Source organism: Mobula birostris, chromosome 4 (genome assembly GCF_030028105.1).
Source record: "Mobula birostris isolate sMobBir1 chromosome 4, sMobBir1.hap1, whole genome shotgun sequence".
NCBI lineage: Eukaryota > Metazoa > Chordata > Chondrichthyes > Myliobatiformes > Myliobatidae > Mobula > Mobula birostris.
In genome coordinates this window covers 206,821,367-207,109,724 of record NC_092373.1, presented here as the reverse complement: position 1 = coordinate 207,109,724, position 288,358 = coordinate 206,821,367, and the positions used below count along the sequence as shown (strand labels likewise).

Sequence of the window (288,358 nt, the reverse complement as noted above, 5' to 3'; positions counted from 1 at the left end):
AGATAAGACAGCAAAAATTGTGGCACAATCCTCAGTAGTTGTAGTCCCCTCGGGTTCCCGTCAAGCAACCTTCTGTGACTTAAGCAGAACAGGTTTGCCAGACATGTGGGAGGTACATACTTTTCAGGGGGATGCCGCTGTGGTCCCAGATAGAGTGCCAGCGACCTAGGTTTTCGGATCACCCCAGCGGGACAGGTTTGTGTTTCTACACAGATTTTACCAATATTGGTCGATTATATACATAATTGTACACACCTGGAAAAGGAGAGAATGGTTGGTAACCTGTACCCTGGCACACCACGTTTGACTCCCTTGTCAGGTAAACCTTCTTCGTGTCTACAAGTTGATTTTATTGAATTGCCTAGCGTACATTGCTATAGATATGCTTAGTTATTATAGGTGTGTTTAGTAGATGGATTGAAGCTAATCCAACTACCAATGATACTGCTGACTGTTGTGAAGGTATTATTGCGGATATAATTCGCAGGTACAGCCTGCCAGAGATGCTGAGTTCTGACAGTGGCCCACACTTTGTGACGAAAGTAAACGAAGAGCTATGTAATGAACTAGCTATCAAGCAACAATTCCACTGTGTACACTACCCACGGGCTGCTGGCATAGTGGAAAGAGCCAATGGCACTCTGAAGAGTAAATTGGCCAAACTAACGGCGGAGACTGGACTCACTTGGTTGAAGGTCCTACCGCTAGCCCTATTCCACATGAGGGTTACCCCACAGGGGAAACATGGTTGTCACCAGCTGAAATCACTTATGGATGGCCCATGAGGACATCCTGGGGACCAGGATCTTGTGTACCATTGCTCCCAGAAAGTCTACCAGCAAACATTGGATATCCATACCCTGGGGGAAGAGATGGGGAAATATATAGAACATAGAACAGTACAGTCCCTTTGGCCCACAATGTTGTGCCAACCCTTAAACCCTGCCTCCTATATAACCCCCCCACCACCAAAATTCCTCCATATACCTGTCTAGTAGTCTCTTAAACTTCACTAGTGTATCTGCCTCCACCACTGACTCAGGCAGTGCATTCCACACACCAACCACTCTCTGAGTAAAAAACCTTCCTCTGATATCCCCCTTGAACTTCCCACCCCTTACCTTAAAGCCATGTCCTCTTGTATTGAGCAGTGGTGCCCTGGGGAAGAGGCCCTGGACGTCCACTCTATCTATTCCTCTTAATATCTTGTATACCTCTATCATGTCTCCTTTCATCCTCTATCTCTCCAAAGAGTAAAGCCCTAGCTCCCTTATTCTCTGATCATAATGCACACTCTCTAAACCAGGCAGCATCCTGGTAAATCTCCTCTGTACCCTTTCCAATGCTTCCACATCCTTCCTATAGTGAGGTGACCAGAACTGGACACAGCATTCCAAGTTAGATTAGATTATTAGCTTAGATTATGAGGACACGCAGTCCTCTTTTATTGTCATTTAGTAGTGCATGCATTAAGAAATGGATCCTGGGGGAAGCTGGTTTTCATTACAGTTGCACCATAAATAATAAATAGTAATAAAACCATAAATAGTTAAATAGTAATATGTAAATTATGAAATAAGTCCAGGACCAGCCTATTGGCTCAGGGTGTCTGACCCTCCAAGGGAGGAGTTGTAAAGTTTGATGGCCACAGGCAGGAATGACTTCCAATGATGCTCTGTGCTGCATCTTGATGGAATGAGTCTCTGGCTGAATGTACTCCTGTGCCCACCCAGTACATTATGTAGTGGATGGGACACATTGTCCAAGATGGCATGCAACTTGGACAGCATCCTCTTTTCAGACACCACCGTCAGAGAGTCCAGTTCCATCCCCACAACATCACTGGCCTTACGAATGAGTCTGTTGATTCTGTTGGTGTCTGCTACCCTCAGCCTGCTGCCCCAGCACACAAAAGCAAACATGATAGCACTGGCTACCACAGACTCGTTATATGAAGAATCGGGAAAAATTGCAGTGTCCAATATGCAAAACTGATCCCATCCCTTATATCTTTCTTTCTTTATTGATTGACTGATTGATTCATTCATTCATTCTCTCTCTCTCTCTTTTTTCTCCCTCTGTCCCTCTCACTATAACTCCTTGCCCATACTCTGGGTTCCCCCCCCCCTTTCTTTCTCCCTAGGCCTCCCATCCCATGATCCCCTCCCTTCTCCAGCCTCGTATCCCTTTTGCCAATCAACTTTCCAGCTCTTAGCTCCAACCCTCATCCTCTCCCCCCGTCTTCTCCTATCGTTTTGGATCTCCCCCTCCCCCTCCCACTTTCAATCTCTTACTATCTCTTCTTTCAGTTAGTACTGACGAAGGATCTCGGCATGAAATGTTGACTGTACCTCTTCCTATAGATGCTGCCTGGCCTGCTGCGTTCACCAGCATTTTTTGTGTGTGTTGTTTGAAGAGACCTATCCACACAGACTCAAGATTGTAAACGCTACCAAAGGTGCATCTGCTAAATACTGGCTTGAAAGGGGTGTGTAATTATGCAATCAATTATTTTGTAATAAACTTAGACCAATTTGTAGAAATTTGTTTTCACTTTGACATGAAAGAGTCTTTTCTATTGATCAGTGTCAAAAAAGCCAAATTAATTCCACTGTGATTCAATGTTGTAAAACAATAAAACATGAAAACTTCCAAGGGGGGAGTGAATACTTTTTATAGGCACTGTATACACATAAAGTGCCTTGGGATTCTTTGTAATCATAATGCCAAAAACAAGCTTCCGATATCTGCAGTTTTATTTGTTTTATAACCATCTAATAACGCTTTAAAACACAAAACTGCAACTAAAAATGGCTAATATTGGATTACAGGAGGAAAAAATTAAAAATACTATTAAATACAAAGGCTTCTTGGGTGCTAGTAAAAAACAAGTACATGCGACCATAATAAACTGATCTACCATTACCTACCTCAGGCTTTCCACAGTCACATTCTTCACCTACATCTACATAGAAATTTCCACATTTTGGTCCTTGAACCAACAAACTGGGATCAGGTAGGTTATAGAGGCATATCCCAACACCACGAGCTAGACTTCGCTCCAAGGAATCTTTGCTACAGCTGCTGAAGACCTGTGCTGGCTGAAGCCTGAAAGAATAAATTAAACAATCAAATAGAAGTATCAAGGTATGTACGTAAAACAAAGAAATGCAGCGGAATCAATGAAAAACTACACACAAAGACTGACAAGCAACCATTGTGTAAAAGACACACTGCAAATACAAAAACCGCCCCCCAATAAATAAATAAATAAATAGCAACTAACTAACTAACACTGAGAACACGAGTTGTGGAGTCCTTGAAAGTGAGTCTGCACTTTGCGGAATCAGTTGAGAATTGTACTGACTGAAGCTATCCTCGTTGATTCAGGAGATTGATGTGGTGGGGTAATAACTGTTCCTGAACCTGGTGGTGTGGGAAAGCCAAACCTCCTTAAGCTCCAGAGAAAGTAGACACTGATTTGCTTTCCTTATGAGCTGGGCCTAGGAAAGTTCATCTGATATCTTAATGCCCAGGAAGTGCTGACTCTGTCCACTGCTTACCTTCCCCATGTAGATTAGCACGTTTGCCCTGCTTCTCCTTCCTGAAGTCAAGTTCTCTGCAGGAAGGATTGACTGTGTTGCCTGGCAGGTGCCTCGGTTCAGGGCATCTCATATTGCTTTTAGGGGGATCTCACCTGGCCTTTGTTGTCATTTAAGTGGGTACCAACAATGTAGGTAGAATAAGAAAACAGGTTCTGCTGAAGAAATTTAAGCAGCAAGGTACTAAATTAAAAAGTTGAATCAAAAGAGTAATAATCTTGCCATGTTGAAATTGGTACAGACCAAAAGACATAGGAGCAGAATGAGTCTATTTGGTCCATCAAGTCTGATCTGCCATTCGATCATGGCTGATTTATTACCCCTCTCAACCCCATTCTCCAACCTTCTCCCTGCAACCTTTGACAATCTAACTATTCAAGTGTCTTGATGAAGGGTCTCGGCCCAAAACGTCAATTGTATTCTTTTCCAGAGATGCTACCTGGCCTGTTGAGTTCCTCCAGCATTTTGTGTGTGTTGCTTAGATTTCCAGTGTCTGCAGATTTTCTCGTTTCTGATTTAACTATTCAAGAACCTATCAATCTCCACTTTAAATATACCCAATCACTTGGCCTCCACAGCCACCAGTGGCAATAAATTCCACAGACTCACCATTCTCTGACTAAATTCTTCCCTAACCTTTAGGGAATCCTGCACAAGGTCTCCTGTGTCCTTTTGAAATTTCTGCCTATTTAGAAAATAGTCTACACCTTTATTCCTTCTATCAAAGTCCATGATCATATTCTTCCTTGCACTTTATTCCATTTACCACTTTGCCCATTCTCCTAACCTATCTAAGTCCATTTGCAGTCTCCCTACTTCCTCAACATGAACTGCCCCTCAACCTACCTTTATATCATCCACAAACTTGGCACAAAGCTAATTCCGAATCATTGACATGCGATGTGAAAAGAACTGGTCCCAATACCAACCCCTGTGGAGAACCAGAAAAGGCGCTCTTTATTCCCACTCTTTATCTCCTGCTGGTCAGCCACTGCTTTATCCATGCCAGTATCTTTTCTGTAATGCCATCGGCTCTTATCTTGTTCAGCTCTCTGTCAAAGGCCTTCTGAAAATCTTAGTAAATAACACCCAATGACTCTCCTTTGTCTATTCTGCCAGTCATTTCCTCAAAGAATTTCAACAGATTTGTCAGGTAATTTTTTTTCCTGAAGGAAACCATGTTAACTTTGGCCTACTTTATCATGTGCCTCAAAGTACTCTGAAACCTCATCATTAATAATGGACTCCAACATCTTTCCAACCATTGAAGAAAGGCCAACTTACCTATCATTTCCTTTCTTCTTTCTCCCCCCCTTCTTAAAGACTGGAGTGACATTTGCAATTTTCCAATCATCTGGAACTACTCCAGAATCCAGTGACTGGACCTTAAGATATAGAAGCAGAATTAGGCCATTTGGCCCATGGAGTCTGCTCCGCCATTTCATCACAGTTGATACGTTTTTCCTCCCAGCCCCAATCTCCTGCTTTCCTCCCACCCCGTATCTCTTCATGAATCTATCAACCTCTGCCTTAAGTACATATACAGACGGCCTCCACATCTGCCTGTGGCAACAAATTCCACAACTTCACCACTCTGGCTAAAGAAATTCCATCTTATCTATGTCCTGAAAGGATGTTCCTCTCTTTTGAAGCTGTGTCCACTGGTCTTAAGACTCTCTCACCATAGGAAACATCCTCTCCACATCCACTCTATCAAGGACTTTCATCATTCAATTGGTTTTAATTAGGTGTCCCCTCATTCTTCTGAATACAGGCACAGAGCCCTCAAATACTCTTCACATGGCAAGTCACGAACAAGAGAAAATCTACAGATGCTGGAAATCTGAGCAACACACACAAAATGCTGGAGGAACTCAGCTGCCCAAGCACCTTCTTCTTAGTTATAGGAACTATGCTCACTTCAGCCTTGACATTCTAATTTCTGGCATACTGCTAGAATCTTCCACAGTGAAAACTGACACAACATACTTCTGAAGTTGTCCACAATTTCTTTTTCTCTCACAGGGTCAATAAGATCAGAAAGTTAAAGATCCATGGGATAGTGACACCTGAAGCATGCTGGAACTAGGATCATGTCAAACTGTATAACCAGGGCTATGGATAGAGCTTTAAACTAGATAGTAGGGGAGTGGGTTCGATTACTTGGAAAAGTAGATCAAGTAAAAAAGGGAGGAGGGCACAAGAGAGGGTACTCCAGAATAAACAGGTCAGAAAGTTTAGACAGATTAAGAATTCACCTTCAAACAAGATGAAGACAAATCTGAGGAGTGGGGTGGTTAATACAGGACTGAAAGTGTTGTATCTGAATGCACACGCTAAGAAAAAAGGTAGATGAGCTAATGGCGTAGTTAGAAATTGTCAGGTGGGCATCACAGTGCCATGGCTAAAAAAATATAGTTGAGAGCTTAACATCCAAGGATACACATTGTATTAGAAGGACAGGCAGGTAGGCAGAGGGGGTGATATGGCTCTGTTGGTCAAAAATGAAATCAAATCCATAAAAAGAGATAACAAAGGATTGGAAGATGTAGAATCCTTTTTGTTACAGTTAAGAAACGGCAAGAGCGAAAAGATTCTGATGGGAGTTACATACAGGTCACTGAACAGTAGCCAGGTGTGGGCTACAAATTACAAAGGGAGATAGAAAAGGTATGTGAAAAGGGTTGGTGCCAAATTCCGAGAAAGATTTGTAGAATGCCAATGAGAGGGCTTTTTAGAGCAGCTTGTGGTTGTGGTGTATCGCTGCCACTTATACTGCCCGATCTAGCCTTTTGGGAATTTACACTGTGCAAGCTCTGCCACAGCTGTCAAGCATCCAGTTTAGTCTGAAATTGTGTCTTTGTACTCATAATGGACTTCTAGAAGTTGTACCTGGACTTTTGATATGCCCCAGGGTCGCCAGCTCTAAACACCACAAATCTAATCCTCAGAAGATTACCAATTCTCCTGGTTCATTTGGAGCTCCTGGTTGGAGATAAAGGGGTATGTTTTTGTGGGTACATACTCGTACATGCACGTCATAGAAGATAGAACTGTATAGCACAGTGCAGGCCCATTGGCCCAGGATGTTGTGCAATCTTTTAACCAACTCTAAGATCAATCTAACTCTACCTTCCCACAAAGGCCTCCTTTTTATCTATGTATCTACCTAAGAGTCTCTGAAATGTATCTGCCTCTACAACCACCCTTGAGAGTGTGTTCCATGCCCTCACCACTCTGTATAAAAAGAGCTTACCTCTGATAACCCTTCTATACTTTTCTCCAATCACCTTAAAATCCTCTCACATTAGCCATTTCTACTCTGGAAAAAATCTCTGGCTGTTCACTCTACCTCTGTCTCTTATCATCTTGTACAGTTCTATTAAGTCACCTCTCATCTTCCTTCAATCCAAAGAGCAAAGTGCTAGCTTGCTCAAGTCCACTATGTTTACCATGTCCTTGTGAAGTCATTTTCAATCTTTCACTGCTAAGGTCAGAAGTTCCCATCTGCTTCAAAAGGGTAACAATTATGCCAGTGCCCAAGAAGATGTCAGCTGCCTTAATGACTATCACCCAGCAGCACTCACACCTATGGTGAAACATATAAGAAACATAGAAAATAGGTGGAGTAGGCCATTCGGCCCTTCAAGCCTGCACTGCCATTCAGTATGATCATAGCTGATCATCCAACTCAGAACCCTGTACCAGCCTTCCCTCCATACCCCCTGATCCCTTTAGCCACAAGGGCCATAGCTAACTCGCTCTTAAATATAGCCAATGAACTGGCCTCAAAATGTTTTGCTGTGATGAAATGTTTTGAGAGGTTGGTCATGGCTAAAAACAACTCCCGCCTCAGCAAGGACCTGGAACCACTGCCATTCACCTACTGCCACAATAGGTCTACGGCAACCGCCTAACTCAATAGTTCTTCATGTGGTCTTAGATCACCTGGACAATACAAACACCTATGTCAGGATGCTGTTCATTCACTATAGATCAGCGTTTAACACCATTATTTCTACGGTACTGATCGAAAAGCTACAGAACCTGGGTCTCTGTACCTCCCTATGCAATTGGAGCCTTGACTTCCTAATATGTGCGGATTGGTAACAACGTCTCCACCATGCTGACAATCAACACTGGTACACCTCAGGGATATGTGTTTAGCCCACTGCTCTACTCTCTCTATATCCATGACTGTGTGGCTAGGCATAGTTCAAATGGTATCAATAAATTTGCTGATGATACAACCATTATTGGCAGAATGTTAGATGGTGAAAGGAGGGCGTACAGGAGCGAGATATAACAAACAGTTGAGTGGTGTCACAGCAACAGCCTTGCACTTAACGTCAGCAAAACCAAAGAGCTGATGGTGGACTTCAGGAAGGGTAAGATGAGGGAACATGAACCAATCCTCATACAGAGATCAGAAGTGAAGAGGGTGAGCAATTTCAAGTTCCTGGGTGTCAATATCCCTGAGGATCTAACCTGGTCCCAACATATCGATGCAGCTATAAAGAAGGCAAAACCGCTGCTATATTTCATTCTGAATTTGAGAGATTTGGTTTGTCACCTAAAGCACTTTAAACTTCTATAGGTGTACTGTGGAGAGCATTCTGACTGGCTGCATCACCATCTGGTATGGCATTGGGGGGGGGGAGCTACTGCACAGGATCAAAAGAAGCTACTGAAAGTTGTAAAATCAGTCAGCTCCATCATGGGTAATAGCCTCCATAGAATCCAAGACATCTTCAAGGAGCAGTGCCTCAGGAAGATGGACCCCCATCACCCAGGATATGCCCTCTTCTCATTGTTGCTGTCAGGATGGAGGTACAGAAGTCTGAAGGCACACACTCAGTGATTGAAGAGCAGCTTCTTCCCCTCTGCCATCCAATTTCTAAATGCACATTGAACCCATGAACACTACCTCACTTTTTTTTAATTAATTCTGTTTTTGCACTATTTTTAATAGTGTTGCTAAAGATGGTATCAGAAGGTGACTTCTCCCAGCTCATCAGTGAAACCTTTGAATTCTTCCTATTCTAATGTCTCTATTTTCCTTTTCAGAGCTGCTGGGTCCTATCAGGATCTTTGATCTACAGCAGCACCCAAAGACTGTGGCTCTGCACAACGGCATGTTGCCATTCTTGGAACTCGCTGATCGTTCCTGTTTTGGCATGTCCACGTTCAGCCTGCAGTCGGGTGGCCTCGATGCTTGCAAGGCCCCATGGGCATGAATTCTCGCCAGTGTTGCATACTGAACGTAGCAGAAGCTGGAACATTGAAGAAAGTGAGAGTAGGTGTCAGAGGGCTCTGTACTCGGTAATTGATTTGCCGATTCTCGAGTTGGGGAACTCAAAGTAAAAAAGCAACACTTCAGACTGACTGTAACATTAAAATGGTGACTGTTATCTTCTCTGTCACTGTGGAAGGAGCAATATCTGTCTCTGTCATGTTAGTGAGAGAGAGTCTGAGGGATGTTAAAATGTTGGTGTGAACATTTAGTTTTTGACTAGACAACGGGGTGACCAGTTGGGGCACCCTTTGAGAGAAGGGTAGTGCAGTCTGATGTGACCAGAATGAACATTAAATTTTCCTGAATGCTATTGTTATCTCTTTGATTTGGAAATTAAAGAAGAAAAACTCAGTTTATTAAAGTAGAAAGACGAATAGCAGGACAAATATGTGACCAGAATGAACATTAAATTTCCTCAAATGCTATTTCTATTGCTTTGCTTTGGAAATTAAAGAAGGAGAACTCAGTTTATTAAAGAAGAAAGACGCGTAGCAAGACAAATATAGCTCCTCCTCGTTTAACGAAGGACACTTTCGATGATAACATTTCTGGTTGATCTGCCACCCTTCAAGAATACTCTAACGTTGTCATTTCTTTTTCCCCAACTTAAAGCCACATACAGCTCATCATGCTGGAATACCGGTTTCTCCAGATAAATCAACACATTCTCCATGGTTTGGCCTTGGTAGATTCAAGTTCCTCATTGAAATGATGGGCGATCCCCTCTTTAATTCCAGTTTATGTCGTGGCAATCCAGAGAGTTCAACCGAATCAAGGAATTCTGTTGGAAAATGAGTGGCGTTAGCTTCTTCACTTACGGCATTGAAGGAACAGTATTCTTTCATGATTCCAGGGAAGCGTCTAATGCATGTGAAATTTATTTTTCGCATCATTTCATCGAGAGGAACCAAGCTAGAATTCCTTGAGAACAGTTCTGCAGGATTGTCAAATGTCGGGTAGATGAAATCAATACCTTCTTCAATAGTTTTTGCTGGCAGAATCATATCTTCAGGTACCTGTAATTTGATTTCATAATTTTCATTTTTCTCAATCTTGTCTTCTCCAACATCCAATAAGAACTCAGAATATCATCCTTCTCCCTCACTCACATGTTTCTCTTGAAACTGGATAAAGCTTCTCCATAGGTAGGATTTTTTATGCATGAATTCTCCACATCAGCATCATTTCCTCATTTCACAACTGCTAGAAGCTGACGAAAATCGCCACAGCAAATGGTTAAAATACCGCTGAAGGCCTCATTCTTGCCGGATGCATCACGAAGAGTCCGGTCCACGGCTTTGAAGCTCTCCCTCCTAATCATACGGCACTCATCCCAGACAATAAACCTCGCATTTCAGAGTAAATTTGCAGTATTGGTGTTTTTATCGCTGTTACAAAGGGCATCTTCATTGACTTTGAGGGGTATCTTGAATCTTGAATGTGCTGTCCTAACACCAGGCATCAATGTTGCTGCAATACTGGATGATGCTATAGCAATAGCAACACCTCCATCTCCCCGACACGCAGCCCTTTCATCCTTCGTCTCTTCATCTCTTCTATCCTTTGTTCTTTCTCCTTGATCCTGGAGTCATGCTGCCTTGGCCTGATCCGATTCTCGTTCTGTGCCTATTGTTGTCATATTGGAGACATGTGTGCCTCTCCTCCTCTGTCTCTTCTTCTCTCATCTTTTTTTGTTCTGACTCTTTGATCATGGAGTCGTGCGGCCCTGGCCTCATCTGATTCTTGTTCTGTCCTTCTCCTTGCCGCTTCCTGACGACGTTTGGTGTCATCTCTTGACCATAATGTCCCCCTTCCCTTTCCACGCAGCATAATTAGGCTGACCATTTGTTTTACCCTAATGCTGGATAGAATATACGAAGCACTAACACCAAAGGATGCTGATTATTCTTGATGATGTGGTGGGCGCTCTCCTAAATGGACGTGATATAGTCACCGCTGTCCTTTGACTGCAGCAAAGGGTCTTATGTGTGTCTCGAAGTATCTCATTACAATAAGATTTAATTATCTCTTATTGATGGGTGGCAGTTAGATCTGTCCCAATCCTGCACATGCTGATGGTGATTAGCAGAATGCGACCCCTCGAAATAGAGCTGCCCTGCCCTTTTGCTCTGGTAGGTGTCGCTGCTGAGGCTGGCTGTGCGCATGCATCGGGCTGTCACGTCCCAATTTCCATGATGGTGGATCGGCTCTCGGGTTAAAAGGAAGCCTGTTAATTTTTGCGAATGAGCAATTTTATACGAATATATAACCCTGAACTTTGTCTGCATTCTGTAAGTTAGCGCATTTTAATTCGATTTTGCCAAAAAAAAATGCCGCTGTGATGCACCGTTTGCGCTAATTGGAGGTCACAAACAGACAGACAGAGCATGAGAGTTTTTGTAGTATACAGATGGACCGTAGACCATGGTCTCACTTTGGGGGCTTTGCTTTTGCTTGCATGGTGGGTGGTGGGAATGCTGATGCTTTATGCTAGAATAAGTGGGGGGACGGGGAGGGTTGATGCTGCTTGTGCACGGGAGCTGGGCAGGGGGCTTTGGGGTTCTTATTTTTTCTGTCATTCATTCTTTGGTGGTTTTTCTTCTGTTTCGACGATGCCTGTGGAGAGCGAGAATTTCACATTGTACATTGTATACATCTTCTGATATTAAATGGAACTATTGAGCTACAGAACATATATATATATATACTTAATATAATTGATTTATTTATTTTTCTATATTTATTATGTATGCATTGTACTGTTGTCTCAAAGTTAACAAATTTCACAACATATGCTGGTGGTATTAAACCTGATTCTGATACTGAAGTCAGTGATTTCTAAGGAAGCTGAAATCCTTCAATGTGCGCAATTTGGAGATCTTTTATCAGTCTGTTTTAGCGAGTGTAGTCTTTTCTGCGGCTTTATGTTGGGGGAAGCAGCATTGGTGCTGGTGAAGCAAAAAGATTAAATAAACTCATCAAAAAGGCTGGATCCGTCCTTGGTTAAAACGCATCCTCTCTATGACCTACAGAATAAGCCACTGAGCACCCTTTCAAACAGACTCATTCAGCTCCACTGTCACAAGGATTGCTACAGAAAATCTTCCCTACCAAGTGCAATAAGAATATACAACAGTTCATCTCTGTGTGACAAGAGAACACACATTGTAGTACAATAGCCTCTTTTTTATTATTTCATACATTATTATTGCACATTGGTACATTATTATTGTGTATATTATTATTCTGTACTTAGTATTAGTTATTATATTTATTATTAAGTATGTTTTTAAATGTTGCTGCTGTAACTAAATAATTTTCCACTCGAGATCATAAAGTACTTATTATTATTATTATTAATACTATTTATCCAGGTCAGCTGATTAATTCTTGAATATGATCCAGTCCACTAAATCGAAGATCTCCTGAATTCCGTCTTCTGCTTCTGCTGTTTATGGTCCTCTTCCCCAGTGCCAAACTCTTCAACTTGTCTGTACACAGACAGAAGAAGCACAGACAAGTGGTCAGATTTACCAAACAGCCTTTGTGGATGGAGTGGTAGATATTCCTAGTAGTGGTATCGCGGTAGTTGAGTGTGTTGGGTCCTCTAGTGTTGCGGGTGATCTGTTGATAGCGGCTCTACTTCAATAGGAACCTAAGGAGATCTGATATGTCACCAAGAACTCTTGCAAATTTCCAAGGATGTATGGTGGAGTGCATTCTGACTGGTTGGATCACTGCCTGATATGGAGACTGTAATACACAGGACTACAAGAAGCTGCAGAGGTTTGTAGACTCAGCCAGCTCCATCAGAGGCTCAAGCTCTTCACCAGTGAGGACATCTTCAAGAGGTGGTACCTCAGAAGGCAGAATCCAGCATTAAAAACCCTCATTATCACAAACATGCCCTCTTCTCATTACTCCCAATCCTCCCAATCTTCTACATTCAAGGAATAAAGTACTAACCTATTCAATTTTTCCTTATAACTCAGGTCCTCCAGACCTAGCAAAACATTCTTGCAAATTTTCTCTGTACTATTTCAACCTTATTTACATCTTTCCTGTAGGTTGTTGACCAAAACTGAACACAATACTCTAAGTTAGGCCTCACCAATGTCTTATGCAACTTCAACATAACATCCCATCTCCTGTACTCAATACTTTGATTTATGAAGGTCAATGTGAACAGTGCAGGCATTACAATAAATAATAAACAAGACAATAGGCACAGCAGAGGGCAGTAGGTTGGTAGTCCGATGGCTTGGGGGAAAAAAACTGTTACATAGACAGCTGAGTCCGGGATTCCGTCCGTTTCTGTACTCCTGCCGAGTATTTTGTTGGAGTTGGTTGCAGTCCAATTTAATGTCCTTTGGAGGGCAGAATGGACGGGAGAGCCAGCCGGCTAGGGCTTGCCTTTTTCCTGGCACGGACCCCTGCCCACTCACCTTGCTTCGGCTTCCTCACACACCGCTTACAACCTCCCCACTTCCGGCCACCAGCATCAGGTGACCCTGAGGACTGCAGGCCCAATTCCCTCAGCAAACAGACTTTGGAGGGCAGAATGGACAGGAGAGCCAGCCGGCTAAGGCTTGCCTTTTTCCTGGCATGGACTCCTGCCTGCTCGCCTCGCTTCGGCTTCTTTGCACACCGCTTACAATGTCCCCACCTCCGGCCACCAGCATCAGGCGACTCTGAGGACTGCGGGCCCCATTCCCTCAGCAAGCCAAGGTCACACAATTTAACCAGCAGATCTTCATGAAGGTTTGTTTTTGGGCGATCTCTGTATTGTAGCAGTATCTGGCGATGGTAGACAGTCGTTCACTTACACACCCAACCTGGCATCATCTGCAAATTTGCTGATCCAGTTAACCATATTATCATCCAGATCATTGATACAGACAATAAACAACAACTGACCCAGCACTGATCCCTGTGGCAACCCACTAGTCACAGGTCTCTAGTCAGAGAGGCAACCATCTACTACCACACTCTGGCTTCTCCACAAAGCCAATGCTTAATCCAATTTACTACATCTTGATTGCCGATTGACTGAACCTTCTGATCAGCCTGATATGACCTACAACGCACAAAGTCACTGACTATTCTTAATCAGTCCATGTCTATACAAATACTTATATAACCAGTCCCTTAGAATACCTTCCAGTAACTTTCCCACGACTGACTGTATCAGGCTCACCAGCCTATAATTTCCAGGTTTATTTTTAGTCTTTCTTAATCAGCAGAACAACATTAGCTATCCTCCAATCCTCCGGTACCTCACCTGTCACTAAGGATGATTTAAATATCTCTGCTAGGGTCCCAGCTTTCTTAATGGTCTGAGGTAACACGTTGTAAGGCCCTGATTTGTCCACCCTAATTTGCCTCAGGACAGCAAACACTTACTCCTCTGTAATCAGTGTAGGGTCCATGAAGTTGAAGCCGCTTTGCCTCACTTCTATAGATTCTGTGTCCATCTCCTGAGTAAACACAGATGCAAAAAATTATTTAAGATCTCCTTCTTTCTTTTGGCTGCCAGCAAGGATTACAATTGTGATCTTCCAGAGGACCGGTTTTGTCCCTTACAATCCTTTTGCTCTTAGCATATATGTAAAATCCCTTAAGATTCTCCTTCACCTTGCCTGCCAGGGCATCCTCATGCCTTCTTTCAGCCTTCCTGATTTTTTTTTCTTAAGTGTTCTCTTGCAGATCCAGTACCGTACACTCTCTTGTTGGGACTTCTACGTACTTGCTTCAAAAAGACAACAATTATACCAGTGCCTAAGAAGAATAATGTGGGCTGCCTTAATGACTATCGCCCAGTAGCACTCACATTGCCAGTGATGAAATGCTTTAGTTTGGTCATGACTATACTGAACTCCTGCCTCAGCAAGGACATAGACCCATTACAATTTGCCTATCGCCACAAAAGGTCAATGGCAGACGCAATCTCAATAGCTCTCCACACAGCTTTAGACCACCTGGAGAATACAAACACCTACGTCAGGATGCTGTTCATCGAATATAGTTCAGCATTTAGCCATTATTCCCACAATCCTGATTGAGAAGTTGCAGAACCTGGGCCTCTGTACCTTCCTCTGCAATTGGATCCTTGACTTCCTAACCGGAAGACCACAATCTGTGCAGATCGCTGACGATCAACACTGACGCACCTCAGGGGTGTGTGCTTAGCCCACAGCTCTACTCTCTATATACACATGACTGTGTGACTAGGCATAGCTCAAATACCATTTATAAATTTGCTGATGATACAACCATTGTTGGTAGAATCTCAGGTGGTGACAAGAGGGCATACAGGAGTGAGATTATGCGAACTGAGGAGTGGTGCCTCAGCAACAACCTGGCACTCAACATCAGTAAGACGAAATAGCTGAATGTGGACTTCAGGAAGGGTAAGACGAAGGAACACATACCAATCCTCATAGAGGGATCAGGAGTGGAGAAAATGAGCAGCTTCAAGTTCCTGGGTGTCAAGGTCTCTGAGGACCGGCTGTACTTTATTAGGAGTTTGAAGAGATTTGGCATGTCCACAAATACACTCAAAAACTTCTATAGTTGTATCATGGAGAGCATTCTGACAGGCTACATCACTACCTGGTATGGAGGGGCAACTGCACAGGACCGAAAGAAGCTGCAGAGGGTTGTAAATCTAGTCAGCTCCATCTTGGATACTAGCCTACAAAGTACCCAGGACATCTTTAGGGAACGGTATCTCAGAAAGGCAGCGTCCATTATTAAGGACCTCCAGCACTCAGGGCATGCCCTTTTCTGACTGTTACCGTCAGATAGGAGATACAGAAGCCTGAAGGCACACACTCAGCGATTTCATACAGCTTCTTCCCCTCTGCTATCCGATTCCTAAATGGACACTCAATCTTTGGACACTACCTCAATTTTTTAAAAATATACAGTATTTCTGTTTTTGCACGTTTTTAAAAATCTATTTAATATATGTAATTGATTTACTTGTTTGTTTGTTTGTTTATTTATTTATTTTATCTCTGCTAGATTATCTATTATATTGAACTGCTGCTGCTAAGTTAACAAATTTCACATCACATGCTGGTGATAATAAACCTGATTCTGATTAAGGAAACTTTACTGAATACGTTTGACAAACTCTATCCATTCCGAGTAATTTTACAGAATGGGAGTTGCAGTCATAAGTGGAAAGTTAAAATCATCTACGTATTATAACAACCTTATGTTGCAAACTCCCAGCAAATCTGTTCCTCTAAATCTGTCGGATGTAATATAACCCTATTAACATGGTCAAACCTTTCTTACTTCTCAGTTCCACCCATAATGCCTCACTAGACAAGTTCTCCAGCCTGTCCTGACTGAGCATTGCCGTGACATTTGCCGTGACGTTTTCCCCACGACCCCCACACACCCACCTTCTGCTTTACCTCAACCTTACATCATCATCCTCTGCTTTTGTCTACCAAGTCAATAGTGACTACCCTTGCCTTTCAAGACCAACCAAATAGTGACTACCCTCTGTCTTCCATGACGAAGACAATAGTGACTACCCTCTGTCTCCCACGACTAACACAATAGTGACTACCCTCTGCCTTCCATGACAATAGTGACTACCCTCTGTCTTCCATTACTTACACACTACTGACTACCCTCTGTCTTCCATGACTAACCCAATAGTGACTACCCTCTGCCTTCCGTGACTAACCCAATAGTGACTACCCTCTGCCTTCCGTGACTAACCCAATAGTGACTACCCTCTGCCTTCCGTGACTAATCCAATAGTGACTACCCTCTGCTTTCCATGACTAACACAATAGTGACTACCCTGTCTTCCATGACTAACACAATAGTGACTACCCTCTGCCTTCCGTGACTAACCCAATAGTGACTACCCTCTGCCTTCCGTGACTAACCCAATAGTGACTACCCTGTCTTCCATGACTAACACAATAGTGACCACCCTCTGCCTTCCATGACCAGGACAATAGTGACTACCCTCTGTCACATCTACAGATATATTACCTGCGGACTTCTGCCATGATGCAAGCAGCCTTCTTGTCTGCACATACGCAATTTGGATCTTGGAAGTCATGGTCAATTCCTAGATTATGTCCAATTCCATGAGCCAGGTTAGAAGCAATGCCCAAACTTTCAGCAGTGGTGTCCTAGAAGAAAAGAGTAATGACTTTGAGTCATAGAGTGATACAACTTGGAAGCATCCATTCTACTCGCCATGTGCAGACTAGCCAGTGGGCACACTTCTCAATCCCATCTTTCAGCACGGAGAACAAACAGCACAGGCACAGGCCCCTTGACTCACCATGTCTGTCCCACGCATGGAGACAATTTTGCCTCTCATAATTGTGTAATCTGCTACTAGGTTTCCCCTCAGTCTCCAACATCCCAAATTCACTCAGCCTCTTCCGATAGCTCATGCACTTTCATCCAGGCAGTACGCTGGTGAACCTCTTCAGCACCCTTTCTAAAGCCTTCACATCCTTCCTGTAATGGGTCAACCACAACTGCACATAACACTCTCAATACAGCCTAATCAAAGCTTCGAAATAAGACCATAAGACATAGGAGCAGAATCAGGCCATTCTGCCTATCAAATCTGCTCTACCATTTGATTGTGGCTTATCTATTTCCCTCTCAACCCCATTCTCCTGCCTTCTCTCCTCAACCTTTGACACACTGACCTATCAAGAATCTATTTATTTTGCCTTAAATACACCTAATGGCCTGGCATTGACAGCCGCCTGTGGCAACAAATTCCACATATTCACTAGCTAAAGAAATTCCTCCTGATCTCTGTTCTAAATGGACGGCTCTCTATTCTGAGGTTGTGCCCTCTGGTTCTAAACTCCCAGACTATAGGAATCATCCTCTCCACATTCACTCCATCTAGGCCTTCCAACATTTTATAGGTTTCAATGAGATTTCCCCCTCATTCTTCTAAATTTCAGCGGTTACAGGCTCAGAGCCATCAAACATTTCTCATATGATAAGCAGTTCATTCCTGAAACCATCTCTGTGAACCTCTTTTGAACCCTCTCCAATATCAACACATCCTTTCTTGGATAAGGGGTCCAAAAGTGCTCTCAATACTCCAAGTGTGGTATAACCAGTGTCTTACAGAGCCTCAGTATTACATCCTTGTATTAATATCCTAGTCATCTCAAAGTGAATGCCGACAGCATATTTGCCTTCCTCCATCACCAATTGAACCTGCAAGTTAACCTTTAGCAAATCCTACTCAAGGACTCCTAAGCCCCATTGAACCTTGGAGTTTTCAATTTTCTCCCCACTTAGAATGCTTTCGTTCCTTTTACCTGAGTGCACTTCCTGACAGTGTATTCCATCTGCCACTTCTTTGTCCATTCTCCTAATCTGTCTAAGTCCTTCTCCAGCCACCTTGCTTCCTCAGTACAACCTGCCCTTCCACTTATCTCCATATCATCCATATACTGTGCCACAAAGCCATCAATTCCATCATCCTAATCATTGACACATAACGTAAAAAGCAGTCCCAATACTGATCCCTGTGGAACACCACTTGTCACCGGCAGTCAATCGAAAGAGCCTCCCTTTATTCCCACTCTCTGCCTCCTGCCAATCGGCCAATGCTCTATCCATACAAGTATCTTTCCTGTAATACCATGGGCTCTTATCTTGCTACGTGTGGCCTTCTGAAAATATAAGTACACAAATCCACCGATTCTCCTTTGTCTATCCTACTTACTTCCTCAAAGAATTCCAACAGATTTGTCAGAAAGGTCTGAAGGTAGGTAAGTCACCAGGACAAGATGGTGTACATCCCAGTGTTCTGAAGAGATTGTGGAGGCATTAGTTATGATCTTTCAAGAATCACTAGATCCTGGAATGGTTCCGGAGGACTGGAACATTGCAAATGTCACTCCACTCTTCAAGAAGAGAGAGAGGCAGAAGAAAGGAAATTATAGGCCAGTTTGGTTGGAAGATGTTGGAGTTGATTATTAAGAATGAGGTGCAAATCTGAGGCGCAAAGGGACTTGGGTGTCCTTGTGCAGGACTCCCTAAAGGTTAATTTGCAGGTTGTGAGGAAGGCAAATGTGATGTTAGCATTTATTTCAAGGGAACTAGAATATAAAAGCAAAGATGCAATGTTGAGGCTTTATAAAGCACTGGTCAGGCCTCACGCGGAGTATTGTAGTGGCTTTGGATCCCTTATTTTAGAAAGGATGTGCTGAAACTGGAAAGGATTCAAAGGATATTCACGAAAATTATTCCAGGATTGAATGGCTTGTCTTATGAAGAGTGTTTGATCTCTCTGGCCCTGTATTCACTGGAATTCAGAAGAATGAGGGATAACCTAATTGAAACCTACTGAATGGTGAAAGGCCTCAATAGAGTGGATGTGGAGAGGATGTTTCCTATGGTGGGAGAGTTTAGGACAAGAGGACACAGCCTCAGAATTGAGGGGTGACCTTTTAGAATGGAGATGAGGAAGAATTTCTTTAGCCAGAGAGTGATGAATCTGTGGAATTTGTTGCCACAGGTGACTGTGAAGGCCAAGTCTTTACGTATATTTAAGGCAGAGGCAGAGGTTGATAGATTCTTGATTGGTCAGGGCACAAAGGGATATGGGAAGAAGGCAGGAGACTGGGCATAAAAGGAAAATTGGATCAGCCATGATGAAATGGTGGAGCAGAGTCAATGGCCTAATTCTGCTCCTATATCTTATGGTCTTATGACTGGATGTGCAGAAGGGACCCACACCACAACCTCCTGCTCGAGAAACATGGGTGGCTGGTATCTGAAATAGCATTTGAAAGAGCAAAGACCTGTGGAAGAGCAGCAGAGAGTGTGGTGGGCATACTCAGCCCACGGGACATGGGTGCTTCTGGGGGTCAGGTTGGAGGAGGCCAGTCATCTAAGGGTTGCTTCTAGTCCTGTGGAATTTGTTGCCACAGGTGACTGTGGAGGCCAAGTCATTATCTAATTTAAGGCAGAGGTTGCTAAATTCTTGATAGGTCAGGGCATGAAGGGATACAGAGAGAAGGAAGGAGATTGGGGCTGTGAAGGAAAATGGATCAGCCATGCTGAAATGGTGGAGCACACTTGATGGGCCAAATGGCCTAATTCTACTCCTATATCTTACGGACCTAAGTTTTTTCCTTAAGGAAGCCATGCTGACCTATTTTACCATGTGCACCCAAGTAACCCCAAACCTCATCTTTAATAAGACTCCAGCATCTTCCTAACTGCTGAGGTCAAGTTAACTGGTTTATAATTTCCTTTCTTCCACCTCTCTCCCTTCTTTACCACCCCGTCTGCTTTGCGCAGTCACTTTGCACTTGGACTTCAAGTTCCCTTGGTACTTCGCTCTTTCCACTTAGATTAGGAGAGATAAATATGACAGGACATGGCTTTAGGGTGAAAGGGGAAAGGTTTAGGGGGAACATTAGGGGGAACTTCTTCACTCAGAGAGTGGTGGGAGTGCCATCTGACGTGGTAAATGCGGGCTCACTCTTAAGTTTTAAGTATAAATTGGATAGATACATGGATGGGAGAGGTCTGGAGGGTTATGGACTAGATGCAGGTCAGTGCGACAAGCGGAATAATGTTTTGGCACAGATTAGAAGGGCCGAGTGGCCTGTTTTCTGTGCTGCAGTGTTCCATGGTTCTATGGTACATTAATCCTGTTAAATATCATGCCATTCATCGTATAATTTCCCTTTATATTTAGAGATGAGTGTGAGCCATGAACATGTGCCTGGGTATTTTGAGTTGGAGAAGGTGTTACTGGGTCCCTAAGGCTTGGTGGGATATATATCAGGTAATTGAACGAGGAAGGAGAGAAAATTCCCAAGTCCTTGATGAAGACCTTGACCCAATGAGAGGTGTTCCTTCAGTTCTCTGCATGCCTCCCTTCCTTGCAATGGTAAACAAGCCTGTGTTGGATACTGTTTAATTTTAAATGTCATTTTCTTTGCAGTTTAACAATCAATTACACTAGACAACAAAGATTTTGCTTCCTGAATACTTTTTGGGCTGCTGACCATGAAAATCACAATGAAATATCTCTATCAAGCATTATTTTTTTGAAATCCTCTATATTTGTTATTTGAATTCATAATTCAAGTCAATTAAAATGTTGCCCTCAACGTTGAGAAGTTTTCTATCTTGTCATGGTATGCCTGGGCATGATTAGGCAGGACAGATGCTACATGGCAGGGCAGGTTTTAGAAAGGTATAAAAGCATCACACACACATCATTCTATGCATTGTGTTTACATGTATATCGATTGGCGATCATATTGATGTGCATGCTCTACGAGCATAGCACATTGTGTGCACTCATTATAATAAAGTAGTTGTATTTTTAACAGTACTTGTGGTAGCAAAATGTTTTGCCAATGTTGCAACAGCCAGTCATGATACCTCACCTGCTACCAATTAGCCTGCTTAATGTGGAGTCTTCAAAACCGGTGTTACTTGTATATTCTGTGCACTTTTCAATCTTATTTTAACTTCTGTCCCAATTTTTGTTGAGTGCGTTGCAGCCATCAAATTCTAAATTTGTGTATGTTTACAAAATACAATTAAGTTGGTCAGTAAAACTATCGAAAATCTTTTCTTTGTACTTTTGTCAGTTAAATAAAGGTTCACATGAATTAACATATCACAGATTTTTGTTTTTATTGCATTTTGGAAAATATCCCAACTTTTCTGGAAATGGGGTTTGTACAAGTGTATCTGTATGAATTAATCAGTCTGATGGCCTGGTGGAAGAAGCTGTCCCAGGGCCTGTCGGTCCTGGCTTTTACGCTGCAGTACCATTTACTGGATGGTAGCAGCTGGAACAGTTTGTGGTTGGAGTGACTCGGGTCCCCAATGATCCTTCGGGCCCTTTTTACACACGTCTCTGTAAATGTCCTGTATAGTTGGAGTTCACATCTACAGATAGCCAGCTGGTGGCGTAGTGGCATCAGCGCCGGACTTCGGAGCGAAGGCTCCCGAGTTCAAATCCAGCTGGCTCCCTTGCACACTTTCCATCTGTGCTGGGTTGAGCGTCAAGCTAGCAACTCGGCCTCTTCTTTTACAGATGCGCTGGGCTGTCCACAACACTCTGCAGAGTCCTGCGATTGAGGGAAGTACAGTTCCCATACCAGGCAGTGATACAGACAGTCAGGATGCTCTCAATTGTGCCCCTGGAGAAACTCCTTAGGATCTGGGGGCCCAGACCAAACTTCTTTAGCCGTCTGAGGTGAAAGAGGCACTGTTGTGCTTTTTTCACCACACAGCCGGTATGTACAGACCACATGAGATCCTCGGTGATGTGTATGCCAAGGAACTTAAAGCTGTTCACCCTCTCAATTCCAGATCCATTGATGTCAATAGACGTTAACGTGTCTCCATTCCTCCCATAGTCAACAACCAGCTCCTTTGTTTTTGCGACATTGAGGGAGAGGTTGTTATCTTGACACCACTGTGTCAGGGTGATGACTTCTTTTCTCTAGGCTGCCTCATTATTATTTGAGATAAGGCCAATCAATGAGGAATCATCAGCAAATTTGATTAGAAGATTGGAGCAGTGGGTGGCGATGCAGTCATGGGTATGCAGAGAGTAAAGAAGGGGGCTGAGGACACAGCCTTGAGGGGCACCTGTGTTGAGGGGCAGAGGTGAGGGAGCTCAGTCTTACCATTTGCCGGTGATTTGACAGAATAATCTGACAAATGCAAAGATTAAGGAAGGCATTCTTGTTCATCCACAAATCAACCAGGTCATCAATGACAGACAATTGGAAGAATTTCTAATGGGACAAGAGAAAAATCACATGGAAGGCATTCGAGGATGTTACTGAAAATTTTCCTGGCAGCTATAGAGCATCAAACAATGTCATTTTCTGCATTCCCATTTAGACTTCTTCACGGCAAATCTTCGCGCTGTCAGAGGCGAGCATAGTGAAAGATTTCACCAGGACATTGTGGTTATGAAGAAACAGTATCAGGGCAACTGGAATCAATCAACGCTAGCTGATCATTGTTGGACATTAAGTGAGAAGCCTCAGACAACAAGTACAAATGAAAATTATCAACAAAACATTTTTAGCTTAGTTGAACTATTGTAAAGTGTTAGCTATGCAATTAAATGCATTACATTCAATAAAAGTTATTTTTCTTGTTTCTCCAACTTCCTACGTGGTACAAGTAGTCTGAAATTATATTTGTGTTCAGCTTCAAGTGGTCTATCAGAAACATAAAAATTTCTGAGGAAGCAACACTTTCAAAACAATTTGCTGTCCAGTGTTATCTGTTTGTATTTTAAGTAGTCTTTATGTACGTAACAGTTTAATAAGTCTATACTGGTGAATGCAGTATTCAGGAAAGGGAACTAGAGGTCCACAAGCCAGTCCTCATTGGAAGATCAGAGGTGGAGAGGGTTAACAACTCTAAACTCCAAGGTGTTACTAATTCTGGAGATCTGTCCTGGACTCAGTACATAAATGCAATTGTAAAGAAAGCACGGCTGCATCTCTACTTCCTTGGGAGTCTGAAGAGATTTGGCATGACATTTAAAACTTCAACAAACCGTAGTGGAAAGTATATTGCCTGGCTTCATCACGGCCTGGAATGGAAACACCAATGCCTTTGAGTGGAACAAAAAGTAGGATTCAGCCCAATACATCACAGGCAAAACCCTCCCAACCATTGAGCATATCTGCATGAAATACTGCCGTAGGAAATCAGCATCCATCATCAGAGATCTCCACCACCAAAGTCATGCTCTTTACTCACTGCTGCCATTATTCCACTGCCACGGGCCTGAATGACTTCCGCCCAGTTGCACTCACCCCATCATTGTGAAGTGCTTTGAGAGACTGGTTCTATCACATCTGAAATCCTTTCTGCCCACTACCCTGGACCCCCATCAATTTGCCTGTCACAACAGGTCAACAGAGGATGCCATCTCCACGGCACTTCATTCTGCCCTGACCCACCTGGACAGCCCCAACTCTTACATCAGAATGCTGTTCATTGACCTTAGTTCGGCATTCAATACTATGATCCCCTCCAAGCTGATCGCCAAACTTCGCCATCTTGGTATCAGCTCATCCCTCTGCAATTGGACCTTGGACTTTCTGACTAACAGACCCCAATCTGTTAACTTAGACAACCACTTCTCCTCCATTCTCACCCTGAATACTGGCGTGCCTCAAGGCGGTGTGCTGAGCCCTCTTCTGTACTCCCTTTTCACCTATGACTGCGTTTCTGTACACAGTTCTAACTCCACAATCAGTACTTTTATATTTGTATGCTGTAGCACTTACTTTTTATTCGCGGTTATTTTGTAAATAATACTATTCTTTTGCACTTTTGGTCAGATGCTAATTGCATTTCATTGGCTTTGTATCTGTACTCGGCCCAATGACAATAAAGTTGAATCTAATCTAATCTAATCTAATCTAATGTAGAAGGTACAAGAGACTCAAGACTCACACCACTAGATTTAAGAACAGTTACTACCCCTCAATCATCAGGCTCTTGAACAAAAGGGGATAACTACACTCACTTGCCAACCCATTGAGATGTTCCCACGACAAACAATGATCTCACTTTAAGGACCCTTTATCTTGTTATCTCATGTTCTCATTATTTATTGCTATTTATTTACATTTGCATTTGCAGTTTGTTGTCTTCTGCACTCTAGTCATAGTCATACCTTATTGATCCCAGGGGAAATTGTTTTTTGTTACAGTTGCACCATAAATAATAAATAGTAATAGAACCATAAATAGTTAAATAGTAATATGTAAATTATGCCAGTAAATTATGAAATTAGTCCAGGACCAGCCTATCGGCTCAGGGTGTCTGATCCTCCAAGAGAGGAGTTGTAAAGTTTGATGGCCACAGGCAGGAATGACTTCCTATGATGCTCTGTGCTGCATCTCGGTGGAATGAGTCTCTGGCTGAATGTACTCCTGTGCCCACCCAGTACATTATGTAGTGGATGGGAGACATTGACCAAGATAGCATGCAACTTAGACAGCATCCTCTTTTCAGACACCACCGTGAGAGAGTCCAGTTCCATCCCCACAACATCACTAGCCTTACGAATGAGTTTGTTGATTCTGTTGGTGTCTGCTACCCTCAGCCTGCTGCCCCAGCACACAACAGCAAACATGATAGCACTGGCCACCACAGACTCGTAGAACATCCTCAGCATCGTCCGGCAGATGTTAAAGGACCGCAGTCTCCTCAGGAAATCGAGACGGCTCTGACCCTTCTTGTAGACAGCCTCAGTGTTCTTAGACCAGTTCAGTTTATTGGCAATTCGTATCCCCAGGTATTTGTAATCCTTCACCATGTCCATACTGACCCCCGGATGGAAACAGGGGTCACCGGTACCTTAGCTCTCCTCAGGTCTACCACCAGCTCCTTAATCTTTTTCACATTAAGCTGCAGATAATTCTGCTCACACCATGTGACAAAGTTTCCTACTGTAGCCCTGTACTCAACCTCATCTCCCTTGCTGATGCATCCAACTATGGCAGAGTCATCCAAAAACTTCTGAAGATGACAAGACTCTGTGCAGTAGTTGAAGTCCGAGGTGTAAGTGGTGAAGAGAAAGGGAGACAAGACAGTCCCTTGTGGAGCTCCAGTGCTGATGATCACTCTGTCGGACACAGTGTTGCAAGCATACGTACTGTGGGCTGCCAGTCAGGTAATCAAGAATCCATGATACCAGGGAAGCATCCACCTGCATCGCTGTCAGCTTCTCCCCCAGCAGAGCAGAACGGATGGTATTGAACGCACTTAAGTCGTCAAAAAACATGACCCTCACAGTGCTCGCTGGCTTGTCCAGGTGGGCGTAGACATGGTTCAGCAGGTAGACGATGGCATCCTTCTAGCTGATCTTTCATTGATTCCATTATAGTTACTATTCTATAGATTTGCTGAGTATGCATGCAGGAAAATTAATCTCAAGGTTGTATATAGTGACATTTATGTACTTTGATAATAAAATTTACTTTGAACCTTTTGAACTTTATAAGGTATAATTTTAGAAGCTTTTTTGCTTCTTTATTCTTTCACATCTGGAAAAGAAGGATGCTTATGTGAGGATGCTGTTCTTGGACAGGTGGTGGCATCCGTTAGTCTCATGAGACCATGGATCTGCACCTGGAAGTTTCCAGGGTGCAGGCCTGGGCAAGGTTATATAGAAAACCGGCAGTTGCCCATGCAGCAAGTCTCCCCTCTCCACGACACCAATGTTGTCCAAGGGAAGGGCAAAGGCTGATACAGCTTGGCACCAGTGTCATCTCAGGAGTTGCCAGAACGAGGTTGAAGGCAACGTCGAACTGCCTTAGGGACTCCAGCTCTGGATTTGTCCTCAGGGTTTACTCCCGAAGCCTTTCCCATGAGTGGGGATGGCCGCAAGGCAGCTGAGGTTTGAAATCAGAGTTTCCCTGTCTTGGATGGACTGCCTTCCCAGGCTGACAAGCTCCATCTACCCAAAGCACTGGTTTTAAGGCGCCAGGGCCCACCTTTGCCCCTTCTGTCAGTAGAAACAGTTCCACTGGGCTTAGAGGCTAAGCCACACAAGGAGGCCAGGAGTTGGACTGGGTTGTCAGAGGCTATTTGAGACGCATGCCATGAGGTGCACTTTTAGGTAGTGGGAGCTTATCCCCACTACCACTCCTCGTCTTGACAATCTTGGAACCATTCTTGGACCACAGTTCAGCATTCAACACCATAATTCCATCCGGGCTCAACAGGAAGCTCAGACTTCAGCCTTCACTCTGCCTTGGATCCTGGACTCCGCTGGCAGGTGGTAAGAGTGGGCTCCCTTACCTTCATCCCTCTGACTCTCAACACAGGAGCCCCTCAGGGAGACCCGAGTCTCCCCCTGCTCTCTGTATACCCATGACTGTGTCGCCACCCACAGCTCTAATCTGCTAATTAAATTTGCCAATGACACTACATTGATTGGCCTAATCTCCAACAATAACAAGGTGGCCTACAGGGAAGAAGTTATCTCTCTGACACAGTGGTGTCAAGAAAACAACCTCTCCCTCAATGTCACAAAAACTGAGCTGGTTGTGAATTACAGCCAATTAAGAACAGGAAAACAGATTATTATCTGAATGGTGGCCGACTCGGAAAAGGGGAGGTGCAACGAGACCTAGGTGTCATTATACACCAGTCATTGAAAGTGGGCATGCAGGTACAGCAGGCGGTGAAAAAGGCAAATGGTATGCTGGCATTCATAGCAAGAGGATTCGAGTACAGGAGCAGGGAGGTACTACTGCAGTTGTACAAGGCCTTGGTGAGACCACACCTGGAGTATTGTGTGCAGTTTTGGTCCCCTAATCTGAGGAAAGACATTCTTGCCATAGAGGGAATACAAAGAAGGTTCACCAGATTGATTCCTAGGATAGCAGGACTTTCATATGATGAAAGACTGGATCGACTAGGCTTATACTCACTGGAATTTAGAAGATTTGAGGGGGGATCTTATTGAAACGTATAAAATTCTAAAGGGATTGGATTTGGACAGGCTAGATGCAGGAAGATTGTTTCCAATGTTGGGGAAGTCCAGAACGAGGGGTCACAGTTTGAGGATAAAGGGGAAGCCTTTTAGGACCGAGATGAGGAAAAACTTCTTCACACAGAGGTTGGTGAATCTGTGGAATTCTCTGCCACAGGAAACAGTTGAGGCCAGTTCATTGGCTATATTTAAGAGAGAGTTAGATATGGCCCTTGTGGCTAAAGGGATCGGGGGTATGGAGAGAAGGCAGGTACAGGGTTCTGAGTTGGATCAGCCATGATCATACTGAATGGCGGTGCAGGCTCGAAGGGCTGAATGGCCTACTCCTGCACCTATTTTCTATGTTTCTACAGGAGGAATGGAGACAGGCTAACCCTATTGACATCAAAAGATCTGGGGATCAGAGGGTAAACAGCTTTAAGTTCCTTGGCATCAACATCATTGAGGACCTCACACCAGCTGTGTGGTGAAAAAGACACAACAGTGCCCCTTTCACCTCAGACGGTTGAAGACATTTGGTATGGGTCCCCAAATCCTAAGGACTTTCTTTTTTCTTGCGTGCCATACTCTGCCAGAGCCTCGGTGACCACTTTTCAAGTGGTTGTCTTGAAGGAAAGATTCTGTGAGTGGTCCCTTACATCCTTCTGACAGCGCAGTTTTTTTACGAGGTCAAGCTGTGAGCTTGACACTCAACCAGCACATATGGAAAGCGTGCTCAGAAGTGGCCTGACTGGATTCGAACTCGGGAACCTTCGCTCTGGAGTCCAGCGCTGATGTCACTGCACCACCAGCCAGGTAAGAACTTTCTACAGGGGCACAATTGAGAGCATTCTGACTGGCTGCGTCACCGCCTGGTATGAGAACTGTACTTCCCTCAATTGCAGGGCTCTGCAGAGTGGTGCGGACAACCCAGCGTATCTGTAGATGTGAACTTCCCACTGTTCAGGACATTTACAGAGACAGGTGTGTAAAAAGGACTCGAAGGATCATTGGGAACCTGAGTCACCCCAACCACAAACTGTCCCAACTGCTTCCATCCAGAAGATGGTACCGCAACATAAAAACCAGGACCAACAGGCTCTGGGACAGCTTCTTCCACCAGGCAATCAGACTGATTAAATCATGCTGATTTGAGTGTATTTCAATGTTACATTGCCTGTTCTATTTATTATAAATTACTATGCTTGCACATTGTACACTTAGACAGATGTAACGTAAATATTTTTACTCATGTATAGTATGCGAAGATGTAAGAAGTAAAGTCAATTCAATTCATTAAGTGGACAGTATTTTCTCATGGGTTAATTTTAACTGTAATGCTCAGCTATGTCGGCTCGTATTTATCCAGGGAAAACACCGTCTGCCGCCCAACCTCGTCTCCCGGTTGTGTCGGTTGCTGTGCAATGCCACCTGATACGGCTCAAACATCAATCATCAGACAGCACACAATGTACATTTTACAAATTACACTTTATAAATCTTACTAAGACTATGAGATTAATAGAGATACAATACAAAAGGGAATGAACAAAAAGGCACCAGACGTATCAAAGTTCAATTACTTGGTGCACACAGTTGGAGCTCAAAAACCTGGGGTCTTCTCTCTTCACCCTACGATCCACTCCGACCCCCTCGACTCGCCGCTCGGGACCGCCCAAGGAGATCGACCAGAGCGCTCCCAGCACGTCCGTCATCTCCCGGTCTCTCCTCCAAAAACATGCCAAAAACACCGTTTCCCAGCCATATGAGACAGACTTACCCCGGGTCTCTCCTCCAAAAAAACGACAAAACCCCCGTCTCCCAGCCATATGAGACAGACTTACCCCCGGTCTCTCCTCCAAAAACACCGTTTCCCAGCCAAATGAGACAGTCTTACGCCCGGTCTCTCCTCCAAAAACACCGTTTCCCAGCCATATGAGACAGTCTTACCCCCGGTCTCTTCTCCAAAAACACACCAAAACCCCCATCTCCCAGCCATATCACACAGACTTACCCCGGGTCTCTCCTCCAAAAACACTGTTTCCCAGCCATATGAGACAGACTTACCCCGGTATCTCCTCCAAAAACACCATTTCCCAGTCATATCAGACAGTGTCTGATATGAGACAGACTTACCCCCCGGTCTCTCCTGCAAAAATACCGTTTCCCAGCCATATGAGACAGACTTACCCCCGGTCTCTCCTCCAAAAACACTGTTTCCCAGCCATATGAGACAATCTTATCCGCGGTCTCTCCTCCAAAAACACCGTTTCTCAGCCATATGAGACAGTCTTACCCGCGGTCTCTCCTCTAAAAAGATGCCAAAAACACCGTTTCCCAGCCATATGAGACAAATTTACCCCCGGTCTCTACTCCAAAAACACCGTTTCCCAGCCATATGAGACAATCTTACCCCCGGGCTCTACTCCAAAAACACCGTTCCCCAGCCATATGAGACAGACTTACCCCCGGTCTCTCCTCCAAAAACACCGTTTCCCAGCCATATGAGCCAGACTTATCCTCAGTCTCTCCTCCAAAAACACTGTTTCCCAGCCATATGAGACAGTCTTACCCCCGGTCTCTCCTCCAAAAACACCGTTTCCCGCGATATGAGACAGACTTACCCCCGGTCTGTCCTCTAAAAAGACGCTTATAAAATACTGTCATGTTGTGATTACTTCCTCATGGTTCTCTTCCTCTCGGATTTCATATTAAACCCTCTGTCTCACTTCAGAAGATTAAGGTCTGACCAAGTCTATTCCTGTCTCCCTGTCAGCAAGTGATTGGCAGGAGGCAGGAGGTGCGAGGGTGCTAGATACACGAGTTGGCAAGATCAGAGTTTGAGGACTGGAGTTCAGATCTTCATCCTTGGTCCTCATTTGTCGTCATCAGCAAGTCCTAGGTTTATACTGAAGATTGAAGCCCGGAGATCAATTGGATATCCAGACTGAAACCCAAAAGTTGATTGGAAGTCCATTTCGAAGCCGAAAGGTGCTCAGCTGCCCAGAATTCAAATCCTGACAGATGGAGTCGTGAATCTGAGCCTGCTGGGGAGTCAAAGGCCCAATATCTGCAAATCCATGAAGGCACCTTGTCCTGGGGTTAGTGGACTGTGTATGTAGATGGGTAGGTGGATGGTAGGGAGGAATGGGGTTTGTTTTGCTGTTTTTGCTCTGTCACTGAGTCCATTCAGTTTTGTTCTGCTGAGCATTGTGGACATGCTGTGTTGGTGCTGGACTGTGTGCTGACATTTGCAGGCTGCTCCAGCACGTCCTTAGCTTGTCTTGGTTGTTAACACAAATGATGTACATGTGATAAATAAATCTGAATTTGAATCAATTTGTACTGTTTTGGAAAACTGTCCCAAATGCATCCAATAAATTGATCCTCTAAACTTTTCCCTGTTGCACATGATTATTGAATAACCATTGCTTTGAGCTTTGCTTCTGGCTTTATTAAATCTTTTGTATTCCACCAGTACTTTTGTTCTGTTACCTTGGACCTTCAATCATACCACATTTGTGCAAACAGGCTGATGCTTACCAGAACAATACCTCCTGAGTAATCCTGGGAACACATGGATCCAAATTCAGCAAGCTGTCTGTCGATGTTATTTAAGCTCCTGCCTCTAGAAACAAGATAAAACATGAATGCTAATGATGTACAGGTGAGGTTTGACCTAAGTCATTTGGAAGTTGGTTCACTGCTGTTCTCTTCTCCACAAAATAGACTTAAATCAATAAGGGATAACTTGGTACACAGATATTTGGGTAGATTCCAACAGTGACCGGAGACAGAGCACAATTAGATTTTGTAGAATACTTTTGATAATAAAGTTGATTCACAAGATTACGCACATGGAATTTTGTGCAATATACCAGCATAGATTTTAAACCAACAGGAACAAAAGGAATGGTTACCTGTCAAAAAGCAAAGAATTAATGGGTTTCTCAATTAACAGACTATGGCCAGTTGAGTCTTGGACCCAGATGTTTATTATCCATATCAATAAATTAATTGAGGGGATTAATTGTCCCAACAATCTATGGACTCATGTTCCTGATATTTATTACTTGCTTGTTTAACTATGTATGTATTTTCTCACTTCCTTGTCTTTTGCACATTGGTAGTCTTTCAAGCGGTCTTTCACTGATTCTATTACGGTTCTTGGATTTACTGAGTACGTCCACAAGAAGATGAAGCTCAGGATTGTATATGGTGACATATATGTACTTCGATAATATACCTACTTTGACTACCATGTTTCCAAGCTTGCTAATACAATAAAACTGGATAGCATTGAGATTATGCTGAAGGATGTAAAGAAGCTTGATGGAAAAATATCTTCATTCAGAGGTGTTGAACTTTTGTAATTCTCTACCAAAGGAGGCTCAGTCATTACGTTCATTCAAAACAGAGACTGAAAGATTAATGCACATTAAGAACAGAGTTAGTTGAGAAGAGATTTAACTTAGGTATGTAAAATTACAAAAGGCTTAGCTAGAAGACCATAAGACAATAAAACAGAGGAGCAGTTGGCCCATCGAGTCTGCTCTGCCATTCGATCATGGCTAATCCATTTTTCCCCTCCTCAGCTCCACTCCCCGGACTTCTCCCTATAATCTTTGTTGCTGTGGCCAATCAAGAACCTATCAAGCTCTGCCTTAAATACACCCAATAACCTGGTCTCCACAGCTGCCAGTGGTAATAAATTCCACAAATTCACCACCCTATGACTAAATACATTTCTCTGCATCTGTTTTAAATGGATGCACCTCTATCCTGAGGCTGTGCCCTCTTGTCCTAGACTCCCCCACCATGGGAAACATCCCTTCCACATCTACTCTGTCTAGGTTTTTCAACATTCGAAAGGTTTCAATAAGATCCCCCGTTATCCTTCTGAATTCCAGCGAGTACAGACCAAGAGCTAACAAATGTCCCTTGTATGATAACCCTTTCATTCTCAGAATCATCCTTGTGAACCTCCTCTGAACCCTCTCCAATGCCAGCACATCTTTTCTCAGATGAGGAGCCCAAAACTGTTCACAATACTCAAGGTGAAGCTTCAACAGTGCCTTATAAACCCTCTACTATTGTATTATAGACCTCTTGAAATGAATGCTAACATGACATTTGCCTTCCTCACCACAGAACCGAATTGCAAGTTAATCTTTAGGGTGCTCTGCACAAGAACTCCCAGGTCCCTTTGCATCTCAGATTTTTGGATTTTCTCACTGTTTAGAAAATAGTCTGCACATTTATTTCTAGTACCAAAGTGCATGACCATGCATTTTCCAACATTGTATTTCATTTGTCACTCTCTTGCCCACTCTCCTAATCTGTCTGTCCTTCTACAGCCTACCCGTTTCCTCAACACTACCTGCCCCTCCACCAATCTTTGTTTTATCTGCAAACTTGGCAACAAAGCAATCTATTCCATCATCTAAATCATTGATATACAGCATAAAAAGAAGCAGCCCCTGTGGAGCCAACCGGAAAAGGATCTTTTTATTCCCACTCACTGACTCCTGCCAATCAGCCAATGATCTAACCATGTTAGTAACTTTCCTGTAATATCATAGGCTTTTAACTTAGTAAGCAGCCTCATGTGTGGCACCTTGTCAAAGACCTTCTGATAGTCCAAATATACAACATCCACTACATCCCCTTTATCTAACCTATGTGTAATCTCCTCAAAGGATTCCAACAGATTTATCAGGCAGGATATTCGCTGAAGGAGACGATGCTGACTTTGTCCTATCTTGCCCTGTGTCACCAAGCACTTCATAACCTCATCCATAACAATTAACTCCAACCTCTTCCCAACCACTGAGGTAAGGCTAACTGGTCTATAATTTCCCTTCTGCTGCCTTCCTCCTTTCTTAAAGAGTGGAGTGACACTTGCAATTTTTCAGTCCTCTGGCACCATGCCAGAATCCAATGATTTTTGAAAGATCATTACTAATGCCTCCACAACGGCCGGACCTACTTAGCAAAGGCATGGACACAGAGGACAGTTCCTTATCTTGACACAGCAAGGCTCTGGTCTCACTCTGGTGGTAGAACTTGACAAGGTTGTAGGGCAAGGCTCCAGACACAGGTTGCAGGGCAAGGTTTCAGAAGGAAGGGGAAGGGAAGGGAACAGTCCAGCCTCAGGGTAACAGCAAAGACGGCCTGGCTTACCCCACAGAGGCAAGGACGGGATACTGACAAGACGAACCACCCACCACACTCGAACCCAGGGCCACTTACATTCCCAGTCCCAAGACGAGCATCAGGTGCCTGTGATTAAGTCCAAATGAAACAAGGGACAGCTGGAAGACCAGGAGTCTGGAGTCCACGGACCAGACCGTGAACCAGAACGCTGACTTCACGGACCGGACCATGACACTGGGAGCTTTTGAACTGTATTCCCTGGGGTTCAGGAGAATGAGGGAGATCTTATAGAAACATCCTGAATTAGGGGGATCTTACAGAAACATTCCGAATGTTAAAAAGCCTGAACAGATTAGACATGGCAAAGTTATTTCCCATGGTAGGGGAGTCTAGGACAAAGGGGCATGACTTCAGGATTGAAGGACGTCCATTTAGAACAGAGGAGTGGAGAAATTACTTTAGTCAGAGGGTGGTAAATCTGTAGAATTTGTTGCCACGAGCAGCTGTGGATGCAAAGTCATTGGATGTATTTAAGGTCAGAGATAGATAGGTTCTTCATATAAGAGTATGGGAAGAAGGTAGGGAAATGTGGATGACTGGAAGAATTGGATCAGCCCATGATTGAAGAGCAGAGAAGACTCAAAGGGCCAAATGGTCTACATCAGCTCCTATATCTTATGGTCTTATAGGTAGAAAAAGTGTGGAGGTCCTGAAAGCAGAATACAGCAAGTTAGGAAGGAAGCTAAGAAGCAGGACCTCAAAGGTAGTAATCTCGGGGTTGCTGCCTGTGTCATACGACAGTGAGTATTGGAATAGAATGAGGTGGAGGATAAATGCATGCCTGAAGGATTGGAGCAGGGGGCAGGGATTCATATTTTTGGATCATTGGGACCTCTTCTGGGGCAGGTGTGACCTGTACAAAATGGACGGGTTGCACTTGAATCTGAGGGGGATCAAAATCCTGGCGGGCTGGTTTGCTAATGCTATTGGGGAGGGTTTAAACTAGATTTGCAGTGGGATTTGCAAAGGAACCAACGTGAAGAGGCAGAAGACGGGGAGGTTGGAGCACAAGTAGAGACAGCTTGTAGGGAGTTTGTGAGGAAGGATAGGCAGATGTTAGAGCAAAGATGCAATCAGTCTGATGGCTTGAGATGTGTCTATTTTAATGCAAGGGGTATCATAAACGAAGCAGATGAATTTAGAGTGTGGTTCTATACGTACAACTCTGATGTTGTGGTCATTACAGAGATTTGGATGTCTCAGGAGCAGGAATGGCTGCTGAGTATGCCAGGCTTTAGATGTTTCAAAAAGAATAAGAGGGAGGCAAAAGAGGTGGGGGCGCAGCATTGCTAATTAGAGATAGTGTCACGGCTGCAGAAAAGGAGGAAGTCATGGAGCGATTATCTACTGAATCAGTGTGAGTGGCAGTCAGAAGCAGGAAAGGGGCAATAGCTCTACTGGTTGTTTTTTTTATAGACCACCCAATAGTAACAGGGATATCGAGGAGCAGATAGGGAGGCAGATTCTGGAATGTGCAATACTAATAGGGTTGTTGTGAAGGGTGATTTTAACTTTCCTAACGTCAATTGGCATCTCCTTCATGCAGGGGGTTTAGATGGGGTGGAGTTTCTTCAGTGTGTTCGGGAAGGTTTCCTGACGCAATATGTAGATAAGCCAACTGGAGGAGAGGCTGTACTTGTTTTGGTATTGGGAAATGAACCTGGTTTGGTGTCAGATCTCTTGTGGGAGAGCATTTTGGAGGTAGAGACCACAACTCTATCTCCTTCACCATAGCAGTAGAGAGGGTTAGGAGCAGAAAACTTGGGAAAACATTTAATTGGGTCGGGGGAAATATGATGCTATTAGGCAGGGAGCATAAATTGGGAGCAGATGTTTTCAGGGAAATGCACAGCAGAAATGTGGCAAATGTTCAGGGAACATTTGCATGGAGTTCTGCATAGGTATGTTCCATTGAGGCAGGGAAAGGATGGTAGGGTAAAAGAACCATGGCGTACAAAGAATGTAGAAAATCTAGTTAAGAAGAAACATTTCCAAAAGGTTGAAGAAACTAGGTACCGTTAGAGCTCTAGATATTACAAGGTTACTGGGAGGCTTAAGAATGGAATTAGGAGAGCCAGAAGGTGCTCTGAGAAGGCCTTGGTGAACAGGATTAAGGAAAACCAAAGGCATTTTACAAGTTTGTGAAGAGCAAGAGGATAAACCGTATCGATAAAACGATAGGACCTATCAGGTGCCATTGTGGAAATGTGTGCATAGAGTCGGAGGAGGTACTTTATGAATACTTTGCTTCAGTATTCACCGGGGAAAAAAGCCTTGGCAATTGTGGGGATGATTTACAGCAGACTGAAATGCTTGAACATAGAGACATTAAGAAAGAGGATGTGCTGGAGCTTTTGAAAAGCATCAAGTTAGATAAGTCACTGGGACTAGATGAGATATACCCCAGGCTACTGTGGGGAGCGAAGGAGAAGATTGCTGAGCCTCTGGCAGTGATCTTTGCATCATCAATAGGGACAGAAGAAGTATCGGAGGATTGGAGGGTTGCAAATGCTGTTCTCTTGTTCAAGAAAGGGAGTAGAGATAACCCAGAAAATTATATATCAGTGAGTTAGACTTCAGTGGTGGGCAAGTTATTGGAGAAGGTCCTCAGAGGCAAAATTTATGAGCATTTGGAGAGATGTAATCTGATTAGGGATAGTCAGCATGGCTTTGTCAAGGGCAGGTTGTGCCTTACGAGCCCGACTGAATTCTTTGAGGATGTAACAAAACACATCAATGAAGGTAGAGGAGTGGATGTAGTATATATGGATTTCAGAAAGGCATGAGATAAGGTTCCCCATGCAAGGCTCCCTCAGAAAGTAAGGAGGCATGGGGTTCAAGGGGACATTGCTTTGTGGATCCAGAACTTGCTTGCCCACAGAAGGCAAAGGGTGGTTGTAGACGGGTCATATTCTGCATGGAGGTCTCTGACCAGTGGTGTTCCACAGGGATCTGCTCTGGGATCCCTCCTCATTGTGATTTTTATAAGTAACCCAGATGAAGAAGTAGAAGGGTGGGTTAGTAAATTTGCTGATGACACAAAGGTTGGGGGTGTTGTGGATAGTCTGGAGGGTTGTCAGAGGAACATCAATAGGATGCTGAACTGGGCTGAGAAGTGGCAGATGGATGACAACCCAGATAAGTGTCCACTGGACACTCAAAGCTGCTGCACAGGTTGACAGTGATAAGACCTTGGTCAGACCCCAGATGGTACGTTGCCTCCCAGGTTCCAGGGTCCACATCATTTTAGAGAGGGAGGAAGAGCAGCCAGATCTCTTGTACATACTGGTACCAATGACAAAGTGATAAGGTCCTGAAGAGGGAAATTAGAGAGCTAGACAGAAAGCTGAGAAGCAGTACCTTCAGAATAGTAATTTCTGGATTGCTACCTGTGCCACTTGTTAGTGGTGGTAGAAGCAGGATGATTTGACAGATAACTGTGTGGCTGAGAAGCTGGTGCAGGGGGCAGGGCTTCAGGTTCTCATATCACTGGGATCTCTTCTGGGGGAAGATATGACCTGTACAAAAGGAACGGGTTGCACCTGAACCCAAGGGGGACCAATATTGTCACGGGCAGGTTTGCTAGAGCTGTTGGGGAGGGTTTAAACTAATTTGGCAGGGGTGTGGGAATCCGAATGAAGGGACTCAGGACAGGACAGATGGAAAAAAAAAAGCAAGATAGTGTGCAGTCAGACCGTCAGGCAGATGATAAGACAAAATTGCAGCTAGCAGGGTGAGTATCAGTGCATTAAGGATGGAAAATCAGAAAGGGTAGTAAATACAGGACTCAAAGTGCTCTATCTCAGTGCATGGAGTATAAGAAATAAGGTGGATGATCTTGTTGCACTTTACAAATTGTCAGGTATGATGTTGTGGCCAGCACTGAAACGTTGCTGAAGGATGGTTGTAGTTGGGAGCTGACTGTCTAAGGTTACACATTGTATCAGAGGGATTGGAAGGTAGGCAGAGGGGGTGGTGTGGCTCTGCTGATAAACAATGGCATCAAATCATTAGAATGCTGTCACATAGGATTGGAAGATGTTGAATCCTTGTGGGTTGAGTTAAGAAACTGCAAGGGTAAAAAGACCCTGATGGCAGTTATATACAGGCCTCCCAGCAGTAGCTGGGTTGTGGTGTGGAACACAGATTTCAACAAGAAATAGAAAAGGCATGTCAAAAGGGCCATGTTATGACAGTCATGGGAGATTTTAACATGCAGGCCGATTGGGAATATCAGCTTGGTAATGGATCTCAAAAGAGTGAGTTTGTTGAGTGCCTAAGAGATGGCTTTTTAGAGCAGTTTGTCATTGAGCCGACTAGGGGATTAGCTTTCCTGGACTGGTGTTATGCAAATAACTGGAGACGATTAGGGAGTTTAAGGTAAAGAAACCCTTAGGAGCCAGTAACCTCAATATCATTGAGTTCAACTTGAAATTTGATAGTGAGAAAGTAAAGTCTGATGTATCAGTGTTTCAATGGAGTAAAGGAAATTACAGTGGTGAGAGCAGTGTTGGCCAAAGTAAATTGGAAGGAGATGCTGGCAGGGAAGACAGCAGAGCAGCAATGGCATGAGTTTCTGGGAAAAACTGAAGAAGGAGAGGGATTGATGTATTCTAAAAATGAAGAAATATTTAAATGGCAAAATAGTACAACTGTGGCTGACAAGGGGAGTCAAAGCTAATATAAAAGCAAAAGAGGGCATACACCAAAGCAAAAATTGGTGGAAAGACTGAGGATCGGTAAGCCTACAGAGAGCAACTAAAAGAATCATTAGGAGGGAAAAGATGAAATATGAAAGCAAGCTAGCAAACAATATTAGAGTGGATTGTAAAAGCATTTTCAAGTATGTAAATAATAAGAGAGATGAGTGGGTATAGAAATGCTAGAAAATGAAGCCAGTGAAATGATAACGGGGACAAGGAGATGGCAAATGAGTATTTTGCATTAGTCTTCACATGGAAGACACTAGCAGTGTGCCAGATGTTGAAAGGGTGTGAGGGAAGAGAAGTGAGAAGGGAGAAGGTACTCAAAAAACTGAAAGACCTAAGAGTACATAAGCCACTCTAGGGTTCAGAAAGAGGTAGCGGTAGAGATTATGGTGGTATTAGTAATGATCTTTCAAAAATCATTGGTCTCTAGCATGGTGCAAGAGGACCAGAAAATTGCGAATGTCACCCTACCCTTAGAGAAAGGAGAAAGGCAGCAGAAAGGAAATTATAGACCAGTTAGATTGACCTCAGTGGTTGGGGAGATGTTGGAGTCAATTGTTAAGGATGAGGTGTTGGAGTAATTGGTGACACAGGACAAGATAGGAGAAAGTCAGCATGGTTTCCTCAAGGGAAATCTTGCCTGACAAACCTGCTGGAATTCTTTGAGAAGATTACAAGTAGGATAGATAAAGGGGATGCAGTGGATGTTATCAATTTGGACTTGTAGAAGGCTTTTGACAACATGCCACACATGAGGCTGCTTACCAAGTTAGGAGCCCACAGTATTACAGGAAAGTTACTAACATGGTTAGAGCATTGGCTGAGTAGTAGGAGACAGTGAGTGGGAATAAAAGGATCAGGGTTGTTGTTGGGGCCGCTTCTGTTTTTTGCTGTATATCAATGATTTCGAAAAGGGTCTTTTTACCCTTGCAGTTCCTTAGCTCTATCCACAATAAATCAACACCTTCTGACCCTTTGTAACCTCTTTCTAATGACCTGATTTCATTTTTTACACACAGATCCAGGTCACCCCCTTTGCCTTCCTATCTATTATTTCAATATAATGTGTATCCTTAGACATTAAGCTCCGAACTATAATTTTCTTTCAGCCATCATTCAGTGATGCCTACAACATCATACCTGCCAACCTGCCACTGTGGTGCAAGTTCATCTACTTTATTCCATAAATGCATGCATTCAAATACAACACCTTTAGTCCTTTATTCACCCTTTTCGACACTGTCCACCTTTTACGTTGCAACTCACGCTGCTGACTGCACTTTTGTCTTATCAACAGTCTTTCCTCACTACGCATTGCCTCTGTAAACCAGCTCCCTCATCTTCAGCAGTAATATAAGCCTTTCCTACGATACTTATTGCATTGAAATATATGCAGCTCAGGACAGTATTTGCACTCAACCTTTTGACTTCCAACTTTATCTGAGGTCTTACCAACATCCGCCTCCACAATCTCTCCACTAAATATTCTAGCATTCAGATTCCCATTCCCCTGCAACTCTAGTTTAAACCCCACCCTGCAGCATTAACAAACCTTCCCACTCCGGTTCAGGTGCAAGCTGTCCCTTCCCTGGAAGAGAGCCCAATAATCGAAAAATCTTATACCCTCCTTCCTACACCAACTCTTTAGCCAAGTATTAAACTATATAATTCTCACTAAGTCTTTTCTCCTTGGAGTGATGGAGGATGAGAGGTGACCTGATAGAGGTGCACAAGATAATGAGAGGCATTGATCGTGTGGATAGTCAGAGGCTTTTTCCCAGGGCTGAAATGGCTAGCACGAGAGGGCATAGTTTTAAGGTGCTTGGAAGTAGGTGGAGGAGATGTCAGGGGCAAGTTTTTGTACGCAGAGAGCGGTGAGTGTGTGAATGGGTTGCCGGCAGCGGTGGTGGAGGCGGAAACGGAAACGATAGAGTCTTTTAAGAGACTCCTGAATGGCTACATGGAGCTTAGAGAAATAGAGGGCTATGGGTAAAGCCTAGGTAGTTCTAAGGTAGGGACATATTCGGCACAGCTTTGTGGGCCAAAGGGCCTGTATTGTGCTGTACGTTTTCTATGTTTCCATGTTCCTATGTATAGGTAGAAATCTGAGATCAGAACCCTGGAGGTCCTGCCCTTTAACTTTGCACTCATCTCCCTGAACATGCAGAAGCTCGTCGCCTGTCCTACCCATGGTATTGGTACCTACGTGGACCACAACCTCTGGCTGTTCACCCTCCCACTGAAGAACACTGAAGACTCGATCTGAGATATCCCAGACCCTGGCACCCGGGAAGCAAAGTACAATCCGGAAATCTCATTCTTGTCCACAGATCCTCCTTTCTGTTCCCCTGACTAATGTATCTCCTATCAGCACAGCATGCCTCTTCTCCCCTTCCCTTCTAAGTCACAGAGGTAGACTCAGCGGCAGAGATCCAACCACTGTGACTTTCCTCTGTTTGGTCATCCCCTTCTGACAACATCCAACGTGATATACCTGTTTTTGAAGGAGATGGACACAGGACTACTCTGCACTGGCTCCTTAACCCCTTTCCCCTTCCTGACTGTCACCCAGTTTCCTGTGTCCAGCACCTTGGGTTTAACTACCTCTTTGTATGTTCTAACCCTTCAGCATCCTGAATGATCCAGAGTTCATCCAGTTCCACCTCCAATTCCTTAACGGGTTTGTTAGAAGCTGCAGCTGGATGCACTTCTCAGTTGTAGTTGCCAGAGATGCTGGAGATCTCCCTGTCTCTCCACATCCCACAAAAGGAGCATTCAACTATCCTGCCTGGCATCTCTACTGTCCTGAACAGATATAAAGCACAGAACCCTCAAAAAACCTTAAGATCACCACTATGACCATGCCCACACAGATGACAGCCACTGTTATCGCTCCTGGCTTCCTTTGATTTGCTCTTACTAATCAATCCGAGACACCGATTGGCCTCTGGTCAAAGCTCTATTATGCTGCTGCGACCTGGTGCTGATTCTACCCTCGGGTAGTGGACCTGATTGAAGTCCTTTCCTCTCGAAATTTCCAAAGTCCGGATTGGTCACTGGCCAAAGCTCTATTAGAAGCTCAACCCATGGACCAGATCTTTCTCTTGGTATATTTACTTTGTAACTTATGGCATTGTCGTCACTAGATGCAAAGTGTTCCCCTGCACAAACTTCTATCACCTGCCCTGTCTCACTCCCTAACAGCAGATCCAGTATAGCATGCTCTGTCATCAGTTCTTCTACATGCTGACAAAGGAAACTTTCCAGAACACATTTGAGAAACTCTATCAGTCCTTTTTCAGTATTCAATTCCTGTCATAGTGGGGATGCTGGTAGCGGACCCAAATGCAAGACACAGACACTGAAGTACTAGGAACAGAACAGGACTAGAGACTAGAATTAGGGACGTGACTGGATGTAGTCAAGGAGCTGGGACAAGAACACAGACTTGGGTTAGGATATTGGCTAGGCAAGCAGGACCAGGACTAGGAACTGGGAACTAGGAGCCTGGGCTTGGACTCCGAGCCAGAGACTGGACAAGGACCCAGAACCTGGGTCTTGACTAGGGCTTAGACTAGGCGAAGACATGAAGTGGTCTTGGGAGACAGGAATCTCGAAACACAAAGCTGGAAGCCTTGACTTGGTCTTGGGGAGGACGAAACACAGAGCCTCGGTCTAGAGCATGGGAACACAGAGCCTTGGACTTGAGAGACAGGAACATGGAACACAGAGCAGGGACCCCTCCTTGGGAACAGGACACAGGGCCAGGACTCATACACAGAATGCTGAACATGACAAGACAATTTTCAACTCTAGGTAGTGGCAAATGGCTGGACCTACCTTGGGAGAGCGTGGACTCAGAGACAGTTCCCAACACTAGGTAGCGGCAATCTGCCGGACCTACCTAGCAAAGGCATGGACACAGAGAAATTTCCAACTCAACGATAGACAGTTCCTTATCTTGACACAGCAAGGCTCCGGTCTCACTCCGGTGGTTGAACTAAACACCGGTTGCAGGGCAAGGCTCCAGACACAGGTTGCGGGGCAAGGCTTCAGAAGGAAGGGGAAGGGAAGGGAAAGGAACAGTCCAACCTCAGGGTAACCCCAAAGATGGCCTGACTTACCCAACAGAGGCAAGGACAGGAAGGGACAGATCCAACCGCAGGGTAACAGCAAAGACAGCCTGACTTACCCCCATGGAAGCGAGGACAGGATACTGACAAGACAAACCAGCAACAGCACTCAAAACCAGGGCCATTTATATTCCCAGCCCCAAGATGAGCATCAGGTGCCTATGATTAAGCCCAACTGAAACAAGGGACAGCCAGAAGACCCAGAGTCCGGAGTCCACGGACCGGACCATGACAATTCCCAGCCAAGATGTGGAAATTTTAAATCACCAACTATAACAACATTATCTTTCTTGCACAGACTGCTATCTCTTTACAAATTTGTTCCTTGGTCTGTAATATAGCCCCATTAAGGTAGTCATACCTTTCCTCTTTCTCATTTCTCATTTCAAGCAGAAAAAATGCACAAAAAAGAATATAAAATGAAAATGTAAGCCTCATGAGAGAAGTAAAAAGGTTTGCAGAAGTGATTCTAAATAGACAAAGCAATCAGATTTAACGATAACCGCATAATCATGTAAAATGTCACCTTGAAGTGTTGGAAATAAGCTGCAAATGTTGAACTGGTGGGGGAACTCAGCAGGCTTAGTAGGATCTGTGAAGGTAAAAGGATCTAATTCACATTCTGCACCAGTGAGTTATCTCAGTAACAGTAGCTTACGTGATAAGCTGGGCATTGTCATTATGCAACCTTGGTAGAAGGTTTGTTTTCCTCCATGTCAGGAATCGTTTCATGGTGGCCAATGCATTGTCGTCCACCACAATCTGGTCTGTTGTCCACACCTCAACACCAATTAGTGCAATTCGAAGATACAATGGTCTGTAAAACTGAAATGAGATGGAAATATCAGGAATTAGAGTCATAGTAAGGTACAGCACAGAAACAAGCCCTTCAGCCCATCTAGTTCATTCCAAACCATTTGAACCACCTAGTCCCATCAACCTGCCAAGGGGCCATAGCCCTTCATACCCCTATCCAAACATCTCTTAAACATTGAAATTGAGCTTGCCCTGCACCACTTGTGCTGGCAGCTCATTCCACACTGTCACAGCCCTCTGATAGAAGAATTTTCCCCTCATGTTCCCCTTAATCCATGATCTAGTTGTAGACCCACCCAACCTCAGTGGAAAAAGCCTACCTGCATTTACCCGACCTATACCCCTCATAATTTTGTATATCTGTATCAAATCCCTCTCAAACTTCTGTGTTCTAAAGAATACAGTCCTAACCTATTCGATCCTTCATTATAAATCAGGTCCTGCAGACATCGCAACATCCTTGCACATTTTCTCTGCATCTTTCAACCTTGTTTACATCTTTCCTTCAGGCAATTGACCAAGACTGTACATAATACTCCAAATTATGTCTTATAAAACTTCGCCATAACATCCAATCTCCTATACTTTGATTTATGAAGGCCAAAGTGCCAAAAGCTTTCCTTATGAACCTATCGACCTGTGATGCCACTTACAATGGATTATGAATCTGTATGCCCAGATCCCTTTGTTCTACTATACACTTCAGTGCCATACTGTTCACTATGTAAGACCTACCCTGGCTGGTCCTTTCAAAGGGCAATATCTCGTACATGTCTGCATTAAATTCCATCTGCCATTTTTCAGCCCATTTTTCCAGTTGGTGCAAGCCATGTTAGTCTTCCTCGCTGTCCACTGCACCCCTAATCTTGGTGTCATCCACAAATTTGCTGATCCAGTTAACCACATTACCATCCAGATCGTTGATATAGATGACAAACAACAATAGACACTAGCACTGATTCCTGCAATAATTATCAACATAAATATCTGTTGTGGGGGAAAGAGTACTGAGGTCTAAGAACTGGGATGTGGATTGTGGATTGAAGGAGGATGAGAGGTGACGATCGAGGTATATAAGATGACAAGAGGTATAGATCGAGTGGACAACCAGAGACTTTTTCCCAGAGTGTAAGTGGCTAATACGAGCCATTTACGGTGATTAGAAGAAGGTATAAGGGAGATGTCAGAGGTAGGTATTTTTACACAGAGTAATGGATGTATGGAATGCACTGTCATGGGTTGTGGAAGAAGCAGATGCATTAGGGACATTTAAGAGAACCATGGATAAGCACATGGCGAAAGAAAAATGGAGGGCTTTGTATGAGGGAAAGGTTAGATTGACCTTGGAGTTTGTTAGAAGGTGAGAACAACCGTGGGCTGATGTGCCTGTATCATTCTATATTCTAAACTGACTGCGTGGGTTTGCGCACAGTTTAGGGATTGAGACACTGCTTTCAGATTGGGGTCATCCCTAACTTCAGCAAGAGCCACACTCTCCTGTGCCATCAGGAAAGCAGAGTGTGAGTACGCACAGAAAATTCACAGACACCTCTGTGACAACAGGGGCAGGTGGCGCACGTGGCGGAGTATTCAGACCATAATGGATTACAAGTCCACCTTGCACAGTGACAACTCTCTTCCTGATAGGCTGAATGTCTTCTATTCATGATCTGATGCATCGAACGATGTGACATTGAAAGCACTCCCCTCCCCCTGAGCCCTGAAGAACAGGTACCACCTCGCAGCCAAGGTGAGGAGGATCCTAGCCAGAGTAAACCCAGGCAAAGCTGCAGGGCCAGACAACAAACAGTAGCCGGTCAGGTGCTGAGGTACTGTGCAGATCCGCTAACAAAATAGTATTAATAAATATCTTTAACACCTCTTTGAAATAGTCCACAATCACTGTGGGCTTCAAGGCTTCATTCTGGTGCCCAAGAGAGCAATGGTAACTGACCTGAACAACTATCACCCAGTGGCACTGACTTCAACAATCATAAAGTGCTTTGAGCGGCTGGTAATGGATCGTACATATAGAATGCCACCTTCCAGCCACACTGCACCCTTTCTAATTCACCTACCGCTCAAACAGGTGCACCGATGACGCCATAGCCCTGGCCCTCCACTCTGTCCTGTCGTACCTAGAAGAGGATGCCTCATATGTCTGGATACTGTTAATTGCATTCAGCTTGGCATTTAGCATGATCACCCCTCAGAGACCGGTGGGTAAACTGTCCTCACTGAGATTCCCCACTCCTCTCCGTAACTGGATCTTGAACTTCTAATTGAACAATTCCAGTCAGTTTGAGTTGGCAGCAACACCTCAAGCTCCATCACACTGAACACCAGTATGCCCCAGGGCTATGTACTCATGACCGTACTCATGGCCGTACTGCCAGATTCAGCTCAAACCACATCATCAAAAGGGATAGAGAGGGTGGAAAAAAGGGAGGAGGCGTGGCATTACTGGTCAGGGATACTATTACAGCTACAGAAAGGGTGGGTAATGTAGCAGGATCCTCTTTGGAGTCAGTATGGGTGGAAGTCAGGAACAGGAAGGGAGCAGTTACTCGATTGGGGGTATTCCATAGGCCCCCTGGTAGCAGCAGAGATACACAGGAGCAGATTGGGAGGCAGATTTTGGAAGGGTGCAAAAATAACAGGGTTGTTATCATGGGTGACTTTAACTTCCCTAATATTGATTGGCACCTGATTAGTTCCAAGGGTTTAGATGGGGCAGAATTTGTTAAGTGTGTCCAGGATGGATTCCTGTCACAGTATGTGGACAGGCCGACCAGGGGGAATGCCATACTCGATCTAGTACTAGTTAATGAACCGGGTCAGGTCACAGATCTCTCAGTGGGTGAGCATCTTGGGGACAGTGACCACCGCTCCCTGGCCTTTATAATTATCATGGAAAAGGATAGAATCAAAGAGGACAGGAAAATTTTTAATTGGGGAAAGGCAAATTATGAGGCTATAAGGCTAGAACTTGCGGGTGTGAATTGGGATGATGTTTTTGCAGGGAAATGTACTATGGACATGTGGTCGATGTTTAGAGATCTCTTGCGGGATGTAAGGGATAAATTTGTCCCAGTGAGGAAGATAAAGAATGGTAGGGTGAAGGAACCATGGGTGACAAGTGAGGTGGAAAACCTAGTCAGGAGGAAGAAGGCAGCATACATGAGGTTTAGGAAGCAAGGATCAGATGGGTCTATTGAGGAATATAGGGAAGCAAGAAAGGAGCTTAAGAAGGGGCTGAGGAGAGCAAGAAGGGGGCATGAGAAGGCCTTGGCGAGTAGGGTAAAGGAAAACCCCAAGGCATTCTTCAATTATGTGAAGAAAAAAAGGATGACAGGAGTGAAGGTAGGACCGATTAGAGATAAAGGTGGGAAGATGTGCCTGGAGGCTGTGGAAGTGAGCGAGGTCCTCAATGAATACTTCTCTTCGGTATTCATCAATGAGAGGGAACTTGATGATGGTGAGGACAATATGAGTGAGGTTGATGTTCTGGAGCATATTGATATTAAGGGAGAGGAGGAATTGGAGTTGTTAAAATGCATTAGGACAGATAAGTCCCCGGGGCCTGACGGAATATTCCCCAGGCTGCTCCACGAGGCGAGAGAAGAGACTGCTGAGCCTCTGGCTAGGATCTCTATGTCCTCGTTGTCCTCGGGAATGGTACCGGAGGATTGGAGGGAGGCGAATGTTGTTCCCTTGTTCAAAAAAGGTAGTAGGGATAGTCCGAGTAATTATAGACCAGTGAGCCTTACATCTGTGGTGGGAAAGCTGTTGGAAAAGATTATTAGAGATAGGATCTATAGGCATTTAGAGAATCATGGTCTGATCAGGGACAGTCAGCATGGCTTTGTGAAGGGGAGATCGTGTCTAACAAGCCTGATAGAGTTCTTTGAGGAGGTGACCAGGCATATAGATGAGGGTAGTGCAGTGGATGTGATCTATATGGATCTGGCATTTGACAAGGTTCCACACAGTAGGCTTATTCAGAAAGTTAGAAGGCATGGGATCCAGGGAAGTTTGGCCAGGTGGATTCAGAATTGGCTTGCCTGCAGAAGGCAGAGGGTGGTGGTGGAGGGAGTACATTCAGATTGGAGGATTGTGACTAGTGGTGTCCCACAAGGATCTGTTCTGGGACCACATCAAAGTTGCTGGTGAACGCAGCAGGCCAGGCAGCATCTGTAGGAAGAGGTGCAGTCGACGTTTCAGGCCGAGACCCTTCGTCAGGACTAACTGAAGGAAGAGTGAGTAAGGGATTTGAAAGTTGGAGGGGGAGGAGGAGATCCAAAATGATAGGAGAAGACAGGAGGGGGAGGGATGGAGCCAAGAGCTGGACAGGTGATTGGCAAAAAGGATACGAGAGGATCATGGGACAGGAGGTCCGGGAAGAAAGACAAGTGGGGGGGGGGGGACCCAGAGGATGGGCAAGAGGTATATTCAGAGGGACAGAGGGAGAAAAAGGAGAGTGAGAGAAACAATGTGTGCATAAAAATAAGTAACAGATGGGGTACGAGGGGGAGGTGGGGCCTAGCGGAAGTTAGAGAAGTCGATGTTCATGCCATCAGGTTGGAGGCTACCCAGACGGAATATAAGGTGTTGTTCCTCCAAACTGAGTGTGGCTTCATCTTTACAGTAGAGGAGGCCGTGGATAGACATGTCAGAATGGGAATGGGATATGGAATTAAAATGTGTGGCCACTGGGAGATCCTGCTTTCTCTGGCGGACAGAGCGTAGATGTTCAGCAAAGCGGTCTCCCAGTCTGCGTCGGGTCTCGCCAATATATAAAAGGCCACATCGGGAGCACCGGACGCAGTATATCACCCCAGTCGACTCACAGGTGAAGTGTTGCCTCACCTGGAAGGACTGTTTGGGGCCCTGAATGGTGGTAAGGGAGGAAGTGTAAGGGCATGTGTAGCACTTGTTCCGCTTACACGGATAAGTGCCAGGAGGGAGATCAGTGGGGAGGGATGGGGGGGACGAATGGATAAGGGAGTTGTGTAGGGAGCGATCCCTGCGGAATGCAGGGGGGGGGGGAGGGAAAGATGTGCTTAGTGGTGGGATCCCGTTGGAGGTGGCAGAAGTTACGGAGAATAATATGTTGGACCCGGAGGCTGGTGGGGAGGTAGGTGAGGACCAGGGAAACCCTATTCCTAGTGGGGTGGCGGGAGGATGGAGTGAGAGCAGATGTACGTGAAATGGGGGAGATGCGTTTAAGAGCAGAGTTGATAGTGGAGGAAGGGAAGCCCCTTTCTTTAAAAAATGAATACATCTCCCTCGTCCTAGAATGAAAAGCCTCATCCTGAGAGCAGATGCGGCGGAGACGGAGGAATTGCGAGAAGGGGATGGCGTTTTTGGAAGAGATAGGGTAAGAAGAGGAATAGTCCAGATAGCTGTGAGAGTCAGTAGGCTTATAGTAGACATCAGTGGATAAGCTGTCTCCAGAGACAGAGACAGAAAGATCTAGAAAGGGGAGGGAGGTGTCGGAAATGGACCAGGTAAACTTGAGGGCAGGGTGAAAGTTGGAGGCAAAGTTAATAAAGTCAACAAGTTTTGCATGTGTGCAGGAAGCAGCGCCAATGCAGTCGTCGATGTAGCGAAGGAAAAGTGGGGGACAGATACCAGAATAGGCACGGATCATAGATTGTTCCACAAACCCAACAAAAAAGCAGGCATAGCTAGGACCCATACGGGTGCCCATAGCTACACCTTTAGTTTGGAGGAAGTGGGAGGAGCCAAAGGAGAAATTATTAAAAGTAAGGACTAATTCCGCTAGACGGAGCAGAGTGGTGGTAGAGGGGAACTGATTAGGTCTGGAATCCAAAAAGAAGCGTAGAGCTTTGAGACCTTCCTGATGGGGGATGGAAGTATATAAGGACTGGACATCCATTGTGAAAATAAAGCGGTGAGGGCCAGGGAACTTAAAATCATCGAAAAGTTTAAGAGCGTGAGAAGTGACAATTCCTGTTGTTTCTGTTCTGGTACCCCTACTTTTCGTGACTTTTCTTAACGACCTGGATGTGGGGGTAGAAGGGTGGGTTGGCAAGTTTGCAGACGACATAAAGGTTGGTGGTGTTGTAGATAGTGTAGAGGATTGTCAAAGATTGCAGAGAGACATTGATAGGATGCAGAAGTGGGCTGAGAAGTGGCAGATGGAGTTCAACCCGGAGAAGTGTGAGGTGGTACACTTTGGAAGGACAAACTCCAAGGCAGAGTACAAAGTAAATGGCAGGATACTTGGTAGTGTGGAGGAGCAGAGGGATCTGGGGGTACATGTCCAAAGATCCCTGAAAGTTGCCTCACAGGTGGAGAGGGTAGTTAAGAAAGCTTATGGGGTGTTAGTTTTCCTAAGTCGAGGGATAGAGTTTAAGAGTCGCGATGTAATGATGCAGCTCTATAAAACTCTGGTTAGGCCACACTTGGAGTACTGTGTCCTGTTCTGGTCACCTCACTATAGGAAGGATGTGGAAGCATTGGAAAGGGTACAGAGGAGATTTACCAGGATGCTGCCTGGTTTAGAAAGTATGCATTATGATCAGAGATTAAGGGAGCTAGGGCTTTACTCTTTGGAGAGAAGGAGGATGAGAGGAGACATGATAGAGGTGTACAAGATAATAAGAGGAATAGATAGAGTGAATAGCCAGCGCCTCTTCCCCAGGCACCACTGCTCAATACAAGAGGACATGGCTTTAAGGTAAGAGGTGGGAAGTTCAGTGGGGATATTAGAGGAAGGTTTTTTACTCAGAGAGTGGTTGGTGCGTGGAATGCACTGCCTGAGTCAGTGGTGGAGGCAGATACACTAGTGAAATTTAAGGGACTACTAAGACAGGTATATGGAGGAATCTAAGGTGGGGGCTTATATGGGAGGCAGGGTTTGAGGGTCGGTACAACATTATGGGCTGAAGGGCCTGTACTGTGCTGTACTATTCTATATGTTCTATTAAATTTGCTGATGATACTACAGTAGTTGGCCTCATTGACAACAATGATGAGTCAGCATACAGAGAGAGGAGGTAGAGAGGCTTGTCAAATGGTGTGAGAACAACCTGAGTCTAAACATGGACAAAAGATATCATTGTGGACTTCAGGAAGGCACAGGACAACCACTCTCCATTGTTTCTCAATGGTTCTGTCGTAGAGAGAGTGAAAAGCACTAAGTTCCTTGGTGTGCACATAACAGATGACCTAACCTGGACCCACAACACCTCCTCACTGATAAGAAAGCACAGCAGCACCTACACTTTCTGAGGAATCTGAGGTGTGCAAGGCTCCCTGCCCGATTCTAACAACTTTCTACAGGAGCACCATTGAGGGTCCTGTCTGGCTGCATCATTGTGTAGTACAGAAGCTGCAAGGCATCAGACTGCAAGACCCTACAGAGTATAGTTGAAACTGCTGAGAGGATCACTGGGCCTCACTTCCACCCGTTTGTAACATTTACCGGGATGTTGCCAATGAAGGGCCCGAAGTATTGCTCCCTACCACCCATCCCACAGTCTCTCTGACCCACTACCATCAGGAAGGAGGTACAGGAGCATCAGGACCAGGACTGCCAGACTCACTAACATCTTCCTTCAGTTTGTGAGACTAATGATACCTTGCCCCTACCAAAGTCTCGTCAGTAGGACAGTAAGCTGTTTACCGTATAGTAATCTGTTTACCGTATAGTAAACTGTTTACCTGTGTCGCATTCATTTTGAATTATATTTTATTAACCTATTTATGGTAATATTTTGGTTTACATTTTGCTGTGTGTCATATGTTTTGTGGGTGCAGTGTGGTCCAGAGAAACATTAACATGAGGAATTCTGCAGATGCTGGAAATTCAAGCAACACACATCAAAGTTGCTGGTGAACGCAGCAGGCCAGGCAGCATCTCTAGGAAGAGGTACAGTCGACGTTTCAGGCCGAGACCCTGAATGGCCTGCTGCGTTCACCGGCAAATTTGATGTGTGTTGTCAGAGAAACATTGTTTTGTTTGGTTCTACAGTCAGATGACATTAAACTTCAACTTGAAAAGCTGTATCAAATTTGTGCTCAGACAGATCAACTTTGACTGGTTCCAATTTTAATAAATCACCTTTGTTTTAAATACTAATACTGTGTGCCCCTTCCAATTGCTCGTACAACCCATATCCCATAACACGAAAGACCTTTCCTTACGACACTTGAAAAAATACAGAACTCCCTCTTTGTGATGTATAACCAACTAATAAACTTGCCTCCCTGTACTGCATACACATGCCATACATATCTTTCTCCCTTATCTGGAAGCCCATCCTGTAAGTCCATCCCATTCCACTATTAGCCTCACTCCCTGTCCTGTCTCTTGTCTTCCCATCCTTGCAATGTCACCTTGTGATAAATCACAAGACAATAAATTTTCTTTATGCATTCTAACTCGTCTTACAAACTCTGTCTCCATGATGTTTCGATCTCCAACCACTGTAACTATATCGCGAGGAGCGGCCAGTGTGTGAGTGGCTCAGGGTAGGAGTGGAGCTTTGAGGTTTTGGCTCGAGAGGCTTCGGCGAGCAGAGGCTGAGGACGAGCTTCACTCCCAGTGAGGTCAGGCCAGGTAAATTCCTTTAACTAGTTTAATTAACTTAGGAGTAGGTAATGGAGGCAGCAGTTAGGGCAGTCGAGTGCTCCATATGCAGTAAGTGGGAAGTCAGGGTCAGCACAATTGTCCCTGATGACTACACCTGCAATAGGTGCATCCAGCTGCAGTTCCTGACAAACCGGGTTAGGGAACTGAAGCTGGAGCTGGATGAACTTCGGATCATTCGTGAGGCAGAGGCAGAAATAGACAGAAGTTTCAGGGAGATAGTCACCACTAAAAGTCAGGAAGCAGGTAGTTGGGTGACAATCAGGAGAGGGAAGGGGAATAGACAGAAAGAGCAGAGCACCCCTGAGGCCGTTCCCATCAACAATAAGTATACCTCTTTGGATACGGTTGGTGGGGACGACCTACCAGGGACAAGTTGTAGTGGTCGTGTCTCTGGCACCGAGACTGAACCCTCAGCTCTGAAGGGAAGGAGGGAAAAGAGGAGATCAGTAGTGATAGGGGATTCGATAGTTAGGGGGACAGATAAGAGGTTCTGTGGGAGAGATCGAGAATCCCGGATGGTCTGTTGCCTCCCTGGTGCCAGGGTCCATGATATCTCAGATCGAGTTCTCGGTATTCTCATGAGGGAGGGTGAGCAGCCAGATGTCGTGGTCCATGTAGGGACCAATGACGTGGACAGGAAGGAGGAGATCATCCTGCAAAAAGAGTTTAGGGAGTTAGGTGCAAGGTTGAAGGACAGGACCTCCAGGGTTGCAATCTCAGGATTCGTACCCGTGCCACATGCCAGTGAGGGTAGAAATAGGATGATAATGCAGCTAAACATGTAGCTAAGGAGATGGTGCAGGAGGGAGGCCTTCATATTTCTGGACAATTGGGCTTTGTTCCAGGGAAGGTGGGACCTGTTCCGACAGGACGGGTTGCACCCGAACTGGAGGAGGACTAACATCCTTGCGGGAAGGTTTGCTAGTGCTGCTCCGGGGGGTTTAAACTAGATTTGCAGGGGGAGGGGAACCAGAGCGTTAGAGCAGATAGTGAGGTGGAGGAGGATAAAGGTCATGCGAGGACTGCATGTACAGACCGAAATCAAAGGTTCGTACATGATAGAAATGTTCTCAGGTGCATCTATTTCAATGCAAGGAGTATTGTAGGTAAGGCAGATGAGCTTAGGGCATGGATTGGCACATGAGATTACAACATTATTGCTATCAGTGAGACTTGGTTGCAGGAGGGGCAGGACTGGCAGCTTAATGTTCTGGGGTTCCGTTGTTTCTGACATGATAGAGGGGAAGGGATGAAAGGGGGAGGAGTGGCATTACTAGTCAGGGAAAGTAACACAGCTGTGCGTAGGCAGGACAGCCCAGAGGGCTTGTCTACAGAGGCCATATGGGTGGAGCTCAGGAACGGGAAAGGTATGACCACACTGATAGGGTTGTATTACAGACTGCCCAATAGTCAGAGAGAATTGGAGGAGCAAATCTGTAGAGAGATGGCAGACTGATGTAAGAAACAAAAAGTTGTAACATTAGGGGATTTTAACTTTCCACATATTGACTGGGTCTCCCACACTGTGAAAGGGCTAGATGGCTTGGAGTTTGTCAAATGTGTTCAGGAAGGTTTTCTAAATCAATACATAGAGGTACCAACGAGAGAGGATGCAGTACTTGATCTCCTATTAGGGAACCAGACAGGTCAGGTGACAGAAGTATGTGTAGGCGAACGTTTTGGGTCCAGTGACCATAATGTCATTAGTTTCAAGTTAATTATGGATAAGGATAGGTCTGGTCCTCGAGTTGAGGTTCTAAATTGGAAAAGGGCCAATTTTGTGGAAATGACAAAGGATCTAGGACGAGTGGATTGGAATAAGTTGTTTTCTGGCAAGGATGTGTTCAGTATGTGGAAGGCCTTCAAAGGCGAAATTTTGAGAGTGCAGAATTTGCATGTTCCTGCCAGGATTAAAGGCAAAGCCAACATGCAGAGGGAACCTTGGTTTTCAAGGGATACTGGCGATCTGGTTAAGAAAAGGAGAGAGGTGTGTAGCAGGTATAGGCAACAAGGAACAAATGAGGTACTTGAAGAGTATAGAAAATGTAAGAAAATACTAAAGAAGGAAATCAGAAAGGCAAAAAGAAGACATGAGGTTGCTTTGGCAGATAATGTGAAGGTAAACCCAAAGGGTTTCTACAAGTATATTAAGAGTAAAAGGATAGTAAGGGACAAAATTGGTCCCCTAGAAGATCAGAGTGGTCGTCTATGTGTGGAGCCTCATGAGATGGGGAGACCTTAAACAGTTTTTTTGCATCAGTATTTACTCAGGAAACTGGTATAGTGTATATGGAAGGAAGGGAAACAAGCAGTAGTGTCATGGAGCATATAGAGATTAAAGAGGAGGAGGTGCTTGCTGCCTTACAGCAAATAAAGGTAGATAAATCTCCTGGGCCTGACATGATATTTCCTCAGACCTTGAGACAGACTAGTGTAGAAATTGTAGGGGCCCTGGCAGAAATATTTAAAATGTCCTTAGCCACGGGTGCGGTGCTGGAGGATTGGAGGGTAGCTCATGTTGTTCCTTTGTTTAAAAAAGGCTCCAAAAGTAAACCAGATAATTACAGGCCAGTGAGCCTGACATTGGTAGTAAGTAAATTATTGGAAGGTGTTATGAGAGATCGGATATACAAGTATTTGGACAGCCAAGCTGATTAAGCCATGCTGATTAAGGATAGTCAGCATGGCTTTGTGCGTGGTAGATCAGGTTTAACAAATCTTGTAGAGTTTTTCGAGGTTACCAAGAACGTAGATGAAGGAAAGGTTGTGTATGTTGTCTACATGGACTTTAATAAGGCCTTTGACAAGATCCCACATGGGAGGTTAGTTCAGAAGGTTCAGACACTAGGTATCCATGGAGAGGTTGTAAACTGGATTTGAAATTTGCTGTGTGGGAGAAGACAGAGAGTCGCAGTGGATGACTGCTTCTCAGACTGGAGGCCTGTGACTAGTGGTGTGCCTCTGGGATCTGTGCTGGGATCAATGTTGTTTGTTGTCTATATCAATGATCTCCATGATAATGTAGTTAATTGGATCAACAAGTTTGCCGATGACACTAAGATTGGAGGCGTTGTGGACAGTGAGGGAGGCTTTTAAAGCTTGCAGAGGGATCTGGATCAACTGGAAAAATGGGCCAAAAAATGGCAGATGGAATTTAATGCAAACAAGTGTGAGGTGTTGCATTTTGGAAGGACAAATCAAGGTAGGACATACACAGTAAATGGTAGGGCACCGAGGAGTGTGGAGGAACAAAGGGATCTGGGAGTTCAGATATATAATTCCCTGAAAGTGGCGTCACAGGTAGACAGGGTTGTAAAGAAGGCTTTTGGCATCCTGGCATTCATAAATCAAAGTATTGAGTATAGGAGTTGGGATGTTATGGGGAGGTTGTATAAGACATTGGTGAGGCCAAATTTGGAGTATTGTGTGCAGTTCTGGTCACCTAACTATAGGAAGGATATCAGTAAGATTGAAAGAGTGCAGAGAAGACTTACTAGGATGTTGCCGGGTCTTCAGGAGTTGAGTTACAGGGAAAGATTGAACAGGTTAGGACTTTATTCCTTGGAGCATAGAAGATTGAGGGGAGATTTGATAGGGGTTTACAAAATTATGAGGGGTATAGACAGAGTAAATGCGAGTAGGCTCTTTCCACTTAGATTAGGAGAGATAAATATGAGAGGACATGGCTTTAGGGTGAAAGGTTTAGGGGGAACATTAGGGGGGACTTCTTCACTCAGAGAGTGGTGGGAGTGTGGAACGAGCTGCCATCTGATGTAGTAAATGCGGGCTCACTCTTAAGTTTTAAGAATAAATTGGATAGATACATGGATGGGAGAGGTCTGGAGGGTTTATGGACTGGGTGCAGGTCAATGGGACTAGCGCAATAAAGTTTCGGCACAGACTAGAAGGGCTGAATGGCCTGCTTTCTGTGCTATAGTGTTCTATGGTCCTATCTGCTCTCTTGTCCTGTATAGTTCTCTCATTAATCTTGTTTACAAATCAATAAACCTTGGGATTCCTGCACTTTGCCCATCCAATGAACAGTCCACCTTCGAAGGCTAATAACTGCATTGGATCCAAATGCAATCTCTCACTCAATGTCAGCAAATGCCACAAACTGATTATTGACTACAGGAGTAAAGCCGGAGATCCATAAGCCAAATTTCATTAGGGGTCAGAGGTGGAGAGTCAGTAACTTTAAATTCAGTGGTGTTATCATGTCAGGATCTGTTCTGAGACCAGCATTTAACTGCCACCACAAAGAAGGCACAACAGTGCCTCTGCTTTCTCAGACGTTTGTGTGGATTCGGCATGTCACCCTAAACAGACAAACTTCTATAGATATGTTGCAGATCTGGGAAGAGAAATGACAGATGGAGTTTAACCCAGATAAATGTGAAGTGTTGCACCTTGGTACGGCAAATGCAAGGAGACAGTCCTTAAGTGTTGCTGAGCAGAGAGATCTTGGGGTGCAAGTAAATATATTGCTCTTTGAAAATGGCTTCAAATGTGGTTAAGAAGGCTTATGCAGTGCTTGCTTTTATTAGTTGAGGCACAGAGTTCAAAAGTCAAGAGCTTATGTTGCAACTTTATAAAACTCTGTTTAGGCCAAATCTGGAGTACTGTATACAGTTCTGGTTGCCCCACTATAGGAAGGGTGTAGAAGAGGTTCACCAGGATGGTGCCTATTTTAGAGGGCACGTGCTATCATGAGAGGCTAGATAAACTTGGGGTGTTTTCTCTGGAATGGTGAAGGCTTTGGGGAGATCTGATAGAGGTTTATAAGGTTATGAGAGGCATGGATAGAATAGACAGGGAGCATCTGTTTCCCAGGGTTGAAATGTCTAATACCAGAGGGCATGCATTGAAGGTGAGAGGGAGTAGATTCAAAGGGGATGTGAGGGATGTTTTTTCACTCAGAGAGTGATGGATGCCTGGAATGCCCTGCCTTGTAAGGTGGTAGAGGCAAATATATTAGAGGCTTCTAAGAGACGTTTGGATAGGCACACGGATTTAGGAAAAATGGAGGAATATAGACATAGCGTAAGTAGGGAGGATTCATCATCAGGTCACTTGTCTGAGTGCTACTGGTACCACTTAACCCAGTACTACCTGTTGCATGGTCGGGTGGTCGGCGACTAAACCGGTTCCTCCACCAGGCTTGCCTGGTGAGGAGGGTAGCTAGACACCCTGCAGGACGATAAACAAGACTTGTCAAAGGGCGGATGAACCCTCTCGTAGGGTCAATGGCCATCTAGCAAACACGTGCCGTGAAGCGCGGAAAGGGCATCCCTTGCATCGAAGCTTGATCTGGCCATTCACTACAACAGAACATCCCCCAGCCTCTGGATCCGGGAGGGGATGTCAAGAGGGTGGGTCTGGACCTGTGCAACCCCTACTCACTTAAAATCCACTCACGGACATGCTGTTCCTTTCTGAGGAGTGGGGTATCCTCAACACACCCAAGTCCTGTAGTGACGGACAAGTAGCGAAGCAGTAGGCAGTAGGCTTGATCAGCTGGGAGCGTAGTCACAAGTCTTCATGCAGGCGGCAGGGGGAGAGTGGTCGCACATGGATTACAGAGTGGAGATCCGGTGAGGCAGCAGGGGGAGAGTGGTCGCACATGGATTACAAAGCGGAGATCCGGTGAGGCAGCACCCTCTGCGTCTGAGCAGCCCTGTTCAGGGAGGCACTGCTCACCCTATCATTAGGGAAAGGCCTAGAAAAGGTGGCTCAAACAAAGCCCACTCACACCAACCTGGCCAGTCTGCCGCAGCTGGCGGGTCATCCAACTCTAGCGGTAAGAATCACAAGCAGAACCTGATCGCTACCTCACGGAACGTATGAACTCTGTTGGAAAATGCTAACTCAGATCGCCCAGAGAGACGCACTGCACTTGTTGCTCGTGTGCTCAAGGACTACAGCGTGGACATTGCGGCTCTCTAGGAGTCCCGACTCGCTGGAGAGGGAGCGCTTTGTGAAGAGAAAGGAGGGTACACATTCTTCTGGTCTGGCAGGCCCAAAGAAGAATAAAGAGAAACTGTTGTGTACTTTTCTATCAAGAACTGCTGTGCAGCAAAGCTACCGACCCTGCCTGTTGCTGTAAATGACCTAATCCAGACCTTGCGTACACCTCTGCAAGGAAAGCGCCACCTCACCATAGTCAACGCTTATGCCCCAACTCTGACTAATCCCAGTGAAGTCAAGGAGGCATTCTACAGTGAGCTGAAAACCTCCATAAGTAGTGTGGCAACTTCCGATAAGCTGCAGTTGCTGGGAGACTTTAATGCTTGGGTTGGCAAGGAGTCCACTGTGTGGCTTGGTGTGATAGGACACCAAGGGGTTGGCAACAGTAACAGTAACGGTCTACTGCTCCTCTCGATGTGCACAGAATTCAAACTGTGCATTACTAACACACTGTTCAGATTGCCAGACAAGCTCAAATGCACATGGATGCATCCACGATCTAAAAGCTGGCATCTCATTGACTATGTCATCACCCGACGAGACATCTCTGACGCTTGTATCACCAGAGTTAAGCATGGAGCCGAGTGCTCAACTGATCATCAAATGGTGTGGTCGTATCTATGTCTATCAATCAAACCTCCACGCAGACTGAATGCTGCCAAACCACCCAAAAAGCTGAGCGCCACCAAATTGAAACATCGCGAGTGTGTTGATGCCCTGAAATCCTCTGTGGAAACTGCTCTAAGCAGACTGGTTGAGCATCCACCAGACGATATTACTGAGCACTGGAGTGCCTTCAAAGAAATGGTGTACAGTGCTGCCCAGGACACCTCGGGGAAAGCCAAGTGCAAGCATCGGACTGGTTTGATGAGAGCAACCAATCTGTGCAAGACCTTCTAAAACATAAGGCAGCTGCACACCAGGCTCTTCTTCAACACCCAGACTCAAGTTCCAAAAAACGTGCCTTTTTGAATGCAACATCAACTTTGCAGAGGCAGCTCAGAGCTATGAAAGACCAGTGGTGAGCAAACAAGGCCGAGTAACAAACCTTCGTGGACTGTAATGACTCAAGAAGCTTCTATAAAGCAATCAAGGTTGTGTATGGTCCATCACAACTCCTGAGCAAGGACAGTACACCTATCTTCACTGAGAAGTCAGAGCACGTGAAAAGATGGCAAGAACACTTCCACGAGCTGCTGAACAGGCCAGGAACCATTATCGATGAAGCACTGGGCAGAGTATACCCTCAACCCATACTGTTCCAGCTAGATGCTCCCCCTACTCTTCACGAGGTCATCAAAGCCATCAAACAGCTAAAACCCAACAAAGCACCAGGGCCTGACGGTATCACAGCTGAGATCTACCAGTATGGTGGTCACACACTGACATCATGCCCTGCACCAGCTGTTCACAAAGTTGTGGGGAGCTGCAGAACTACCACAGGACTTCAAAGATGCATCAGTCAAGAACAAGGGAGACAAGAGAGACTGCAACAATTACCGTGGCATCTCTCTTCTGTCAGTTGTGGGAAAATGCCTTGCGAAGATCATCCTTAGAAGCTTGGTGTCCAACATCAGTGACAACATCCTTCCAGAAGGCCAGTGTGGTTTTCGAACAGGCCGTACTACAGTGGACATAATCTTTCACTGAGGCAGCTCCAAGAGAAATGTGTTGAGCAGCAGAGAAGTGTCTATGTCACATTTGTTGATCTAACGAAAGGTTTGACACTGTTGGTAGAGATGGCCTGTGGAAGCTCCTGCCAAAATTCGGTTGCCCCCCACACCTAACCAACATCATCCGTCAGTTCCATGAAGGCATGGAAGGCCACATCAACATGTGTGGTGAGTTGTCAGACCCATTTTCCATCAGCAACGGCGTAAAACAGGGTTGTGTTCTGGCTGCTACTCTGACTGGACTAGTCTTCGCTGCTGTTCTTCAGGATGCCACATCAGACCTGAAGTCAGGGGTCTTCCTACAAATGAGGGCTGATGGCGGGCTCCTCAACCTCGCAAGACTGAGAGCAAAAACAAAAGTCAGGAACATTGTGGCGCATGAGCTACAGTTTGCTGATGACTGTGCACTAGTTGCCCACTCTCTCGAAGACTTACGGGAGATCACCAGTCGCTTTACCAGTGCAGCCAAAAGCTTCGGCCTGACAATCAGCCTGAAAAAGATGGAAGTTTTGTATGAACCGGCTCTTGGATCAAGCTACGAAGAACCAAGTGTCCTCATTGATGACACTCATCTCAATGCTGTCAACAAATTTTGCTACCTGGGCAGCATAATAACATCCTCAGCTTCTCTGGATGTTAGAGATTGAGTCAAGAACTGGAAAAGCCTGCTTTGCCTTTGGTCAGCTGAAAGATCGAGATTGGTCACAGAACATCAGGTTGGCCACCAAGTGCAAGGTATACAGGGCCGTTGACATATCGGCCTTGTTATACGTATGTGAGACATGGTGCCCATGTCAGAGACACTTACGCCAGCTTGACCAACTGCAGCAGCGTCACCTACATTCTCTGATGAAGATCACCTGACCAGACAAGGTCTCCAATACTGAGGTCCTCTCTCGAGCTGGAATGCCAACAGTTTCAACCTTGGTGATGTCAGCCCAACTGCACTGGGCAGGCCATGTTGTCAGAATGCCTAACGGAAGACTGCCCAAGGACATCTTGTATGGCCAACTGTCCAGTGGTACCTGAAAACAAGGAGGCTAGCAACTATGGTACAAGGATGTTCTGCACAGGAGCCTCAAGAAAGCTGACATTGCCCCATCAACATGGGAGGATCTGGCTCAAGATCGCTCATAGTGGAGGGACGCCATCAGAAAAGGTGTGGACGCTGCTCAGAACAAGCTTAACGAGGAAACAGAGGAAAGACACAGGAAGCGCCACAACAGAGCTTCTGCCCCTGCTGCCCCTCCAGGCCTCACCTGCCAAGTATGTGGCAAGCAGTGCCTGTCAAGGATCGGCTTTACAGCCACATCAGGACGTACATATCAAATCCTACTAACTGACTGAAAGGAACTATCATCATCCTACAGGGTGGATAGCCAGAGAGAGGGAGAGAGGGCGGATTAGTCTTTGGGTGTTATTGATTTGCTTTTTAGCTGGTTCAACACAACATTGTGGGCCAAATACCCGTTTCTGTGCTGTACTGTTCTATGTGTGGTGGAGAGCATATTGACTGGTTGCATCATAGCCTGGCATGGAAACACCAATGCCCAAGAATGGAAAAATCCACACAAAGTTTAAGGTAAATTTATTACCGATAAATGAATACCATATATAACCTTGAGATTTGTTTTCTTTCAGGCACCCACAGGAAAATAAATACAATAGAATCCACAAATAATAAAGATCACCAAACATCCAATATGCAAAAGAGGACAAAGTGGTGGATACAGCGCAGCCGATCACAGGCAAAGTTCTCTCCATCATTGAGCACACTTATATGAAGCATGCCACAAGAAAGCAGCATCTATCATCAAGGGCACCCACCATTCAGGCCGTACTCTCTTCTTGCTGCCGCCTTCAGTCAGGAGTTACAGGAGGAGCCTTAGGGTCAAACCACCAGGTTCAGAAACAGTCATTACCCTTCAACCATCAGGCTCGTAAACCATTGTGGATAACCTCACTCACCTCAACTCTGAACTGATTCCACAACCTACAGACTCACTTTCACAGATTCTACAACTCATGTCCTCAGTATTATTTATTTTGTATTTCCACAATTTGTCTTCTTTTACACATTGGTTGTTTGTCAGTCTTTTTCTGTGTATAGATTTTCATAAAAATCAATCGTATATCTTTATTTTCCTGTAAATGCTTGCAAGAAAATGAAGGTGATACGTATGTACTTTGATACTAAATTTACCTTGACTTTGAAAATTATTGTACTCCCTGTACTATTGTTTAATCACTTGTTGTGGTACTCACCAAATCCACATAATTAGCAGCATTAGCCAATCGATTGAGAACTTTTCGTTTGCTGCTGAAAGCACTCTGATACTGAAAGAGAAAGTCATATTGTAATTTAAATTGTCATTTATTGCTGATCCATAAGAAGTCTGTTCACTGATACTGTAAAAGATGAAAGCAAAACCACTGAGAGATTTAAACGTAAGCCAGAGGCAGTGGAAGGTCAGTGAGCAGACAGGTGATGCATGAAAGGTGTGTTAGAAAATGGTGTCAAATAGAGAACCTGCAACGTACAGTAAAAGAAAGATATCCAAGGGGAAACTTTTTTCATGAAGGGAGGTGAATACATAGAATGCCAGAAGTAGTGATTCAGCCAGATACAGCAGTATAATGTAAAAGTCCTTGAATAGGTACATGGAGGGGAGGGGCCTGCAGGGATATTCTCATTCAAGTCATTGATACAGGTCACAAGTAGCAATGGGTCTAGCACTGGGTCTGGGGAGCACCAGTAGTCAGGGGCCAACAACTAGTCAGAGATCTCCAGTCTGATAAACAACTGACCAGCATTACCAAGCCAAATAAAACTACTCTGGTAGGCTCACTGCTCCTGCCCTGCTGAACCCATCTTATTTATTTATTATATTTAGTTATTTAGCAACGGTGTGGAACAGACCCTTCTGATCAGTCCTTCAACCCATGCTGCCCAGCAACTCCCAATAACCCCAATTGGCCCTAACCTAATTATCGGACAATTTACAATTACCAATTAACCTACTCGGTATGTCTTCTCACATATTGACTCCATATTGTACCAATCCTTTCCCCCTCTACATCTGCAACACCTCACATGCTCTCCACCACTTCAACAACTTCAAGTTCCCTGACCCTGACTGCCACATTTTCACTAAGGACATCTAGTCCCAGTACGTTTCTGTCGCCCAGCAGAAAGGACTCGAGGCTCTGTTTCTCTCTGGAACACACACGCAACTATTTCCCCTCTATTAACACTCTCCTCTGTCTAGCAGAACTGGTCCTCACCCCTCAACAATTTCTCACTGAACTCCCGTCGAAGAGAGGATTTAAATTCTTCAGAGGCATACCTCGAAGAGACTTTGCAGCAGATTAGCGAATTGTCAACACAAAATAATCTGCAGATGCTGTAAAAGATCAAAGCAACACTTTCAGTACGCTGGATGAACTCAGCAGGTCGGGCAGCATCAGTCAGAAACGATGAATTGACGTTTCGTGCCGGAACCCTTCGTCAGGACTGAAGAATGAAAGATGGGGAAGGATTTGAAGAATGCTTGTAGTGTCAGTTGAAAGACCAGTAATTTGAAAGACAAAGGGGTGGGGGAGGGGAAGCATTGATGTCTGTGGTAGCGGGTCTGAAATTTCTGAACAAGTTTAAATCCTCTCTTTGACGGGAGTTCAGTGAGACCCTCTTTCACTGCTCCCCCTCTGTGATCTCCGCCTCTCTCCGACTCTTCGACCACATCCTGACTCAGACCCGCTACCACAGACGTCAATGCTTCCCCTCCCACACCCCTTTGTCTTTCAAATTACTGGTCTTTCAACTGACGCTACAAGCATTCTTCAAATCCTTCCCCATCTTTTGTTCTTCAGTCCTGACGAAGGGTTCCAGCCCGAAACGTCGACTCATCGTTTCTGACTGATGCTGCCCGACCTGCTGAGTTCATCCAGCGTACTTAAAGTGTTGCTTTGATCTTTTACAGCATCTGCAGATTATTCTGTGTTAACAATTTCTCTGTAAGCTCCTCACTCTATCATCAAAACAAAGGTGTAGTCATGCACGCTGGAACAGGCCCCCATTATGTCTGCCTTTTTGTGAACAATCCATGCTCCAAACCTACCATCACCACTCTCCAATTCTTACTCTGCTGCACCGATAACTGCATTGCTGCTGCTTTCTACATTTGTGTGGAGCTCATCAATTTTATCAATTTCACTGCCAACATGCACACTGTCCTCAAGTTCACTTGGTCCATCCCCAACATATCTCACAAATATCTCAAGCTCCCTGTCTCCATTTCAGGAGATAGAATATCCAACACCTTTTACAAACCCACTGACTCACACAGTACAGCTTCCCACCCTGTTACCTGAAATGATGCCATTCCCCTTTCTCAATCCTTCTGTTTCCCCCACATCTTTTCTTGTGCCGAGAACTTAACACTCCAGGACATCTGAGATGTCATCTTTTTTGAAAATATGGGGATGGTCCTGCCCCCCAATTGTTATTGGAGCCCTCACCAGCTCTCTGAACAGAAATGGTGTAACACTGGTCCTCAACTACCACCTCACCAGCCCTCACCTACCACCTCAATAATCCTCAGAACAAAAATGGTGTAATACCAGTCTTCACCTACCACCTCACCAGCCTTCAAAACAAAATTAGTGTAACACTGGTCCTCATCACCACTTTACCAGCTCACAGAACAGAAATAGTGTCACAGTAGTCCTCACCTACAACTTCACCAACCTCAGAAGAGAAATAGTGTAACACGAGACCTTAGATACAGCTCACCAGCCCTCAGAACAAAAATAGTTACACAACAGTCCTCACCGACCACCTCACAAGCCCTCAGAATAGAAATAGTGGAACACTAGTTCTTACCGACCACCTCATCAGCCCTTGGAATAGAAATAGTCTAACACCAGACCTTACCTACCACTTCACCAACCTTAGAACAGAAATGGTCTAACACTACTCCTGTTACGTGCTAGACTACAGACGCAGATTTTAATGTTAAACAAATATATTTTCAATACCTACCCAAAATATAGACAATTAAAACAATTGTAACCACGAGGAATTCTGCAGATGCTGGAAATTCAAGCAACACACATCAAAGTTGCTGGTGAACGCAGCAGGCCAGGCAGCAAACAATTGCTCCGCTAACCAAAAATTAACAGTGCAATGCATCTTAGCTCACAAACTGTGGAGATCTGGAAACAGATCCTCCCAAGTCTTACTCAAACAGAGTCCTAGGATGGCAATCCAGAAGGTTGCGGAATCCATGGAAACAGGTCTGTGAAGAAGGGTTCATAAGTCCACATTAAGATGACACAAGGTGACGATCATGGAAAATTCCAGAGGACAAGTAATCGTCATGTAACACACTGGATTCACACAAGGATAACGAGGTGACAGTCACAGAAGATTCCAGAAGTCGAGTGGTCGTCACTTAAATACTAGAGTCCATGCAGGGATAACAAAGTGACGCCTAAGTTCCAAAATCCACGTAGGGATATCACAAGGTGACGGTCACGGAATATTCCTTAACACAAGTTGTCGCCACGTAACACACCTGAATCCATGTATGGATTAACAAAAAGTGGTCGCCACAGAGTACTCCAGAAATCTGAGTATGGATCATACAAAGTGACAGTCACGTATCCAATATGCACTGTGTGCCACGAATTATCACAATCTTCTGGACACGGAGAAATACTGGGAACGCCCACTGCTGTAGTGAAATCTTCAACTACCTCAACTCATTTCACTCTCTCACTGGTAACTCACAGTCCGTTGCATTGCTTAGCTGCAGAAATTTTCAGAGACCTCCTGAATTCAGTAGAAAAAGCCTACACTCGTTTGTTATATGACATCATTCCCCACACCTCATCCAGGCGCACCTAAATGACGCTTACAGTTAATCCAAGCAACGTTAACATGTAACACTCCTCACTTACACCACACAAGCCCTCATAACTGAAATAGCATAATCCTCATCCTCACTGACTACATCACCAACCGTCAGAACAGAAATGGTGTAACACTGGTTGTCAACTACCAACACACCAGCCCACAGAACAGAAATAGAGTAACTCTAGTCCTCACCTACCACCTCACCATCACTCAAAACAGAAATGGTGTAACACTAGTCCTCACCGACCCTCAGAACAGAAATAGTGTACATATAGTGTAATACTAATCCTCACCGACCACCTCTTCAGCCATCAGGACAGAGATAGTGTAACACTAGACCTAAACCACAACCTCACCAGCTCTCATAACAGAAATAGTGTAAGATTAGTCTTCACCAACCACCTCACCAGCCCTCAGACCAGAAAAGGTGTCACACTGTTCCTCACCTACGAACTTACAAGCCCTCAGTACAAAAATAGTGTAACACTAGTCCTTATCTACCACCTCAAAACCCCACAGAACAGAAATAGAGTAACACTAGTCCTTACCTACCACCTCACCAGCCCTCAGAACAGAAATGGTGATGTACATATTCGTCACAACTTTTGCCATCTTCAACAGGATCCCTCCACTAAGCAGACCTACCCCTCTCCACTTTCCGCAGGATCACCCTTTTTGTGATTCCTTTTTCAGCTCATCTCTGCCTACTTATTCCCCTCCCTACCCAGACACTCTCCCCTGTAACCACAAAACCTGGGACACTGTCTCTGCACTCCTCCCTCACTGCCATCCAGGGTCCAACACACCCCTTCACAGTGAATCAGTCCATCACATGCAAATTTGGGGATGTCAGTTATTTTGTCCAGTGCTCGATATTGTTAAGACCAGATGTAGCTTAAGTGACCAATTGTGTATCCAATCCACTAGTTCCCACTGGAGTCCCTAGCAGCCTGTTATGCAGAACCTACCAGACTGACCACATCTACCACCCCATCCTCACTGACCTTCTTGGTTACTTCTTCAAAAACGCTCAAGTTGGAACTTGATCTATGACGCACACAACCACATTGACTATCCTGCATGAACTCCTTTCTAAATGCTTGTATATCTTATCCCTCAGAGTTTCCTCTTGCCACTGGCTGTCTACCCATGCCTCTCATGACTTCCCATCAACTTTCAACACTTCAAAATAACAACCCACATTTGTCCAACCTCTCCTGATAGCTCATATGCTGTAATCCTGGCAGCATCCTGATAAACCTCTTCTGTACCCTTTCCAGAACATCCACATGCTTCCTGGAATATGAAAACCAGAACCACACCAGAGTGCATGTAGCCAATTCAAAGTTTTACATAGCTGCAATACAGGTGATTTCATTCCATTCTCAACTTCCTTGCTTCATCTTTTCTGACACTGTCTACTCCATTCTGTAGTCTTCCTCCTTACCTTAAACTGAGGACAACTCTCTTCTGTAAGCATACCTACAACACTACTTTAAGTGTTGGGGAGTTTTCCTGTTATACCAAGCTATGTCCACATCCCAAACAACATCATTAAAATTGATTTCTTTGGCAACTAGCATACTTGAAGTGGATAAAAAACTACAGCTTTATGAGGAGAGGGGATAAATCAGAAATAAATGAAAACAGAAATAAATCAAAGATAGCGTACAACAGAGATTATAGAAAGAACAGGCAGGAGATGAGGCTTAATTAAAGTCAGTGGCATGAGTTACAGGGCAATAGAGGTATGGTGCAGTTATAACAGAAAGCAACCAATACTGGACTGAGAATGTTTTATTTGAATGCACACACATAAGGAATAAAATGGATGCTCTTGAAATTCAGCTACAGATTGGCAAGTATGACATTGTGGCCATCTCTGAAACTTGGCTAAAGAATGGCTGCCATTGGGAGCTGAATGTCCAAGGATATATTGTACAGTGTATCGGAACGATAGGTTAGTAGTCAGAGGGGGTAGTGTGACTCTGTGTATTAGAAATAATATTAAATCATTGGAAAGAGATGACATAGGATTGGAAGGTGTAGAGTCTCTATTGGTTGAGTTAAGAAATGGCAAGGGTAAATGGACCATAATGGCAGTTGTCTACATGCCTCCAAACAGCAGCCGGAATGCGGACAACAAATTACAGCAAGAGATAGAAAAGGTGTGTCAGAAGGGCGATGTCATGATAATCATTGGGGATTTTAACATGAAAGTGGATTGGGAAAACCAGGTCCGTACTGGACCTCGAGAGAATTTGCAGAATGTCTAAGGGATGGCATTTTAAGAACAGCTTGTTGTTGAGCCCACCAGGGGATCAGCTGTGCTGGATTGGGTGTTGTTCAATGATCCGGAGGTGATAACAGAGCTTAAGGTTAAGGAACCCTGAGGGAACAGTGATCACAATATGATTGAGTTCACTTTGAAATTTGAGAGGGAGAAAATAAAATCCAATGTACCATAGAAACCATAGAAACTACAGCACAGAAACAGGCCTTTTGGCCCTTCTTGGCTGTGCCGAATCATTTTCTGCCTAGTCCCACATAGAAACCATAGAAACTACAGCACAGAAACAGGCCTTTTGGCCCTTCTTGGCTGTGCCGAATCATTTTCTGCCTAGTCCCACATAGAAACCATAGAAACTACAGCACAGAAACAGGCCTTTTGGCCCTTCTTGGCTGTGCCGGTATTTCAGTGGAATAATGGAAACTACAATGGAATGAGAGGGGAACTGGCCGAAGTTGACTGGAAAGGCACATTTTCAGGAAGGACAGCAAAGCAGCAATGACTGGAGTTTCCGTGAAAAATGAGGGAAGTGCAAGACAGATATATTCAAAATAGAAGAATTTTTTAAAGGGAAGAAGGACACTACCGTGGCTGACAAGTGAAATCCATAAGACAAAGGAGCAGAAGTCGGCCATTTGGCCCATCGAGTCTGCTCCACCATTCTATCATGTGCTGATCCAATCTCCCATTTAGTCCCACTCCCCCACCTTCTCACCACAACCTTTGATGCCCTGGCTACTCAGACACCTATCAATCTCTGATTTAAATACACCCAATGACTTGGCCGTGGCAACAAATTCCACAGATTCACCACCATCTGGCTGAAAAAATTTATTCGCATCTCTGTTCTGAATGGGCGCCCTTCAATCCTTAAGTCATGCCCTCTCGTACTAGACTCCCCCACCATGGGAAACAACTTTGCCACATCCACTCTCTCCATGCCTTTCAACATTAGAAATATTTCTGAGGTCCCCCCTCATTCTTCTAAACTCCAAGGAATACAGTCCAAGAGCGGACAAACGTTCCTCATATGTTAACTCTCTCATTTCCGGAATCATTCTAGTGAATCTTTTCTGAACCTTCTGCAACGTCGGCACATCCTTTCTTAAATAAGGAGCACAAAACTGCACACAATACTACAAGTGAGGTCTTACCAGTGCCTTATAGAGCCTCAACATCATATCCCTGCTCCTATACGCCATTCCTCTAGAAATGAATGCCAACATTGCATTCGCCTTCTTCACCACTGACTCAACCTGTATGGTATAGTCAGAGCCAAAGTAAAAGCAAAAGAGAGGGCATACAAGGAAGCCAAAGCTAGTGGGAAGATAGAGGATTGGGGAGCTTTTAAAAACTTGCAGAAGGATACTAAGAAGGTCATTTGGAAGGAAAAGATGAATTATGAGAGGAAGCTGGGAACTAATATCAAAGAAGATACTAAAAGCTTTTTTAAGTATATAAAGGGTAAAAGAGAGTCGAGGGTAGATATAGGACCAATAGAAAATGACACTGGAGATATTGTAATGAGAGATGCAAAGATGGCAGAGGAACTGAATGCATATTTTGCATCAGTCTTCATAGTGGAAGACGCCTGCAGTATACTGGACATTTAAGAGTGTCAGGGAAATGAAGTTTCTGCAATGAAAATTATGACTGAGATGGTGCTTTGGAAGCTTAATGATCTGAGGGTGGATAAATCTCCTGGACCTGATGGAATGCACACTGGGGTTCAGAAGGAAGTAGCTGGAGAGATTGCAGAGGCATTAACGATTATCTTTCAAGAATCGATAGATTCTGGCATTGTACCGGATGACTGGAAAATTGCAAATGTTATACTGCTTTTTAAAAAGGGTGAGAGGCAGCAGAAAGGAAACTATAGACCTGTTAGCCTGATATCAGTGGTTGGGACGTTGTTGGAATTGATTGCAAGGGATGAGATTATGAAGTACCTGGAGGCACATGACAAGATAGGCCAAAGCCAGCATGGTTTCCTGAAAGGAAGGTCCTACCTGACAAACCTCCTGCAATTCTTTGAGGAAATACAAGCAGGGTAGACAAAGGAGATGCTGTAGACATGGTGTGCTTGGATTTTCAGAAGGCCTTTGACACATGAGGCTGTTTAGCAAGATAAGAGCCCATGGAATTACAGGAAAGTTACTAGCATGGGTGGAGAATTGGATGGCCATCAGGAAACAGAGAGTGGGAATAAAAGGATCTAATTCTGTCTGGCTGCCGGTTACCAGTGGAGTTCCACAGGGGCCGGTGTTGGGACTGCTGCTTTTTACAATGTATGTCAATGATTTGGACTACAGTATTAATGGATTTGTGGCTAAATTTGTTGATGATGCAAAGATAAGTGGATGAGCTGGTAGTGTTGAGGAAACAGACAGCCTGCAGAGAGACTTAGATAGTTTAGGGGAAATGGGCAAAGAAGTGGCAAATGAAATACAATGTTGGAAAGTGTATGGTCATGTACTTTGGTGGAAAAAATAAACAAGCAGACTACTATTTAGATAGGGAGCGAATTCAAAATGCGGAGATGCAAAGGGACTTGGGAGTCCTTGTGTAGGATACCCTAAAGGTTAACCTCCAGGTTGAGTCAGTGGTGAAGAAGGTGAATGCAATGTTGGCATTCATTTCTCGAGGTATAGAATATAAGAGCAGGGATGTGATGTAGAGGCTCTGTAAGGCACTCTTAAGAGCACACTTGGGAGTACTGCACGCAGTTTTTGGCTTTTTATTTTAGAAAGGATATACTGACACTGGAGAGGGATCAGAGAAGATTCATGAGAATGATTCCGGGAATGAAAGAGTTAGTGTATGTGGAACATCTGGCAGCCCTTGGGCTGTATCCCGTGGAGTTCAGGAGAATCGGGGGGGAATCTCACAGAAACATTCTGAATGTTAAAAGGCCTGAACAAATAGAATATGTCAAAGTTATTTCCCATGGCAGGGGTTTTCTACGACAAGAGGGCACGACTTTAGGATTGAAGGATGACCATTCGGAACAGAGATGCGGAGTAATTATTTTAGTCAGGGGGTAATAAATCTGTGAAACCTTGCCACAAGTGATTGTGGAGGCCAAGTCATTGGGTGTATTTAACACAGGGGTAGATAGGTTCTTGATTAGCCAGGGCATCAAAGGGTATGGGGTGAAAGCAGGGGAGTGGGAATGACTGTAAGAATTAGATCAGCCCATGATTGAATGTCAGAGCAGACTCGATGGGCTGAATGGCCTACTTTTGCTTCTATATCTTATGGTCTTATCTAACAGGATTGGCAGCACAAGTGAAATATCTAATGTTTATTTCTGTGCTCCAATCTTTCTGTGATTCTGATGCAATGGGACTTTACCATATCTGAATAACAACACCAAGTACCGGCAAGTTCAAGCAGGCAACCTTCCAAGGCCTTTTTGTGAAGTTTTCATTCCATGTATACAAATTGGTTTCACTTCTCACTGCAACAGTAATACTGTTTAAAAGTAATTCGTTATAAAGCACATGGAAAGACTTCATGGTGATGAAAGATGTTGACAATGTCATATTTTTATATATCACTCACCTCCACTTTGTCTGCCACAAGTACCAATTCCAAATATTTCATTTCTGAACCAAGGGACCGTTTTAACTGAAAAATAAAATTTAAAATTAGACAATATTTACTCAGTCCGTAACAGGCACAAATTAATGTAGAGACAGCGTACTTTCTGTTTCGTTGCATTTTTCCAAATGAAATCTCTCTTTTGATGTCCACTTTCATAGTCGAGTATTGATGCACACATGATCAGAAAAATCTGTTCTATTTCATTAAATATAAAAACCTCAGCCAACAAGCAGCAGATCAGGCAGCAACCGGGAAAAGAGAGACAGAGTTACCACCAACAACCAGCAGATCAGGTACCAGCTGGGGAAAGGGAAACAGTGTTACTGTCAACAACCAACCAATCAGGCAGTAGCCTGGGAACGGGAAACAGAGTTACCATCAATAACTTTTAAACTAGATTTGCAGGGGGATGGGATAGCCAGAGCAGATAGTGGAGCGGGGGAGAAAATAAATGATGTTAAAAGTTCATGCAAAGTCACAAATAGAAGGGTTGTGTGTTGTGGGAATAGTCTTCTGAGGTGTGTCTATTTCAATGCAAGGAGTATTGTGGGGAAGGCTGACGAGCTGAGGGCGTGGATTGACACATTATAGTCATTAGTGAAACTTGGTTGCAGGAGAGGCAGGACTGGCAGCTCAATGTTCCAGGGTTCTGATGTTTCGGGTCAGGTCACATATCTCTCAGTGGGTGAGCATCTGGGGGACAGTGACCACTGCTCCCTGGCCTTTAGCATTATCATGGAAAAGGATAGAATCAGAGAGGACAGGAAAATTTTTAATTGGGGAAGGGCAAATTATGAGGCTATAAGGCTAGAACTTGCAGGTGTGAATTGGGATGATGTTTTACAATGATATACAATACGGTCCAGCGAACATAGGAATGCAATATACTGCAGGCAATGTTCCCTCTAATTTTTAGTCAGTGTGCGCAAAAATCTTATGCTGTGCAAATTTTTTTTCCTGTGATAAAAGTATGTGTGCACAGAATGCATACATGGCACAGTTTATGTAGGTTTACAAAATATTTGACATAAAACTGCACAGAATAACAACAAAATAACATACATATTTAAGTCACTCAGTTATTTTTTCTCTCTCAAACAACAGGAATTCTGTAGATGCTGGAAATTCAAGCAACACACATCAAAGTTGCTGGTGAATTCAGCAGGCCAGGCAGCATCTCTAGGAAGAGGTACAGTTGACGTTTCAGGCCGAGACTCTTCGTCAGGATTGACTGAAGGGTCTCGGCCTGAAACGTCGACTGTACCTCTTCCTAGAGATGCTGCCTGGCCTGCTGCGTTCACCAGCAACTTTGATGTGTCATGTGTGTATTTTTTCTCTCTCCTGTCTTTGGCATTTACCCATTCTTTGTAAATTCTATCCAGACTAATAGAACTTCCATCCAATTGATAGCCTTTGATTCTCATTAACATATTCAAATGACATTCACCTAAACGGTTTATCAGCTTGTTTTTGAGTTGATTCATTAAGCTAAAACCTCGCTCACAGTCCACACTAGATGCAAGAAAGGTTCGCCCAATGTCCATCAACTGTGCAAGGCCGCAAAACTGTTTATTTTGAAGTACAAGTGCCACCATTTGAGCAAAGTTTGAAATCAGTTCGGATTTAATTTTTTCTTGCATGGAAAATTTGAAATCATTAAACTGTCTAACTATTACAGTATTTTCAGCTAGAAAATCATGGTATTTTAGACATAAGGCATTAATTTGTTCATCGCCAAATGTGAAGTCACAACCTGCAATTGTGGAGAAATCAAAAGCTGACCATTCTTGTACCTCAGCTTTGATCTCCTCTGGGTTTGATCGCTTTCGCCCTTGCTCATCTGCACTCAACCGTAACATGCGTAGCACTCCTGTAACAGGTAATGATGGGTTCTGTTGCCTGAGCTTTTGCACACCGTGCAAATGCGATTTACTTGCCAAATGATGCTTCAAAAAGTCAAGTTTCCAAATATCATCCCACTTCTTTCCACCAGCAAATTCTCCAGCAACTTTCGCATCACGACAATACAAACAGATAACTCCAGTTTCCGAATCATACATAAACATTTCTCGTAGCTCAATGTTCTTGACCTCATGAGCTTTCGGTGTAGCAGTTTCTATTATTTTGTTAAGTCATTCAACTTTAAGCAAATTTGCAATTCTTTTGCGCTTCTGCCCTCCGCTTCTTTTGAATTCGACAGACTGAATCAATATTTTTTTCAATAAGAACTTAGTAAGCTATCTACAGGATTTGAAACAGATCTTTGTAAACTTTACGATATGAACACTGTCTCCCAAACATGGCTGCCGCCATGATGCAGCTGTACAAACTGGAACAGGAAGGGTGAAGTGACGTAAATTAGTGACGTGCATTGTGGTATTTGAAAAACTGACTAACTAGTTAACAGAAACAGTTAGCTAGAAGATTATTTTCAATAAGTATAATTATTAATTACTACATTATTTTAGGTAACTAACCTTTTGTGCACACATTAATTTCCTTTGTGCGCTGGTTGAAAAACGTGTATGTGTGCGCACACGCGCACAGCTTAGAGGGAACTATGACTACAGGTATACAATACGGTCCGGTGAACATGAGAATGCAATATACTGCAGCTATACAATACGTTCCAGAAAACATGGGAATGCAATATACTGTATGGATATAATATAGTCCAACAAACATATGAATGCAATATAATGTATGGATAGAATTCAGTCTGGTAAACATGGGAATACAATATACTGCAGGGATACAATGTGGCGAACGTGCTAATGCAATATACCGTAGTGATAGAATACTATCGAGCGGACATGGGATTGCAATATTCTGTAGGGATACTATACAGTCCAGAGGACATGGGTCACATTCTGCATGGAGGTCGGTCACCAGTGAAATGCCTCAGGGAATTGTTCTGGGACCCTCACTCTTCGTGATTTTTATAAATGACTTGGATGAGGTAGTGGAGGGATGGGTTAGTAAGTTTGCTGATGACACAAAGGTTGGAGGTGTTGTGGATAGTGCGGAGGGCTGTCAGAGGTTACAGTGGGACATTGATAGGATGCAAAACTGGGCTGAGAAGTGACAGATTTCAACCCTGATAAGTGTGAAGTGGTTCATTTTCGTAGGTCAAATATGACAGCAGAATATAGTATTAATGGTAAGATTCTTGGTAGCTCAGAGGATCAGAGGGATCTTGGGGTCCGAGTCCATAGGATGCTCAAAGCAGCTGCGCAGGTTGACTCTGTGGTTAAGAAGGCGTATGGTGTATTGGCCTTCATCAATCATGGAATTGAATTTAGGAGCCGAGAGGTAATGTTGCAGCTATATAGGACCCTGATCAGACCCCACTTGGAGTACTGTGCTCAGTTCTGGTCGCCTCACTGTAGGAAGGATGTGGAACCCATAGAAAGGGTGCAGAGGAGATTTACAAGGATGTTGCCTGGATTGGGGAGCACGCCTTATGAGAATAAGTTGAGTGAACTTGGCCTTTTCTCTTTGGAGCAACGGAGGATGAGAGGTGACCTTATAGAGTTGTAAAAGATGATGAGAGACATTGATCGTGTGGATAGTCAGAGGCTTTTTCCCAGGCTGAAATGGTTGCCACAAGAGGACACAGGTTTAAGTTGCTGGGGAGTAGGTGCAGAGGAGATGTCAAGGGTAAGTTTTTTTACTCAGAGTGGTGAGTGCATGGAATGGGCTGCCGGCAACGGCGGTGGAGGCGAATATGATAGGGTCTTTTAAGAGACTTTTGGATAGGTACATGGAGCTTAGAAAAATAGAGGACTGTAGGTAAGCCTAGTAATTTCTAAGGTAGGGACATGTTCGGCACAACTTTGTGGGCCGAAAGGCCTGTATTGTGCTGTAGGTTTTCTATGTTTCTATTTAATACGACAAACATGGAAATGTAATATTCCATAAGGATAAAATACGGTCCAGCAAACATGCAATTGTAATATAACGTAGGGATAAAATACAGTCCAGCGAACAATATACTGTAAGGATATAATATGGTCCAGCGAAAATATGAATGCAATATGTACATATAGAATACAGTCTGGCGAACATGGATTGCATTATTTTTTAGGGATAAAATACAGTGTGAAAAACATGGGATTGCAATATCTGTAGGGATACAATACCGTCCAGCAAACATGGGAGTGCAATATACCGTACCGATACAATAAGGTGAACTTTACAATGAAATATTCTGTTGCAAAACAATACGGCAAACACGTGAATGCACAACACTGTATGGGTACACTATGCTCCAGCAAACATGGGAATGCAATATGCAGTAGGGATACAATAAGCTCCGGCTAACATTGGAATGTAATATACTACAGGGATACAATACACTCTAACGAATATGAGAATGCAATATACTGTAGGAATACAATATGGACTGGGAAAATATTAATGCAATATTCTGTAGGGAGGCAATGCCGTATGGGAAATGTGGGATTGCAATATACAATACAATCCGGCGAACTTGGGAATGCAATATACTGTAGGAATACAATACGATGAACATGGGAATGGAAGATACTGTAGGGAAAGAATACAGCAAACATGGGAAAGCAATAGTGAATTGAATTGAATTGACTTTATTACCTCCATCCTTCACATACATGAGGAGTAAAAATCTTTACATTTCGTCTCTGTCTAAATGTGTAATATGCAATTTATAGTAATTTGTAATAAATAGTATGTACAACAGGACAATCAATATAGCACAGAAATCCAATTGAATCAGCGTGAATTAATCAGTCTGAAGTCTGATGGCCTGGTGGAAGAAGCTGTCCTGGAGCCTGTTGGTCCTGGTTTTTATGCTGCGGTACCCTTTTCCTAATGGTAGCACTGGAACAGTTTGTGGTTGGAGTGACTCAGGTTCCTAATGATCCTTCGGCCCCTTCTTACACATCTGTCTCTGTAAACGTTCTGAACAGTAGAAAGTTCACATCTACAGATGCGCTGGGCTGTCCGCACCACTCTCTGCAGAGCCCTGCAATTAAGGGAAGTACAGTTCCCATACCAGCCAGTCAGGATGCTCTCAATTGTGCCCCTGTAGAAAGTCCTTCAGGTCTGGGGACTCATGCCAAATTTCTTGAACTGATTAAGGCGAAAGAAGCACTGTTATGTTTTTTTCACCACGCAGCTGGTCTGTACAGACCACGTGAGATGTTTATGCTGAGGAACTTAAAGCAGTTTACCCTGTAAACCCCAGATCCATTGACCTCTATAGGGGTTAGCCAGTCTTCATTCCTCCTGTAATGCACAAAACAGCTCCTTTGTTTTTGCAACATTGAGGGAGAGGTTGTTTTCTTGACACTACCGTGTCAGGGTGATGACTTTTTCTCTATAGACCACTCGTTATTATTTGAGATTAGGCCAATCAATGTAAGACCATAAAATCATAAGATATAGGGGCAGAAGGAGGCCATTCAGCCCATCGAGTCTGCTCTGCTATTCAATCATGGGCCGATCCAATTCTTCCAGTCATCCCCACTCCCCTTCCTTCTTCCAATACCCCTTGATGCCCTGGCTAATCAAGAACCTATCTCTCTGCCTTAAATACACACCCAATGACTTGGCCTCCACAGCCGCTCATGGCAACAAATTCCACAGATTTACCACCTTCTGACTAAAGTAATTTCTCCGCATCTCTGTTCTAAATGGTCATCCTTTAATCCTGAAGTCATGCCCTCTGACTGTTGCGTCATCTGTCGATTAGTTGTGTTGGTATATGAATTGCAGGGAGTCCAGTGTGGGTGGTAGCATGCTGCAGATGAAGTCCCTGACCAGCCTCTCGTTTATAAGCATTTGCTTATTATGAGGTGAGTGCGATAGGACAACAGTTGTTCACACATGTTACCTTGGTCTTTTTAGGTAGAGGGACAATGGTGGATGTTTTGAAGCAAGAGGGCACTCTACACTGGTAGAAGAAGAGACTGAAAATGTCTGTAAACATGCCCACCAGTTGTGCTGCGTACATCGAGAGTACCCGCCCTGGGATGCCGTCCAGTCCTGCAGCCTTGCGACTGTCCACCCACTGGAAACATCTGTGTACCTCAGCCTCAGAGATGACCAAGGTGCAGTTCTCCTCAAGAGCTCAGTGTTGGTGATATCAAACCGACTGTAAAAAAGATTTACCTCATCTGGGAGAGAGGCAGTGATGTTGGCAGCACCACTGTGCTTAGCTTTGAAGTCTGCGATGATGTGCAGACCTTGCATAAGCTGCATGTGATGTCGGTGGAGAGTTGTGTCTGGATCTTGTCCCTGTATTGTCATTTCACTGCCTTCATGACTTTGCACAGATTGTAGCTGCATTTCTTGAGGCTCCTGCTGATTACTGGCAATGTCAGCTCTGTCTCGCGCGATAAGTGCTGCTCACACAGAACTGTTGATCCAGGGTTTCTGGTTTGGGTAGACCCTGACCGATTTCTGGGGGACAATATCCTCGATGCACTTCCGGATGAAGCTCATGACCCCTTCCGTAAACCTGGAGACATCCTCATCATGGAAGACATTCCAGTCGACGCCATCAAAGCAGTCCTGTAGCATGGAACTCTTATACTATAGGGATAGAATAAAGTCTGGCAAACATAGGAACGCAATATACTGTAGGGATACAATACAATCTGGTAAACATGGGAATACAATATACTGTAAGGACACAATACAGTCTGCTGAACATGGGACTGTAATTGTTGTAGAGATGCAATACGGCTAACATGAGAATGCAATATACTGTAGGGATGGAATACAGTCCGGTGAACATGGGAATGCAATATTCTATAAGGATACAATGCGCTTCAGCAAATATGGGAATGCAATATGCTGTGGTGATACCATATAGTCTGGCGAACATGGGAATGCAATGTACTGTAGGGGTATATTACAGCGAACATGGGAGTACAATATATTGTTGGACACAATACAGTCTGATGATCATGGAAATGCAATATTGTAGGGATAAAACACGGTGAACATGGGTATGCAATACACTGTAAGGATTCAACACGGTCCAGCGAATCTGAGAATGCAATATTCTGTAGAGATACAAAACAGTCCGGTGAACATGGGAATGCAATATACTATAGGGATGCAATTCCATCCAGTGAATATGAGAATACTGTAGGGATACAATACGGTTTGGCAAATATGGGACTGCAATATTCCATAGGGATACAGTATGATTTGGCGAACATGGAAATGCAATATTCTGTAGGGATACAATATGATCTGGCGAACATGGGAATGCAATATTCCATAGGGATACAATTCGGTCCAGCAAACAATGGAATGTATGTAGGAATAGAATAGAACTAACATGGGAATACATTATACTGTTGGATACCATATGGTCCGGCAATTATGGGAACGCAATAATGTAGGGATACAATAAGGACCAGGAAACATGGGATTGCAATATTGTGTAGTGATAAAATACGGTGAACATGGGAAAGCAAATTACTGCGAGGAGAGAATACGGTCTGGTGAATATGGGGATGCAATATACATTAGGAATACAATATGGCAAATATAGGAATACAATATACTTTAGAGATAGAATACGGTCTGACAAACATGGTACTGCAAAATGCTGTAGGGATACAATATGATGCAGCGAACATGGGAATGCAGTATTCTGTAGGGATATAATATGGTCATGCAAACATGGAAATGCCATACTGTAGGGATACAATAAGACAAACATGGAAATGCTATACACTCTAGGGACTCAATACCAGCGAATCTAGGAATAGAATATTTTGTAGGGATACAATACAGTCTGGTGAACATGGGAACGCAATATACTGTACTGATAGAATAGATGAACATGAAAAATATAAGATATTGTACCGATACATTAGGATCTAGTGAAGCTGGGAATGCAATATTCTGTAGGGATACAATACGATCCCGTAAATATGGGAATGCAATAATTTGTAGGGATACAATATGGTCCAGCGAACATGGGAGTGCAATATGTCCGTTAGGTTACAGCCGTAGAAACATGAATCTCAAGTGAACACAGGGGCGAGTCGTGGGGAGTGGTGACAAGTGATGACTGGTTCTGGTTCAGTGGTTTGAGTTGGTGTTAATGGATCAGTCCACTCATTTCAGCAACGCATATCAGTGGTATGCGTATAGAAGTAGAGCAGTCGGTGGGCTTGAGGGTAGTTTTTTGAGGGCTCACCAAAAGGCTGTTCATACATGGCACCGCGGATTTTGCAGAGTGAGAGCTGTGCTGCAGAGAGAGGAGCCTGTGCACATCTAGATAAGTATTTTAATGCTTATTATTCTGTCCTAGTAAACAAAGTTTTGTAGTTCTACATAGATAATTGGAACAGAACGTTGTTCTGTCTTACCAAGCCTGAATGAGAAGCTTTAGCAGTAATGTAACACCATCAATACTGCTTGTCCTGCTCTTCCAGCAGACTGTACTGCTTCGATTCCAGCAGCCGCAGTCTTGTGTGTGCAGTGCACTAAAAAGACCCTTTTCCTTATGATTCTGGACTATACCCATCAGCAGGTGTATGAATGATTTGCAAATCACCTGCAATCAATCTACCCAGATGAAAAAAAAGACAATGTAGAATGCTTACCCGAAGTGGGTGTGGAGTATGTTCAGAAAATAGGTGTTTGCTGTTGCTCTTCATCTCCTTTAACTTCAGATGCTTAGGTCCAAACAGCAGGTGGTAACCATGTCCATCTCGCTCAACATGCTCAATAACATAACTCTCGTTACTCAGCATAATTAGGCCGCTGACAAGAAAACAAAATGACTGTTAGATGTGGTTTGAACATTGATAAGAATAATGCTTAAGAGTCTAGTTCTGATATTGTGTTCCTACGAAGACGTCCAAGTTATTGGAAGCACCAAAAGGTCATATGACGGCTCAATCAGCTCTCCATCACCTCAGTCCTGAGTTAAATACAGCACAGAAACAGCCCTTTGGCCTATCTAGTCCATGTCGAACCATTTAAACTGCCTCCTGCCATTGACCTGCACAGGGATCATAGCCCGCCACACCCCTATTGTCCGTGTACCTATCCAAACCTCTCTTAAACGTTGAAATTGAGCTCACGTGCACTGGCAGCTCACTCCACACTCTCACAACCCTCTGAGTGAACAAGTTTCCCCTCATGTTCCCCTTAAACTTTTCGCCTTTCACCCTTAACCCATGACCTCCAGCTGTAGCCCAACCAAAAACAGTGGAAAAAACCGGCTTCCATTTATACCTCTCAAAAATTTACATCCTCTATCAAATCTCCTCTCAGTCTGCTATTTTCTAAGGAATAAAGTCCTAACCTGTTCAATCTTTCCATATACATAAATCAGGTCATCCAGACTTGGCAACATCCGAGTAAATCTTCTCTGTATTCTTTCAAGTTTATTTAGATCTTTCCAAAGTTTCAAAGTTTGAACACATTGCTGGGCGGCATCTCCAGTGCCCCAAACGAATCACTGGGTGGTGTGGTCTAGGCTGGAGCCTTTCGCTGCAGCGGTGCCCAGGTCCTAGTGTGAAATACGACACACTGTTTGGACAATTTAAACACCAGCCCAGGTGTTGGGATTGGAGACGAGAGTTGATTTTGCTTGCTCTCCCATGATGTTCACTCCTCTCTCTCCATGGCACCGACTACCCGCTAATCTGATGTACTGATATCGATGCTTTGGGCCTACTCTTGGCAGCTCCAGGGCTTGGATCTAAGGACTCATTTTCATTCAGAATGTTCATGCTCACTGCTATTGTTTGCATGATTTGTGTTTTCCCCCCTTTCTCTGCCAATTGAGTATTGGTCTCTATCTTAATTTTTTTATTAGGTTCTTTCAGGTTTCTTGCTTTTTGGCTGCCTGAAAGCAAACAAATCTCAAGGTTGTATAATTTATACATTCTTTGATAATAAATGCTTTGAAACTATAGATATTTTGAACCTGTGATGCCACTTTCAAAGAGTTATGGACCTGTATTCCCAAATCCCTTTGCTCTATCGCACTCTTTAGTGCCCTATCATTCACTGTGCAAGACCTACCCCGACTGGTCCTACCGAGGTGCAACATCTCACACTTCACTGCATTAAATTCCATCAGCCATTTGTCAGCCCATTTTTCTAGCTGGTCCAGATCCCACTGCAAGCTCTGATAGTCTTTCTTGCTGTCCACTATATCCCCAGTCTTGGTGTCATCTTCAAACTTGCTGATCCAGTTAACCACATTGCCATCCAGATCGATATAGATGACAAACAACAACAGACCCAGCACCGATTCCTGTGGCACTCCACCAATCACAGGCCTCCAGTTAGAAAGGCAACCATCTGCTACCACTCTCTGGCTTCTTTTACAAAGCCAACATCTAATCCAGCTAACTAACTCATCTTGAATGCCAAGCGACTGAATCTTCTTGACCAAACTCCCATGTGGCACCTTGTCAAATGTCTTACTAAAGTCCATGTGGACAACATCCACTGCCTTGCCTTCAACTTCCCAGATAACTTTCTTGAAAAACTATAAGATCGGTTAGACTTGATCTACCACGTACAAAGCCATGCTGACTATCCTTAATCAGTCCATGTCTAACCAAATACTCATATATCCAGTCCCCTAGAATACCTTCCAATAACTTTCCCACTACTAATGTAAGGTTCACTGGCCTATAATTTTCTGGTTTATTTTCAGAGCCTTTCTTAAACAGCAGAAGAACATTGGCTATCCTGCAATCTGCCAACACCTCACCAGTCCCTAAGGATGATTTAAATATCTCTACTGGGGCCCTAGTGATTTCTGTACTTGCCTCCCACAGGGTCTGAGGGAGCACCTTGCCAGGCCCCAGGGATTTATCCACTCCAATTTGCCTCAAAACAGCAAACATCTCCTCCTCTGTAATCTGCAGAGTCCATGAAGTTGATGCTGTTTTGCCTTTCTTCTATAGGCTCTGTGTCTGTCTCCTGAGTAAATACAGACCCAAAAAAAATCAAGATCTCCCCTATCTCTTTTGGCTCTGAATTGCCATTCTGATCTTCCATAGGACCAATTTTGTTCACTGCAATCCTCTTACTCTTAACAGGTATAGTTTAATTTCAGTACGATAAGTGTTTGAGGGTGGTGCGGGCTTCATGAGGCAATAGAGTTTCAAAAGCAGGATAATACTTACCTGAGTCCTGAACATATATTTGCTGCAACTTGGGATCCAAGGAGTCCTCTTACTGTCCCTTCATAGAAACAGTGAGTCTGGAGAGAAGACAGTGATGTTTGGGAAAAAAGAAAGTTAATGCCAATCTTTCTCACTTTGTTCATGCCAAACAAATGAAAAAGGACAAAAGGCATTTAGCTAAAATGTGAAATTTTCTGACTTTTTCAAGGAGCAGATCACATCTAAGGAGCCTGATTGAATTCTCTAGGCACGTGACAAAGCACAGTGATGATGAAAGCAGAGCAACTGATGAGTTGTATATGGGTTTTAGTATGGTGTTTGATAAGATTCCCCATGGAAGGCTTATTAAGAAAGTCAGGAGGCATGGGATCCAGTGAAGCTTGTGGAGGAACAGACGGATCTTGGGCCCTATGTCCGCAGATTCATCAAAGTTGCTGCAGAAGTTGGTAAAATTATTAAGGTATATTGTGCTTGACCTTTATTTGTCAAGGGACTGAGTTCAAGAGCTACGAGGTAATGTTGCAACTCCCATTCTTGGGAGTTTGGATTGTTGCAAACCTACCCCCTCCCTTTCCCTTCGTGCCTTGAAAAGAGGACTTCTGCTTTGCTTCGGGCTGTATCAAACTTCCAAACAGTATCTGCTCCATGCAGTGCACAGGGGTTCAGGGAGAGAGCTCATCAATATGCTGCCACTGATGTCCCTTTGTGGCGAATAAGTAACCAAAGAAATTTCCTCTGAGAAGAAGCTACTGTTTCCTTCAGGACTTTAAACATTTAAAACAATGTAAATCAGTAGGCACAGGGGTTAGGAATTTCCTCACATTGCTGGTCTTAACTATTTGATGTACTATCAAAGTAGCTTATAGTTTCAAAATTTGATCTCACAAGGGAATGCAACATTCAATGTTATCTTTATGTAATGTGTCATCTCACCAAAGTGCTGCTTTGTTCTGTCATCAGTGTTCCATTTGCACCATAATATGACACCTGAAGCCTTTCTGGTATCAGGAAGCTGCAAGAAACACAGGAGTTTTATGGAAGCAAGCTCTTCAGCTCTGTGGAGCACTTGAACCATTTCTCTTTGCTTAGGTTTTCTTCACTACAATAAAAGACAGTTAAGCCTATCTCCACAAAATATTTCATATACTTAACAAAGAGGAAAATCTGCAGATGTAGGAAATTCAATCAACACACACAAAATATTGGAGGAACTCAGCAGGCCAGGCAACATCTATGGAAAAGAGTACAATTGATATTTTGGGCTGAGACCCTTCATTTCCTTCTTCACAGATGATGCCTGGCTGGGTGAGTTTCTCCAGCATTTTGTGTGTGTTGTTCATATACTTAACAGGTCACTTCTAAAATAAAAACTACACTAGTATGGAGCTAATTTACCTAAATCAGACACAGCTAAAATCTGATTTTTATTCTTCTTTTTTCATTGTAGGTTTTCACAAAAATAAAGAATGTGAGGCATTTTATATATAAAAAAACTATAACAACTCATTTATCTTACTCCGGACACTGAACACAAAGCATGGTAAAGGTACTTTACATAATATGTCACCACGTCAGACCAGCCTCTTAAAGTGAACCCTAACTCAATCTCGCTGGTTGTGAATTATGTATGTTTCCACCAATTACATTACCACTTTCCTGCCTCTATCTTATCTATCCCTTTCATAATTTTATATGATTCCAAAAGACCTCCTCTCATTCTTCTGAATTCCATCGAGTACAGTCCCAGGCGATTCAATCTCTCCTCATAGTCTAACCCTGTCATCTCTGAAATCAACCTGGTGAACCTCCTCTGCACCGCCTCCAAAGCCAGTATTTCCTTCAAGTAAGGAGGCTCTTAAATTCAATCCCTCTAGCAATGAAGGACAACATTCCATTTGCTTCTTGATAGCCTGCTGCACCTGCAAACCAACATTTGGTGATTCATGCACAAGCACTCTCAAGTCCCTCTGCACAGCAGCATTCTGCAGTTCTTCACCATTTAAATGGGGTGTTAGCTTATGGGGTGTTAGCTTTCATAAATAATAATCTGCACTTCCATTTTCCTTCCAAAGTGGATGACCTCACATTTACTAACATTTACACCATCTGCCAGACCCTTGCCTCACTTAACTCCAGGACGGATTCCTGTCACAGTATGTGGACAGGCCGACTAGGGGGAATGCCATACTAGATCTAGTACTAGGTAGTGATCCGGGTCAGACCACAGATCTCTCAGTGGGTGAGCATCTGGGGGACAGTGACCACCGCTCCCTGGCCTTTAGCATTATCATGGAAAAGGATAGAATCAGAGAGGACAGGAAAAATTTTAATTGGGGAAGAGCAAATTATAAGGCTATAAGGCTAGAACTTGCGGGTGTGAATTGGGATAACGTTTCTGCAGGGAAATGTACTATGGACATGTGGTCGATGTTTAGAGATCTCTTGCAGGATGTTAGGGATAAATTTGTCCCGGTGAGGAAGACAAAGAATGGTAGGGTGAAGGAACCATGGGTGACAAGTGAGGTGGAAAATATAGTCAGGTGGAAGAAGGCAGCATACATGAGGTTTAGGAAGCAAGGATCAGATGGGTCTATTGAGGAATATAGGGAAGCAAGAAAGGAGCTTAGGAATGGGCTGAGAAGAGCAAGAAGGGGGCATGAGAAGGCCTTGGCGAGTAGGGTAAAGGAAAACCCCATGACATTCTTCAATTATGTGAAGAAAAAAAGGATGACAGGAGTGAAGGTAGGTCCGATTAGAGATAAAGGTGGGAAGATGTGCCTGGAGGCTGTGGAAGTGAGCGAGGTCCTCAATGAATACTTCTCTTCGGTATTCACCAATGAGAGGGAACTTGATGATGGTGAGGACAATATGAGTGAGGTTGTTGTTCTGGAGCATGTTGATATTAAGGGAGAGGAAGTGTTGGAGTTGATAAAATACATTAGGATGGATAAGTCCCCGGGGCCTGACGGAATATTCTCCAGGCTGCTCTACGAGGTGAGGGAAGAGATTGCTGAGCCTCTGGCGAGGATCCTTATGTCCTCGTTGTCCATGGGAAAGGTACCAGAGGATTGGAGGGAGGCGAATGTTGTCCCCTTGTTCAAAAAAGGTAGTAGGGATAGTCCGGGTAATTATAGACCAGTGAGCCTTACGTCTGTAGTGGGAAAGCTGTTGGAAAAGATTCTCAGAGACAGGATCTCTGGGCATTTAGAGAATCATGGTCTGATCAGGGACAGTCAGCATGGCTGTGTGAAGGGCAGATCGTGTCTAACAAGCCTGATAGAGTTCTTTGAGGAGGTGACTAGGCATATAGATGAGGGTAGTGCAGTGGATGTGATCTATATGGATTTTAGTAAGGCATTTGACAAGGTTCCACACGGTAGGCTTATTCAGAAAGTCAGAAGGCATGGGATCCAGGGAAGTTTGGCCAGGTGGATTCAAAATTGGCTTGCCTGCAGAAGGCAGAGGGTGGTGGTGGAGGGAGTACATTCAGATTGGAGGATTGTGACTAGTGGTGTCCCACAAGGATCTGTTCTGGGACCCCTACCTTTTGTGATTTTTATTAACGACCTGGATGTGGGGGTAGAAGGGTGGGTTGGCAAGTTTGCAGACGACATAAAGGTTGGTGGTGTTGTAGATAGTGTAGAGGATTGTCGAAGATTGCAGAGAAACATTGGTAGGATGCAGAAGTGGGCTGAGAAGTGGCAAATGGAGTTCAACCCGGAGAGGTCTGACGTGGTACACTTTGGAAGGACAAACTCCAAGGCAGAGTACAAAGTAAATGGCAGGATACTTGGTAGTGTGGAGGAGCAGAGGGATCTGGGGGTACATGTCCACATATTCCTGAAAGTTGCCTCACAGGTGGAGAGGGTAGTTAAGAAAGCTTATGGGGTGTTAGCTTTCATAAGTCGAGGGATAGTGTTTAAGAGTCGCGATGTAATGATGCAGCTCTATAAAACTCTGGTTAGGCCATGCTTGGAATACTGTGTCCAGTTCTGGTTGCCTCACTATAGGAAGGATGTGGAAGCATTGGAAAGGGTACAGAGGAGATTTACCAGGATGTTGCCTGGTTTAGAGAGTATGCATTATGATCAGAGATTAAGGGAGCTAGGGCTTTACTCTTTGGAGAGAAGGAGGATGAGAGGAGACATGATAGAGGTGTACAAGATAATAAGAGGAATAGATAGAGTAGATAGCCAGCGCCTCTTCCCCAGGGCACCACTGCTCAATACAAGAGGACATGTCTTTAAGGTAAGGGGTGGGAAGTTCAAGGGGGATATTAGAGGAAGGTTTTTCACTCAGAGAGTGGTTGGTGCGTGGAATGCGCTGCCTGAGTCAGTGGTGGAGGCAGATACACTAGTGAAGTTCAAGAGACTACTGGACAGGTATATGGAGGAATTTAAGTTGGGGTTTATATGGGAGGCAGGGTTTGAGGGTCGGCACAACATGGTGGGCGAAAGGGCCTGTACTGTGCTGTACTGCTCTATGTTGTATGTTCTTAACCTATCTATATCTCTCAGCACTCTCCATATCCTCTGCACAATTTGCTTATCCACCCAATTTAGTATCATCAGCAAACATAGATACACTACTCTCAGTCCCCTCTTCCAGATCGTTAACGTATAACGTGAACAGTTGCAGGCCCAGCACCGATGCCTGCGGCACACTGCTCACCACTGATCGCCAACTAGAGTAAGACCCATGTATCCCAACTCGCTGCTTTCTATCAGTTAACCAATCCTCTATCCATGCTAATACATCACCCCCAATTCTATGCATCTTTATCTTATGGATAAGCCTTTTATGCAGCACCGTATCGAACGCCTTATGGAAATCCAAATAAATAATGTCTGTCTGTTTTTCTCTGTCCTTTGTGTTCATTATATCCTCAAAGAACTCCTGTAAGTTTGTCAAACAGGACCTGCCTTTGCTGAATCCATGCTGCATCTGCCTGATGGATCCATTTCTTTCCAGACGCCTTGAAATTTCTTCTTTCATGATAGCTTCAAGCATTTTCCCGATCTCAGATGTTAGTTACCTGCCTTTTGCCTACATCCCTTTTTGAACAGCGGTGTGACATTTGCCGAATTCCAATCCACCAGGACCTGCCTAGTGTCCAGAAAATGTTGGTAAATTATCACCAAAGCCTCTACTATAACTTCTACCATTTTTTTTCAGTACGCTGGGATGCATTCCATCAGGACCGGGGACTTATCTATCTTCAGGCCCAAAAGTTTGATCAGCACTACCTCTTCAGTGATAGCTATTGTGTCAAGGTCCTTGCCTCCCATTGCATCCATAACATCTCTCATTGGCATGTTAGGCATGTCGTACACCATGAAGATCGACACAAAATAGTCATTCAAGCCTCTGTCATTTCCTCATTACCCAATATCAATTCCCCCTTCTCATCCTCCAAGGGACCTACATTCACTTTATATAATTATAAAAACGTTTACTATCCGCTTTTATATATTATGCTAGTTTATTTTCATAATCTAGCTTCCCTTTCTTTATTGCTTGCTTAGTGGTTCTTTGTTGTTTTTTAAAGTTTTCCCAGTCTTCTAGTTTCCCACTACTCTTGGCGACTTTGTATGCACCACAAGGCAACGTGCTCCTCCTATCATTTTGGATCTCTCCCTCCCCCTCCCACTTTCAAATCTCTTACTAACTCTTCCTTCAGTTAGGCCTGACGAAGGGTCTCGGCCCGAAACGTCGACTGTACCTCTTCCTAGAGATGCTGCCTGGCCTGCTGCGTTCACCAGCAACTTTGATGTGCTATCTTAGATCTGGTCCTGTGCAATGAGACGGGTAGAATTAGTGATCTTGTAGTTAGGGATCATCTTGGAAAGAGTGATCACAGTATGATTGAGTATGCCATGATGAGAGGTGGAAGTAAGTGCAAAGGAATTGAATTTACTGAGAAGGGTGGAACTCATTTGGAGCTGTTCTGAGGCCCAGAAAAACTCACGGGAGATAATCAAGCCAACACTCATCCATCAGGGAAGCACTCAAGAGTAGCCTTTAAGAAGAGGTGAAACCGCTTGCATAGGCCAATGGACTGCCAGTGATATACTGTGATGTGACCATAAGACCATAAGACATAGGAGCAGAATTAGGCCATCTGGCCCATCGAATCTGCTCTACCATTCAACCATGGATGATCCTTTATTTTTCTCCTTCTCAACCCCAGTTCCCGGCCTTCTTCCCCGAACAATCAAGAACCTATCAATCTCTGCCTTAAGAACACCCAACGACCTGGCCTCCACAGCTGCACGTGGGAACAAATTCCACAAGTTCACCACCGTTTGGTTAAAGAAATTTCTCCGCATCTCTGTTTTGAAAGGACGCCCCTCTATCCTGAGGCTGTGCCTACTTGTCCAAGACCCTCCCACCATGGGAAACATCTTTTCCACATCTACTCTGGCTCGGCATTTAATATTTGAGACTTCAGTGAGATCCCCCCTCATCCTTCTGAATTCCAGTGAGTACAGACCAGGGCCATCAAACGTTCCTCGTATGACAACCCTTTCATTCCTGGAATCATTCTTGTGAACCTCCTCTGGACCCTCTCCAATGCCAGCACATCTTTTCAAAGATGAGGGGCCCAAAAATGTTCACAATACTTAAGGTAAGGCCTCACCAGTGCCTCATAAAGCCTCAGCATCACATCCTTGCTCCTGTATTCTAGACCTCTTGAAAAGAATGCTAACATAGCATTTGCCTTCCTCAACACTGACTCAATCAGCAAGTTAACCTTCAGGGACTCCCAAGTCCCTCTGCATCTCAGATTCCTGGATTTTCTCCCCATTTAGAAAATAGTCTGCACATTTATATCTACTACCAAAGTGTATAACCATGTATTTTCCAACATTGTATTTCATTTGCCACTCTCTTTTCCATTTTCCTAATCTGTCTAAGTCCTTCTGCATCCTACCTGTTTCCACAACACTACCTGCCCCTCCACCAATCTTTGTATCATCTGCAAACTTGGCAACGAAGCCATCAATTCCATCATCTACCTCCCTCTGTAATTGGATCCTCAACTTCCTAACTGGAAGACCACAGTCTGTGCGGATTGGTGATAACATATCCTTTTCGCTGATGATCAACACTGGTACACCTCTGGGGTGTGTGCTTAGCCCACTGCTCTACTCTGTATACACATGACTGTGTGATTAGGCATAGCTCAAATACCATCTATAAATTTGCTAACGATACACCATGGCTGGTAGAATCTCAGGTGGTGACGAGAGGCATACAGGAGTGAGATATGCCAACTAGTGGAATGGTGCTGCAGCAATAGCCTGGCACTCAACATCAATAAGACGAAAGAGCTGATTGTGGACTTCAGGAAGGGTAAGAAGAAGGAACACATACCAATCATCATAGTGGGATCAGAAGTGGAGAGAGTGAGCAGGTTCAAGTTCCTGGGTGTCAAGATTCCTGAGGATCTAACCTGGTCCCAACACATAAAGAAGGCAAGACAGCGGCTATACTTTATTAGGAGTTTGAAGCGATTTGGCATGTCAACAAATATGCTCAAAAACTTCTATAGATGTACTGTGGAGAGCATTCTGACAGGCTGCATCACTGTCTGGTATGGAGGGGCTACTGCACAGGACCCAAAGAAGCTGCAGAAAGTTGTAAATCTAGTCAGCTCAATCTTGGGCACTAGCCTACAAAGTACCCAGGACATCTTTAGGAAGCGGTGTCTCAGAAAGGCAGCGCCCGTTATTAAAGACCTCCAGCACCCAGGGGATGCACTTTTCTCTTTATTACCGTCAGGTAGGAGATGGAGAAACCTGAAGACACACACTCAGCCAATCAGGGACAGCTTCGTCCTCTCTGCCATCTGATTCCTAAATGGACATTGCAGCTTTGGACACTACCTCACTTTTTAATATATAGTACTTTTGTTTTTGCACATTTTTAAATAACCTGTTCAATATATGTAATTGATTGACTTGTTTATTTATTATGTTTTATTTAATGCATTATTTTTTCTCTCTCTGCTAAATTATGTATTGCATTGAATTGCTGCTGCTAAGTTAACAAATTTCACGTCACATGCCGGTGATAATAAACCTGATTCTGACTCATATACATCATAAAAAGAAATGGTCCCAACACTGACATCTGTGGAACACCACTAGCCACTGGCATCCAACCAGAAAACGATCCTTTTATTCCCACTCGCTGCTTCCTACCAATCAGCCAATGCTCTAACCATGTTAGTAGCTGTCCTGTAATACCATGGGCTCTTAACTTGGTAAGGATGGTGAGATTGTAGGGGTGGGACTGAGTGAGAGTTGGTGTAGAGCCATATCACCCCCTCTGCCTACTTTTCTATCCCTCCGATACAATGTGTAACCTTTGACATTCAGCTTCCAACTACAACCATCCTTCAGCCAGGATTCAGTGATGGCCACAACATCATACCTGGCATCCTGTAATATTGCAACAAGATTATTTCTTATATAACGCTCATTTAGATACAACACCTCGAGTACCACATTTGCTGTCCTTTCTGACTCAGCATCCCTAATGATTTGATACTCAGCCTGTTGGTTGCAACTAAGTCCCATCACCTGTCTGCCCTTCCTGACAGTCTGACTGCACGCTATCTTTACTTTTTTACCATCTGTCCTTTCCTGAGTCCCTTCATTCCAGTTCCCACTCCCCTGCCAAATTAGGTTAAACCCTCCCCAACAGCTCTAACACACCTGCCTGTGAGAATATTAGTCCACCCTCGGGTTCAGGTGCAACCCATCACTCTTGAACAGATCATACCTGCCCCAGAAGAGATCCCAATGATCCAAGAACCTGAAGCCCTGCCTCCTGCACCAGCTTCTCAGCCACGCATTTGTCTGCCAAATCATTCTGTTTCTACCCTCACTGACGCATGGTACAGGCAGCAATCCAGAAATTACTACCCAGGAGGTCCTGCTTCTCAGCTTTCTACCTAGCTCTCTAAATTCTCTTTTCAGGACCTCATTGCTTTCCTTCCTATGTCGTTGGTACCAATATGTACCAAGACATTTGGCTCTCCCCCTCCCTCTCCAAAATGTGTACGCGACCTGAGACAGCCCTGACCCTGGCACCTAGAAGCCAACATACCATTTGGATGTCCCGTTCACGTCCACAGAATCTCCTGTCTGTTACCCTCATTATTGAGTCCCCTATCACTACCGCTCCCTTCTTCTCTGTTTCCCTTCTGCACCTCAGACCCATGATCAGTGCCTGTAACCTAGTCCCGGGAGGTCATCCCCCACAAAGGTTTCCAAAGTGGTATACTTGTTTTTCAGAGGAATGGCCATAGGGTGCTCTACTCTAACTGTCTATTTCCATTCTCCTGACAGTCACCCTGTTACTCGCCTCCTGCAACTTCACAGTGACTATGTCCCTGTAACTCTGATCAATTATATCCTCGCTCTCTTGTACAAGTTGCTGCTCCAGATCCCTGACAGTCTTTAAGGTGCTGCAGCCGGATGCATTTCATGGAGATGTAGTTCCCCGGCAGACTCTGGGTCTCCCAAGACTCCAATATCTGGCATGAAGGACACACAACAGCCATTTAAATGGTACAGTAAGGGAATAAAAAAAGATAAAACGGAAACCTTAACAGACGCCTCTTCTGAGCCAAAGCCTCTTTTGAGCCAAAGCCTGTCACTTCTACTCGCATCACTGGCCTACTCCCGAAAATGGCCAGTCCGCTTATCCCGTCTGTTATTTAGTTCGTAGAGCTCTATTGACCTTGCTGATAGGCCCTGTACAATGGACAAATGCCTTTGAAGCTCCTTTTTTAAATAACCACCGTCAACCTGTGAGAAATATCTCTTTGTAGAGCCCTGTTGATGCTCCTGATAGGCCCCGCACCTAATGCTGAGATTCTGGGCCATCACAGCTCAGCAGTCTGATATGAATTGGGGACTGCGGTCAGATGGGGTGCCAAAGCAAGCAATCCAGGTGCTGATGAACACCTGAGCCACGCCTATGGCCATCGTCAATACTAGAGGGGCGACCTCTGGCCATCTGGTGCTATGGTCCACCATGGTAAGGAGGTGCGTGAAACTGAAGGAGTGGAGAAAGAGGATCAAGAAGGTCCTCACTGACATAGTCAAACTGTCATTCAGGGACCTCAAAAGGTGCCGACAGCATTTAAACATGGCGGTTAATTTTGCCTGTTGGAATTCCACACAGGCTGCAGTCCAATCGCTCATCTATTATTATGTCTCTCCTTGGGCAATGGAATTATACAGTCTGGAAAAAAACCCTTTGGCTTCACTCATCCATGCTGATGAAGGTGTCTACCTGAGCTAGTCCCACATCTCACTAAATCTTTCCTATCCATGACTTTTGATGTTGTCAATATACCTACCTTTACCACTTCCTCTGGCACCTCTTACCATATACCCTTCACCACCTAGTGAATGCGAAGAACTTGCCCCTCAGGCTCGCTTTAAATCCATTCTCACCTTAAGCCTCTAATTTTAGACTCCCCTAACTTGGCCATCCATGCTACCTTTGCCTCTCATGATTTTAGAAACATCTATAGTGTTGCCCCGTAGCCTCCTTCACTCCAAGGAAAAAAGTCCCAGCATATCCTATTGAGTCCATTCTTTCCCCGGCTAGTTTCTCGTGCCTGATACATTCTTAGAATATTTTGGGATTCTCCTTAATGTTACTTGTGAAGAACATTTCATGGCCCAATTGTGTTCTTCTAATTTCTTGCCTAAATTCTCTTACATACTCAGTATTCCTCCAGGAAAAAAGATACTCCTTCAGATACTCTAATAACTCTCGATCCAAGTTGCATATGTATTCATATGTTTGCTGATCAAATCTTCAACACCCTTTGTCACGCAAGGTTCCCTAATCATGCCTGTTTCCTTTCACCCTCATCATAACTTGATGGCTCTGAACTCACACTCACTTTGTCAGCTGTTGTTTTAGCCCCATCCTCTGCAACCAGTCTATTGTGTCCAGGTTCTCTCTTACGTTATTGAAATCAATCTTCACCCAATTCAAGATCCCAACCTTATGACTACTGTTCCCCCGCAGATACTTCCCACACTACTTGCCCAATTTCAATTCCTAACCTAAGGTTGGTTATGGCCCATCTCTAGTCGACATATATAAATGTGCTTCACCTCAGCCCCTTGTCCCAAGGCAATCCAAGTCAATACTGCGGAAGTTAAACTCTCCCATGACAATAACTCTATTGCTCTTATCTCTTTCTGCAGTAATCTTACTTAACTGTTCCTCTATTTTCCACTTACAATGGAATCAAAATCAGAATCAGAACCAAGTTTGTCATGAAATTTGTTAACTTAGCAGCAGCAGTTCAATGCAATACATAATATAGAAGAGAAGAAATAATAAATAAATCAATTACAGTACAGTATACGTATATTGAATAGTTTAAAAATCGTGCAGAAAACCAGAAATATATATTTTAAAAGTGAGGTAGTGTTCAAGGGTTCAATGTCCGTTTAGGAATCAGATGGCAGCGGGGAAGAAGCTGTTCCTGAATCGCTGAGTGTGTGCCTTCAGGCTTCTGTATCTCCTACCTGATGTGAGAAAAAGGCGTGCCCTGGGTGACGGAGGTCCTTAATAATGGACGCTGCTTTTCTGAGACACCGCTCCTTAAAGATGTCCTGGGTACTTTGTAGGCTAGTACCCAAGATGGAGCTGACTAAACTTACAACCCTCTGCAGCTTCTTTCAGTCCTGTGCAGTAGCACCCCACCTCCCCCCCCACCCCCATACCAGACAGCGAGGCAGCCTGTCAGAATGCTCTCCACGGTACATTTATAGAAGTTTTTGAGTGTTTCTGTTGAAACATAGAAAATAGAAACACAGAAAACCTACAGAACAATACAGGCCCTTCGACCCACAAAGATGTGCCAACCATGTCCTTACCTTAGAAATTACCTAGGGTTAGCCATAGCCCTCTATTTTTCTGAGCTCCATATACCTATCCAGGAGTCTCTTAAAAGACCCTATCGCATCCACCTCCACCACTGTAGCTGGCAGCTCATTCCACGCACTCACAATTCTCTGCGTAAAAAACTTACCCCTGATATCTCCTCTGTACCGACTTCCAAGAACCTTAAAACTGTGCCCTCTCGTACTAGTCATTTTAGCCCTGGGAAAAAGCCTCTGGCTATCCACACAATCAATGCCTCTCATTATCTTGTACACCTCTGTCAGGTCATCTCTCATCCTCTGTCGCTCCAAGGAGAAAAGGCCGAGTTCACTCAACCTATTCTCATAGGCATGCTCCCCAATCCAGGCAACATCCTTGTAAATCTCCTCTGCACCCTTTCTATGGTTTCCACATCCTTCCTGTAGTGAGGTGACCAGAACTAACCACAGTACTCCAAGTGGGGTCTGACCAGGGTCCTATATAGCTGCAACATTACCTCCCGGCTCTTAAACTCAAACCTACGATTGATGAAGACCAATGTCTTCTTAACCACAGAGTCAACCTGCACAGCAGCTCTGAGTGTCCTATGGACTTGGACCCCAAGAACCCTCTGATCCTCCACACTGCCAAGAGTCTTACCATTAATACTAAATTGTTACAGAGAAGGCTCAGATCCTGCAGAGATGGGCTGAACACTTTGAAGCCGTCTTCAACCGACCATCATCTATTAACAATGAGGCCATAGACAAGGTTCCCCAGGTTGACATCAACAGCGCCATGGATGACCCACCGGTAGTAGCCGAAGTCATGAAAGCTGTCAGCCAGCTAACCAGTAGCAAAGCCCCAGGAGCAGATGCCATTCCTGCAGAGATCTACAAAGCCAGTGGTCCTGTACTTATAGAGAAGCTCACTGAGTTGCTCCAGTCTTTTTGGAAGCAAGGATCCATTCCTCAGAAACTTAAAGATGCATCCATCATACTCCTCTACAAGAGGAAGGGCAATCAACAAGTTTGCAACAATCACCGAGGAACCTCGCTGCTCTCCATCACAGGAAAAACCCTTGCAAGAGTCCTGCTAAATCATCTGGTTACTCATCTGGAACTGGGCCTGCTACCAGAGTCACAGTATGGCTTTTGCAAAAGTCGTGGGACTATTGACATGATTTTTTCCATGTGCCAACTTCAGGAGGAGTGTCAGGAGCTGTCTGCCGACAAGGCCTGTGGAGGATCTTGTCACAATTCGGCTGCCCCGCCAAGTTCATTCAGATGGTACGCCAGTTCCATGATGGGATGATGGCCAGAGTGCTGGACGGCGGAGAATCCTCTGAGGTGTTCCCAGTCACCAGTGGTGTCAAACGGGGCTGTGTGCTCGCACCCACACTGTTCAGCATTGTGTTTACTGTCATGCTGAATGATGCCTTCCAGGACAGTGATGCTGGAATCAACCTCAAGTACAGAGTGGATGGGAAGCTCTTCAACCTGAGGAGACTTCAAGCTATTACCAAAGTGAAGGAGACTGTTCTGACAGACTTCCTCTTTGCCGATGACTGCGCCCTGTATGCTGGCTCGGAGCCGGAGATACAAGTCAATATGAACAAATTCTCCACGGCTTGTGACAACTTTGGACTCACCATCAACATCAAAAAGACCGAAGTCATGCACTAACCTGCCCCTCATGCACCGTACACAGAACCCAAAATCACAGTCAAAGGACAGAAACTACAGGCAGTGGAGTTTACTTACCTTGGCAGCACCCTCTCCCGAGCAGTGACTATTGGTACAGAAGTTAACTGCAGAATAGCAAAGGCAAGTTCTGCTTTCAGTAGACTGCGCTCCACTGTATGGAAACGTCGAGGGATCAGTCCAGCAACAAAACTGAAGGTCTACAGAGCCGTGGTACTCACTACCCTCCTGTATGCCTGTGAAACGTGGACTGTGCATCACAGGCATGCAAGGCAGCTCAACCATTTCCACATGACTTGTCTTTGCAGAATATTAGGCATCAGATGGCAAGACAAAATACCAGACACTGAAGTTCTCTCTACAGCAAATCTGCCATCAGTCCACACACTGCTAATATGAGCACAGACCCGGTGGGCAGGTCATGTCATCCGCATGCCAGACAAGCGGATACCCAAGCAGCTCCTTTTTGGGGAACTCTCTGCTGGAAGACGCTCGCATGGAGGGCAGAAGAAACGTTACAAAGACACACTAAAGGCTTCCCTGAAGTCATTTGACATAGACACGACCACCTGGGAATCGCTGGCACAAAACCGCCCTACCTGGTGTGGCCTCATCCACAAGGGCTGTCAAGCTTACGAACCAAGGCGCATTGCTGAAGCACAACATAAGCGCAAGCTGCGCAAGTCCAGAGCCACCAGCGCAACAACTGCAGTGCCAACACATGTCTGCCCAACATGTGCCAGGATATTCCGTGCCCGAATTGGCCTGACCAGTCACCTTCCGACACACCACATCCAGTCTCAAAGTGACTAATGGTGTCGAGGTCTTCATCGACGATGATGGATAACCACTGATATTCTGTCATACCAAATCTCTTCGAACTCCTAATGAAGTATAATCATTGTCTTGCTTTCTTTATAACCGCATCGATATGTTGGGACCAGGTTAGATCCTCAGAGATCTTGACAGCCAGGAACTTGAAACTGCTCACTCTCTCCACATCTGATCCCTCTATGAGGATTGGTTTGTGTTCCTTTGTCTTATCCAAACTGAAGTCCACAACAAGCTCTTTCGTCTTATTGATGTTGAGTGCCAAGTTGTTGTTGCGAGACCATTCCACTAGTTGGAGTATCTCACTCCTGTACACCCTCAAATCACCAGCTGAGATTCTACCAACAATGGTTATATCATCAGCAAATTTATAGATGGCATTGCCACACAGTCATGGGTATATAGAGAGTAGAGCAGTGGGCTAAGCACACCAAGGAAGGCTTATACAACCCCAGCAAAGTAAGTACACCTTTCTTCTTCTTGATTTTGACTCATACGAGCTGTTGGGTCATTCCTCCTCCAGGACACCTCTAATCAATAGTTCAACCTCCCTTCCTTTTCATCCCATCACAAATGGAATCAAAATTTTCTTTCCTAAAATTTCTAACTAAAATTCTGCCAGTGATTATCCAGCAGCTATGGTGAAAATCCTAACTATTTTACTTCTATTAATATTTTCAGTTGTTCTTTGAAATCCAAATAATCCTTCATATCAAATTTCCTGATTAATATAAAACTTTAGTCAGAACTGCAAAATATTAAAAAGACTAAAATTTCTGACCCCTTTCCCTTATTTGATCAAGAACGGAGTAGTGGTTCAATCATTAAAGACCCTCAAGACATGCCCTATTCACAGGGGAAGGGTACAGGAGCCTGAAGATCCCCACTCACAATTTAGAAACATTTCTTCTCCTTCACCATTAGATTTCTGAACAGTTCATGAATACGCGAACACCTATCTTATTATTTGTCTTTTGCACTATTTACTTATTTGTGTGACTTATGGTAATTTTTATATCTTACAATGTATTGCTGCTGCGAAACAACACATTTCAGTGATAATAAACCCGATTCTGATTAGTAAAATTAAATTATCAGGCAAGAGGCAACTCTACAAACAACTTGTCTCAGATTTATGTGTAGCTTCAGTCACAGCTTTCTGCAACCTGGCTCCGACCAGCTGAGGACTACCACTGATGCCCAACCCCTTACTGTGTATTGCTCCTCATATCTATTAAGCAGTTACCTTTTACCCAATAGAGGCCAGGATCCCAATTTACTTACTGATTTCTTCTAAGGTCCAGAGTTAAATGCTGTCCTTCTATTTCCATCCATATTTCAACTTCATTGGTATAATTGTTCTGCTTGTAAAAAAGAGAGCTCTTAATCAGAATTCTGACAGAAGAAAATTCTGATTACATTTGAGCAAAGAAACACCACAGGACAAATATATTCTATTATCCCTCCATGACGCTAATGCAGAACATATTGTTCTTCCCTTTATCATTCTACAGAGACTTAAACATGTAATCCCTGCAATCATCGGTTCTTGCTAGCATTTAAGAGTAAGATGATAGATCAGCAGAGCAGACATTTAGAGCATACAACATAGGAGCAGAATTAGGCCATTCAGTCCATCGAGCCTGCTCCACGATTCCATCATGGCTGATCCCGGATTCCACTCAATCCCATACACCTGCCTTATCGCCACATCCTTCGATGCCCTAACCGATCAGGAAACGATCAACTTTTGCCTTAAATATACACATGGACTTGGCCGTCGCCGCAGTCTGTGGCAGAACATTCCATTGTCTCTGGCTAAAAAAAAAATTCCTCCTTACCTCTGTTCTGAAGGGTTGCCCCTCAGTTTTGAGGCTGTGCCCTCTAGTTCTGGATACCCCCAGCATAGTAAACATCCTGTCCACATCCAACCTATCTAGTGCTTTCACAATTTGGTAGGTTTCAATGAGATCCCCCCCCCCCCAACACTCTTCTAAAATCTAGTGAGTACAGGCCCAAAGCTGCCAAATGTCCCTCATATGTTCACACCTTCATTCCCGGAATCATCCTTGTGAACCTCCTCTGCACTCTCTCCAATGACAACACATCCTTTCTAAGATATGGGGCCCAAAACTGTTGACAATACTCTAAGTACGGTACTTCTGGTATGGCGTAGATACAGCCAGCAGCATAATCAGTAAGGGCTCCCAGATGGTCTTATTTCCTCCTAAATAAGAAACGGTTATTTAAATAGAAAAGTGGGTCTTGTAGCATGAAAGGGGGAAACAAAAGAAAGACAAGGGGAAAACCACAACAAAACCCGACGACAAGCAATAAAATACCGATTAACGGTGAGGACACTGACGTCGGCGCTAGCAACCAAGCTGAACACGAGGATACGGAGGCTGTTCATGCAAACATCATGGCCGAAATACAGGCGCTTCGTTCGGACATGAAAATAGAACTGAGTGATACCTTGGGTTTTCTAAAGAAGGAACTGGTAGATTTCAGAGAAGAAATTAACCAGAAGTTGAATGCTATTGTTGGTGATTTAAAAGAAATAACGGGCAGAGTGACAGAAAAAGTGTGACAAAAGTGGAGGAATGGAAGGCCGAGGTCGGGGAGGTTCTTTCCCGCATACTGGAACCTCAGGAGATCATTCAAGCTCGACTAACGAACCTGGAGATGTGCTCACGCAGGAATAACAAACATATCCATGGAATTTCCAAGGAGGTGGAAGGAGACAACATTCAGGAATTCCTGGAAAAATTTATTAAAACATAGTTGTCCCTTCCCAGTGTCACCCTCGGCATACAACACTGCCATTGATCTTTTGCACCCAAACCACCACAAGGTTCCAACCCAAGGTCCGTGGTCATTTACTTTCAGGAGTATAAAATTAAAAAAATTAAAGAGTTGGTGCTTCGCTCTGCTTGGAAAAAATGAGATTTATTACGACGGGAAAAGAGTATTTTTTGATCAAGACTACCCGACTGAAATATTTATGAAAAGAAAGGCTTACTCCACCAACAGAAGGACGCTTAAAGAAAAGGGGCTCCGGTTCCAGACTCTTTATCCAGCCAAACTTCGAGTGTTTTTTGGCACTGGACAAGTCATCTACAGTAATGCATCGGAAGCGACGGAAGACCTGAAGAACAGGGGATTTTCCCCGGACAGTCCCGGAATCGTGGCCCCCGCAGAAGGCACGGCCACGGTGAAACTGAGACGGCTTTCCTGAGAGACAGTGGATGCAAAATCCCGTCGGGACTGAGAAATACGTCTGAAGCACATCCAGGACAAGCTAAAGGAATTTCGATGCAACAAAGATACTGCATGAGAGCTCTCAAAAGTATAGTGATAAAATATCCTTCAGCTAGGTCGGTAAAATCATATGTACCCTAACACCAAGCTATAATTGACTTTGTATTAAGAACTTAAAAATAGAACATAAACGATTTTTCCTCTGTAAGCTCTCATTACTATAACTGACCACAAACCTGGGAGCTGATGTTTGATTTTGTTCTTTTTTGTGCACTGTCCTGACTTCAATTATTCAGCGGCATCAACCTGCACTAGGAGGGGCCCCTTCGGGTTTAAGGGCTTCTCCCCTGACTTAGAAGTTTAATTCAAACTTCAAAGATGGAAGTCACAGATGTTATATGTGTTGTTTATATGTTAAACGTTAGCTTGTTGTACAGACAGAAGTTCATTTGTTTAGGTCATCTAGGGATATCTAACTATTTATATAAACCCTTTTTTATTGGCATGGAATGCCGTATCAATACAGAGTAATCACCCTTAAAGTGAATGGGTTACAGAACCCAATCAAAAGGCTATAGCTAAAATGAAGAGAGAAAAGCAAGATATAATTTTTTGACAATACTCTAAGTACGGCCTGACTAGTGTCTTACAAAGGCTCAGCATTATCTCTTTGCTTTTATATTCTATTCCCCTTGAAATAAATGCCAACATTGCATTTGCCTTCTTTACCACTGACTCAACCAGTAAATTAACCTTCTGGGAGTCTTGCACAAGGACTCCTAAGTCCCTCTGCACCTCTAATGTTTGAACCTTCTCCCCATTTGGATAATAGTCTGCACTATCCTTCCTTTTACCAAAATGCATTCATATATATTTACCAAGCCATTCTTCCAACTTGTCCAAGTCCTGCTGCAATCTCATTGTTTCCTCAGCACTACCTACCCGTCCACCTATCTTCATAACATATGCAAACTCTGCCACAAAGCTATCAAATCCATTATCTAAATCATTGACAAACAATATGAAAAGCAGCAGTCCGAATACTGACCCCTGAGGAACACCACTGGTTACCTGCAGCCTAACAGAAAAGGCCCCTTTTATTCCCATTCATTGCCTCCCCCCTGTCAGTCGTTCCACTATCCATTACAGTATCTTTCCTGTAACACCATAGTATTTTATCTTGTTAAGCAGTCTCATTTGGCACCCTATCAAATACCTTTTGAAATCCAAGTAAACGGCATCCACTGCCTCTCCTTTGTCTACCCTGCTTGTGACTTCCTCAAAGAACTCTAATAGATTTGTCAGGCAAGACTTCCTTTTATAGAAACGATGCTGACTTTAACATATACTACCATTAATCTCCAAGTACCTCGAAACCTCATCCTTAATAATAGACTCCAACACTTTCCAAACCACTGAGGTTAGGCTAAGTGGCCTATAATTTTCTTTATTTTGCTTTCCTCCCTTCTTAAAGAGTGGAGTGACATTTGCAAACTTCCAGTCCTCCGAGACCATGCCAGAATCAAGTGATTCTTGAAAGATTACAACCAATACATCCATTATCTCTCCTCACCTCCCTTTTACTTTACTTTTTCTATAACTGAAAAAACTTCCGGTATCCTGTTTTATATTATTGGCTATTCTGCCCTCATAACATTTAATGACTTATTTCATACATCTGATCTGCTCTAGTGGGAAGAAGGAGAATGTGCCATCTGTTCAAAAGTTCAAAATAATGCTTTATTATCAGAGTACATATACAGTAGGCTACCACATACAACTCTGAAATCCATTATTCTGTGGGCATACTCAGCAAAACTATAGAATAGTAACTAAAAAAGGATAAATGAAAGATCCACCAGAAGACAACAAACTGCAAATGCAAAAAAAGTAACAATAAATAACAAGAACATGAAATAACAAGATAATGAGTCCTTAAAATGAAATGATTGATTGTGGGGCAAGTGAATGTAGTCAACAGCCTGAACCTGGTGGTGGAGTTCTGAGACTCTTTACCTTCTACTTCATGGCAGCACGAGAAAAAGCACGGCCTGGGTGGTGATGTTCTTTGATAATAGATGCTGCTTTCCTATGACAGTGTTTCATGCAGGTGTACTCAACGGTTGGGAGGGCTTTACCTGTGATGTACTGGGCCTATTCTGTGGTTTACTAACGAAGTTAAAGGTGGCATTAAAACAAAATAAGATCCAGGACCTCAGGACTCACTACCACCTGGTTCATGAACAGTTATTACCTCTCAATCGTCAGACTTTTGAACCAGAGGGGATAACTTCACTTTCCCCATCACACAATTAATGGACTAATTTTCAAGGATTCTTCATGTCACGTTCTCGACATTTATTGTTTATTTACTAATTTATTTATTTTTTTATTTATTTTTGTATTTGCAGTTTGTTGTCTTCTGCATTCTGACGGAATGCCCAAGTTGGCAATTTCCATTGATTCTGTCATGGTTATCATTCTATAGGTTTATTGAGTATGCCCACAAGAAAATGGATCTCAGTAACACTCACAACATGCTGGAGGAACTCAGCAGGTCGGGCAGCATCTGTGGAAACGATCAGTCGACGTTTCGGGCCGGAATCCTTCGTCAGGACTGTAGAGGGAAGGGGCAGGGGCCCTATAAAGGTGGGGGGAGGGTGGGAAGGAGAAGGCTGGTAGGTTCCAGGTGAAAAACCAGTAAGGGGAAAGATAAAGGGGTGGGGGAGGGGAAGGGAAGCAGGGAGGGGATAGGCAGGAAAGGTGAATAAGGAATGGGGGAAAACACAATGGGTAGCAGAAGGAGGCGGAACCATGAGGGAGGTGATAGGCAGCTGGGGGAGGGGGCAGAGTGAAATAGGGATAGAGGAAGGGCGGGGGAGGGAATTACCAGAAGTTGGAGAAATCTACGTTCATCCCAAGGGGCTGGAGACTACTTAGAGGGTATGTGAGGTGTTGCTCCTCCGACCTGAGTTTAGCCTCGCCATGGCAGTAGAGGAGGCCATGTATGGACATATCTGAATGGGAATGGGAAGCAGAGTTGAAGTGGGTGGCTACCGGGAGATCCTGTCTGTTGTGGCAGATGGAGTGGAGGTGCTCAGCAAAGTGGTCCCCCAATCTGCGTCGGGTTTCACCGTTGTAGAGGAGGCCGCACCGGGAGCACCGGATGCAATAGATGACCCCAACAGACTCACAAGTGAAGTGTTGCCTCACCTGGAAGGACTGTTTGGGGCCCTGAATGGTGGCAAGAGAGGAGGTGTAGGGACAGGTGTAGCACTTGCACTTACAGGAATAAGTGCCGGGTGGGAGATCCGTGAGGAGGGACGTGTGGATCAGGGAGGCGCAGAGGGACCGATCCCTGCGGAAAGCGAGAGGGGATGAGAGGGAAAGATGCGCTTAGTGGTGGGGTCCTGTTGAAGGTGGCGGAAGTTGCGGAGGATAATGTGCTGGATTCGGAGGGTGCTGGGCTAGTAGGTGAGGACAAGGGGAACTCTGTCCCTGTTGTGGTGGCAGGAGAATGGAATGAGGGCCCGAAGTCCGGGAAATGGAGGAGATGTGGGTGAGGGCATCATTGATGACAGCAGAAGGGAAACCACGATCCTTAAAGAAAGAGGACATTTGAGATGTCCTGGAATGGAAAGCCTCATCCTGGGAGCAGATGCGGCGGAGACGGAGGAACTGGGAATAGGGAATAGCATTTTTGCATGTGGCGGGGTGGGAAGAGGTATAGTTGAGGTAGTTATGAGAGTCAGTGGGCTTGTAGAAGATGTCAGTGGATGGTCTGTCTCCAGACATGGAGACCGACAGATCAAGAAAGGGGACAGAAGTGTCCAAGATAGACCAAGTGAATTTGAGGGCTGGGTGGAAGTTTGAAGTAAAGTCGATGAAATTGACGAGCTCAGCATAGGTATAGGATGCCACCTCCATGCCTCCCTTATCCACACGTCCCTCCCCACGGATCTCTCGCCTGGCACTTATCTCTGTAAGCGTAAGTGCTACACCTGTCTCTACATCTCCTCTCTTGCCACCATTCAGGGCCCCAAACAGTCCTTCTAGGTGAGGCAACACTTCACTTGTGAGTCTGTTGGGGTCATCTATTGCATCCGGTGCGGCCTCCTCTACATCGGTGAAACCCGACGCAGATTGGGGGACCACTTCATCGAGTACCTCCACTCCGTCCGCCACAACAGACAGGAGGTACTCGAGGAAGCCATGTCTGTTGTGGCGGACGGAGATGAGTTATTAACTTCAAACTTTCTGCATTATCACTCAAAGAGTTGAACTGCACATGCATGTAATGAGAGCTGTATAACTCATCTCCTTCTACCTTAGGCTACGAACTTAGCAGTCACCCCTGCTTGTGGACCACTTTCTGGAGGTCCAAGACGCCGACTTCTACAAAGAAGGGATCCGTATGCTCCATGACCGCTGGACTAAGTGTGTAAATGTAGGAGGGGACTATGTTGAAAAATAAATGTGCTACGTTTTCTAAAATTGACTCCTTCTACCTCAGGCCATGAATTTATCAATCACCCTTGTTTTTTTTTACATTTCTTTACTGAGACACTGCACTGCACAGTAGCACCTGAATAAACCCTTGCCTAATAACGGGACAATTGACAATGACAATTAACGTACCAACTGGTATGTCTTTGGACTGTGGGAAGAAACCCACTACGCTACTGTGCAAGAGTATAAGAGTAGAGGCATAATCATTGATTCTGGGAACAGACCCTTTGGTCTAGTGAGTTTAAACCAAACATCAGGCACCCATTTACCCTGATTCCACATTACTTCCATTTTTATTCTTCCCACTTTCCCATCAAGATTTTGAGTGTATTTCTATGTTACATTGACTGTTCTATTTATTATAAGTTATTATAGTCATAGTCATACTTTATTGATCCCGGGGGAAATTGGTTTTCATTACAGTTGCACCATAAATAATAAATAGTAATAGAACCATAAATAGCTAAATAGAAATATGTAAATTATGCCAGTAAATTATGAAATAAGTCCAGGACCAGCCTATTGGCTCAGGGTGTCTGACCCTCCAAGGGAGGAGTTGTAACGTTTGATGGCCACAGACAGGAATGACATCCTATGACGCTCTGTGCTGCATCTCGGTGGAATGAGTCTCTGGCTGAAAGTACTCCTGTGCCCACCCAGTACATTATGTAGTGGATGGGAGACATTGACCAAGATGGCATGCAACATGGACAGCATCCTCTTTTCAGACACCACCATGAGAGAGTCCAGTTCCATCCCCACAACATCACTGGCCTTATGAATGAGTTTGTTGATTCTGTTGGTGTCTGCTACCCTCAGCCTGCTGCCCCAGCACACAACAGCAAACATGATAGCACTGGCCACCACAGACTCATAGAACATCCTCAGCATCGTCTGGCAGATGTTAAAGGACGTCAGTCTCCTCAGGAAATAGGGACGACTCTGTCCTTCTTGTAGACAGCCTCAGTGTTCTTTGACCAGTCCAGTTTATTGTCAATTCGTATCCCCAGGTATTTGTAATCATTCACCATGTCCACACTGATCCCCTGGATGGAAACAGGGGTCACCGGTACCTTAGCTCTCCTCAGGTCTACCACCAGCTCCTTAGTCTTTTTCACATTAAGCTGCAGATAATTCTGCTCGCACCATGTGACAAAGTTTCCTACCATAGCCCTGTACTCAGCTTCATCTCCATTGCTGATGCATCCAACTATGGCAGAGTCATCCGAAAACTTCTGAAGATGACAAGACTCTATGCAGTAGTTGAAGTCCGAGGTGTAAATGGTGAAGAGAAATGGAGACAAGACAGTCCCCTGTGGAGCCCCAGTGCTGCTGATCACTCTGTCGGACACACAGTGTTGCAAGGACATGTACTGTGGTTTGCCAGTCAGGTAATCAAGAATCCATGATACCAGGGAAGCATCCACCTGCATCGCTGTCAGCTTCTTCCCCAGCAGAGCAGGGCGGATGGTGTTGAACGCACTGGAGAAGTCAAAAAACATGATCCTCACAGTGCTCGCTGGCTTGTCCAGGTGGGCATAGACACGGTTCAGCAGGTAAACGATGGCATCCCCAGCTTCTAGTCAGGGCTGGTAGGCGAAATGGAGGGGATCTAAGTGTGGCCTGACCATAGGCCGGAGCAGCTCCAGAACAAGTCTCTTATGATTGCACATTTAGATGGAGACATAACGTAAAGATTTTTACTCCTCATGTATGTGAAGGATGTAAGAAATAAAGTCAATTCAATTCAACATTCAAGATTGTTTAAAGTCATTTCCAGTACACAAGTGTAAAGGAGAACAAAATAATTGTCACTCCAGATCCAACAAAAAAAATACATGGATTGATTCTACGTCCATAAAGTGATGCTAGGCACAGGAGTGTCTGTACATAAGGTGACCCTGACAGGAAATGATAAAGTAGTGGTAGCTGGGGGTGTGGAGGGGTGGGTTAGTGGGTGACGGTGTTGATCAGCCTTACTGCTTGGGGAAAATAACTGATTTTGAGTCTGGTGATCCTGGCATGGATGTTATATATCTTCTCTCTGATGGTAGTAGGACAAACAGTCCTTGAACAGCGTGTGTTGGATGTTTCATAATGTTACTGAGCTTTTTCGGGCACCTTTCTGTATAAATGTCCTTGATGGCAGGTAGACTGGTGCCTGTGATGCATCGATTAGTTTTGTCTACCCACCGTAGAGCCTTCCGGTCTATCACAGTGCAGTTTTCACACCAAGCAGTGACGTAGCTTGTTAGGATGCTCTTGACTCTGCCTTTGTAGAAGGACATGAGTATACTGCACAGCTTATAAAAAGTACTCACCACCCCTTTGAAGTTTTCATGTTTTATTGTTTTAATTTAAACAGTGGAATTAATTTGGCTTTTATTTACACTGATCAAGAAAAAACTCTTTTGTGTCAAAGTGAAACCAAATTTCTACAAATTGGTCTAAATTTATTATAATTATTGAACACAAGATAATTGATTGCATAATTATTCATCCCATTCAAGTCAGTATTTAGTAGATGCACCTCTGGCAGCAATTACAGACTTGAGTCTGTGTGGATAGGTCTCTGTCAGCTTTGCACAACTGTATACTGCAATTTTTCCCCATTCTTCTTTGCAAAACTGCTCAAGCTTCGTCAGATTACATGACAAATGAGTGAACGAACAGCCCTTTTCAAGTCCATCCAGCCACAAAGCCCCAATTGGATTGAGATCTAGACTCTGACGTGGCCACTCCAGAACATTGACTTTCTTATTTTTAAGCCAATCCTGTGTAGCTTTGGCGTTATGCTTGAGGTCAGTCAATGTCTTGCTGGAAAACAAATCTTCTCCCCAGTCACAGTTCTCTTGCAGACTGTATCAGGTTTTCCTCCAGGGTTTCCCTGTATTTTACTGCATTCATTGTACCCTCTACCTTCCCAAGTCCTCCTGGGCCTGTTACACTGAAGGATCCCCACAGCATTAGGCAGCCACCATCATGTCCCAGGGTAGGGATGGGGTGCTTTTGATGATGTGCGGTATTTGGTTTACACCAAATATATTTAATCTGATGGCCAAAAGGCTCAATTTTGGTTTCATCAGACCATAGTACTTCTTTCAGCTGACTTTAGAGTCTCCCACATCTTCTGGTAAATTCTAGCCAAGATGTCATGTGAATTTTCATGAGTTGTTTCTCAAGTGACTTTCTCTTTGCCACTCTCCCATAAAGCTGCAAATGGTGAAACAGTTGTATGTGCAGTTTCTCCCATCTCAGCACTGAGGCTTGTAACTCCTTCAAAGTTGTCATAGGTCTCTTGGTGGCCCCCAGACTTGTCCCCTTCTTGCACAGTCACTCCATTTTTGAGGACAGCCTGCTCTAGGCAGATTTACAGCTGTGCCATATTCTTTCGATTTCTTGATGATTGACCTAACCGTACTCCAAGGAATAGTCAATGACTCGGAAATTTTCTTGTATCCATCTCCTGATTTGTGCTTTTCAACAACCACTTCACAGAGTTGCTTGGAGTGTTTTATGTCTTCACAGTGTAGTTTTTGCCAGGATACTGACTCAACAGCAGATGGACCTTCCAGATATGGCTGTATTTTTACTACAATCAATTGAAACACCTTGACTGCACACAGGTCTCCAAAACAGACCTCCAGTTAACTAATAATGTGACCTCTAAAACCAATTGGCTGCATCAGTGACGATTTGGTGTGTCATATTAAAGGGGGTGAATACTGATGCAATCAATTATTTTGTGTTTTATATTTGTAATTAATTTAGATCACTTTGTAGAGATCGGTTTTCACTTTGACACGGAAGAGTCTTTTACTGTTGATCAGTGTCGAAAAAGCCAAATTAAATGCACTGTGATTCAATACTGTGAAACAATAAGACATGTAAACTTCTGGCGGGGTGGGGTGAATAGGCACTGCAGATGTGAACAGTCCAGCTTTCTTAAGTCTCGTCAGAAAGTAGAGGTGATGATGAGCTTCTACCCTAGATTCTACTATGAATCTACACACCAGCCAATGAACTCACATGTCTTTGGGTTATGAGAAGAAGTCGGGTGTGGATCTGTTGACCAGACAAATTAACTATTTTGTCCTGCACAACATCACATTATGTTTATGGGCCAGGTTCTGCTTGACAAGTTGTGAAATCTTGTGGATGGGAGTTTAGTCAATCTGTACAAAATACTCAGCCAGAGACTTGCCCTGAAGCCAGCGCATTCCACTGAAATATCAGATTAATGGTGGCCCTTATGATATTGTTAGTGGGATTTGCTAACAGCAATATCACTGAATGTTATGGGTAGATAGTCAACAGCTACTAAGTCTGACAGCATCTGTGGAAAGGAAAACCAAGTTAACATCTTATCGGAACTGGAAATTGACCTTCAGCTTGAAACATTCACTGTTTCTCTGCCAATACATGCTCAAAACTTGCTGACGGTTTCCAGAATATTCCATTTTTATTTCAGATTTCCAGCATGTGCAGTACTTGTTTATTATCAGGTTAGTTTTAAATTACTGACAAGGTGGGTGAGGGGTTGTTGTGTGAAATCAGGTTCGGCGAGTGGGGACAGAAGATACTCGGTACCGATGGCAAGTTAACTGTTTATTTACAGGACAAGACAGATACTAAATATTCAGTAAACCCTGCAAGTTACACCCAGTTACAAATACTTATCTAAAGTGTGGGCTTGGGCCCTCTCTCACTGCGGCATGCTTCCACTGTTCCCGCAGCACTGGTCACAACACAGTCTGTGAGCAAGCCCTCAAAGCAAAAGACTAAGTACTTTCAGTGCACTAGATTTATACTCCACCAAACGGCAGCCAATGGAAGTGCTGCAATGCTCCTAAAATGTTCCTATCTAGCAAAAGGGAGTAGCTTCCGACGCACAGGTACGATGGACTTACTGCAACAGGGATGGATTAAACACAAGGACCATCTCTCACAATGTGAGGTCTATTTGTCCAGCTTGGCATGGGGTTATGAACCAGAGTGTTAGGTCAGAGTTGGCATAGAGATAAATGCGATGTGTTGAGAGACTTGGGGGAGGAGAGGCAATAGATAGGGCATAAATGCAGTCAGTTGAACATGTTGAAATGTGTTTTATATGATTATATTAAAAAAAAGGGTGATGTACTTGGAATGAGGATGTTACGGCCATTACAGTGGTTTGGTTGTCATAAAGGCAGGAATGGCTGCTGGATGTTCCAGGGTTGAGATGTTTCAAAAGGGACAGGGAGGGAAGGAACTGGGTGGGGGTTATTGGCATGCTAAGCAGGGATAGTATCACAGCTGCAGAAAGGGAGGATGTCATGGAAGGGTTGTCTACTGAATTAGTGTAGGTGGAAGTCAGTAACAGGAAGGGAGCTGTTGGGAGTTTCTGATAAACCCACACCCCCTCCCCACCTCCGAATAACCGTTGGGTTACTGTACAAATCTCAACCAGCTTATTCCATTACTGATCTGCCTCTGTGCAATGTTGTACCTGGTTCTGACTAAATTTTTACCTTTCATCAGAAACTTATGCTCCCTGCAGTTGTGATAGGGGACTCGATAGCAAGGGGGTCAGATAGGCGATTCTGTGGACGCAGTCCAGAGACCCGGATGGTAGTTTGCCTCCCTGGTGCCAGGGTCCGGCATATTTCTGATCGTGTCCAAGATATCCTGAAGTGGGAGGGTGAGGAGCCAGAGGTCTTGGTACACATAGGTACCAATAACAAAGGTAGGAAAGGGGGAGATAAGGAGTTAGGAAGGGAGTTGAGAAAAAGGACCGCAAAGGTAGTAATCTCGGGATTACTGCCTGTGCCACGCGACAGTGAGAGTAGGAATGCGATGAGGTGGAGGATAAATGCGTGGCTGAGGGATTGGAGCAGGGGGCAGGGATTCAAGTTTTTGGATCATTGGGACCTCTTTTGGCGCAGGCGTGACCTGTACAAAAAGGACGGGTTGCACTTAAATCCTAGGGGGACCAATATCCTGGCAGGGAGATTAGCGGGGGCTACTGAGGTGACTTTAAACTAGAATGGTTGGGGGGTGGGAATCAAATTAAAGAGGCTAGGCGTGAGGAGGTTAGTTCACTACAGGGGGATGGGAACCAGTGCAGAGAGGCAGAGGGGTGTAAAGTGAGGGTAGAAACAAAAAGTACTATGGAGAAAAGTAAAAGTGGCAGGCCGACAAATCCAGGGCAAGCATTAAAAAGGGCCACTTTTCAGCATAATTGTATAAGGGCTAAGAGAGTTGTAAAAGAGCGCCTGAAGACTTTGTGTGTCAATGCAAGGAGCATTCGTAATAAGGTGGATGAATTGAAAGTGCAGATTGTTATTAATGATTATGATATAGTTGGGATCACAGAGACATGGCTCCAGGGTGACCAGGGATGGGAGCTCAACGTTCAGGGATATTCAATATTCAGGAGGGATAGACATGAAGGAAGGGGAGGTGGGGTGGCGTTGCTGGTTAAAGAAGAGATTAACGCAATAGAAAGGAAGGACATAAGCCGGGAAGATGTGGAATCGATATGGGTAGAGCTGCGTAACACTAAGGGGCAGAAGACGCTGGTGGGAGTTGTGTACAGGCCACCTAACAGTAGTAGTGAGGTCGGAGATGGTATTAAACAGGAAATTAGAAATGTGTGCAATAAAGGAACAGCAGTTATAATGGGTGACTTCAATCTACATGTAGATTGGGTGAACCAAATTGGTAAAGGTGCTGAGGAAGAGGATTTCTTGGAGTGTATGCGGGATGGTTTTTTGAACCAACATGTCGAGGAACCGACTAGAGAGCAGGCTATTCTGGACTGGGTTTTGAGCAATGAGGAAGGGTTAATTAGCAATCTTGTCGTGAGAGGCCCCTTGGGTAAGAGTGACCATAATATGGTGGAATTCTTCATTAAGATGGAGAGTGACATAGTTAATTCAGAAACAAAGGTTCTGAACTTAAAGAGGGGTAACTTTGAAGGTATGAGACGTGAATTAGCTAAGATAGACTGCAAATGACACTTAAAGGATTGACGGTGGATATGCAATGGCAAGCATTTAAAGGTTGCATGGATGAACTGCAACAAATGTTCATCCCAGTTTGGCAAAAGAATAAATCAAGGAAGGTAGTGCACCTGTGGCTGACAAGAGAAATTAGGGATAGTATCAATTCCAAAGAAGAAGCATACAAATTAGCCAGAGAAAGTGGCTCACCTGAGGACTGGGAGAAATTCAGAGTTCAGCAGAGGAGGACAAAGGGCTTAATTAGGAAGGGGAAAAAAGATTATGAGAGAAAACTGGCAGGCAACATAAAAACGGACTGTAAAAGCTTTTATAGATATGTAAAAAGGAAAAGACTGGTAAAAACAAATGTAGGTCCCCTGCAGACAGAAACAGGTGAATTGATTATGGGGAGCAAGGACATGGCAGACCAATTGAATAATTACTTTGGTTCTGTCTTCACTAAGGAGGACATAAATAATCTTCCAGACATAGTAGGGGACAGAGGGTCCAGTGAGATGGAGGAACTGAGCGAAATACATGTTAGTAGGGAAGTGGTGTTAGGTAAATTGAAGGGATTGAAGGCAGATAAATCCCCAGGGCCAGATGGTCTACATCCCAGGGTGCTTAAGGAAGTAGCCCAAGAAATAGTGGATGCATTAGTGATAATTTTTCAAAACTCGTTAGATTCTGGACTAGTTCCAGAGGATTGGAGGGTGGCTAATGTAACTCCACTTTTTAAAAAAGGAGGGAGAGAGAAACCGGGGAATTATAGACCGGTTAGCCTAACGTCGGTGGTGGGGAAACTGCTGGAGTCAGTTATCAAGGATGTGATAACAGCACATTTGGAAAGCGGTGAAATGATCGGACAAAGTCAGCATGGATTTGTGAAAGGAAAATCATGTCTGACGAATCTCATAGAATTTTTTGAGGATGTAACTAGAGAGTGGATAGGGGAGAACCAGTGGATGTGGTATATTTGGATTTTCAGAAGGCTTTTGACAAGGTCCCACACAGGAGATTAGTGTGCAAACTTAAAGCACACGGTATTGGGGGTAAGGTATTGGTGTGGGTGGAGAGTTGGTTAGCAGACAGGAAGCAAAGAGTGGGAATAAACGGGACCTTTTCAGAATGGCAGGCGGTGACTAGTGGGGTACCCCAGTTGTTTACAATATATATTAATGACTTGGATGAGGGAATTAAATGCAGCATCTCCAAGTTTGCGGATGACACGAAGCTGGGTGGCAGTGTTAGCTGTGAGGAGGATGCTAAGAGGATGCAGGGTGACTTGGATAGGTTGGGTGAGTGGGCAAATTCATGGCAGATGCAATTTAATGTGGATAAATGTGAAGTTATCCACTTTGGTGGCAAAAATAGGAAAACAGATTATTATCTGAATGGTGGCCGATTAGGAAAAGGGGAGGTGCAACGTGACCTGGGTGTCATTATACACCAGTCATTGAAAGTGGGCATGCAGGTACAGCAGGCGGTGAAAAAGGCGAATGGTATGCTGGCATTTATAGCAAGAGGATTTGAGTACAGGAGCAGGGAGGTACTACTGCAGTTGTACAAGGCCTTGCTGAGACCACACCTGGAGTATTGTGTGCAGTTTTGGTCCCCTAATCTGAGGAAAGACATCCTTGCCATAGAGGGAGTACAGAGAAGGTTCACCAGATTGATTCCTGGGATGGCAGGACTTTCATATGAAGAAAGACTGGATGAACTGGGCTTGTACTCGTTGGAATTTAGAAGATTGAGGGGGGATCTGATTGAAACGTATAAGATCCTAAAGGGATTGGACAGGCTAGATGCAGGAAGATTGTTCCCGATGTTGGGGAAGTCCAGAACGAGGGGTCACAGTTTGAGGATAGAGGGGAAGCCTTTTAGGACCAAGATTAGGAAAAACTTCTTCACACAGAGAGTGGTGAATCTGTGGAATTCTCTGCCACAGGAAACAGTTGAGGCCAGTTCATTGGCTATATTTAAGAGGGAGTTAGATATGGCCCTTGTGGCTACGGGGGTCAGGGGGTATGGAGGGAAGGCTGGGGCGGTGTTCTGAGTTGGATGATCAGCCATGATCATAATAAATGGCGGTGCAGGCTCGAAGGGCCGAATGGCCTACTCCTGCACCTATTTTCTATGTTTCTAACTCTTGATTCCCCAACCCCGAGTGCGATTACCCTAACCCTAGCTCTTGTGATTTTATACTGTCCATCCTCTCCCTGTAACCCAGTGCCTTGGGTCCTGGCAACATCCTTGTAAATCTTTCTACTTCAACAACTTCTTTCCTATTGCAGGAAACTGAACACAGTACTTGAAATGAGGCTTTGCTAGCATCTGTACAACCTCACCAGAACCTCCCAACTTCTATACTCAGTACCCTGATCATTGAAGGACAGTGTGTCAACAGCCAGCTACCTATGACTCCAGTTGTACTCCAAGATTCTTCTGTCCTACAACAGTCCTCAGAGTCATATCTTGAGACACTTGAACTGGCAAGTTATGGCTAGGACTAAGTGCTGGTAAAGGGGATAGTATACATCAATCACCCAGGCTATAGGTCCCGTTTCTGTATATCTACGACGATATATCTAGTAAAAGAGAGAGGATGCTCTATAAACTATAGACCAGTACAGCACAGGGAACAGGTGCTTCGCCCCACAATGTTTTGTCGAACCAACTAAAGAAGTAGTCAAATGGACAACAAAATGGATCTCTTCTGCTCACATGACGTCCATATCCTTACATTCATGTGCCTATCTGAAAGTCTGTACCACCACGTACCACCTGCTTCTACCACAATGCCAGGCAGCACATTCCAGACACCCACTACTCTTTCTGTAAAAAAATGTGCCCCTCACATCTCCTTTGAAATTACCCCTTCACCTTAAATGCATGTCAACCCTTGCCAACTCTATCTGTGCCTCCCATAAAACATCTGAAATGTTAAAATGCATTCAGAACAAAGATTTATTTACCTGTTGTAAATGATCCATGTTTCGCATCTGACCTCCTGATATAATAAATGGTGAGATGATTCTGTACTGAGCACCTTCTCCAAGAAGCTTTTCTTTAAGTATGTTTCATTGTCCGAAAAAACAAGATATCATTATTTCAGTTAGCTATTGTTAAGTAATAAGCTGAACAACAATTATCAAAAACAAACCAAGTCATTGTTGGTGAGCCTGAAATCAGTGATTGGAAAATTATTAGATTCTTAGTAATAGGATCTATTAACATCTGGAAAAAAACCATGGACTTATTGTGGATATTCATTTTGGCTTTGTTTGAGGGTGGTCATATCCTACAAACAAATGACTTATTTGAGAAGTTATGAAGATGATTGAGGGCTTTTTTATATACATGGGCTTCAGTAAAGCTTTCAACAAGGTCCATCATGGTAGAGTGATTCAGAAAATGAAAACACAGTGACTTGGGAGATTAGATTCAAAACTGGCTTAGCCATAGAGGGAGAGAGGGAGTGATGATAGGGTGTTATTCTGACTGGAGTCCTGTGACCAGTGGTATTGTTGGGACCTCTTTGAATAAAAATGTAAGGGGAGTGATCAGTAAGTATGCAGACAAGAACAACAACAAAAAATGTTGTGGATAGGGAAGAAGGTTGTCAAAGCAGACAGCAGGTTATAGATCATAGATCAGTGGCACACGAACAGGCCCTTTGTGTCAAATTAAACTACACATATTCTGTCTGAAAATGATCTATATCCCTTCCTATTCAAGTGTTTGTCTAAAAGTCACAAATCACTATCATGTCTACTTCCACCAATAACTGCTGCAGCCCTTCAGAACATCAACCACTCTCCATAAAAAATAATGTGCCCCTCACATCTCCTTTCACCTCAAATACCTTTCCTCCAGTGCTTGTCATTTCTACTCAGGAAAAAAAAATATTGTGTGGTCATTTCCTTTATACCTTTTATTTACTTAGAAGAGAAACGACACAGAACAGGCTCTTCTGGCCTAATGAGCCGCACCACCCAGCAACTCACCTATTTTGTCATGGTCCGGATCGGGGTCCCTTTAAATTTAGCTTGTTTATGTTACGATCCCGACCGTTGATTCCCTGTTTTCCCGTGTCCCTCGACTTTGGTGATTAGAGGCAATTAACACTCGGCTGAACCGGTAGTTTATAGTCTCCGGCTTTCAGCCGCTCTGTGCGGGAGCGTCTGCAAAGTCATGGCATGCCAATATCATCTGGCTGGAACAAGCCTTGTCTCTGCCTGGAAGCGAGTGTCGGTAATTCGCCTTTCCTTACCGGAGCAACCCTGTCCAGTTACCTCGCAGAAGCTAGCCTGCAAAGTTTCCTCATCAAGGTGGGTCCATCAGTTACCCTGCCGGAGAGAATCAAGAGCCGCTGTCTACTGTTCCCGGGCCGAGTGGAGAGCTCGGCACTATCCAGAGGTTCCAAGCACCACGCCCTGGCTCCGGCCGCATCCAAGTACCATGTCCACGCCCTGGCTCCGGCGGCATCCAAGTACCATGTCAAGTCCTGGCTCTGGCGGCGTTCAAGTACCATGTCAAGTCCTGGCCCTGGTGGCTTCCCAGTTCTGAGTCACGTCCTGGCCCTGGCGGTCTGTGATTCCTGTCCTACCCCCTTGTCTGAAACCCTTCTCTGCCCCTCTTGCCTCTAGCCCTCGTCTGCAGCCCCCACCTGCACTTCGGTATAGTTCCATCGCCGGAACTAGATAGTACTGTCTGGTGTCCATTCATGTTGGCCTTGTCTTGTCTTATCCTCGCTTCCGTGGGGTAAGTCAGGCCGTCTTGCCGTTGCCCCACGGGGAGTCGTGTCTTGTCTTGTCCTCGCCTCCGTGGGGTAAGTCAGGCCGTCTTGCTGTTGCCCCACGGGGAGTCGTGTCTTGTCTTGTCCTCGCCTCCGTGGGGTAAGTCAGGCCGTCTTGCTGTTGCCCCACGGGGAGTCATGTCTTGTCTTGTCTTATCCTCGCCTCCGTGGGGTTAGTCAGGCCGTCTTGCCGTTGCCCCACGGGGAGTCGTGTCTTGTCTTGTCTTATCCTCGCCTCCGTGGGGTAAGTCAGGCCGTCTTGCGGTTGCTCCGCGGAGTGTCATGAGTCCCAGCCCTATGTTCTGTACCCAAGGAGGGGCCCCGGCTCTCTGTTCTGTGTATGTGTCCATGGTTCCATGTACCTGCTCTCCCAAGACCGAGGCTCTGTTTTCCATGTTCCTCCTCTCTCTAGCCCATGTCATGTCCATGCCTGGTTCTGGGGTCCAAGCCCGAGGCAAGACCCAGGTATTGGGTCCTTGCCCAGTCTTGGGCTTGGAGTTCATACCCTAGCCTCTTCATGTCTCCTCTAGTTCTGGGAGCCAATTCCGAGTCGAAGCCCAGACCCTTGGTCCCAGCCTAGTCATAGTCCTGAGTCCTTATCCTGTTCGCTATTCCTGCTTCTGTCTTGTTCTCCTGGTATCGTACAATAAACTAAACCTAAGTAACCTCACAAGATGTGTCTTGCATTTGGGTCCACTCTTGCTCCCAATGCCGCCACTGTGACATATTTACAACCACCAACTAAGTGGTACATCTTTGGACTGTGAAATGAAACACACTGGTCATGGGGAGAACGTACAATCTCCTTACAGAAGGTGATGGAATTGAATTCCGATGCCCCGAGCTGTAAGTAAGTGTTGCGTTAACTGCTATGCTACGGTGCATGTCCCCCAGTAATTTTAGACTCATATCAGGTCTCTTCTTTGCCCCAGATAACTGGAAATACAGATGGACAACTGACAGCTTTTTGAATTTCGGGAAGTCAAATACACGTATATGATAGTATTTTTCCTAGGATCGAAATATCGAATACCAGAGAATGCGGCTTCAATGTTCAAAATAAATTTATTATCAAAATACGTATGTCACCAGATACAACCTTGACATTAATTTTCTTGCGGACATACTCAATAAATTAATAACTGCACCAATGAAAGACCGCGCCAACACAGGCATTCAACCAGAGTGCAAAACGTGTGAGGGCGGAATGTTGGGTGGAGGAAAACACGGTAAAGTCGGAGGTGAGGAAGGCCTGGGGTCCAATGTGCACAGGGTGGCAAGGGGCAGCCCTCACCTGCCAGCGGGCCGCGACCGCTGGGGCCTTCTGCGCTACTCTGCGGCATGGGCTCGGGGCTGCCTGTCCACGGGGAAGTGAGAAGGCGACCACAAATGGCGAAGCCCAGCAGGACGAGGTAACGAGGCATGGCGCCGCCGAACCGGAAAACAACCGCCAGCCCGCTTCAAACAGTGCGCAGGCGCGCAGGCTTCCCGCGTAGCCCTCCCGCGTAGCCCGGCGCGCATGCGCACCACTTCCCCGCTTACCCCGGCGCGCATGCGCACCACTTCCCGCGCAGCCCGCCCCCGCCCGCGTTCCCGCCAGCCTAGACTGTCAATGCGTGTGCGCGCTGCCGGGACAATGGTGGAGTGGGTCTTTCCCTTTCCGAGTCGAGCTGCCCCTTCCTTGCCCCTCTCGCCGGCTGACGGGTAAAGCACACGGCGTCCTCGTCTCCAGAACAGCTAGTTAGTGAAATAGGAATGATTCCAGAGGCGCTGATGCTCGGGAGTCTGGAGCAACAAGCAAGCTGCAGGAGAAATTCAGTGGGTCCTGCGGTACCTGCCCGAACAAAAATGGATTTGGTTTATTGTTGCTGCGCCGAAATGCCCGAAAGCTTGTCCTTGCAGGTCAGTTCGTTACAATTGTACGGGATATAAACAGGCGATATTTCGGGGCGAGACCGTTCCTTTCCCCCATGGTTTCCTCTCCTCTCCTCTCCTGTCAGTTTCCTTCAGCCTTTTGCCGTTTCCATCTATCACCTCCCAGTTTCTCTCCTCGTCGTCGTCCCCCCACCCCATTCCCATCCAATTCACCTGGGCTCACCTCTGCTCCACAATCGATATAGTCGTATCTACAGTTTCTTCTTCAGTCCTGCCGAAATGTTTCGGTCCGAAACGTCGTCTGTTCTTTATTCCATAGATGCTGCCTGACCTGCTGAGTTCCTCCAGCATTTTGGATTTCCAGCATCTGCAGATTTTCTCTTGTTTCTCACCTCATATCTTCTGCCTTGTCTCCCTCCACCACCTTAATCTGATTGTTGTCACCACCTTAATCTGAATGTTGTCCCCTTTCCTTTCTGGTCCTGATGAAAAGTCTTGTCCTGAAACCATAAAACTTTGGAGCAGAATTAGTCTGGTCCACCTTTCAAACATAGCTGATCCTTTTCCTCCCTCCCTGTAACCTTTGATGCCATGTCCAATCAAGAACCTATCAAGCTCTGCCTTAAATATACTCAACAACATGGGCTCCACAGCTATCTGTGATAATTAATTCCACAAACTCACTACCCTCCAGTTACAGAAATGTCACTGTATTTCTATATTAAATGGCCATCCCTCTATTCTGAGGCTGTGCTCTCTCGTCCTAAGACTCCATCACCATGGGAAACATCCTTTCCACATCTACTCTGCTTAGGGTTTACAACATTTAAAAGGTTTCATCGAAAGAGCGGTCGTCAGAGTAGCGGAGGTCAGAGAAGTAGAGCTTTGGCTCATCAGGGCCTCAGCGAGGATGGGACTAGGCAAAGTAAGTTACTTCCCCTCCCCCCGCCCCCCCCCCCAACAAAAATAGTGGGTATGACTGCGAGGCCAGTTTTCTGTTCCTGGCGTCAGATGTGGGATGTCTGGGAGATTTCCAGCCTCCCTGATGGCCGCATCTGTGCCAGGTGCATCAAGCAGCAGCTCCTTAGAGACCGAGTTAGGGAACTGGAGCTGCAGCTCGATGACTTTCGGCTTGTTAGGGAGAGTGAGGAGGTGATAGATAGGAGTGACAGGCAGGTAGTCATTCTTGGGCCATAGGAGACAGATAAGTGAGTATCACGAGAGGGAAGGGAGGGCATCAGGTAGCGGAGAGCAACTCTGTGGCTGTCCCCCTTAACAATAAATCACTTTGCTGTTGGGGGGATGACCCCCCACCCCGGGGGAAGCGACAGTGGCCATGCCTCTGGCACTGAGTCTGGCCATGTGGCTCAGAAGGGTAGGGAATGGAAGATGATGGCAGTGGTAATAGGGGACTCTATAGTTGGGGGTCAGGCAGTCGATTCTGTGGGCATGCTTACCAGAGTTCATGATGTTTCTGAGCGCGTCCACAATATCCTGAAATGGGAGGGTGAGCAGCCAGAGGTCATGGTACATATCGGTACCAACGACATAGGTAGAAGAAGGGTGGAGGTCCTGAAAGCAGACTACAGGGAGTTAGGAAGGAAGTTAAGAAGCAGGACCTCAAATGTAATAATCTCGGGATTGCTGCCTGTGCCACACAACAGTGAGTATAGGAATAGAATGAGCTGAAGGATAAATGCATGGCTGAAGGATTAGAGCAGGGGGCAGGGATTCAGATTTTTGGATCATTGTGACCTCTTATGGGGCAGATACGACCTGTACAAAAAGGACGGGTTGCACTTGAATCTGCAGAGGACCAATATCGTAGAGGGGAGGTTTGTTAATGCTGTTGGGGAGGGTTTAAACTAGTATTACAGGGGGTGGGAAGAGGCAGAAGGTAGGGAGGTTGGAGCACAGGTAGAGACAGCTCGTAGGGAGTTTGTGAGGAAGGATAGGCAGATGTTAGAGCGAAGATGCACTCAGCCTGATGGTTTGAGATGTGTCTATTTTAATGCAGGGAGCATCATAAACAAGGCTGATGAACTTAAAGAGTATGGATCAATATGTGGAACTACGACGTTGTGGCCATTACAGAGACTTGGATGTCTCAGGAGCAGGAAAGGCTGCTGAGTGTGCTAGGCTTTCAGTGTTTCAAAAACAACAGAGAGGGAGGCAAAAAAGTTGGAGGTGTGGCATTGGTAATTAGGGATAGTGTCATGGCGGCAGAAAAGGAGGAAGCCATGGAGCGATGTGAGGAATTGGGGATATAAAAAAGATTTTTTGAACCTTTGTAACCTCTGGCTAAAAGAATCATTGGGACTGAATAGGAATTTTTTGAACTGAAGTAAACGCTGCCTTCAGCAGCCAGCTAAGACAGGGTCATTACCAGTTCTCCTTGGTTTGCAGAGAGACATTGAGAGTTTGATAACATTGTACATTGTTCCCTCGTTTGAGTAGGAGGAGGAGGGCTCACCGATAAGGACAGGAAGGAACATTCATCTGTAATTAAGTCAGAGCCTAGCAAAGGGAATAACTGATAAGGACTGGACAGCACATCCATCTGTCATTAAGCCTTGATCTTGCAGACTCTCTTATCTGTAACGTTTTGCACCAACAGACTTGGTGGGTGTACCAGTTCAAATAACATCTTGCAACAGTAATGTACGGGGCTTGCTATGTATAAATATACAGCTGTAACTGGAGAGAGTGGGCCCACTTGTCGGGAGGTGGCAGTACTTACGTGCCTTCCCTTTGACAACTGGGTCGCAAACTCCTGCGGGAGGGTGCGCAATAAACTGTGGTAACTGTAAGAAGCTGGTCTCCTGTGTTTATTCAGATTCAACTTTAACAGATGGTCTACTGAGTCAGTGTGGGTGGAAGTCAAAAACTGGAAAGGGGCAATAACTACTGGATATTTTTTATAGACACCCCCAATTGTAACAGCGATATTGAGGAGCATACAGGGAGGCAGATTCTGCAACGGTGTAATAATAATAGGGTTGTTGTGATGGGAGATTTGCACTATCCTAATATTGATTGGCATCTCCTTTGCACAAGTGGTTTAAAAGGGGTGGAGTTTGTTAGGTGTGTTCAGGAAGGTTTCCTGACACAATATGCAGATAAGCCAACTAGAGGAGAGGCAGTCCTTGATCTGGTATTGGGAAATGAAAAAAAGATAAGGTGCAAGGTCATAACAAGGTAGTTTGTTAGATCAAGTGTCTACTTGTAGTCAGGAAAGTCAAAAGAAAGTCAGGCTGATAAACACGGTGGCATTGATGAGCTCAGAATGTTTATTTCAGTACCTGGAGTATTCTGGGTAAGAAGGAACTTCGAGCCTGGATCAGTACATGGAGTTACCATGTTCTTGCTGTTGCAGACCCTGATGGAATGAGCAGCTCCTTGTTCCATGTACTGATCCCTGCTCTAAGTTCATCACCATTACACGTCATACTCATAGCATTAAAATACACACACTTCAAACTATCCATCCCATCTCAATTGTTGCATCTATTCCGTATCTCTGTCTTGCTTATTCAATATGCCTCATAAAAATGTTGTTCCTAGTCCAGCCTCTGCACCTGTCTGGTAGCTCACTCCAGATAATAGATACTAATTCTTGTCTGTGTTCCCGCACATAATCTGTAAACTATCTTCCTGTCACCTTAAACCTATATGCTCTACTGTTAGACACCCTATCGTGGCAAACTAACTGGCCTTATTAATGAATTATAATAGCATATTTCATTGTAATGTCTCATCTTTGCCTCCTGTCCAATCTCTCCTCATAACTCAAGCTGTCCGATCTCAGCAACATTGTGGACCTCCCTTGCCTTAATCTCAGCCTTCCTGTAGTAGGTGACTACAGTAAAACAAACCAGGATAAGACTTGCATAGTGCCTGTAGGGCTCTTGGGCGTGTTGTTGGACAGAGAGCCCAAGTGTGAATTAGCTCAGTATTTCTCCCAGGGTTGTGGAATAAGGAACTAAAGGGCATAGGTTTTATTTGAGAAGGTAAAGATTTCACAGGAACTTGGGCAGATTTTTTTATACAGAGTGGTATCTATGTATAATCAGCTAGAATCCACGTGGATTTGAAAGGTTTCAGTTGTGGGTCAAATGTTGGCAAATAGGTTTTGCTTGCATGGGGCATTTTGATTGGTACTAACCTGTTGGGCTGAATGGCCTAGCTCTGTGCCACATACCTCTGTGACTCTTTATATAAAAAGGGAATTATAAAAAGCTGACCATTAGGAAACATTGATTGCCAGGTCTACTATGGAGAAACAAACTCTCCACATTAACACCCCTGAGTTCCTCTAGCAGTTTGTGTGTGTTGCATCAACAATATTCTGTTTGCTTTCATAATTACTTGAGGAAGCTGCTTTCTAGACTTGTTAATTCTGCATTGGGACATCCCAATCCTTCTGCAGTTACTCACCATTTATTAATCTGATTCTTCTCTGCTTTTTCTGAGACTTGTTAATCTGCAGCTTCAACAATTTGCTCAGTTCCACTGTGCTGGTGATTGTAATTTTCCCAAATTTGTCTCAGTTTCTGATTTACAGTTATCACGGGATGTTCTTTGTATTTTTTTCATTTATTTCATTAATTTTTAGTTTTTGAGCATAACTGGCCAGGCCCAGTACTAATGAATAATGAATTGTAGATAATGAAGTAGGTTCTCAAAGCTTGCAGCGAGACTTAGGCCAGTTAGAAGGGTGGGCTGAAAGATGGCAGATGGAGTTTAATGCTGATAAGTGTGAGGTGCTACATTTTGGTAGGACTAATCAAAATAGGACATACATGGTAAATGGTAAGGCATTGAGGGATGTAGTAGAACAGAGGGATCCAGGAATAATGGTGCATAGTTCCTTGAAGGTGGAATCTCATGTGGATAGGGTGGTGAAGAAAGCTTTTGGTATGCTGGCCTTTATAAATCCCTGCATTGAGTATAGGAGTTGGGATGTAATGTTAAAATTGTACAAGGCACCTCCATCCAGAAAGAGTTGAACATCTAGAATTCTCCGTCCAGAGGGTAGTGAACATCTGGAATTCTCTGTCCAGAAGGTGGTGAACATCTGGAATTCTCCATCCAGAAGGCGGTGAATATCTGGAATTCTCCATCCAGAAGGTTGTGAATGTCTGGAATTCTCCGTCCAGAAGGTGGTGAATGGCTGGAATTCTCCATCCAGAAGGTGGTGAATGGCTGGAATTCTCCATCCAGAAGGTGGTGAATGGCTGGAATTCTCCATCCAGAAGGTGGTGATAGCCAAATCACTAGATCGGTTTAATTTAGAAAAAGTATTCTAAAGCAATTAATGGTGTGGGGAACAGGCGCAGCATAGGGTTGAGGTGTGTATATATAATAAATAAGTAGTGCAAAAAAAGAAAATAAAAAGGCAGTGAGATGCTGTTCATGGGTTCAATATCCATTCAGAGGGGAAGATGCTGCTCCTGAATTGTTGAGTGTGTGCCTTCAGGCTTCTGTACCTCCTTCCTGATGGCAGCAATAGAAGAGGGCATGTTCTGGGTGGTGAGGGTCCTTAATGATGGGCACTGCTTTTCTGAGGCATTGCTCCTTGAAAATGTGCGAGATACTACGGAGACCAGTCCCCATGATGGAGCTACTAATTTTACATCTCTCTGCAGCTTTCTCTGATTCTGTACAGTCGCAACCACATTCCCCCCCCCCATATATCAGATGGTGATGCAGTCAGTGAGAATGCACTCAACAGTACATCGATAGAAATTTGCAAGAGTTTTTGGTGACATACCAAATCTCCTTGAACTCCTACTGAAATAAAGCCACAGTCTTCCTTTCTTTACTGCTACATCAGTATGTTTGGTCCAGCTTAGATCCACAGAGATACTGACACCCAGGAACTCGAAATTGCTCACTCTTTCCACTTCCGACCCTTCTATGAAGACATTTAAAGATGTCTTGCAGGGCATTGTGTATACCACTCCAATAGTCTTTGATAACAGGGCATTCCCAGAAAATATGATAATGGTTTGCATTTTGATTTCCATAATTTCTCCAGCAAACAGGGAGGTTACTATCATAATGGGATTTCTGAGAGGGTGTAATAAAATATCTGATCAAGTTTTTCCACCCGAACTCCCTCCATTTCTGTGAACTGGTACACTTCCATTGATACCTCCATATTATTGTCGAGTCTTCCTCAGATATTATTATCCCTCCTTCCTTCTCCCATTTTGTTTTAATGTATGAAGTAGAATGTGTTTTAAGATTTGACAAACCCTAATGCACGCTTGAAATGATTCTACTACCATTGTCTGAATTATATGCTTTTCTAAATAGCTTATCAGACATGTACTTGCCTTGGTTACATTTTTAACCTCCTATTAACATACTGTCGCATCTGTAAATACCGGTAAATGTCTTGTTTTTCTAATAAGTGTTTCTCTTTGAGCATTTCAAAACTGAACAGTATTCCTTCTTTCATTATATTGCAAATAACTGTTATTCATTTAGCTGTCCAGCCCTTAAATCTAGCAACCAGTTTATTCAGCGTAAAATCCGAGTCATATGCACACCATTTAAGAATTGCAATGTCTCTCTCCAGTTTACATTCTTTTAAAGTAGTTTTCCCTATTTTAAGAGTCCATTTCACCCATGGGTTATCAATAGTACTTATGTAACTTTGTAGGTTATTATCAGCCAAGATTGCCTGTGTGGGGATGGGAAGTTTCCTCTCCTCAATGTTTTTTCCATTGAGCGTCATATAATGGGTTGCACCAGCATATCATAGAACATAGAAGATACAACATAGAATAGTACAGCACAATACAGGCACTTCGGCCCACAATGTTGTGCCTCTAACCCTGCCTCCCATATAAGCCCCCACCTTAACTTCCTCCATATACCTGTCCAGTAGTCTCTTAAACTTCACTAATGTATCTGCCTGCACCACTGACTCAGGCAGTGCATTCCACGCACCAACCACTCTCTGAGTAAAAACCTTCCTCTAATATCCCCCTTGAACTTGCCACCCCTTACCTTAAAGCCATGTCCTCTTGTATTGAGCAGTGGTGCCCTGGGGAAGAGGTGCTGGCTATCCACTCTATCTATTCCTCTTATTATCTTGTACACCTCTATCATGTCTCCTCTCATTCTCCTTCTCTCCAAAGAGTAAAGCCCTAGCTCCCTTAATCTCTGATCATAATGCATACTCTCTAAACCAGGCAGCATCCTGGTAAATCTCCTCTGTACCCTTTCCAATGCTTCCACATCCTTCCTATAGTGAGGCGACCAGAACTGGACACAGTACTCCAAGTGTGGCCTAACCAGAGTTTTATAGAACTGCATCATTACATCGCGATTCTTAAACTGTATCCCTCGACTTGTGAAAGCTAACACCCCATAAGCTTTCTTAACTACCCTATCCACCTGTGAGGCAACTTTCAGTGATCTGTGGACATGTACCCCCAGATCCCTCTGCTCTTCCACACTACCAAGTATCCTGCCATTTACTTTGTACTCTGCCTTGGAGTTTGTCCTGCCAAAGTGTACCACCTCAGACTTCTCCGGGTTGAACTCCATCTGCCACTTCTCAGCCCGCTTCTGCATTCTATCAATGTCTCTGCAATTTTTGACAATCCTCTACACTATCTACAACACCACCAACCTTTGTGTCATCTGCAAACTTGCCAACCCACCCTTCTACCCCCACATCCAGGTCGTTAATAAAAATCACGAAAAGTAGAGGTCCCAGAACAGATCCTTGTGGGACACCACTAGTCACAATACTCCAATCTGAATGTACACCCTCCACTATGACCCTCTGCCTTCTGCTGGCAAGCCAATTCTGAATCCACCTGGCCAAAATTACCTGGATCCCATGCCTTCTGACTTTCTGAATAAGCCTACCGTGTGGAACCTTGTCAAATGCCTTACTAAAATCCATATAGATCACATCCACTGCACTACCCTTATCTATATGCTTGGTCACCTCCTCAACGATCTGCCCTTCACAAAGCATGCTGACTGTCCCTGATCAGACCATGATTCTCTAAATGCCCAGAGATCCTGTCTCTAAGAATCTTTTCCAACAGCTTTCCCACCACAGACGTAAGGCTCACCAGTCTATAATTACCCGGACTATCCCTACTACCTTTTTTGAACAAGGGGACAACATTCGCCTCCCTCCAGTCCTCCGGTACCATTCCCGTGGACAACGAGGACATAAAGATCCTAGCCAGAGGCTCAGCAATCTCTTCCCTCACCTCGTAGAGCAGCCTGGGGAATATTCCATCAGGCCCCGGGGACTTATCCGTCCTATTGTATTTTAACAATTCCAACACCTCCTCTCCCTTCATATCAACATGCTCCAGAACATCAACCTCACTCATATTGTCCTCACCATCATCAAGTTCCCTCTCATTGGTGAATACCGAAGAGAAGTATTCATTAAGGACCTCGCTCACTTCCACAGCCTCCAGGCACATCTTCCCACCTTTATCTCTAATCGATCCTACCTTCACTCCTGTCATCCTTTTTTCTTCACATAATTGAAGAATGCCTTAGGGTTTTCCTTTACCCTACTCGCCAAGGCCTTCTCATGCCCCCTTCTTGCTCTTCTCAGCCCCTTCTTAAGCTCCTTTCTTGCTTCCCTATATTCCTCATCTGACCCATCTGATCCTTGCTTCCTAAATCTCATCTATGCTGCCTTCTTCCACCTGACTAGATTTTCTACCTCACTTGTCACCCATGGTTCCTTCACCCTACCATTCTTTATCTTCCTCACTGGGACAAATTTATCCCTAACATCCTGCAAGAGATCTCTAAACATCGACCACATGTCCATAGTACATTTCCCTGCAAAAACATCATCCTAATTCACACCCACAAGTTCTAACCTTATAGCCTCATAATTTGCCCTTCCCCAATTAAAAATTTTCCTGTCCTCTCTGATTCTATCCTTTTCCATGATAATGCTAAAGGCCAGGGAGCAGTGGTCACTGTCCCCCAGATGCTCACCCACTGAGAGGTCTGTGACCTGACCCGGTTCATTACCTAGTACTATAGCTGTCAACTGTGCTGCAAAATAATAATCTCTAAGAGAAGGTAGGCCCATCCCCCCTTTTCCTTGGCTAATTGCAAAGTTTTGAGATGAACCCTGGGCCTTTTACCTTGCCATATATATCTTGATAGCATCTTATTCCATTCATTGAATTGATTTGGGTTCATCTCTATTGGTAGGTGGGGGGAATAATTCTTATAGTGATTTTTGGCAAGGTATACACCCCTAGTGCTAGAAAATATGGTGATAGCATTGCAGCGGTGGTAGCTTCCTGTGAGGGGGACTGGGAGTTGCACCTCCATGCTATAAGAACCATGATCCCATGGTGCTTTGCCTATGATAAGATGAATTATGCCAGGTACCTGTCCCCTAACTTTGCTCAGATGATGAACCTCCCAGAGAAGAATCCTTCTGTGTATGAGGTCTTCAAGACTGGCCAATTCTCAGTGCAGCTGCCAAGTAACAACCCCTTTGGGCAGATCCCTGTGGACCAGGCTATTGAAGCCACAGTGAGCAAAGACACACAGACTCCTGGAGGCTCATCACAGTTCAGCCTGAATGCTGGAGCTATCAAGCGTTACTGCATAACAGCTGAGCACGCAGTGCATTCCTGGGATTCCAGTTAAGGGAGATGGTGCAAGGCAACAAATCAGAGCTTTGTCATGCAGAGCTACAGCGGCCAAGAATCCAGAAAGATGAGGAAGCAGTTTCAGCAGTGGTTAGCCTCATACATGAATGGGTCAACCCATTTGCAGAGAAGCAGGACCTTATTAGCATCTCTACGGCAAAGGCAGCCCCCAAGGCCATTGCCTCCGACTTGATGAAGGCATATGAGATTGGTGAGCAATGTTATGCAACCTTCAAGGATGAGAGACTAGAGGAAGACCCACCAGCAAAGAAATTCCATGACCCAATGAAAACCAACAAGCTGAAAACATTCAGTGATATGTGTAAGAAGAGAGAAGTGAAATCAAATGGGAGGGCGATCATCTTGAAAGCAGACAGGTCTTTGGACGCATCATAGTGGTGGCACAAAGGCGCAGTCTACGTATGGAGGATATCCTTTCTCATCCCCTTGGACCATTGCACTGGGCCTTGTCCACACCAGAAGGATTGCTGAGAAAGACAATAAAAGCTACTTTAGCCACAACCTTGCAGAAAAATGTAGCAGTAGAAGAGCAACTCCCAGGAAACTCTGCTACAGTGGTTGATGGAGTGAACTTAGTCCAAAGAGTGAAAGGTTATCAAGTTACTTTCAGAGATGTTGCCACAACAATTCTGGGTATGGCTCTGAGGGAAGGTAGTCAGAGTAGCAGAATAGATGTTGTGTTCAACACGTACAAGGAGAACTCTATCAAGAATAGTGAAAGATCTCTACGGGGTGAAGAGACTGGTCATGAATTGCAAGGTATCACAGGCACACAGATGGTGAGGCAGTGGAGGAGCTTCCTGACCAAAGTCAGTAACAAAAATAGTCTCATTAGCTTCATTGTCTGTGAATGGAGGAAGGTGGAGTACAGAGCAAAGCTACAGGAGAAGAATCTGTATATAAATGTGAATGACAAATGTTACAGAATCACATCTCAAGACAGTGAGGAGGTGTCAGCTCTTCAGTGTCAACAAGAAGAAGCAGATGGCCGCCTACTTCTCCATGCTACCCATGCCACAAGAGAGGGATGCCAATCTAGTGATCTACTCAGAAGACACCGACGTCTTTCAAGATTCAAGATTCAAAAAACTTTATTGTCATTCTAACCGTACATCAGCTCTGCAGGGCAGAATGAGACAGCGTTTCTCAGGGGCAGTGCAATTATAACATAACAAACGCAACACTAAATAATAAACATAACAATAAATAGTAAAACACAACAGCCACATGTCAGTTAAAATCAGTTATAAGTGTCCAGTGCAAGTTAAAAGTGTCCAAAGCAGAGTCAGGTGGAGCAGCTATTTAGCAGTCTGACTGCCTGTGGGAGGAAGCTGTTTAGTAGCCTTGTGGTTTTAGTTTTGATGCTCCTGTAACGCTTGCCTGATGGCAGAAGAACAAACAGTTCATGGAGAGGGTGTGAGGGGTCTTTAATGATGTACCGTGTCTTCTGGAGGCATCGACTCTGAAAGAGGTCTTAGACAGAAGGTAGGGAGACCCCAATAACCTTCTCTGCTCCCCTAACCACCCTCTGCAAGGCTTTTTTGTCGACAGCACTGCAGCTCGAGTACCAGATTGTGATGCAAAAGGTCAGCACACTCTCAACCACGCCCCTGTAGAATGTAGTTAAGACTATAGTGGGGCGTGATGCTTGTTTAAGCTTCCTCAGAAAGTGCAATCTCTGCTGGGCCCGTTTCACAATCCCAGTGGTGTTCCTGGACCAGGTGAGATTGTCTGAGATCTGCACCCCAAGGAACTTGATGTTTTCCACTCTCTTCACTGTGGAGCCACTGATGCTGAGGGGTGTGTGCTCAGGCTGAGACCGTCTGAAATCGACGATCATCTCCTTGGTTTTGGTGACATTAAGCATCAAGTTGTTATCCCTGCACCAGCTCTCTAGGTGTTTGACCTCCTCCCTGTACATAGTTTCATCATTTTTGCTGATGAGCCCCACCAATGTGGTATCATGTCTTTATTTTTCTTTAGCATTTTGAGGCCTCATTGTTCCAGAAGTGTGGCACTAGAACCCGTACAAGGCTTGTAGACATCAGGAAGGTTGCTGCCACTGTTGGCATAGAGGTTTATAGGGTTCTCATATACAGGATGTGACACTGTAAGCTCTTTTGCAGGCAAAGGGAAGACAAGTGCCCTAAAACTTCTGACCAGCAACAGGGAAACTCAGGACACATTCTTAGAGTTGGGTCAGGAATGGGACCTCTCCTCAGAACTGATGGACAAACTGGAGGCACTTACATGTCTCCTGTATGCCCCAAAAGCATCGACCACCAAGGTCAATGAGCTCAGGTATCACCTTTTCTGTGCCAAAAAAGGTGAAATCGAAAGTCATCAACTCCCACCATGCAAGGACTGCTTAACAAAACATGCACAGTGAGCCAATGACCTGGCTGGTATACGGGGAAGGTGTTTGGAGAAGGACCCACAAGTGCCAAGCCCTGTTGGCAGAGGATGGAAGATGGAGAGAGAAGAGGAAGCTGAACAGTTGGTGGTGCACTGGATGGAAGGCCAGCCAGCACCGGATGCCGTCCTGGATCGACTGGCCTGTAACTGTCCAAAAAAATGTTCTCTCCCAAGATGTATGTGTGTTGCAAATGGCCTCAGGTGTACTGACATGTGTAGACTGGCAGACTGTGAGGACCAGACAACCACCTCAGAGAGTGTGGAAAGTTCAGATGAAGATGTGGAAGACTTAGAAAATTATTATGATTATTAATAGGTTATGAAAGTATGGAAAGCAGTCCTTGATTAAGTATATACATTTTACAACCAAATGGGGCCTAGGTTATGGCCGTGTGGAACCCCCCATTTGAATTATTGTACTGTAATTCTATCTGCTATGACAAAAGCTTAAGATTGTTTTGATTTGATACAACAAAATGGAAAATATCATGACATTGATAAAACTCCAGAAATATCTCCAAATGAGGTTTTTTACCTTTTGGGGGGGGGTAGGGTAACATTTTCTGCTGTACTGATGTTAATATGGAATATATAAATACAAGAAGTGATTACTTATTTGAAGTAAAAAAGCTACCACTCGTGCAATGCTATCACATATTTTCCAACTCTAGAGATGTATACTTTGCCAAAAATCACTATGAGCATTATTCCCCTCAGATGGTACCGACCAACCCTACTGGCTCACGGACTATGTGTGGTTTTCATTGATTCTATTGTTGCCCACAAGAAAATGAATCTCAGGGTTGTATATGATGATATATATCTACTTTGTACTTTGTTCAGGGACAGGGAGCAGGGTGTCCGGTTCGCATTAGGGAGTGACAAAAGAACTGCCTGTGATTTCATGAAATAGAACAGCCCCTGTGATTTGTAAATCACCTGTATGTAATATGCATTTAATTGTGAACATTATTTGTATATCAATTGGAAGAATTAGATAATGGTAGATTTATCAATTGTTTGTACATAGCTGATTGCTTGAAATTTTTAGCAACTCCCCAGTGCTGATATGTAATAAACCCTTAGCCCTTCAAATAGACCTGGCCTTGTATGATTCATCAGTCATCAGGAAATTGTTGTTCCTCTTCATGACTTCAGGCGCATTGGGGAGCAACCTTGCCGTTTCTTTAGCATTTGTCTGTTTTTTAATGAGGACAAGTTGGTAGCTCAGTGCTTAACCCAACACAGTTGGAAAGCCAGCCAGATTCGAACCCGGACCACTCGCCTCAAAGTCCTCAGCAGATGCCACTACATTCCTAGCCAGCTGGAAAGTTAATTGGTCGTTGTAAGTTTAAATAGTGTGCAGGTGGGCTGCAGCGTCTGGGGAGAACAGAGGATTATCATCATTCTATACACTATCAGGTTCTCCAAAATGCAATATTTCTGATGCGCTCTTTTATTTGTTCTCAGAGATCATCGAACAGTACATCACAGGAACAAACCCTTTAGCCCATCTTAACCAAATGCCAGTTTAAGCTCAACCCATCTGTCTGGACATGGGCTATATCCCACCATCCCCTACTTGCTCATGTGCCTGTCTAAATGTCTCTGATTTTTTTTTTAGAGTATGAGAACAGTCAGTGCTCTTTTATTGTCATTTAGAAATGCATACATGCATTAAGAAATGATACAATGTTTCTCCGGAGTGATATCACAGAAAACAGGACAAACCAAAGACTAACACTGACAGAACCACATAATTATAACATATAGTTACAGCAGTGCAAAGCAATACCATAATTTGATGAAGAACAAACCATAGGCACGGTAAAAAGAGTCTCAAAGTCCCCGAGTCGATTGACTCCCAAGTCCCCGATAGCAGGCGGCAAAAGGGAGAAACTCCCTGCCATAAACCTCCAGGCACCGTCAACTTGCCGATGCCTTGGAAGCAGCCGACCACAGCCAACACTGAGTCTATCTGTCCGACCGAAAACTTTGAGCCTCCAACCAGCCCCTCCGATACAGCCTCCCGAGCGCCGTCCTCTGCCGAGCGTCTTCGACCTAGCCCCGGCCACTGAAACAAGCAAAGCCGAGGATTCGGGGCCTTCTGCTCTGGAGATTCTGGTTACCGCACAGTAGCAGCGGCAGCAAAGCGGGCATTTTAGAAGTTTTCCAGATGTTCCTCCATACTCTCACATCTGTCTCCATCAAATCAGAATTGTGCACGGTCCCCTACTTGACAGATTACAGATATCATTCACCGGAGAGGCCGTGCCGCGTGATAACTGCTTTCCCCTGGCAGCATATTCCAGTCACCCACCACTCCCTGTGTTGAAAAGAAAAATTTGCCTCATAAATATCCAAGAAACTCCCCAGTCTCCCTTCCCACATGCACCTTAAATGTAGTAGAAACAAAGAAAACCTACAGCACAATACAGGCCCTTTGGCCCACAATGCTGTGTCAAATATGTTCTTACTTTAGAAATTACCTCAGGTTGCCCATAGCCCTCTATTTTTCTAAGCTCCATGTACCTATCTAGGAATCTCTTAGAAGACCCTACCGTATCTGCCTCCACCACTGTCGCTGGCAGCCCATTCCATGCACTCACCACTCTCTGCGTAAAAAACTTACCCCTGACATCTCCTCCATACCTACCTCCAAGCACCTTAAAACTGTGCCCTCCCCCATTCTTCTAATCTCCAGAAAATGCAGGCCCAGGGTCATCAAACGCACGTTATACATGAACCATTTCTTTGCCAGAATCATTCTTGTGAATCTCAACTGGATAGTCTCCAATACCAGCACATTTTTTCTTAGTATCTGACATTTTCACCTGGGGAGGGGATACAAAGGCTATCTACCCTATCTATATCTCTCATAATTTTATGTACCTATCATATATTTCCAATTTATTTACCTCAATCTATATGGACATTACAATCAGCCATATTTTACATGTCCTCATAAGTTCCTGAGTCCAGAAGACTGCAGTATGCCCAGAGGGAAGTTTGTGTGCTATTCCATAAGCTTGCGTTGGGTCTCATTGTAAAAGTACGGGAGGCCACAGAGCTATGTTCTGTTGCAGTCTGTACTGAGCTCTTGCAATCATCTAGACTCAATATCAAGTTCTGAAGCTTTGGGTAAAATGATTTCTCTGTGATTTTGATTTAGCTTTATTTTCCTTTATCCTTTTCATCCTGGGAATGGCGAACACATCCAGCCTGACCTGCCATCCACGTTGCTCTCCTCTACATTTTGCAATTCCTGCATCCTTTTGTGTATACTTTCTGCTCTCACTGGCCAGATAACCTTTACAGCTTATCCCCATGAGCACCATGGTTTTACCCTCCCACCCGCTCTGAAGACCATAAGATTTACTGTAGGAGCAGAATTAGGCCACTCAACACATTCAGTCTGCTTCACCATTCCATCGTGGCAGATTTATAATCCCTCTCAACCCATTCTCATGCCTCCTCCCTGTAATCTTTGACGCCCTGATAAACCAAGAAACTATCAACCTCCACCTTAAATATACTCAGTGACTTGACCTTCACAGCCGACTGTAGCAATGAATTCCACAGATTCACCAGCCTCTAGCTAAAGAAATTCCTTCTGATCTGTTTTAAAGTGGACATTTCTCTGTGCCATCTGATCCTAGGCTCCCCCAGTATAAGAAACATCTGCTTCATATCCACTCTATTTAGAACTTAGGTTTCAATGAGATCCCATTCTTCTAATCTCCAGGGAATACAGGCCCAGGGCCATCAAACACACCTTATACACGAGCCATTTCTTTGCTGGAATCGTACTTGTGAACCTCCACTGGCCAGTCTCCAATGCCAGCACATCTTTTCTTAGATAAGGAGCCCAAAACTGCTCACAATACTTCAAGTACAGCCTGACCAGTGCCTTATAAAACCTCAGCGTCACATCCCTGTTCTTATATTAATAATTCTCTCAAAATGAATGCTAACTTTTCATTTGTCTTCTTCACCACCAACTCAATCTGCAAGTAAACCTGTGGGGAATCCTGCATAAGGCATAAGGACTCCCAAATCCATTTGCACCTATGATTTTTGAATTTTCTCCCTGTTTAGAAAATAGTCTGTGCCATTATTCTTTCTACTGAGTCGCATGACCATATACTTCCCAACACTATGTTTTATCTGCCAATTCTTTACTCATTCTGCTCATTTGCCCAAGTCCTCCGCAGACTCCCTGCTTCCCCAACACAACCTGTCCCTCTTTGTATCATGAGCAACTTGGCTACAAAGCCATCAGTTCTGTCATTGACACTGTTGATATATAATGTGAAAATAAACTGTTTCAGTAGCAACCCCTGAGGAACACCACTAGTCACTGGCAGCCAACCAGAAAAGGCCCACTTTGTGACCCTTGCCAGTCAGCCTGTCTTCTATCGTTGCTAGTATTTTTCCCGTAATACCATGGGCTCTTACCTTGTTAAGCAGCCTCATGTGTCTGCCCTCGGACACTCTCACATTTCCAGAACACTGCCAGTGTCTTCTAGAATGAAGAGTGATGCCAAATACTTATTTTGTTCATCCTCCATTTCTTTGTTCCCCATTACTACCTCTCTAGCATAACTTTCCAGTGATCCAATATCCATTCTAGCCTCTCTTTTACTCTATATATTTGAAAAAACTCTTGGTATCCTCTCTGATATTACTGACAAGCTTACCTTCATATTTCACCCTTTCTATCCTAATGGCTTTTTTTTTAGTTGCCTTCTGTTGATTTTTAAAAGCTTCCCAATCTTTTTAACCTCCCATTATCTTTATATATTGTATACCCTCTTTTTTGCTTTTATGCTGTCCTCGACTTTCCTTATCAGCCACGGTTGCCGCATCCTCCCTTTAGAGTACTTCTTCATCTTTGGGATATATTTATCTTGCGCCTACTGAATTTCTCCCAGAAAATCCAGCCATTGCTGTTCTGCTGTCATCCCTGCCAGTGTTCCCTTCCAATCAACTTCGGTAAGCTCCCCTCTCATGCCTCTGTAATTCCCTTTACTCCACTGTAGTACTGATACATCTGACTTTAGCTTCTCTCTCTGAATCTGCAAGGTGAATTCTATCATATAACCCGGCCTCATAAGGGTTCCTTTACTTTAAGTTCCCTAATCTAATCTGGTTCATTGCATAACCACCAGTTAAGAATTGCCTTTCTCCTAACGGGCTCAACCACAAGCTGCTCTAAGAATAAGCCAAAGGATCATAAGATACAGGAGCAGAATCAGGCCATTTGGCCCATCAAGTCCACTCTGCCATTTCATCATGCTTGATCCAATTTTCCTCTGAGTCCCGATCTCCTGACTTCCCCCTGTATCTCTTCATGCCCTGACCAATCAAGAATGCATCACCCTCTGCCTTAAATATACATGAAGACTGGCTCTCACAGCTGCCTGTGACAGATAATTCCACAGTTTCTTCTCTTAGGTATTCATACAAACTTCCCTTATTGGGATCCAGCACCAACCTGTAGATTTTCCCAATCTACATGCATATTGAAATCCCCCATGATTATCGTAACATTGCCTTTTTGGCATGTATTTTCTACCTTGCATTGTAATTTGTAGTCCATATCCTGCCTACTGTCCAGAAGCCTGTATTTAACTCCCATCACAGTCTTTTTACCCTTGCAGTTTCTTAAATCTATCCACAAGGATTCTACATCTTCCAATCTTACATCACTTCTTTCTGTGGATTGGATTTCATTTTCTACCAACAAAGCCACCCCACCCCTCTGCCTACATACCCGTGCTTTCAGTACAAGCTTCTTTCCTCATTCTCAGTCAGAGCATCATCCTTCCTGAAATCTCTTCCCAGAGATACCGCCTAATGTGTTGCATGTCTCCAGCAATGTCTATGTTTTTGGTGTAGAGATAGATCTGGCTGGGTCACCGACGACAGTATTGCCAATGGAGCAGACAAAACCACTTGTCTTCATGGGACAATAGTGATACGTGATATTTATTGCAGTTACTTACCAGGTCAGACTGTGCTGCTTAGGTGTGAACTCCGGACTTCAGGGGAAGCACCCAAGGGAATGCTAAGTGGAGAAGAAATTGTAATGAGCTTTTCACAGACTGCATGGGCCGGTTCCCAATGACAGGAGCTTGCTTGACCTGACCTCTTCTGGATGTCAGCTGCCTGTAATTTTCCCAGATGTGAAGGGCCAAACCTTTATATATGTGTGTGTGTTTTTTTATATATATGTGTGTGTGTGTGTGTGCGCGCGCATGTGTATATATATTATATATATCCTATTAAAAGTATTCACCCCCTCCCCACTGGATTTTTTTCACGTTTTGTTGTTTTACAACATCGGAATCACAATGGATTTAATTTGGCTTTTTTCAACACTCTTCAACAGAAAAAGACTCTTTCGTGTCAAAGTGAAAACAGATCTCTACAAAGTGATCTAAATTAATTACAAATATAAAACACAAAACAATTGATTGCATAAGTATTCATCCACCCCCCCCCCCCATTAATATGACACACCAAATCATCACTGGTGCAGCCAATTGGTTTTAGAAGGCACATAATTAGTTAAATGGAGATCACTGTGTGCAATCAAGGTGCTTCAATTGATTGTAGTAAAATACAGCTACATCTGGAAGGTCCAACTGCTGCTGTGTCAGTATCCTGGCAAAAACTACACCATAAGGACAAAAAAAAACACTCCAAGCAACTCTGCAAAAAGGTTGTTGAAAAGCACAACTCAGGAGATGGATACAGGAAAATTTTCAAGTCACTGAAAATCCCTTGGACAGTTAAGTCAATCATCAAGAAATGGAAAGAAGATGGCACAGCTGTAAATCTGCCTGGAGCAGGCCGTCCTCAACTGAGTGACCGTGCAAGAAGGGGACTAGTGAAGGAAGCCACTAAGAGAACTATGACAATCTGGAGGAGTTACAAGCTTCAGTGGCTGAGATGGGAGAGACTGCGCATACAACAACTGCTACCCAGGTGCTTCACCTGTCGCAGCTTTATGGGAGAGTGGCAAAGAGAAAGCCACTGTTGAAAAAAGCTCTCATAAAATCTTGGCTAGAGTTTGCCAGAAGGCATGTGGGAAACTAAATTCAGCTGGAAGAAGGTTCTATGGTCTGATGAAACAAAAATTGAACATTTTGGCCATCAGACTAAACTGTCCACATTATCAAAAACACACCGTTCCCTACCATGGAGCATGGTGGTGGCTGTATCATGCTGTGGGGATGCTTCACTGAAGCAGGCCCTGGAAGGCTTGTGAAGGTAGAGGGTAAAATGAATACAGTAAAATACAGGGAATTCCCAGAGGAGACTTTGGAGAAGATTTGGTTTCCATCAACACATTAGCGGTGGACCAATCGATTCAAAGGAAGAGTGAGCATCGCCCAGGTCAGGGAGAAATGTTTTAAAAAGGAGCATTTCGCAGGGCCCGGCACATTAGTTATAGCGGATATGACTGCAAGGCCAGTTTTCTGTTCTGGGTGTCGGATGTGGGATGTCCGGGAGACTTCCACCCTCCCTGAAGGCCACATCTGTGCAGATGCATTGAGCTGCAGCTCCTCAGAGACTAAGTAGGGAACTGGAGCTGCAGCTTGATGACCTTTGGCTTGTTAGGGAGAGTGAGGAGGTGACAGTCAGGAGCTACAGGCTGGTAGTCACCCCAGGCCAACAGGAGACAGATAATCAGGTGACCATAAGGAGAGGGAAGATAGGGTATCGGGTAGTGGAGAGCACCCCTGTGGCTGCCCCCCTTAACAATAAATACTCCATTTTGAGTGCTGTTGGGGGGATGACGCCCCTGGGGGAAGTGACAGTGGCCATGCCTCTGGCACTGAGTCTGGCCATGTGGCTCAGAAGGGTAGGGAATGGAAGACGATGGCAGTGGTAATAGGGGACTCGATAGTTAGGGGGACAGATAGGCGATTCTTTGGATGCGAAAAAGAAACAAGGATGGTAATTTCCCTCCCAGGTACCAGGGTTCGTGATGTTTATGAACGTGTCCACAATATCCTGAGAAGGGAGGGTGAGCAGTCAGAGGTCGTGGTAAATATTGGTACCAATGACATAGGTAGAAAAAGGGAGGAGGTCCTGAAAGCAGAATACAGGGAGTTAGGAAGGAAGCTGAGAAGCAGGACCTCAAAGGTAGTAATCTCAGGATTGCTGCCTATGCCATGCAACAGTGAGTATAGGAATAGAATGAGGTGGAGGATAAATATGTGGCTGAAAGATTGGAGCAGGGAGCAGGGATTCAGATTTTTGGATCATTGGGACCTCTTCTGGGGTAGGTGTGGCCTGTACAAAAAGGACGGGTTGCACATGAAACTGAGGGGACCAATATCCTAGTGGGGAGGTTTGCTAATGCTATTGGGGAGAGTTTAAACTAGATTTGCAGTGGGGTGGGAACCAACGTGAAGAGGCAGAGGATAGGGAGGTTGGAGCACAGGTAGAGACAACTCGTAGGGAGTTTGTGAGGAAGGATAGGCAGTTGTTAGAACAAAGATGCACTCAGCCTGATAGTTTGAGATGTGTCTATTTTAATGCAGGGAGCATCATAAACAAGGCAGATGAACTTGGAGGATTTGAGGGTTGCGGATGTTCTCTTATTCAAGAAAGGGAAATTGCCCAGGAAATTATAGACCAGTGAGTCTTACTTCAGTGGTTGGTAAGTTGATCGAAAAGATCCTGTGAGGCACGATTTATGAACATCTGGAGAGGCATAATATTATTAGGAATAGTCAGCATGGCTTTGTCAAAGGCAGATCGTGCCTTACGAGGCTGATTGAATTTTTTGAGGATGTGACTAAACATACTGATGAAGGTAGAGCAGTAGATGTATGTGGATTTCAACAAGGCATTTGATAGGGTACCCCATGCAAGGCTTATTGAGAAAGTAAGAAAGCATGGGATCAAAGGGGACATTGCTTTGTGGATCCAGAACTGGCTTGCCCACAAAGGCAAAGGGTGGTTGTAGACAGGTCATATTCTGCATAGAGGTCGGTGACCAGTGGTGTGCCTCAGGGATCTGTTCTAGGATCCCTACTCTTTGTGATTTTTATAAATGACCTGGATAAGGAAGTGGAGGGATGGGTTAGTAAATTTGCTGATGGCACAAAAGTTGGAGACATTGTGGATAGTGTGGAGGGCTGTCAGATGTTACAACGGGACATTGACAGGATGCGAAACTTGGGCTGAGAAGTGGCAGATGGAGTTCAACCCTGATAAGTATGAAGTGGTTCATTTTGGTGGGTCAAATATGATGGCAGAATATAGTATTAATAGTAAGACTGTTGGCAGTGTGGAGGATCAGAGGGATCTTGGGGTCCGAGACCATAGGACACTCAAAGCTACTACGCAGGTTGACTCTGGATAAGAAAGCATACAGTGCATTGGCCTTCATCATTCATGGGATTGAGTTCAAGAGCCGAGAGGTAATGTTGCAGCTATATAGGTCCCTGGTCAGTCCCCACTTGAAGTACTATGCTCAGTTCTGGTCACCTCACTACAGGGAGGATGTGGAAACCATAGAAAGGGTGCAGAGAAGATTTACAAGGATGTTGCCTGGATTGGGGAGCATGCCTTATGAGAATAGGTTGCATGAACTCAGCCTTTTCTCCTTAGAGCTATGGAGGATGAGAGGTGACCTGATAGAGGTGTATAAGATGATGAGAGGCATTGATCATGTGGATAGTCAGAGGCTTTTTCCCAGGGCTGAAATGGCTAGCATGAGAGGGCACAGTTTTGAGGGGCTTGGAAGTAGGTACAGAGGAGATGTCAGGGATAAGTTTTTTTTACACAGAGTGTGGTGAGTGCTGCTGGCGATGGTGGTGGAGGCAGATACGATAAGGTCTTTTAAGAGATTCCCGGATAGGTACATGGAGCTTAGAAAAATAGTGGGCTTTGGGTAACCCTAGGTAATTTCTAAGGAAAAGACATGTTTGGCACAAATTTGTGGGCCGAAGGGCCTGTATTGTGCTGTAGGTTTTCTATGTTTCTAACTTAGAATGTGGATCAATACCTGGATTAAGACGTTGTGGCCATTACAAAGACTGGGATGTTGCAGGAGCAGGAATGGCTGCTGAGTATGCCAGGCTTCAGATATTTCAAAAAGAACAGAGAGGGAGACTAAAGAGGTGGGGGTGTGGCATTGCTAATTAGGGATAGTATCACAGTTGCAGAAAAGGAGGAAGTCATGGAGAGATGGTCTACTGAGTCAGTGTGAGTGGAAGTCAGAAACAGGAAAGGGGCAATAACTCTATTGGGTGTTTTTTGTAGACGCCTCCCCCAATAGTAACAGGGATATCGAGGAGCAGATAGGGAGGCAGATTCTGTAACAGTGCAATAATAATAGGGTTGTTGCGATGGGAAATTTTTACTTTCCTAATATTGATTGGCATATACTTAGTGCAAGGGGTTTAAAAGGGGTGGAGTTTGTTAGGTGTGTTCAGGAAGGTTTCCTGACGCAATATGTAGATAAGCCAACTCGAGAAGAGGCTGTACTTGAGCTGGTATTGGAAAATGAACCTGGTCAGGTGTCAGATCTCTCGGTGGGAGCGCATTTTGGAGGTAGTGACCACAACTCTATCTCCTTCACCATAGTGCTGGAGAGGGATAGGAGCAGAGAACTTGGGAAAACATTTAATTGGGGTAGGGAAAAATATGGTGCTATTAGGCAGGAACTTGGGAGCAGATGTTCTCAGGGAAATGCACGACAGAAATGTGGCAAATGTTCAAGGAACATTTGCATGAAGTTCTGCATAGGTATGTTCCATTGAGGCAGGGAAAGGATGGTAGGGTAAAAGAACCATGGTGTACAAAGTATGTAGAAAATCTCATTAAGAAGAAAAGGAAAGCTTACGAGAGGTTCAAGAAACTAGGCACTGTTAGAGCTCCAGAAAATTACAAGGTTGCTAGGAAGGAGCTTAAGAATGGAATTAGGAGAGCCAGAAGGGGCCATGAGAAGGCTTTGGTGTGCATGGTTAAGGAAAACCCCAAGGCATTCTACAAGTATGTGAAGAGCAAGAGGATGAGCCATGTGAGAATAGGACCAATCAGGTGCGATAGAGGAAACGTGTACATGAAGTCTGAGAAAGTAGTGGAGCTACTTAATGAATACTTTGCTTCTGTGTTTACCAGGGAAGAGGAGCTTGGCAGTTGTGGGGATGACTTACAGCAGACTGAAACGCTTGAGCGTATAAACATTAAGAAAGGAGCTTTTGAAAAGCATTAACACAGAAACATAGAAAATAGGTGCAGGAGTAGGCCTTTGAGCCTGCACCGCCATTTATTATGATCATGGCTGATCATCCAACTCAGAACACCGCCCCAGCCTTCCCTCCATACCCCCTGATCCCCGTAGCCACAAGGGCCATATCTAACTCCCTCTTAAATATAGCCAATGAACTGGCCTCAACTGTTTCCTGTGGCAGAGAATTCCACAGATTCACCACTCTCTGTGTGAAGAAGATTTTCCTAATCTCGGTCCTAAAAGGCTTCCCCTCTATCCTCAAACTGTGACCCCTCGTTCTGGACTTCCCCAACATCGGGAACAATCTTCCTGCATCTAGCCTGTCCAATCCCTTTAGGATCTTATACGTTTCAATCAGATCCCCCCTCAATCTTCTAAATTCCAACGAGTACAAGCCCAGTTCATCCAGTCTTTCTTCATATGAAAGTCCTGCCATCCCAGGAATCAATCTGGTGAACCTTCTCTGTACTCCCTCTATGGCAAGGATGTCTTTCCTCAGATTAGGGGACCAAAACTGCACACAATACTCCAGGTGTGGTCTCAGCAAGGCCTTGTACAACTGCAATAGTACCTCCCTGCTCCTGTACTCAAATCCTCTCGCTATAAATGCCAGCATACCATTCGCCTTTTTCACCGCCTGCTGTACCTGCATGCCCACTTTCAATGACTGGTGTATAATGACACCCAGGTCACGTTGCACCTCCCCTTTTCCTAATCGGCCACCATTCAGATAATAATCTGTTTTCCTATTTTTGCCACCAAAGTGGATAACCTCACATTTATCCACATTAAATTGCATCTGCCATGAATTTGCCCACACACCCAACCTATCCAAGTCACCCTGCATCCTCTTAGCATCCTCCTCACAGCTAACACTGCCACCCAGCTTCGTGTCATCCGCAAACTTGGAGATGCTGCATTTAATTCCCTCATCCAAGTCATTAATATATATTGTAAACAACTGGGGTCCCAGCACTGAGCCTTGTGGTACCCCACTAGTCACCGCCTGCCATTCTGAAAAGGTCCCATTTATTCCCACTCTTTGCTTCCTGTCTGCTAACCAACTCTCCACCCACACCAATACCTTACCCCCAATACCGTGTGCTTTAAGTTTGCACACTAATCTCCTGTGTGGGACCTTGTCAAAAGCCTTCTGAAAATCCAAATATACCACATCCACTGGTTCTCCCCTATCCACTCTACTAGTTACATCCTCAAAAAATTCTATGAGATTCGTCAGACATGATTTTCCTTTCACAAATCCATGCTGACTTTGTCCGATCATTTCACCGCTTTCCAAATGTGCTGTTATCACATCCTTGATAACTGACTCCAGCAGTTTCCCCACCACCGACGTTAGGCTAACCGGTCTATAATTCCCCGGTTTCTCTCTCCCTCCTTTTTTAAAAAGTGGAGTTACATTAGCCACCCTCCAATCCTCAGGAACTAGTCCAGAATCTAATGAGTTTTGAAAAATTATCACTAATGCATCCACTATTTCTTGGGCTACTTCCTTAAGCACCCTGGGATGCAGACCATCTGGCCCTGGGGATTTATCTGCCTTCAATCCCTTCAATTTACCTAACACCACTTCCCTACTAACATGTATTTCGCTCAGTTCCTCCATCTCACTGGACCCTCTGTCCCCTACTATTTCTGGAAAATTATTTATGTCCTCCTTAGTGAAGACAGAACCAAAGTAATTATTCAATTCAATTAAGTTAGATAAGTCACCAGGACCAGATAAGATATAACCCAGGCTACTGTGGGTGCGAGGGAGGAGATTGCTGAGCCTCTTGCGATGATATTTGCATCATTAATAGGGACGGGAGAGGTACCAGAGGATTGGAGGGTTGCAAATGTTGTTCCCTTCTTCAAGAAAGGGAGTAGAGATAACCCAGGAAATTATAGACCAGAGAATTTGACTTCAGTGGTGGGCAAGTTGTTGGAGAAGATCCTGAGAGGCAGGATTTATGAGCATTTGGAGAGACATAATCTGATTAGGGATAGTCAGCATGGCTTTGTCAAGGGCAGGTCATGCTTTACAAACCTGATTGAATTCTTTGAGGATGTAACAAAACAAGTTGATGAAGGTAGAGCCGTGGATGTACTGTATATGGATTTCAGTAAAGGTTCCCCGTGCAAGGCCCAATCAGAAAGTAATGAGGCATGAGATGTAAGGAGATATTGCTTTGTGGATCCAGAATTGGCTTGCCCACAGAAGGCAAAGTGTGGTTGTGGATGGTTCGTATTCTGCATAGTGGACGGTGAACAGTGGTGTCCCACAGAGATCTTTTCTGGGACTCCTCCTGTTTGAGATTTTTATAAATGACTTGGATGAGGAAGTGGAAGGATAGGTTAGTAGGTTTGCTGATGATACAAAAGTTGGGGGTGTTGTGGATAGTCTGGAGGGTTGACCGAGGTTTTAGCGGGACATTGATAGGATGCAGAACTGGGCTGAGAAGTGGCAGAGGGAGTTCAACCCAGATGAGTGTGAAATAGTGCATTTCGGTAGGTCAAATTTGAAGACAGAATATGATATTAATGATAAGACTCTTGGCAGTGTGGAGGATCAGCAAAATTTTGGGGTCCATGTCAATACGACACTCAAAGCTGCTGCGCTGGTTGACAATGTTATTAAGCATATGGTGTGTACCCCACTTGGAGTACTGTGTTCAGTTTTGATCACCTTACTGCAGGAAGAATGTGGATAGTATAGAGAGTGCAGAAAAGATTTACAAGGATGTTGCTTGAATTGGAGAACTGAAGGAGCCTCTTGAATTAGTGGCAAAACGTCTTCTAGACAGCACAGCAAGTCTAGTTGCCCTGATTTACTACTGCCTGACATTTCAGGAAGGTATTGAACAAAGTTGTCTACGTGGTTGGCTCATTGACAGAGTCAGGAGGCACGGGATCCAGAAAAACGTGGCTGTGTGGTTTCAGAATTGGCTTGTCCATCAGAGGGTGGTGGTAGTGGGAGGGTATTCTGCCTTGAGTTGCGTGACCAGTAGTGTTCCACATGGATCTGTTCTGAAAAGCCTGCTCTTTGTGATTTTTTATAAATGAGTTGGATAAGGAAGTAGAAGAGTGGGTTAGTAAGATTGTCGATGACACAAAGATTGGTGAAGTTGTGGACAGTGTAGAAGGTTGTCATGAGTTACAAGCAGACATTCACAGGATGCAGATCTGGGCTGGGAAGCAGAAGATGGAATTTATTCTGGAAAAGTATGAAGTGGTTCATTTTGGAAAGTCAAATTTGAAGAGAGAATACAATGTCGAGGGACAGAGAGATCTTGGGGTCCACATCCATTTATTCCTCAACTTGCCACACATGTTGATAGAGTTGTTAAGAAGGCATCTGGTGTGTTGGTCTTCAGTCAGGGGATTGTGTTTAAGATCCGTGGGGTAATGTTGCTGTTCTATACAATCCTGGTTAGGCAATATTTGAAATATTGTGTCCAGTTCTGGTCACCCCTATTAAAGTAAGGATGTAGAAGCTTTAGGGAGGGTGCAGCAGAGATTTATCAAGATGTTGCCTGGACCAGACAGCATGTATTATGAGGATAGGTTGAAGGAGCGAGGGCTTTTCTCTTTGGACAGAACGAGAATGAGGTATGGCTTGAAAGAGGTGTGCAAGATGATAAGGGGCATAGATTGAGTGGACAGCCAGAGACATTTTCCAGGGCATTTCAAGGACATTTAAAATTCTCCTGGATAGGCAAATAGATGATAAAAAAAAATGTGGGAGAGAAGAGTTTGATTGGAGTAGGTTAAAAGGTTGGCACAACATGGTGGGCTGAAGGGCCTGTCCATTCTGTACTGTTCTGTGTTCAGTGATAGAGAGATAAAGCAAGTCAGATGATGTCAATGGGGATTACACAGGTCTGGGTGAATGACACCCAGTTATTAGAGTATGGCAGCAATGAGACAAGCATCAGGAAAGACCACTCCACTGATCCTCTGGACTCACACTCCCAGTTCTTCTCCCCCTCCACGCACTTCCAGCTGAACATTCACACCAGGTCTCCCTGTTAAACCTTACCTGGAACAATAACTTCCAACTGCTTTCACTGCAGATCTTCTACGTCCTTTCACCTTCTTTCTTCGGCACTGCATAGAGTAGGTTAGCATTGTAACTGCTAAGGCTGGTGCCGCAATTGCAATAACCAGAGGAATTGGGTTCAGTGTTTCTAATCAAACAGAAAGATAGTTTAGTCTGCTTAGCTGGCAGGCATTTGGAATTCATGTAAGATCATAGTGCTGAAACACTAGAATAGGTCACACTGACATTTACATATCGATCACAACTGCCAGTGTTGCACCATTGAAAGTCTGGATGTTATGCTGAGAAGTCTGGGGCTGGCTGATGACACTAACACCATCACCATCGTTTTGAGAGATTTTAGCCAGGCCAGTCTGAGAAACTCACTAAGCAACTACTATCGACAGATCATTTGCAATACCAGAGGAAACAGTACAGTCAATGCTTTGAGCCGAAACCCTTTGGCAGGACTGGAGGAAAAAATGGCTGAGCAGTAGATTTAAAAGGTGTGGGGAGGGGAGAGAGAAACACCGGGTGATAGGTGAAACCTGGAGGGAGAAGGATGAAGTAAAGAATTGGGAAGTTGATTGGTGAAAGAGACCGAAGGCCATGGAAGAAAGAAAAAGGGGGGAGGAGCACCAGAGGGAGATGATGAGTGGGCAAAGAGATGAGGTGAGAGATGGAAAAGGGGATGGGAAATGGTAAAGGGGGTGGGGGGCTTTACTGGAAGTTTGAGAAATCGATGTTCTTGGCATCAGGTTGGAGGCTACCCAAATGGAATATAAGGTGTTGTTCCTCCAACCTAAGTGTGGCCTCATCACGATAGTGGAGGAGGCCATGGATGGACGTATCAGTATGGGAATGGGAAGTGAAATTAAAATGGGTGGTAACTGGGAGATTCCACTTGTTCTGGCTGACGGAGCATAAGTGCTCGGCAAAGCGGTCTCCCAATCTATATCGGGTCTCACCAATATACAGGAGGCCACGCCGGGAGCAGCGAACACAGTAAGTGACTTGAACAGACTCACAGGTGAAGTGATGCCTCACCTGCAAGGACTGTCGGGGGCCCTGAATGGTAGTGAGGGAGGAAGTGTAGAGACAGATATAGCACTTGTTCCGCTTGCAAGGTTAAGTGCCAGGAGGGAGATCAGTGGGGAGGGATGAATGAACAAAGAAGTTGTGTAAGGAATGATCCCTGTGGAAAGCAGAAAGTGGGGTGGTGAGGGTAAGATGTGTTTGGTGGTGGGATCCCGTTAGAGGTGGCAGAAGTTTCGGAGAATTATGTGCTGGTCACGGATGTTGGTGGGGTGGTAGGTGAAGTCGGGTGGAGGGAAGATGGGGTAAGAACAGACATGAAATGGAAGAGAGGCAGTTGAGGGCAGCGCTGATGGTAGAGGAAGGGAAGCCCCTTTCTTTGAAAAAGGAGGACAAACAGTCAAGGTATTCTGACATGAGTTCAGTGGGGCAGGAACAAGCAGAAACCTGGACAAGTCGGTCTGTGGATCTTAGGTAGGAGGTAGAAACAGGAGGTGTGGGGTGTGGGAGCTATGAGGCTGGTGGTGGTGGATGAGAGAATTGACTCTCACAGCTACCCGGACCACATGTCATCCCACCTGATACCTGTAAAAACACCATCCCATTTTCTCAATTCCTCCATCCGCCGCACCTGCTGTTAGGGTGAGGCTTTTCATTCTAGAATGAAGGAGATGTCCTCCACCATCAACACTGCCCTCAACCGCATCTCTTCCATTTCATGCATGTCTGTATGTGTTAGTTTGCAAGGAAAGCAGTTAAAAATCTTCAGGTTTACCAAATAAAGGACTTTCAGTGTAGAAGGCAAAAGAACAAGTTCACGCCTACCTTTAGTACTTTTTTTAATTTCCTCAATTTCCTCTGTGGGCCCACTGTCCTTGCTGCCTCCTCGCCCCTTTTTATCGCAAAAGGGTGGAGCCCAGCCATCTTCACAATGACAATTGTTGTTATTGTTGCAAACCTGTAAAAAATAGTAAAGCATTGAATTCCCTTCAATAGAATTATATGAATAAGTTTAAAGACATTTAAAAAAGCATTGTTGAATAAAAGTTAGTATTAGTTCTGTTCACTGGCTGGATCCACATTGCCCTTGTGAGGCAGCATTCTCCGAAGTCCAGGGTGGCACATTGGGAACTGAATTCATACCCACCAACTCCAGTGTGGGAGTGAAAGGTGATGTGGCTAAATATTCCAATGACTCAGGAACACTACAAGAGGGTTTAGCGCACAAAGCAGTACGCATGGGAATGGGGCAACACTCAAAATTCTGGAGCAGTTCAGTGGGTCAGGCAGCATCTATGGAGGGAAATGGACACGGCATTTTGGGTTGAGATCCTTCAGGACTGGAAAGAAAATTGGAAGGGACACAGTTTAAAAGTATGGCGGGGGGGAAGGATTTGGAGCAAATGTTTATGGGTGAAACATGTAGCATGAACATTGATTTCTCCAACTTTTGGGAACATAGAACCAAGTCAATTCTGAATACACATTTGCTGTGGATCTCATGCATTTTAGCCTTCTGGATCAGCCTAATGAGGTATCTTGTCAGATTGCTTAATAAAATCTACTGCCCTTCACCTTCCCAAAAGATATAATCTGTTTCTAAAACATGTCTATCCCTGCATTACCAATACTGACTGTCCTTAATCAGCCAAGATTTTCCAAATGAGCAAAGTTCCATCTCTAAGAATCCTATCCAGTGGATGCACTGCCATTGATGTGAGATTCACTGGCCTATATTTTCCTGGATTATCCCCATTTCCCTTCTTGATCAACAAAGGAAAAACACTGACCATTCTCCACCCCTTCAGGATCACACCTGTTGCTAGTGAGGATTTAAAAATCTTCCTCAAGGCTCCAGCAATCTCTTCTCTTGCCTCTCTGAATAACCTGGGTATATCCCATCAAGATCTGGGGATTTACCCTTCAAGAGTCCCAACACTCCCTCCTTTATCTTAGCATGCCATAGCATATTAGCACACTCCACAATTATCTCATCATCATCCCTTTCTTTCTCAGTAAATACTTATAGAAAGGACTCATTCAGTACCTCACCCGCATCCTCTGCCTCCAAGCACATGTTCCCTCCTTTAACCTTTAGTGGTCCTATCCTCTCCCAAATTATCCTCTTGCTCTTGATATGTATATATAGAATGACTTGGGATTTGCTTTAGTTTGACTTGCTGGGATATTTCACCCCTTTTGGCCTTCCTAATCCCCTGCTTCCAGTCTTTCCTGCTACCTCTATGTTTCCCAAGCGACCTGTCTCATTTCTACTTCTGTACATTTTATGTACCTGTTTGACTGAGTTTAGAATCAGAGTTAATATCACTGTCTTTATATGATGTGAAATGTGTCATTTTGCAGCAGCAGTACAGTGCAAAGACATCAAATAATTGTAAGTCCATAACCTCTCTGGTCATCTACGGTTCCCTTACTCTGCCGTCCTTGTCATGTTGGTCCTGAACTCTGATCAGATGGCATTTTAAACAACTCCCACATGCCATGGTCCTGTTCCCTCTCACCACAAACCTGCGCCCATGTTTGTTGGCATGGACCAGTTGGGTCGCTAGGCCTAATTCTATGCTGTATGACTCTGACAAGCATGCAAGCTGTTGAGTCCTGGTAATTTATCTACCTTTAGCCCCATGAGTTTCTCTGATTCTTTACCTCTTCTAGGGTTAGGCTTGGGTTATTTGAAATTGTCCCAGGGAGATTTTGCATGTCCTCCACGGTGAAAATTGATGCCAAAAAAAAAAAAATGATTTCACCTATTTGCCATTTCTTTGCTTTCTGTTGTTAATTCACCCGCATCATGCTGCAGATGTTCCACACATACCTTAGCCACCGCTGCATTGCTTCTATCCCCATAGAAACATTTATAGTAGTAACTTCTGGATTGCTGCCTGTGCCACACGCCAGTGAGGGTAGAAACAGGATGATTTGGCAGATAAATGCGTAGCTGATAAGCCAGTGCAGGGAGTATGGCTTCAGGTTCTTGGATCATTGGGATTTCTTCTAGGGAGGTATGACCCGTTCAAGAGTGACGGGTTGCACCTGAACCCCAGGGGGACTAATATACGAGGGGTGATTGATAAGTTCGTGGCCTAAGGTACAGTACAAGGAATCAATTTTAGAAAACCGAGGCACATTTATTTTTCAACATAGCCCTTCCTACATTTACACACCTCGTCCAGCGGTCGTGGAGCATATGGATCCCTTCTTTGTAGAAGTCAGTGTCTTGGACCTCCAGAAATGGTCCACAGCAGGGGTGATTGATAAGTTCATGGCCTAAGGTAGGAGGAGATGAGTTATTAACTTCAAACTTTCTGCATAATCACTCAAAGAGTTGAACTGCACGTGCATATAACGACAGCTGTAAAACTCATCTCCTTCTACCTTAGGCCATGAACCTATCAATCACCTCTGCTGTAAACCACCTGGAGGTAAAAGATGCTCTCGTTACATGCACGTGTAGTTCAGCTCTTTGAGTGATAATGCAGAAGGTTTGAAGTTAATATCTCATCTCCTTCTTCCTTAGGCCACAAACTTATCAATCACCCCTGCTGTGGACCACTTCCACAAAGAAGGGATCCGTATGCTCCATGACCGCTGGACTAAGTGTGTACATGTAGGAGGGGACTATGTTGGAAAATAAATGTGCTTGGTTTTCTAAAATTGACTCCTTCTACCCTAGGCCACGGACTTATCACTCACCCCTCCTACTTGCGGGCAGGTTATTAGAGCTGTTGGGGAGGGTTTAACCTAACTTGGCAGGGGGGTAGGAACTGGAGTGAAGGGACTCAGGAAAGGACAGACGATGTCAGGAAGGGCAGGCAGGTGATGGAACTTAGCTGCAGCCAGCAGGCTGAATATCAAATCATTAGGGATGCAGAGTCAGAAAGGACAGCAAATACGATACTCCAGGTGTTGTATCTAAATGTGCGTAGTATAAGAAATAGGGTGGATGATCTTGTTGCACTATTACAGTTTGTCAGGTATGATGTTTTGGCCATCATTGAATTGTGGCTGAAGGATGGTTGTAGTTGGGAGCTGAATGGCCAAGGTTACATGTTATATCGAGGGACAGGAAGGTAGGCAGAAGGGATGGTGTGGCTCTACTGGTAAAGAATGGCATCAAATCAGTAGAAAGATGTGACATAGGATCAAAAGATGTTGAATCCTTGTGGGTTGAGTTAAGAAACTGCAAGGGTAAAGAGACGTTGATGGCAGTTATATACAGGCCTCCCAACAGTGGCTGGGAGGTGGACCATAGATTACAATAGGAAATGGAAAAAGCGTGTCAAAAGGGTAATGTTATGGTAGTTATGGGAGATTTTAACATGCAGGTCGACTAGTAAAATCAAGTTGGTAATGGATCTCAAGAGAATGAGTTTGTTGAATACCTAAGAGATAGCTTTTCAGAGCACTTTGTCGTTGAGCCTATTAGGGAATCAGCTATACTGGATTGGGTGTTATGTAATGAACCTGAGGCGATTAGGGAGCTGAAGGTAAAATAACCCTGAGAAACCAGTGATCACAGTACGATTATGTTCAACTTGAAATTTGATAGGGAGAAAATGAAGTCTGATGTAGCAGTATTTCAGTGGAGTAAGGGAAATTACAGTGGTATGAGAGAGACTTGGCCGAAGTCGTTTGGAAGGAGCTGTTGGCAGGGATGTCGGGAAAGCAGCAATGGTGTGCGTTTCTGGGAAAAATGAGGAAGGTGGAGGACATATTCCAAGAATAAAGAAGTACTCAAATGGTAAAATAGTACAATCATGGCTGACAAGGGAAGTCAAAAGAAAGGGCATACAACAAAGCAAAAATTAATGGGAGATAGAGGACTGGGAGGTTCTTAAAAACCTACAGAGAGCAACTAAAATAAATCATTAGAAAGGAAAAGATGAAATATGAAAGCAAGCTATCAAATAATATCAAAGTGGATAGTAGAAGTTTTTTGACGTTAAAAATAAAAGAGAAATGAGAGTGGATATAGGACCGCTAGAAAATGAGGCAGGAGAAATAATAACGGGGGACAAGGAAAGGGCAGATGAATTAAATAAGTGTTTTGCATTAGTCTTTACTGTGGAAGACACTAGCAGTATGTCTGATGTTGTATGTGAAGGAAGAGAAGTGACTATGACAAGAGAGAAGGTGCTCAAAAAGCTGAAACACCTAAAGGTACATAAGTCAATCAGACCACGTGAACTGCACCCTAGGATTCTGAAAGAGGTAATGTTAGAGATTGTGGTGGCATTAGAGATGATCTTTCAATAATCATTGGTCTCTGGCATGGTGCTGCTCATTATTTAGATGGGGTGAGAATTCAAAATGCAGAGATGCAAAGGTACTTGGGCGTTGTTATGCAGGATACCCTAAAGGTTAACCCCTAGATTGAGTGAATACAATTGTGGCATTCATTTCTAGAGGTATAGAATATAAGAACAGGAATGTGATGTTGAGGCTCTATAAGGTACTTGTGAGACCACACTTGGAGTATTGTGTGCAGTTTTGGGCTACTTATTTTAGAAAGGATATACTGACATTGGAGAGGGTTCAGAGAAGATTCATGAGAATGATTCCAGGAATGAAAGGGTTACTGTCTCAGGAATGTCTGGCAGCTCTTGGACTGTATTCCCTGGAGTTCAGGAGAATGGGCGGGGGGATCTCATTGAAACATCCAAATGTTAAAAGACCTGAACAGATTAGATGCAGCAAAGTTATTTCCCATGGTAGGACGTCCATTTAGAACAAAGATGTGGAGAAGTTACTTCAGTCAGAGGGTAGAAAATCTGTGGAATTTATTGCCACGAGCAGCTGTGGAGGCCAAGTCATTGGGTGTATTTAAGGCAGAGATAGATAGGTTCTTGATTAGCCAGGGCATCAGGGGAGTGGGGATGACTGGAGGAATTGGATCAGCCCATGATTGAATGGCGGAGCAGACTTGATGGGCCAATTGGCCTACTTCTGCTCCTATATCTTACGGTCTTATGGACTGGAAAATTGCAAATGTTACCTTACTCTTTAAGAAAGGAGGAAAGCAGCAGAAAGGAAATTACAGACCAGTTAGCCTGATCTCAGTTGTTGGGAAGATGTTAGAACCAATTGTTAAGGATGAGTTGATGGAGTACTTGGTGACACAAAGTCAGCATGGTTTCCTTCAGGGAAAATCCTGACTGACAAACCAGTTGTAATTCTTTGAGGAGATTACAAGGAGGATAGATAAAGGGGATGCAGTAGATGTTGTATATTTGGACTTTCAGAAGGCCTTTGACAAGGTGCCACACATGAGGCTGCTTACCAAGTTAAGAGGCCATGGTATTACAGGAAAGTTACTGGGATGGTTAGAGCATTGGCTGATTGGAAGAAGGCAGCGAGTGGGAATAAAAGGATCCTTTTCAGGTTGGCTGCCGGTGAATAGTGGTGTTCGGCAGGGATCAGTGTTGGGACCACTTCTTTTTATGTTGTATATAAATGATTTAGATGATGGAATAGATGGCTTTGTTGCCATGTTTGCAGATGATACAAAGATTGGTGGATGGGCAGGTAGTGTTGAGGAAACAGGTAGGATGCAGAAGGACTTAGAAGATTAGGAGAATGGGCAAGAAAGTCGCAAATGAAATACAATGTTGGAAAATGCATGGTCATGCACTTTGGTAGTAGAAATAAATGTGCGGACTATTTTCTCCCGTTTCCAAATGGGGAGAAAATCTAAAAATCTGAAATGCAGAGGACTTGGCAGTCCTTGTGCAGAACACCCTGAAGGTTAACTTGCAGGTAGAGTCGGTGGTGAGGAAGGCAAATGCCATGTTAGCATTCATTTCAAGAGGTCTAGAATACAAGAACAAGGATGTGATGCTGAGGCTTTATAAGGCACTGGTGAGGCTTCACCTTGAATATCGTGAACGGTTTTGGACTCTTCATCTTAGAACAGACATGCTGGCATTGGAGAGGGTCCAGAGGAGGTTCACAAGGATGATTCCAGGAATGAAAGGGTTATCATACGAGGAACGTTTGATGGCTCTGGGTCTGGACTCGCTGGAATTCAGAAGGATGAGGGGGATCTCATTGAAACCTTTTGAATGTTGAAAGGCCCAGACAGAGTAGATGTGGAAAGGATGTTTCCCATGGTGGGACAGTGTAGGATAAGAAGGCACAGCCTCAGGAGGTCCTTTCAAAAGAGATGCAGAGAAATTTCTTTTGCTAGTGGGTGGTGAATCTGTAGAATTTGTTGCTACATGCAGCTGTGGAGGCCAGATCGTTGGGTATATTTAAGGCAGAGATTGATTGATAGGTTCATGATTGGACACGACATCAAAGGTTACGGGGAGAAAGCCAGGAACTGGGTTAGAGGAGGAGATAGAGAAAAGGGATCAGCCATGATTGAATGGCGGAGCAAACATGATGGGCCAGATGGCCTAATTCTGCTACTATGTCTTATGGTCTTCTGGTTTACCCTTGATTTGATATAACGTAAAGCTTTTCAAGTTCAATTTTCTCACTTAATGAGCATTTTGCTGCTGGATCCTAAAAACCTCCTGTCCTGTAGTCCAACTCTAGTTTATTTATTTAGAGCAGAGATTCCCAATCTAGGGTTCATGGACCCCTTGGTTAATGGTAGAGGTCCATGGCATAAACAAGTTTGGGAACCACTGATTTAGAGAGAGTGTGCAACTGGCCCTTCCAGCTCATCGAGCTGTGCCGCTAGCAGCCCAATGACTTAACTCAAACCTAATCGCAGTACAATTTACATTGATCAACTAACCTACTATACTTCCGTGGCACCTCGAGGTGACTCGTGTAACAGAACACTCAATGGATACGATTAAATATTCTCGTTTCAGCCTTATAGAGCCAAAAGCCGCAACTGTTTCCAAGGTCAGTACAGTCAACAAAGATGTCTTAATGTGATTAAACAAACTATCATTGCTTAAAACTGACAGAAACAATGCTGTTGTGGACGTATTCCTCATCAGATTCCACGCAGGAAACGTGGCTGCAGATCAGCGTTACAAGTGTGTTTAGGAAAACGGGGTTTTAAACTCCCAATACCGACTATCTTGCTGGCAAATGTGCAGTCTCTGGAGAATAAAATTGATGATCTCAGAACTAGGGTGCTGAATCTGTGGGACATTAGGACCGCTTGTGTCCTTTGTTTCACGGAATCCTCGTTAACTCCTTCCATACCAGATGCAGCGATTCAGATCGGCGGGTTTACTATACACGGTCAAGATAGATCTATAGAGTCTCTCAAAAGCAGAAGTAGAGGAGTATGCCTCATGATCAACTCTTCCTGGTGCACAAATATATCAGTGCTGTCCCAATTCTACTCACCAGACCTGGGATATCTTGTAGTTAAGTGCTGTCCATTTTACCTACTATGGGAGATTTCCAAGGTCATTTTGGTAGCAGTTTACATTCCACCTCAGGCCAATGTCAATCAAGCTTTAGATGATCTGAGCAATGGGATCAACGTGCATGAAACAACGCACCCTAACGCCTTCACCATCGCTTTGGGGGGATTTTAACCAGGCCAATCTGAAAAATATCACTAAACAACTACCATCAACAGATCACTTGCAATACCAGAAGAAACATCACACTGGACCGTTGCTACACCACCATCAAGAATGCCTACCATGCTATTCCATGCCCTCACTTCAGGAAGTCTGATCACCTGACTGTACTTCTACTCCCTGAGTGTAGGCAGAGACTGCAGCACCAGCAGTGAGGACCAAGAAGGTATGGACAAGGGAAGCACAGGAGTGCCTACAGGACTGCTTTGAATCGGTGATCTAGACTGTATTCAGGGTTTCATTTTTGAACCTGGATGAGTATGCAGCAGTTGTTACCGACTTCATTAAAACCTGTGTGAATGAGTGTGTGCCTACAAACATTCCCAAACCAAAAGCCGTGGATGAACCAGGAGGTACGTTGTCTGCTGAAGGCTGGTGACCCAGGTCTATGTCAAAAAACCAGGTATGACTTGCGAAGGGCTATTTCAAGTGTGAAAAAATGATTTCGAACGAGGTTGGAGGTGACACTGGATGTACAACAACTCTGGTAGGGTTTGCAAGACAGTACTTCCTACAAAGCGAAACCCAATAACGTGAATGGCAGCGATGCTTCACTACCAGATGAACTCAACGCCCTCTAAGCCTGCTTTGAAGGGAGAATACAACGACAGCTGTGAAGATCCCTGCTGCACTCAGTGACCCTGTGATCTCTGTCTCGGAGGCCGATGTTGGGCTGTGCTTAAAAAGGATGAACCCTCACAAAGCGGAATGTCCTGATGGAGTACTCGGTAAGGCTCTGAAAACCTGTGCCAACCAACTGGCAGGAGTATTCAAGGACACTTTCAACCTCTCACTGCTACAGGCGAAAGTTCCCACTTGCTTCAAAAAGCCAACAGTTATACCAGAGCCTAAGAAGAGTAATGACCATCACCCAGTAGCACTCATGTCTGTAGAAATGAAATGCTTTGAGAGGTTGGTCATGACTAGACTAAACTGCCTCATCAAGGACCTGGACCCACTGCAATTTGCCTATCACCACAATAGGTCAATGGCAGATGCAATCTCAATGGCTCTTCACACAGCCTTGGACTATACAAACATCTATGTCAGGATGCTGGCCCCTGCTCACGAAGCATGCAGGCCCACCGCAGATCCCCAGCGATGGGTAAATAGCCCCATTGCCTTGTGGGAAGCCTCGGGAGAGACAAAGGCTACAGGAGTAAACCCAGACAGAAAATCCAGAGTGGAGCCCCTAAGGTGGCTGAACAAACTTCCGGCAGCTCCTGCAGCCAAGCTGGTGCCAAACATATTGCTTCATAAGCTTTCCTTTGAACTACACTGGTGAGGCTGAAGGGAGATCTTGACATCTGGGCATCTCAGGATCCCCATACCTTCTGCCCTGGCTTGTGATGATGATCATCATTACCCATTGTCCTTCAAGACAGACGAATACCAACGAACCCCTCATAAAATTGTTTACCTCTATCAAATCTCCTCTCAGTCTAATATGCAACAAGGAATAAAGTCTTACCTATTCAATCTTTCTTTATAGCTCAGGTCTTCCAGAACCGGCAACATCTTTATAAATTTTCTCTGTATTTTTTCAACCTTACGTACATCTTATCGATAGGTATGTGACCATAACTGCACAAAACACTCCAGATTAGGCCTCCCCAACATCTTGTACAACTTCAACTTAACATCCCATTTCTGGTACTCAATACATTGGCCTTAATAAATCAATGTGCCAAAAGCTTTCTTTATGACCTTATCTACCTGTGACGCCCCTTTCAACGAATTTTGGATCTGTATTTCAGATCCCTTTGTTCTACCACACTCCTCAGTGCCCTACAGTTCACTGTGTAAGACCTACCCTGGTTAGTTCTACCAAAGTGCAAAGTGCTTGTCTGCATTAAATTCCATCTGCAGTTTTTCATCCTATTTTTCCAGCTGATGCAGATCCCTCTGCAAGCCATGATAACCTTCCTTGTTATCCACTGCAACCCCAATCTTGGTGTCATCTGCAAATTTGCTGATCCAGTTAATGTTGTTGTCATCCATTTAATTAATATAGATGACAAACCACAACAGACCTAGCACCGATCCCTATGGCACACCACTAGTCACAGGTCTTCAGTCAAAGAGGCAGCCATTTACTACCACTCCCTGGCTTCTCCCACAAAGCCAATGTCTAATCCATATATAACCTAATCTTGAATGCTGAGTGATTGAACCTTCTTGATCACTCTCCCATGCGGGACCTTGCCAGATGCCTTACTAAAGTCCATGTAGACAACATCCACTGCTTTGCCTTCATCAACTTTCCTGGTAACTTTCTCAAAAAAATTATATAAGATTGTTTAGCTATGACCTACCATGCACAAAGCCATGCTGACTATCCTTAATCAGTCCGTGACCACAGGGGTCTCAATATCTCTTGAAAACCAAGGTTCTCTACACTTATTATCTTTACCTTTTATTCTGACAGCCACATACAAGCTTTGACCCCTCAAAATTTTGCTTTTGAAGGCCTCCCACTTACCAAGTACACTTTGCCAGAAAACAGCCTTTCCTAATACACAGTTTCACCACTCTCTGCCTAGAGAGATTCCTCCTTATCTCCATTCTAAATGGACACCCCTCTATTCTCAGGCTGTGTCCTCTGGTCTTAGACTTCCCCACCTCTGAAACATCCTCTCCACATCCACTCTATTGAGACCTTTCAACACTGGATGGGTCTGAATGAGATTTCCACTCATTCTTCTGAATTCCGATGAGTAGAGCCCCGAGCCACCAAGGGCTTCTCTTGATCAGCCTTTCAATCACTGAGTCATTTTCGTGAGCCTCCTCTGAAGCCTCTCCAATGTCAGCTCATCCTTTATTAGATAAGGGACCCAAAACTGCTCACAATTCTCTGTGAGGCCTCATCTTGCCTTATAGAGCCTCAGCATTACGTCCTTTCAAAGAAACAGAGGAGACCTTATTTAAATATCTGAGATCTGAAGGGAAAAGAAGGCTAGCTGTATGCTGAAGCTGTGTAAGATATATGTGAAAACTAGTTTGGAGTTTTGGTCACCTACCTACAGGAAAGATGTAAATGAAATGGAAAGAATACAGAGAAAATTTACAAGGATGTTCCCGAGAGAGGAGGACCTGATTTATAAGAAAAGATTGAATAAGGGAAGGAGGGGAGATTTTATAGAGGTATACTAAATTATGAGAGTTATAGATATGGTAAATAAGACCATAAAATATAGGAGAAGAATTAGGCCATTTGGCCCATCGAGTCCATTCTGCTATTTCATCATTCCAAATCCACTACTCCTCTCAGTCACAACCGCCTTCTCCCCGTATCCCTTTATGCCTTGACAAATCAAGAATCTATTAAGCTCTGCCTTAAATAGTTATTGTTTTATTCTATTCTGAGGCTATGTCCTCTGGTCCAAGACCCTCCCACCATAGGAGGCTTCATAAGGCAGTGGTGAGGCCATACCTTGAGTATTGTGAACAGCTTGGGCTCTTCATTTAAGAAAGATGTGCTGGCATGAGAGAGGATTCAGAGGAGGTTCACACAGATGGTTCTGGGAATGAAAGGGTTATCATACGAGGAATGTTTGATGGCTCTGGGTCTGTTCTCACTGGAATTTAGGAAGGATGAAGGGTGATCTCATTGAAACCTTTCGAATGTTAAAAGGCCTAGACAGCGTAGATATGGAAAAGATGTTTCCTATGATGGGGGAGTCTGGGAAAGTGGGCACAGCCTCAGGATAGAGGGGTGTCCATTTAAAACAGGGATGTGGAGAAACTCTTTTAGCCAAAGGGTGGTGGATTTGTGGAATTTGTTACCACAGGCAACTGTGGAGGCCAGGTCGTTGGGTGTATTTAAGGCAGAGATTGATGGGTTCTTGATTGGACATGGCATCAAAGGTTACAGGGAGAAGGCTGGGGAATGGGGTTGAGGAGAATAAAGGATTAGGCATGATTGAGTAGCAGAGCAGACTTGATGGGCCAATTGGCCTCATTCTGCTCCTATATCTAATGGTCTCATCCTCTCCCTATCCACTCTATCAAGACCTTCCCATTTGATAGGTTTCAATTGGGTCTCTAATTGAATTAATTCCATTTTTCTGAACGCTAGTAAATCTAGAGTTATCTAGAGTAAATCTAGAGCTGTCACACGTTCTTCATATGACCAGCAGTTCAATCCTGGAATCATTTTCGTGAACTTCCTTTGAACCCTCTCCACTGTCAGCAGATCATTACTAAGATAAGGGGCCCAAAACTGCACACAGTACTTCAAGTGAGGCATCATCAGTGCTTTACAAAGCCTCAACATTGCATCTTTGCCTTTATATTCTAGACCTCTTGATATGAATGCTGACATCACATTTGCCTTCTTTACCACAATCTCAACTTGCAAATTAACCTTTAGCGAATGCTGCACAAGGACTCCCAAGTCACCTTGCACCTCAGATTTCTGAATTTTCCCTCCCTTTTATTTGTCCATCCAAAGTGCATGACCATACACTTCCTGACACTGTATTCCATCTGCCATTTCTTTGCCCATTCTCCTAATCTGTCCTCTGTAGCCTCTCTACTTCCTCAAAACTACCTGTCCCTCCACCTATCATCATATTGTCTGCAAACTTTGCAACAATGCCATCAATTCTATCATCCAAAATATTGACATATAACGTGAAAAGAATCAGTTTCAACGCAGACCCCAGTGGATCACCACTAGCCACTGGCAGCCAACCGGGAAAGGCTCCCTTTATTACAACTCTATGCCTCCTGTCAATCAGCCACTGCTTTATCCATGCTAGAATTTTTCCTGTAAGACCATGGGTTTGTAGCTTGTTAAGCAGCCTCATGTGTGGCACTTTGTCAAAGGCCTTCTGAAAATCCAAGTATACAATATCTACCTATTCTTCTTTGTCTACCCGGCTTGTTATTTCTTCAAAGAATTCCAACAGATTTGTCACGCAACATTTTCCCTTGAGGAAACCTTGCTGACTATGACCTATTTTATCATGTGCCTCCAAGTACTCCGAAACCACATCTTTAACACACGATTCCAACATCTTTCCAGTCATTGAGGTAAGACTAACTGGCCTATAGTTTCCTTTCTTTAGCTTCTCTCCCTTCTTGAAGAGTGGAGTGACATTTGCAATTTTCCAGTCTTTCACAACCATTCCAAAATCTCGTGATTCTTGAAAGATCATTACTAATGCTTCCACAATCTTTTTAGCCACCTCTTTCAGAACCTTGGGGTTTACACCATCTGATACAGGTGACTTATCTACCTTCAGACCTTTCACATTCCCAAGAGCTTTCTCCCTAGTGTTGGCATCTTCACACACTTATGACCCCTAACATTCTGGACCTTCCACCATACTGCTAGTGTCTTCCACAGTGAAGACTGATGCCAAATACTTATTCAGTTCTTACTACTCATATACTTACTCATATCCTTGTTCCCCATTACAACCTCTACAGTGTCTGTAAAGCTATTAAGTGGTCTGATATCCACTTTTGCCTCTCTTTTACACTTTATGTATCTGAAGACACTTTTAGTATCCTCTTTAATATTATTGGCTAGCTTACTTTTCCTTATTAACTTTTTTAGTTGTCTTCTGTTGAACTTGCAACTAATTTTTGCTCTACTATATGCCCTCTCTTTGACTTTTATATTGGCTTTGACTTCTCTGGCTTGCCATGTTCTGTCATCTTCCCTTTAGAATTCTTCTTCTTCTTTGGGTGTATATATCCTGTGCCCTCCAAATTGCTTCCAGAAATTCAAGCCATAGCTGCTCTGCTGTCATCCCTACCAGTGTTCTTTTCCAATCAATTCTGGCTGACTCCTCTCTCATGCCTCTGTAATTCCCTTTACTCCACCGTAATACTGATGTATCTGACTTTAGCTTCTGCTCTTCACATTTCAGGGTAAATTCTAGAAATTACCCCTCTTGTGATTGAGCACCAAGCTGATTTACCCATTCTTCTTACGTATTGAAATTTCCTCATGCCTATTCCAACTTTTCCCTTTTGGCATGCTTTGTCTATCTCCCGTTGTAATTTGTAGTACTGTTTGAGGGTCTGTATACAACTCCCAAGGATCTTTTTATCCTTGCAGATTTTTAACTCTATCCACAATAATTCAACACCTTCTGATCCAATGTCACCTCTTTCTAATGATTTGATTTCATTTTTTTTTTTTTTACCAACAAAGCCATGCCACCTCCTCAGCCTTCCTGCCTGTCCTTTCAATGCAATATGTATCCTTATTAAGCTCCCCGCTATTATCTTCTTTCAGCCATGATTCAGTGATGCCTATATCATACATGCCAATCTGTATCTATACCGTAAGTTCAGCTGTCTTATTCCATATACCATGCACATTTAAGTATAACACCTTCCGTCCTGTGTTCACCCTTTTCGATTTTGTCTGCTTTTTATATTGTAACTCATTCTGTTGACTGCAATTTTGCCCCATCACCAGCCTCCTCTTGCTAGGAGTCTTGCTACAGATCGCCTTTGCTTGTAAGCCAGCTACTTCATCCTCAGGACTATCACTGTGTTTCCCATCCCCCTACCAAACAGAACAACTCTAGCAAACCTGCCCCCAAGCATATTGGACCCCCTCGGCTTTAGGTGTAACCTGTCCTTTTTGTACAGGTCTTACCTCCCCCAGAAGAGATCCGAATGATCCATAAATCTGATCCCCTGCCCCCTGCACCCGGCACCCGTTCCTCAGCCATGCATTCAACTACCGAATCATCCTGTTCTTGCCCTCACTGGCACATGGCACAAGCAGCAATCTAGAGATTACTACCCTGAAGGTCCTGTTTTTCAGCCTTCTACCTAGCTCCCTAAAATATCTCTTCAGGACCTCCTTGCCTTGTCTACCAATGTCATCATACCAATATACACCAAGACCTCTGGTGCTCACCCTCATCTTTGAGATTGCCATGGACCCGATCTGAGACATCCCTAACTCTGGAACCAGGAAGTCAACATACCATCAGGCTGTAAGCAGGCTTTTTCCGCCGAGGTGAGGTAAGACTTTAACTAGAGGTTATAGGTTAAAGGTGAAATGTTTAAGTGGAAAATGAGGGGGAACTTTATTATTCAGACAGTGGTGAGAGTGTGGTACAAGCTGCCAGTGGAAGTGGTGGATGCCATTTTGAGAAATTTGGAAAGGTACATGGATGGAAGGGACATGGAGGGCTATGGTCTGAGTGCATATCGATGGGACTAGGTAATTTAAATGGTTTGTCATGGACTGGATGAGCCAAAGGGCTTGCTTCTGTGCTGTAGTTTACTATGATTCTACGTTGAGATGTGTTCATTGGTGAGAGAGTCATGGTTCCAAAAACTGCAGAGAGTGGTGAAGGACAGTCTTTAATCTTATTGTGGGCACGTGGCCAAGTGGTTAAGGCATTGGACTAGCGATCTGAAGGTCGTGAGTTCAGCCCCAGCCGAGGCAACGTGTTGTGTCCTTGAGCAAGGCACTTAATCACACATTGCTCTGCGACGACACCGGTGCCAAGCTGTATGGGTCCTAATGCCCTTCCCTTGGACAACATTGGTGTCATGGAGAGGGGAGACTTGCAGCATGGGCAACTGCTGGTCTTCCATACAACCTTGCCCAGGCCTGCGCGCCCTGGAGAGTAAAGACTTTCCAGGCGCAGATCCATGGTCTCGCAAGACTAACGGATGCCTTTTAATCTTATTGCAGGTGGAGACAGGTGATAGATGATCAAAGAGAATGGGAGCACAGAAGAGAAATGCAGCAGGGATTAGCCATCATCATTGTCGTGTAGAATGGTGCGTTCTATTCCTGCTCCATTTACCCCTTTGTTATTGCAGGTCTTGTCACAGCTTTCTACGTTGAACAGTGACACGTTCTGGCACCTGCCATCTATACAGGCCTGTGAACAGAGAAGAGAGTGTTAGTGCATCACAGTCTCATTATCATTCTCTTTTAAAACTGTTCATCCAGATCATGAAGACACCAGATGTTGGAACAGACGTAGCCCTTTACAATCAAGACAGTGGATTATCTGAGTTCAGTGAGGAGTGTAGAAGGATTTGCCTTTTCAATGAAATTGTTTCTGATTTCAGCATCCCCTCTAACAGCACATTCCTGATGTCAACCACTCCTTGTAAAAAAAATTCTTACCCCTCTTAAGCCTGATTTGGAGTATTGTGTGCACTTTTGGTCACCTACCTAGAGAAAAGATGTAAATAAAATTGTAAGAGTGCAAAGAAAATTTACAAGGTCATTGCCAGGACTTGAAGGCCTCAGTTATAGGGAAAGTTGAATAGGTTAGCACTTTATTCCTTGGAAGGTGGGAGAATGAGGGGAGATTTGATCGAGGTGTACAAAATTATGAGGGATATAGCTAGGGTAAATGTAGGAGGAGTACATTCAGATTGGAGGGTTGTGACTAGTGGTGTCCCACAAGGATTAGTTCTGGGACCTCTGCTTTCCATGATTTTTTATTAATGACCTGGATGTTGGGGTAGAAGGGTGGGTTGGCAAGTTTGCATACGAACAAAAGTTGGTGGTGTTGTGGATAGTGTAGAGGATTGTCAAAGATTGCAAAAAGACATTGATAGGATGCAGAAGTGGGCTGAGAAGTGGAAGATGGAGTTCTACCCGGAGAAGTGTGAGGTGGTACACTTTGGAAGGACAAACTCCAAGGCAGGGTACAAAGTAAATGGCAGGATACATGGTAGTGTGGAGAAGCAAAGGGATCTGGGGGTACATGTCCACAGATCCCTGAAAGTTGGCTCACGGATAGATAGGGTAGTTAAGAAAGCTTATGGGGTGTTAGCTTTCATAAGTCGAGGGTTAGAGTTTAAGAGTTGCGATGTAATGATGCAGTTCTATAAAACTCTGGTTAGGCCACACTTGGAGTACTGTGTCCAGTTCTGGTTGCCTCACTATAGGAAGGATGTGGAAGCATCGGAAAGGGTACAGAGGAGATTTACCAGGATGCTGTCTGGTTTAGAGAATATGCATTATGATCAGAGATTAAGGGAGCTAGGGCTTTACTCTTTGGAGAGAAGGAGGATGAGAGGAGACATGATAGAGGTATACAAGATATTAAGAGGAATAGATAGAGTGGACAGCCAGCGCCTCTTCCCCAGGGCACCACTGCTCAATACAAGGGAACATGGCTTTAAAGTAAGGGTTGGGAAGTTCAAAGGGGATATTAGAGGAAGGTTTTTTACTCAGAGTGGTTGGTGCGTGGAATGCACTGCCTGAGTCAGTGGTGGAGGCAGATACATTAGTGAAGTTTAAGAGACTACTAGACAGGTATATGGAGGAATTTAAGGTGGGGGCTTATATGGGAGTCAGGGTTTGAGGGTCGGCACAACATTATGGGCTGAAGGGCCTGTACTGTGCTGTTCTATTCTATGTTCTATGTAAGCAGGCTGTATTCATTGAGGTTTGGTGAAAAGGTGAAATGTTTAAGAACATGAAGGGAACTTGTTCACTCAGAGGGTAGTGAGGGTGTGGAATGATCTGCCGGTGTAAGTGGTTCAATTTCAACATTTAAGAGAAATTTCTATAGGTATTTGGATGGGAGGCTACGGTCCCTTTGTAGGTCAATGGGACTAGGCAGATTAATGCTTCGGCATGGACTAGATGGGCTGAAGGGCCTGTTTTGGTGCTGTAGTGTTCTGTGACTCTATCCCCTTTAATCTCCTTCCTTCCATAAACTTCTGCCACCTTGTTTTTGATAGTCCTATAATGGGGGAAAAGAAGATTTTTACCATCTGTCCTATCTGTTCCTCTCAAATCTTATGTACTTCTATGGAACTCAGCAGGTCGGGCAGCATCCGTGGAAACGATCAGTCGCCGTTTCGGGCTGGAACCCTTATGTCGACTGATCGTTTCCACGGATACTGCCCGACCTGCTGAGTTCCTCCAGCTTGTTGTGAGTGTTGCTTTGACCGCAGCATCTGCAGATTATTTTGTGTTTATGTAATTCTATCCTGTACACTCCTCAGCCTCTTGCACCAGGAGAAACAATACTAGTCTATCCAATTTCCCTGTGTACCTGAAAACCTCCAATAGATCATTCCTCCAGGGCCAAGGTGCGAAGCAGATTACCAGTGGCACACTGCACATAACACATATGGTTACGATTTAAAAAAAGCATACATTCTCAAAGAAAAAATATAGCCAAAGTCCCTCCGTTGTCCTGGTCCAGCTATTCTCATGAACACTGGAGGGTAACATCAAGCGAGTACCAGAGTGCAGCACCAACAGGAGAGGCCAGCACCCAACCCAGCATGCACATTTCTCCTGCCCTTCCCTCATCCATGGTTCCGTGATTGCAATGACATCATCATTCCACATGTTGATTCAAGCTCTAAGCTCACTGGACTTTTTTTGTGGGGCCCCTTGCGTTCAAGTAGGAGACAGAGAGTGATGGGAGAGGGCTGATTTTGTGATCGTGACAGGTGGTGTACCAGAGGTCAGCGCCAGGAGCTTTACTATTTATTGCACATTTAAAGATTTGGATATAATTGTAAATGGTGTGATTTAGGAGTGTTTCTGATAATGAGGAGGATTATCTTTATTTGTGAACTGAATTTGTCACATGTGTATTGAAATGCATCATTTGCATCAAATCCAATAATCAGGGATTGATTTTGCAAGTGCTGCCAAGCTTCTGCCACCAACATAGCATGCCCACAACTCATTACCCGTACATCTTGGAAACCCTCGAAGTCACGGGGAGAACATACAAACTCCTTACAGACAGTGACAGGAACCTTACAGCTGTTGTCACATGCAGTGTGCCACCCTGACCTTACAGCTGTTGTCATGTGCAATTTGAGCTGCCACTATAAACCATTAAGCTAACCGCTCCATGACCATGTTGCCACGATACACGACCGTGCTGCCCCGCGAAGACGATATTCACCCCGCGATGGGTAAGCAGAAGAATGGCAGATGCAGTGTAATCCTGGTAACTAGGGAGACTCACTGCAGAAGGATTAATAGGGGTTGAAGGTATATTACGCATTAGGGTATAGGCTAGGTTTGGTATAAGGAAAGCAGGGACCTCTGTCTACAAACCCTGGAATTCCTGAAGATGGCAGCATAGATCAAGGCTCAAGGTTGTTTAATTTCATTTCCAGTACACAAGTGTAAAGGAGAACAAAATAATTATTATTCCAGATCTGAAACAGCTCCAAAAAAGCACTAAGATAAAGATCACAATAAATACAAAAACACTATAGATATAAATACCTGAGGTAGCTTATATACACAGATTGATTGAATGTTCATAAAGTGATGCTAGGCAGAGAAATGTCTGCATACAAGGTGACTCTTGACAGAAAATGATAAAGTAGTGGTGGTGTGGCGGGGTTCGGCGGGGACTGTAATGGGGTGGGTTAGTGGGTGGAGGTGTTGATCAGCCTTACTGCCTGGGGAAAGTAACTGCTTTTAGTCTGGTGGTCCTGGAATGGATGTTACGTGGACTCTTCCCTGATGGGAGTGGGACAAAGAGTCCATAAGCAGGGTGGATGGGTTGCTTCATGATGTTACTGGTCCTTTTCTGGCACCTTTCTGTATATACGTTGATAAATCAGTGAAGAAAGCATACAGGACTCTTCCCTTCATCTGATGGAACCTAGAACACAATGCAGGAAAGTTATGGTGCACTTTATAAAGTTTTGGTTTGGACTTGCTGGAGTATGATGCTGATTGCCACACTATAGAAAGAGTACGATTGAACAGGACAGGATGCAGAAGAGATTAACCAAATTGTTGCCTGCAATGGAGCATTATATTTGTGAGAAGAGAATAGGTGAACTGGATGAGCATGAGAAAATGCAGATGCTGGGAACTAGAGCAACAACCTGCTGGAAGAACTCTGTGGGTCAAGCAGCATGTGTCAAGGAAAGGAAACGTAGATGTTTTAGCTCTAAAGGATTTCAGCAATTCCTTTCATAGAAACATAGAAAATAGGTGCAGGAGTAGGCCATTTGGCCCTTCGAGCCTGCACCGCCATTTATTATGATCATGGCTGATCATCCAACTCAGAACACCGCCCCAGCCTTCCCTCCATACCCCCTGACCCCCGTAGCCACAAGGGCCATATCTAACTCCCTCTTAAATATAGCCAATGAACTGGCCTCAACTGTTTCCTGCTTGACCTGCTGAGTTCTTCATGCAAATTGTTTGTTGCACTTGGTAAACCAAGTTTGTTTCTTGGAGCAGTAGAGACCGAGCTGTGGGCCAACAGATGTGTATTCAGTTATGAAAAACGTTGATGTCATAAGGGGGGTGCTGGGAGCGGACCCAAATGCAAGACACAGACACTGAAGAACAAGGAACACGACGAGGTTAGTCAAGAAACCAAGAGAAGTGGGGAAGAAAGGACGCCGGACATGACACAGGCCCTGGACGAGACAAGGATACAGGGCCTGGGCTAGGACTTGACAGGATAGCGGAACCAGGACATGGAACCTGGGCTTGGACTCCGAGCCAGAGACTGGACAAGGACCCGAAACCTGGGTTCTTGACTCGGGCTCGGACCCCAGATCTAGGCGAAGACATGATGAGGCCTGGGTTCTTCAAGGCTAAGGTACTTCGAGACCTGGGTATCGACTCTGAGCCAGAGACTGGGCAAGGACCCAGAACCTGGGTCTTGACTCGGGCTCGGACCCTGGAACTAGGCAAGGGCATGACAAAGCTACAGGACGTGGCATGGCTACAGGACAGGGCAAGAGACTCCAGGACAGGACGAGGAATCTCCAGCACTGGGCTGGGCGAGACACATTGACGAGATGAGAACACAAAGCTGTGGCTAGGACAGAATAAGGTTGTTGGGCGTGGCTAGGATTGGACGAGACCCCGAAGCCTTGACTTGGTCCAGGGAGAACAGGAACACAGAGCCTTGGTCGAGGGAGGGGCGGGAACGCAGAGCCCTGGTCGAGGGAGGGGCGGGAACGCAGAGCCCTGGTCGAGGGAGGGGCGGGAACGCAGAGCCCTGGTCGAGGGAGGGGCGGGAACGCAGAGCCCTGGTCGAGGGAGGGGCATGAACGCAGAGCCTTGGTCCAGGGAGAGACAGGAACATGGAACACAGAGCCGGGACTCCTCCTTGGAAACAGGACACAGGGCCGGGACTCATACACAGAACACAGAATACGACGAGACAGTTCTGAACACAACGTAGTGGCAGTTGGCCGGACTTACCTAGCGAAGGTGCGGATACAGACGGTTCCCAACACTAGGTAGTGGCAAACAGCCAGACCTACCTAGTGAAGGCGTGGACACAGAGACAGTTCAAAACAATGATAGACAGTTCCTTATCTTGCTCCAGCAGTTGAACTAGACAGCAGTGCAGGCAAGGGTTACAGGTGAGGCAAGGCTTCAGACAAGGCGAGGCGAGGCAAGGCAAGGGAAGGCTTCAGATGAGGCGAGGCTTCAGACACAGGTTGCAGGGGCATGGCAAGACTTCAGGAGGAAGGGGCAGAGAAGGGATTCAGACCAGGGGTGAGAACAGGAACAATCCAGCAGCCAGAGGCTGAATCTTGAAACTATTTATGAAGCCAGCCCAAACGAGAATCAGCTGCCTCATCAGAAACTGGGGAAAACCTGGAATAAGGAACATGGACCGGACTGTGAACCAGAATGCGGATTTCACGGAACGGACCATGACAGTTGACCAGTAGATCACAGGAAACCTTTCCCTGTACCAGAGCACGAAGTGGATGCAATAAGAAATACGGGTGGTAGTCGCATTCTAATTCCCAGCGTCTATGATGTTTATGAGCGTGTCCACAATATTCTGAAAAGGGAGGGTGAGCAGCCAGAAGTCATGGTACAGATTGGTACCAACGACATAGGTAGAAAAAGGGAGGAGGTCCTGAAAACAAAATTCAGGGAGTTAAGAAGGAAGTTGAGAAGCAGGATCTCAAGGGTAGTAATCTCGGGATTACTGCCTGTGCCACGTGACAGTGAGGATAGGGATAGAATGAGGTGGCAGATAAATGTGGCTGAAGAATTAGGTCGGGGCAGGGATTCAGATTTCAGGATAACTGGGACCTCTTCTGGGGCGGGTGGAACCTGTACAAAAGGGTTGAGTTGCACGTGAATCCAAGGACAACCAATATTCTTATGTGCAGATTTACTAAAGCTGTTGGGAGTGATTTAAACTAATATGGAAGGGAATGGGAACCAGGATGATAGAGCTAAGGATGAGCCAACAGGTTTACAAGTAGATGATGGGTGTAACATGAATGTAAGGAAGGACAGCCAATGATTAGGTCTAAATGCAGGCAGAGCAAAAGAGTTAAATTGTACCACAGAGGCAAAGTTCAAAAGGGCAAAGAATATAGGATTGAATGTGCTGTATTTAAATGTGTGTAGCATTCAGAATAAAGTTGACAAACGCGTGGTGCAATTAGATATTGGTCGGTATGATATTGTGGGCGTCACTGAGTCATGGCTGAAAGAAGACCATAGTTGGGAGTTTAACATCAAAGATTACTTTGAATCGAATGGACAGGCAGGAATACATAGGCAGTGGTGTGTCTCTGTTGATAAGAGATGGAATTATATCTTTAGAGAGAGGTGATATAGGGTCAGAGAATGTTGAATCTTTGTGGGTGGAATTAAGAAACTGCAAGGGCACCACAAGCTGCATCCGCAAAGCAAACAGCATGCTGAAGGACCCCACGCACCCCTCATATAAACTCTTCTCCCTCCTGCCAACTGGAAATAGGCACGAAGCATTCGGGCTCTCATGACCAGACTGTGTAACAGTTTCTTTCCCCAAGCCATCAGACTCTTCAATATCTAGAGCCTGGACTGACACCAACCTACTATACTCTCTACTGTGCCTACTGTCTTGTTTATTATTTACTGGAATGCCTGCACTGTTTTGTGCACTTTATGCAGTCCTGGGTAGGTCTGTAGTCTAGCGTAGTTTTTGTGTTTTTTTTCTTACGTAGTTCAGTATAGTTTTTGTATTGTTTCATGTATCACCGTGGTCCTGGAAAACGTCTCAATTTACTATGTTCTGTACCATCAGTTATGGTTGAAACGACAATAAAAAGTGACTTGATTTGACTTGGCTTGATATATAGGCGTCCAAATAGTAGCCAAGATGTGAGATTGAGATTGCAAAGGGAGCTGGAAAAGGCATGTAATAAGGGTAATGACACAATTGTCCTGAGGGACTTCAGTATGCAAGGGGATTGGAAGAATCAGGTTGGTGTCGAATGGCAAGAGGGGGAATTTATTGAATGCCTACGAGATGGCTTCTTAGAACAATTTGTGCTTGAGCCTACTTTGGGAAAGGCTATCTTAGATTGGGTGTTGTGTAATAACCCAGATCTCAGTAGGGAGCTTAACTTAAAGGAGACAGTGATCATAATATTATTGAATTCATACTGCAATTTGAGAGGGAGGCACATAACTCACATGTATAAGTATCACAATGGAATAAAGGGAATTACAGAGGCATGAAAGGGGAGCTTGCCCAGGTGGGTTGGAGGGTGATTCTATCAGGGATGACAGCAGAGCAGAAGTGGCTGAAGTTTCTGAGAATAGTTCACAAGTCGCAGATTAGATATGTCCCACAGAAGTTCTTCTTAAACGGCAGGGGAAGGCAACTGTGGCTGACAAAGGAAGTTAAGGATTGCATAAAAGACAAGGAAAGGGCATGTAAGGTAGCAAAAGTCAGTGGGAAGTTGAATGATTGGGAAGCTTTTAAAATCCAACAAAAGGCAACTAAAAAAGCTATAAGAAGGGAAAAGATGAAATATGAAGTCAGACTACCCAATAATGTAAAGCAGGATACTGAAAGTTTTTTCAGTTATATAAAGAGTAAAAGGGAGGTGAGAGTTGATATTGGACCACTGCAAAAAGATGCTGGTCAGGTAGGTAGTATTGGGGGACAAAGAAATGTCAAATGAACTTAATGGGTACTTTGCATCTGTCTTCACTGTGGAAGGCACCAGCTGTGTGCCAGAGGTCCGTGAGTGTCAGGGAGCAGGAGTGAGTGCCATTGCTATTACAAAGGGAAAAGTGCAAGGCAGACTCAAAGACGTTAAGGTGGATAAGACACCTAGACCAGACGGACTACATCCCAGAGTCCTGAGAGAGGTTGCTGAAGAGATAATGGATGCATTGGTCATGACTGGTCATGATCTTTCCAGAATCACTTGACTCTGGCATGGTCCTGGAGGTCTGGAAAATTGCAAATATGTCTCCACTCTTTAAGAAGGGAGGAAGACAAAAGAAAGAATTTATAATCCAGTTAGCCTAACCTCCATGGTTGGGAAAGTGTTGGGGTCTATTATTAAGGGTGAGGTTTTGGGGCACTTGGAGACTGATGGTAAAATAAGTCAAAGACAGCATGGTTTCTGAAAAGAGAAATCTTGCTTGACAAATCTGATAGAGTTCTTTGAGGAAGTAACAAGCAGGGTGGACAAAGGAGAGGCAGTGGATGTCATTTACTTGGATTTTCAGAAGATGTTTGATAAGGTGTCACACATGAGGCTGCTTAACAAGATAAAATCCTATGGCATTGCAGGAAAGGTACTGGCATGGATAGAGCAATGCCTGACAGGCAGGAGAAAGAAAGTGGGAATAAAGGGGGCCTTTTCTGGTCAGCTGCCAGTGACTAGTGGTGTTCCTTGGGGCAGTATTGGGTTCGCTACCTTTCACATTGTTTGTCATTGATTTTGATATTGGAATTGATGGCTTTGTGGCAAAGTTTGTGGGTAATACAAAGTTAGTTGGAGGGGTAGGTAGTGCTGAGGAAGCAATGTAATTGCAGCAGGACTTAATAAAATTGGAAGCATGGGCAAAAAAGTGGTAGATGGAAACATAGAAACATAGAAAAAAATAGGTGCAGGAGTAGGCCATTCGGCCCTTCGAGCCTGCACCGCCATTTATTATGATCATGGCTGATCATCCAACTCAGAATCCCGCCCCAGCCTTCCCTCCATTCCCCCTGACCCCCGTAGCCACAAGGGCCATATCTAACTCCCTCTTAAATATAGCCAATGAACTGGCCTCAACTGTTTCCTGTGGCAGAGAATTCCACAGATTCACCACACTCTGTGTGAAGAAGTTTTTCCTAATCTCAGTCCTAAAAGGCTTCCCCTTTATCCTCAAACTGTGACCCCTTGTCCTGGACTTCCCCAACATCCGGAACAATCTTCCTGCATCTAGCCTGTCCAATCCCTTTAGGATTTTATACGTTTCAATCAGATCCCCCCTCAATCTTCTAAATTCCAACGAGTACAAGTCCAGTTCATCCAGTCTTTCTTCATATGAAAGTCCTGCCATCCCAGGAATCAATCTGGTGAACCTTCTTTGTACTCCCTCTATGGCAAGGATGTCTTTCCTCAGATTAGGGGACCAAAACTGCGCACAATACTCCAGGTGTGGTCTCACCAAGGCCTTGTACAACTGCAGTAGTACCTCCCTGCTCCTGTACTCGAATCCTCTTGCTATAAATGCCAGCATACCATTCGCCTTTTTCACCGCCTGCTGTACCTGCATGCCCACTTTCAATGACTGGTGTATAATGACACCCAGGTCTCGTTGCACCTCCCCTTTTCCTAATCAGCCACCATTCAGATAATCTGTTTTCCTATTTTTGCCACCAAAGTGGATAACTTCACATTTATCCACATTAAATTGCATCTGCCATGAATTTGCCCACTCACCCAATCTATCCAAGTCACTCTGCATCCTCTTAGCATCCTCCTCACAGCTAACACTGCCACCCAGCTTCGTGTCATCCGCAAACTTGGAGATGCTGCATTTAATTCCCTAATCCAAGTCATTAATATATATTGTAAACAACTGGGGTCCCAGCACTGAGCCTTGCGGTACCTCACTAGTCACCGCCTGCCATTCTGAAAAGGTCCCGTTTATTCCCACTCTTTGCTTCCTGTCTGCTAACCAATTCTCCATCCACATCAATACCTTACCCCCAATACCGTGTGCTTTAAGTTTGCACACTAATCTCCTGTGTGGGACCTTGTCAAAAGCCTTTTGAAAATCCAAATATACCACATCCACTGGTTCTCCCCTATCCACTCTACTAGTTACATCCTCAAAAAATTCTGGGAGATTCGTCAGACATGATTTTCCTTTCACAAATCCATGCTGACTTTGTCCGATGATTTCACCGCTTTCCAAATGTGCTGTTATCACATCTTTGATAACTGACTCTAGCATTTTCCACACCACTGATGTCAGGCTAACTGATCTATAATTCCCTGGTTTCTCTCTCCCTCCTTTTTTAAAAAGTGGGGGTTACATTAGCCACCCTCCAATCCTCAGGAACTAGTCCAGAATCTAACGAGTTTTGAAAAATTATCACTAATGCATCCACTATTTCTTGGGCTACTTCCTTAAGCACTCCAGGATGCAGACCATCTGGCCCTGGGGATTTATCTGCCTTCAATGCCTTCAATTTACCTAACACCACTTCCCTACTAACATGTATTTCACTCAGTTCCTCCATCTCACTGGACCCTCTGTCCCCTACTATTTCTGGAAGATTATTTATGTCCTCCTTAGTGAAGACAGAACCAAAGTAATTATTCAATTGGTCTGCCATGTCCTTGCTCCCCATAATCAATTCACCTGTTTCTGTCTGTAGGGGACCTACATTTGTCTTTACCAGTCTTTTCCTTTTTACATATCTATAAAAGCTTTTACAGTCAGTTTTTATGTTCCCTGCCAGTTTTCTCTCATAATCTTTTTTCCTCTTCCTAATTAAGCCCTTTGTCTTCCTCTGCTGAACTCTGAATTTCTCCCAGTCCTCAGGTGAGCCACTTTTTCTGGCTAATTTGTATGCTTCTCCTTTGGAATTGATACTATCCCTAATTTCTCTTGTCAGCCACGGGTGCACTACCTTCCTTGATTTATTCTTTTGCCAAACTGGGATGAACAATTGTTGTAGTTCATCCATGCAACCTTTAAATGCTTGCCATTGCATACCCACCGTCAATCCTTTAAGTGTCATTTGCCAGTCTATCTTAGCTAATTCACGTCTCATACCTTCAGAGTTACCCCTCTTTAAGTTCAGAACCTTTGTTTCTGAATTAACTATGTCACTCTCCATCTTAACGAAGAATTCCACCATATTATGGTCACTCTTACCCAAGGGGCCTCTCACGACAAGATTGCTAATTAACCCTTCCTCATTGCTGAAAACCCAGTCCAGAATAGCCTGCTCTCTAGTTGGTTCCTCGACATGTTGGTTCAAAAAACCATCCCGCATGCATTCCAAGAAATCCTCTTCCTCAGCGCCTTTACCAATTTGGTTCACCCAATCTACATGTAGATTGAAGTCACCCATTATAACTGCTGTTCCTTTATTGCACACATTTCTAATTTCCTGTTTAATACCATCTCCGACCTCACTACTACTGTTAGGTGGCCTGTACACAACTCCCACCAGCGTCTTCTGCCCCTTAGTGTTACGCAGCTCTACCCATATCGATTCCACAACTTCCTGGCTTATGTCCTTCCTTTCTATTGCGTTAATCTCTTCTTTAACCAGCAACGTCACCCCACCTCCCCTTCCTTCATGTCTATCCCTCCTGAATATTGAATATCCCTGAACGTTGAGCTCCCATCCTTGGTCACCCTGGAGCCATGTCTCTGTGATCTCAACTATATCATAATCAATAATAACAATCTGCACTTTCAATTCATCTACCTTATTATGAATGCTCCTTGCATTGACCCACAAAGCCTTCAGGCGCTCTTTTACAACTCTCTTAGCCCTTATACAATTATGTTGAAAAGTGGCCCTTTTTAATGCTTGCCCCGGATTTGTCGGCCTGCCACTTTTACTTTTCTCCTTAGTAGTTTTTGCTTCTACCCTCACTTTACACCCCTCTGTCTCTCTGCACTGGTTCCCATCCCCCTGTTGTGAACTAACCTCCTCTCGCCTAGCCTCTTTAATTTGATTCCCACCCCCCAACCATTCTAGTTTAAAGTCACCTCAGTAGCCCTCGCTAATCTCCCTGCCAGGATATTGGTCCCCCTAGAATTCAAGTGTAACCCGTCCTTTTTGTACAGGTCATGCCTGCGCCAAAAGAGGTCCCAATGATCCAAAAACTTGAATCCCTGCCCCCTGCTGCAATCCCTCAACCACGCATTTATCCTCCACCTCATCGCATTCCTACTCTCACTGTCGCGTGGCACAGGCAGTAATCCCGAGATTACTACCTTTGCGGTCCTTTTTCTCAACTCCCTTCCTAGCTCCCTATATTCTCCTTTCAGGACCTCATCCCTTTTCCTACCTATATTGTTGGTACCTATATGTAGCACGACCTCTGGCTCCTCACCCTCCCGCTTCAGGATATCTTGAATACAGAGTGGGAAATGTTAATGCATTTTGGTAAAAGAAACAATAGTACAAATTATTGCAATACACATAAAAGTTGCTGGTGAACGCAGCAGGCCAGGCAGCATCTCTAGGAAGAGGTGCAGTCGACGTTTCAGGCCAAGACCCTTCGTCAGGACCAGCAACTTTTATGTGTGTTGCTTGAATTTCCAGCATCTGCAGAATTCCTGTTGAGTACAAATTATTATCTAAATAGGGAGAAAATTCAATTACCAGAGGGGCAGAGAGACTTGGGAGTCCTCTTGCAAGACTCCCAGAAGATTTACAGGTTGTGTCTGTTAAAGAAGGCAAATGCAATGTTAGCATTTATTTCAAGGGCCCCAGGAAAGTAATTGAAGGCAAGGCAATGAGTGTTGTCTACATAGACCTTAGCAAAGCATTTGACAAGGTCCCACATAGGAGGTTGGTCAAGAAGATTCAGTCATATAAATTGGATTAGACATTGGCTTTGTTGGAGAAGACAGAGAGTGGTAGTAGGTGATGCCTCTCTGACTGGAGACCTGTGACTAGTGGTGTGCCACAGGGATCAGTGCTGGGCCATTGTTATGTGCCATCTATATCGGTGATCTGGATGACAATGTGGTTTGAAGATGACATCAGAATGTGGAGACTAGTGGACAATGATGAAGGCTATCCTGCCTTGCAGAAGCATCTGCAACAACTGAAAAAAATGAGCTGAAAAATGGCAGATGGAATTTAATGCAGACAACAGAGAGGTGTTGCACTTTGGTAGGACCAACCAGAGTAGGTCTTGCACAGTGAAGGGCAGGGAACTGAGGAGTGTGGTAGAACAAAGGGATCTGGGTTACAGGTAGACGGGGTCGTAAAGAAAGCTTTTGGCACATTGGCTTTCATAAATCAGTGTACTGAGTACAGAAGATGGGATGTTATGTTGAAGTTGTATAAAACATTGGTGAGGCCTAATTTGGAGTATTGTGTGCAGTTTTGGTCACCTACCTACGGGAGAGATGTAAACATGGTTGAAACAGTGCAAAGAACATTTACAAGGATGTTGCCGAGACTGGAGGACCTGACTTATAAGGAAAGGTTGAGCTGGTTAGGACTGTATTCATTAGAACATAGAATATTGAGGAGATATTCGATAGAGGTATAGAAAATTATGAGGGGTATATGGTGGCAGAAGCCTGCTTGCATTTACCCTGAAGTTAGTTGGGATTACAACCAGAGGTCATATGTTAAGGGCGAAAGGCGGAATGTTTAAGGAGAACGTGAGGGAAAACTTCTTCACTCTGAGAGTTGTAAGAGTGTGGAATGAGCTGCCAGCACACGTGGTGCATGAGAGCTTAATTTCAATGTTTAAGGCAAGTTTGGATAGGTACATTGATAGTAGGGGTATGGAGTGTTATGGTTCCTGTGTAAGTCGATGGGAATAGGCAGCTTAAATTGTTCTGGCATGGACTAGATGGCCGAAAGGCCTGCTTCTGTGTTGTACCTTTCTATGACTATAAATTATATATATTTTACATATATAAACACAACTAGAAGAGAGAAAAGTTTACTTTAGTGGCAATGGCATTCCTCAAAAGTTTTGCTGATTAGTTTAGGAATAAACCGGTTAACCATGTGGCCAAGTGGTTAAGGCATTCAACTAGCGACCTGAAGGTCGTGAGTTCGAGCCCCAGCTGAGGCAGCATGTTGTGTCTTTGAGCAAGGCACTTAACCACACGTTGCTCTGCGATGACACTGGTGCCAAGCTGTATCGGCCCTTGGACAACATCAGTGTCGTGGAGAGGGGAGACTTGCAGCATGGGCAACTGCCGGTCTTCCACACCACCTTGCCCAGGCCTACGCCCTGGAGAGTGAAGACTTCCCAGGTGCAGATCCATGGTCTCGCAAGACTAACGGATGCCTTAAAACTGGTTAAAGGGAAGCAGTTGTTCCTGAACCTACTGAACATATCCAAAAATATCTCCTGCTTTCAAAAATAGAGATACAGCACGGTACCAGTACCCTCTGGCCATTGAACCCGTGAAGCTCAATTATATCCATGTGACTGATTAACGTTCTAATCCATACATCCTTGTAACGTGAGAAGGAACCCACGGGGTCACAGGGAGAATGTACAAACAGCAATGGGAATTGAACTCATTAGTTCTGTTTCTTTCTTTGCAGATGTTGTTTGACCATCTGAGACTCTCCAGCATTTTCTCTTCTTGCGATGGAAACCGTGGAAAGGTAACATGGGATCAGACTTTCAGCCCAACTCGTATATTCCCACCACAGAACGTGGAGTGAATCTGCACAGAACACCCTAACAGTACCAGTTGTTTCAGTCACCTTGTTATGTCCACATTTCGTCCCTTCTTTAACCCAGTCTGGACTTCGGGCGTCAGCGAAGTCATTTAGTATTGCCCAGCATTCATACTTCACCCCTTTGGAAGTAACAGAACTCTTTATGATATTTGCGTTTCCTCCTCCTGGTAACTTAAATCCGGTCTTGCTGTTACATTGGAGTTTTCCACAGTGTTCATCCCTGTTGGGCAAACAAGCGAATTTAAAACCTGAATTTAGAAAACTGTAGAAATACACCGAAGAAGACAAAGGTTTCTTGGAAAGCAGGCAAAATTATAATGGACAGAATGGTACATTTTTATTATTCATTGGTGGGATATTGCTTTTGTTTGCAAGGGCAGCTTGTACTGCGATATTGTTTATTTAGAGATACAGTGTGGAACAATCTTGCAGCCCAATGACCACACCATCCAGCAGTGAGTGAGGCCTCCATGGGCTCGACCATGGATGTCGTGTCCTGGCTGTCTAGATATGCTACCTTGGGAAGTACAATATGGAGAGCAAGCTCCCCTCTCCCCCTCTCCACACAACTGATGAACCAAAAGGTTGGGCAGAGACCGATACAGTTTGGTGGCAGTAGCTTTGCAGGAGTTGCCAGTCAGTGTTGAACAACGTAGGACTGCCTTAGGGACCCCAGCTCTGGATTCTTCTTTCAGGGTTAACTCTCAAAGCCTTCCTCATGAGTTGGTACAGCCGCAAGACAGCTGAGGTTTGAGATCAGAGTTTTCACTCTCCAAGATGAGCTGCCAACCACAGCCGACGAGCCCCAGCTGCCCGAAGTGACTAGTTTTAAGGTGCCAGTCACCCTCCTCTGCCCCTTCTCCTGTCAGTAGAAACGGTTCTGCTGGGCTCCGTAGCTGAAGGCCAGGAGCTGGACGGCTGTCAGTCTATTTGATGGGCACACCATTGGGAACATTTAATAAGTAGTGGGAGCTTGTCCCCATTACCACCCCCGGCTATAACAACCTTCAGGAATCGTCCAGCACTCACCTGTTTAACCTTAGGCTAATCTCAGGACAATTTACAATAACCGATTAACCGGTATGTCTTGGGACTGTGGGAGGAAACCAGAGCACTTGGAGGAAACCCACGCAGCCACTGTGAGAGTGTACACCCTCCTCACGGGTGGCACCGACATTGAACTCTGAACTGTGAATGGCCCGAGCTGGGGAAGGTGCTGGTGAGCTGCCTTTCTGTACAGCTGTAATGCTGAAATAGAGGGAGCTCTCATTGCCCAGTTAGTAGGGAATTCGTGGCAGAATGAAAGGAATGCTGAGCAATAGAAAAAGGGCTGGAAGAACTCAGTTTGGCAGCATCTGTGGAGGGAATTGGACAGTTGATGTTTCAGTAGAGAGAGGGGAGATTCATTTCTGGTATACTAGTGTAAAGGAGAACAAAATAATTGTTACTCTGGATCCAATGAAGTACAAATGAAAGACAGAATAAAATAACAAAATAATAATAAAAACCACAATAAACATAAATACATAAGATAGCTTATATATATTGATTGTGTGTCTAATTGCTAGGTGTGATAGCACATCAGGTGACCAACAAAGTAGTGGTGGAGGGGTGGGTTAGTGGGTGGAGGTGTTGATCAGCCTTACTGCTTGGGGAAAGTAACTGTTTTTGAGTCTGCTGGTTCTGGGTGCTATGTAGGCTCCTCCTGATAGGAGTGGGACAACCAGCCCATGAGCAGGGTATCACAAACACAAGAAAACCTGTCAATGCTGGAAATCCAAACAACACGCACAACATGCTGGAGGAACTCAGCAGGCCTGCAGCGTTTATGGAAAAGAGTAAACGTTCGGCATTTCAACCCAAGACCCTTCCTCAGGACCAGAAAGGAAGGGGAGAAGTCGGTATGAAGGTGGGAGGAGGGGAGGAATAAGTCCAAGGTGGCAGATGATAAGTGAAACCGGGAGAGGGGGAAGGGGTGAAGTAAGGAGCTGGGAAGTTGATTGGCAAAAGAGATACAGGGTGGAGAAGAGAGGCTGTTCTGATCAGAGAGAAAGTGAAGACTGAGGAGCACCAGACCACGTATTTCAATTCTACTTCCCATTCCCATTCCAAAAGGTCAGTCAGTGGCCTCCCCTACTGTCAAGATGAAGCCATGCTCAGGTTGGAGGAGCAACATCTGATATTCCATTTGTGTAGCCTCCAACCTGATGGCATGAACATTGATTTCTCAAACTTCTGGTAATTGCCCCTCCCCCTCCTTCACTATTCCCTATTCCCTTTTCCCTTTCTCACTTTATCTCCTGACTTGCCTATTACCTCCCTCTCGTGCTCCTCCCCCTGCACTTCCTTCCATGGTCTCCTATCCTCTCCTATAAGGTTCCCCCTTCCCCAGCCCTTTATCCCTTACCCTCTCCCAGTTTCACCCATCACCTACCACAACGTACTTCTTCCTGCCCTCCCCCTCCTTCTTATGCTGACTCCACCCTTCCTTTCCAGTTCTGAAGAAAGGTCTCGGCCTGAAACTTTGACTATTTACTCTTTTCCATAGATGCTGCCTGGCCTGCTGAGTTCCTCCAGCATTTTGTGTGTGTTGCAGGAGCAGGGTAGGTGAGATCCTTCATGATGTTACTGGCTGTTTTCCAGCACCTTTCTCTATACATGTCCTTGATGGCAGGTAGGTTGATCAGACGGCCAGTATGAAGAGGTGAAGGGGAGCTGTAAGGCAAGATACGGGCCATACCCTGGCAATTAGGAATAGTTAAGATGGAACTTCTGGCCAGCATGGGCTGGTTGGGCTGTAGGACCTGCTGCCATGTTGTAGGACTCCCTGTGATGGGTGGATCTGGGTGACGAGGGGTGACTGGCAGAGGGTCAAAGGGAAAAAGAAGGTGCAGCAATTTATGATTGCCCAGCAGGTGGAGGAATCTGAGAAGGAAGGAAGGTGATGCAGTTTGTGTTTCGCCTCACTTTGGCATTGGACAAGGCTCAGGACAGATAGGTTGCTGTGGAACTAAAATGGCTTAGCAAACGGATTTCAGAACGCCTGGCAGACAGAGTGCAGGTGCTTGGCTCACCAGCATTGAGGCGGCCACACAAAAATAGACACATAGGAAACCTACAGCACAATACAGGCGCTTCGGCCCACAATGCTGTGCCAAAGATGTACTTACTTTAGAAATTACCTAGGGTTACCCATAGCCCTCTATTTTTCTAAGCTCCATGTATCTATTAAGGAGTCTCTTAAAAAACCCTATCATATTCGTCTCCACCACCATTGCCAGCAGCCCATTCCACATCGTCCCCTCTGTACCTACTTCCAAGCACCTTAAAACTGTGCCCTCTCATATTAGCCATTACAGCCCTGGGAAAAAGCCTCTGACTATCCACACGATCAATGCCTCTCATCATCTTGTACACCTCTATCAGGCCACCTCTCACCCTCCGTCGCTCCAAGGAGAAAAGGTCAACCTATTCTCTTAAGGCATGCTCCCCAATCCAGACAACATACTTGTAAATCTCCTCTGCACCCTTTCTATGGTTTCCACATCCTTCCTGTAGTGAGGCGACCAGAACTGAGCACAGTACTCCAAGTGGGGTCTGACCAGGGTCCTATATAGCTGCAGCATTACCTCTCGGCTCTTAAACTCGATCCCATAGTTGATGAAGGCCAATGCACCGTATGCATTCTTAACCACAGAATCAACCTATGCAGCAGCTTTGAATGTCCTATGGACTTGGACCCCAAGATCCCTCTGATCCTCCACAATGCCAATTAATACTATATTCTGCCATCATATTTGACCTACCAAAATGAACCAGCCCACACTTATCTGGGTTGAACTCCATCTGCCACTTCTCAGCCCAGTTTTGCATCCTGTTGACATCCCGCTGACAACCCTCCACACTATCCACAACACCACCAACCTTTGTATCATCAGCAAATTTACTAACCCATCCCTCCACTTCCTCATCCAGGTTGGAGAAGGTGCATATGAATCTCTGCCTCACCTAGAAGGGCTGTTTGGTGCGATGGGTGGTGAGGGTGGAGCGGTGGGACAGGTCTTGCATCTGCACCAGTTGTAGGACTAAGTACCTGGGTAGGGCAAGGGATTGGTGGTGAGGGGATAGCAAATCCGGAGGTGATGGAGGGAGTGTTCCCTGTGTAAAACAGGAGGGTGGAGAGGGAAGATATGGCTGGTGGCAGTCAGTTTTGGATACCTACATACTGGAAAGATGTCAAGAAGATTGAAAGAGTGCAGAGAAAATTTACAAGAATGTTGCCAGGACTTGAGGACTGAGTTATAGGAAAAGGTTGAATTGGTTTGGCCTTTATTCCCTGGAATTTAGGAGAATGAGGGGAGATTTGAAAATTATGAGGGGTTTAGATAGGGTAAATGGCAGGGGTGACAGCAGAGCTGCAATGGCATGAGTTTCTGGGAAAAATGGCAAAGGTGCAGGATACATGTATTCCAAAAATGAAGAAATACACAAATGGCAAAATAGTACAACCATGGCAAAGAAGGGAAGTCAAAGCTAATGTAAAAACAAAAGAGAAAGTGTACAACAAAGCAAAAATTAGCAGGAAGACCTGCTGGCATTGGAGAGGGTTCAGAGGAGGTTCACAAGGATGATTCTGGAAATGAAAGGGTTATCACACGAAGAACATTTGATGGCTCTGCGCCTGCACTTGCTGCAATTTAGAAGGATGAGGGGGGATCTCATTGAAAGGCCTAGAGATTGTAGAAAGGATGCTTTCCATGGTGGGGGAGTCTAGGACAAGAGGGCACAGCCTCAGGATAAAGGGGCGTCTATTGAAAACAGAGATGCGGAGAAATTTCTTTAGCCAAAGGGTGGTCAATTTGTGGAATTTATTACCACAGGCAACTGTGGAGGCCAAGTCATTGGGTGTATTTAAGGCAGAACTTGATAGATTCTTGATTGGATATGGCATCATAGGTTACGAGGAGACGGCCAAGGAGTGGGGCTGAGAAAAGAAAAAATAATCAGCCATGATTGAATGGTGGAACAGACTCGATAGGCCAGACGGCCTAATTCTGCTTTAAAAAATACAAGCGGGCTTTTTCCACTGAGGTTAGGTGAGACTGGAACTAAAGGTCATGGGTTAAGGGTGAAAGAGAAATTGTTTATGGGGAACCTGAGGGAGAACTTCTCCACTCAGGGAGTGGTGAGAGTGTGGAATGAGTTCCTAGTGGAATGCGATTCTGATTTCAATGTTTATGAAAAATTTGGATAGGTATGTAGATAGGAGAGTTATGGTCCAGGTGCAGATCGATGGGGCTAGACAGAACAGTAGTTGGACATGGACTCGATGGGCTGCAGGGTGTATTTCTGTTCTGTAATGTTCTGTGACCCTATCTGAGGACTGAGCTGTGAAAATTTGACCCGCCTGTATGATGTCATTGAAACATTATGGAAGATCTCCTGCTTTTGTTTAGCTTTCTCCGACTTGGCAGCTGGATTTTCCAGTGTTAATCAGAGAGTTACACATACCAAGAGCAGTGTAGCACAATATAGGCTATTTGACCCCAGACGTCGTGCCAATCTATATAACACCGCTCTGTCATCAATCTCACCCTTCCCTCCTTCGTAGCTCATAACTCTTGTTGCATTAAACTTGTATAATTGTTATTTCCTTTGCACTTAAACAGTTAATACCTGATATTGTTTTACATAGCTACCCATATACATGTACTGTGTAGTATGTTTCCTAGTGGTCACAATATGTATATATAGTTCTTCAGTGTGTCCCCTAGTGGTTCTTTGCTTCTTTCTAGAAACTTCTTAGTATCACATTATTTGAACAGGGGCAACCGACTGGTTAGCTCTTAACTGCAAATTTGAATGGAATATCTCTGATCTATGGGTACAATAAGAGCTGAACACATTGCCCCACCATCTTTTAGTCTTTTTCCAGGTCTTTGTTCTTAGCTATTCGACTTTTGCAACTCTGCGTTTGCAATTCTCTTTGTTCGATTAATGCTTAATAAAATAATCCTGAAGCAACAAGTTGTGTGGCTCTTGACTTCCAAAAGAACCTTGGATCCAACATCGGAACCCAGTGCTCTCCATTTCACTTTCAGCTATGTGCCTATTAAATGTTCCTATTATATCACCGCCCTTGGAAAAGCCCCCCTCTCTCATCTCCCCGAAACAGCTCTCTCTCCTTTCATACAGATCTCTGCATTCAGACTTAGTTCCGCTACTTAAAACTGGCAGACCTAAACAAAGCTGACTTTTATTGAAAGCATACCCAGGCTGGCACATTTTGTATCCTCGATCTTTGTCTCCACCACAGTTCCCAAACTCATTCCCTTGCTGATTTATAACTTCATAGCAAATCTTTGCAGCAGAGCTGGAGTCTGTCGAGAGAATGGAGATAAGAAAAAAAACAATCAACAATGATTCAATGGCAGTGCAAACTCCTGTCAGGAGAATGGACTTAAGAAAAAAATAAATCTGCGGCCTTTGTCGGAGTAGATATTTTTGGAGTGGTCAGAGTTAGAGTGGACATTTTTAGGCTTTAGCTCTGAGGCTTCAGTGAGGGGAGGCTTGAGTAGGAAAAGGCAAAAAAGCTGAAGGTAGATTTCCTCACCTTCGCTCCTACTCCCCCCCCCCCCCCCCCAATAATGTTTTTCATTTCTTTATAGTAGCTCATTTAGAACAGTAGAAGTGCCAGGCCGGATAGTGGAATGTTCCTTTTGTGGGATGTATGAAGACAGGGAGATATCCAGTGTCACTTACAACTACACCTGTGAGAAGTACATGCGGCTGCAGCTTCTAACACTCCATGCTAAGAAACTGGAGCTGGAAATGGATGAACTCTGGATCATTCGGGAGGATGAGGGGGTGATAGATTGGACATATAGACAGGTAGTTACACCCAAGGTGCAGGACACAGAAATCTGGGTGACAGTCAGGAAGGGGAAAGGGATTAAGGAGCCAGTACAGAATACCCCTGTAGCCGTCAACCTCAACAGGATACTGTTGGGGGTGATGACCTAACAGAGGAAAGTCACAGCGGTCAGGTCTCTGGCACTGAGTCTGACTCTGTGACTCTGAGGGGAAGGGGGAATTCTGCAAAGTGAGATCAGGGACTTATGTGTTAAGTTAAAGGGAAGGAACTCCAGGGTTGTGATCGCAGGATTCCTACCCATGCCACGTGCCAGTGATTATACAGTTTAACACGTGGCTAGGGAGCTGGTGTAGGAGGAAGGGCATCAGATTTTTGGATCATTGGGCTCACTTCCTGGGAGGGTGGGACCTGTACAGAAGTTTTAGAGCTTTGAGCAGCAGCCAGTTGGAGAGATCGGAAGCCTGAGAAGACGTACTTCAAGCAACACACATCAAAGTTGCTGGTGAACGCAGCAGGCCAGGCAGCATCTCTAGGAAAAGGTGCAGTCGACGTTTCAGGCTGAGACCCTTCGTCAGGACTAACTGAAGGAAGAGTGAGTAAGGGATTTGAAAGTTGGAGGGGGAGGGGGAGATCCAAAATGATAGGAGAAGACAGGAGGGGGAGGGATGGAGCCAAGAGCTGGACAGGTGATTGGCAAAAGGGGATACGAGAGGATCATGGGACAGGAGGTCCGGGAAGAAAGACAAGGGGGGGGGAACCCAGAGGATGGGCAAGAGGTATATTCGGAGGGACAGAGGGAGAAAAAGGAGAGTGAGAGAAAGAATGTGTGCATAAAAATAAGTAACAGATGGGGTACAAGGGGGAGGTGGGGCCTAGCGGAAGTTAGAGAAGTCGATGTTCATGCCATCAGGTTGGAGGCTACCCAGACGGAATATAAGGTGTTGTTCCTCCAACCTGAGTGTGGCTTCATCTTTACAGTAGAGGAGGCCGTGGATAGACATGTCAGAATGGGAATGGGATGTGGAATTAAAATGTGTGGCCACTGGGAGATCCTGCTTTCTCTGGCGGACAGAGCGTAGATGTTCAGCAAAGCGGTCTCCCAGTCTGCGTCGGGTCTCGCCAATATATAAAAGGCCACATCGGGAGCACCGGACGCAGTATATCACCCCAGTCGACTCACAGGTGAAATGTTGCCTCACCTGGAAGGACTGTTTGGGGCCCTGAATGGTGGTAAGGGAGGAAGTGTAAGGGCACATGTAGCACTTGTTCCGCTTACGTGGATAAGTGCCAGGAGGGAGATCAGTGGGGAGGGATGGGGGGGACGAATGGACAAGGGAGTTGTGTAGGGAGCGATCCCTGCGGAATGCAGAGAGATGGGGGGAGGGAAAGATGTGCTTAGTGGTGGGATCCCGTTGGAGGTGGCGGAAGTTACGGAGAATAATATGTTGGACCCGGAGGCTGGTGGGGTGGTAGGTGAGGACCAGGGGAACCCTATTTCTAGTGGGGTGGCGGGAGGATGGAGTGAGAGCAGATGTGCATGAAATGGGGGAGATGCGATAAGAGCAGAGTTGATAGTGGAGGAAGGGAAGCCCCTTTCTTTAAAAAATGAAGACATCTCCCTCGTCCTAGAATGAAAAGCCTCATCCTGAGAGCAGATGCGGCGGAGACGGAGGAATTGCGAGAAGGGGATGACGTTTTTGCAAGAGACAGGGTGAGAAGAGGAATAGTCCAGATAGCTGTGAGAGTCAGTAGGCTTATAGTAGACATCAGTGGATAAGCTGTCTCCAGAGACAGAGACAGAAAGATCTAGAAAGGGGAGGGAGGTGTCGGAAATGGACCGGGTAAACTTGAGGGCAGGGTGAAAGTTGGAGGCAAAGTTAATAAAGTCAATGAGTTCTGTATGCGTGCAGGAAGCAGCGCCAATGCAGTCGTCGATGTAGCGAAGGAAAAGTGGGGGACAGATACCAGAATAGGCACGGAACATAGCTTTGCTGAACATCTACGCTCTGTCCGCCAGAGAAAGCAGGATCTCCCGGTGGCCACATATTTTAATTCCACATCCCATTCCCATTCTGACATGTCTATCCACGGCCTCCTCTACTGTAAAGATGAAGCCACACTCAGGTTGGAGGAACAACACCTTATATTCCGTCTGGGTAGCCTCCAACCTGATGGCATGAACATCGACTTCTCTAATTTCCGCTAGGCCCCACCTCCCCCTCGTACCCCATCTGTTACTTATTTTTATGCACACGCTCTTTCTCTCACTCTCCTTTTTCTCCCTCTGTCCCTCTGAATATACCTCTTGCCCATCCTCTGGGTCCCCCCGCTTGTCTTTCTTCCCGGACCTCCTGTCCCATGATCCTCTCGTATCCCCTTTTGCCAATCACCTGTCCAGCTCTTGGCTCCATCCCTCCCCCTCCTGTCTTCTCCTATCATTTTGGATCTCCCCCTCCCCCTCCAACTTTCAAATCCCTTACTCACGCTTCCTTCGGTTAGTCCTGACGAAGGGTCTCAGCCTGAAACGTCGACTGCACCTCTTCCTAGAGATGCTGCCTGGCCTGCTGCGTTCACCAGCAACTTTGATGTGTGTTGCTTGAATTTCCAGCATCTGCAGAATTCCTGTTGTTTGAAGACGTACTTCACTCAGGTTTGCTGATCGAGCAAAAAAGACAGTGACTCGTGGCGGTTTGGGAGCTTTGAGCACTGGTCAATCAGTATTCAGGATTGATCAGCAAGAACAAAGTAAATTAAGGCAAGGGCAAGCAGATTGGTCATTGTTGCAATGGCCATCACTGGAGTGAGCAGAGTTAGAGTGAAGACTGAGGTTTTAGCTCTACAAGGTTTCAGTGAAGAGAGGCTTCAGTCAGAGAAGGCAAAAAACGTTACAGGTAGAGTTTGGTAGAATGTAAAAAAGTTTTTTTTCATTCTTCTTTACATTTCTTCATTTAGAACAGAATTGATGCCAGGCAGAATAGTTAGACATTCCTCTTCAGGATTTGGGAAGTGGGAAAGCAGGGAGACATCAAGTGTCCTTGACGACTACACCTGTGAGAAGTGCATCCAGCTGCAGCTTCTAACACTCAATGTTAAGGATTTGGACGTGGGACTGGATAAAGACCAGATCATTTGGGATGATTAGGTGTGATAGATAGGACATATAGGGAGAATAGTTACACCCAAGGTGCAAGGTGCAAGACACGGGAAACTGGATGACAGGAAGGGGAAAGGGGTTAAATAGCCAGTGATCTTTGGGCTCTTTTCGGGAACATGTTTCCTGCCTCTAGCGTGTCCAATCCCTTAATAATCTTATATGTTTCAATCAGATCCCCTCTCATCCTTCTAAATTCCAGTGTATACAAGCCCAGTTGCTCCAATCTTTCAACATATGACAGTCCCGCCATCCCGGGAATTAACCTCGTGAATCTCTGCTGCACTCCCTCAATAGCAAGAATGTCCTTCCTCAAATTTGGAGACCAAAACTGTACACAATACTCCAGGTGTGGTCTCACCAGGGCCCTGTACAACTGCAGAAGGACCTCTTTGCTCCTATACTCAACTCCCCTTGTTATGAAGGCCAACATGCCATTAGCTTTCTTCACTGCCTGCTGTACCTGCATACTTACTTTCAGTGACTGATGAACAAGGACACCAAGATCTCATTGTACTTCCGCTTTTCCTAACTTGACACCATTCAAGTAGTAATCTGCCTTCCTGTTCTTGCCACCAAAGTGGATAACCTCACATTTATCCACATTAAACTGCATCTGCCCACTCACCCAACCTGTCCAAGTCAACCTGCATTATCTCAACATCCTCCACACATTTCACACTGCCACCCAGCTTTGTGTCATCTGCAAATTTGCTAATGTTACTTTTAATCCCTTCATCTAAATCATTAATGTATATTGTAAATAGCTGCGGTCCCAGCACTGAGCCTTGTGGTACCCCACTGGTCACCGCCTGCCATTCTGAAAGGGACCCATTAATCCCTACTCTTTGTTTCCTGTCTGCCAACCAATTTTCTATCCATGTCAGCACCCTACCCCCAATACCATGTGCTCTAATTTTGCCCACTAATCTCCTATGTGGGACCTTATCAAAGGCTTTCTGAAAGTCCAGGTACACTACATCCACTGGCTCTCCCTTGTCCATTTTCATAGTTACATCCTCAAAAAATTCCAGAAGATTAGTCAAGCATGATTTCCCCATCGTAAATCCATGCTGACTCGGACCAATCCTGTTACTGATATCCAAATATGCTGCTATTTCATCCTTTATAATTGACTCCAGCATCTTCCCCACCACTGATGTCAGGCTAACTGGTCTATAATTCCCTGTTTTCTCTCTCCCTCCTTTCTTAAAAAGTGGGATAACATTAGCTACCCTCTAGTCCTCAGGAACTGATCCTGAATCTATAGAACATTGGAAAACAATTACCAATGTGTCCACGATTTCTAAAGCTATCTCCTTAAGTACCCTGGGGTGCAGACCATCAGGTCCTGGGGACTTATCAGCCTTCAGTCCCATCAGTCTATCCAACACTATTTTCTGCCTAATGTGAATCTCCTTCAGTTCCTCCGTTACCCTAGGTCCTCTGGCCACTATTACATCTGGGGGATCTGAAAGAGGTGGCTGAAGAGATTGTGGAGGCATTATTAATAATCTTTCAACGATTAATTAATTCTGGCATTGTTCTGGAAGAGTAGAAAATTGCAAATGTCACTCCATTCTTCAAGAAGGGAGACAGGCAAAAGAAAGAAAATTATAGACCAGTTAGTCTGACCTCAGTGACTAGGAAGATGTTGGAGTTGATTGTTAAGGATATGGTTTTGGAGTACTTGGAGGCAAATAGAACATAGAAATCTGCAGCACATTATAGGCCCTTCGACTCACAATGTTGGGCCATGTAATCTACTCTACAAGCTGCCTAGAATATTCCCAGTTCATAGCCCTCTATTTTCTAAGCTCCATATACCTATCTAAGAGACTCTTAAAAGACCCTATTGTATCCGTTTCCACCACCACCGCTGGCAGTGCATTCATCACCCTCTGTGTGGAAAAACTTACCCTTGACATCCCCTCGATACCTATTTCCAAGCACTTTAAAATATGCCCCCTCATGTTCACCATTTCAGCACATGATAAAATAGTCCATAGTGTTCATGGTTTCAAGGCAGAATCTTGCCTGACAAATCTGTTGGAATTCTTTGAAGAAATAACATGCAGGATAGACAAAGGAGAATAGGTGGATGTTGTGCATTTAGATTTTCAGAAGGCTTTTGAGAAGGTGCCTCCACCCCTGTCTATGGCAGAGCATTCCACAGATTCACTACTCTCTGGCTAAAATAAAATCCTCCTTTACTCTGTTCTAAAATGTCACCATCAATTTTGAGGTTGTGTCCTCTAGTTCTGGATAACCCCACCATAGGAAACATCCTCTCCACATCCACTCTATCTAGTCCTTTAAACATTCAGTAGGTTTCAATGAGATCTCTCTAGTTACGGTAACTTCACCCACTTCATAACACCTGAAACTTGCATCATACTGCTAGTGTAAAATATTTATTCCAATCGTCAGCTATTTCATTGCCCCCCATTACTATCTCTCTGATATCTATGTTGCCTTACAATAAACACGAGGTATGTAAGAATGGAACAGCAGTTATCATGGGGACTTTAACTTGCACATAGATTAGGCTGAATCAAGTTGTTCGAGGCAGTCTTGAAAAGGACTTTCTTGAACAGCATATTAGTGAACCTACAAGGGAACCTGCTATCTTAGATCTGGTCCTGTGCTATGAGACAAGTAAAATTAGTGATCTTGTAGTTAGGGATCCTCTCGGAAAGAGTGATCACAGTATGACTGAGTTTCTTATACAAGTGAAGAGTGCAATCGTTCAATCTAAAACCAGTGTATTATGCCTGAACAATGGAGACTACAATGGGATGAGGGAGGATTTGGCTAGTGTAGTCTGGCAACATGGGCTATATGGTGGGATGGTTGAGGAACAGTGGAAGACTTTCAGAGATTTTTCCCGGTGCTCAAAAGTATATTCCAGTTAAAAGCAAGGACAGTAAGGGTGGGGAGACTCAGCCATTGAGTACTAAGCAAATAAAGGAAGGCATCAAACTAAGAGCTCATGTATACAAAGTTGCCAAGAGTAGTGGGAAACTGGAAGATTGGGAAAACTTTGAAAGCAACAAAGAACCATGAAGTGAGCAATAAAGAAAGGGAAGTTAGATTATGAAAATAAACTAGCACAAAATATAAAAACAGATAGTAAAAGTTTTTATGATTATATAAAGCAGAAAAGGGTGGCTAAAGTGTGCATAGGTCCCTTGGAGGACGAGAAGTGGGAATTGATATTGGGTAATGAGAAAGTGGGCGAGGCTTTGAATGACTATTTTGTTTTGGTCTTCATGGTGGAGGACACGTCTAACATGCCAAAGAGAGATGTTATGGATGTGATAGGAGGTGAGGACCTGAATACATAGTTATCACTAAAGAGGTAGTGCTGAACAAACTTGTGGACCTGAAGATAAACAAGTCTCCTGCTCCTGATGGAATGCATCTCAGGGTACTGAAAGAAATGCCAGAAGTTATAGTAGAGGCTTTGGTGATAATTTATCAAAATTCTCTGGACTCTGGGTAGGTCCTGGCGGATTAGAAGATGGCAAATGTCACGCCACTGTTCAAAAAATGATGTAGGCAAAAGGAAGGTAACTATAGGCCAGTTAGTTTAACATCTATAGTTGGGAAAATACTTGAAGCTATCAGTAAAGAAGAAATAGCGAGGCATCTGGAAAGAAATGGATCCATCAGGCAGACACAGCATGGATTCAGCAAAGCAGGTCCTATTTGACAGACTGGAGTTCTTTGAAGGTATAACGAGTGCAGTGGATAGAGGGGAACAGATGGATAGGATAGTTACGAAGGCCTATGGGATGCTAGGCTTCATTAATAGGGGGATTGAGTTCAAGAGTAGAGAGGTCATGTTGCAACTCTACAAATCTCTGGTGAGACCACATTTAGAATATTGTGTTCAGTTCTGGTCACCTCATTATAGGAAGGATGTGGAATCTATGGAGAGGGTGCAGAGGAGATTTACCAGGATGTTGCCTGGATTGGAAAACAAGTCTTCTGAGGCAAGGTTAGCAGAGCTGGGACTTTTCTCTTTGGAGCGTAGAAGGATGAGAGGGGACTTGATAGAGGTCTACAAGATTATGAGAGGCATAGATAGGGTGGATAGCCAGTACCTGTTTCCCAGGGCACGAATAGCAAACACCAGAGGGCATACGTACAAAGTTAAGGGAGGGAAGTTTAGGGGGGGGACATCAGGGGTAAGTTTTTTACACAGAGGGTTGTGGGAGCCTGGAATGACTTGCCAGGGATGGTGATGGAGACTACGACATTAGGAGTATTTAAGAACCTCTTGGACAGGCACATGGATGAAAGAACAATAGAGGGTTATGGGGTAGTGTGGGTTTAGTACTTTTTTTTGTAGGAGTATATGGGTGGGCACAACATCGAGGGCCGAAGGGCCTGTACTGTGCTGTGGTGTTCTAGTGTCTAGTGTCTAATAGAAAACAGAGAGTTGGGATACATGGCTGTTTCTCTGGTTGGCAATCAGTGGTGAGCAGTGTGCCACAGGGCTTGGCGCTGGGCCCACAACTGTTCACGCCATACATTAATGATCTAGAAAAGGGAGCCAAGTGTAGTGTATCTAAGTTTGCTGATGATACAAAATTGAGTGGGAAAGCAAATTGTGCAGAAAATACAGAGAGTCTGCAGAGAGATATAGATAGGTTAAGTGAGTGGGCAAGGGTCTGACAGATGGAGTACAATGTTGGTAAATACGATGTCATCCACCTTGGAAGAAAAAATGGAACAGCGGATTATTATTTAAATGGTAAAAAAATTCAGCATGCTGCCAGGCAGAGGGACTTGGGGAGTGCTTGTACATGAATTACAAAAGGTTGTTTGCAGGTGCAGCAGGCTATCAAGAAGGCAAATGGAATGTTGGCCTTCATGCTAGAGGGATTGAATTTAAGAGCAGGGAGGTCATGCTCCAACTGTACAGGGTACTGGTGAGGCCGCACCTGGAGTACTGTGTGCTGTTCTGGTCTCCTTACTTGAGGAAGGATATACTGGCTTTGGAGGAGGTGCAGAGGAGGTTCACCAGGTTGATTCCAGTGTTATATACCCCTAGGGTTCATTTTTTCTGTGAACTGTCACTTTAAGACACCGAGCGAATGAGACTGACTTTTGGACAGTGTTGGGTTTCTGCTGACTACAGAATTGCTGGGTTACTATGGTGAGAAAGGTGGAGTTATTTGATGGACAATGAATGTTTATGGTTTCTCGTGGCTTGTTTGGAATAAGCAAGGTCAGATGATCCTCTCACAGTCACACATGGAGACACACGTGCTCAGAATCGAGATGGTTTCGATCATGGGAAGACACCAGTGAGTGAGGTCACTGGTTTAAACTTCCAGTAACCCAAAAGGGGTGAGTTGAGATCGATCCAGAGTATTGATGAACGACTCCCACAAAGTACTGCAACCAGAAGTTTGCAGAGAAACAGGAGGGGAGAGAAAGGTTTGAAACTGAAGAAACCTGGTGATAAAGAGATCACTGTTTGGACTCTCTTCTAAGTAGCATGTAAGGGTGAGTTTGATTCTATTCGAATACAAATATGTGATTGTCACATAGTTAATCCACAGGGGTGGGTTCTCTGGTGAGGGGAAAACCTTTGTGATAATCACATGTGTATTTACCCTTTGTCTGGGTGTGGTGGCTTACTGAGAAAGGCACTCCTGTGGCAAATCACTGTTGGAGTTATTTCGTATGTCATGGAACTGGATAAGTGGCTATCACACTGTGTGTTTGGGGTAACCGTATGGAATCTACCGGTATGTTGACCCTTGCCTGGCTGGTGGTTCCCTTGAAGAGGGTCCCCTTTGTGATAAGCTACTGTTGGTGATATTTCATGTGTGGAGTGGAACAACTTCAGAGATAAAACCTGCTGCTATTGTTGTTTTATATTGCTGTTGTGGAATCTGTGGAATATCGACGTAATTGCCTTCTCACAACATTCGCCTTTGGATTACAAATTTCTCACATTAACTAACCTGAGGAATGAACTGAACTTTCTTACATACCGTCGTAAGACTGTAACTCTTGCCACCTGAGCTTGAATAAGTTTGGGAACTTTATCTATACACCTATCTTTGCATATCACTGCTAACTTTTGATCACTTGGTTAAGTTACCATATTTAGTAGTTACTAATAAAGATAGTGGATTTTAACATCAAAAACAGACTCCAGATGTGTTTTATTGCTGCTGATACTTTTACAGTGTTGTGTGCACGTAACCGGTACTTTCCCCAGGGTTGTGTGCACGTAACACCAGAGATGAGGGGGTTAGACTATAAGGAGAGATTGAGTTGCCCGGAAAAGATAATATAGAGGCAGGAAAGTTGTTTCCACTGGTAGGTGAGACTAGAATTAGAGGACATAGCTTTAAGATTCGGGGGAGTAGATTTAGGACAGAGATGAGAAGGAAGCTTTTCCCAGGGAGTGGTGAATCTGTGGAATTCTCTGCCCAATGAAGCAGTGGAGACTACATTAGTAAATATATTTAAGACAAGGTTGGATAGATTTTTGCATAGTAGGGGAATTAAGGGTTATGGAGAAAAGGCGGGTAGGTGGAGATGAGTCCATGGCCAGATCAGCCATGATCTTATTGAATGGCGGAGCAGGCTCGACGGGCCAGATGGCCTACTCCTGCCCTTATGTTCTTAACATGCATTTTTAGAAACTGCAGCTCAATATATTCTATGCAGTTGTAGTCACCAAGAATGTAGTCACCCTGCTCTACCACATTCCAGAACAGGGGCATCCCACTCTCCTGCCTGGCATCTCTGCTGTCCCTAGCTGAGCAGATATACGGAAATGAACAAAAGAGCTTGAGCTTTTCTTCCCTTTGCTTTCTCAGAGTGAAGCCTCTTTGATTCCAATTCTTCGCTGAAGCCTTGAAGAGCTAAAGCCTGAAGACTCTGTGTGCTCAGACTCTGGCCACTGCGCTTGCCCCACCTTTCTTTAATTTGCTCTTGCTAATCAATCCCAAACACCGATTGGCTACTGGTTAAAGCTCTTTGGTTGTACTGACTCGCTGCTACCTTTTATCCTCGAGCAGTGGACCTGATTAAAGTCCCCTCCTCTCAAAACTTTTGATGTTTGGATTGGCCATTGAGCAAAGTGCTTTTTATCAAATAGACTTTCTCTTTTTAGCAAATATGGTCTTATGGTCTTTATTCCTTGAGAGGGTGGGGGAAGCTTACAGCAGGTGTGAGATGCAGAGTATGAGGGACTAGCTAAATTACATTGAGAATTAAAGCCAGGAACTACTTTTCCTCCCAGCCATGGTCTACTGCACCCTCCCCCCTTTCCTTCTCACATGGCGTGCACGGAATGAGTTTTAATTATGAGTTTGAGGAGACGGTGTGTCACTAAAGACTCTCGCAAATTTCTACAGATGTACCGTGGAGAGCATTCTAACTGACTGCATCACTCTCTGGTCTGGAGGGGTCACTGCACAGGATCGGAAAAAGTTGCAGAAACTCAGTCAGCTCAATCGTGGGCATTCTCCTCCCCAACATCGAGGTCACCTTCAAAAGGTGATGTCTCGGAAAGGTGGCATCCATCATCAAGAACCCCCTTCACCCAGGACCCCCCCCGTCACCCAGGACCCCTGTCACCCAGGACCCCCCCCCCTCACCCAGGACCCCCCGTCACCCAGGACCCCCATCACCCAGGACTCCCCGTCACCCAGGACCTCCCTCACCCAGGACATGCTCTCTTCTCATTGCTACCATTTTTGCTCTCTTTTTCAACTACATTTATTTTTACATAGAAATTTCTTCTTGTAATAAATAGTTTTTTATCTAATGTACTGCTGCTGCAAAACCACAAATTTCATGACATCTGCGCGTGATTTTAAACTTGATTCTGATTTTGATTTCTCCTGCCATCTTTAAAAGTAGCTGAGCCTGAGTTTACTGGGACCAGGCCTGACCACACCCTGGACCACTGTTACACCACCAGCAAGAGTGTTTACCATGCTGTCCCACACCCACTTTCGAAAGTCTGATCACCAGAGACTGAAGACTGCAGCGCCAGCAGTGAGGACCAAGAAGGGGCGGACAAGGGAAGCACAGGAGTGCTTACAGGACGGCTTTGATTTGTTGGACTGGACCGTATTCAGGGATTTGTCTTTGAGTGATTGAGCACACCACAGCTGTCACTGACTTCACTAAACCTGTGTGGATGAGTGTGCCCGAATCAAAGGTCGTGGATGAACCAAGTGGTTCAACGTCTGCTGAGGCATTTTAAGCCTGGCAACTCAGGTCTGCAGAAGAACAACGGGTACAACTTGTGGAGGGATGTTTCAAGAGCTAAGGAACAATTCCAAATGAGGTTGGAGGTGAAACCTGATGCATGTCAACTCTGGAAGGGTTTGCAGGCCATTACTTCCTCCAAAGCGAAACATATCATCATGAATGGCCCAGATGAGTTCAACACCTTTTATGCTCACTTTGAAAGGGAGAATGGAACTACAGCTATGTCAATCCCTTAAACAGCCGGAGACCCTGTTACCTCTGTCTCAGAGGCCAATGCTCAAGCTGTCTTTCAAGAAGTGAACCCTCCCAATGCGATAGGCCCTGATGGAATACTTAGCAAGTCTCTGAAAAGTTGTGCCGACAACTGGCAGGGGTGTTCAAAGATATTTTCAATCTCAGTCAGAAGTTCCCACCTGCTTCAAAAGGGCAACAATTATACCAAAATAATTGGTACTTAATGAAGACTTTGCTTCAGTATTCACTATGGAAAAGGATCTTGTCAGTTCTAGGGATGACTTCCAGCGGACTGAAAAGCTTGAGCATTTAGATATTAAGGAAGAGGATGTGCTGGAGCTTTTCAAAAGCATCAAATTGGATAAGTCACCAGGACTGGATGAGATGTACCCCAGGCTACTGTGGGAAGCGAGGGAGGAGATTGTTGAGCCTCTGGCAATGATCTTTGCATCATCAATAAGGACGGGAGAGGTTCTGGAGGATTGGAGGGTTGTAGATGTTGTTCCCTTATTCAAGAAAGGGAGTAGAGCTAGCCCAGGAAATTATAGACCAGTGAGTCTTACTTCAGTGGTTGGTAAGTTGATGGAGAAGATCCTGAGAGGCAGGATTTATGAACATTTGGAGAGGCGTAATATGATTAGGAATAGTCAGCATAGCTTTGTCAAAGGCAGGTCATGCCTTACGAGCCTGATTGAATTTTTTGAGGATGTGACTAAGCACATTGATGAAGGTAAAGCAGTAGATGTAGTGTATATGGATTTTAGCAAGGCATTTGATAAGGTACCCCATGAGAGGCTTATTAAGAAAGTAAGGAGGCATTGGATCCAAGGGGACATTGCTTTGTGGATCCAGAACTGGCTTGCCCACAGAAGGCAAAGAGTGGTTGTAGACAGGTCATATTCTGCATGGAGGCCGGTGACCAGTGGTGTGCCTCAGGAATCTGTTCTGGGACCCCTACTCTTTGTGATTTTTTATAAATGACCTGGATGAGGAAGTGGAGGGATGAGTTAGTAAATTTGCTGATGACACAAAGGTTGGGGGTGTTGTGAATAGTGTCAGAAGTTACAACAGGACATTGATAGGATGCAAAACTGGGCTGAGAAGTGGTAGATGGAGTTCAACCCAGATAAGTGTGAGGTGGTTCATTTTGGTAGGTCAAAATGATGGCAGAATATAGTATTAATGGTAAGACTCTTTGCAGTGTGGAGGATCAGAGAGATTTTGGAGTCCGAGTCCATAGGACACTCAAAGCTGCTGTGCAGGTTGACCCTGTGGTTAAGAAAGCATATGGTGTATTGGCCTTCATCAATCATGGGATTGAGTTTAAGAGTCGAGAGGTAATGTTGCAGTGATATAGGACCCTGGTCAGACCCCACTTGGAGTACTGTGCTCAGTTCTGGTCGCCTCACTGCAGGAAGGACGTGGAAACCATAGAAAGGGTGCAGAGGAGATTTACGAGGATGTGCCTGGATTGGGGAGCATGCCTTATGAGAATAAGTTGAGTGAACTCGGCCTTTTCTCCTTGGAGTAACAGAGGATGAGAGGTGACCTGATAGAAGTGTACAAGATAATGAGAGGCATTGATCATGTGGATAGTCCGAGTCTTTTTCCCAGGGCTGAATTGGCTAGCATGAGAGGGCGTAGTTTTAAGGTGCTTGGAAGCAGATACAGAGATGTCAGGGGTAAGTTTTTTACACAGAGAGTGGTGAATGCATGGAATGGATTGCTGGCAGTGGTGGCGGAAGCAGAAATGATAGGGTCTTTTAAGAGATTCCTGAATGGATACATAGAGCTTAGAAAAATAGAGGGCTATGGTTAAGCCTAGGTAGTTCTAAGGTAAGGACACGTTTGGCAGAGCTTTGTAGGTCAAGAGGCCTGTATTGTGCTGTAGGTTTTCTATATTTCAATACATACCCAAATTCCTCTGCCGCTCAACACAGGTGCCCCCCAGGGTTGTGTCCTGAGTCCCATCCTCTACTCTCTTTACACCCACGACTGTGCTGCCACACACAGCTCTAACCTGCTGATAAAACTCGCAAATGACATGACTTTGATTGGCCTTATTTCTAGCAGTGATGAGACATCCTACAGAGGAGAGGTTGACACCCTGACACAGTGGTGTCAGGATAACAACCCCTCCCTCAGTGCCCAAGAAACAAAAGAGCAGATTGTGGATTACAGGAGGAACGGAGACAGGCTCGCCCCATTCAGCATCAATGGGTCTGCAGTTGAGAGGGTGAGTAGTTTCAAGTTCCTCGGTATTCACGTCACCGAAGATCTCACCTCAACTGTACACACTGCTGTGTGGCAAAAAACGCACAACAGCATCTCTTCCACCTCCAATAGCTGAAGAAGTTCGGCATGAGCTCCCAAATCCTCAAGACCTTCTACAGGGACGCCACTGAGAGCATCCTGGCCGCCTGGTACGGGACCTGAACCAACTTTGATCGCTGCGCACTGCAGAGAGTGGTACAGGCAGCCCAGCGCATCTGTGGATGTGAACTTCCCTCCATTGAGGACATTCACAACAGCAAAAGGCCTGGAAGATCACTGGGGACACCAGTCACCCCCACCATAAACTGTTCCAGCTGCTTCTGACTGGCAAACGGTACCGCAGCATTAAAGCCAAGAGCAACAGGACTGCTTCTTTCTACAAGCCATTAGACTTATAAATTCACATGCCCGTACATTGCAATGGAGTAATAACACGAAGATTTTTACTCCCTCACATCGTGGGATGGATATAAGAATTAAATAAATAAATTCAATTACTCAAGAAGAGTAGTGTAAGCTGCCTTAATGACCATCATGAGAGGTGGGTCATAGCTGGAATGAACTCCTGTCTCAGCAAGGACCTGAACCCACTACAGTAGGTCTAAGGCAGATGCAATCTCACTGGCTCTTCACATGGCCTTGGATCACCTACGTCAGGATGCTGTTTAGTGACTTTAGCTCAGTATTTAACACAATCGTTTCTGTGGTTCTGATCAAAAAGCTCCAGAACCTGGGCTCTGTACCTTCCTCTTCAACCAGATCCCCAGCATCCGAACCGGAACACCACGATCTGTGCGGATGGGAATCACCATCTCCACTTCTCTGACAATCAACACCGCTGCACCACAGGGGTGTGTGCTTAGCCCACTGCTCTACTGTCTCCACACTAATGACTGTGTGGCTGGGTAAGCTCAAATACCATCTGATGTCACAACCACTGCTGGTAGAATCTCAGACGGTGATGAGAGGGTGTTCAGGAGTGAGATATACCAGCTAGTTGAGTGGTGATGCAGCAACAACCTGGCACTCAGCATCATTAAAGCCAAAGAACTGATTGTGAACTTCAGGAAGGGTGAGACGAGGGATCACAAACCAATCCTCATTGAGAGATTAAAAGTGGAGACACTGAGCAATTTCAAGTTCCTGGGTGTCAAAATCTCGTGGATCTAACCTGATCCCAACATAATGATGCAGCTGTAAAGAAGGCCCATGACTGTGGCAAAATTTCATGAAGAGTTTGAGAAGATTTGGTATGTCCCCAAAAATTCTCGCAAATTTCTACAGATGTGCTGTGGAGAGCATTCTAACTGGCCGCATTACCGTCTGGGGGAATGGTGGTGGCTACTGCACAGGATCGAAGTAAGATCCAGAGTTGTAAACTTAATCAACTCTGTCATGAGCACTAGTCTCCATTGTATCCAGGACATCTTCAAGGAGCGATGCTTCAAGAAGGTGGTGTCCATCACTAAAGACCCCCATCACCCAGGACATGCCTTGTTCTCATTGCTGCCATCAGGAAGGAGGTACAGAAGCCTGAAAGCACACATTCAACAATTCAGGAACAGTTTCTTCCCCCCGCCATCTGATTTCTGAATGGAGAATGAACTCATGAACGCTACCTCACTACTTATTTATTTCGATTTTTTGCACTGCTTATTTAATATATAAGGTTGATGCTCTGGACCATGTTGATATTAAGGGAGAGGAGGTGTTGGAGTTATTAAAATGCATTAGGATGGATAAGTCCCCGGGACCTGATGGAATTTTCCCCAGGCTGCTAAACGAGGCGAGGGAAGAGATTGCTGAGCCTCTGGCTAGGATCTTTATGTCCTTGTTATCCACGGAAATGGTACCAGAGGATTGGAGGGAGGCGAATGTTGTCCCATTGTTCAAAAAAGGTAGTAGGGATAGTTCTGGTAATTATAGACCAGTGAGCCTTACGTCTGTGGTGGGAAAGTTGTTGGAAAAGATTATTAGAGATAGGATCTATAGGCATTTAGAGAATCATGGTCTGATCAGGGACAGTCAGCATGGCTTTGTGAAGGGGAGATCGTGTCTAACAAGCCTGATAGAGTTCTTTGAGGAGGTGACCAGGCATATAGATGAAGGTAGTGCAGTGAATGTGATCTATATGGATTTTAGTAAGGCATCTGACAAGGTTCCACATGGTAGGCTTATTCAGAAAGTCAGAAGGCATGGGATCCAGGGAAGTTTGGCCAGGTGGATTCAGAATTGGCTTGCCTGCAGAAAGCAGAGGGTGGTGGTGGAGGGAGTACATTCAGATTGGAAGGTTGTGACTAGTGGTGTCCCACAGGGGTCAGTTCTGGGACCTCTACTTTTCGTGATTTTTATTAATGACCTGGATGTAGGGGTAGAAGGGTGGGTTGGCAAGTTTGCAGATGACACAAAGGTTGGTGGTGTTGTAGACAGTGTAGGGAATTGTCGAAGATTGCAGAGAGACATTGACAGGATGCAGAAGTGGGCTGAGAAATGGCAGATGGAGTTCAACCCAGAGAGGTGTGAGGTGGTACACTTTGGAAGGACAAACTCCAAGGCAGAGTACAAAGTAAATGGTAGGATACTTGGTAGTCTGGAGGAGCAGAGGGATCTGGGGGTACATGTCCACAGATCCCTGAAAGTTGCCTCACAGGTGGATAGGGTAGTTAAGAAAGCTTATGGGGTGTTAGCTTTCATAAGTCGAGGGATAGAGTTTAAGAGTTGCGATGTAATGATGCAGCTCTATAAAACTCTGGTTAGGCTGCACTTGGAGTACTGTGTCCAGTTCTGGCCGCCTCACTATAGGAAGGATGTGGAAGCATTGGAAAGGGTACAGAGGAGATTTACCAGGATGCTGCCTGGTTTAGAGTGTATGCATTATGATCAGAGATTAAGGGAGATAGGGCTTTACTCTTTGGAGAGAAGGAGGATGAGAGGAGACATGATGGAGGTATACAGGATATTAAGAGGAATAGATAGAGTGGCTAGCCAGCGCCTCTTCCCCAGGGCACCACTGCTCAATGCAAGAGGACATGGCTTTAAGGTAAGGGGTGGGAAGTTCAAGGGGGATATTAGAGGAAGGTTTTTTACTCAGAGTGGTTGGTGCGTGGAATACACTGCCTGAGTGAGTGGTAGAGCCAGCTACACCAGTGAAATTTAAAAGAATACTGGACAGGTATATGGAGGAATTTAAGGTGGGGGGTTATATGGGAGGCAGGGTTTAAGGGTTGGCACAACATTATGGGCCGAAGGGCCTGTACTGTGCTGTACTATTCTATGTTGTGTGTTCTATATATATTTACCATAATTCTGTTTTTCTTTCTCCATTATGTATTGCATTGCACTGCTGCTGCAAAATTAACAAATTTCATGACATATGCCAGTGATATTTACGGGGAGCAGGCCTGACCCAGTCACGGAGAGGGAGGTCGCTCGGATCCTGCACGATCCACTATCTGCAGGGCATTGTGGATGCTGTAAGGTTCGGGATAGTCATCCAGTTGTGTTTGTGTGTTGGATAGTGAGCTGCTGCTGGGGATGGAAGCTGGTGACTGTGAGAAGCTAGTACTCACCTGGACCCCAGATGCCCTGGCATTGCTGATCGGCAGACTGGCAGGTCCCATGGTTGCAGTACAGATTTCCTTTGCTGCATGTGTGACCATCTTTTATGTAGCAATCGTTGGGGCAGTCCTGGGATTGGCCTGTGCAGAACTCTGGCAAGTCGCATTCTCCCCGCTTTGGTCTACAGACCGTGCCTGCCGGCAGAAACTGAGGAGAGAGCAGCAGTGAAACATTCACCAGGGGGTGGGAGGTGGGTGTAGCGCTGGCCAGGCACATCTGTCTGGACCTACTGCTTGAAACAGAGCATGAGGAATACTCAGTAGCTCCATCCACACGTGGGAGATTCTGCCAGAACTGGGAAGGACCTGGAGAAGATCTCAGAAATTTTTTATTTAACCGTTTTATTTACTGGCCCTTTGAGCAGCACTGCCCAGGATCCCAGCTTTAAGCAGTACCTTAATCGCAGGACAATTTACAAAGACCAATTAACCCACCGACCAAAAACAAACAAGAGCAAATCTGCTGATGCTGGTACAGTGCAGAGCACTGTGCAAACTTCTGGCATCAGAAGTGAACTCTGAACTCTTAAATGCCCCGTATTGTAATAGGGGCTAACTGCTACGTTATCATGGAGCCAGCAGAGAGGGTGGGGAAGAGCGATGCCTGTGATCGAGTGAAACCAGGCTACACAACTGTACATTTTCTTGGCGTGGTATTAGTTTATTGTAGCGAGATACTGTGAAAAGCTTGTCTCACACACTGGCCATACAGATCAGATCATTACACAGTGCACTGAACCAAGAAGTAAAGGTGCTGATTGACAGTTGTTTCTCGGCCTGCAGGCCAGTGACTAGTGGTGTGCCACAGGGGTTGCTGTTGGGTCCCTCATTTTTCATTAATTCTGTTAATGATTTGGATGTGAATAGACAATATTTATTTATTTCGAAAATGTGATGCAGAAATAATTTACAAGGATGTTGCCTGGGCTGGAAGGGCCGGCTAGTGGCGCAACGACATCGGCGCCAGACCCGGGAGCAGAGGTTCCCGGGTTCGAAACCAGTCGGGTCCGCTCCCGAGTACGCTTTCCATCCGTGCCGGGTTGAGTGTCGAGATCACAACTCGACCTCGTAAAACAAAGGGAAAATGCTGCAAAAATGGCTGTGTGGGGAGTGGGGAGACAGTCTCTCTCTCTTGTTCCACACCTTGTAAAAAAGCCATCACGGACACAGACTCGCACACATGCAGGCACACGCAAATAAAAAAAGACTTGGGCTGCATGCAAAAAGATGAAACACTGAGCCTTACTTGACATTTCTTACAGCAAGCACCAGCAGATGAACACTTCGCACCATGCGTGAATCTGCAAGTTGACGGCTCGCAGCAAGGGTCTGAACATTCCTGTAGGAAATAAAGCGTACAGGGGCACCATTACTGAACCAGCATGTATCTTCTCGGAGTTCCTGACTATATCAATACTTCCGTCAACATTTCTTGACTTGGAGATACAGTGCAGAAGAGGTCCTCACGACCAATGAGCAACCTGCCAGTTTAACCCTATCCTAATCAAAGGACAATTTGCAATAACCAATTAACCTACTTTGGACTGTGAGAGGAAACCAGAGTACCTGGAGGAAACCCATGCACACATGGGAAGAACATACAAACTTTCTGAGAGAAGAAGCTGGAATTGAACTCCAGACTCCAGTGCCCTGAGCTGTAGTGGGGTTGCACCACCCTGGCATCCTGTTACTGAAAACACATTGTCAGCAGAGTGATAGAGGGTGGCATCACAGCGTTCACTGATGCCCAGCATAGCTGGCCAGGCCCACCTTGGACCAAAGAACAGAGCTACAGAGGTCAGCTGAAACATCAAGGTAGCATGTGACCGTGTGAAACACTAGGGAGCAAGTAACATATGGTCAATGCCCTTCGAGGGGATCACTCCGATGCTTGGAGTTAGAATTGCAGGCAAGGTAGTTTCAGTAGCCTCCAATAGCCATACTCCCTTTTGTAGAGGAAGATAGTTGTTGGAGTTAATCATACTAGCCCCAGGCCTCAACGAGAACAGGAACAGTGAGGTAAATAGGTAAGTTGATTTCTTATTTCTTTTTTTTATTTAACTCCTGAAAGACTAGGGGTTATGTTTACAGAGCCAGTGTTGTATTCCAGGTGTCAGACGTGGGATTTCCAGGACATTTCCAGCCTCTCTGAAGGCCACATCTGTGCCAGGCGCATGGAGCTGCAGCTCCTTAGAGACTGAGTTAGGGAACTGGAGCTGCAACTCGATGACCTTTGGATGAGAGGTGACTTGATAAAGGTGTACAAGAAAATGAGAGACATTGATCATGTGGATAATCAGAGGCTTTTCCCCAGGGCTGAAATGACTAGCATGAGAGGGCACAGTTTTAAGCTGCTTGGAAGTAGGTACAGAGGAGATGTCAGTGGTAAGTTTTATAAGCGGTGAGTGCATGGAATGGGCTGCTGGTGGCGGTGGTGGAGGCTGAAACAATAGGGTCTTTTAAGAGACTCCTGGATGGCTACATGGAGCTTAGAAAAATAGAGGGCTATGGGTAAGGACGTGTTTTGCACAGCTTTGTGGACCAAAGGGACTGTATTGTGCTGTAGGTTTTCTATGTTTCTGTGAATTAGGGAAGCCAGGAAGTACTTGGCCAGTAGGATTAAGGAGAATGCTAAGGCATTCTATACATACATCAAGAGCAAGATGATGACCAGGGAGTGGGTACGCCTACTCAGGGATAAAGGAGGAGACATGTGTTTCAAGGTGGAGGAGATATGGGTACTCTAGGATATTTTGCATTGGTATTTACAAGATGAAGGGTATGGAGATCAGTGTGGAGTGAGCTAACTTCCTTGGTCATTTCAAGATACACAAGGAGGTGGTATTGGGTCTCTTAAAGAACAGCAACGTAGCTAAGTCTGCAGCAGCTGCTTAGATAGAAAAGGTGTGTCAGAAGGGCAAAGTCATGATAATCTTTGGGCATTTTAATGTGAGAATGGATTGGGAAAACCAGGCCAGTACAGGACCTCAAGAGAGAGAATTTGTAGAATGTCTAAGGGGTGGCTTTTTAGAACAGCTTGTTGTTGAGCCCACTTAGGGAATCGGCTGTACTGGATTGGGTGTTGTGCAATGACCCGGAGGTGATAAGAGAGCTTAAGGTTAAGGAACCCTTAAGAAACAGTGATCACAATATGATCAAGTTCTCTTCGAAATTTGAGAAGGAGAAACAAAATTCCAATGTGTCTGCATTCCAGTGCAATAAAGGAAATTACAATGCCATGAGAGGGGAACTGGCCAAAGTTGACTGGAAAGGGACACTAGCAGGAAGGACAGCAGAGCAGCAATGGCTGGCATTTCTGCAAAAAATGAGGGAAGTGCAGGACAGGTATATTCCAAATAAGAAGAAATTTTCGAATGGAAGAAGGACACTATCATGGCTGACAAATGAAGCTGGAGTCAAAGTAAAAGCAAACGAGAAGGCATAAAGAAAGCCAAAGCTAGTGGGAAGATAGAGGATTGAGAAGCTTTTAAAAACTTGCAGAAAGAAACTAAGAAAGTTATTAGGAAGGAAAAGATGAATTATGAAAGGAAGTTGGCGACTAATATCAAAGAAGATACTAACAGTTTTTTTTAAGTACATAAAGGATAAAAGAGAGCTGAGGGTAGATATAGGACCAATAAAAAATGACGCTGGAGATATTTTCACGAGAGATGCAGAGATGGCAGAGGAACTGAATGCATATTTTGCATCAGTCTTCAATGTGGAAGACACCTGCAGTATACTGGACATTAAAGAGTGTCAGGGAAGTGAAGTATGTACAGTGAAAATTACAACTGAGAAGGTGCTCAGGAAGCTTAATGGTCTGAGGGTGGATAAATCTCCTGGACCTGATGGAATGCACCCTTGGGTTCTGAAGGAAGTAGCTGAAGAGATTGCAGAGGCATTAACAATGATCTTTCAAGAATCAATAGATTCTGGCATTGTATCAGGTGACTGGAACATTTCTAATGTTACTCTGCTATTTAAGATGGGTGGGAGGAAGCAGAATGGAAGCTATAGACCTGTTAGCCTAACATCAGTGGTTGGGAAGTTGTTGGAATCAATTGTTAGAGATGAGATTACAGAGTATCTGGAGGGAAATGACAAGATAGGCCAGAGCCAGCATGGTTTCCTGAAAGGGAAATCCTGCCTGACTAACCTACTGCAATTTTTTAAGGAAATTACAAACAGGGTAGACAAAGGAGATGCAGTCGACATGGTGTACTTGGATTTTCAGAAGGCCTTTGACAAGGTGCCGCACATGAGGCTGCTTAGCAAGATAAGAGCCCATGGAATTATAGGGAAGCTACTAGCATGAGTGGAGCATTGGCTGATCGGCAGAAAACAGAGAGTGGGAATATAGGGATCCCATTCTGGCTGGCTTCCGGTTACCAGTGGTTTTCCACAGGGATCGGTTTTGGGACCGCTGCTTTTTACAATGTACATCAATGATTTGGACTATGGGATTAATGGATTTGTGGCTAAATTTGCCGATGATACAAAGATAGCTGGAGGAGCGGGTAGTGTTGAGGAAACAGAGAGCCTGCAGAGAGACTTAGATAGTTTAGGGGAAATGGGCAAAGAAGTGGCAAATGAAATACAATGTTGGAAAGTGTATGGTCATGGAAGAAATAAATGGGCAGACAATCATTTAGATTGGGAGAGAATTCAAAATGCAGAGATGCAAAGGGACTTGGGAGTCCTTGTGCAAGATACCCTAAAGGTTAACCTCCAGGTTGAGTTGGTTGTGAAGAAGGTGAATGCAATGTTGGCATTCATTTCTAGAGGTATAGAATATAAGAGCAGGGATGTGATGTTGAGGCTCTATAAGGCACTTGTGAGACCACACTTGGAGTATTGTGTGTGCAGTTTTGGGCTCCTTATTTTGGAAAGGATATACTGACATTGGAGAAGGTTCAGAGAAGATTCAGGAGAACGATTCCAGATATGAAAGGGTTACTGTATGAGGAATGTCTGGCAGCTCTTGGGCTGTATTCCGTGGAGTTCAGGAGAATGAAGGGGGATCTCATCGAAACATTCCGAATGTTAAAAGGTCTGAACAGATTAGACATGGCAAAGTTATTTTGATGGTAGGGGAGTCTAGGACAAGAGAGCACGACTTCAGGATTAAAAGATGTCCATTTAGAACAGAGATGCAGAGAAATTACTTTAGTCAGAGGGTGATAAATCTGTGGAATTTGTTGCCATGAGCAGCAAAAGAGGCCAAGTCATTGGGTGCATTTAAGGCAGAGAGAGAAAGGTTCTTGATTAGCCAGAGCATGAAAGAGTATGGGAAGAAGGCAGGGGAGTAAGGATGACTGGAAGAATTGGATCAGCCCATTCTTGAATGGTGGAGCTGACTCAAAGGGCCAAATGGCCTACTTTTGCTCCTATGTCTTATGGTCTTATATACATGTTGGACCTTCTCCATATTGATAAAGACAAGAGCTGAGATTGCTGGATTCTTTACCAATATCTTTATACCCTCTCAAGCCACACGAGAGGTTCCGAGGACTGTTAAATAGCTAATGTTCTTTCATAATTCAAGAAGGGAAAATAGGGTAATCTTATCAATTGTCAATGAATGAACGTGACATCTGCAGTCGGGTTACTGGAAAGATTTCTCAGTGATAGCATTTATCAGCATTTGGAAAATTGGACAATTTGCTTAGTGCAGGACAAGTCGTGTCTTAGTTGGATAGAAAACCCACAGCACAATACAGGCCCTTCGGCCCACAAAGCTGTGCTGAAAATGTCCTTACCTTAAAACTACCTAGGCTTAACCATAGCCCTCTATTTTTTAAAGCTCCATGTATCCATCCAGGAGTCTTTTCAAAGACCCTATTGTTTCAGCCTCCACCACCGCCACTGGCAGCCCATTCCACGCGCTCACCACTCTTTGCGTAAAAAACTTACTCCTGACATCTCCTCTGTACCTACTTTCAAGCACCTTAAAACTGTGCCGTCTTGTGCTAGCCATTTCAGCCCTAGGACAAAGCCTCTGACAATCCACACGATCAATGCCTCTCATTATCTTGTGCACCTCTATCAGGTCACCTCTCATCCTCCGTCGCTTCAAGGAGAAAAGGCCGAGTTCACTCAACCTATTCTCATAAGGCATGCTCCCCAATCCAGGCAACATCCTTGTAAATCTCCTCTGCACCCTTTCTATGGTTTCCACATCCTTCCTGTAGTGAGGTGACCAGAACTGAGCACAGTACTCCAAGTGAGGTCTGACCAGGGTCCTATGTAGCTGCAACATTACCTCTTTCTTAATATCTACATTCTCAAGCTTTTCAGTCTACTGCAAGTCATCCCTACAATTGCCAATATCCTTTTCTGTAGTGAATACTAAAGCAAAATATTCATTAAGTACCTCCACTATTTCCTCCGGTTCCATACACAATTTGCCACTGTCACACTTGGTTGGTCCTATACTGTCACGTCTTATCCTCTTGCTCTTCACATACTTGTAGAATGCCTTGAGGTTTTCCTTAATCCTTCTCATGGCCCCTTCTGGCTCTCCTAATTTCATTCTTAAGTTCCTTCCTGCTTGCCTTATAATCTTCTAGATTCATATCATTACCTAGTCTTTTGAACCTTTCATAAGCTCTTCTTTTCTCCTTGACTAGATTTACAACAGCCTTTGTGCACCACGGATCTTGTACCCTACCATCCTTTCCATGTCTCATTGGAACGTACCTACTCAGAACCCCACGCAAATATCCCCTGAACATTTTCCATATTTCTTTGGTATATTTCCCTGAGAACATCTGTTTCCAAGTTCCTGCCTGATAGCCTCATAATCCCCCTTACTCCAATTAAACATTTCCCTAACTTGTCTGTTCCTATCCCTCTCCAATGCTACGGTAAAGGAGATAGAATTGTGATCACTATCTCCAAAATTCTCTCCCACTGAGAGACCTGAAACCTGACCAGGTTCATTTCCCAATACCAAATCAAGTACAGTCTCTCCTCTTGTAGGTTCATCTACATATTCTGTCAAGAAACCTTCCTGAACACACCTAACAAACTCTACCCCATCTAAACCCCTCACTCTAGGGAGATGCCAATCAATATTTGGGAAATTAAAATCTCCCACTGCAACAACCCTGTTATTATTACTAATTTCCAGAATCTGTCTCCCTATCTGCTCCTCGATGTCCCTGTTACTATTGGGTGGTCTATAAAAAACACCCAGATGGGTTATTGACCCCTTCCTGTTCCTAACTTCCACCCACAGAGACTTCACAGACAACCCCTCCATGATTTCCTCCTTTTCTGCCTCAGTTACACTACCTCTGATCAACAATGCCACACCCCCACCTCTTTTGCCTCCCTCCCTGTCCTTTCTGAAACACCTAAAGCCTGGCACTTGAAGTAGCCATTCCTGCCGCTGCACCATCCAAGTCTCTGTAATGACCACAACATCATAGCTCCAAGTGCTGATCCACGCCCTAAGCTCATCCGCTTTATTCATGATACTCCTCGCATTAAAATAGACACATCTCAAACCATCGGTCTGAACGCGTCCCTTCTCTATCACCTGCCTATCCTCCCTCTGGCACTGTCTCCAAGCTTTCTCTATTTGTAAGCCAACCTCCCTTTCCTCTGTCACTTCAGTTCGGTTTTCACCCCCCCAGCAATTCTGGTTTAAACTCTCCTCAATAGCTCTAGCAAACCTTCTCGCCAGGATATTGGTGAATAAGATGATGAAAGGCATTGATCGTGTGGATAGCCAGAGATTTTTCCCAGGGCTGAAATGGCTAACATGAGAAAGCATAATTTTAAAGTGCTTAGAATTTGGTACAGGGGGGATGTCAGAGGTAATTTTTTTTTACACAGAGAATGGTGGGTGTGTGGAATGCACTGCCGGTGAAGGTGGTACAGGCAGACACAATAAGGTATTTTAAGAGGCTTTTAGATAGGTACATGGAACTCAAGAAAATAGAGGGCTATGCGGAAGGGAAATTCTAGGCAGTGTCTATAGTAGGTTACATGGTCGACACAACATTGTGGGTCAAAGGGTCTGTAATGTGCTGTATATTTCTTTGATTCTATTTTTCCATGCTTCTGACTGGAACATGCCCGCCTGCCCTGTGTCTGTGCAATTCGTCTTTTAACACATTGGATGTGGACTTGTCCAAAAACAGGTGTTCCAATTAGATCTCCCTAAATGGTCAGTCACCTGACAAGACTAATTACCAGGTCCAGTATGACCTCTCCTCTTGTTATTATCTACATACTGATTAGAGAAACCTTTCTGGATGCACCCAACAGAATCTACCCAACGTAAGCTCAATATACTAAGAAGGCCCCAGGTCCATATTGGTGAAGTTGAAGTCATCCACAACAATAACCCTGTTGTTTTTATTTCTTTCCTCAATATGTGTCTGGGGAGATTGTGGAGACATTAGTAATGATCTTTCAAGAATCACTAGATTTTGGAATGGTTCCTGAGGACTGGAAAATTGCAAATGTCATTCAACTCTTTAAGAAGGGAGGGAAGCAGAAGAAAGGAAATTATAGGCCAGTTAGTCTGACCTCAGTGCTTGGGAAGATGTTGGAGTCCATTATTAAGGATGGAGCTTCAAGATTCTTGGAGGCAAATGATAAAATAGACCAAATGGACCAAAGTCCCCTTAAGGGGAAACCTTGCCTGACAAATCTGTTGGAATTCTTTGAGGAAATAACAAGCAGGATAGAGAAAGGAGAGTCAGTGGATATGGTATACTTGGATTTTCAGAAGGCTGCTTAACAAGCTAAAAATGCATTGTACGAGGGGTGATTGATAAGTTTGTGGCCTAAAGTAGAAGGAGATGAATTATACAGCCCTGTTACATGCACATGCAGTTCAACTCTGAGTGATTATGCAGAAAGTTTGAAGTTAATAACTCATCTCCTTCTACCTTAAGTAATGAACTTATCAATCACCCCTGCTGTCAACCACTTCTGGAGGTCCAAGACACCCACTTCTACAAAGAAGGGATCCGTATGCTCCACGACCACTGGACTAAGTGTGTAAATGTAGGAGGGGACTGTGTTGAAAAATAGATGTGCTAGGTTTTCTAAAATTGATTCCTTCTACCCTAGGCCACGAACATATCAATCACCCCTCATATTACAGGAAAGGTACTAGCATGGATAGCAGATTGACTGATTGACAGGAGGCAAAGAGTTAGAATAAAGGCACCTATTCTGGTTTGCTATCAGCGTCTAGTGGTATTTCATAGGGTCTGTGTTGGGACTGCTTCTTTTTACATTATATGTCAATGATTTGGATGATGGAATCGATGGCTTTGTGGCCAGGTTTGCAGATGGTACAAAGATAGGTAGAGGGTCAGGTAAAGGAAGCAGGAAATCTGCAGAAGGACTTAAATTAGGAGAATGGGGCAAAGAGGTTGTAGGTGAAACATAGCAATAGTAAATGTATGGTCTAGTGGGTGGTAAGGAAGACAAATGCAATGTTAGCATTAATTTCAAAAGGACTAGATTATAAAGTCAGGGACTTGATACTGAGGCTTTATAAGCCATTGGTCAAACTGCTCTTGGAGTGTTGTGCGCAGTTTTGGGGCCCTTATCTAAGAAAAATGAGCTGACATTGGAGTCAGTCCAGAGGAGGTTCATAAGAATGATGCTGGGAATAAAAGGGTTAATGTATGAGGAACATTTGTTGGCTCTGGCCCTGTACACGTTGGAGTTTAAAAGACAGGGGATTGCCTTGAAACATATCAGGTGTTGAAAGGCCTTGATGGAGTGGATGTGGAGAGGATGTTTCCTATGGTTGGGGGGTCTAGGACCAGAGGACACAGTTTCAGAATAGAGGGACGTCCTTTTAGAATGGAGATGAGGAGGAATTTCTTTAGCCTGAGAGTGGTGAATCTGTGGAGTTCGTTGTCCCAGGCCCAGTCTTCAAGTATATTTAAGACAGGGGTTGACAGGTTCTGGACTGGTCAAGGCATGAAAGGACACGGGGAGAAAGCAAGAGATCAGGGCTGAGAGGAAAAATGGATCTGCCATGATGAAAAGGCAGAACAAACTTGATGGGCCAAATGGCCTAATTCTGCTCCTACCTCTTATGGTCTAATAGTGGGTGGGTCTAGGACCAGAGGCCACAGCATCAGAATAGAGAGACATCCATTTAGAACAGAGATAAGGAGGAATCCCTTTAGCCACAGGGTGATGAAACTGTGGAACTCATTGTCGCGGACAGCTGTGGAGGCTAAGTCATTGGGTATATTTAAAGTGGATATGTTCTTGATTAGTCAGGATGTCAAAGATTATGGGGAGAAGGTAGGAGAATGCGGTTGAGGGGGAAAATAATTCAGCCGCAAATTGTCAAATGGCCTAATTCTGCCCTTATGTCTTATTGTCTTTATGCTGTTTAAATCTGTTCACCTAAGTCCCAGTGGCTATTGTGGTTGGGAGTCGGTAGTACAATCCAGAGTGATTGCACCTTGCTTAATTTTGAGTTCTACCCATTTAGACAGTGGACGAGCATCCATTGGTTACCTTAGGAGTGCAGTTGTGATATAAGACCATAAGACATAGGAGCACAATTAGGCCACCTGGCCCATCCAGTTTGCTCCGCCATTCAATCATGGCTGATCTTTTTTTCTATCTCCCCCTCAACCCCTTCTCCCCGTAACCTTTGATGCTGTGTCCAATCAAGAACCTATCAATCTCTGCCTTAAATACGCCCAAAGATCTGGCCTCCACACCTGCATATGGCAAGATATTCCACAAATTCACCACCCTTTGGCTAAAGAAATTTCTCTGCATCTCTGTTTTGAAAGGGCACCCCTCTATCCTGAGGCTGTGCCCTCTTGTCCTAGACTCTCCCACCATGGGAAACATCCTTTCCACATCTACTCTGTCTAGGCCTTTCAACATTTGAAAGGTTTCAATCAGATCCGCCCTCATCCTTCTGAGTTCCAGCGAGTACAGACCCAGAGCCATCAAACGTTCCTTGTATGATAGCCCTTTCATTTCTGGAATCATCCTTGTGAACCTCCTCTGAACCCTCTTCAATGCCAGCACACCTTTTCTAAGATGAGAGGCCCAAAACTGTTCACAATACTCAAGGTGAGGACTCACCAGGGCCTTATAAAGCCTCAGCATCATATCCTTGCCCTTATATTCTAGACCTCTTGAAATTAATGCTAACACGGCATTTGTCTTACTCACCACTGACTCAACCTGCAAGTTAACTTACAGGGTGTTCTGCACAAGGACTCCCGAGTCCCTCTGCATCTCAGATTCTTGGATTTTCTCACCATTTAGAAGATATTCCGCACATTTATTTCTACTACCAAAGTGCATGACCATGCATTTTCCAACATTGTATTTCATTTTCCACTTTCTTGCCCATTCTTCTAATCTGTCTAAGTCCTTCTGCATCCTACCTGTTTCCTCAACACTACCTGCCCATCTACCAATCTTCATATCATCTGCAAACTTGGCAACAAAGCCATCTATTCCATCATCTAAGTCATTTATATACACCATAAAAAGGAGTGGTCCCAACAGTGACCCCTGCGGAATACCACTAGTCTCTGGCAGCCAACCAGAAAAGGATCCTTTTATTCCCAATTGCTGCCTCCTACCAATCAGCCAATGCTCTAACCACATTAGTAACTTGCTTGTAATACCATGGGCTCTTAACTTGGTAAGCAGCCTCATGTGTGACACCTTGTCAAGGGTTTTCTGAAAGTCTAAATATACATCGACTATATCCCCTTTATCTATCCTACTTGTAATCTCCTTAAAGAATTCCAACAGGTTTGTCAGGCAGGATTTTCCCTGAAGGAAACCATGCTGACTTTGTACTATCTTATCCTGCATCACCAAGTACTCCATCACCTCATCCTTAACAATTGACTCCAACATCTTCCCAACCACTGAGGTCAGGCTAACTGGTCTATAATTTACTTTCTGCTGTCTTCCTCCTTTCTTAAAGAGTAGAGTAACATTTGCAATTTTCCAGTCCTCTGGCACCATGCCAGAGTCCAATGATTTTGCAAGATCATTTCTAATGCCACCACAATCTCTAATGCTACCTCTTTCAGAAGCCTAGGGTGCAGTTCATCTGGTCTGGGTGACCTATGTACCTTTAGCATTTTGAGCACCTTCTCTCTTGTAACAGTAATTGTACCCACTTCTGTTCCTTCACACACTACAACATCAGGCATTCTGCTAGTGAAAACTGATGCAAAATACTAGTTCAGTTTATCAGCCATCTCCTTGTTCCCTGTTATTATTTCTCCTGCCTCATTTTCTAGCGGTGCCATATCCACTCTCCTTTCTCTTTTATTTTTCGCATACTTGAAAAAACTTTTACTATCCACTTTGATGTTATTTGTGAGCTTGCTTTCATATTTCATCTTTTCCCTTCTAATGAGTTTTTAGTTGTTCTCTGTAGGTTTTTAAAAACTTCCCAATCCTCTGTCCTCCCACTAATTTTTGCTTCGTTGTATGCCCTTTCTTTTGACTTCCCGTGTCAGCCACAGTTGTACTATTTTACCATTTGAGTATTTCTTCATTTTTGGAATACACATGTCCTGCACCTTCCTCATTTTTCCCAGAAACCACATGTCATTCCCACTCTGCTGACATCCCTGCCAGCAGCTCCTTCCAGTTTACTTTGGCCAACTCCTCTCTCATACCACTGTAACTTCCCTTACTCCACTGAAATACTGCTACATCAGACTTTACTTTCTCCCTACCAAATCTCAAGTTGAACAAATCATTGTGATCACTAGTTCCAAAGGGTTCTTTTAACTTAAGCTCCCTAATTGTCTCCAGTTCCGTACATAGCTCCCAATCAAGTATAGCTCCCCCCCCCCCCCCGCAGTAAGTTCAACGACAAGCTGCTCTAAAAAGCCATCTCTTCGGCATTCAACAAACTCATTCTCTTGAGATCCATTTCCATCCTGATTTTTCTAGTCGACCTGCATGTTAAAATCCCCCATAACTACCATAATATTGCCCTTTTGACACGCTTTTTCTATTTCCTGTTGTAATCTGTGGTCCACCTCCCAGCCACTGCTGGGAGGCCTGTATATAACTGCCGTCAATGTCTCTTTACCCTTGCAATTTCTTAACTCAGCCCACAAGGATCCAACATCTTCCGATCCTATGCCACATCTTTCTACTGATTTGATGCCATTCTTTACCAGCAGAGCCACACCACCCCCTCTGCCTACCTTCCTGTCCCTCCGATACAAGATGTAACCTTGGCCATTCAGCTCCCAACTACAACCATCCTTCAGCCAGGATTCAGTGATGGATACAACATCATACCTGGCAAACTGTAATATTGCAAGATCATCCACCTTATTCCTTATATTACGCACATTTAGATACAACACCTTGAGGACTGTAATTGCTGTCCTTTCTGATTCTGCATCCCTAATGATTTGATACTCACCCTGCTGGCTGCAACTAAGTCCCACCATCTGCCTGCCCTTCCTGACAGTCTGACTGCAGGCTATCTTCGATTTTTTACCATCCATCCTATCCTGAGTCCCTTCATTTTGATTTCCATCCCCTTGCCAAATTAGTTTAAACCCTCCCCAACAGCTCTAACAAACCTTCCCGCTAGAATATTGGTCTCCCTCGGGTTCAGGTGTAACCCATCACTTTTGAACATTTCATACCTCCCCCAGAAAAGATCCCAGTGATCCAAGATCCTGAAGCCCTGCCCCCTGCACCAGCTTCTCAGCCATGCATTTATCTGCCAAATCATTCTGTTTCTACCCTCACTGGCGCATGGCACAGGCAGCAATCTGAAAATTACTACCCAGGAGGTCCTGCTTCTCAGCTTTCTACCTAGCTCTCTAAATTCTCTTTTCAAACCTCATTGCTTTTCCTTCCTATGTCATTGCTACCAATATGTACCAAGACATCTGGCTGCTCCCCCTCCCTCTCCAAAATGTTGTGGACACGATCTGAGACATCACTGATCCTGGCACCTGGGAGGTAACTTATCACCCTGGTGTCCCGTTCACGTCGACAGAATCTCCTGTCTGTTCCCCTCTCTATCACTACCGCTCCCTTCTTCTCTCTCTTTCCCTTCTGCACCACAAATCCGTGCTTGGCATTCTCCCGAGAGGTCATCCCCCACAAAAGTATCCAAAGCGGTATACTTGTTTTCGAGAGGAATGGCCACAGGGTGCTCTGCTCTAACTGTCTATTTATATTTCTGCTGACAGTCACCCAGCTACTCGCCTCCTGCAACTTCACAGTGACTACCTCCCTGTAACTCTGATCAATTATATCCTCACTTTCCCGTACAAGCCGAAGATCATCCAGTTGCTGCGCCAGATCCCTAACACGGTCTTCAAGGAGCTGCAGCCGGATGCACTCCAAGCAGATGTAGTTGCCCGGAAGACTCTGGGTCTCCCAGTTCTCCAACATCCGGCACGAAGAGCACACCACAGAAATGTTTCAGTAAGAGAGGGGAAAAAAAACAAAAAAGAAACCTTAACAGACACTTTACACAGAGCCGACGCCTCTTCCAAGCTGAAGCCTCCTTTGAGCCAAAGCCTGTCGCTTCTACTCTTGCGACTGGCCTACTCCCGACAATGGCTGCTCCGCTTATCCCTTCTATACTTTTATTTAGTTGGTAGAGTTCTGTTGATGCTGCTGATAGGCCATGTACAATGGACAAACACCGTCAAAGCTCCCTTTTTGTTCTTTATTAATAGCACAAACACCCCACCCCAAACTCCTGCTGTAATACAGACTATTCCCTAGGACCTCCCCAATAACTACCTAAAGGCCAGAAGTCTTTCAGTGGAGATATCCTCCATCTCCTGTGGCCCCATACAACAAGTTCCTCTTGGTCTCTGACAGGCCTTATTCTCTAGTTGTCATTGACTACAGTCCTCGACATGAATGGAGTTTCTGAGTCCGCAGCACGCGTTCACTGCCAAGGCTTCTCAGAATCAGTTTTCAAAGTTGCCATCTGCCCCTGGATAACGTCAGGTGAGAGAGCAGATCCCTCAGCACCGGCTCCATACCTCGGGCTTGCCGCAGTCACATTGCTCGCCTTTCTCCACGTACATGTTGCCACACTTCGGACCTCCCACCAGCTGCTCCATATTGGGCATGTTGAAGAGACAAAATCCACTTCCGTAAAGCAGGGTCCTCATCAAGTCATCTCGGCTGCAGCTGCTGAACGCTGTCGGTGGCACCAGGCTAAAGAGAAAGATAAATAGACTCCTTCAAGGGGATGAATGGAAGAACACTGAAATACTAACGGACAAAACATGAAGTGCAACACACATCAAAGTTGCTGGTGAACGCAGCAGGCCAGGCAGCATCTCTAGGAAGAGGTACAGTCGACGCTTCAGGCCGAGACCCTTCATCAGGACTAACTGAAGGAAGAGTTAGTAAGAGATTTGAAAGTTGGAGGGGGAGGGGGAGATCCAAAATGATAGGAGGAGACAGGAGGGGGAGGGATGGAGCCAAGAGCTGGACAGGTGATTGGCAAAAGGGATATGAGAGGATCATGGGACAGGAGGCCCAGAGAGAAGGAAAAGGGGGAGGGGGAGAAAAAACCCAGAGGATGGGCATGGGGTATAGTCAGAGGGACAGAGAGAGAAAAAGAATGTGTGTATATAAATAAATAACGGATGGGGTATGAGGGGGAGGTAGGACATTAGCGGAAGTTAGGGAAGTCAATGTTCATGCCATCAGGTTGGAGGCTACTCAGACGAAATATAAGGTGTTGTTCACTACCCAGACGGAATATAAGCTGTTGTTCTGCCGAAGGTTAGTCCTGATGAAGGGACTCGGCCTGAAACGTCGACTGTACCTCTTCCTAGAGATGCTGCCTGACCTGCTGCTTCACCAGCAACTTTGTTTGAATTTCCAGCATCTGCAGAATTCCTCGTGTTTGCGTTTCTAAAAAACATGAGGTGAGTATTTTTGCCTGTAGGGGTCACAGTGAACACTAAGGAGGGGTTTCTAACAGAATCCTTACTCTATTCCCACACCTACCACCTCACCACTGTCAGAAACTAAGCAAACTGAATGAACAGCACCTCCCATTCCAGCAGTGGTATGAACGTTCTATTTCCTTGCGTTACCTGAACGGTTCTGAGGGGAGTCTGCATGGTTGAAGATGGCACATCAAGTTAAAGTTAACGTTGGCTAATTGTCTGTCCTCTTTTATCCTGATTTTCCCAGTGTCCTCTGTGACAGGTAGAAAGGTTTACAGAGGGTTGCAGAGTTGAAATCCCCTACCCCAGTGTCCTCTGTGACAGGTAGAAAGGTTTACAGAGGGCTGCAGAGTTGAGATCCCCTACCCCAGTGTCCTCTGTGACAGGTAGAAGTGTTTACAGAGGGCTGCAGAGTTGAAATCCCCTACCCCAGTGTCCTCTGTGACAGGTAGAAAGGTTTACAGAGGGTTGCAGAGTTGAGATCCCCTACCCCAGTGTCCTCTGTGACAGGTAGAAGTGTTTACAGAGGGCTGCAGAGTTGAAATCCCCTACCCCAGTGTCCTCTGTGACAGGTAGAAAGGTTTACAGAGGGTTGCAGAGTTGAAATCCCCTACCCCAGTGTCCTCTGTGACAGGTAGAAAGGTTTACAGAGGGCTGCAGAGTTGAAATCCCTTACCCCAGTGTCCTCTGTGACAGGTAGAAAGGTTTACAGAGGGCTGCAGAGTTGAGATCCCCCTACCCCAGTGTCCTCTGTGACAGGTAGAAAGGTTTACAGAGGGTTGCAGAGTTGAAATCCCCTACCCCAGTGTCCTCTGTGACAGGTAGAAAGGTTTACAGAGGGCTGCAGAGTTGAGATCCCCCTACCCCAGTGTCCTCTGTGACAGGTAGAAAGGTTTACAGAGGGTTGCAGAGTTGAAATCCCCTACCCCAGTGTCCTCTGTGACAGGTAGAAGTGTTTACAGAGGGCTGCAGAGTTGAGATCCCCCTACCCCAGTGTCCTCTGTGACAGGTAGAAAGGTTTACAGAGGGCTGCAGAGTTGAGATCCCCCTACCCCAGTGTCCTCTGTGACAGGTAGAAAGGTTTACAGAGGGTTGCAGAGTTGAAATCCCCTACCCCAGTGTCCTCTGTGACAGGTAGAAAGGTTTACAGAGGGCTGCAGAGTTGAGATCCCCCTACCCCAGTGTCCTCTGTGACAGGTAGAAAGGTTTACAGAGGGTTGCAGAGTTGAAATCCCCTACCCCAGTGTCCTCTGTGACAGGTAGAAAGGTTTACAGAGGGTTGCAGAGTTGAAATCCCCTACCCCAGTGTCCTGTGAGACAGGTAGAAAGGTTTACAGAGGGTTGCAGAGTTGAAATCCCCTACCCCAGTGTCCTCTGTGACAGGTAGAAGTGTTTACAGAAGGCTGCAGAGTTGAGATCCCCCTACCCCATTGCTTCTTCCATGATGCAGACAGGCTCCTTTTGAGGACAGGTACACTTGCGTTCCACAGTGTCGTGAGTCAGTCCAAGGTTGTGTCCGAGCTCGTGGGCCACCGTAGCAGAAATCACCAGGATGTTGGTGGCAGTGTCCTGGGAGAACACGAGAGCATAGTGAGGACAAGGCAATGGTATCCATGGCAAATGTACTCGCGGGTTCACATAAAGCTGTTAGTACTCCCGAAAAAGGCCTGCCCTCTCTTAGCCCTTCCACTCTCTCGGAAATGAGGAGGTTTTTCCTCTCTTCCCCATCCTATGCTCACATGGAGTGAGCTCGACAGTTCACGGCACCAACCATTGGGAATTAATCCCTGCTGCTGTCTGGAAGGAGCCTGTGTGTTTCTCCCCATCCCCTTGTAGGATCCCTCCAGGCGCTCCGGTTTCATTCCACATTCCAGACATGTTCAGGTTAGTCAGTAAGCTGTGGGAATGTTATAAAGATGCTGGAAGCATGGCACCAGACTGTCCCCAGACCATCCGTGATGGTTGTGGATAGACATGATTCATTTCACTGATTGTTTTGATGTACATGTGACAAGTAAAGCTTATGTTATCTCTCTCACTGAGTGCCATCACTACCACATTCTGATCTGTCTGGTTGACCAAGGACCCTGGCACAGAGGTCATCAGAAACAATGGCTGCTCACCTGGTTTACTCCTCCTGATCCTTGGGCCAGACAGATGGTGCTAAGTGATGCCAAGCCTACAGCTCCCCCTGTGAAGGTACTGCCGCTGTCAAAGAGAAATCACCATTACACAGTGTGCTGCATTCAGGCAGGTACATCAACGTCAAGCAGAGAAGAGATATGGACCATGTGCAGACAGGTGGAATTCGTTTCAGACACTGTGGGCCATTTGAGTGAACATTAGCACAGAATCACATTTAACGCTTCTGGCATATGCTGAAATATGTTTTTGGATTTCACGCTTTCACTCATTTTGTCTTGTTGCCACCTGCGGGGGTTAGATGTTTTCCACTGGATGGGTTCCATGGTTTCTTTGTTTCGGGGCTGTCTGTGGGGAAGACGGATCTCAGGGTTGTGTACTGCATATGCACTTTGTGCTTTGAATCCTTTGACTATGTCATAAAATTTGTTGTTTCATGGCAGCAGTACATTGCAAAGTTAAAAACTAAATTACAAAATTAAGCAGTGCAAAAAGAGAAAAAATAGTGAGGTAATGTTCATGAATTCATTGTTCGTTCAGAAATCTGATGGTGAGGGGAAGAAGCTGTTTCTAAAACATTGAGCTGCACACACAAATTGCTGGAGGAACTCAGCAGGCCAGGCAGCATCTATGGAAAAAAACTGTAGTTGACATTTCGGGCCAAGACCCTTTGACTGTAGCTTTTGGCCGAGGATTGAAGGTGCATTGGTCTGTCTGAGTGGTGCGAAGTGGTTCAGTGTGCTGTCCCGAGGATTGAAGATACATTGGTCTGTCTGAGTGGTGCGAAGTTGTTCAGTGTGCTGGACTTGAGGAGTAGACATGATCAGATCCCCACGAGTGAGGCCAACAAAGAGAAGACATCACTGGGATTCTTCCAATTTGAAAGGATGCTTCAAGGCATATTGGGAGCCCCCGTGACCCTCCAGCATGTAATGGAGAAAACAGTGGGTAACATGAACTTGCTTGAGTTATTAATGTATCTGGATGACCTCACAGTGTTTGGGTCCACCTTGGAGGAACATGAGGCGAGGCTACTGAAGGTGCTGGGCCACTTGAAAGCTGAAGGGTTAAAACTTTCCCTGGACAACTGCCAGTTCTGCAAGACATCTGTCAGCTATGTTGGGCACGTAGTCTCACGGAATGGAGTAGTTACAGATTTGTCTAAGCTAGAGGCAGTGACCACATGGCCAAGGCTCCTTGCGCTTGGACCTTGGGTTCTGTGGTTACTATCGGAGGTACATGAAGGGCTTTGCAAAAGTGAGTCACCCTGTTGAATCAGCTTCTGTGTAGTTACCCTCCCTCAGGAAATAAAGAGAGGAGGGAAAAAGGAAAGGAGGGTAAAGAGTATCTTAGCCCTTCTGACCCTTTTGGAGTGAGGTGGGATGAAAAATATGAAGAGGCCTTTCAGTTGTTGAAGGAGATGCTGGCCCATCTTTGTTTAGATGGGCCAGCATCTTTTAAACTTTATTTAGATCCCCAATTGCCATATGGACTTGTTACATACCCCGTAGTGGGTTTAAAGAACCAGCAGAAATGGAAAACACCTGTAGTCTGGTATTGCTTTTAACTAATGCTATTTTTATTAGTAACTATGCAATACAATAATATAAAACCAGATAAATCAAACAAGTTAGCAGAACCTATTCACATACAAGCATGGAAATGTAAAAACCAAGCTTCTTCAAGCTTAGGTGGTAATTGGATACAGTCTTATGTTGGAATGTAAAATAGTTCAGTTCAATGCTCAGGTTAATTAATGAGAGATATTTGTAATCCAAAAGGCGAATGTTGTGAGAAGGCAATTACAGCGATATTCCACAGATTCCACGACAGCATTACAAAATAACAATAGTAGTAGGTTTCATCTCCAAAGTTGTTCCACTCCACACACAAAATATCACCGACAGTGATCTTCAACGAATATCCTTTCAACACAAGTGGTACCACACCCGAATTCAGCTGCAGGTCATTCCAAAGTGGTGGCCACAGGATACTCAAACAGAATCCATGTATGGATTATCACCAACAGTAGCTTATCACAAAGGGGACCCTCTTCAAGGGAACCACCACCCAGGCAAGGGTCGACACACCGGTAGATTCCACAGGTTACCCTAAACACACAACGTGATAGCCACTTATCCAGTTCCACAACATACGAAATAACTCCAACAATAATTTGCCACAGGGGATCCTTTCTTCAGTGAACTACCACACCCAAAAGAGGGTAACACACAAGTGGTATTCACAAAGGTATTCCCCTCATCAGAGAACCCACTCCTGTGGATTAACTACGTAACTGTCACACCTTCGTATTCGAATGGAAGTCAAACTCACCCTTACGGGCTACTTAGAGAGAGAGTCCAAACAGTGATCTCTTTGTCACTAGGTTTCTTCTGTTTCAAACCTTCCTCTCCTCTCTTCTCTTCTTTTAAAGTCATCGAATGTGACCACAAAAAGGAGACCGTCTTCTGTGGTAAAGTTATCAACCCAGGCAAGGGTGGGACACACTGATAACTTCCCACCGGTCACACTGCGAGAGCCATTGATTGATTCTCCCAGTTGATGCTCCAAAACCCAGCTTTCTGTGGGCACACAAAGCCCATCCAGTGTCCGAACCCCTGTGTGTCTGTCTAACAACCAGCTGAGCTTGTACTTATCTCAGCATGCTGAGCACCCGCTCTCCATCACATAACACTGCCCTCGGTCACCATGATGACTCACGAGCTGCTCGTTGCTCCCTCTCTCTCTCTCTCTCTGCAAGAACTCACAAGCAGGCAGCGTCCTTGCTTAAGTGTAAATACACTTTAGAATTTGTATACACACCATCTCAAGGCAGGCTTCGACCCTCTCTCTCTCTGTAACAGCTCAAACAGTGTCCAAAAGCCAGTCTCATTCTCCTGACGTTTTAAAGTGACAGTCCGCAGAAAGTATGAACCCCAGGAGTACATAACATACTGCATATGAGTGCCACCAGAGAGGCTTAGTGGGTGTACTGTATCAGGATCAGGGCACTTGGTTGAGTCCTGTTGTGGCTGTCAGCCAGAGTCTGAGAAAAACTATCCCATGCACAAGTTGGAGTTTCTGGCATTGAAATGGGTTGTGGTGGATAAGCTGAGTGACTACCTCTATGGTGCCAAGTTTGTGGTGAGGAGTGATAACAATCCCCAACTTATGTTCTGACCTTGGGGAAATTGGATGCCACAGGCCATCGTTGCCCGCCTATGATTTCAGCCTGAAGTACTGGCTGAAAGCAGGAACATTGATGCTGACGCTTTGTCCCGACATGCACATGAAGGGCTGGACAGGGACGGAGAGTGGGAGAGCGTTCCTGCCCCAGGAGTGAAAGCCATGTGCCAGTTTTTCATCACGGTGAAGGCAGAGGAAAGACAGGGGCACGATCGAGAGTTAGATCAATCAGGAGCTTCCGATGGTCCCATTCCACAAGCTTACTGTAACCTGACTGCTCTGAAGACAAACTAGTTGCCGGAATTAAGCCCTGGGGAAGTAGCAGCTGCTCAGTGAGATGACCCGGGCATTGGTTCCATTTGGTCAGTGGTTGAAAATGGCCCAAACTGCAAAGATGAAACATGTTGAGGTGCCTCTGTTACTGAGAGGATGGCCCAGATTGGAACCAGATCCTGTACCGGGTCATGTCGCCTCCAGACCGGCCTCAGCGTTCACAGCTGGTTCTGCTGGAGAAGTATCGGAGGATTGTGTTGAAGTCACTTCATGATGATTCTGGACATTTGGGGGTTGAAAAGACCTATGGATTGCTCAAAGATTGGTTATACTGGCCCTGAATGAAGCCAGAGGTTGAAGGGTACTGCAAGTTGGTTTCCCTACCAAAGATCAGAGGGTGTCCACGGTGGCCAAAGAGTCATGGGAGAAGTACTTTATTTATTATCACCTCCCCAGGCAGATAGATAGTCATAAGGGACGGGATTTTGAGAGTAGGCTCATCCATGAGTTACTGAGCATGCTTGGAGTCAAGAACTATCCCTTATCACCCGCAGGGTACTCCCCAGCCCGAGAGATTTTATTGGACCTTGCTAGGCATGCTGAACCCTGGAAATCAGCAAGAACAAGTGGAGTCGATATATTGGACATCTTACAGCAGCTACCACCACCACAACAGTACCGCAACAAAAAAGCTAGGACCAATAGGCTGTGAGACAGCTCCTTCCGCCAGGCCATCAAATTGATTAACTCACACTCATTTGAGTGTATTTCTATTGCATTGTCTCTTCTATTTATTAAGGCATCCATTAGTCTTGCGAGACCAAGGATCTGCACCTGGGAAGTCTTCACTCTCCAGGGCGCAGGCCTGGGCAAGGTTGTATGGAAGACCGGCAGTTGCCCATGCTGCAAGTCTCCCCTCTCCATGACATTGATGTTGTCCAAGGGAAGGGCATTAGGACCCATACAGCTTGGCACCAGTGTCGTCGCAGAGCAATGTGTGATTAAGTGCCTTGCTCAAGGACACAACACGTTCCCTCGGCTGGGGCTCGAACTCACGACCTTCAGGTCGCTAGTCCAATGCCTTAACCACTTGGCCAAGTGCCCACACCTTCTATTTATTATAAATTATTATAAATTAATATGATTGCACATGGCACATTTAGGCAGAGACATAACATAAAGATTTTTACTCCTTATTTTACTTTTCACCAAGCACCTATGCTTCATCCGCCAGAAGAAACGGGATCTCCCAGCCGTCAACCCATTTCTGGAAGGTGAAGTTTGAAGGCAGAATACAGGGTTAATGGCAGGATATTTGGCAGTGTTGATGACCAGAGGGGTCTTTGGGTCTATGTCCATAGATCCCTCACAAGTTGTAAGTTGACAAGCTGGTTTAGAAGGTGTACGGTGCACTGGCCTTCATTAGTCAGGGGATTGACTTCAAAGCCATGAGGTGATGTTGCAGCTCTAGAAAGGGTGAGCTTGTAAGCTTGAGAGAGGGTGCAGAGGGGATTCACCAGTATGCTGTTTGGATTAGAGGGTACATTATGTCTTACGAGGCTAAGCTGAACAAGCTAGAGATTTTCTCTTTGAAGTGAAGAGAGAGTAGAGGGTGAGTAGAGGGAGGGTACTGTACGAGATGAGAGGGTGAGTAGAGGGAGGGTACTGTACGAGATGATGAGAGGCATATTTTGAGTGAGCAGCCAAGACTTTTTCCAGGGCAGAAATGGAGGAGAGCAGAGGCCAGCATTTAAGGTGAATGGATAAAATTGGGGGAAGTCAGAGGCAGTGTTTTCATATACACACAGAGAGTGGCGGGGGTGTGGAACATCCTGTCATGGGTAGTGGCCAAGGCAGATACATTAGAGATATCTATGTAACTTTTAGCGATAGAAGAATGGAGGGCTATGTTGAAGGGAAGGGTTGGATTGATCTTGGAGTAAGCTAAAGGGTGGACCAGAGTGCCCGTAGTGTGTTGTAATATTCTCTATTGAATGAACACATGAAGGAACAAGCTGAGGTAACAGGGTGAGTTTGTGTTGCGAGAGCTGGTATGCGCTACTCACATGATGAACTGTGCGTTGTCATTGTACTTGCGTGGGAGCAACTTGTTCCTTCTCCAGTCAAGGAAGCGGGGCAGAGTTTTCTGAGGATCTCTGTCCACTGTGATTTGGTCTATTGTCCACACCTCGACTCCAATCAGAGCAATCCGGATGTTCAGTTGTCTGTAATACTGCAGAAGGGAGAAGAGTGAGGTACAGGTCATCTGATCCAGCTGGAACTGAGGGATTATTCACTGAACTGTACAGTAGAGTGACACCAAATGGATTGAAGCTTCAGCGGTCTCCATTTCCCATAACTCAATTCCACGGGACAATTTACAATGACCAATTAACCTACCAACCGGTACATTTTTGGACTGTGGGAGGAAACCGGAGCACCTGGAGGAAACCCACGTGATCACGGGGAGAAGGTGCCAACTACTTACAGGCAGTGGCGGGAATTGAACCGGGGTGCTGTAAGGCGCTGTGCTCTATGTAATGTAATCACCAGGAGAGACGGAGCATTGTGAGTATCTTCTCTGAATGTTGGTTTTGTTCTGACCGAGGTGGGCAGGCAGCTTCATTACTACAGTGTTTTTGGAGCTTGATTACTCTGGGAGCACGTATTTCACTCACTTACCACGTCTATCGTGTTTGCAATGTTGACCATCCTCTTCACCACAGCTTCCTTACTCTTCTTCTCTTTCAGGTACTGAAAAACAACCAAGTGACTGGACTTGATTTCAAGATTTGGTCTGTCCCACTTTTCCCAACATTCCCTGCCCCACAAGCCTGATTGCCATCTCACTGTCCCACCATCCCTCTCAGCTCTCTGCATCCACGGGAGAGGTAAGAGGGAACAGGAGATTCTCACACAGCCTCATTCACCTCCTATACCATTCAGTATGATCACAGACCTGCAGGAATTGGCCTCAATTCCACTCTTCCCCCTGTCCTCTAACTCTCAACTTTTGTAGACCAAAAATCTACTTGACTCCACTTTGCACATACTGTGAGCAAAGGGTGAAGGAGCCAGAATACTTAGGGACAGTCAGTATAATTTTCTGATGAAGGGCTTTAGCCCAAAACATTGACTCTTTACTCCTCTGCATAGAAGCTGCCTGGCCTGCTGAGTTCCTCCTGCGTTCTGTGTGTGTTGCTCTGGATTTCCAGCATCTGCAGAATCTCGTGTTTATTCTGTGCAACTTCTGTCATTCTATGGGTTTCCACTGCTGGGCACATCCCAGATGTTACATCTTCCCCACGCCTCCTTCCTCAGCACCACTTAAGGTCCTACACCATCCTTAGTGAGGGAACTACTGCCTCCCCAGCTATCATCCCCCTCTCAGCTGGATTCACCTATTAGCCATCAGCTTGTACCCCTTTCCACCCTCGCCCCACTTTCTTATTCTGGCTTTAGCCCCATTGTAGTCCCGATGAAAGGTCTCAGCCCAAAATGTCAACTCTTCACTCCTCTCCAGAGATGCAGATGAGTTCCTCCAGCATTTTTGTGTGTTACTGTTGAAAGTAACCTTCTTTCAGTTCGGTACTTTGCTCGTTTCCTTCAGTACCTTGAAAGTCACAGAACTTTAGTCACCATTTCCAAAGTTTTCCCTACTGACAATTCCACCTCCTGCCCAGTTTCATTTCCTGTAGAAAGTTGAGAACTGCCTCAATAGGCAAATGGCCTCCCTTTCCTTGAAACTGCAGAGCTACAAGTCCAGTCTGCTGGATCTTTCCTCATGACACAAATGCTCACACGAGGCAGGTACAGGTGAGAGTGGGGTAGGAGCAGCATGATTCACACCCAGTGTGAATTGGTGATTGGTGATATATTTCCAGGTTAGATGCAAGACATAAGAGCAGAATTAGGCCACTCAGCCCATCAAATCTGCTTTGCCATTCCATAATGGCTGATTTATTATCCCTCTCAATCCCCTTATTCTACCTTTGACACCCTGATTAATCAAGAACTTATCAACATCCACCTTAAATATACCAATGTCTTGGGCTGTATAGCTATCTGTGTTGCAAGGACATGGCTGGGGACGAACCCAAGTGCAGGACACAGATGCTGAGGCAGAGTCGTTAGGCGTAGTCCCTCCGCGAACAGGGAGCTGATATCCAGGAGACGATGCGAAGCTTAGAACTAACAGTTCTCAGGAATAGGAAACAAGGTTTACTCTCACAAGAGTTGACCAACGAACTGGTGGCTTCTTGCTGTGGTCACAGGGTTTTTATCCTGCCGTTTGATGGGAAGCAGGTGCGTGTAGTTAGTGATACCTGGGAATGATTGGAATCTAAATGAGGTGATCGAGGCCCAAATCTTGAGGCAAGTGGCAAGGTGGGGGATTGCCAGAAGGGACCATGACAATCTGGGGCAATGAATTCCAAAGATTCACTACATTCTTGCTAAATAAATTCTTCCTCATTTCTGTTCTAAAAGGATATTCCTCAGTTTGGAGGCCAGGCCCTCTTGTCCTATTCTCCCCCTCTGTAGGAAAGTTTCTCTCCACATCTACTCAATCTTGGCCTTTCAATATTCGATTGGTTTCGATGAGATCTCCCCTCATTCTTCTAAACTCCAGCGAGTACTGGCCCTGAGCCATCAAACACTCTTCATTTGTTAATCCTTTCATTCCTAGGATCATTCTTGTCAATCTCCTCTGTACCCTCTCCAGTGCCAGAACATCTTTTCTGAGCTAAGGGTCCAAAGCTAGTCAGGATACTCCATGCTGCCTCAACCCTACATACTTGTTTTTGTAATCTAGTCACCAAATGAATTGACATTGCATTCGCCTTTCTTACAACCTGCAAGTTAAACTTTAGCGAATCCTCTGAGGACTTCAAGTCCCTTTACGTGACTGATTTTTGAATTTTCTCCCTATTTATAAAATAGTCCATGCCTTTATTCTTTCTGCCAAAGTGCATGACCGTGCACTTCCCAACACTGTATTCCATCAATCACTCCTTTGCCCATTCTCCTAATCTGTCCAACTTCTGTAGACACCCTGCTCCCTCAACACTACCTGCCCCTCCACCTACCTTCATCGTATTTGCAAACTCAGTCACAGAGCCATCAATTCCTTCATCCAAATCATTGACACTTAATGTGAATAGAAGTGGTCCCAGCACAGACCCCTGCAGCACACCATTAATCACTGGCAGCCAACCAAAAAAGGCTCTCTTTATTCTTATCTTTGCCTCCTGCCAGTCAGTCAATTTTCTATCCATGCTAGTATCTTTCCTGTAATACCATGGGCTCTTATCTTGTTAAGCAGCCTCATGTGCAGCACCTTATCAAAGGCCTTTTTAAAATCCAAGTAAACAACATCAACTGACTCTCCTTTGTGTATCCTGCTTGTTATTTCCTCAAAGGTTTCCAACCGATTTGTCAGGCAAGATTTTCCCTTAAAGAAACCATGTGCCTCCAAGTACTCTAAGACCTTATCCATTATAATAGACTCCAACATCTTCCCAAGCACCTTCTCTTTAGTAATAGCAAAGACATTCACTTCTGCCCCTGACGCTCTTGAATGTGTCCTCCACTGTGAAGACTGATGCAAGTTACTTGTTCAGTTCATCTGCCATTTCTTTGTCCCACATTATTATATCTCCAGTGTCATGTTCCAGTGGTCTGATACTGACTTTCGTCTCTTTCATATCTGAAAAACTTCTTGTTTCTTCTTCTATATTACTGGCTAGTTTCCCTTCATATTTCATCTTTTATCTCTTTACGGATTTTTTTGGTTGTCTTTTGTTGGTTTTTAGAAGCTTTCCAATCCTCTAACTTCCCATGACTGGCTGCGTCACAGTCTGGTAGGGAAACACCAATGCCTTGACTGGCAAATCCTCCAAAAAGTAGTGGATACGGCTAAGTCCATCATCGGTAAAACCCTCCCAATCACTGAGTGCCTCTGCATGAAACACTGTCACAGGAAAGCAGCATCCGTCATCAGAGACCCCCATCACCAGGACAAGCTCTCTTCTCACTGCTGCCATCAGGAAGGAGGTACAGGAGCCTCAGGACTCACACCACCAGCTTCAGGAACAGTTATAACCTTTCAGTCATCAGGCTCTTGAACCAAAGCGATAACTTCACTTGTCCCATCATTAAATTGTTCCCACAACCAATGGACTCACTTCCAAAGATTCTTCATCTCATGTTCTCGATATTTGTTGATTATTTATTTACTATCATTATTTCTTTCTTTTGTAATTGCACAGTTTGTTGTCTTCTGCACTGGTCTTCCGTTGATTCTGCTATGGTTATTATTCTATGGATTTATTGAGTATGCCCACAAGAAAATGAACCTCAGGGTTGTATATGGTGGCATATGTAATAAATTGACTTTGAACATGAGCCTGTTGGAGATGGTGCACACGGTATTGGTCAGATGGCATTCGCATCACAGACAGACTGGAGGAAACAGCCCCCAAGGAACAGGATCAACTCAAGTCTCCGGGACGTGGGAGTCACACAGGACAGGAAGAGGCCGTTCAGCTCAATGGTGCATGCCAACCAAGGTGCCTATCTAAAGCCATTGCAATTTGCCTGCGTTTGCTCTGTCTGCATTAATCCCTTGCTGCACATGCACTCTGTGAGCGTCTTCTCAGTGTGGTTAAAGTAACTGCCATTTCCTCTGGCAGCTTGTTCCATATGGAACACCCCCTGGGTGAGAGACGTGTCCCTCGGTCTTCTTACCTTAAAACTCTCCCAACTCTGAAAAAACTGGAATGTCGAGAGGAGAGCCACACGGTCACAGGAAGATCATGCAAACTCCACACAGACAGTACTCGAGCTAAGGATTGGACCTGGGTTACTGGAAACCTGAGGCAGCAACACATCTCACTAAGCCCCCTTCCAGTTCTTTTATCACTTCTTCTGAGGTCCTGGGAGTTCCAGTCTCCAGCTCTGCCTTTTCCCCAGGAATCTTACCGTCCACATCTCCAGTTGCCTCACCCTCTGGAGGTAGCTCACCACACCAGTCACAGAATTCCCAAACTGTTCTCAATCCCACCATCTCAGCTGGAAACGTACACCATGTGGGAATCCAGCTCATCACCAACGAGACTTTGTTACTGTGTCTCTCCTCTCCCCCCCCACCCCCATCCCCGCCGTTATCTCACCCTGTATTTCCACCTGCTCTTTCATTTCCAACCTCGCTCCTTAACATGACTCATGTCTAGCTCTGTCCCGTCAGATACATTTGGCGACGTCACCCACCTGTGAATTGTCTGCTACCAGCACCAACTCCACGTATTTTGTCTCTTCCATCAAATCCATCTTCTTCATCTGAAACGAAGGGGTTCCCAGTTAGCTGAGGGTGCAAGGGGATCCCATCTGGGGGAAGTTGTGATATCCTGGGTAGTGGGCTGGGGGAAATTATCCCATACGGTTCCTCAGTCAACCATCAGCCACTGAAGGCTCTGCATAGATCCATTTACCAAACCAATTGTTGGCACAAACAGATATATCAGAACCAAGGGCAGGTGACTGAAGGCTTGGCCAGACAGGGGCTGTAAACCGAAACCCTGAAGGAAAGGCCAGAAAAGCAGAGCTCACAGGTCATTAATCTGGTCACTAACTATGTCTAAAAATTGTCGGTAATGGGAGGCAGTGGGTGGTGGCAAAAGGCTATTTTACTCACTGGAAGTCACTGCTGCGGCCTTTGATTTTTCTAGTAGAACACAGAACAGGAACAGGCCCTTTGGCCCCATGATGCTGTGCCAAACTAATTACTAATCCTTTTTGCCAACACAATGTCCATAACTCTCCATTCTCTACAAATTCATGTGCGTATCTAAAAGCCTCTGAAATGTGTCCATCATATCTACATCCTCAACCCAGGCAGTGCATTCCACAACTCTGTAAAAACCTTAGAAAACATAGAAAACCTACAGCACAATACAGGCCCTTCGGCCCACAAAGTTGTGCCAAACATGTCCCTACCTTAGAAATTACTAGGCTTACCCATAGCCCTCTTTTTTTCTAAGCTCCGTGTACCTATCCAAAAGTCTCTTAAAAGACCCTATCGTATCCGCCTCCACCACCGTTGCCGGCAGCCCATTCCATGCACTCACCACTCTCTGTGTAAAAAACTTACCCCTGACATCTCCTCTGTGCCTCCTCCCTAGCACCTTAAACCTGTGTACTCTTGTGGCACAGAGGGTTACGGGGTAGTGTGGGTTTAGTATGTTTTTTTTAAGGATATATGGGTCAGCACAACATAGAGGGCTGAAGGGCCTGTACTGTGCTGTAGTATTGTAGTGTCTAGTGGCAACCATTTCAGCCCTGGGAAAAAGCCTCTGACTATCCACACAATCAATGCCTCTCATCATCTTATACACCTCTATCAGGTCACATCTCGTCCTCTGAAGCTGGGTGACCATCGACTTATACACAGCCAGCTATCTCTCAGGTCAGTGATGTTTGTTCAAAAGGAGAGCTTTGTGGGCGTTCGGGCTCATTCTGGCTGCCCAGTCAGTAGCAGGAGCTAAGCACAGGAGATTCCTCGCAGGTCAGCGACGATTGTTTAAAATCTGAATCAGGTTTATTGTCACCAGCATGTGTTGTGAAACTTGTTAACTTAGCAGCAGCAGTTCAATGCAATGCATAATATGGAAGAAGAAAATAATAATAATTAATAAATAACTTACAGTACATGTACATTGAATAGATTAAAAATTGTGCAAAAACAGAAATATATATTAAAAAGTGAGGTAGTGTTCACGGGTTCAATGTCCATTTAGGAATCGGATGGTGGGGAAGGAGCCGTTCCTGAATCACTGAGTGTGTGCCTTCAGGCTTCTGTACCTCCTACCTGATGGTAACAGTGAGAAAAGGGCATGCCCTGGGTGCTGGGGGTCCTTAATAGTGGACACTGACTTTCTGAGACACTACTCCTTGAAGATGTCCTGGGTACTTTGTAGCCTAGTACCCAAGATGGAGCTGACTAAATTTACGACCCTCTGCAGCTTCTTTCGGTCCTGTGCAGTAGTTCCCCCCACCACCCCATACCAGACAGTGATGCAGCCTGTTGGAATGCTCTCCACGGTACATCTATAGAAGTTTTTGAGTGTATTTGTTAGCATTCCAAATCTCTTCACACTCCTAATGAAGTATAGCTACTGTCTTGCCTTCCTTATAACTACATCGATATGTTGGGACCAGGTTAGATCCTCAGAGGTCTTGACACCCAGGAACTTGAAACTGCTCATTGTCTCCACTTCTGATCCCTCTATGAGAATTGGTATGTGTTCCTTCGTCTTACCCTTCCTGAAGTCCACAATCAGCACTTTTATCTTACTGACGTTGAGTGCCAGGTTGTTGCTGCGGCACCACTCCACTAGTTGGCATATCTCACTCCTGTATGCCCTCTCGTCACCACCTGAGATTCTACCAACAATGGTTGTATCGTTAGCAAATTTATAGATGGTATTTGAGCTATACACAGCCACACAGTCATGTGTATATAGAGAGTAGAGCAGTGGGCTAAGCACACACCCCTGAGGTGCACCAGTGTTAATCGTCAGCGGGGAGGATATGTTATCACCGATCTGCACAGATTGTGGTCTTCCAGTTAGGAAGTCGAGGATCTAATTGCAGAAGAAGGTACAGAGGCCCAGGTTCTGTAACTTCTCAATCAGAATTGTGGAAATGATGGTATTAAATGTTGAACTATAGTCGATGAACAGCATCCTGACATAGATGTTTGTGTTGTCCAGGTGGTCTTAGACCGCATGAAGAGCCATTGAGATTGCTTTTGCTGTTGACCCATTGTGGCGATAGGCCAATTGCAATGGGTCTAGGCCCTTGCTGAGGCAGGAGTTCAATCTAGTTATGAACCTCTCAAAGCATTTCTTCACTGTCGATGTGAGTGCTACCGGGTGATAGTCATTAAGGCAGCCCACATTATTCTTCTTTGGCACTGGTATAATTGTTGCCTTTTTGAAGCAACTGGGAACCTCTGTCTGAAACAGTGAGAGGTTGAAAATGTACTTGAATACTCCCGCTAGTTGGTTGGCACAGGTTTTCAGAGCATTACCAGGTACTCCATTGGGACCTTCTACCTTGCGAGGGTTCACTCTCTCTAAAGACAGTCTAACATCGGCCTCTGAGACAGAGGTCACAGGGTCATCAGGTGCAGCAGGGATCTTCACAGCTGTAGTTATATTCTCCCGTTCAAAGCAGGCACAGAAGGCATTGAGTTCATCTGGTAGTGAAGCATCGCTGCCATTCATGCTATTGGGTTTCGCTTTGTGGGAAGTACTGTCTTGCAAACCCTGCCAGAGTTGCCGTGCATCCAATGTTGTCTCCAACCTCATTTGAAATGGCCTCTTCGCCCTTGAAATAGCCCTCCGCAAGCCATACCTGGTTTTCTGGTACAGTCCTGGGTCGCCAGACTGGAATGCCATAGATCTAGCCTTCAGCAGACGATGTACCTCCTGGTTCATGCACAACTTTTGGTTTGGGAATGTAAATAAGCCTTTGTAGGCACAAATTCATACACACATGTTTGAATGAAGTCGGTAACAACTGCAGCATACTCATCCAGTTTCGAAGATGAATCCCTGAATACAGTCCAGTCCACCGATTCAAAGCAGTCCTGTGCTTCCCTTGTCCAAACTTTCTTGGTCCTCACTACTGCTGCTGCAGTCTTCAGTCTCTGCCTGTACTCAGGGAGTGAAGTACAGCCAGGTGATCAGTCCATCTCCCACCCCCCATCCTCACCACATTCTACAGAGCCTGTATTGAGAGCATCCTGAGCAGCTGCATCACTGCCTGGTTCAGAAATTCTCAGATCGCAAGACCCTGCAGCGGATAGTGAGGTCAGCTGAAGGAATCACAGGGGTCTCTCTTCCCGCCATTACAGACATTTACACCACACACTGCATCCGTAAAGCAAACAGCATTGTGAAGAACCCCACGCACCCCTCATGCAAACTCTTCTCCCTCCTGCCATCTGGCAAAAGGTACTGAAGCATTCAGGCTCTCACCACCAGACTGTGCAACAGTTTCTTCCCCCAAGCCATTAGACTCCTCAATACCCAGAGCCTGGACTGACACCAGCCTACACACACACACACACACACACACACACACGCACACACACAGACACAAACACACAACTGAACACCAATCCCCACCCTTTGCAATTTTTGCTCATTTCTTTCTCAATTCCTGCTAAAAGATTGTTTACACTTACATCATTTATTATTATATTGTAATTTGTCCTTTACTGCGCCTATTGTCTTGTGTGGGCACGTGGCCAAGTGGTTAAGGCATTGGACTAGTGACCTGAAGGTCGTGAGTTTGAGCCCCAGCCGAGGGAATGTGTTGTGTCCTTGAGCAAGGCACTTAATCACACATTGCTCTGCGACAACACTGGTGCCAAGCTGTATGGGTCCTAATGCCCTTCCCTTGGACAACACTGGTGTCGTGGAGAGGGGAGACTTGCAGCATGGGCAACTGCCGGTCTTCCATACAACTTTGCCCAGGCCTGCGCCCTGGAGAGTGAAGACTTTCCAGGCGCAGATCCATGGTCTCGCAAGACTAACAGATGCCTTTAAATGTCTTGCTTATTAATTATTGTACTGTCGTGCACTGTTCTGTGCACTTTATGTAGTCCCCTTTAGGCCTGAAGTCTAAAGTAGGTTTGTGTTGTTTCAGGTAGTTTAGTGCAGTTTTGTGTTGTTTCAGGTAGTTTAGTGTAGTTTTGTGTTGTTTCATGTAGTCTGGTGTAGTTTTGTGTTGTTTCATGTAGTCTAGTGCAGTTTTGTGTTGTTTCAGGTAGTTTAGTGTAGTTTTGTGTTGTTTCATGTAGTCTAGTGTAGTTTTGTGTTGTTTCATGTAGCACCATGGTCCTGGAGGAATATTGTTTCGTTTTTACTGTGTACTGTACCAGCAGTTATGGTTGAAATGACAATAAAAGCCACTTGATTTGGTCAGAACTGAATACAGTGCTCCAAGTGGGGTCTGACCAAGGTCTTCTATAGCTGTAAAACTACCTCATGGCTCTTGAACTCAATCCTACAGTTGATGAATGCTAACATACTACATGCCTTCTTAACAACACTGTCAACCTGCACAGCAGCTTTGAGTGTCCGAGGGACACGGACCCCAAGATCTCTCTGATCCTCCACACTGCCAAGAGTCTTGCCACTTATATTATATTCTGTCTTCAAATTGGACCTACCATAATGAATCACTTCACACTTATCGGGATTAAAGTCCATCTGCCACTTCTCAGCCCAGTTTTGCAACCTATCAATGTCCCGCTGTAACATCTGACAACCCTCCAGACTGTCCACAACACCCCCAACCTTTGTGTCATCTGCAAACTTACTAACCCACCCTTCTACTTCTTCACCCAGGTCATTTATAAAAATCACAAAGAGGAGGGGTCCCAGAACAGATCCCTGTGGAACACCACTGGTCACCGACCTCCATACACAATATGAAACATCTACAACCACCCTTTGCCTCCTGTGGGCAAGCCAATTCTGGATTCACAGAGCAAGGTCTCCTTGGATCGCATGCCCCCTTACTTTCTGAAGGAGCCTTGCACGGGGAATCTTATCAAGTGCTTTACTGAAATCCATATACAGTACATCCACTGCTCTACTTTCATCAATGTGTTTTGTTACATCCTGAAAGAATTCAACCGGCACCACTTGCCCTTGACAAAACCAAGCTGACTATCCCCAATCAGATTTTGTCTCTCCAAATGCTCATAAATCCTGCCTGTCAGGATCTTCTCCAACAACTTGCCCACCACTCACTGGTCTATAATTTCCTGGGTTATCTCTACTCCCTTTCTTGAACAAGGGAACAACATTTACAACCCTCCCGTCCTCTGGTACTTCTCCCGTCCCTATTGATGACACAAAGATCCAGAGGCTCAACAATCTCCTCCCACACTTCCCAAAGTAGCCTGGGGTACATTTCATCCTGTCCCGGTGACTTATCTAACTTAATGCTTTTCAAAAGCTCAGCACATCTTTTTTCTTAATGTCTATACGCTCAAGTGTTTCAGTCCACTGTAAGTCATCCCCACAATTGCCAAGGTCTTTTTCCCTGCTGAATATTGAAGCAAATATTCATTAAGTGTCTCCGCTACCTCCTCTGACTCTACTGTCGCACCTGATTGGTCCTATTCTTTCATGGCTCATCCTCTTGTTCTTCACATACTTGTAGAATGACTTGGGGTTTTCCTTAATCCTGCTCACCAAGGCCTTCTCATGGCACCTTCTGGCTCTCCAAATTCCATTCTTAAGCTCCTTACTAACAACCTTGTAATTTTCTAGAGCTCTAACAGTGCCTAGTTTCTTGAACCTTTCATAAGCTTTTCTTTTCTTCTTAACTAGATTTTCTACATCCTTTCTCCATCATGGTTCTTTTACCCTACCATCCTTTCCCTGTTTCAATGGAACATACCTATGCAGAACTTCATGTAAATGTTCCCTGAACATCTGCCACATTTCTGCTGTGCATTTTCCTGAGACCATCTGCTCCCAATTTATGCTCCGAAGTTCCTGCCAAATAGCATCATATTTCCCCCTACCAGAATTGAATGTTTCACCAAATTGTCTGCTCCTATCCCTCTCCATTGCTATGGTGAAGGAGGTAGAGTTGTGGTCACTACCTCCAAAATGTTCTACCACTGAGAGATCTGACACTTGACCAGGTTCACTTCCCAATACAGACTCTCCTCCAGTTGGCTTATCCACATAATGTGTCAGGAAACATTCCTGAACACACCTAACAAACTCCACCACATCTAAACCCCTTGCACTAAGGAAATGCCAATCAATATTAGGAAAGTCTACCTGCTCCTCGGTATCCCTGTTACTGTTGGGTGGGAGGGTCTATAAAAAACACCCAGTAGAGTTATTGCCCCTTTCCTGTTTCTGATTTCCGCTCACACTGACTCAGTAGACAATCCCTCCATGACTTCCTCCTTTTGCAGGAATGTGGACTACAAATTACAACAGGAAATAGAAAAGGCTTGTCAGAAGGGCAGTGTTATGATAATTATGGGGGATTTTAACATGCGAGTGGATTGGGAAAATCAGGTCGGCACTGGATCTCAAGAGAGAGAATTTGTAGAATGTCTGCGAGATGGCTTTTTAGAACAGCTTGTTGTTGAGCCCACTAGGAGATCGGCTGTACTAGATTGGGTATTGTGTAATGAACCGGAGGTGATTAGAGAGATTGAGGTGAAGGAACCCTTAGGAGACAGTGATCATAACATGATTGAATTCACTGTAAAATTTGAAAAAGAAAAGCCGAAATCTGATGTGTCGGTATTTCAGTGGAGTAAAGGAAATTACAGTTGCATGAGAGAGGAACTGGCCAAAATTGACTGCAAAGGGACACTGGCGGGAAAGACGGCAGAGCAGCAGTGGCTGGAGTTTATGCGAGAAGTGCAAGACAGTTATATTCCAAAAAAGAAGAAATTTTCGAATGGAAAAAGGATGCAACCGTGGTTGACAAGAGAAGTCAAAGCCAAAGTTTAAGCAAAGGAGAGGGCATACAAGGAAGCAAAAATTAGTGGAAAGACAGAGGATTGGGAAGTTTTTAAAAGCTTACAAAAGGAAACTAAGAAGGTCATTAAGAGGGAAAGGATTAACTATGAAAGGAAGCTAACAAATAATATCAAAGAGAATACTAAAAGCTTTTTCAAGTATATAAAGAATAAAAGACAGGTGAGAGTAGATATAGAACCGATAGAAAATGATGCTGGAGAAATTGTAATGTGAGATAAGGGGATGGCAGAGGAACTGAACGAGTATTTTGCATCAGTCTTCACTGAGGAAGACATCAGCAGTATACTGGACACTCAAGGGTGGCAGGAAAGAGAAGTGTGCGCAGTCACAATTACGACAGAGAAAGTACTCAGGAAGCTGAATAGGCTAAAGGTAGATAAATCTCCTGGACCAGATGGAATGCACCCTCGTGTTCTGAAGGAAGTAGCTGTGGAGATTGCGGAGGCATTAGCGATGATCTTTCAAAAGTCGATAGATTCTGGCATGGTTCCGGAGGACTGGAAGATTGCAAATGTCACTTCGCTATTTAAGAAGAGGGCAAGGAAGCAAAAAAGAAATTATAGACCTGTTAAGCTTGACATCGGTGGTTGGGAAGTTTTTGGAGCCGATTGTCAAGGATGAGGTTACAGAGTACCTGGAGGCATATGACAAGATAGGCAGAACTCAGCGTGGATTGCTTAAAGGAAAATCCTGCCTGACAAACCTATTACAATTTTTTGAGGAAATTACCAGTAGGCTAGACAAGGGAGATGCAGTGGATGTTGTATATTTGGATTTTCAGAAGGCCTTTGACAAGGTGCCACACATGAGGCTACTTAACAAGATAAGAGCCCATGGAATTACGGGAAAGTTACATATGTGGATAGAGCGTTGGCTGATTGGCAGGAAACAGAGAGTGGGAATAAAGGGATCCTATTCTGGTTGGCTGTCGGTTACCAGTGGTGTTCCACAGGGCTCCGTGTTGGGGCCGCTTCTTTTTACATTGTACATCAACGATTTGGATTGTGGAATAGATGGCTTTGCGGCTAAGTTTGCTGATGATATGAAGATAGGTGGAGGGGCCGGTAGTGCTGAGGAAACGGAGAGTCTGCAGAGAGACTTGGATAGATTGGAAGAATGGGCAGAGAAGTGGCAAATGAAGTACAATGTTGGAAAGAGTACAGTTATGCACTTTGGCAGAAATAATAAATGGGCAGACTATTATTTAAATGGGGAAAGAATTCAAAGTTCGGAGATGCAACGGGACTTGGGAGTCCTTGTACAGGATACCCTTAAGGTTAACCTCCAGGTTGAGTCAGTAGTGAAGAAGGCGAATGCAATGTTGGCATTCATTTCTAGAGGAATAGAGTATAGGAGCAGGGATGTGATGTTGAGGCTCTATAAGGCGCTGGTGAGACCTCACTTGGAGTACTGTGGGCAGTTTTGGTCTCCTTATTTAAGAAAGGATGTGCTGATGTTGGAGAGGGTACAGAGAAGATTCACTAGAGTGATTCCAGGAATGAGAGGGTTAACATATGAGGAACGTTTGTCCGCTCTCGGACTGTATTCCTTGGAGTTTAGAAGAATGAGGGGAGACCTCATAGAAATATTTTGAATGTTGAAAGGCATGGACAGAGTGGATGTGGTAAAGTTGTTTCCCATGATGGGGGAGTCTAGTATGAGAAGGCATGACTTAAGGATTAAAGGGTGTCCATTCAGAACAGAAATGCGAAGAAATTTTTTTAGCCAAAGGGTGGTGAATCTATGGAATTTGTTGCCACGGGCAGCAGTGGAGGCCAAGTCATTGGGTGTATTTAAGGCAGAGATTGATAGGTATCTGAGTAGCCAGGGCATCAAAGGTTATGATGAGAAGGTGGGGGAGTGGGACTAAATGGGAGAATGGATCAACTCATGATAAAATGGCAGAGCAGACTCGATGGGCCAAATGGCCGACTTCTGCTCCACATCTCTGTTTTGAAAGGGTGCCCCTCTATCCTAAGGCTGTCCCCTCTTGTCCTAGACTCTCCCACCATGGGAAACATCCTTTCCACATCTACTCTGTCTAGGCCTTTCAACATTCGAAAGGTTTCAATGAGATCCCCCCCCCCATCCTTCTGAATTCCAGCGAGTACAGACCCAGAGCTATCAAACCATTCCTCATATGATAACCCTTTCATTCCCAGAATTATCCTTGTGAACCTCCTCTGGACCCTCTCCAATGCCAGTACATCTTTTCTAAGATGAGGGGCCCAAAACTGTTCACAACACTCAAGGTGAGGCCTCACCAGAGCCTTATAAAGCCTCAGCATCACATCCCTGCTCTTGTATTCTAGACCTCTTGAAATGAATGCTAACATGGCATTTGCCTTCCTCACCACCGACTCAACCTGCAAGTTAACCTTTAGGGCGTTCTTCACAAGGACTCCCAAGTCACTCTGGATTTTCTCCCTGTTTAGAAAATAGTCTGCACATTTATTTCTACGACTAAAGTGCATGACCGTGCATTTTTCAACATTGTATTTCATTTGCCACTTTCTTTCCCATTCTCCAAATCTGTCTAAGTCCTTCTGCATCCTACCTGTTTCCTCAACACTACCTGCCCCTCCACCAATCTTCGTGTTATCTGCAAACTTGGCAACAAGGCCATCTATTCCATTATCTAAATCATTGATATACAGCATAAAAAGAAATGGTCCCAACACCGACCCCTGCGGAACACCACTAGTCACTGGCAGCCAACCAGAAAAGGATCCTTTTATTCTAATTCACGGCCTCCTACCAATCAGCCGATGCTCTAACCATGTTAGGAACTTTCCTGTGATACCATGGGCTCTGAACTTGGTAAGCAGCCTCATGTGTGGCACCTTGTCAAAGGCTTTCTGAAAGTCCAAATATACAACATCCACTGCATCCCCTTTATCTATCGGACTTGTAATTTTCTCAAAGAATTCCAGCAGGTTCATCAGGCAGGATACTCCCTGAAGGAAACCATGCTGACTTTATACTATCTTATCCTGTGTCACTAAGTACTCCATCACCTCATTCTTAACAATTGACTCTAACATCCTCCCAACCACTGAGGTCAGGCTAACTGGTCTATAATTTCCTTTCTGCTGTCTTCCTCCCTTCTTAAAGAGTGGAGAGACATTTGCAATTTGCCAGTCCTCTGGCACCATGCCAGAGTGCAATGATTTTTGAAAGATCATTTCTAATGACACCACAATCTCTAACATTACTTCTTTCGGAACCCTAGGGTGCAGTTCATCTGCTCCGGGTGCCCTATGTACCTTTAGGTCTTTCAGCCTTTTGAGCACCTTCTCTCTTGTAACAGTAACTGCACCCATTTCTCTTCCTTCACAGACTGCAACATCAGGGATATTGCTAGTGTCTTCTACAGTGAAGACTGACGCAAAATACTCATTTAGTTCATCAGCCGTCTCCTTGTCCCATATTATTATTTCTCTTGCCTCATTTTCTAGTGGTCTTACATCCACTCTCATTTCTCTTTTATTTTTAAAATACTTGAAAAGACTTTTACTAGCTTGACTTCATATTTAATCTTTTCCCTTCTAATGAGTTTTAGTTGCTCTCTGTAGTTTTTTAAAAGCTTCTCAATCCTCTATCATGCTACTAATTTTTGCTTTATTGTATGCCCTTTCTTTTGCTTTTACAATAGCTTTGACTTCCTTTGTCAGCCACAAGGTTCTACTATTTTACCATCTGAGTATTTCTTCATTTTTGGAATACACATGTCCTGCACCTTCCTCATTTTTCCCAGAAACTCACGCCATTGCTGCTCTGCTGACGTCCCTGTCAGCAGCTCTTTCCAATTTACTTTGGCCAATTCCTCTCTCATACCACTGTAATTTCCCTTACTCCACTGAAATACTGCTACATCAGACTTTACTTTCTCCCTATCAACTTTCAAGTTGAACACAATCATATTGTGATCGCTGGTTCCTAAGGATTCTTTTACCTTAAGCTCCCTAATCGCCTCCGGTTCATTGCATAACAGCCAATCCACTATAGCGATCCCCTGGTAGGCTCAACGACAAACTGCTGTAAAAAGTAATCTCTTAGGCATTCAACAAACTCACGCTCTTGACATCCATTACCAACCTGACTTTCCCCAATCACCCTGCACGTTAAAATCTCCCATGACTACCATAACATTGCCCTTTTGTACTTTTATTCAGTTCGTAGAACTCTGTTGATGCTGCTGACAGGCCACGTACAATGGACAAGCGCTCTCAAGGCTCCCATTTTAAATAACCGCCGCCAACCTGCGAGAAATCCCTCGTGGTAAAGCTCTGTTGACGCCGCTGGTCGGCCACACACAATTCAGTTGTTCTGATTAAGTTGTCCCAGAGCTAGAGGCAGTTCACAAAAGACTGGAGGCATAAACAGACTTACAAAATAGCTACCTCCATTCCTGCAACCACATGCTAAGAACAAAGACTTCTGCTTTATCGATTTCCACTGCCCTTGGCTCATTCTTTTCAATGATTTGTTCTTTCTGGCCAATAGCTTGTCATGAGCTTTTCAATGAGGTTGCACAGGTGATTGATGAAGGTAGAGTTGAGGATGTTGTAAGGTGTTTAACAAAGTCCCTCATGGGAGCTTCCTCCGGAATATTGAGATCCATGGTGAACTGGCCATTTGGATTCAGACCTGGCTGATCCATAGAAAACAAGGGTTGTGGAAGTCTGTAATTAGCAGTATTCTGCAGAGATTGGTACTGAGACCCCTGCTGTTTGTGATGTAAATAAGTGCCCTGGATGAAGGTATAGATGGGTTGGGAGTATGCTTGCAGATGATACGAAGATCAGAGGTGTTGTGGATCATGTAGAAGACTGGCAAAAGAGATGGTGGGTGCCTGGGGTGGTGGTAGAGGCAGATACATTATGGACTTCTAGAACATAGAACATAGAAACCTACAGCACATTACAGGCCCTTCGGCCCACAATGTTGTGCCGACCATGTAACCTACTTTAGAAACTGCCTAGAATTTCCCTACCGCATAGCCCTCTATTTTTCTAAGCTCCATGTACCTATCTAAGAGTCTCTTAAAAGACCCTGTTGTATCTGCCTCTATCACCATCGCTGGCAATGCATTCCGTGCATCCACTACTCTGTGTAAAAAACTTACCCCTGACATCTCCTCTGTACCTATTTCCAAACACCTTAAAACTGTGCCCTCTCGTGTTAGCCATTTCAGCCCTGGGAAAAAGCCTCCGACTATCCACACGATCAATGCCTCTCATCATCTTATACACCTCTATCAGGTCACCTCTCATCCTCCGTCGCTCCAGCAGCTCACTCTGATCCACGTAATTCTGCAACTGCCCTCAACGGCCCATTCCATCACCCCATCTAAGCCGGTCTGCAGCGGTTCCACATCCTCGTCACGTCTCGCACTCCCCTCAGCTTTGTGCCATCCACAGACTGGAGATATGACACATAATTAACTCCTCCAAATCATCACGGTGTCTGGTGAAGAACTGCTGTCCCAGCACGATCGCTGTGGTAAGCCACGCTCGTCACCCAGAATGGGACCATTTCCTTCTTTCAGTTCTCTCTGCATATCAGTCTGATCTGCTTTCAGACCAAATGCCCTCCTCCTTCTTAACAAAGGATGTGAGGCATTGCTGATGGGCAATAGAATTGTTGACGTGTAGGGAACTTGCAGTGGAACTTGTTCAGCCAGTTTGGATGGAGGAGGTGTCATCTGGTCAGGGGTATCTTGTATATGTAGTTGATAAGCTTTTTCACACTGAAGGTCAGTCATTTGTCATAATTGTACACTCCAACTTTTCATGTGGGACCTAATATAAAGGTTTCTTAAGGTCCAGACACATCTCATCCATTGGTTCCTACTCATCTGTTCTGCAAGTTACACCTCAAACAATGCAAGTCGACTGGTTGAGAATGATCGGCTTTTCATCAACTAGAATTCCCAGTGCTGTGTAGTTACCCCTTTCAGAGAAGCCCCAGCTCACTGTCACTGTCTGACACCCCCTCCCAGTGCTGTGTAGTTACCCCTTTGAGAGAAACACCTCGCAATTAATCAGGTTTTCTCATGTTTGTGATCCTACTACAGTGAAATCTCTTCAAAGGATGCCTGTGCTGAATAAAACTTCTCTTTAATGGGAGTTCAATGATACTGTCTCTTTCTGCGCCCTCCGTGATCTCTGCAGCCCCCCCGACCATGTTTCCATCCAGACCCATCACCACAGACTTCACCCCCCTCCCCCCGTTCTGACTTCACCTGTCACCGACCACCTTACAGTGTCTCCTCCCCTCCCACCACCTTCTTATGCCGACTTCTCATCCTCCTTTCCAGCCCTGAAGAAGGATCTCAGCCCGAAACATCGACTGTTCTGTCAATACTGCCTGACCTGCTGCATTCATCCAGCACCTTGTGTGTGTTGCTTTGAATTCTTCCACCGCTGATGTGAGGCTGACCAGTCTGTTCTCTCTCAATTTGCTTTTTTCAAACCTTGGCATTAGATTCACAACTCTCCAATAGAGGGTCCAGAGACTGTTGGAAAACAGCCACCAATCCATCATGTGAGAGTGTGGAACGAGCTGAGCTGCCAGTGCAAGTGGTGGGTGCGGGCTCGATCGAAACGCTTAAGAGAAGTTTGAATGGGTACATGGATGCTGAGGGTATGGAGGGCTATGGTCCAGGTGCAGGACAATGGGAGTAGGCAGTTTAAATGGTTCAGCATGGACTAGATGGGCTGAAGGGCCTGTTTCTGAGCTGTAATTTTCTATGACACTGATTCAATTCCTTTCAGTTCCTTTCTCTTGCTGGGTTCTCAATTTCCTTGCACTTGTGGGAGCTTATTTGCATCTTGCATCATTCAGACAGAACCGAAGTACCTGCGCAGTGGGGTTCAATTCTCTGTGGAGTCAGTACGTTCTGCTTTCATTTCCTGCCACATTCGGAAGACCTACAAGTTAGGGCTAATAAATTGTGGGCACCGGAAGCATGGCCACACTTGCAGGCTGCCCTGCCCCCAGCACATCCTTGGGCTGTATTGGTCATTGACACAAAGACTGCGTTTCAATGTGTTTCGATGTACAGGGGACAAGTAAAGATAATCTAATCTTTAATTGGTCTGCTATTTCTGTCTTCCTCCGTTTGAAGCTCCCACATGTCCACTCACCCGGTGTAAGTGCTGAAGGTCCTGGATCAAGACTGACACGGGAGACGTGTTTGTCACTCCACACCGTCCAGGCACTGACTTGAGATCTTCGGGTCTGTATAGCAAATGCCGCCCGTGCTCAGCCTCCCCCAGGTGCTCAATGACGTAAGTCCGATTACTGAGAACAATCAGAGCGCTGGCGAAGGGAGAAAAGACTCTGATCAGCTGAACTCTGTACATCCCAGTTGTTAGACAGCGAGTACCCCAGCCCTGTGTCCACACTGCTGGGCCATGACACAGCGAGACTCCTTCTCACAACAGAGACGGAGACGCATCAGCAGCTTTACCTGAGTCCTGAGCAGGTGCTGGCTGAGACCGCAGATCCTGAGAAGCCTCGGACGGAGCCCTCGTAGTAGCACTGAGTCTGTGGGGAGAGATTGAAATGTCAGCACTTTGAGAAAACTCAGTAACAAGGCAGGTTCTGCTCCAGCCCCTTGTCAACATCAACACCTCCGAGTCTCTGATAAAGGTGATTGATGAGGATGAGGATAGAGGATTGGAAGTGGTAGGGGGATTCGGAAGATTAAGCTACAGGGGATCCACAGTGGATGAATTGAAAGTTGGCCCGGCCATAGAATATAGAAAGGTAGCGATGAAGGGTCTTCATCTGACTGGAGGTTTGTGAGCATGGATCAGTGCTGGGTCCTCTGTGAGATATTTAAATAATTTGGACTAAAATGCTGATGAGCTCAGTAGTAAATCTGCAGATGCACAAAGATAGGTGATGTTGTGGATAGTGAAGAACAGAGGTCTGAGCACCAACCCCTGAGGTACAACTCTTGCTGCATACTTCCAGTCACCAGCACAACTCTCTGCACCCATCGCCCGTCACCTGTCACCAGCCCACTGTGGATCCAGTTTGCCACCCTTGTCAAACCCTTTGGGCCTTGTCCCTCTGGGCCAGTGGACCATATGCGATCTTACTAAAAGCCTTCCTAAAGTCATTGGGCTGCCTTCATCGATCTCCTTAGTTAGCTCCTGAGATTAGTGAGCTCCCCCACACAAAACCATGCTGACTGCTAATTAGTCCATCTGAACAAAGTTCTTGTCCCTCAGAATTTTCTACAACTCCCCCACCTTACTTTCCTTACCTCCCTATTAGTCTCCGGGTTTAATCCTACAGCCCCGTCTGAGAAAGAGAACAACAGAGGCTTCACTCTAATCTCCTGGTATCTCACCCGTTCCTCATCAGTAAACTTCCAGCCACTAAAGCAAGAGAACTTTACAGCACCTATACAAGGAACAAACCGAGATTGAGGTACAATGCCTTCACTGTTGGAGAACAAGCTGAAGCCACTGTAACTGATGGCTAAAAAGTGGGTGAAGTTTGGAACTCAGTATGACCCCAGCACTCTGGCAGCGAGCAGAGAGCAGGGCAAAACAAAACCCCCCTCAGTGCCTCGACACAAAGATGAATGTCAGTGCCGAGAGCTTGCCAAGCCAACTCACCGGTTCCTTATCCTGCTCTGTCACCAGAGACCCATCCAAATCGTAGTGTGAGACCTGGAAGCCTCTCGGCAAGAGGACACTGTAGCAGAGAAACAGAAAGGAAGAAGCTGTCACCGAGATGCCTCATCAACCGTGGAATGGCAGTGCCCTCGGCAGATCGCAGATCGCAACTGCACCAGCCGAGGGGGCTGGAGTTTTATCCCCACACATGTGCTGCGCTTTGAGAGATTTAATGTCAGGAGAAAGCGTTCTGTAAACGTCAGGACCCTTAATAATGTTGATCTTGGGTTCCAAGTCCATTGCTCTCTGAAAATGACAATGCGCAGTAAAGGCGGATATCACGTTTGGGGTACTGAGTAAAAGATTTAGGAAGTCATGTTGAAACTGTGTAAAAGTTTGGTTAGGCCATGCTTGGAGTATTGTGTGCAATTCTAGTCACCCGATTACAGGAAGGATGTAAAGCTTTTGAGGGGTTGCAGGATTTTGCCTGGATTAGAGGGTATGGTCTACAAGGAGAGGAGTGGTGGAGCTGAGGGGAGATCTGATAGAGGTTCATGCATAGGGTAAACAATCATCATCTTTTGCCCAGGGTTGAAATAGCTAATATTTGAGGGAATACATTTCAGGTGACAGAGGGCAAGCTTACAGGAGATGTGCAAGAGAAGTTTGTTTTTTGACACCAGAGGGAGCCTTGCAACAAGTAGTGATGTTTGAGAGGCTGTTGGACAGACATGTGAATATACAGGATAGGAGGAGTATGACTCTTGTACAGGCAGAATAGATTTAGTTTAATTTGGTATAGGCATTATGCACGAAGAGAGAAAGATAAGCTTTATTTCTCATTCTGTATGTACATTGAAACATCGAAACACAGTGAAATGTGTCGTTTTGTGTCAAATCAGATCAGTGAACATGGTGTTGGGCAGCTTGCAGGTGTTATCACACTGCAGGCACTAATCTAGCCTGCCCACAACTCACTAACCCACACCCGCACCCACATGTCCAGAGGAATCCCACACAGGCACAGAGAGAACTTCCTTACAGGCAGTGGTGGGAATTGAACCCTGTTCGGCATTAAACTAACTGCACATTACAGTGCTGCCGTAACCTGTTACTCCTCTCCGTTGTCTGTGATTGACGTGATCTCCCAATCCCCCACCTCTCTCCGCACTAGCGTACCATGAGGGTCCTGGCACTGAGCCCAGCACGTGGGGGGTAGGGGGCACTTGGTGGCTCCACTTACAGCTGGGTAGCTGACAGAAATGGGCAGGGTGGGCTTCTCCAGGACCTCTCCAACAGAAATGCGAAGACTCACTCACGTGTTCCTGCTGAGATCCAGCATTAGATGCTCCCCCGCGAGCTCCACCAGGATGCTGATGTGTTTTGGGTAGCTGCCCTGTGCGGGGATAAAGAAGATGGTGACCGGACTATGATCTGCTCGTGGTTGCTCCTCGCTATGTGGTCAAGCAGGAGCCAAATCTGCCCTCACTCAGCATCCACCCATGCAACTGAGGCTGCTCTGCCCATCCATACCATGTTATCCCTTCTAACCTGCTCAGAGCTGTAATGGTATTCCCATATTCCGGCAGTTCCTCAGAGGTAACTGAAGTAAAGGATTCTGGAATTATTATGCTGCAAGAGGCCATTCAGTCTATCGAGTTTATGATGGCTGCTGGTAACAGATTCCTGTCACATATATTGGCCCCCCTCTTTCCTCACAACCCTCTCTGGTGCCCATTCCGACATCTCCTTTCCGACAATGTGGTTCTGCATCCCTACAGATGGTGATCAGTGTCCTTTCCACCTCAACCGAATCTTCTCATAACCTGCAGACAGCGCAGCCTGCATCCCCTTCTGGTCATCGTGCTCTGAAAAGGATGTGACGTTCAGCAGAGGCGCAGAAAATCTCACCAGGGAGGTTCTGGGGATCAGGGGTTTCACACAACAGAGAATATTACAGCACCTGACAGGTCCTTTGGTCGACATTTTAACCTACTCCTTTGTACACGTGCCTATCTATGAGACTCTTCAATGTCCCGAATGCATCTGTCTCTACCATCACTCCTGGCAGCGTGTTCCACCACTCTCTGTGTAAAGAACTTGCCTCTGACATCCCCACCTACACTTTAAAATTATGCCCCCTCCTATTAACCATTTCTGCCCTGGGAAAATGTCACTGGCTGTCCACTCGATCTATGCCTTTCACCATCTTGCACAGTTCACCTCTATCAGTCACCTCTCATCCTCCACTCCAAAGAGAAAAGCCCTACCTCACTCCACCTACGCTCTCTAATCCAGGCAGCATCCTGGCAAATCTCCTCTGCACCCTCTCGAAAGCTTCTATTTCCTTCCTTTAATGAGGCAACCGGGACTGTACACAACTTTCTACACACGATCTAACTATGGTTGATATAGAAGTTAGACTGAACCTTGTAACTGGGCTACCTACACTGAGGAGTTTGCTTGCACCGTCACACCCTCCCTAAAGCACTGAGACCACAACTGAATGCAGTTTGGTGAACTACCCGCAGATATATAAAATTCAATCAAAATCTGCGGTTCGTGGGGCCGGCTGGTGGCGCAATGACATCAGCACTGGGCTCCAGAACGAAAGTTCCCAGGTTCGAATCCAGTCGGGGCCGCTCCCGAGTACGCTTTCCATCTGTACCAGGTTGAGTGAAGAGGTTGCAACTCGACCTCGTAAAATAAAAAAGGGAAAAATATTGCAAAATGTCTGTGTGAGGATTGGCGCGCCACACAGTCTCTCTCTCACTCTAAGCCTTGTAAAGGCATGAAAAAGATATCATCCTGCCAACATCGCACACGCACGCATGGACGCACAAAAAAATAAATCTGCAGTTCGTGCTGTGAATGCATTTGACCCAGCATAGGAAAGAAAATGCTTGTGCCTTCCTGCTTCCAGCCACACTACAAATCAGAAACACCGATGGCCAGTGCAGGAGGTACGGCCGTAATCATGGGTATTTGTATTGTGTGCACCAGTCTAAATGGCATGGGGAGCATGCTGAGATGGGTTCAGAATAATGTACATAAAATTCTGGAGGAGCTCATCAGATCAGACAGCACCTATGGAAAGGAATGAACTATTCTGGAAGTATCCGGGGCAGAGTTCTGTCAAGTGCTAAGTGAAACTGTGACTCATAACAAGGGATCCAATGGGGAAGAGTGATCATAATATGATAGAATTTAATATTCACCTTTGGGAGGAGGGAACTCTGAAACTGCTTCTTAAGCTTAATTAAGTCAATTAGAATGGGACAAAGGCAGATTCGCTACACGTACGGTACCATGCAAGTGTCTTAGGCTAGGGTGCCTAAGAACTTTGCACAGTTCTGTGTCAACGTGGAGCAATGAGTGAATTTGTAAATCTGGCGGGAACAAAGGATGTTTGGAATGGCAAGAGTGGAGCACTGTGGGATATGTGGCAGAGAAGGAGTGCCAGGGGTGGGGGTGGTGCAGGTGCAGGTACACCCAGCACAGAGACACCAACCAAGGCCATTTGATTCCAAACAATTGGTTTATTGATCACTACAGAATGTCTCTCTGGAGCTTCTCATTCCTTCTCCTCTTCTTTCCTCTTTTCCCACCATGATTCCCCTCTCCCTGTTCCCTTCCTACTCTTGGTCCACAATAGAGATCCATGTCAGAATCAGGTTTATCATCACTCACATATGTCGTGAAGTTTTTTGATTTTTTTTTTGCAGCAGTACAGTGGAAGACATGAAATTACTACAGTACTGTGAAAAAGTCTTAGGCGTCCTAGCCAAGTATATGTGCCTAAGATCTTTGCACAGAACTGTAAACTGAAAACATAAGTCACAGATTATTTGTGCAGAGTGTTGAGGAGCTATCTCATAAATCATAGCAAAGAAGTATTCCATCAAGGAAATAAAGACTTGATGAGAAAAATGATTCAGTTATGGCTAACAGAAAAATTGGGATGATATCAAACTGCAAAAATGTGTAAGATGTTTCAAAGAGTTGGGTTAGGGCAGAAAGGTGGGAAAACAGACATCAGGCAAAGATAATTAAATGTAACAAAGGCAAAAACAGTTGACAATGAAACTAAAAAGGTGGCAATTCCTCTCATTTAGGCTGTTTTTCACAGAGATAGGCTTGTGTAACTTACTGAACCATGGCTGCACAGAGCTGTCTTTACATTTCCGCTAGCTCTTGGCCGTGCATCACGACGGCTGCTCTGTGAATGTCTCTGCAGCTGAGTTAGTCGAACAGTGGCCCGGCGGAGATCACACCGCCCAACCATAGAACCCCAGCAATGAATTACCTGCAATGAGGCGGCCAAACTCCGCTTCCTCTTCCCGGACACAACACACGGGAATACGAATCTGTAATCCGTCAGCTCCTTGAAAAGCTGCTCCGCGCGCTCCACGTGTAATTGATCTGCTGCTTAAAATACAAAGGGAAGATCACTTCACTGAGTATACATCATTGACATTCTGTGCAGTCCCACTTGGTGAAATGGTGACCTCAGTGTCTGGGAGGTGTGAGCGGACAGATGAAATGTTAAACCCGGGGCCACTTAATAAGCTCAAAGTAAATTTATTATCAAAGTACATACACCATATGTCACCATATACAGCTCTGAGATTCTTTTTCCTGCAGGCATTCACAATACGAAGGGTGATTGAGAGGTTTGTGGCCTGAGGTAGAAGAAGATGAGTTATACAGCTCTTGTTACATGCTTGTGTAGTTCAACTCTTTGAGTGAGAATGCAGAAAGTTTGAAGTTAATAACTCATCTCTTTCCTTCTTAGGCCACGAACTTATCAATCACCCTGCTGTGGACCACTTTCTGGAGGTCCAAGACGCCGACTTCTACAAAGAAGGGATCCGTATGCTCCACGACTGCTGGACTAAGTGTGTAAATGTAGGAAAAATAAATGTGCTAGGTTTTCTAAAATTGACTCCTTCTACTTTAGGCCACAAACTTATCAATCACCCCTTGTAAGTCCAAGAAACACAACAGAATCAACAAAAGACCACGCCCAGCAGAAAGGACAAATAACAAATGTGCAAAAGACAGCTGAGCAAATAGAAAAGAAAAATAATAACAATAAGTAAATAAGCAATAAGTATCAAGAACATGAGATGAAAAGTGATTGAGAGTGAGTTTATAGATTGTGGGAACAGTCCAGTGATGGGGCGAGTGAAGTTGAGTGAAGTTAATCCCTGCTGGTTCAAGAGCTTGATGGTTGAAGGGTAATAACTAGAAACCGTAGAAACCATAGAAAAACTACAGCACAGAAACAGGCCTTTTGGCCCTTCTTGGCTGTGCCGAACCATTTAGTCCCACTGACCTGCACACGGACCATATCCCTCCATACACCTCCCATCCATGTATCTGTCCAATTTATTCTTAAGTGTTAATAAAGAACCCGCATTTACCACCTCGTCTGGCAGCTCATTCCATACTCCCACCACTCTCTGTGTGAAGAAGCCCCCCCAATGTTCCCTTTAAACTTTTCCTCCCTCACCCTTAACCCATGTCCTCTGGTTTTTTTCTCCCCTTGACTCAGTGGAAAAAGCCTGCTTGCATTCACTCTATCTATACCCATCATAATTTTATATACCTCTATCAAATCTCCCCTCATTCTTCTACGCTCCAGGAAATAAAGTCCTTATCTATTCAACCTTTCTCTGTAACTGAATTTCTCAAGTCCCGGCAACATCCTTGTAAACCTTCTCTGCACTCTTTCAACCTTATTTATATCCTTCCTGTAATTTAGTGACCAAAACTGAACTCAATACTCCAGATTCAGCCTCACCAATGCCTTATACAACCTCATCATAACATTCCAGCTCTTATATTCAATACTTCGATTAATAAAGGCCAATGTACCAAAAGCTCTCTTTACGACCCTATCTGCCTGTGACGCCACTTTTAGGGAATTTTGTATCTGTATTCCCAGATCCCTCTGTTCTACTGCACTCCTCAGTGCCTTACCATTAACCCTGTACGTTCTACCTTGGTTTGTCCTTCCAACGTGCAATACCTCACACTTGTCTGTATTAAACTCCATCTGCCATTTTTCAGCCCATTTTTCCAGCTGGTCCAAGTCCCCCTGCAGGCTCTGAAAACTGTCACTGTCTACTACACCTCCAATCTTTGTATCATCAGCAAATTTGCTGATCCAATTTACCACATTATCATCCAGATCATTGATATAGATGACAAATAACAATGGACCCAGCACCGGTCCCCGTGGCACACCACTAGTCACAGGCCTCCACTCGGAGAAGCAATTCTCTACTACCACTCTCTGGCTTCTTCCATTGAGCCAATGTCTAATCCAATTTACCACCTCTCCATGTATACCTAGCGACTGAATTTTCCTAACTAACCTCCCATGCGGGACCTGAACCTGGTGGTGTGAGTCCTGTCATGGCAGCAGTGAGAAGAGAGCATGGCCTTGATGATGGATGCTGCTTTCCTGCAACAGCATTCCATGTAGCTGTGCTCAATGGTGGGGAGGGCTTTACCTCTGATGGACTGGGCTGTATCCACTGCTTTTTGTAGGATTTTCCATTCAAAGGCATTGGTGTTTCCATACCAGGCTGTGATGCAGCCAGTCAATATAGCCCCCACCACACATCAATAGAAGTTTGTCAATGCCAAAACTTTGTAAACTTCCAGGGAAGTAGAAACTTCATAATTGCAGTTCATGCTGGGCACAGGACAGATCCTCCAAGATAACAACACTGACAAACTGGAAGTTTCTGACCCTCCCCACCTCTGATCCTCTGATGATGAGTGACTCATGGACCTCTGGAGTCATTCTCCTGAAGCCAATAACAAGCTTCTTAGTCTGGCTGACTTTGAGTGAGATGTTGTTGTGGCACCACCCAGCCAGATTATCAATCTCCCTCCTACATGCTGATTCAACACCACCTTTGATTCAGCCTACAACGGTGGTGTCATCAGCAAACTTAAATATGGCTGAGCACACAGTCGTAAGTGTAAAGTGAGTAGAGCACACAGCCTTGTGGTGCTTCTGTGCTGATGGAGAACGGGAGGTGATGCTGTTGCCAATCTGAGCAGACTAGGGTCTACATTTCAGGAAATTGAGGATCCAGTTGCACAAGGATATATTAAGACCCAGTTCTTGAAGCCTCTTGATTAGTTTTGAGAGGATGATGGTATTGAATGTTGAGCTGTTGTCAATAAAGAGCATCCTGATGTATGCATCTATGCTGTCCAGATATTCCAGGGTTGAGTGAAGAGTCAAAAAAGTGGCATCTGCTGTGGACCTGTTGTGCCACTAGACAAATTGAGCAAATCCAACTCATTTCTGAGGCAAGAGTTCAAATGTTCCAACACTAAAAACTTTCAAAACGCCTCATCACATTGGAGTACAGCGAATCACTGAAATCTCAATTGCTTCATCACATTCGAATACAGTGAATAGACAAACTCTCAAACCGCTTCATCACATTGGAGTACAGCGAATCATTGAAATCTCAATTGCTTCATCACATTCGAATACAGTGAATAGACAAACTCTCAAAGCGCCTCATCACATTGGAGTACAGCGAATCACTGAAATCTCAATTGCTTCATCACATTCGAATACAGTGAATAGACAAACTCTCAAAGCGCCTCATCACATTGGAGTACAGTGAATCACCGAGGTCTCGAAGCACCTCCTCACATTCAGAGCTACTGGACAATAATCATTGTAGCAGGTCACCACATTCCTCTTAGCACCAGTATAATTAAAGCCTGCTTCATGCAGGTAGGTAGCACAGACTGTCAAAATGAGCTGTTTAAGATCCAGCCAGTTGACCATCACAGGTCGTTAGGACTCGGACAGTGCGAGGTGCTTTCTGTGGGTTCACCCTCCTGAGGCTGCTGGCATGTTGGTCTCAGAGACTGAAATCACAGGGTCATCGGAGGATGTGGGTAAGTTCCAAAGCTCGAACTTAAAAGTACATTTATTATCAAAGTATGTATATGTTATTGAACCTTGAGATTTGTCTCTTAACAAGCAGCCGTGAAACAAAGAAACCCAAGTGCTCTGAGAGCTCGGTGATTCACTGTACTCCAATGTGATGATTCATATTCTGCATGGAGGTCGCTGACCAGTGGAGTGCCTCAGGGATCTGTTCTGGGACCCCTCCTCTTCGTGATTTTTATAAATGACCTGGATGAGGAAGTGGAGGGATGGGTTAGTAAATTTGCTGATGACACAAAGGTTGGGGGTTTTTGTGGATAGTGTGGAGGGCTGTCAGAAGTTACAACGGGACATTGATAGGATGCAAAGCTGGGCTGAGAAGTGGCAGATGGAGTTCAATCCAGATAAATGTGAGGTGGTTCATTTTGGTAGGTCAAATATGATGACAGAATATAGCATTAATGGTAAGACTCTTGGCAGTGTGAAGGATCAGAGGGATCTTGGGGTCTGAGTCTATAGGACACTCAAAGCAGCTACGCAGGTTGACTCTGTGGTTAAGAAGGTATACGGTGTATTGGCCTTCATCAATCATGGGAATGAGTTTAGGAGCCGAGAGGTAATGTTGCAGCTATATAGGACCCTGGTCTGACCCCACCTGGAGTACTGTGCTCAGTTCTGGTCACCTCACTACAGGAAGGATGTAGAAATCATAGAAAGGGTGCAGAGGAGATTTACAAGGATGTTGCCTGGATTGGGGAGCATGCCTTATGAGAATAGGTTGAGTGAACTCGGCCTTTTCTCCTTGGAGTGATGGAGAATGAGAGGTGACCTGATAGAGGTGTATAAGATGATGAGAGGCATTGATTGTGTGGATAGTCAGAGGCTTTTTCACAGGGCTGAAATGGCTAACGTGAAAGGACACAGTTTTAAGGTGCTTGGAAGTAGGTACAGAGGAGAAGTCAGGGGTAAGTTTTTTACGCAGAGAGTGCTGAGTGCCAGCAACAGTGGTGGAGGCGGATACGATAGGATCTTTTAAGAGAGTCCTGGACAGAGACATGGAGCTTAGAAGAATAGAGGGCTATGGGTATCCCTAGGTAATTTCTAAAATCTGGACATTTTCGACATAGTTTTGTAGTCCAAAGGGCCTGTGTTGTGCTGTAGGTTTTCTATGTTTCTGTGTTTCTCAAAGAACCGATAAAAAAAGACTGTCGAACATCCAGTGTTCAGAGAGAAATGAAAACAAACCATGCAAACAATAACCGCTAGCAAATAGTGTACTGAACTGAAGTCTACAAAGAGAGTCCAGCAGACATAGTTTTTAAATATATCCATTGACTTGGCCTCCACAGCGGCATGTGGCAATGAATTCCACAGATTCATCACCCTCTGGCTAAAGAAATTCCACTTCATCTCCGTAGTGAAAGGCTGTCCCTCAGTTCTGAGGCTGTCCCCTCTGATCTTAGACCGACTGACTATAGGAAGCATACTCTCCAACTCAGCTCTGTCGAGGCCTTTCAACAAGGTGTCAATCAGGTCACTGCTCATTCTTCTGAAGCTCAGTGAGTAGAGGCACAAAGCCATCAAAAACTCCTCACGTGACAAGCCTTTCAATCCTGGAATCATGTTTATGAACCTCCTTTGAACCCTCTCCAGTTTCAGCATATCCCTTCTAAGATAAGGGGCTCAAAACTGCTCACAATACTACAAGTGAGGCCTCACCAGTGCTTTATAAAGCCTCAACATTACGTCCTTGCTTTTATATTCTAGTCCTCTTGAAATGAATGCTAACATCGCATTTGCGTTCCTCAGCACCAACTCAACCTGAAAATTAATCTTCAGGGTATCCTGCACAAGGACTCCTAAATCCTTTTGCACCTCATATTTTTGAAATTTCCCTTCATTTATGAAAAATAATCTATTCTTTTATTTCTTCTATCAAAGTGCATGACCATACACTTCCCAGCACAGTATTCCATCTGCCATTTCTTTACCTATTCTCCTAATCTGTCTAAAACCTTCTGTAGCCTCTCTGCTTCTTCAAAACTACCAGCCCTTCCACGTATCTTTATATAGTATGCAAACCTGGATAGAAAGCCATCATCCAAATCATTAACATGTTGCGTAACAATAATCTGTCCCAACACAGATCCCCTATGCACACCACTAATCACCGAAAGTCAACCATTAAAGGCTCTCTCTAATCCCAGTCTGTGCCTCCTGCCAACTGGCCTCTGCTCTATCCATGCTAGAATCTTTCCTGTAATACCATGGGCTCTAACTTGTTTAGCAGCCTCATGTGTGGCACCTTGTCAAAGGCCATCTGAAAATCCAAGAACACAACACCAGCAGATTTTCCTTTGTCTCTCCAGCTTATTTTTTCAAAGAATTCCTACAGATTTGTCAGGCAAGATTTTCCATTGAGGAAAACATGAGATATAAAACAGCATTAGGCCATTTGGCCCATTGAGTCTGCTCCACCATTTCACTATGGCTAATCCATCCTCTCTCTCAGCCCCAACATCCTGCCTTCTCCCCATATCCCTTCATGCCCTGACCAATCAAGAATCTATCAACTTCTGCTTCAAATATACCCAATGACTTGGCCTCCACAGCCACCTGTGGCAACAAATTCCACAGATTGACCAATCTCTGGCTAAAGAAATTCATCCTCATCTCTGTTCTAAGAGGACATCCCTCTATCCTGAGGCTGTGTGAAACCATGCGGACAATGGCTTATCTTTTCATTTCCTGAAAATATCCTGAGACCTCATCCTCAATAATCGACTCCAACATATTTCCAACCACTGAGGTCAGACTACAGTTTCCTTTCTTCTTCTTCTCTCCCTTCTTGAAGAGCAGAATGACACTTGTAATTTTCCAGTCTTTCGGAATCATTCCGGAATCTAGTGACTCTTGAAAGATCATTACTAATGCCTCCATCATCTCTTCAGCCACCTCTTTCAGATCCCTGGAGTGTATCCATCATTCTTGGATTTCCATCATACTGCTAGTGTCTTCCACTGTGAATTTTGATGCAACAGAAAAGAGAGGAGGTCCTGGGGGGAGATTACTGGGAGCCGGGAAGAAAATTGCAAAGCCGGACCTCCAGAGTAATAATCTCAGGATTGCTGCCTGAGCCACGCGCTAACGAAGGTAAGAATAGCAGAATTAAGCAGATGAATGTGTGGCTAAGTAACTGGTGCAGGGGGCAGGGCTTCAGATTCTTGAATCATTGGGATCTATTTTGGGGGAGGTATGACTTATACAAAAATGATGGGTTACACCTGAACTCAAAGGGTACTAACATCCTGTCGGGATTGTTTAATATAACTGTTAGGGAGGGTTTAAACTAAGTTGTCAGGGGGAAGGAAACCAGGGTGTTAGCGTCAAGGAAGAGGAAAATAGAAATAAGTCAAAGATACTGTGCAGCAAAGATGGAAAGAAGGACAGGCAGGTGAATAGACAGGATAATTTGTTGTGCGATAGAAATATAGCAAAATCGGTAACAGATATTGATCTAAATGTACTGTACTTAAATGCACGCAGCATTAGAAATAAAGTGGATGACCTTGTTGTACAGCTGCAGGATATGACATTGCGGCCATCACCGAGTCATGGCTAAATGATGGATATGATTGGGAACTGGATATCCCAGGATACACAGTGTACAGGAAGGATAGGAGGGTAGGTAAAGGGGGTGGCATGGCCCTGATGGTAAGTAGCGATATCAAATCACTAGAAAGAAGGGACATAGGATCAGAAGAGGTAGAATGCTTATGGGTAGAATTAAGAAATGGCAAGGGTAAAAAGACACTAATAGCAGCTATATACAGGCCTCCAAACAGCAGCCGGGATATGGACTACAAGTTATAGCTGGAAATCGAAAAAGCGTGTCAGAAAGAAAATGTCAAGATAATTATGGGGGATTTTAATATGAAAATGGATTGGGAAAGTCAGGAAGGTACTGGATCTCAGGAGAGGGAGTTTGTAGAATGCCTATGGGATGGCTTTTTGGAGCAGCTTGTCCAGAAGCCCACCAGGGGACCGGCTGTTTTGGATTGGGTGCTGTGTAACGAACCTGAGGCAATTAGGGAGCTGGAGGTAATGGAACCCCTTGGAAGTAGTGATCATAATATGATTGAGTTCAGTTTCAAATTTGAAAAAGAGAAGCTGGTATCAGGTATATCGATATTTCAGTGGAACAAAGGATATTACAGTGGTATGAGAGAGGAACTGGCCCAGGACGATTGGAAAAGTAAGCTAGATGGAGGAATGGTAGAGCAGAATTGGATGAAGTTCCTGCAAGAAATAAGGAAAATGCAGGAAAAATATATTCCGAGAAAAAAAATCATGAATGGAAAAATGGCAGAAATGTGGCTAACGAGAGAGGTTAAGGCTAAAATAAAAGCAAAAGAAACGGCGTACAAGGAAGCAAAAATTAGTGGGAAAAATGAGAGCTGGAAGACTTTTAAAAACTTACAGAAGGAAACTAAGAAAGTCATTAGGAAAGAAAAGATGAATTATGAAAGGAAGTTGGCGATTAATATAAAAAAGGATACTAAGAGTTTTTTTAAATATATGAAGAGTAAAAGAGTGACAAGGGTAGATACGGGACTGATTGAAAATGATGCTGGACAAATTATAATGGGTAACAAAGAGATGGCAGAGGAACTGAATGAGTACTTTGCATCAGTCTTCACAGTGGAAGACATGAGCAATATAGGGCAGATTATTATTTAGATGGGGCGAAAGTTCAAAAATCGGAAGTGCAAAGGGACTTGGGGGTCCTCGTGCAGGATACCCTAAAGGTTAACCACCAGGTTGGATCGGTAGTAAGGAAAGCGAATGCTATGTTGGCATTCATTTCAAGAGGAATAGTGTATAAGAGTAAGGAGGTGTTGATGAGGCTCTATGGGGCATTGGTGAGACCTCATTTGGAATACTGTGTGCAGTTTTGGGCCCCCTATCTTAGAAGGGTTGTACTGATGTTGGAGAGAGTTCAGAGAAGATTTACGAGGATGATTCCTGGAATACAGGGGCTAACATATGAGGAGCGTTTGTCGGCTCTTGGACTGTATTCATTGGAGTATAGAAGAATGAGAGGGGATCTCATAGAAACATTTCGAATGTTGAAAGAGTTGGACAGAGTAGATGTGGAAAGGCTGTTTCCCTTGGTGGGTGAGTCCAGGACAAGAAGCCACAGTCTTAGAATTAGAGGGTTCCCATTTAAAACAGAGATGAGGAGAAATTTTTTTAGCCAGAGGGTCGTGGATTTGTGGAATTCGTTGCCACATACAGCTGTGGAGGCCCGATCATTGAGGGTATTTCAGGAGGAGATTGATAGGTATCTAATTAGTAAGGGTATCAAGAGATATGGGGAAAAAGCTGGATATTGAAACTAGATGAGAGAATAGTTTAGCTCATGGTGGAGTGGCGGAGCAGACTCGATGGGCCAAATAGCCTACTTCTGCTCCTTTGTCTTCTGATCTTGTGATCTTGTGAAAATACTTATTCAGTTTGTCCACCATTTCCTTGTCTTCCCATTGCCGTCTCTCCAGCATCGTTTTCCAGTGGTCCAGTAACAACCCTCACATCTCTTTTACACTTTATGTATCTGAAGAAACTTTTGTTATCCTCTTTAACATTAGCCTACTTTTGAATTCCATCTTTTCCTTTTTAATGACTTTGTTAGCAGTCTTCTGTTGGTTTTTAATAGCTTCCCAACAAGCTAACTTCCAACAATTTCCAACAACTTCCAACAGATAGACGAGTCTGTAGACGCAAAAAGAAAACACGGATGGTAGTTTGCCTCCCAGGTGCCAAGGTCCAAGATGTTTCTGTACGTGCCCACAATATCTTGAAAAGGGAGGGTGAACAGCTAGAAGTCATGGTACATATTGGTACCAATGGCATAGGAAGAAAAAGGGAGGAGGTCCTGAAAGCAGAACACAGGGAGCTAGGAAGGAAGCTGAGAAGCAGGACCTCAAGGGTAGAAGTCTCGGGACTGCTGTCTGTACCACGCGACAGTGAGGATAGGAATAGAATGAGGTGACATATAAATGCGTGGCTGAAGGATTGCAGCAGGGTTTCACAACCACGGATTCAGCTGCACAGTAGATATGGCAATTGCGCTTGTGATTATGCACGTGTCAGCTAATTATTATTTTAGTGATAGTATTTAACCCCACAGTTGTTGTCATAGTGCTTGTCGAGACTTGGACACAGTACGGCAACACTTCGTTCTCTGTTTCCATTGGGCCTTGCCTGAGAAATTGGACTGTTGAGTCAACTGACTCTGAAGACGCGCGGTATTCGTTTAATATTTAGTTGTTATTTTCAGCCGCAGTGTAGACTTCATTTTCCGTTTCAGAGTTTTAGTTAGTGGCCCTGTTTGGACTCACATTTATTGTTTTATTTTCCCTTTAACTCTGTTCGCATTAAAGTCTGTGAACTATCGACCCGCTTCAGTATCTCTCGCTCCACACTTGGGCCGTATCCGAACCTGGTGACACAGGAGGCAGAGATTCAGATTTCTGGATCATTGGGACCTCTTCTGGGGCAGGTGGGACCTGTACAAAAAGGACGGGTTGCACCTGAATCTGAGGGGGACCAACATTCTTATGGGCGGGTTTGCTAGAGCTGTTGGGAGTGGTTTAAACTAATATGGCAGGGGGATGGGAACTAGTGTGGTAGAGCTGAGGATGAGCCAGCAGGTTTACAAACTGATGACAGGTGTAACATGAATGTAAGGAAGGACAGACCAATGATTAGGTACAAATGCAGACAGAGCAAAGAGTTAAACTGTACCTCAGAGGCAAAATTCAAAAGGGTGAAGAACGCAGGACCGAAGGTTCTGTGTTTAAATGTGAGCAGCATTCAGAATAAGGTGGATGAACTCGTGGTGCAATTAGAGACTGGTCAGTAAGACATTGTGAGAATCACTGAGTTGTGGTTGAAAGACGGCAAAAGTTGAGAGCTTAACATCAAAGGATATACTTTGTATTGAAAGGACAGACAGGAAGGCACAGACCGTGCTGTGGCTCTCTTGGTAAGAGATGGAATTAATTTTTAGAAAGAGGTGACACAGGGTCAGAGAATGTTGAAATTGTGGGTGGAGTGACAAAACTGCGAGGATAAAAAAAATCACTTTGAGAATCATGAATAGGCCTCCAAATAGCAGCCAAGATGTGGGGTTGAGATTGCAAACAGCTGGAAATGGCATGTAATTAGGGTAATGTCACAATTGTAATGGGGGACTTCAATACGCAAGGGGATTGGGAAAATCAGTTTGGTGTCGGATCACAAGAGAGGGAATTTGTTGAGTGCTTATGAGATGGATTTTTAAAGCAGCTTGTGCTTGAGCCTACTCAAGGAAGGGCTATCTTAGATTGGGTGGTGTGTCATAACCTGTAAGATTTAGGAGCAGAAGTGGGTCATCTCCAGATCCCTGCCTTCTCCCCATGCCCTTCGATGCCCTGGCAAACCAAGAACCGATCTATCTCCCCCTTAAATACACCCAATGACTTGGCCTCCCCAGCTGCTCATGGCCACAAATTCCACAGATTTACCACCCTCTGACTAAAGTAATTTCTCCGCAACTCTGTTCTGAATGGACGTCCTTCAATCCTGAAGTCATGCCCTCTTGTCCTAGACTCCCCTACCATGGGAAATAACTTTGCCATATCTAATCTGTCCAGGCTTTTTAATATTCGGAATGTTTCTATAAGATCCCCCCATTATTCTCCTGAACTCCAGGGAATACAGCCCAAAAGCTGCTAGACATCCCTCACACAGTAACCCTCTCATTCCTGGAATCATTCTCGTGAATCTTCTCTGTACCAATGTCAGTATATCTTTTCTCAGAATCAGTTTTATTATCACCAGCACGTGACGTGAAATTTGTTCACTTAGCTGCAGTTCATACATAATATAGAAGAGAAAAAATTAGGAATAAATATAACAATAACAAATAAATCAATTACAGTATATGTATATTGAATAGATTTTTAAAACCTTGCAAGAAACAGAAATACTGTATATTTAAAAAAAGTGAGGTAGTGTCCATGGGTTCAATGTCCATTTAAGAATCAGATGGCAGAGGGGAAGAAGCTGTTCCTGAATCACTGAGTGTGTGCCTTTCTGAGACACTGCTCCCTGAAGATGTCCTGGGTACTTTCTAGGCTAGTGCCAAGATGGAGCCGACTAAATTTACAATCCTCTGCAGCTTCTTTTGGTCCTGTGCAGCAGCCCCTCCATACCAGACAGTGATACAGCCTGTCGGAATGCTCTCCACGGTACAACTATAGAAGTTTTTGAGTGTATTTGTTAACATACCAAATCTCTTCACACTCCTAAAGAAGTATAGCTACTGTCTTGCCTTCTTTATAACTACATCGATATGTTGGGACCAGGTTAGATCCTCAGAGATCTTGACACCCAGGAACTAGAAGCTGCTCATTGCCTCCACTTCTGATCCCTCTATGAGGATTGGTATGTGTTCCTTCGTCTTACCCCTCCTGAATTCCACAATCAGTTCTTCCGTCTTACTGATGTTGAGTGCCAGGTTGTTGTTGCGGCACCACTCCACCAATTGGCATATCTCACTCCTGTACGCCCTCTCGTCACCACCTGAGATTCTACTAACAGTGGTTGTATCGTCAGCAAATTTATAGATGGTATTTGAGCTGTGCCTGGTCACATGGTCATGGGTATAGAGAGAGTAGAGCAGTGGGCTAAACACACACCCCTGAGGTGCATCAGTGTTGATCGTCAGTGAGGAGGATGCGTTTAAAAATAAGGAGCTCAAAACTGCACACAATATTCCAAGTGTGGTCTCACAAGTGCCTTATAGAGCCTCAACATCACATCCCTGCTCTTATATTCAAAACCTCTAGAAACTAATGCCAACATTGCATTCCCCTTCTTCAGCACCGACCCAGCCTGGAGGTTAACTTTTAGGGTATCCTGCACAAGGACTCCCAAGTCCCTTTGCATCTCTGCATTTTGAATTCTCTCCCCATCTAAATAATAGTCTGCCCATTTATTTCTTCCACCAAAGTGCACAACCATACACTTTCCAACATTGTATTTCATTTGCCACTTCTTTGCCCATTCTCCTAAACTATCTAAGTCTCTCTGCAGGCTCTCTGTTTCCTCAACATTCCCACTCCTCCACCTAGCCTTGTATAATCAACAAATTTAGCCACAAATCCATTAATACCACAGTCCAAATCATTGACATATATCGTAAAAAGCAACAGTCCCAACACGGACCCCTGTGGAACTCCAATGGTAACCGGCAGCCAGCCAGAATAGGATCCCTTTATTCCTACTCTCAGTTTTCTGCCGACCATGTGCAGCACCCTGTAAAAGGCCTTCTGAAAATCCAATTTCTTGAAAGATCATCGTTAACATAGAAACATAGAAAATAGGTGCAGGAGTTAATGCCTCTGCAATCTCTCCAGCTACTTCCTTCAGAACCCGAGGGTGCATTACATCAGGTCCAGGAGATTTATCCACCCTCAGACCGTTAAGTTTCCTGAGCACCTTCTCAGTCGTAATTTTCACTGCACGTACTTCACTTCCCTGACCTCTTAAATGTCCGGTATACTGCAGATGTCTTCCACTATGAAGACTGATGCAAAATACGCATTCAGTTCCTCTGCCATCTCTGCATCTCTCGTTACAATGTCTCCAGTGTCATCTTCTATTGGTCCTATATCTACCCTCGACTCTCTTTTACCCTTTATGTAATTAAAAAAGCTTTTAGTATCTTCTTTGATATTAGTCACCAGCTTCCTCTCATAATTCATCTTTTCCTTCTGAATGACCTTAATTTCCTTCTGCAAGTTTTTAAAGCTTCCCAATCCTCTATCTTCCAACTAGCTTTGGCTTCCTTGTATGCCCTCTCTTTTGTTTTTACTTTGGCTCTGACTTCACTTGTCAGCCACAGTAGTGTCCTTCTTCCATTCGAAAATTTCTTCTTATTTAGAACACTTCCCTCATTTTTCGCAGAAACTTCAGCCATTGCTGCTCTGCTGTCCTTCCTGCTAGTGTCTCTTTCCAGTCAACTTTGGCCAGTTCCCCTCTCATGCCATTGTAATTTCCTTTATTCCACTGAAATACCGACACATTGGAATTTATTTTTTCCCTCTCAAGTTTCAAAGTGAACTCAATCATATTGTGATCACTGTTCCCTAAGGGTTCCTTAACCATAAGCTCTCTTAACGCCTCTGGAACATTGCACAACACCCAATCCAGCACAGCCAATCCCCTAGTGGGCTCAACAACAAGCTGTTCTAAAAAGCCATCCCTTAGACATTCTATAAGTTCTCTCTCTTAGGGTCCAGTACTGGTCTGGTTTTCCCAATCCATTTTCATGTTAAAATCCCCAACGATTATCATGACATTGCCTTTCTGACACGCCTTTTCTATCTCCTGCTGGAATTTGTAATCCATATCCCGGCTGCTGTTTGGAGGCCTGTATACAACTGCCATTAGGGTATTTTTACCCTTGCCATTTCTTAACTTAACCAATAGAGACTCTACACCTTCCGATCCTATGTCATCCCTTTCTAATGATTTAATATTATTTCTTATACACAGGGCCACACTATCCCTTCTGCCTACTAACCTATCTTGCCAATCTGTACCTGAATTTCAAGATTGTCCATTTATTTCTTATGCTGCGTGCATTCAAATACAACACTTTCAGTCCAGTATTTGTTGCTTTCTGTTTTAACTGCACCACACCTTTATTGCCCTGTAACTCATCCCACTGGCTGTGATTAATCCTCATCTCCTGCCTGTTCTTTCTGTCATCTCTGTGGCATGCTATCTTTGATTTATTTCTGTTTTCTCTTTACTCAGCCCGATCACTCCAGTTCCCATCCCACTGCCCAATTAGTTTAAACCCTCCCTAACAGCTCTACCGAAACATAGAAAAATCGACAGCACAATACAGGCCCTTTGGCCCATAATGCTGTGCTGAGCATGTACTTACTTGAGAAATTACCTAAAATATCCCTTATTTTTCTAAACTCCATGTACCTGTCCAGGAGTCTCTTAAAAGACACTACCGTATCTGCCTCCACCACCATCGCTGGCAGCCCATTCCACTAGGGAGGTTTGCTCAGGCTATTGGGGAGAGTTTCAACTACAATTGCTGGGGGCTGGGAACCGAACTGAAGAAACGGAGGAAGAGGAGGTAGGCTCACAAATAGAGAAAGCTAGTAGACAGTGCGAGAGGGAGGATAGGCAGGTGAAAGAGGAGGGATGTGCTCAGACCGATGGTTTCAGATGTGTCTATTTAAATGAAAGGAGAATGATGAACAAAGCAGATGAGCTTAGAGCGTGGATCAGTACTTGGAGCTATGAAGTGGTGGCCATTACAGAGGCTTGGATGGCTCAGGGACGGGAATGGTTACTTCAAGTACCGGGTTTTAGATGTTTCACAAGGGACAGGGAGGGAGGCAAAAGAGGTGGGGGCGTGGCACTGTTGATCACAAATAGTGTCACGGCTGCAGAAAAGGAGGACGTCATGGAGGGATTGTCTATGGAGTCTCTGTGGGTGGAGGTTAGGAGCAGAAAGCAGTCAACAACTCTACTGGGTGTTTTTATAGACCACCCAATAGTAACAGGGACATCGAGGAGTAGACAGGGAGACAGATTCTGGAAAGATGTAATAATAAGAGTTTTCGTGGTGGGAGATTTTAATTTCCCAAGTATCGATTGGCATCTCCCTAGAGCAAGGGGTTTAGATGGGGTGGAGTTTGTTAGGTGTGTTCAGGAAGATTTCTTGATACAATATGTAGATAAGCCTACAAGAGGAGAGGCTGTACTTGATCTGGTATTGGGAAATGAAACTGGTCGGGTGTCAGATCTCTCAGTGGAAGAGCATTTTGGAGATAATGATCACAATTCTATCTCCTTTACCATAACATTGGAGAGGGATAGGAACAGACAAGTTAGGAAATCGTGTATTTGGAGGAAGGGGATATATGAAGCTATCAGGCAGGAACTTGGAAGCATAAATTGGGAACGGATGTTCTTATGGAAATTTATGGCAGAAATCTGGCAAATGTCCAGAGGGTATTTGTGTGGAGTTCTGTATAGGTACTTCTCCAAAAATACAGGGAAAGAATGGTTGGGTACAGGAACCGTGGTGTACAAAGGCCGTTGTAAATCTCGTCAAGAAGAAAAGAAAAAGTTCAAAAACTAGGTAATGATAGAGATTTAGAAGATTATAAGGCTAGCAGGAAGGAACTTTCAAAAGAAATTAAGAGATCCAGAAGGGGCCATGAGAAGGCCTTAGTGGACAGGATTAAGGAAAACCCCAAGGCATTCTACAAGTATATGAAGAGCAAGAGGATAAGATGTGAGAGAATAGGACCAATCAAGTGTGACAGTGGAAAAGTGTGTATGGAACCAGAGGAAATAGCAGAGGTACTTAATGAATACTTTGCTTCAGTATTCACTACGGAAAAGGATCTTGGCATTGGTAGAGATACCTTACAGTGGACTGAAAAGTTTGAGCATGTGGATATTAAGAAAGAGGATGTGCTGGAGACTTTGAAAAGCATCAAGTTGGATAAGTCACTGGGACCGGACGAGATGTACCCCAGGCTACTGTAGGAGGCTAGGGATGAGATTGCAGAGCCTCTGGTGATGTTCTTTGCATCATCAATGGGGACGGGAGAGGTTCCGGAGGTTTGGAGTGCTGTGGATGTTGTTGCCTTATTCAAGAAAGGGAGTAGAGGTAGCCCAGGAAATTATAGACCAGTGAGTCTTACTTCAGAGGTTGGTGAGTTGATGGAGAAGATCCTGAGAGGCAGGATTTATGAGCATTTGGAGAGGTATAATATGATTAGGAATAGTCAGCATGGCTTTGTCAAGGGCAGGTTGTGCCTTATGAGACATTGAATTTTTTGAGGATGTGACTAAACACATTGATGAAGGAAGAGCAGTAGATGTAGTGTATATGGATTTCAGCAAGGCATTTGATAAAGTACCCCATGCAAGACTTATTGAGAAAGTAAAGAGGCATGGGATCCAAGGGGACATTGCTTTTTGGATCCAGAACTGCCTTGCCCACAGAAAGCAAAAAGTGGTTGTAGACAGGTCATATTCTGCATGGAGGTCTGTAACCAGTGGTGTGCCTCAGGGATCTGTTCTGGGACCCTTACTCTTCGTGATTTTTATAAATAACCTGGATGAGGAAGTGGAGGGATGGGTTAGTAAATTTGCTGATGACACAAAGGTTGGGGGTGTTGTGGATAGTGTGGAGGGTTGTGAGAGGTTACAATGGGACATTGATAGGATGCAAAACTGGGCTGAGAAGTGGCAGATGGAGTTCAACCCAGATAAGTGTGAGGTAGTTCATTTTGGTAGGTCAAAAATGATGGCAGAATATAGTATTAATGATAAGACTCTTGGCAGTGTGGAGGATCAGAGGGATCTTGGGGTCCGAGTCCATAGGACACTCAAAGCTGCTGTGCAGGTTGACTCTGTGGTTAAGAAGGAATACCGTGTATTGGCCTTCATCAATTGTGGAATTGAGTTTAGGAGTCAAGAGGTAATGTTGCAGCTATATAGGACCCTGGTCAGACCCCACTTGGAGTACTGTGCTCAGTTCTGGTCACCTCACTACAGGAAGGATGTGGAAACCATAGAAAGGGTGCAGGGGAGATTTACAAGGATGTTGCCTGGATTGGGGAGCATGCCTTATGAAAATAGGTTGAGTAAACTTGACCTTTTCCCCTTGGAGCAACGGAAGATGAAAGGTGACCTGATAGAGGTGTATAAGATGATGAGAGGCATTGATCGTGTGGATGTTCAGAGGCTTTTTCCCAGGGCTAAAATGACTAGCACCAGAGGGCACTGTTTTAAGTGCTTGGAAGTAGGTATCGAGAAGATGTCAGTGGTAAACTTTTTATGCAGAAAGTGGTGAGTGCGTGGAATGGGCTGCCAGCGAAGTGGTGGAGGCGGATACTATAGGGTCTTTTCAGAGACTCCTGGATAGGTACATGGAGCTTAGGAAAATAGAGGGCTATGGGTAACTCTAGGTAATTTTTAAGCTAAGGACATGTTTGACCTGTATTGTACTGTAGATTTTCTATGTTTCTATGCTTCTATAAATATATATTTTCCCCCAGAAGAGGCCCCAATGATCCAGGAATCTGAAGCCCTGCCCCCTATTCCAGTCTCTCAGCCACACATTAATATGCCTGATCGTGCTGTTCCTGCACTTCTGTGGCACAGGCAGAAATCCTGATCTTATTAGGGAGCTTAACGTAAAGGAACCCTGAGGAGTCAGTGATCATAGTATGATTGAATTCATACTGCAATTTGAGAGAGAGAAGCATGTCACATGTATCAGTATCACAATGGAATAAAGGGAATTACAGAGGCGTGCGAAAAGAGCTCACCCAGGTGGGTTGGAGGAGGGTACTGAGGATATGACAACAGAACCGAGGTGGCAGTACGTTTTTGGAAATCATTCAAAAGATATATCCCACAGAGGAAGAAGTTCTCAAATGGCAGGGGTAGGCAACCGTGACTGACAAAGGAAGTTAAGGACTGCATAAAAGCCAAAGAAAGAGCATATGTTGTAGCAAAAGTGAGTGGGAAGGTGGATGATTGGGAAGCTTTTAAAATCCAACAAAAGGCAACTAAAAAAGCTATAAGAAGGGAAAAGGTGAAATATGAGGACAAACTAGCCAATAATATAAAGCAGGATACTGAAAGTTTTTTCAGTTATATAAAGAGTAAAAGGGAGGTGAGAGTTGATATTGGACCACTGGAAAATGATGCTGGTGAGGTAGTAATGAGGGACAAAGAAATGGCAAATGAACTTAATGTGTACTTTGCATCTGCCTTCACTGTGGAAGACACTAGCAGTGTGCCAGAGGTCTGAGGGTGTCAGGGAGCAGGAGTGAGTGCCATTGCTATTACAAAGGAAAAAGTGCGAGGCAAACTTAAAGGTCTTAAAGTGGATAAGTCTCCTGGACCAGATGGACTACATCCCAAAGACCTGACAGAGGTTGCTAAAGAGATAATGGATGCATTGGTCATGATCTTTCAAGAATCACTTGATTCTGGCATGGTTGCAGAGGAGTGGATGATTACAAATGGTATTCCACTCTTTAAGAGGGGTAGAAGTCAAAAGAAAGGAAATTATAGGCCAGTTAGCTAAACCTCAGTGGCTGGGAAAGTTTTGGAGTCTATTATTGAGGATGAGGTTTTGAGGTACCTGTTATCTGTTAGATATCCACAAGGAAGTAACAAGCAAGGTGGACAAAGGAAAGGCAGTGGATGTCATTTACATGGATTTTCAGCAGGGCTTAGATAAAGTGCCATACAGGAGGCTGCTTAACAGGATAAAATCCTACAGTGTTGCAAGAAAGGTACTGGCATGGATAGAGCAATGGCTGACAGGCAGGAGGCAGCGAGTGGGAATAAAGGGGCCTTTTCTGGTAGCTGCCGGTGACTAGTGGTGTTCCTCAGGGGTCAGTATTGGGGCCAATATTTTTCAGATTGTTGGTCAATAATTATTTAATGGAATTAACAGCTTTGTGGCCAAGTTTGCAAGTGATAGGAAGACAGATGGAGGGGGAGGCGGTGCTGAGGAAGCAATGCGATTGGGAGAAAGGGCAAGAGGTGTCAGATGGAATACAGAGTGGGAAATGTATGATAGTGCATTTTGGTAAAAGGAGCAATAGTGTGAACTATTATCTAAACAGGGAGAAAATTCACACATCAAAGCTGCAGAGAGACTTAGGAATCCTCGTGCAAGACTCCCAGAAGGTTAAGTTACAGGTTGGTTCTGTGGTAAAGAAGCCAAATGCGATGTTGGCATTTATTTCAAGTGGAATAGAATACAAAAGCAAGGAGATCATGCTGAGACTTTAGAAGACACAAGACAGGCTGTACTTGGAGTATTGCCAACAGTTTTGGGCCCCATATCTGTTGTCATTGGAGAGAGTCCGGAGAGGTTTGCAAGGATGATTCTGGGAACTAAGGGGTTAACCTATGAGGAGCAGCTTTGGGCCTGAACTCATTGGAATTTAGACGAATGCACGGGTGACTCTTTAGAACAGAGTAATTTTTTTTTTGCCAGAGAGTTGTGAATCTGTGGAATACTCTGCCACAGACTGCGGTGGAGGCCAAGTCCATGCGTATATTTAAGGCGGAAGTTGATCGTTTTCTGATTGGTCAGGGCATCAAAGGATATGGTGGGAAGTCAGGTGTATGGTGCTAAGTGTGATCCAGGATCAACCATGATGGAGTGGTGGAGTAGACGTGATGGGCTGAATGGCCTATGTCTTATGGCCTTATAATCTAAAGCTGTAATCACCAAACGTTCCTTGTGGTGTAACTACTGTAGATTTGCCGTGTTGTAATTACTTAGTATTCCCTGTGCTTTAATCACTGAAGAATCCCCGTGTTGTAATCAGTCTATTCTCTGTGCTGTAATCACTGTACATTCCCCGATTGTCGAGGGTTCAGAGAAGGTTCACGAGAATGATTCCAGGAATGAAAGGGTTACCGTATGAGGAACGTCTGGCAGCTCTTGGGGTGTATTCCCTGGAGTTCAGGAGAATGAGAGGGGATCTCATAGAAACATTTCAAATGTTAAAAGGCCTGAACAGCTTAGATATGGCAAAGTGATTTCCCATGGTAGGGGAGTCTATCTAGGACAAGTGGGCACAACTTCAGGATTGGAGGACAGAGGGTGGCAGATTTGTGAATTTGTTGCCACGAGCAGCTGTGGAGGCCAAGTTATTGGGTGTATTTTAGGCAGAGATAGATAGGTTCTTGATTAGCCAGGGCATCAAAGGGTATGGGGTGAAGGCAGGGGAGTGGGGATGAGTGGAAGAATTGGATCAGCCCATGATTGAATATCAGAGCAGACTCGATGGGCCGAATGGCCTACTTCTGCTCCTATATCTTATGGACTATAATCACAGAACATTCCCCGATCTGCAATCACCGAATATTCCCCGATGTATAACCACAGAACATTCCCTGACCTGGAATCACTGAACCCTCCCCACGTTTTAATCTCTGATGTTGTCCCAGACACTTCCTTTAATGCTCATGTTGCGGGTTTGACAGAAGTACGGGTGTGCTAACTTTCTTTGCTCACCTGCTGAAGTTCCTTTGACAGTTGCTCCTTTAGTCCTGATCTCCGAGGCTGCTGCTGGCGAACGGCTGTCAGTGGTGTTACCGGGGGCGGCGAGCAGCATCGCATTCCTGAGCACCAGCTCTTCAGCCCCGTGACTCCCTTCACTCTCTGTCTCTGCACGACTCAAACCCAGGCACCAGAGCAGCCACACCAGTTGCAGGCTGCTGGCAAACATACTGCGTGCCTACAGCTTGTCCCACTCTGCCTGAGCCCTCTCACTCACTGACACATATCCCCCTGCCCGGCTCCTGTCACTCCCTCTGGCCTGGGCGTTCTGACAGCTTGCCACCGGCTCAGCTCTCAGCCTGTGCTTGATCCTGTCTGTATCAGCCTTTCATTGATATTGCAACTCTGTTACATTTCACGTTGCTGCCCACAGTATAGGACTTTCAGGACACAATATTGTACTGACCTTAAGATCAATCCAACCCTTCCCACCTACGTAACCCTTCATTGTTCTGTCATCTATTTGCTTATCCAAGTGTCCCAATGTCTCTAATGTTTCATCCTCTGACAGTGTGTTCCAGAACTGTCTGTGCAATTAAGAACTTCTTTCTAACATCCCCCTGTAGTTTCCTCTAATTACCATAACATTTTGCTCTCTCACATTAGCCATTTCCACTCTGGGGATAAAGTCTCTGGCTGCCCACTCGAGCTATGCCTCATCTTCGCCTACACTCCTGGTAGTAGAGTGATCACTTGATGTTTGGGTTGTGTTGGGTCCTTGGGAGGCTGAAGGAGCCTATCTGGGATCTTAATGTGGATTTCCTTAATGGGGAATGTCTGTGCGTGACTGTTAAACATGGGGAGACTGACGCACGAGTGCCTGACAGATCGAGGGTGGGGTCCAGTGATATGGAGTGAAATGCAACTGGGGGCCCCTCACTGGTGCAACCTTCACTGCCACTGTGAGGTGAGTTTGACCTCTGCCAGCTCCACCAACAGGCTCTTAGTAGGATCCTTCTCTGTCTGGAACCTCTCTTTTGACCTTACTGCCATGGGTGACCCCACCAGGAGCTAACCTCCACACCGCATCACCCAGGGGATCTCAGGAACTGGCAAGTTTCTCCACCATGAGAAGGTTATGATCCGTGGAGTCACGTATGAAGTCATCTCTAACCCTTCTTCGCTCCAAAGAGGAAAGGCCTCGCTCAAACAACTGATCTTTCCAATCCAGTCAACATCATGGTAAATCTCCTCTGCACCCCCTCTGGAGCTTTCATATCCTTCCTATAATGGGGCCACCACAACTGAACACAGTACTCCACATGTGATCTAACCAGGTCTTTGTCGAGCTACAACACTACCTCACAGCTCTTCAAACTCAGCCCCCCGACTAATAAAGGTTAACATGCACCATGTCCTTCATAACCAGCCCATCAACATGTTGGTGGAGCTAAAGACGGTGATTTCTCCCAGTTCATCAGTGAAACAGTTACATTCTTCCCTTTCTAATGTGTCTATTTTCCTTTTCAGGGTGTCTGGGGTCCTATCGGGATCTTTGATCAACAGTGGCAGTCAAGAACTGCATGGTAGCATGTTCCCATTCTTAGAACTCACCGGTTGACCACATTTCAGTATGTTTAGGTGCCGCATCAAGTCGGGCAACTTTGGGGCCATGCACGGCCCTGTGGACACGAATTCTCACTGGCGTAGCAAACTGAAGCACAGCGAGAGCAGAAACATTGAGGACAGTGAGAGTGACGTCAAATGGCTCGGCTCCCTCTCTCTCTCCCTACTTCCCCCCCTCCCTTTCCCTCCCTCTCCCTCCTTCCCCCCCTCCCTCTGTGTCTCTGTCTCTCTCTCTCTCTCGAGTTGGGGAACTCAATTCTCACTGGCATAGCGAACTGAAGCACAGCGAGAGCAGAAACATTGAGGACAGTGAGAGTGGCTGTCAGATGGCTCATCTACCCTCCCTCTCCCTCCTTCCCCCTCTCCCTCTCCTTCTCCCTCCTTCCCCTTCCCCCTCTCTCTCCTTCCCCCCTCCCTCTGTGTCTCTGTCTCTCTCTCTTTCGAGTTGGGGAACTCAAGATAAAAAGCTATGCTTCAGGCTGATGGTACATTGAGATAGACCCCCTTGCTGTGGAAGGAGCATGATAGTGGCAGAGAGCCTGTGGGATATTGAAATATTATTTTTGATGGACTGTAGACCATGGGGGCTTTGGGGGCTTGTAGTTGCTTGCATGGTGGGTTTTGGGGGTGCTTATCCTTTGTGCTAGAATAGGTGGCGGATGGGGAGGGGTAGTGTTGATACTTCTGCTGCTGCTTGTGTGTTGGGTGGGCAGGGGGCGTTGGGTTCTCATGCTTTTCTGTCATTCAGTCTCTGAGGTTCTGTATCGAGGATATCTGCAGAGAGTAAGAATTTCAGGTTGTACAATCCAAGATCCCTCCGTTCCTCCACACCACCAAGAGTTCTGCCAGGAACTCATATTCTGCCTCAACTTCAACCTTCTAAAGTGTATTAATCAGTAACACACATAAAATGCTGGAAGAACTCTGCAGATCAGGCAGCATCCATGCAGTGCTAGAAAGGGCATCTTCCAGCATCTTGTGTGTGTTGCTCTGAATTTCCAGCATCTGCAGAATCTCTTGTGTTTATAAAGTGAATCACTTCACACTTTTCCAGATTGAACACCACCTGCGCTTCACAGCCCAGCCTGCATCCTGTCAATGTCCAAAAAACCTTCTAGACTATCCACAAGACCACCACTTACCGTACTTCTTACACAGAACAGAAGAGTACAGCACAGGAAATGGCCATTCAGCCCACAATGTTGTGCCAGACCAGCTAAACACCCAAACACTAATCTCTCCTACCTACACAATGACCATATCCCTCCATCTTCCTCACATCCATGTGCCTATCCAAACTTCTCTTAAAAGCCTCTAATGTATTTGCCTCTATTGCCACATCAGACAGCGCATTCCAGGCATTCACTACTCTCTGAGTACCCTTACCCTTCCCATCCCCCTTGAATCTACCCCCTCTCACCTTCTGTTATTTGACATACTCTCTGTCCACACTGTCTATGCCTTTCATGATCTTATAAAGCTCTGTCAGATCTCCTCTCAGCCTCTGTGCTCAGGAAAAAACAACCCATGTTAGTCCAGCCTGCCGTAACAGCTCACGCCCTCTAAACCAGGCAGCATTCTGGTGAACCCTTTCCAGAGCCTCAACATCCTTCCTGTAGTGGGCCTTTGACCCAGTAAGTGGGAGGGGGAAATGAAAGAGTGAGGCTGAATTTGGTCAGCCTGGCAGCTGGAGGTACATTCTGAACTTCAGCGGCACAATCCAACGTTGTGGTCCAACACTGCGGCGGTCAGAGTCTGATGGTGCGGCTGGCGGGGTCTAGCATCATGAGGGGCAGAGTCCGGTGTCGTTGCTGGCTGCTCTCGGCGCTGCACCTCCCGTCGCCAGACCTGCGGCTGAAGCTGCTCACGCTCACCGCTGGGGCAGGAAAATTGATGCCAGTAAGGGATAAGTAAACTGGGACAAGCTTCTATTAATGGTTGGTGCAATATGTTGTGAAGCAGGCAAGTGGCACTTTGACATTTATTGGGTTGGAGTTTGAGGCAGGAGCTCAGGGTCCAGTGTTGCTTGGTGTGGTGGGTTTTGGATTACTGTATCTATTTACTTTTGTGATTTACACAGTAATTTTAATGCCTTTGCACAGAAAACCACTGCAGAACAACAAATCTACATGTTCAGATGTAGAATTGGTATCTTTTTCTTGTAGTTTAATTTTCTTACGTTTGCTTGTATTTTTATATAATCTCAATGTTCCAGGGTGTTGTTTTAGACGTGACAGAGCAGGAGGGATTAAAGTAGGAAGTGTTAAAGGAGGAGGAGGCGTTACTGATTCAGGGAAAATGTCACCACATTGCTCAATTAGGACAGACTGGAGAACTCATCTGGTGAGGTGTTATGAATGGAACTGAGAAATACGGAAGGTATGAGCACATTAACTGACCACAGCGGTCTGATGGAATTAGAGGAACAAATTCATAGAGAGATCACAGACTGTTGCAACAAACATAGGGTTGCTATAGTAGGTGATTTTAACTATCCACATATTGACTGGGACTCCCATTCTGTCAAAGGACTAGATGGGACAGAGTTTGTCAAACGTATTCAGAAAAGTTTCTTTTCTCAGTACATGGAAGTCCCAACAAGGAAGCATGCTATACATGATCTGCTATTGGGCGATGAGACAGGGCAGGTGATAGAAGTTTGTGGAGGGAAACACTTTGCATCCAGTGACCACAATGCTATTCGCTTAAAAGTAAAGATGGAAAAAGATAGGTCTGGTCCCTGTGTTGAGATTCTAAATTGGAGAAAGACCAATTTTGATGGTATCGGAAAGGATCTGGTACGTGTGGATCGGGACAGGCTTTTTTTTTGGCAAATGGTGTACATGGGAAGTGAGAAGCCTTAGAAAGTGAAATTTCCAGGGTGCAAAGCTTCAGTGTGTCATTCAGAATAAAAGGTAAGGGACAAAGTAGCTCTCCTGGAAGATCAGAAAGGTTAATCTATGCATGGAACCAAAAGAGATGAGGGTGATTTTGAATGCATTTTATACATCTGTATTTACCCAGGAGATGGACACAGACTGTATAGAAGTGAGGCAAAGCAGCACCAACTTCACAGAACCTGTACAGATTACAGAGGAGGAGGTGTTTGCTGTCTTGTGAGAAATTAGGGTGGATAAATCTCCAGGGCCTGACAAGGTGTTTCCTTGAATGCTGTGGAAGCAAGTGCAGAAATTGAAGGGTCCAAGCAGAGATATTGAAATCATCCCAGCAATGGGTGAGATACCGGAGGTTTGGAGGATAGCCAATGTTGTTTTGCTGTTTAAGGAAGGCTCTAAACAGAAACCAGGAAATTATAGTCCTGTGAGTCTGACATCAGGTGGGAGAAAATTATAGGAAGGGATTCTTAGCGACTTGGATATACAAATACTTGGATGGACATGGACTGATTAAGGATAGTCAGCATGGCTTTGTGTGTAGATCATGTCTAACCAATCTTATAGAGTTTTTCGAGGAAGTTCCAGGAAAGTTGATGAAGGCAAGGCAGTGGATGTTGTCTATGTAGACAACAGAAAATGTGCATATGCTGGAAATCCGAGCAACACGCTCAAAATGCTGGAGGAACTCAGCAGGCCAGGCAGCATCTAGGAGAAGCGTACAGTGGACGTTTCAGGCTGAGACACTTCAGCAGGACTCAAACTCTGTATAGTCTACATAGACTTTAGCAAGACATTTGACAAGGTGCTATGTGGAAGGCTGGGAATGAAGAAGGTTCAGCTACTCGGCATTCAAGATGAGATAGTAACCTGGAGAGGTGTAGGACAGGGTTGCCTCTCTGACTGGGGGCGTGCTGCAGGGACTGGTGCAGAGTCTGTTGTGGTTATCATCAATATTAACGGTCTGGATGATAATGTGGTTAACTAGATCAGAAAGTTTGCTGATGACACCAATACTGGGGGGATAGTGGACAGCGAGGAAGACTATCAGAGCTTGCAGAAGCATCTGAACCAGCTGGAAAAATGGGATGAAAATTAGCAGATGGAATTTAATGCAGATTAGTGTGAGGTGTTGCACTTTGGTAGGATCAGCTAGGGTAGGGCTTACACAGTGAATGGCAGGGCATTCACTGTCCATAATTGAACACAGGTCCATAATTCATTGAACAGGTAGATAAGGTCATAAAGAAATCTTTTGACACGATGACTATCATAAATCAACGTATAGCATATTGGAGATGGGATGTAATGTTAAAGTTGGATAAGACTTTGGTGAGGCCTAACTTGGAGTGTGTGTGTCATTTTGGTCACCTACATACATGAAAGATGTAAATAACATTGAAAAAAAATACAGAGAAAACTTGCAAGGCTGTTGCTGGATCTGGATTACCTGAGTTATAAGGAAAGATTGAATAGGTTAGGACTGTATTTTGATAGGAGATTTGACAGCTATACAACCTAATGAGGGGTAAAGATCAAGTAAATGCCACTAGGAGTTTTCCACTGAGGAGTGTGTAAGAGTACAGATCCATAATTCCTTGAGAGTGGCATCATAGGTAGATCAGGTCATTTTGGCAGCTTTTGGCACATCATAGAAACCATAGAAACTACAGCACAGAAACAGGCCTTTTGGCCTTTCTTGGCTGTGCCAAACGATTTCCTGCCTAGTCCCACTGACCTGCACACGGACCATATCCCTCCATACACCTCCCATCCATGTATCTGTCCAATTTATTCTTAAATGTTAAAAAAGAACCCGCATTTACCACCTCGTCTGGCAGCTCATTCCATACTCCCACCACTATCTGTGTGAAGAAGCACCCCCTAATGTTCCTTTTAAACTTCTTCCCCCTCACCCTTAACCCATGTCCTCTGGTTTTTTTCTCCCCTTGTCTCAGTGGAAAAAGCCTGCTTGCATTCACTCTATCTATACCCATCATAATTTTATATACCTCTATCAAATCTCCCCTCATTCTTCTACGCTCCAGAGAATAAAGTCCTAACCTATTCAACCTTTCTCTGTAACTGAGTTTCTCAAGTCCCGACAACATCCTTGTAAACCTTCTCTGCACTCTTATTTATATCCTTCCTGTAATCTGGTGACCAAAACTGAACACAATACTCCAGATTCGGCCTCACCAATGCCTTATACAACCTCATCATAACATTCCAGCTCTTATACTCAATACTTTGATTAATAAAGGCCAATGTACCAAAAGCTCTCTTTACGACCCTATCTACCTGTGACGCCACTTTTAGGGAATTTTGTATCTGTATTCCCAGATCCCTCTATTCCACTGCACTCCTCAGTGCCTTAGCATTAACCCTGTATGTTCTACGTTGGTTTGTCCTTCCAACGTGCAATACCTCACACTTGTCAGTATTAAACTCCATCTGCCATTTTTCAGCCCATTTTTCCAGCTGGTCCAAGTCCCTCTGCAGGCTCCGAAAACCTTCCTCACTGTCTACTACACCTCCAATCTTTGTATCATCAGCAAACTTGCTGATCCAATTTACCACATTATCATCCAGATCATTGATATAGATGACAAATAACAATGGACCCAGCACTGATCCCTGTGGCACACCACTAGTCACAGGCCTCCACTCAGAGAAGCAATTCTCTACCACCACTTTCTGGCTTCTTCCATTGAGCCAATGTCTAATCCAATTTACCACCTCTCCATGTATACCTAGCGACTGAATTTTCCTCACTAACCTCCTATGCGGGACCTTGTCAAAAGCCTTACTGAAGTCCATGTAGACAATATCCACTGCCTTCCCTTCATCCACTTTCCTGGTAACCTCCTTGAAAAACTCCAATAGATTGGTCAAACATGACCTACCACGCACAAAGCCATGTTGACTCTCCCTAATAAGTCCCTGTCTATCCAAATGCTTGTAGATTCTGTCTGTTAGTACTCTCTCCAATAACTTACTTACTACTGACGTTAAACTCACCGGCCTATAATTTCCCAGATTACTTTTCGATCCTTTTTTAAACAACGGAACAACATGAGCCACTCTCCAATCCTCCGGCACCTCACCTGTAGACAGCGACATTTTAAATATTTCTGCCAGGGCCCCGCAATTTCAACCCTTCAAGGTCCGAGGGAACACCCTGTCAGGTCCCGGGGATTTATCCACTTTAATTTTCCTCAAGACAGCAAGCACCTCCTCCTTTTCAATCTGTACATCGGCCTTCATAAATCAATGTATCGAGTACAGGAGTTGGGATGTTATGCTGAAGTTGTCTGAGACATTGCTGAGGCCTAACTTGTAGTATTGTGTACAGTTCAGGTCACCCTCCTACAGGAAAGATGTAAATAACATTGAAAGAGTGTAGAGAAAGTTTACAAGGATGGTGCCGGGTCAGGAGGATCTGAGTTATAGAGAAAGGTTGAAAAGGTTAGCACTTTATTCTTTGGAGACAGGAGATTTGATAGAGGTATATACCAAACTATGAGGGGTAGAGATAGGGTAAATGCAAGCAAGCTTTTTCCACTACAACTGAAGGTTATTGGTTAAGGGTGAAAGGTGAGAAGTTTAAGGGGAACATGAGGGGAAACTTCTTCAGACAGAGGGTTGTGAAAGTGTGGAACGACCTGCCAGCACAAATGTACCGTGCAAGCTCGATTTCAACGTTTAAGAGAAGTTTGAATAGGTACATGGATAGTAGGGGTATGGAGGGCTATGGTCAATGGAATAGATGGGCCGAAGGGCCAATTTCTCTGCTCTGCGACTCCATGGCGTATATACACGTATCTGCTCAGTGAATTTTCCCAAGTGTAGTACAGTTGCTTCTGTATTTTTCTAGCAGTTTTGCAGTTTTCCTGCAGTAGGTGACATGCCTCTCCAATCTGGTTATTGCACATTGGCACGCTGACTTTCATAAATCAAAGTACTGAGTACAGGAGATGGGATGTTGAAGTTGGATAAGACTTTGGGAGGTGATATGCCACTCCAGTCTGGTTATTGCATGGGTTAATTGTTATTAGTGGAATGTTGTTATCTTTTCTGTGGGCGATAGTTTATGTCTGCAAGGATCACAACTCCTGTTCACTGCTCATCTTTCTTTGTTCGTTCTTTGTTCTTGACCGTGAGCAACAAGTTCTATCCCTAAACAGAAGAGATTCTGCAGATGCTGCAGATCTTGAACAACAACGAGGAACTCAGCCACTCAGGCAGCATCTATGGAAGGGAATAAACTGCAGACATTTTGGGGTGAGAATCTTCATCCGGAAGTTTAATCCCCCATTCTTAACTTCCAAACATCCCACCTCTCATCCTGTCCGACAGTGCAGCTGCCTTTCCCCCGTCTCCTCGTGACCAGTTTGTGCTGACTGACCTCGGTCACTGTGAAACTATGAAGAACATGCAGTTATTTCCCCAGGCCATGTCAATACAACAATCCTCCTCCATCTCCTCCCTCACAGTCTGACCTCGGTTCACTGTGAAACTATGAAGAACATGCTGTTATTTCCCCAGGGCATGTCAGTACAGAAACCCTTCTCCATCTCCTCCCTCACAGCCTGACCTCGGTTCACTGTGAAACTGTGATGGACGTGCAGTTATTCGAGTTGGTACAGTTTCTTATTCCAAGGACCGGGATGCTGGGTGTTCCAATGCAGTTACCTCTCAGGACACTCACTTGACATGCCAAGTACTGACCACAGCTCTGATAGTTGGAGGTTAGGCAGCGACCTCACAGCGCTGACACCCTGCACTGGCAGCATCCCTGATAGGTAAGATCCCAGGGCTGGACGGAAGATACCCGAGGTTAATACAGGGAGCAAGGGAAGACATTGCTGTGCCTTTGACGATGATCTTTATGTCCTCACTGGCCTCAGGAATAGTACTAGATGACTGGAGGTTGGCAACTGTTATTCCTTTATTGAAGAAAGGCAGTAAGGATAACCCTGGGAATGATAGACCAGAGAGTCTTACTTCATAGTCATAGTCATACTTTATTGATCCCGGGGGAAATTGGTTTTCGTTACAGTTGCACCATAAATAATTAAATAGTAATAAAACTATAAATAGTTAAATAGTAGTATGTAAGTTATGCCAGGAAATAAGTCCAGGACCAGCCTGTTGGCTCAGGGTGTCTGACCATCCAAGGCAGGAGTTGTAAATTTTGATGGCCACAGGCAGGAATGACTTCTTATGACACTCTGTGCTGCATCTTGGTGGAATGAGTCTCTGGCTGAATGTACTCCTGTGCCCACCCAGTACTTTATGTAGTGGATGGGAGACATTGACCAAGATGGCATGCAACTTAGACAGCATCCTCTTTTCAGACACCACCGTGAGACAGTCCAGTTCCAACCCCACAACATCACTGGCCTTACGAATGAGTTTGTTGATTCTGTTGGTGTCTGCTACCCTCAGCCTGCTGCCCCAGCGCACAACAGCAAACATGATCGCACTGGCCACCACAGTGCTACCACAGTTCAATGGTGGGCAATTATTGGAGAGGATTCTGAGAGGTAGGATAGTGAGTATTTGGAAAAGCAAGCCTCATTATGTTCAAAGTTTAAAGTAAATTTTTTATCAAAGTAAATAGATATTACTATATACAAACCTGGATTCATTTTCTTGTGGACATCCATAATAGGATAATCACCATTATGGAGTCGAGGAAAGATGGCACCGATGGGAGTGCTCATCCAATCTGCAAAAAACAACAAACTGTGCAAACGCAGAAAGAAAAAAATAATAATAATAAACAAATAAGCAATAAGTATCGAGAACATGAAATGAAGTGTCCTTGAAAGTGAGCCCATAGGTTGTGGAAACATTTCAATGATGGGGCACTACACCTAAGTGATGGGCAAGTGAAGTTGAGTAAAGCTATCCCCTTTGGTTCAAGAGCCCAATGGTTGAGGGGGAATAACTGTACCTGAATCTTGTCTGGTGAGTCCTGAGGCTCCTTCACTTCCTTCCTGATGGCGGCAGCGAGAAGAGATCATGACCTGGATGGTGGGGTGCTTGATGGTGGATGCTGCTTTCCCGTTATAACATTTCATGTAAATGTACCCAACTGTAGCTTCATCTGTGATGGACCGGGCCACTTTTTGTAGAATTTCCCGTTCAAGGACATTGGTGCTTCCATACCAGGTTGTGATGCAGCCAGTCAATATATTCTCCACTATGTGTAAGACCAAGAGAGACAGGAGCAGAATTAGGCCATTTGGCCCATCAAGACTGCTCCATCATTTCATCATGGCTGATCCATTTCCCTCTCAGCCCAATCTCCTGCCTTCTCCCCACATATGCCTTCATGCCCAATCATGTATCTATCATGAATCCAATCATGAATCTATCAACCTCTGTCTTAATTAAATCCAATGATGGCCTCCACAGCTGCCTGTGGTAACGAATTCCACAGATTCACCACACTCTGGCTAAAGAAGTCCTCCTCATCTCCATTCTAAAAGGACGCCCCTCTAATCTGAGGCTGTGCCCTCTGGTCCTAGACACCCCCACTATAGGAAACATCTCCTCCACCTCCACTCTATCAGGGTCTTTCAACTTTTGATAGGTTTCAATGAAATCCCCCCTCATTTTTCTGAATTCTAGTGAATACATGCCTATGGCCATCAAACACTCCTCATACGACAAGCCTTTCAATCCCATAATCATTTTTGTGAACCTCCTTTGAACCATCTCCAGTCTGAGCACATAAGGGGCCAAAAACACTCACAATACTCCAAGTGAGGCCTCACCAGTGCTTTATAAAGCCTCAACATTATATCCTTCCTTTTATGTTCTAGTCTTCTGGAAATGAATGCAAACATCGCATTTACTTTTCTCACTACAACTCAAATCCGCAAACTAACCTTTAGGAAATCCTGCACGAGGATTTGCAACCCTTTGCACCACAGATTTTTGAATTTCCCATCCATTTCGAAATTAGTCTTTTATTTCTTCTACCAAAGTGCATGACCATACACTTCCCAGCACTGTATTCCATCTGCCACTTCTTTAGCCATTCTCCTAATCTGTCTAAATCCCTCTGTAGCCTCTCTACTTCCTCTAAACTACCTGCCCCACCACATAACCACAAAGCCATCAATTCCATCATCCAAATCATTGACATATAACGTTTAAAGAATTGGTCTCAACACAAAACCCTATGGAACACTTCTAATCACTGGAAACCAACCAGAAAAGTCTCATTTTATTCCCACTCTTTACCGCCTACCAATCAGCCACTGCTTAATCCATGCTAGAATCTTTTTTTGTAATACCTCAGGCTCTTAAGTTGTTAGGCAGCCTCATGTGTGGCACCTTGTCAAAGGCCTTCTGAAAATTCAAGTACACAACTTCAACTGATTCTCCTTTGTCTAACCTGCTTGTTATTTCTTCAAAGAATTCCAACAGATTTGTCAGGCAAGATTTTCCTTGAGGAAACCATACTGACTGCAGCTATTTTATCATGTGCTTCCAAGTACTCTGTAATCACATCCTTAAAAACTGATTCCAACATCATCCCAGCCACTGAGGTCAAACTAACTGGCTTATAATTTCCTTTCTTCTGCTTTTGTCCTTTCTTGAATAGTGGAGTGACATTTGCAATTTTCCTGGCCTCCTGAACCATAGAAACTACAGCACAGAAACAGGCCTTTTGGCCCTTCTTGGCTGTGCCGAACCATATTCTGCCTAGTCCCACTGACCTGCACACGGACCATATCCCTCCATACACCTCCCATCTATGTATCTGTCCAATTTATTCTTAAATGTTAAAAAAGAACCCGCATTTACCACCTTGTCTGGCAGCTCGTTCCATACTCCCACCACTCTCTGTGTGAAGAAGCCCCCCCCAAATGTTCCCTTTAAACTTTTCCCCCCTCACCCTTAGCCCATGTCCTCTGTTTTTTTTCTCCCCTTGCCTCAGTGGAAAAAGCCTGCTTGCATTCACTCTATCTATACCCGTCATAATTTTATATACCTCTATCAAATCTCCCCTCATTCTTCTACGCCCCAGGGAATAAAGTCCCAACCTATTCAACCTCTCTCTGTAACTGAATTTCTCAAGTCCCGGCAACAACCTTGTAAACCTTCTCTGTACCTTTTCAACCTTATTTATATCCTTCCTGTAATTTGGTGACCAAAACTGAACACAATACTCCAGATTTGGCCTCACCAATGCCTTATACAACCTCATCATAACATTCCAGCTCTTATACTCAATACATTGATTAATAAAGGCCAATGTACCAAAAGCTCTCTTTACGACCCTATCTACCTGTGACGCCACTTTTAGGGAATTTTGTATCTGTATTCCCAGATCCCTCTGTCCACTGCACTCCTCAGTGCCTTACCATTAACCTTGTACGTTCTGCCTTGGTTTGTCCTTCCAACGTGCAATACCTCACACTTGTCTGCATTAAACTGCATCTGCCATTTTTCAGCCCATTTTTCCAGCTGGTCCAAGTCCCTCTGCAGGCTCTGAAAACCTTCCTCGCTGTCTACTACACCTCCAATCTTTGTATCATCAGCAAATTTGCTGATCCAATTTACCACATTATCATCCAGATCATTGATATAGATGACAAATAACAATGGACCCAGCACTGATCCCTGTGGCACACCACTAGTCACAGGCCTCCACTCGGAGAAGCAATTCTCTACCACCATTCTCTGGCTTCTTCCATCGAGCCAATGTCTAATCCAATTTACCACCTCTCCATGTATACCTAGCGACTGAATTTTCCTCACTAACCCCCCATGCGGGACCTTGTTAAAGGCCTTACTGAAGTCTATGTAGACAATATCCACTGCCTTCCCTTCATCCACTTTCCTGGTAACCTCCTCGAAAAACTCCAATAGATTGGTCAAACATGACCTACCACGCACAAAGCCATGTTGACTCTCCCTAATAAGTCCCTGTCTATCCAAATGCTTGTAGATTCTGTCTCTTAGTACTCCCTCCAATAACTTACCTACTACCGACGTTAAACTTACCGGCCTATAATTTCCCGAATTACTTTTCGATCCTTTTTTAAACAACGGAACAATATGAGCCACTCTCCAATCCTCCGGCACCTCACCTGTAGACAACGACATTTTAAATATTTCAGCCAGGGCCCCTGCAATTTCAGCACTAGTCTCCTTCAAGGTCCGAGGGAACACTCTGTCAGGTCCCAGGGATTTATCCACTTTAATTTTCCTCAAGACAGCAAGCACCTCCTCCTTTTCAATCTGTACAGTTTCCATGATCTCACTACTTGATTCTCTCAATTCCATAGACTTCATGCCAGCTTCCTTAGTAAATACAGACGCAAAAAACCTATTTAGGATCTCCCCCATTTCCTTTGGTTCCGCACATAGCCGACCATGCCAGAATCCTTGAAGGATCATTACTATCTCTCCACAGTCTCTTCAGCCAGCACTTTCAGAACCCTGAAGTGTTCACCATCTAGTCCAGGTGACTTATCTACCTTCAGACCTTTCAGTTTCCCAGGCGGCTTCTCCCCAGTACACTCACTCACTCACTCACTCACTCCTGCCCCTTTACCCTGGGGAAGAACTGGCATACTGCAGACAGCTGGAAAATACTTATTCAGTCCGTCCAGTCCATTGATAAACAACAACTGGGCCAGCACCAATCACTGCAGCACACCACTAGTCACAGGCCTTCAGTCAGAGAGACAACCATGTAGTACCACTCTCTGGCTTCTCCCAGAAAGCCAAAGTCTAATCCAATTTACCACCTCATCTTGAATGCCAAGCGACTGAAACTTCTTGACCAACCTCCCATTTGGGACTTTGTCAAAAAACCTTGCTTATGGTCTTATGGACCCACCTTCCTCTGTGGCTGACCCAATGAGAAACATTCTGACCTGCCTTCCTCTGCAGCTGGCCCAATGAGAAACAAGCTGACCCGCCTTCCTCTGCAGCTGACCCAATGAGAAACAAGCTGACCTGCCTTTCTCTGCAGCTGACCCAATGAGAAACAAGCTGACCTGCCTTCCTCTCTGGCTGACCCAATGAGAAACAAGCTGACCTGCCTTCCTCTCTGGCTGACCCAATGAGAAACAAGCTGACCTGCCTTTGTCTGTGGCTGACCCAATGAGAAACAAGCTGTGAATTAACCTTCTGGGAGTCTTGCACAAGGATTCCCAAGTCCCTTTGGAATCTTCCTCCCATTTAGGTAATAGTCCGCACTGTTGTTCTTTTTACCAAAATGCATTATTGTACATTTCCCAACGCTATATTCCATCTGCTACTTTTTTGCCTATTCTTCCAATTTGTCTAAGTCCTTCTGCAATCAATTTGCTTCCTCAGCACTACCTACCCCTCCACCTATCTTCATATCATCTGCAAACTCTGCCACAGAGCCATCAATTCCATTATCTAAATCACTGACAAACAATATGGAAAATAGCAGTCCCAATACTGACCCTTGAGGATCGCCACTAGTCACTGGCAGCCAACCAGAAAAGGCCCCTTTTATTCCCACTTGCATCCATCATCTACTTGTAAACCTGTTGGCTCATCCTCAGCTCTATCATACTGATTCCCATCCCCCTGCCGTAGTAGTTTAAACCACTCCCAACAGCCCTAGTAAATCAGCCCACAAGGATATTGTTCCCCCTCAGATTCAAGTGCAACCTGCCCCTTTTGTACAGGTCACAAATCTGAATCCCTGTCCCCCGCTCCAATTCTTCAGCCACACATTTATCCTCCACCTCGTTCTATTCCTATCCTCACTGTCACGTGGGTTCTGAAAAAGATGGCTGAAAAGATCGTGGAGGCATTAATTATGATCTTTATAGAATTACTACATTCTGGAAGACTAGAAAATTGCAAGTGTCACTCCACTCTTCAAGAAGGAAGAGAGGCAGAAGAAAGGAAACTATAGGCCAGTTAGTCTAACCTCAGTGGTTGGAAAGATGTTGAAGTCAATTGTTAAGGATGTGGTTTCAGGGAACTTGGAGGAACATGATAAAATAGGCCATAGTCAGCATAGTTTCCTTGAGGGAAAATTTTGCCTGACATATCTGTTGGAATGCTTTGAAGAAACAACAAACAGGATAGACAAAGGAGAATCAGATGATGTGATGTACTTGGATTTTAAGAAGCCCTTTGACAAGGTACCACACAAGAGGCTGCTGAACAAATTAAGAACACATGGTATTACAGGAAAGATAATAACATGGATCGTAAACACAAACACAAACACAATAACATGGATAAAGCATTGATGATTGGCAGAGGCCAAAGAGTGGAAGTAAATGGAGCCTTTTCTGGTTGGCAGCCAGTGACTAGTGGTGTTCTACAAGTGTCTGTGTTAGGAATGTTTTTGTCAATGATTTGGGTGATGAAATTGATGGCTTTGTTGCAAAGTTTGTGGACAATATGAAGATAGAAAGGACAGGTACTTTTGAGGAAGTAGAGAGGCTACAGAAGGACTTAGACAGATTAGAAGAACGGACAAAGAAGTGGCAGGTGGAATACAGTGTCTGGAAGTGTA

General features: G+C 44.8%; 1 protein-coding gene across 1 annotated transcript; it reads right to left on the bottom strand.

The window, feature by feature from the left end:
- Nucleotides 1-136,524: 136,524 nt before the first annotated feature.
- On the bottom strand, nucleotides 136,525-272,621 carry LOC140197108 (disintegrin and metalloproteinase domain-containing protein 12-like). Its single transcript, XM_072257023.1, has 19 exons — nucleotides 272,312-272,621; nucleotides 251,539-251,660; nucleotides 248,552-248,628; nucleotides 247,233-247,311; nucleotides 246,071-246,147; nucleotides 245,745-245,919; nucleotides 231,269-231,337; nucleotides 226,682-226,753; nucleotides 226,066-226,232; nucleotides 220,522-220,606; nucleotides 219,825-219,967; nucleotides 217,475-217,652; nucleotides 203,698-203,790; nucleotides 202,404-202,599; nucleotides 184,317-184,425; nucleotides 178,070-178,265; nucleotides 163,205-163,282; nucleotides 147,661-147,793; nucleotides 136,525-136,568 (listed from the first exon to the last, which is right to left on the bottom strand). The coding sequence occupies exons 1-19, from the start codon at nucleotides 272,523-272,525 to the stop codon at nucleotides 136,525-136,527; spliced, it is 2,307 nt and encodes a 768-aa protein (XP_072113124.1). The 5' UTR covers nucleotides 272,526-272,621.
- Between the last annotated feature and the right edge of the window lie 15,737 nt (nucleotides 272,622-288,358).

Excerpts from the sequence above, each read along its gene's own strand:
- LOC140197108 (XM_072257023.1), bottom strand. The coding sequence starts at position 272,525 with ATGTTTGCCAGCAGCCTGCAACTGGTGTGGCTGCTCTGGTGCCTGGGT. Across the intron at positions 248,629-251,538 it reads GTTTGGCCGCCTCATTGCAG|GGCAGCTACCCAAAACACAT; the intron begins GTAATTCATTGC and ends ATCCCCGCACAG. Across the intron at positions 203,791-217,474 it reads GTGACTGCGGCAAGCCCGAG|GAATGTTCAGACCCTTGCTG; the intron begins GTATGGAGCCGG and ends TATTTCCTACAG.